At 46.5% G+C, this 288358-nt stretch overlaps 1 protein-coding gene and 1 non-coding gene across 2 annotated transcripts; both read left to right on the plus strand.

Moving 5' to 3' along the window:
- The first annotated feature begins 61278 nt into the window (after positions 1-61278).
- On the plus strand, positions 61279-180711 carry FOXO6 (forkhead box O6). The gene is made up of 2 exons (XM_035117804.2): positions 61279-62901; positions 171333-180711. Exons 1-2 carry the CDS (start codon positions 62425-62427, stop codon positions 172800-172802), a joined length of 1947 nt encoding a protein of 648 aa, XP_034973695.2. The 5' UTR covers positions 61279-62424; the 3' UTR covers positions 172803-180711.
- On the plus strand, positions 143870-143943 carry TRNAK-CUU (transfer RNA lysine (anticodon CUU)). The gene has a single exon. It is a non-coding gene; the product is annotated as a tRNA-Lys (tRNA).
- Positions 180712-288358: the final 107647 nt, after the last annotated feature.

Below are 288358 nucleotides of genomic sequence, written 5' to 3' on the forward strand. Positions count from 1 at the left end.
TGGCACCAGTTGTTCTCTGCATTTTTATACGGCCCCCCAAGAAAACCAGAGCAGTATAGAGCAGGCACCCCCAAACTGCGGCCCTCCAGATGTTTTGGCCTACAACTTCCATGATCCCTAGCTAACAGGACCAGTGGTTAGGGAAGATGGGAATTGTAGTCCAAAACATCTGGAGGGCCGAAGTTTGGGGATGCCTGGTATAGAGCAAAGGAAGTGAGCCTCGGGTTCAGGGCAGGGAGGTATGCCCCCCCATACCTATTTGGTCCTCAAAATGCTCCCCAGTTCACACCCCTCACTGGCCCTGCTTTCCACCTTCAAGTACTTTTTCTTGGCTAGACTGCCTCCTTGAACTCTAATAATTCTTCTTGCTGGCCTAGATGTAAGCTACAGAGTATATGACACAGCACTGTTGGGCACCATAGGCTCCAACTCTATGGGGCTGAGGACACCTCAGCTCCCTCAAAGTTGAGACAGGACTGACTCCCCCCTATCTTGAGGGACAGGGCCTTGCCGAGCCTCCCTGCGGTGGCAGTTCAGCGCCAGAGCTGTCAGCCTCAGGGCCTCAGTCCTCTGCCCTGAAAGTCATTCCCTAGATAACCATTCCCTAGATAACCATCCGTGAGTAGCTCTGCCTACTGCAACCGCTCTCCTTTAGCTGTATGTGTTGGTCATATGCGTGGCTGATCCCTCAAGTGTTCAGTCTCTCTCAAACACACACACACACTTACTGTGCATGCCCGTACAGGAGGGAGAACGAAAACGGAGATGATAGGTGGGCTGGGAGCCTGCGTTCTATGCTTGGGTGAGATTGGAAGCTAGCACGACTGGAAATAATTAGGACGATTAATTGCTTGCACGACAGGAACCAGGAACTGATGGCAATTTCTCTCTCTCGCTCTCTTTGCAGAGTTAATTAGGAAGGGGAGGCCTGAGGAACAGACAACCAGGATGTGACCAGTCAGATCAGTTGCAGAAAACAGGAGTTCTCCCGGGTGATCCAGACAATGCTTTCTTCCATGTGACAACTGCAGAGCTGTCGGTGGTTGTGCAAGAGGATCCAGAAGGTTTTCCTGGAGACTGTGATCCCGCTTCAGGGATATCACATTTCCCCGGCACATATAAGCAAGGCGTTTGCCACCAGACACAAGGGCGGAGCCCCACTTGGGTGCTTTGGGGAAAAAAACAAGATAACGTCGAAAGCACTTTGAAGGGCAACTAATTCAATTCGGGGTCTGAATCAAAATCTTGAGTTGGAAAACAAATCTTCATGCTTGCCTCACTGCAGATGCTAGAAAGGCTGTAGCTTCCCTCTCCTGCATGCATGTCCTATGATATGCATCTCTCCTTTGGTTTGAACACAGTTTTTTGAAGTCTGTGTGCTTCCCCTCTGGAGTGCTGGACTGCATATTTAAATATAGAGTCTATGTGCGTGTAGACCAGGCATCCCCAAACTGCGGCCCTCCAGATGTTTTGGCCTACAACTCCCATGATTCCTAGCTAACAGGACCAGTGGTCAGGGATGATGGGAATTGTAGTCCAAAACATCTGGAGGGCCGAAGTTTGGGGATGCCTGGTGTAGACTCTGTGTCAAACAGTTGGATCGATGCATGGAGGTTGAGCCATGGCAAGGGATGGGTGAGAACTTTGATTCAGCATTGAAAGGTGAGCCCGCCTGATCCACACTTTTCAAAACATTGTGCAAAGAGAAGCACAACTATCTTTTGAAATTTGACCTGCCCTGAATTTTGCGGTGCAGTTCTCCGACAAAGTATTGTATACAAAAATGCATATACTGAGGTAAAGTGTGCCCACAAATGCATATATTAGTGAAAGTAGCATACAAGAGCACACTATAGTAGGGGAAATAGCTTTGCGAAGATGTGTATATTAGGCAAAGTTGCATACAAAAATGTGTACGTTAGAAGAAATTTGCACTAAAACGGTGATGAATTTTCATGAGGATTCGCAAACTGATGTGGAAGTGTGGGCCAAGGAACAAACTTACTTACTTACTTACTTACTTACTTACTTACTTACTTACTTACTTACTTACTTACTTATTTAGAGCATTTGTACCTCACACTTTAGCCATGAAGGCTCCCAGAGTACCTTGCATACAATCAGAACAAGACCATCCCTGCCCACACCCTTGCAATGTAAAAACAAACACAACACAAATGGGAAAAGGGACATGGAGGAAAGAGGAAAAGGAAGCTCAAACTCAGGCACCAGTTTGTTCCTATAATGACCAGCTGGCACACGGCACAGTTCAGGGGCAAGAGGTGCCTGATGGAGCTGGGACTCCAGAAAACCTGATGAAATAAGCACTGCTTCCTATCTCTCCCACTGAGGCAGCCTGATGGAATGGCTGCTCCCAAGAAAACCAAGGAGAAACCGACAGATTTACCCATCCACAGCTGGGGCCTGCACTGCTGGTACCCTCTGTTGGCCGAGTAAACAGGGCTCAGATCACAAGGCCTTGCATTTGATTCGAAAACCTTTCTTGGATGCTACAGTTGTCAAATGGAAATAACGAACTCATTTCCCATTCCAGACCATCTCTCAACCCAGAAATGTCACTTTTTAAAAACTTCTCAGGGAAACGCTTAGTCTTGCATCCCAAACATGGAAACTCTGGCTGTTTCATGTTTCGATGTGAAAACCCATCTTAATATATTCCCAGCGTTCAGATGTGACAAAAGGAAGATGAATTAATTCAGAGAGCTAAATATAGCTTACAATTGCTGGGGTTGGTTGAAATGCATAGGCCGGGTGTCCATAAGAAATGGCGATGGGGAGAACAGTAAGCAGAAAGTGGCTCTTTTAGAGATTTTATGGCGGGGGAGGGGGCAATTAGATATTTTATTTTATTCCTAGGTAGGGAGGTGCATGGGGTCTGTTTGAATCCTGGATCCAGAACCAAATACTCGGGATTCAGCTGGATTGGGTTGAGACAGCTCTTGATTTCCCTGGGTCATATCAGATTCGCCCAGAGCTATGAAATGGTGTGGCCTGGTGTTGGGGTGGGAGGTGGGGAGGAGGCGATACAAAGGCAGTCTACATGCATCTCCTCCTCCCTTCCCACCCACATGTTTAATCAAGGTTTTAAACTCTAAATAAGCTTATGGTTGAGAGAAGGGAGACAGAGATACCTGTCTCCTTCTCTCACCTTCCTGACCACATGGCTGTGCAAGGCCCTTGAATGAGCTCAGGGCTGAAATCCAAGTAGGGTCAGATCTGGGCAACTCTGAAGCAATGAATTTGGCCCCAAATCAGAACAGGCCCTTCATGTTCAGCCCCGATGTATAGCAGTGCTTGTACATGATGGACATTTGTCATGCTTTACAGAGGATAGACCTCTGTTTGAAGGGCTGTCAGAGGAAAGTCGTCTCTTTGAAGGAGATCTCTAAGCCCAGTTTAAAAACAAAGAACCTGAGAAGGGAAAGCAGGGGAGGCCCTGAAGTTGCCTTATCAACAGTGAGAAGCACCTGGGCAGCAGACTAAGCAGGCACAGAGGTCACCAGGTCATTATCTTTCCAATTATGGCAAAATACTTTGCATTTCAAATTTAATTATAATAATTATGTCAGAATTTGCATTGATCAATATTAAATTGGCAGGTACAAATTTTATGCAAATTCGTCCTCTCTCTCTCTCTCTCTCTCTCTCTCTCTCTCTCTCTCTCTCTCTCTCTCTCTCTCTCTCTCTCTCTTTGCAATGTTGTAAGTGGCAACTCTACTTGTAAAAAAAAAAACACCCCACTTTGCCCCTCTATGTTTCTCTGCTAGTGAGTTGGCAGCTGCTTATTAGCACATGTTGGCTGCCATGCCATAGAGACACCGTTGCAGACCAAGTCATGGTTTTCATGCTCATGACATCCGCTGTGTGATATAAAGGAAAAGAAAGCCATTCTTTGTGCTGTGTGCAGACCGGTTTTTAAAGCCAAGTGCTTTGCATTATACAGGATGGAGTGTCACTAAAGCCTTAATGATCGTTTTAGTGCAGTAACTGAAGTATCCACTGATTTTTTTAAAAAACATAAATCCTCTGAGCATGGCCTGTGTCTTCCTGGTGATTCATGGCTTGCACACTTTCTGCCGGCAATAAAAGTTTCTGTGATCTTATTTTATGTGCTGCGGTTTGGCACCAGAAGCATATCCCACTACAAGGGGAGAGGAACTTTCAGGGGTACAATTAGATAATGGCAATGAATGAAGATGATGATGATAATTCAATTAAAAACAATTAAAAACATGTGTTTTGTAACATTCAAATCAACAATAGCTAAAAGGAAACAAAACACATGCAACTTCTACATCATCTTTGCTGAAACAAAAATGTTTTAAGCAGACACCAAAATAGAGTACAGTCAGATTGCAACATACATAGAGGTTCCGTTCCAAGCATTGCACGCATATGTGAAAATCACAGATAGACGAAGCTACTTTTTCCTTGGCTGGCAAGCAGGGAAGCTGTGGTGGGAGTTCTTCCCTGTATCTCTGCTGCCTTTCCTCACTTCTCTATGTGCCTGTGATTGGCAGAAGGGAGGAAGAAGTATGTGGGCAGAGAGAATTGCAGGCAGAAAAAAAGGGCTGGAACAGATCTGGACCCAGAAGCACCCCAAAACTGTGTTATAAGAAGCTATAATAAGAATACACTCCAGTAGGGTTGTCAGACCTCCAGGTCTGACATGAAGTCTCCAGGTTTGCCTGGACTCCTTCAGGTGGCATGGAGAAGGCTTGAATCTCCTGGTGGGTGAGAGTGCCTTTAAAATATTGAGAAGACTGCATGTAGCTTGCAAGCTTCACCCTGGCAAGAGCTGGGTGCAAATTATAACATAGACACTCAGTATACCGGAAGGAGCAACGTTCAGCCTGGACACTGAGATCCAGCACCGAGGGCCTTCTGGTGGTTCCCTCACTGCAAGAAGTGAGGTTACAGGGAACCAGGCAGAGGGCTTTCTCGGTAGTGGCACTCGCCCTGTGGAACGCCCTCCCATCAGATGTCAAGGCAATAAACTACTACTGTATCTGACTTTTAGAAGACATCTGAAGGCAGCCCTGTATAGGGAAGTTTTTAATGTTTAGTGTTTTATCGTGTTTTTAATATTCTATTGGGAGCCACCTAGAGTGGCTGCGGAGACCCGGTCAGGTAGGTGAGGTATAAGTAAATAATAATAATAATAATAATAATAATAATAATAATAATAATAATTCGTGGGCTCAGGGAGGCACCGCCCTGCATAATCAATAACAGGCACAACCACACCATTTGAATGGCAATGACCATCAACCTTGGAGGGCCCTGGCCCTTTCAAATATTTTATGGGGGAGGGTGAAGGGACTTTGACCCCTAGGAGGTCCTATGTCGGGGAGGGTATCTCCCCTCCTCCACTCCCTCTCCACCTCTATCTGTAGGGCCTGCCCCCATGGCATCACCAGGGACCTCCTTGGGTCTCAGTTTGGGTCCTGAAATTTCAGGGCAATGGATATTCCTGACCTGGCAACCCCACTGCTTAGTCTGCCATTGCTGGTTGTACCGAGGAAGACTTTTTGCAAATATCTGCTGTACTATTATGAAAACCTATCCATTCTTAAGGAAATCAGCCCTGAGTGCTCCCTGGAAGGACAGATCGTGAAGCTGAGGCTCCAATACTTTGACCACCTCATGAGAAGAGAAGAATTCTTGGAAAAGACCCTGATGTTGGGAAAGATTGAGGGCACTAGGAGAAGGGGACGACAGAGGACAAGATGGTTGGACAGTGTTCTCGAAGCTACGAACATGAGTTTGACCAAACTGCGGGAGGCAGTGCAAGACAGGAGTGCCTGGTGTGCTATGGTCCATGGGGTCACGAAGAGTCGGACACGACTAAACAACTAAACAACAACATTATGAAAACCCGGGTATGCCAGCACCAATATAACAACAGAAAATAGCATCTTTTTTTTTTTTAAGTATGTGATCTGTTCAATGAGAAGCAGACGTGAGCACCTCTTCCTCTCTGAAAAAAGGTATCACCTATGCAAGCTTTAATATACAGCTTCCTGTTCCATGGAATGCTGCAACTGAGTCATGTCAGCATATTCCAGAAACAGGAAGTAGCAGAGTCCCCATTGCTGCTAAGCTCCTGGATACCAACACTGTAACTGGCACCTTGGTTTGACGGCTGCCCTACCAAGTACTTAGCATCTTTGTTGATCCAGCCCTGATCCTAATCTAGTTGCCTCAGCAAAATCCTAGGACAGTTGTCCTACTTCTGCCAGCTGGTGACACGGTGGCAATCTGTCATTAGCAGCTCTGGGTTCGGGATCAAAGGCTATGTAGATCAAACTGTGAGGTTTTCCCTCTCACCCCAGGTGCAGGAAGGGTGGTGAAGGAGGCTCAGCGGAAGAATGTGACCAGGTGCCTTTTTAAATCCACCTTGAACACAAGTCGGTGGTGCTTAGGAGCAAACTTATTCAGCAAGTAAGGAAATACTGTATACATACTGTATTGGTGTGTGCTCAGAGCAAACCACTGAAATGAATAAATCTAAGTTAGTCATGTCCATACTTCAGTAAGTCAACTCTGTGTAGGATTAACATTGGTTACATCCCTAGGCACCAAAGTTCCCATTTATTTTCTAAGGGAAAGCACTTAAAGCATGGGTAGGCAAACTAAGGCTCGGGGGCTGGATCTGGCCCTATCACCTTCTAAATCCGGCCCAATCGCCTTCTAAATCTGGCCTGGAGACAGTCTGGGAATCAGCGTATTTTTACATGAGTAGAATGTGTCCTTTTATTTAAAATGCACCTCTGGGTTATTTATGGGGCCTGCCTGGTGTTTTTACATGAGTAGAATGTGTGCTTTTATTTAAAATGCGTCTCTGGGTTATTTGTGGGGCATAGGAATTTGTCTTCCCCCCCCCCAAAAAAATTTGGGGAACAAGTCTATAATGAATTAAAAAAACTATTTAAATACACGTTCCCAAAAAAACCTGAGGCCTTTCTGTTAGGGCTGATGGAAAATGAAATTCGGAAAATAGATCAAAGACTGTTCATGTACGCCACAGTGGCAGCAAGAGTCCTATTAGCCCAGAGGTGGAAGACAACTGAAATACCTACAATTGCGGATTGGCGAGTGAAAATGCTGGAATATTTGGAATTGGCGAACCTGACCTGCAGAATCCGGGACCAGGAGGATACGAAATTCAGCGAAGAATGGAGTAAATTCCGAGAGTATGCTAAAGAGAATTATAAAAGTTTAAAGACTCTGGCGGGCATAAGTTAGAACCTACAAAGTTGATGTTTCTAAGATATTTTTTCGGCTAATCTTTTAAGTTGTGATGTGTCTTTTTAAAATGCGCGAACTAAAGGGAATTATACCTTCTACCAAAGGGAGGAGGGAAGTTCGAATATGATAGAAACTGATAAATGTACAATGCTGGAGCTATTAAGTTGTTGTAAAAAGTTCAATGAAAAATCAACTTATTATATATATACTGTATATTATATATATATATATATATATATATACTGTATAAAAAAAATAGTCCGGCCTCCCACAAGGTCTGAGGGACAGTGGACCGGCCCCTGCTGAAAAAGTTTGCTGACCCCTGCCTTAAGGCTTTGAATTTAAGCATGGAGAGGTGCCTGCATATAGCCTATGTGTGGCACTGGGAAATAAGTAAATAATTCAATTCAAATATGGAAATGGGGGGAGAAAGCTGGAAAGTCCTTGTGGCTCCAAGGAGATCCTCCCCGGAGCCCAAAGAGGAAGTCAGTGAGGTCAGAGGAAGCCCCAAAGAGATTGGAAGTGCTGTGGGACTTTGTTTGCGTTGCCCAGCCTCTCCGCCTAACAGCTGGTGTGCAGGTTGCGCAGCAGCAGCAACCTCTTTCCCACATGTCCTGCAGACTATTGCCGCCCCCAGAGCTTCAATTCTAGTTGTGGATATTTTTGGATACCGTATTTTTGGTATGGATTGAAGAGAGAGTGGCAGAGAGGGCATTTAAAGGGTGCTTAGAGGGCGCTCCCCAATTTCACTTATGCACACGAGGCCCGTAGCAAAAGTGGGGAAATGCCTCTCTCTCTCTCTCTCTCTCCCTCTCTCTCTCCCTCTCTCTCTCTCTCTCTCTCTGTGTGTATAGTGATTACACATTTCCCCATTCCTTGTTCATTCAGCTCCAACTTTTCATTATATTTGCGCATCACTTTTCTAACAGCAAAAAGTCTCTCTCTCTCTCTCTCTCTCTCTCTCTCTCTCTCTCTCTCTCTCTCTCTCTCTCTCTCTCTCTCTCTCTGTGTGTGTGTGTGTGTGTGGACTTGTTGCACTAGGGTGATGGAGCTCTTCAATTCACTTCAACTGGACAAACTTAAATTTCCAATATGCACTTCAGTCCCTTCTGCAAACTACAGACCATCGAGAGGTGGCTGTATAGTCAGTGAACTTGGTATTGAACAGGGCAGTCTCGAGCAGGTCGGCTGCCCTGGCGCTGAGGGGCGGAGATCGCTCTGCCGCCCCCGCCCTCGCAGGGTGCAACATGGTTTCCGCGCGGCTTTGCCTACCTAGAGCCAGCCCTGGTATTGAATAACCTTTAGTGATCTCACTGTATTGTCATGAGTCTCTGTGCCTTGTTGCCTGCGTTTTTAATTCTGTTTCAAAATAAAATTAAAAAAATATTGAAATAAAATGCTATTATAAAAACAGTACATGGTGAGTAGCATGTAAAAAGAAGCACCTTTGCTTCCCTCTCAGAGAGTAAGAATGCCTCTTCGAAGATGATGCTGGCTGCAACAAACGTACATCATCTAAAATTTGTTTTAAATTGCTTTTAATGTTGCCTTTTTAATGTTGTAACCAGCTTGTGACCTTAGGGAGAAGGGCAGGCAATTAATAACAACCACCACCACTATAGAAGCAAGGAAAGCATGCGTCTTGTTTCAGATATATTGCTTTTACTCGTGTGCCAATTTAATCCCTAGATTAATGGATGGACAAACTAAAACACAGATGATTAATCCAGGACCCTCCGGATGCTGTTGTACTCCAACTCCCATCAGCCCAAGTCAGTGCAGCCAGTGGCAAAGGTTGATGGGAGTTGCAGTCCAGCAACATCTAGAGAAGCTTTTGGTAACCTGGTGCTCTGCAGGCAGTGATGGCTGGGGCAGATGGGAGTTGTCGGTCAAAAACATCTGGAGGACACCAAGCCAGTGAAGGTGATTTAGAGGGCCGCATTGTTCCCGCCCCTGAATTAATCACATAATTAACATTTATTTAACCAGGTTGCAGCCCTAATTGCAACTCGCTGGAGTAGACTTTGAACCCCAGCCCACCCTTTCTGTTGTTCATCGAACTGCTCCCCTCCTTTCCTCTGGGGGGCTGCTCCTCACGGGGTGGGGCCAACCCTGCACATCTTATTTTTAAAGAGCCCTGGGGACTTTGGGGGTGGAATGGGTGATGCGATGGAAATGCCTGGCCTTGGTGATTCTATCCAGAGTAACACCCTCATTAAACTAACCCAAGAGGCGGCTGGGGCTCACGCCCAGGAATGCTGGCAGCTGGGAGCGCTTGGCAAATCCCCTGGGCCGTGATTAGCACGGCAGCGTTGCCAGAGCGCTTGCCAATGGTTCGCAGAGGGCAGCGCTGCCTGGGAGGCTGTGGACTAATGGCAGGGTGTTCCTGCAGCAGCCGTTCCTGGCCCCACGCAGGGTGCACAATTAAAGGAAAGGCAGGATTGTCAACCCATAGGGTGGCTGCCCAAGGCTGCCCAAGCACCTGTCCGGAAAGGCTGTAGGGGCTCCCCCTTCCTCTTTCTGCCAGGCTGCTGGGGAACCAGAGCAAACGTTCAGAACTTAGGAACGTAGAAAAGTGACTGACAGCAGCTCAGACCATTTGGGTCCCTCTAGGTCTGTAGTGCCTTCAAGTGACTAGTAGCAGGACTCCAGAATTTGGATAGGTTACCTCTCCAAGTCTTACCTGGAGATGCCACAGACAGCGGCAGAGCAAGCCGATTGGGTGCCTGGGGCGGTGCGTGTGCCCTGCGCCCAGGAATGAGGTCAGTCCCCTGCAGGGGCGAGGCCAGTCAGGGCAGGACACTCCAAGGAGTCTGCCTGCCTCCTCCCACTCAGCCGCCCTACAGCTGAGGGGGAGGCGGCAGGCGGACCGTTTGGGGCAGCATGGAGCCTATGGGCGACCAAGCCACTGCGTCACTCCCAGGAGAGATGCGTGGCTCGGGAGGCTGCAGGCACCGTGGTGAGTGCCACTGGGCATTTCGTCACCCCCCCCCCACAGAGGTGACATCTGGGGTGGCCCGCCCCTACTGCCCCTCTTCCTCCTCCCCTGGCCACGGATTGGTGACCAAACCTTCAGTGTGATAGGGCCTGCCCTGTGGAACTCCATGCCACTAGAAGTCCAGTGGGAATCAACTCTCTATCTTTTAGATGTCTTTTGAAAACTGTACTCTTTATTGATATGCTTTAAACATTTTTAAATATTTTTTATTGTAGTAGGAGGTTCTAAAGTTATTTAATTAAAAAAAAATCTTATAATTTATAGACCAAAATTTCTACTACGCTTGATTAAGGGGGAAATCCCCCTCTAAGCACTGGCACGCTGTCTTGTTCTCTTTTTCTGTGAAAGTGCACCTGATAAATATTTAAATAAATAAAGCAGAATAGAAAGAAATGAAATGAAATGAAATGGAGAAGAATTACCACCCTCCCAGTCACTCTCTTTCCCAGCTATTTTGTTGTTCATGGTCCCTAGAGGAGAAATAGGGAATATGTCAAAGAATGGGAAACTGCCTGGAAGATATAACAAATCTATTTCTCTTTATTTTGAGAGACCCCCTCTGTTTGGGAGATTTATTGTGTTCCTCTTTTAAAAATGTAGCAGGCCGCAAGGCCAATGCCTTGCTTTCTACTGTTAAAACTTTTAGCGTTTTCAGTCCCTAATCAGCCAAAGAGAAGAACGAAGGAAAGAAACCTAACTCTCTGATCAATGAAAGGTTTGCAGAGCCCTGGGAATCTTCAAAATGTTATGAGATTTGTAGACGCAGAGGATTACATAGGAAGGCACCCCCTGCATCCAGTTTTTTCTTTGGTTTTAGAATTCCAAGCAAACTGTCCTTTTTTTAGCGGAACAGGTGCCCTTGGAAACTTCCATAGATCTTTTTCTTTTATTTCTGAATATACTCCAGAGCGATGTGCATACTCCTTTGCCATGGCGCTCAGCTCCCTTGTACCCCTACCCACTTCTACATTGATGATATCCATTCAGCAGATTAGTAAAACACTATGAGAAAGCAATTCTGGTGTGGTCATAGGAACCCACATCAAGGGTCTTTTTGTGGAGTGTTTTTCTTTCTGAAGCAAGCAGACGGACAGTCCCTTGGGATTGCTTGCATCCCTGGTGGTGGTTGTTAGAATTTATATACCGCCCTATACCTGAGTGCTCCCTGGAAGGACAGATCGTGAAGCTGAGGCTCCAATACTTTGGCCACCTCATGAGAAGAGAAGAATCCTTGGAAAATACCCTGATGTTGGGAAAGATTGAGGGCACTAGGAGAAGGGGACGTCAGAGGACAAGATGGTTGGACAGTGTTCTCGAGGCTACGAACATGAGTTTGACCAAACTGCGGGAGGCAGTGCAAGACAGGAGTGCCTGGCGTGCTATGGTCCATGGGGTCACAAAGAGTCGGACACGACTAAACGACTAAACAACAACAACATACCTGCAGGTCTCAGGGTGGTTCACAGAATAAAATCAAAATACAGTGGTACCTCGGGTTACAGACGCTTCAGGTTACAGGTTACAGGGAAACCCAGCCAGATGGGCGGGGTATAAATAAAAAATTATTATTACAGTATTATTACTTCAGGTTACAGATGCTTCAGGTTACAGACTCCGCTAACCCAAAAATAGTACCTTGGGTTAAGACCTTTGCTTCAGGATGAGAACAGAAATCGCACGGTGGTAGCAGCGGGAGGCCCATTAGCTAAAGTGGTACCTCAGGTTAAGAACAGTTTCAGGTTAAGAACAGACCTCCAGAACGAATGAAGTTCATAAGCCGAGGTACCACTGTATAAGAAGAGTTTGGATTTGATATCCCACTTTATCACTACCCGAAGGAGTCTCAAAGCGGCTAATATTCTCCTTTCCCTCCCTCCCTCACAACAAACACTGTGTGAGGTGAGTGGGCCTGAGAGACTTCAAAGAAGTGTGACTAGCCCAAGGTCACCCAGCAACTGCATGTGGACACCACAGAATACATAATCGAAATAAAAACAACAACCCAATAACCCCCCCCACATTTTAAAAGGACTCCGCATACAATGTGGTGCAATAGAGAAAGCCATCCTCCTCTAACTCTGGTTCCCATCAATCAGATACCCCCTCTGCTTCCTCCTCCTCCTCCTCCTCCTCCTCCTCCTCCTCCTCCTCCTCCTCCTCCTCCTCTTCCTATCCCAGTCCCAACAGAATCTTAGCATTCTAGAGTTGGAAGGTGTCTTAAGGGTAATCTCATTCAACCCCCTGCAATGTAGGAATCTCAACCAAAGCATCCATGACAGATGGTTACTCAACCTCTGCTTAAAAACCTCCAGTGAAGGAGTGTCTACCACCTCCTGAGGGTGTCCCTTCCACTATCAAACAGCTGTGAGCTCATGACAGAGAGTGGAGGAGAGGTCATTCCTCTGCTCATTCTTCTTGACCTCTTGGTGGCTTTTGATACAGTGTACCCCGGTGTCCTTCAGGAGCAGCTCAAGGAGGCTGGGGTTGAGGGCACCGTGCTTCTGTGGTTCTGCTCCTGCTTCCAGGCCCAGTTCCAGGAAGTAATTACTGGGGAGCCATTGTTCAGTGCCATGGGACTTGTCCCACTGGCTTTCTTGTGTCCACCTCCCACCATTTCACACGCATCTGAAACCAGTGGGAGACTTGTTGTCAGGAGATTTGGAGTGAGCTGACAGCATAGGGACTCCACCTGGATCCATTTCTCTGTTCCATCTGAATCAAGATAGGCAGTTCAGGTGCTAGGCTGGGGCTTGAAGGTGGTGATGGGCTGGATGTTGGTCAATAAATTAAAGCTGACTCCTGAAAAAATAGAAGTGTTATGCATTCTGAATTCTTGAGTCCATGGCGTGTTCTGGATGGGGTTGCACTCCCCTAGAATGAGTAGGTCTGTAGCTTAGGGGTACTCCTGGATCCAACAGTACCATCGGAGTATCAGGTGGTCTCAGTGCATGTCCAGCTCTAAACCACTGAGCCCCTTTGGCTTGCTAATCACAAGGTCGGCGGTTCGAATCCCCGCGACGGAGTGAGCTCCCATTGCTCTGTCCCAGCTCTTGCCAACCTAGCAGTTCGAAAGCACGTCAGTGCAGGCAGATAAATACTCATCGCTGTAGCGGGAAGGGAAATGGCATTTCCATGCACTCTGGTTTCCATCATGGTGCTCCATTGCTCCAGAAGCAGTTTAGTCATGCTGGCCACATGCTGGCTCCCTTGGCCTGAAAGCGCCCATAGTTGCCTTTGACTGGACTTAACCGTCTAGGGGTCCTTTACCTTTATACTGTTCTAAGACAGAGATGACTTGACCACCGTACACTTGGCCTGCAACTTACATGAGGTTTTGGATACAAGGGTAATACAGATACACAAAAATCACGTACAGTATAGCCAAAATGGCACTGTCCTGGAAGCCTTCTATAAGGCGGCTGGAGAAGGAAAGAGAGAGAGAGAGAGAGAGAGCAGTCCTAGAGCACACCCTCCCCAAATTATGAAAGCCACCCCAGCTTCTGATCTGAACTCGGAATGTCCCCCTCCCTAGTCCTACCACCATTGAGCTCAGGGAGAAGGATGAACTCGTGCTTGTTCTGAGCAGCAGCAGCAGCAGTGCCAAGGAAGCATCCTGTTGCCACTCCATGGCCTCTCCTTGGCTGCTGCTGCCAGCCTCTTCCCTTCGGCAGCTTCTAGTGGCTGCTGGAGAGCAGGCAAGGAGGGGGAGAGGCTGCCGCCACTGAGGCCCAGCCCCATGTGACGCACTGGCTCTGAGGGGCAGGCAGAGGGCAGCCCCACCCCGGGCAGGAAGAAAGGGGGAGTGGAGCAGAGCACAATAAGTCTTTTTATTATTATTTATAATTTTCAGATATATAAATTTCACTGATTTTACATTCATTTTGACATTTTAAAACTTGACTTCCTTCCTCCGCTTTCTGTGGTTCCTTAAATTTATTTTTATTACCTTCTACATATCCAAATTAACTTAACTTGCTCATTTATTTATCACACACACACACACACACACACACACACACACACACACACACACTTTTATATAGCTGCAAGTTATTACAATAATCCTGCCAGTGTTTTTAATCTGTTTACAATTTATCTGTAAATATTCAACAAACCATTCCCATTATTTTATAAAGAAAGTTTGTTATCTTGATTTCTTATTGTTTAGTCGTTTAGTCGTGTCCGACTCTTCGTGACCCCATGGACCATAGCACGCCAGGCACTCCTGTCTTCCACTGCCTCCCGCAGTTTGGTCAAACTTATGTTGGTAGCTTCGAGAACACTGTCCAACCATCTCGTCCTCTGTCGTCCCCTTCTCCTAGTGCCCTCAATCTTTCCCAACATCAGGGTCTTTTCCAGGGAGTCTTCTCTTCTCATGAGAAGACTTGATTTCTTATTCTTATACAAATCTCGCCTTTTCTGCATATTCCATAAGTTTTTGTATCCATCCTTCCTTTGCAGAGCACAATAAGTCTTAATTTTTTTATTTAAAAATATGCTTTGTTTATCTGTGTCTAGTCCTGCCCCTTTCTCAAATTTATTTATTGGTGTGTTTTTCTTTTTGCAAATCTACCAAAGAATAAAATAAAATAAAACTGGGATTAAGGGGTTTTCTCAGGATGGTGTGTGTGCTGCGTCCTGTTGATGAAGTGGGGATGGCCCTCACCCTTCTTCTGATAGGAAATGCTGGGGGGGGGGACGATGCAAAACTGAGGGGGTCAAGGAGGGTCAGTTGTGGAGTGAGTGAGAAATGTCCCTGTTTTCATCTGAGGAATGTTGGAGGGTATGCTAGAGCCAACACACTGAGCGGGCTTTTCCCAGGAAGCAAGGGCAGCGTTCAAAAACTCCTTTTGTGCAGGGTCTACTTAGAAAAGAGCTTTTAAACTCTCAACCTTGCTTCTTGAGTTAGGCCTACTCAGCATGCCGGCTGTAGGACTGACAGTGATGTTCTTGCAAGATCTTGTGGGGCAATGCAACCTCCCTGAAGATCTTGTGAGAGCACACACACACACCGGCTTCAGTTCACAGAATGTTTCAGAAAATGCACATGTGGTAAAGGTAAAGGGACCCCTGACCATTAGGTACAGTCGCGGACGACTCTGGGGTTGCGGCGCTCATCTCGCTTTATTGGCCGAGAGAGCCAGAGTACAGCTTCCGGGTCATGTGGCCAGCATGACAAAGCTGCTTCTAGCAAACCAGAGCAGCACACGGAAACGCCGTTTACCTTCCCGCTGAAGCGGTACCTATTTATCTACTTGAACTTTGTGCTTTCGAACTGGCAGGAGCTGGGACCGAACAATGGGAGCTTACCCCGTTGCCGGGATTCGAACTGCCGACCTTCTGATCGGCAAGCCCTAGGCTCAGTGGTTTAACCCACAGCACCACCCGCGTCCCTGCACATGTGGTAGGTCTGCCTTTAAATGCAAATTTCTCTCTCTCTCTCTCCCTCCCCCCCCCCCCCACGTTCCTGATTGCTAACACAGTTTCCTCTTGGTGGCATTTCCGCATGGAACAGATCTTTCCCCTCTTGCTACAAATGAACCGTCTAACTTTCCCCATCTCATAGCGAACACACTCTCCGTCCCCCAGTGGCCTTGTCCATCATAGTGAAGGTTGACTGCCTCTGCAGGATGGAACAATGATCTGATCTGACTACTGCCGGATCGAATGCTAGCAGGTTCTTTCTCGCTTCCACAAATGCTGAGTGGGATTAGCTGGGCTGAATGAGGGGAAGGCCATTTGCCTTTGGGAGCCATGGGTGTCAATGAATACTAATCCTTCTAACACCATATAACCCTCCCTCCCAGAGGCATGCCTGCACTAAGCTGCCAGCACAAAATACCACCGGGCATTACTGGCATTGAGATCTGCCTGCATTTGGGTTTCATAAGGGCTGGGAAGGACAGATGGAGGTGGCAAAGGCATGTAAGGAAATGCAGGGAAATTGTGTAACCCTCTGGAGAATAATCAGAGGTAGGATCAGAATCCAGGAACCTGCTTCTCATGAGGAACTTGACTTGCTAATGAGCGTGAAACTGGGTCAGGTATTTCCCACATCAGAGCATAGGAAGATGCCTTATACCGAGTCAGAACATCTAGCTCAGTACTGCTTTTATCGGGGGTGGCCAATATCCAGTCTGTAGGTGCCAATGTGGCCTTCTGGGACTCTCTCTCTGGCCTTCTGAACTCTCCCCAGGCCACACTCCCTTCACTGACCCTGCTTTATGCACCTCACTGACCCTGCTTCATATACCTCACTGACCCTGCTCCATGCCCTCACTGACCCTCCTTCATGCCCATCACTGACCCTGTATCTTGTCCTCATTGATTCTGCTCCACAGCCCTCACTGACCATGATTCATACCATAAATGTTTTTGCCAGGCTGTAATGAATCCTTGAACTCTGATAATGCCTCTTGCATTTCTGGATAGAAGAGAAGAAAGGCTGTTTGTGTGCACGTAAGAATGAGCCTGCTGTACAAAGGTAACATTTACATTTGTTGCTCCCCTCCACTTCTGCCTCTGAACCTGCCCCCCACCACTGGCCCTCAATGACCCTGAATGGAATGTGGCCCTCAGGCTGAGAAAGGTTCCTCACCTCTGGGCCTACACCAACCAGCAGAAACCCTCTTAGAGGTTCAGGAGTACCTTGCCCCACCTGGAGGACATGTCAGGGGTGGAATGTAGGATTTTCTGCATGCCAGACACGAGCTTTGCCACTGAGTGATGGGTAGTGCTGGCAGTTAGGTGACAAGAAGGGAATTTACAGTGTTTGAAGAGACCTTCGGGGTGAGGGGGGGTGAGATGGCACCTACAGACACTAAGCGACATCAAAAGAGTTATTTATTTATTTCAACCCTGCCTTTTAGGGCAATCCCTCAAAGGGTAGTGTACAATAAAGGTGTCAAAAAACCAAAACAATTGAACAAATACCATCTAATAAAAATGGCACCTGAAGATTCCAAAATGGTTTTTCTGAGAGCGCTGTTTAATGTTTTGTGGACATCAAGGGACATGGGCATTGTGCAGAGGTGCTGCCGTGTGCCCAAGATTGGGGGGGGGGACCAGTGCATTTTGTGCATATGTGACATGCGGGCAATGCATGATGTATGATGCACACACGATGTTGCATCATCGGGAGGAGGCAGAGCATGGCTCCTCCTGAGCATGAAGGAGGAAGCTGTGCCACGTGGCGCAGCTTCCTCTCTTGCACTTAGGAGGAGCCAGCCACTGAACTGTGCCGCGCTCGGCCTCCTCAGCCCCCTCAACACTGAGGGGGGGGGGCCAGCTGGCTGCCGACACGTATTGAGGGGGCTGCAGACACCTCTGCCTCTAGGAGAGGTGGTGTGCCTGCCGTTTTGTGTGTGCATGCGCAAAACTCTCAGCAAACTTTAAAGGCCCATATAATAGTCCTTTTGAAACAGAGATGCAGAACCTGAAAAACCGTGGCTGACAGGAATCCACCAAGCTGCCACCACGTGTTGTTGTCCAGCAAAGCTGCCTTTCTTAGAAACAGACGCCAGGCACTTCAGATAAACTAAATCAGGAGTAGCTTTATTGAAGTATTGCTTATTCCTAGGCCACTAGGCCCACACCAACTTTCACCTTCCATTCCCCTCTACAGGAAGTTCCCTCTTCAGGTACTTCCTCTTGATCCCAGGAACTAACCGTGTACACAGTGCCCTCCAGGTGTTGCAGGTGGCATTGTTTCTCATATTGTTTCGCATATAAGGTGGCATTGTTTCTCATCCCACCATCTATTTCATTGCACATGACCCTGTTTCCATTCCACTGCGGTTCATCTTCTTCTCATGACTACATTACTCATGTTGCTGCTGGCTGTGGAGAAATCACATAATCTACATTGTCAATACATCATTTCACCCCCTCGTCTTCAGTGCAAGGGAAACAGAATGGAAACAGTGGGGGAAGCAATAGTGAATGTCATTCCAAACACGGAATGAAGAAGTGAATTTTGGCAGTGTCTGCTCCCATTTCTCTTTTCACTGGAATCCTCCCTAATCTCCAACTTCCATCAGTCCCATCTAGCATGGCCAATGATGGGAACTGGAGTTCAGAACTGGAGAGCCACATCTTTAACTGTGCTTGCTTTAAGAAGTCCCTTGGATAGGTATATTCCAGATTCATGTGTTGTTGTTGTTGTTTTAAAAACATCCAAACTGCCTTAGTGCATTTTAATAGCATTTGTTGTGGTTATTTCATACACCTGAGAATCGCTATGGCAATGTTATCAGCACAAGGCAGTCACTTTTTAAAAGAAAGAGGACCAGAGATTTATGCTCTGGGCATGAATAGATTTCTCAGTTTTGGTTTTCATAAGCCTCCCCCTTGCACCCCCGTCCTCCTCAAACCAAACAACAAAAATGGAAACTTCCACTAACTTGTAACAACGTTAAATTTTATGAAAGTGAAGGGTGCTTTATAAATGATCCATTAATCTTCACACATATGTCACAAACCCAGTCCTCTGTCGTCCCCCCCCCCCCTCTCAGGAACAAACAAGATGTGGCAGCAATCACCTGGCTAGCAATTGCATGGTCATTTTTTTTAAAAAAGTAAATCACACTCACGGTCCCTAGACAGATGCATAATAGCAGCCCAGAAGCCAGGCAGCAACAGCCCTCAGTCAATAGTGCCTCCTGTCTAGGTGGCCAAGTGGCATGCTGCCTCTGAACAAGGAACATTTGAACATTTGGCCTTCATGGCAAATACCGTAGCTCACTGATCCAAATCCTCTGAAGAAAGGTTGAAGGAGTTAGTTATGCTGGAGAAGAGTCAATAGAAGACAAGAACAGAAGAAACTCCCTGCTGGACCCATCTAGTCCAGCATCCTATTCTCACAGTAGCCAAAGAGGTGCACACCCTCCAACATTTCTCTGATGAAAATAGGGACACCCTATTCCACACCTTCCAACATTTCTCCAATGAAAATAGGGACGTCCTGCCACGGGAAGCCCAAAAGCAGGGCCTGTGTACAACAACACTCTCCTCACTTGTGATTCTGCAGCAACTGGTATTCAGAGGCAAATTGCCTTCAACGGTAGAGGTAGAACAGCCTTTGTGGCTAGTAGGCATTGAGAATCTCCTCCTCCATGAATCGGCGTAATCCTCTTTAAAGCCATCCAAGTAGGTAGTCACTCTCACTGCCTCTTGTGGGAATGAAATCCAGAAGTTGACCATGTGCTATGGAAGGCTGGGAGAATCTGTCAATTACAATCTCTCTCGGTTTCTCAGTTTCCCAATATTAATTTCACTTCTCCACATTCCTAAATCAATTTGCATTAAAAAAAAGTCCCCACAGAAATTCATTAGCATTTTAGTGCAAATTTATTTTAATAGCCACATCATATGAAATTTTTGTCTAATACACACATTTCTGCAAAGTGATTTTCCCCAACATAATGAATTCTTGCATGCTATTTTCACTAGGATGTGCATTTTTTTGCACACTTTACCCCAGTGTATGCAATTTTGTATTTGGCTGGGGGGGGGGGGAGAGACACATTGCAAAATTCAGATGAATGTGGGTTTCAAAGGATGGATGTCTCCTTGGTTTCCATATTGTTTTGGAAAATGCAGATTTGTCTTTAAAGGCAAACTGGATCAATTTTATCTCCCATTCCTAGGTCTCTCTTTTCTCTGCCCTGCATCTTCCAGCATTCAGCTTCATGGGCTTTCAAGCAGGCATTTAAAAGTTGGAACAGAAGGTGCCTGCTGATTCTCTGTTGCTAGAATATTCCACAGGACTGGGTTGAAGTTGCTGCTGTCTGAAAAAGGGGAGGAGGATCTTGGATCTTTCTGCTGAGCTCTGAAGCCTGGGATTGAAGGATCTGGTGACACCCCAACAGTGTGGCCATTGCACGAGTTATTTCAGCCAGGCTGAGTCCCACATTTAGGTGAGGTCCCATCCACAGCATACATTGAATTCGGATTTGTAGCACAGCAACAGCTTCCCCAAAGAATTATGGGAACTGCCATTGACTTTCCCCGGAGCTAAAGTTTCCAGCACCCTCAATAAACTGCAGCTCCCAAGATTCTCTGGGAAGCAAGCAATATGCTCTAATGGGTCTTTCACCCCTACTTCTTGAGATGGTAACGTACACTGCTTCTGTTATTTCAAAGGCTGCTTACAGTCTAGACATTTAAAGCATCCCCTTCCTGAAAGAATCCAGGGAACTATAGCTTGTTAAGGGTACTGGGAAGTGTAGCTCTCTGAGGGGGCATGCTACAGTTCCCAGGATTATTTGGGGAAAGTTCTTTGCTCTAAATGCACATCAAATTTGCTTTAAAATTATTGTGTTGATGTGACTCTAGACAGCAGTCTGGTCTGGGAGTCAGGCCCGTTGAACTCAATGGGACTTACTTTTGAGTCAACACATGTAGGATTGCACTGTAAATAAGGAATAGGGGAACTCTTGGCTCTTCAGATGTTGCTGGACTACAGCTCCCACCATCCTTGACCACTGGGTGGGGCTGATGGGACCTGGAGTCCAACAGTAGCTGGAGGCCTACGGCTTCCCCATCCCTGCCTTAAAGCATGAAAAAATACAGGCAATCCTGCATGGTTATGTTCTGGACCCAGCATGCCTGTCAGCGAAAGCCCACGTAAATCACTCCATCCTGCCCCGTCTCCGTTTTGCCCCTGTTCCTCTCTTTTAGTGATGTTTTCGGGTCACTTCTGGGTTGGGCACTGTGGGCGATTGTGCGTCAATTGGACATTGCTTGCATGCCAGGATCAAAAATATCACCAGGACTCTTTGGGGGAAGTCGTGCTCTTTAAACATGCTTTTAAAATGTGCTGCATTTGCAGGCAATATGGGGTAAGCCAACCTCACTATGTCTGGCCTGCCCCGCCACCTCTGCCAATTCTCCAGAGAGGAGCCCTGGACTCCTGCCTCAGAGCCCGACCCGGAGGGCACCGCATTGGGCTGGATAGGAACTCCTGTGGCATTGCCTTTTCCTCACCCCCTTGCGATTTATAAACACTACAGCCTGGCCGAGAGACGAGGACCACTCCCTGCCTGCAGACTCCCCCCCCCTTTTGCTATGTCATAAAGCTGCCCAAGCTGCCCAGAGCTCTCATCATTCGGCAGGAGGCAGATTTATGAGGCTCCTGTTGAGCGTCGATGGCACAGGACATTTCCAAGCCTCGCTCCCTCAGGGCTTCCAAACGCTGGGCTGGATGCCTTCCCTCCTCCCACAGGCAGCGCGGTGGAGCGCAGGCTGCGGAGCTGCACTGGGGAGAGTCCCACCCAATGACTCAGTGGGGCTGGCTTGTGACCGGAGCCTGAGCTTGCAAGAACAGTCTGCTGGCACCAGAGCGGGCAGCCGCAGTTTCGCGCCCTCCTGCCCAGGCAGAGGGAAGCTCCAGGGGCCCTTTTGAACAGGGTCAGTCTCCTCTGGAGGAAGCAGCGTGGAAGAAGGAGTCTTTGGGAACACACACCCTCCATTTGAACATCGCACACCTGAAAGTCGGAGGCAGTTTTAGGGTAGCACAAACGGTGTGGCTGCAGGGGGCACCCCAACAATGCTGTAGAATGGGGAACGAGAGGCATGCGGGGGTGTGTGTGTTAGTGTCACACATTTGGAAGCACAAAGTCTGCCGCTGTGAAAATAGAGATAGGGCCAGAACATCTCTCGTCTCCTAGGCCACATTCATGCTATACATCTAAAGTGCTATGACACCACTTCAAACAGCTGTGGGAGCTGTGGCTTGTTAACCCAGCCAGATCAGTGGGGTACAAACAATAAAGTTGTTGTTGTTGTTGTTGTTGTTGTTGTTGTTGTTGTTGTTGTTGTTGTTAAAGGTGCTGAGAATTATTAATAGACCCCTATTCCCCTCACGGAGCTACAATTGCCAGAGTTCCCTGTGAATTATAGCTCTCGGAGGAGAGACAGAGGGGCCCCTAACCATTCTTAACACCTTTAAGAAATTGATGTTGCTGAACCACAACTCCCACCCTTCCTGGCCGTTGGCTATGCTTGCTGGGGCTGATGGGAGCTGTAGTTCTGCAACATCAGGCAGGCTAAAGGTCCTCCATGCCTGGCCAACATCACCATATTTCACCCGTGCATTGATTCCCTACTCAACAGCACCCTGCTACTACAAATGGTTTTTAGCTCTCAGTTCTTTTGCATTTTACTATGGTCTTATTATGATTTTATTGTATATGCATAGTTTTGGTACTTCATCCACATTGTAAGCTGCCAGGGGGGTTCTGAATTAAATTAACCTAGAGTCGTAAAATACTGTATGAATTTGTTCCATATCCAAGGAGGGGGCTCTTCACTAGGGATGGGGGAGAAATTTGGTTCAGCTTGCATCTTAATAGGAACCTGTCCAATTTGCACTTCCCAAAAGAATACATGGACTGAAATATAGTTATCCTTTTAAATCTCCACTTTCCTGAATTTTGTGTGATGCACTTCTGCAACCAAAGGAACCCTAGGAAGAAAGTGAATATCAGGAGAAAGTACACTAAAAAGGCTTATGTTAGTGACATTAATGTACAAAAATGCACTGTTTTTAGGGGAAATTTCCTGCAAAAATCAAGCAAAATGGCATTAAAAATGGCATATGAATGCATATGAAAATAAACATGAATTTTCATGGGATCTTTTCTTCCTCTTTAATTGCAGGCTAATGGCAAAATGTGGCAAGAGGAACATAAAACTGGGAAAATGAGAAACACAGAGGAGCTGAAATGGATGAATTAATCCATCCCCACCATTCACATAATGGTAATTTTGGTTATTTGTTTCTCCTGTGTTAAGTTCCATCCACCAAATTCCACATCAGTTTGCAAATTGTTGTTTTAAAGTCCTCATGAAAATCCATCAGAATTTTCGTGAGAATTTCTCCCAATATACACGATTTTGCATGCAATTTTGCTTAATGATAGCAATGCCCCCTTAGGTAATGCATTTGCATTTGTGCTATTTTCTCTTTTATATGCATTTATATGCACACTTTATATATCATTTTCCGTACATGTTACTTGGAGAAGGAGAAGGACATTGCAAGATTCAGAGAAGTGGAAATTTCAAAAGTGTGCGCTCTGTTTTGTGCATTGTTTAAGAAAGTGCAGGTTGGGTTTCAATTCAACAGAATTGAATTTCTCCCTGCTCCCTACTGTTCACACACAGGTTGCATGCAGTGCCACACACTTTCCTTGCTGCCCAGAATTGAGGCTGCAGGGCACTCTGCCAAAGGGGAGAGAGCAAGAAAGAGCACACAAGTAGCCCCCAATCCTGCCCAACAGATGGACCTGCCAACCAGCCTCCAAGAAACCATGCAAATATTTACCATGTTCAAGGGGCCGGTTTCCATCCCTGAACCTCTAAGAGTAGCAGGCATGCCTGGCAGGCGAAGGGGAGGGGAGGAGAACGCTCTGCTGACAACCCAGATAATCCTCCTTTCCCTTTTGAAAGTCAATCAAGCAGCTGAGAGATAAGTTGTTGCTCCGTCTGACTGGCGCTCCGGCTCGGGAGAGGAGGCAGAGCAGGCTTTGCATAGATTGACTTGCTATCTCTCGCACTCGAGCCAGACCGAGGAGCGCCTGGGCCAAGACAATTGCATGTGACACTTTAGTGAAAGCAATGCAGCAACCCATTTATTTCCCCCCCCTCCTCAGGCAGCTAAAACCACTTCCTCCTTTTGCATCCATTGACTGCTCCCGCGTGCCCTCTGACATCTCGCCAATGCCGCCGGTTGAGAGATGAAAGTAGGGGCATGGTTGCGGCGCTCCTCTTCTCATATCAAAGATCAGTGCCCAAACCACTCTGCACTCCATGACGCACCGCTGAGATCTCTCCTCCACCTGCTGCCTGCTTCCATCCATTTACTCTGCAGGACAGCTTTCTCTGCCGATTTAGAAACCAAGAGGCTGGTGATTGCTTTAATTGAATTTTTATGAGGGCAGGGATGGAGGGACCTGTGGCCTGCCAGTTGTTCCTGGACTACAACTCCCATCCTCTATGGCGACTGGGGCAGGTGGCATTGGAGTCCAACAACATCTGGAGGGCACAGGACCACAGATTCCCCATCAGCCTGGATAGCTCAGTTGGTCAGAGCGTGGTGCTGATAATGCCAAGGTTGCAGGTTCGATCCCCATAAGGGACAGTTGCATATTCCTGCATTGCAGGGGGTTGGACTAGATGGTCCTTCTATGTGGTCCAGGGGATGGGACATTATGGTTGTTTGATCAGTATCATCAGTCAAAATATATTGCTTTAGGTCAAGGGGACTCAGTCTGGATTATATTCATGGGTCTCTTCTGTACCAAGCAGGTTTAGAATCTCGTAGAAGTGGTTGCTGAACTGATCGGACTGGTTTCTTTGTAAGATAATGGTATTAGCTGGCCAGTGAAGTATCGCCACTCACTGGGGGTGTCCGCCCTGGGTGTCATCGCTGAGGGCGGGGACAAAATGGCAAAAATATGTGTGTGGTTTTTTTTTAAAAAAAAAATGGGCTCACAACACTTTTTTTGGAAAAAATAACTCCCTCCCTATGCCACTGGTAGCTAAGTGAGGCAGGCAGCACTGGGCGCCACACCGCGGGGCCTGCAGTGTGCCTGAGCCATGCGTCTCCCCTGAGGGGGAGGCGGCGAGTGGTCTGCCTGCAAGCTCCACACTGCTTTATTTTTTAAATTAATTTTTTATTCAGTTTTCTTTTTCAATTATTAGATACATCTCATATCAATAACATTTATATTACGTCACCTCCTCCCTCCCCTCCTAGGCTTCCCCCAACTTCCACTTCTGGTTTGTTTCCCTTTTATTTCATACTGCTGTTTCTTTAAAAATCCACTATATTATTTCTTTGTTGTTTTAAATGTTCTTTGTTAATAAAGATGTGAGTGTTTATTTAAATCCTGCCATCAAGTCAATAGTCTTCCTTTGTTTCTGCAAGTATATTATAAATGGTTCCCAGTCTTTTTCAAAGTCACTGTTCTCTTTTTCTCGAAGTTTGTCCGTCCGTCATTTTTGCCAGTTCTGCATAATTCATCAATTTCTCTTGCCATTGTTCTTTAGCTGGCATTTCTCCAGCCTTTCACTTTTGTGCTATCAAAATTATCGCCGCAGTAGTTAGCATACACAAATAATGTCCTCTTCTCTTTCGGCAAGTCTTGACCTAAAATGCCTAACAGGAAAGCTTCTGGTTGTTTGACAAATGTTATTTTCAACATTTTCTTCAATTCATTGTATATCATTTCCCAGTACAATTTTACATTTTTGCAATCCCACCGCATATGATAAAAGGTACCTTCGCGGTTCCGGTTTCCGCCGGCAGGAATGGCGGACCTGTTTTCCATCCCTCTGACCTTCGTAAGGAATTTGGCGGTTGCTAGGGGAGTAAATGGCAACCCCCTACCCTCTCCGGGGGTTACGGAGAGGGGCCGCTGGCCCGCGATGCCCCCAGACCCACTCCGACTGTTTATGGAGTGGGGGGAGCTTGGGCTGAAAAGCACTTACGAGGGCCAGGACTCCCGGACGCTAATCTGCATGGCGGGGATTTCCATGGTTAAAGAAGATAATTAGGCTTAAAACTATGGACATACTTCAGAAGGAGGGGAAGAAGCGCTGTTTACTGCTGAGAAATTTATGCTGCTGAGGGAGAGGAGTCAAAGGCTGTATATCATCTGGAAGAAGGATTGATGGGGACGGAGCGATAAGGGAATTGAGTTTTTTTTTTTTCTTCATACTTTGTACCTTCCCAGACGCGATGTCCTGGCTTGTTTGGAGTGAAAGAGAAGCAAAAGACTGTGTGAGTTGAACTTTATAAACTGTTGTTACTGAGCATATTTTTTAAAGATGTGGAGTTGTCGATGAGAAAAGCCCCCCCCCCCTAGTCGGACGGAAGGCGTCCTGGACGCGTTCGGAGGATTTATGAGCTGTGACGCACTTTGAATTGGAGCAGCGACCTGAAGCTAAGTTCAGCTATAGGGCAAGGAGATCCATTAATTTACCAAGAGTTTATGGTTTGATGTTTGGGTCTTCTGCCTGGAAAAGCTGTAAATTCTATAAAGATCGTCAATCTTCATGGCTATGAGAGAAAACGAAAGTGATTTGAGTTTTTTAAGATGGCGCTGCTTCGTGTTGAGAGTCGACGCAACAGGGAGCTCCAGACCAAGAAGATTTATGGGGAGGCTGGACTGATTAACCCACACAGGAGAAAGAACATCTGTGAAACCTTGTTTGATATTTATCTCAGCAGCTGGGAAACAATCGGTTGAAAGTGGAAAACATCTATGTGACTGTAAGGGGAAGATCTGGATTATTATGAACTTGGAGGACGATTTGAACTTTAGAAAAAAGACGGCAGTGGACGGTTGCGAGGAATCCCCAATTTCTTGAAGCATGGGAACCCAAATAAAAAATTCTCTAGACGATTTGGCATAACATTTGGTTTGATTGATATATATATGTGTATAATTTGAAATAATGAATGTGATATAATTGGTTCTAATTGGAAAATTAATAAAAATATATTTTTAAAAATAAAAAAAAAAAGATAAAAGGTACCTTCAGCCTCACATCTCCAACACTTTCATTTTTATACATTTTTGCCAATTTGACCGGTGATATGTACCATCTGTACATCATCTTCATGCAATTCTCTCTCAACAATATACAATCCATAAATTTCATGTTTACTTTCCACAATTTCCCCCAATCTTCGAATTGTATATTGTGACCTACATATTGTGCCCATTTAATTTTTTGAGCAGCGCGGGGCTTGCATCTGCCCACCGCCTCAGCCGCCCTACAGCTGAGGGGGAGGCTGGGCAGAGGCTCCACACTGCATGCCCTGCCTTGGCTTGCCCTGCCCCCACAGGCAGCTTGCCCCACCCACGACTGCAGGATGTGTGTGCCGCACCGGGCACCAGAGCGGCTAGCTACACCGCTGTTGCCACTTACACAACCAAGGAATTTGTTCTGTGGCCATAGAGAGAAATGGGGGAAATCCTCCCCTCCCGCTTCAACCAGTAGGAAGTGATGCCATCTTGCAAGGTAGAAGAACAGTAGCCATTTTTTGGTGTATGTGAGAGTTTTGGCTCGTCCTGGAAGCTGGAGACACAAATGACTCCTCGCCCTCGTGCCAACCCCCAACCCCCCAGAGTGTGCTCAGTGGCAGAGAATGCTGACTGTTGAGGGAGTAAAACAACAACTCAGGAGGAATGCAATGGAAAATCACAGCGGAGGAAAGGGTAATTGACTGGGACAGGGAGCATGAGCACTCCACACACTGCAACATTTTGTTGCAGTCTTCACTCGCACATCCCAAATGCAGAAATTGGTCTCTTTTCTGGGGAGGCTGGTTCGTCTCCACCACCAAAATGGCTGGTTCCTCCCCCCCCCCCTTCCAGGCTTCCTGCGATCTGTGCTGCTTCCCAGACTTTCCTGTGGTGGCCTTGAATTCTTTGCATGCGATCACATTAAAAGGAACCCAACCATTCATTTTCTTAAATTCCAGCTAAAAAACCCTTTGCTGTTTAGGTTGCTAAGTAACACACAGCTGTGAGAGCAAGAGCAAGTCACATGCAAATCCTGCACGGGCAACAGCTTGTGCAGACCTGGTGCAGATTGTGAAATAAGATTGCTTCTTTGGAATGCTCACTTCATGCAAATGGCCTGGCTGAGATTCCCCCCTCCCCCTACGATAATGCCAACTGAAATTAGCAAGGTGTCAGGATGCCATGGCAGAGGCAGCTGGCTGGATCTGTCCTAATCAACGGGTCAACTGAACATCAGCTGTTGGCCGAAGCTGTTATGAGCTGCGTCCACAATCTGTAGGTCACTTGTGCCTGGGCTGTAAATGGACTTGAAGTGCAATGGTCTATCCAAGAGGTTAGACCAGTGGATCCCAGCTGGTGGTCTGTGGAGCCCAGGGGGGTTGCGTAACCCACTAGGGGTCTCTGCTTCCATTCACATAACAAAAAGTACCCTAGACATATTATTATTATTATTATTATTATTATTATTATTATTATTATTAGGGGGTCCGTGGCTTGGCTTTTGAAAAATTTGGGGTCTGCAGTGCTTAGCTAATTTGGAAACTCTGGCTTAGACTATCAGTCTGCAGATTTCGGGGTCTACATGAAATAGTATCAATGCAACTCCAGGCCACAAATTGCATGCCATGGAAATGCCTTTTGTGTACTTGTTTTTAAAATTCTAAATTCTAAAGAGCAGCTGCAGGGGCCCAAATCAGAATTGAAACCATGGTTGTTTTAAACCTCTTCCTCCCCTTGCACTGCCGTCCCAATAAAAATCCCCCCTCCCTGAAGCTGCTATTTGGCAGAGGCTGCAACTGGAAGCATTAGGACTTTCCCACCCATATCAAACAGAAGCTTGTGTGTGTAGATTTTCCGCAGGGCTGGAGCACATGATGTAGGGAGGAAGGGTTAAAACTGTCTGTGTGCCATGCTTCTCATTTTGATTGGGTGGGTCATATTATTATTATTATTATTATTATTATTATTATTATTATTATTATTATTACATCACCCCTTAACTCTAAGGTCCCAGGGTGGGCTACAACAAATAGAACACAGTATTACTATTAAAACACAATTATTACAGGATATTAAATACAGTGGTACCTCGTGTTACGTACCGTTCCCCTTACGAATGCTGCGGGTTACGCGCTCTGCTAACCCAGAAGTAGATGCCCCTTGTTGTGACCTTTGCCCCGGGATGCGATCGAAAGTTGAGCTCCAGCGACGCGGCAGCAGTGGGAGACGCCATTAGAGAAAGCACGCCTCATGTTACGAGCGGTTTCCTGTTACGAACGGACCTCCGGAATGGATGAAGTACGTAACACGAGGTAGCACTATACAGTTTAAAACAACTTGAAAATCACAAAACCGAGGTGGGGATCTTAAAATATACAGATGTCAAAACGCCAGGGGAAAGCCGTGCATCTTCAACATTTGCTGAGAGCTGTATAATGGTGCCAGGTGCATCTCTGCGGGGAGGGAGTTCCACAAGCTAGGAGCCACCAGAGAGAATTTAAAGTGGGCTATTTAAAGTTTCCCAAAGAAGCCATACGTATTTAAGCAGATGCTAATGCGCTTTCTCTTAGTCGGGTCACGAAGAGTCGGACACGACTAAACAACTAAACAACAACAATGTGCTTTCTCAGAGGGAAGCTACAGTTGCACCCCATGCTACAGATTTTGCATGGGGTTTTGACCAGATAGCCTGGTTCCAAGGCCTCTTGCAAGTAGGGTTGGGGTATTGACAGGGCACTGAGGCACTCAAGGGTGCAAGGTCCCAGCCCTGGCTCCAAGCCTGGAGGTTGGGGATGGAACCGGTGAGTGTAATCTCATTTCCCTTCCTTGCAATGATCATTCCTATATCTGCTGTGAGCAACGAGAGACCGAGCTTGTCCACGAGCCTGTGAACTGATGAGTGAAAACATGAGATCCCCCGGGATGAGATATTTTGCTGTGGGTTCAAAGGAATGGCAATGGGAGAGCGTCTACTGTAGTAGCTTGTTGCAGCCTCATGATGATTCATGGCGATCTCAGAGCCTTCAATGGTTCGTCCTCCAATTCACTGACAATTAGAAAGTTCAGGGATATATACAGATTATATTTAAAAGAACATTGTTCACATATGAAATCTTAGACATGCTTTGATTAACTTCTGCAATGTTATATGCTACAAAGATCATAGAAAATTTATGATACGTTAAAGTTTAATTTATGATAAGTTAAAATTTGTGATAAGTCAACAAGGAAATGAAGGACTCATACTGAGGAGGACGGAAGTCTCAACGTATGGAAGAACTTTATTTTATAGATAACATTTTCTTTGTATTTGATGTGATTTGTTTTTTCTTTTGTTCTTTGTCTGGTGAATGGATTCAATATTTAAAATCAATAAATATTAAATTGCAAAACAAAGTTAGTAAAACTCCCGCCCCCCCCAAAAAAAGACAATTAGAAAGTTCAGGGCAGAGTCGGTGACAGCTAATTCGTTCAGGATCAAATACAAATAACTAATGCAGCGCTTCATTTGGGGAGGGGTGTGTGTGAAAAAGACAAACCATTTAATAATTCCCCACCACCATCCCTGGGTAAGTGCTTCATGTTATTGTAGCATTTGCAAGTACTCCTGAGGGAACTGGGATGTGGGGGTTGGGTGTTTTTTGGGAGAAGGGGGTGGGTGGGAGCTGCGTACAAAAAGCCATAACTGAATTTTTAGCTTAGCAAACACCACACTATTTCTCCACCTTCACCTAAAAGCTCAGCTCCCCTCAAAAACAATAACAAGACTGTCTTCACCATCATGATCAACAATCCATTGGGATGAAGGATTGACTATAATGCTACTGTGTGTGTGTGTGTGTGTGTGTGTGTGTGTAAATTTTGAAATAATTCTTATTTCTGAAGAATGTGCCCAGGCATTTGATGGCATGTGATAGATTCTTTGTAAATATCTGATCTCTGCTGGGCTGTTTATGATCTCTGATCCTTGTGTTCTTCGTCATTGTTTATTTTGCTAATTTTATGAACTGGTCTGGTTTTAGTATGGGTAATTGTTTTTGCGAAGCTTATGGGTTCTTCTATCCAACTTCAGCCATACTCAGAGCAGGTCTGCTGAAATTAATATGCATGACTAACTTAGATCTATTAATATTTTTATTTGTGCCTGGCTCAGTCTGCTCTGCTGATGTTGTTGATGGGGAATCTTGAGGTCTCTCCTGTAATCCCCTCTTAGGGTTCTTTCCCCTTCAACAAAACTCGGGCTAGACAGGCCTGCAAACAGAGAACTCCTTCCAAAAGAGGAGTGTTGTCTGTAAAGTAGGACACAGGGCCACAATACAGGAGACCATCATGGCTTCTGTTTTGCCTGGATCCATACAAAGGCCTGCTCTTACTGTAAAGGTACCCCTGACCGTTCAGTCCCGTCGCGGACAACTCTGGGGTTGCGGTGCTCATCTCGGTCTATAGGCTGAGGGAGCCGGCGTTTGTCCACAGACAGCTTCTGGGTCATGTGGCCAGCATGACTAAGCCACTTCTGGTGAAACCAGAGCAGCACATGGAAATGCCGTTTACCTTCCCGCCGGAGCGGTACCTATTTATCTACTTGCACTTTGACGTGCTTTCAAACTGCTAGGTTGGCAGGAGCTGGGACCGAACAATGGGAGCTCACCCCATCATGGGGATTCGAACTGCCGACCTTCTGATCGGCAAGCCCTAGGCTCAGTGGTTTAGACCACAGCGCCACCTGTGTCCCCTGCTCTTACTGTAGTGAGCCCCTAAACTGGATTGGTATTTGCCAGGGGATGAATCTTGGCAGAAGCAACATGTCAAGGTGGCTCAAACACTGTATTTTTTTAGTGCCTCGTTCTCCCTCCTGATACCTGCTCCAGGAACTTGGGGGGGGGGGAGAGAGAGAGAGAGAGAGAGAGAGAGAGAGAGAGAGAGAGAGAGAGAGAGAGAGAGAGAGAGAAGAGAGAGAGAAAGAGAAAGAGAAAGAGAAAGAGAAAGGGAAATAACCCTTAATAGCACCAGTAACAGTTTCAGTAATTTTGGGACAAGGGGAGGTCAAAGGAGACCTGGCCCCCACACACGAATCTTCCAGCTTCTCTAACCATCTCAATAGATAAGAGGGCAAAGAGCTTTCCATCTCCTTGGCCCATCCATGTTCGTTGAGGAGGGTAGTCTTCACTGAGGTGGCCTAATGCATCAGTGTGTTGCTCTGAGTTCCTCACAACATATTGCCATCCTCTCCAGCCCCTTACCCACCCATTACTTCTCTTTATCTATTGCCATCAAAGGTTCTGGATCAGCTCAGTTTATTCAAACTCCATGTCACCATTGCCCTTAGATTTCAAATGTGAAAACTTCCCAGTTCCCTCTGAGCATTCCAGCTTCCCAGCTCTAGGCTAACTGTGCTTGTTGTGACATCATGGCAGCCAAGCCAATGGTAAGCTGGAGCCCAAGAGCAGCAAAACAAAGCAGATCATCAACTTGCTGCTGGGTTAACAGAGCCTGCAGTCCAGGAAAATGCTAATAGAATAATACAATCAAATCATGATTGGTGTTAGTAAGCTATTGCATTGCCTGGAATAAATTAGAAGAAGTTGTCCTTAGCATAAAAAGGTATAGGAGAAATGATGAAGACAAAGTCTTCCTGCATCGGTATTTTGTGTGTGTTTGCGGCTTTTGTAACACACCGCCTTTAATCAGAGCACAGAATGGCAGCTTCCTTTTGGCACTTTGTTCTTATCACATGCTGGCACAGAAGCTGGTGCATTTTTCACAACACTCTCTTGGAAAGATTCATTTCAATGGAATAGATTTCTGTGTTAAGTGAAAACAGTGCCATGTGAACATTCATGTAAGACACACACAGAAATGTACTGAAAACGATGCACTCGCACCTTTGTGCGATGCAGAGAGAGAGAGAGAGAGAGAGGGAGAGGGAGAGAGAGAGAGAGAGAAGCTTCTGAGCTGAAGCCCTTTCCCCTCCCCAAACTGGACACCCTGGGATTTGGAAACATCGCTTGCCTTTATGTTATAGATAAACAGCCAGAATGGAAATTAAACTGGAATGGGGACAAGACTGCCACCGGGGTGGGAGTGACTAGCTCCCAGGCGGATATTTAAATTCATTTCCGCTGCCAGCAGGTCTCTAGTCTTTTTACTTATAGAGCTACAAGAAAAAAACAGCCAGGATCCAGTTGCCCAAAGGTGAAAAAAATTGCAATAGGGAAAACTCCAAGCACATCTAGCTATATGCATTTAGTATTTACGTTCTGATTGTCATAGAATCATAAAAAAGGTAAAGGACCCCTGACAGTTAAGTCCAGTCACGAATGACTCTGGGGTAGTGGCGCTCATCTCACTTTACTGGCTGTGGGAGCCGACATTTGTCCGCAGACAGTTTTTCCGGGTCATATCTACTTGCACTTTGACATGCTTTTGAACTGCTAGGTTGGCAGGAGCTGAGACCAAGCAACGGGAGCTCACCCTGTCGCAGGGATTTGAACTACCAACCTTCCAATCGGCAAGGCCTAGGCTCAGTGGTTTAGACCACAGCGCCTGAGTTGTTTCCTGTCCCCATGGAGACCTTACCCGTTCCTGGTTATGGGTCTGACTGGAGGTGTCCTGCTGTGGAATGAAAAAAAAAGGGCACAGCAGAAGCTTTAAAAATTTGTATCCGCCTAGGATGGTCGCAGGGCTGGCCCACGCCTGAAGCAAGGTGAGGCAAGAGCCACAGGAGAAGCATATCTGGTCTCCAAGGAATGCATTGCCTGCTGCTGCCGCCGCTGTTCTGATAACAGCAACAGCTGTGATGCACGGCTTGGAGGTCCGATGAGCTGCCTCCTCAGCACCCATCCTGCTGTTTTTCTTAAAATTGCTTTTATTTTTTATCTATGCCATTTTTAATTGTGATTGGTATTAATGCTGTATTCTTATTTTTAGATTTTATGATTTATGTGTAAATTGTTTTCCATTTTGCTGTGTACTTTTTGCTGTGTTTTATTTGTTGTTTAGGATTTTTGCTATGTTGGTAATTATGTAAATCTTGACATGTTGTAAGCCGCCTTGAGCATTGTTTTAACTATGGAAAGGCGGCATACAAATAAAATGATGATGATGATGATGATGATGATGATGATAATGATGATGATACCTCCGCAACAGCCTCTTGGCAAATAGGAGGGTGGTCTCTTCTCACCCCTAGGGGGAAAAAGGCAGAGGCTGACCACTGGGTTCCCCTGGGCTCTGCACTCACTCAGTGTGATTCCCCCACCTTCCACAACAGCCTTCGATTCCCACTTCAACCATCACATCAGATCGATTTGATTTCCCCCTGCTTTGCAGAGTCTGTTTCATTCTGGAGCTATTTCTTCTTCCTAGTTCTTCTCCTGCACCCTGCCTCTCAGTATCTGTTTGCATTTCCCTGATGACAATCAATTCCAAGCACCCAGTTGGACCACTTGCAAGACCCTTTTAGTTCTGTATAACTTCAGACTCCTCTTGGAGCTCCACATCCCATTTGCCTGGTTCGCATTCAGCTGCCTTGCCCCCTTCAACGAACCATCCATTTCTAGGCTACAGCTGTGACTCCAGAATCCTGTATAAATACAATACTGATGCTCACAAATATTTTAACTTCCTCCCCAATGACATGTCCAAGTATGGCATTAAAACAATCAGTGCAAATTTCTATCGATTTATTTGAAAATCGAATTTGAAAATTTAACTCAAATGTACAGAGCAAGTCTATGCATGCCTACTCATAAGAAAGTCTCATTGAATTCAGTGGGGTTTACTCCCAGGTAAATGTGGATAGGAGTGCTGCCGTAGTCTGATTGGCAGCTCTGGTTTTGATTTTGGCATGTCTTAAATATGAAATTTCGTTAGCTGTGAAGTGTGAAATATTGTCAAATAATAAATGTCATTTTGTGTCATCTACCAAATGCTATCAGATACCAAATACCAAATCATATTCATTATTAATTATGATGGTTGTTATTATTGTTGCCATTATTACAGAATAATAATATCATCACGAGAATCAGGATCACCGCCAAACGTAATATTTGTGTGGTCAAAGAGCTGTGTCTACATTATCCAGTCAAAACCCCTATAACAACCTGTAAGACAAGTCAATATCTTATCCCACATGTTACAAAAGAGGGAACTGAGGCCGAGAGAAAGTGACTTGCCTAGGACTAGTCAGTGAGTTCATGGGGAAGGCAAAATTCAAACTGGATACTTCCTGGTTTACAGACTCATAACCACTAGACAATACTACCTCAAAATGAAACAACATTGCAGATGGCAATCATCAAATGCTACTACATTGTAGCTATATTTGTAGATATAATTATATATTGTAGATATAATTAACAAGAAGCCAAGTTAAAGATGTCAACTGTTTGGTGAATATTCAGCAAATTGTTGAATGCACAAGAAGCGAAGACTTAGGAGAAATTTTATGGAAAAAAGAAGTTTTGTTCAGCTCTAATTCTCCATGTCTCCTAACCCCGTTCCCCTGTAACACTCCCAAACTAAGCCCTGAGTCACCCAACAGCTGTGTTTAGAGCACAGCTGTCCAAACCTTGTGTGGAGGCAATTCCCAAACCGTGCACTGAGGCTCACAAATGTGCTCATCACTATGTGACTAAGTGCTTGTCACTGTGTGACTAAGGAACTAGTTCTCCCTCCGCTGGGAGAAACCTGTTTCTCGACTGTCACCACTTCAGCCTGCAGGTGGGGAACCATATCACTGAATTCTCCATAATAGGGAACAATAATAGTAACAACAATAAACCCTAAACACAGAAAACCAGGTGTCAATGGGAAGAGTTCTTTCCTTGACATGCTAGTTTTCTACACTCAGGCTTGACAAAACAAAAAGTCCAGTCAACCATCTAAGTTTCCACCTACATTGTGAATGGTTCGGCCTGAGCTTTGAAATGGTCTGAATGGTCCTCATGTTGTGTTCTGCCTGCCTGAGAGACAACAGAAACAATTGTGTGTGTGTGTGTGTGTGTGTGTGTGTGTGTAAAAGAGAGAGAGAGAGCGAGCGAGCAGGCAAATTGGTGCTCTGTGTGCATCACCACAAAAAAAGGACCAAATATGATCAGATTTGCATAAAATGTGCAGGTGCTAATTTTATAAGGATAGATGCAAATTTACAAATTATTCTTAGAATGGAAATAGAAATACATTGCTGGTGGCAACTTCAAGGTGCCCTCTTGCCATGTATTTCTGTGCTTTAGAGGTTGGCAACACTTTTAGTCCTGTGGGCAAATTTGGACTGCTGAGCAAGTGCCATGGGTGCTGCGATCTCCAGACCTCCCAAGTGTCGAGGGCTGTCTTAAGCATATCTGGCGCCCTGGCGCCGTGGTACGAAGATCCCTCCGGTGCCTCCCCCATTTCCCAGCACCCGCCGCACGGCGCCCCCCTGGCGGCCCGGCACCCTGGCGCCCTGCACCACCCAGCCTTGCCGTAGGGCCGGCTCTGCAAGTGTCCCTATTTCAAACGGACGTCCCTGATTTAGAGAAGCTGTCCCGGTGTCTGATTTCATCCCCAAACGTCCCACTTTTCCTTAGGATGCCCCTATTTTCATTGGAGAAATGTTGGAGTTATCTGATCCCCAAGCGGTCTGAAGGCAATCCTGTATAGGGATGGGTTTTTTTAAAAAATGTTTAATTTTTAAAAATGTTTTAATATACAGTGGTACCTTGACTTACGAACAACTCGACAACCAAATTTTTTGACTTAGGAATGGGGCAATTGGTCGCGCGCTTACGAATGTCTCAACATCTGAAAGGAAACCGTGGCGGTTTTAGATGGGGATTTTTCGACTTACGAATTTTTAGATGGGGTTGCTTCGACTTATGAATTTTTCCATTTCCAATGCATTTCTTTGGGAAATCGCATTTCCAATGGCGCTTTTCGACTTATGGATTTTTCGACCTATGAAGGCACCTTCAGAACGGATTAAATTCATAAGTCGAGGCACCACTGTATGTTGGAAGATGCCCAGAATGGCTGGAACAACCCAGTAAGATGTGTGGGGTATAAAGAGTAAAATTATCATTATGGAATTGGACGTCCCTATTTTCATCAGAGAAATGTTGGAGGGACTGTCACTTCTCTCCCTATTCTTCTAGAGAAACAGTAAAAAGAGATAAAATGTGCACACCTTTCACTCCCCCAAGGGATCTAAGTAATAAATAAATAAATAAAATGCTAAGTTAGGGTTGCCATATTTCAAAAAGTAAAATTCTTGGCACCTGCAAATTTGTTGAGTTTTTGGAGCTGTTTCCATTGCTTTTTCCATTGCATTGCCATACATCCAGGTTTTCCCGGGCGTTTAACCAATTCGGCAAAATTCCTCCCTGACGCCATTTATACACCCGAAAACCAGGACATGTCACAAATGTTCCTGACGTATGGCAAGCCTAGTTCAGTAGAATTAATCTGAGCCTTGAACATAGAGCTGACAAGGGGAAGTGGGAAAGAGTGGCAGCCTTCCAACTTCCTCCTTCAGCGTATGTACTTTTTAAGGGAGAAAAAGGTGACTGTCCTTACCATCTCATGAGCAATGGGACAGGGAGCGGAGGGACCCAGAGGCTTAAGGAAAACCTCAGTGGCACCATTGTTTGATGACCTGGTTTTCTGATTGCATCCAACTGAATCAGCTGTGTCAGTTGGCGAAGGAAGGTAGCAAGCTTTTTGAACTACAGAACTCTTCATATTGACTGTATTTTCTGTATAGCTATAAAAAAGTTTCACTCAAAAATCTCCTTTAGGTTTTTAACTCGAAACCTTCAGCAGTTAAAAGGTATTGCCTAAATCATTTTGGGTTTAGAAAAGGCAACACTTCTGCTAGCTAGTTAGTTTCTTACAGGGCCGGCTCTAGGGGTAGTCTGTGTGGTGCGGGGCGCCAGGGCGCTGGCCCGGTGGGGGGCGGCGTGCGGCAGAGCCGCATGGAAACCATGCTGCATGCTGCGCCCACCCTCCAGCTGCAGCAAGAAACAGAGCGGGGGGCACACCAGAGCGATTTCCGCGCCACGGCGCCCGGGCGCCCGACGTGCTTGAGACGGCCCTGGTTTCTTACATTTATGTATGGTTCACACAATCAAGGAAATCTCGATGCAATTAACAATAAAACATAAGAAGTACATAAGAAATTCAGCACAGCAATACAAATATAAAATTCTAGAAGTGTACTGTTCACCCAATGGGGGGAAAATTACCTAAGCAACACAAGATACAAAACTCCTCCCCACAGGATGAAGACCAATTTAGAGATAACTTATGTGAGATTTCAAAGATGCAGTTTTATCAACACAGGGCCAAACAACTACATCTTTGCATTTGATGTCCTTGGTGGGGGTTTTTTTGTGGGGGGAGGGGATGAAAAATGCATCAACTGGAGTGGGATTTTATTTCCTCTCCTGCTGCTGTTCTGAGGCAAATCTCTTTTCTGAAGCAGGCATTTACTTTTGAGGGGAGCGTGTGGAATATTCCATTAGCCCAAAGCGGAGTTCCTTCTTTGTTAAAGCAAATACCAGCTTCAGAAAAGCCACTGCAGCAGGAAAAAGAAAGGGTTATGATCCCTTTCCATGCCTGCTCTGATGGCATTAGTATCCGTATCAGTATCAAAACCTTTATTGGCATCACTTGCAAACATATAAAGTAAATAGACCAGTATGATCTCGTCGCCATATCATCAGTACAGTCACTTGCCAAAGGGAAGAGGGACCAGCAATCTATTTCACCTCTCTGGGTCTCCAACAAGGGCAGGGTCCTGTAATGTAACTTCGGTGGCAAAAGATCAAATAGAGAGGAATTTAGCTACTGTCTTGGTGAGCTCCTGATCTCTCCCCTGTAATAGGAAGTGTATAACCTCTGTCTCTGGCTTCCATATTGAGATGCATAGTTGGTCTAGGAATTGTTGGCATTAGTTCTTCCAGCTCTCACACATAACTCTGTTGTCATTCTCCTGGGTACCAGACAGGTGAGGGAAAGACCTGCCTATTTGCTTCGATGGCACACAGCACCCCCCCCCCTTTTTGGATAGGCTAAATTGCGGTAGTTAACCAACCAGCCAAAGGCACTCCCTTCTCAAAGGAACTGGTTTGGAAAACTTCCTCTTATACATTCCACCCCCACAGGTGCAGGATCGCAGGTTTTGGAACAGGATCCAGAGTTTCATCCAGACTGACCCTACCATAGCTGCCAAGTTTTCGCTTTTCTCGCGAGGAAGCCTATTCAGCATAAGGGAAAATCCCTGTAAAAAAGGGATAACTTGGCAGCTATGGACCCTACCCCCCACAAAAACAACAACCTCACAACAGTAGACATTTAAATGCACAATACTTTACCCTGGTAGATGCATTTCAGTGCACGCTCCTTGGTTAGAGAACTGCACTGCAAAACTTTGGAGAGGCAAGCCTTTTGCAGGAGGGTTGCCATTTGCTTTGTGCATTGTGTCAGAAAGTGCAGATTAGGGCAGAATCTCCTTTAAACAGTGAACCTAATCAGATTTCTTCCCCATTCCTAGCAGAGAGTTTCACCCCCCCCCCTCTCTTTTTGTTTTGAGATGCAAGCTGGTTTATTAGTTACAGTCTCGGCTTCCAGGCCATAATGTCAGCTGGGCTGGGAGGAGCTGGCCGTCACTTGGACAAGGTCCCTGGCTGTCTCAGGAATGACACTTTTGCACATTAATAAGCATGTGAGGTGATAGAAGCTTCCGCTTTGGTGAGCTGTGGGGTGTCTGTGGCAGGCTCCAGCATTCCTTCATGGCCTTTGGAAAGCCTCTCCTTCCCTCCCTCCCTCTGTCTTTCTCCTTGGACAGTTTTCAGGGAACTGAGCGTACTTTATGAGCTGACCTCTCCTCCGAGGTCAGCAGGTCCTTTGGCCCAAAACTCAGGAATGTTGGATCTCAGGGTTTTCTTTTCTCTTCAGTTGTCTTGCAAGTTAGCTCCATTCCAAAAGGCAAGGCATCCGTTTAAAAATATCCTTGGATGGATTCCTGCCTTCTTCACGAGCCCAGATCCAGAACTCTAGAGGGAATGCACAGCACCAGTCGTTGCAAAAAAGCAGCTGTAATTTTCCATAGTGCTAAACCATTTCTCCCCTTTCGGGAACCCCCCCCCCAAAAAGCACTTCCTGCTCTCCTTCTAGATTCAGATGCTCTAAGCAGCCCATCCCCTCTTCCCTCCTCCAGCCTTCTAAGCTGTAATTAATTCTGCACCCATGTAGGTGTGCAGGAGCCTTTTCACACAGAGCTACAATAAGCAGGAAGAGACCATCCCTGAGCCACATAAGAGTCACCCCCTTTCATCATTAAAAACTGCCTCTCATGCCTCCCAAAGCAAGCCACTTTTTAAAAATAGTACAGTGGACTCACAGGTTGCAAACGTGATCGGTGCGGGAGGCACGTTCGCAACCCGCAGCCCCACATCTGCACATGTGCGGGTCACAATTTGGCACTTCTGCGCATGCGCAAAGCAAGATTTCGTTATTTTGCGCATGGCGAGCGCCGAAACCCGGAAGTAACCCGTTCCGGGACTTCCAGGTTCGGCGCAGTGCGCAACCTGAAAACACGCAACCTGAAGCAGCCGTAACCCGAGGTATGACTGTAATCTAAGGACCCCCTGTATTTTAATCCACCCAATTTCCATTGATGTTTATACATAGGATGTGCAAATAGAGACAGGTATGAGTGCTTTCCAATATTAGCACAACCTCTGTGGCTGAATGTATACCATACATTTAAAGCACACGACTTCCCCCAAAACATTCTGGGAGCTTTAGTTTGTAAAAGATGCAGGGAATTGCAGCTCTCTCTTTCTCTTTTAATTATTTATAATTTTCAGCTTTATACATTTCCAATAATTTTACAGTCATTTTAACATTTCAAAACGACTTGCTTCCCCCTCTTTCTGCGGTTCCTCAAATTTATTTTTAATATTTTCTGCCTATCCAAATTAACTGAATTTGTTCATTTATTCATCTCCTTTAAATATATACTGCTAAGAAACTGCTGGTTATTACAATAATCCTGCCAATGTTCTTATCCAGGGGTCCCCAGACAGTGGGCCGGTGGCCGCCACGCCGACCGCGCGGCGGGCCGGAGGGTAGGGGAGTGCGCGCGCAGCGGGCCGGAGGGCGGTGGAGTGTGCGCCCGTGCGCATGCGCTCACGCACACGGGCGGGAAAAAATTGCCGAAAATCGCTTGTGCGCATGCATATGGGCCTCCCCCGACCCGGAAGTGCATCGGAAATGACCTCTTCTGGGTCGGGAGAGGCCCATACGCATGCACACAAAGGATTTTCGGCGATTTTTTTGCCGATTTTTTAGATCGTCGCCGCGCTGCGCGCCGTAAGAGCGGGCGGCGGCAGCGGGCGGCGGGGGTCGTCGCGGGCCGGATTGGGAGGCCGATTGGGCTGCATCCGGCCCGGGGGCCGTAGTTTGGGGACCCCTGTTCTTATCTGTTTACAATTTGTCTGTAAATATTCAATAAAACATTTCCATTCTTTTATATAAAAAAGTTTGTTATCTTGATTTCTTACTTTTCCGGAAAGTTTTGCCATTTCTGCATATTCCATAAGTTTTTTGTATCCGTTCTTCTTTTGCTGGGATTTCTACTTCTTTCCCTTTTGCGGGGGAAGCAACATTCTTTGCCGCTGTAGCAGCATACATGAATAAGTTTCTGTACAGTTTGGGAAGTTCTGTCCCAAAAGGAATTGCAGGGAACTACAGTTCCCAGGCTTCTGGGGTGCGGGGTGGGGAGAGGTGAGCTTTAACCATATGGTGTGGATGCAGCCTGCAAGAGAACTCCACATTGATTGGTTGATTTGCTTAATCCGTTGAGAGATGCTGTCTTTCTTCCAAAGCAGCGGAGGCAGTTTTCAATTGAAAATGGGGGCTGGGAAAGCCCTGACTCTCCAGATGTTGTTTTACTACAGCTCCCATCACTCCCTGCTGGCTGGGCCTGATGGGAGCTGGAGTTCAACAACATCTGGAAGGCCAGAGGTTCCCCAATGGTGCAGGAAAAACTGCCTGCGGACAAACGCCGGCTCCCCCTCGGCCAGTAAAGCGAGATGAGCGCCACAACCCCAGAGTCATCTGTGACTGGACTTAACTGTCAGGGGTCCTTTACCTTTACCTTTTAGGTTGTGTATTGTGTTAAAAGAGAGAATTAGCTGTGAGACGGCACCCTCCCCCCTCCTCCAGGGCACACTGGCTGTTATCTGATGACTATAAAAGAGACATTCCTGGAGAAGAGGGCTATCGATGGCTACTAGCCTTGATGGCTGTTGCTCAGCCTCCAGAGCTGGAGACAGCAATGCTTCTGAATACCAGTTGCTGGAAACCTCAGGAGCGGAGAGTGCCCTTGTCCTCAGATCCTGCTAGTGGGTTTCCCACAGACAACTTTCATAACAGGAATTCTGGACTAGATGGGCCATTGGCCTGATCCAGCAGGCTCTTCCTATGTATGTAGCTGGGGCCCGAGAGAAACCAAAATGGACAAATTTGTAGTGCTCTAGCTCTATTTACCCCCCCTCCAGTGGTATAGAAAGCCACTTGGGTGCTGGGGGTGGCGCTTGTGCCCTGCACCCGTGGGCAGAGCAAGATGCCCATGGGGCACGACAAACTGCCCATGGGGCAGGGCCCACCGCAGAGCCTCCAAGGAGTCTTCCCACCATCTCCCCTTCAGCTGTAGGGCAGCTGCAAGGCACCCACGTGTCTCGGACGTGCTGCAGCCCCTGTGGTGTGGTGCCCAGTGCGTTCCCCCCCCACCTCGCTATGGCTCTGCCCTTCTCTAGCCAAGGGAACAAGGTGTCTCTTTGTGAAAAGGCCAATAGATCTCAGTTCTGAAAGCGTGCAACACATAGAGTGTGCGCTGTAATAATCTTAGGGTTAGTAATAAGTTTAGACCTGATGCCAGGACAGTCAACTTTGGCTGTCTCCTGGCGGTGCGCCCAAGCTGCGCGCCACCATCTATGCTCAACCCATATATTTGCAGGCAAAGATGAATATTACAAAATTCCAAAAAGCTCCATTCCAAAGGGGCGACTGTGAACCCTTGCTTCTGAAGGCATAAGGTGCCTTCTTCATCTGGAGAAATGGGCACAATTCTGGCAGCCTCAGCCAACGCCGCTTCTTGGCCACAGCTCAGAAAAGCACCTCTGATCTGAGTCCCTGCCTTGCCGCTCTTGGGGTAGGAATGACTTGCATGCAGAACCCTTTTAAGCGAGTGACTCTCCTTGGATCAGGGCCACAGAGCTCAGATGCTGGTATATTTATCCTATATGGATGCTGTTGCCTGCCAGATTTTGCTTATATATAATACAGAGAGCGTCCTGCTTACCCGCCACCGCCATGGAGCTCTTTCTTGTGTTGTGTGCATTGGATGTTCCCCAGATGGAGTTCAAGTACTGTATGCATTTGGATATATGTATACATAATATATAATGTGTGTGTGTGAAGAGCATGCTTAATAACCATATGGGAGTTGTGCGCACAGCCTGCTTCTTCCTCCTCCTCCTCCTCTCATCTAGGTGGTGTTTATGTGTGAAAATATGTGAGCTCTCTGCTTCTCTCTGCTCAGCGACCTTCAAAGCCGTCCAGCAAAATTCGGCTTGGACACTGAGCTCAAGCAGATGGCCCATCCAGAGCATGCTGGCCACGCAAATTTGGGCTGTGTGTGTGTGTGTGTGTGTGTTTTCCACTCTTGATTCCTGCTCCTGCTCCAAAGGAGGCTCATGAAAACAACATATCCAGTGTGTGCTACTGGGAAAGGCGCCACACACCCCAGCTTGCAGAGAAAAACTGGGAGGGATCCAAGCCTGGGAGAGGAGTCGAGGAGAGGGAGGGAAGAGAACATTACAACACATTCCAGGAGACTTTTTTCTTCTTCTTTTTCGTGGACCTTCCTTCTCCACCACCCCTTCTCCAATCTAAATGTGAAGCACAGAGAAAGGCATTTGGAAATGCTTGGGAGAAATGGGAATGGAGGGAGGAGGAGGAGGAGGAGGAGGAGGAGGAGGAGGAGGAGGAGGAGGAGGAGGAGGAGGAGACGACGACCTGGTTTTCCTGCATGGAAGGCAAGCTTCAAAGCGGGCAACCCTTTTTGCCAGAGGATGGGTAATGGGTAAGGGCGCAACAAACATAAAATAACTTCTCAGAGAGCCAGGAAGAAATAAAATCCTCTGGTTTCTGAAGGAGAGCTGGGCGAATGCCTTGGCCAATGGGCAGTATGCCAACTGCTCTGCCCTAACCCCAGCCATGAGGGAAATGGGTCTGCCTCTATCCCTGCCTGCCCCCTGGCCTGGAAGGCAAAACCTGCTGGCACCGTTGCCTACTTCAGCTCTCCTGGCTATGCCTTTCCCCACTGGGGGCTTATGTGGCCCCAGCAGTGGCTGGGTTTGGGCTGCTGGCCACCATTTAAAAGCTGGGTCAGGAAGCTTTCCCAGCCCAAAGACCACGTTCCCTTCTGGGCAACTTTCTGAGGGCCACGTGAGTGGGTGGGGCCAGATGTGAAAGTGGGCAGGGCAATAAAGGCCAATTTTCCCTTGCTACTGTAGGATAGTTTCTACCCGCTGTCTATCCAGACAAACCCCCACTGTCTATCCAGACAAACAAGAGGCATTGATAAGAGTTGAGGGATGCATTCCAGTCAGGCAAATACACTGAGGGCACCAAGCAAGGACAGCGAGAGGCGTGGCCTGCAGAGAAGGGTGTGGCCTATGCAGAATTCCAAGGGCCAGACGGAAACACCTAGAGAGGAGCATTTGGCCCCTTGGCCTAAGGTTCCCTACCACTGAGATTAAAAATTTCCCATAATGCCCTGGAGTGATGTCATTAAAATGAGGGATAAGCTCACCAGGGAGAAGGGTTCCAGCTGGTTCACTATTGTGCCAAATTTTTTCTCGCAAAAGTTGCTGTTTTCTCATACAGGACAACGTTCAGAAAAGAGATTTTCCCACCTGCATTCTGAAGTGGGATTGTCCATTCAGATATACACATGCGGGTTAACACGTTCTTTCCCTTCTCAAAGCCATGAACTCCCTCCCTACGTGGGATTTGAACCCACAACCCTGAGATTCAGAGTCACATGCTCTTCTGTCTGAGTTATGTCCTGCACCATAGTCACCTTAGGGCAATTCCATACCCTCTCTCCATTTCTGGAAAATAAGAGCATTTGCTGTGTTGGATCCTTAGACCAAATCATCTGTGTAAAAGCAGTGCAAGAAACTAACATGCATATTGGAGTGATGACTGAATTTGGCTGAAGGTCCTTTAGGGAGGGTCATAGCTCAGTGGTAAGAGCATGTGCTTGGCAGGCAGAAGGTCTTGGGTTCGATCCCCAGCATCGCTCTACTTCGAAAGGTCCAGGAAAAGCTTGTGCCTCAGACTTTTGAGGGCTGCTACCTTTCAGTTAGAGTGGAGCAGGTATGAGGAATCTGGGGCCCTTCAGAACTACAGTTCCCATCACCCCTGACCATTGGCAAAACTGTCTGGGGTTGATGGGAGTTGCAGTCCAGCAACATCTGGAGAGCTGCAGGTTCCCCGCCTTTGGTGTACTCACCTGGATGAGTCATAGCTTCATCTGTTCCTGCAACAACATCAGGACCTACTGATATCAAGGGATGAGTGGTAATTGACAACCTAAGACACACAATTCTTGCTATTGTGATTACTTACATTAATATCCCACCCAGGAGCTCAAAGCAATGTACCTGGTCCTCCCTTTTCCCATTTTATTCTTGCAACAATCTCACAGGTTAGGCTGGAATCCTAACTGTGCCAACTCCAACGGGATTAAATGGGGTTTACTCCCAGATAAAAGGAAATAGAGTCCCCAAGTGGTGAGCAAGGACTTGAATCTGGGGTTTCCCATCTCTAGTTCAATGCTCTAACCACTATACTACACTTTCCCTCGGAGATTTGTCCTAGGAAGCTCAGAAATATAAAATGGTAAAGCTCCTCCTAAGACCATAGCCTAGAGGGGAAACAAGTGTGTTTCCTTGGTGTAAAAATACAAAACAAATATCTCCATGTATGTGGAAATCTAGCAGGTAAGGAGAAGACTAGACTAGACCCCAACCTTCTCCTTGCTATCCTATTTAACAACTCAATCTGTTTCACCCTTTGGGATGTTATCCCACCTCTATACTCTAGGGGGAGCTCTGTGAGAAGCAAGAGCCTTGCTTCAGTGACCAGCCTATTTCAGAATATGCTCTATCCTGCTACCCCAAAATGGGCTGGTGATTAGGTGAGGAGAGCCTCCCTGATTATCAAAACATACCATGAAGCAAAAATGGATACATTTCCTTACATACCTTTGATGTCGGGCTTATTTCGCCTTTCCATGATTTGATCAAAGGAAATTGTGCTGTTATTTGAATGTGTCTCCGTGCCTAATTCATTTTCAGTGATGAAAGTTTTGCCATCTTGATAAATAAAAAAAACTTGCTGGAAGAAGAAGCTGGGGGGGAGGAGGGGGGAGGAAAAAACAGCCTTATTATATTTTCCCTTCATGCATAAAATCCCCATATAAATGAGGAACCAGATAAGCTTTCTTTGCATGCCTTTGGAGAGTCACAGAACTGTATAGGTGAGAGAAATGGAATCTGTAGATCATCCAAAATTCTGTATTTGATTGAAACAGCACCATGTAAATCTAATAAGCAACAACATCTGGGATAGTCATCGCTAAGAACAGCAGAATAGAGGAAGCTGCCTTATACTGAATCAGACCATCATGCCATCTAATGCAGGATACTGACAGCAGATCTCCAGGGTCTCAGACAGGAGTAGTTTGCAATCCCAGTCCGACCTGGAGGTGTTAGAGATTAAGCCCCCTTCCGCACTATACATTTAAAGTGGTATCATACCACTTTAAATGGTAGTAGTTTTCCTCAAAGGATCCTGGGAACTGTAGTTTCTGAAGGGTCCTGAGAGTAATTAGGAGGTTTCCCCTTACAATCAAGCAGTATATATAATTTTATTAAATAAAATTATAAATAAATATTGCCATCATACAGATACCATTCCCAGAGGGACGCGGGTGGCACTGGGATCTAAGTCACTGAGCCTCTTGGGCTTGCCGATCAGAAGGTCGGCGGTTGGAATCCCCGTGACGGAGTGAGCTCCTGTTGCTCTGTCCCAGTTCCTGCCAACCTACCGCAGTTCGAAAGCACACCAGAGCACGGGACAGAAAAAGGAGCGTCACGATTTTGGTTCCAGGAATGTTGAACGGAATGCAACTGTCAGCACCCTTAATGAAGAGCAGTTCCAATGACTGTCTTTTTTGTGGGGGGGGGGGGAGCCGTGGCTATTTAAAGTGGTATGATGTTGCATTTTGCAGATGGAGCTTGAATGTGCGTTCTTTGGCCTTCAGGGTATGTGCTCTAGCACTGATACAGCCCTTTTGGCCAGAAACAAACACTATGAATTGGAAATGACAACTGGAGACCTGCAAAAATTAAAAACTATATCTATCTATCTATCTATCTATCTATCTATCTATCTATCTATCTATCTATATAGTGGCATGTAGAGTGCTCCTGTTTAGAGTGCCAGCCAGCAATACCCTCCATTGCATACTCCATTCCATTTCCCTCTTCTGTTTCCAGCATTCCAACAGCTGGTCAGCATTCCGTGGCCAGCCACTAACCATGGCCAGTCCTCAATGAGCTTTTCTTTGCAGATTCTCATCCTCCCCACTTTGGGTTTATTCTCCTTTAAAATGATCATACTAACCTTGACGTTCTCTCCAGCCTACTGATATCTGCTTCTAGTGCACAGGTGGGGTCATTTTGGCCACATAAGCAATGGCACTCACTTACTTAACACTGGAGATGAAGGGAATAACCACTCACCCCCCAAATTCAATGGGTAAATCCATTATCCCTCTGTCTCTGCAATGATATTATTATAGGCCTACCTTGCAGGTTTGTTGTGATGGGTTAAATTATGTAATTAATTTACATAATTACTTAGCTCTGCACACACCCCTGCCTGTTTGCTGGCTATCTTGCAGTCTCCAGGGAATAAGGTGGCAGAATGGGCTGTACCACTTCTGCTAGTGGGGATGACGTTTTGGGTTTTTGCATGCTCTCCTGTGTGAAAAAACTCTGGTCCAGCACCACTCTCTCTGATGATGGGCAGATATCGGTTGCTCATGCTGCCAGGGCAAAAGGACACTGTCAGCCCATGGTGCAGTGCGCTTTATGACTTTTCACATTCATTTTATGGAGATTAGTTTAGTGGGGTTGTATGTATATATGTATGTATGTATGTATGTATGTATGTATGTATGTATGTATGTATGTATTTGGGAGCCCTTGGCATAGTGCCCTCCAGCAGATGGAGGCTGCCACCTTAATGACCCACAATGCCCCAGAGTGACATCATGTCAGGGGCATTGTGGGAAATAAAAAATGGTGGCTCCTAGACGCACCTCACACATTTTTAGGAATAGGTACTAAGTTGGCAGTTGCTGTTTTCTAACCTTAGGCCAGTTTGGTTTGATAGAAAGTTCTTATATTTTTCTGCCTCTAATTCCCTCTGTGATGGATTTTAAAGTTCCTTGCAACCGGAAGGTGGCAGATTTCCCTCCCCCCAACACCCCCTCAACCATTTCCAAGGTACAAGTCTTCTTTCCCCAGAGCAGGCAGTTGAGTTCCATGTGATAAATTGAAGTGTTGATTAGCATCATCGCCTTGATACTTCACGCAGGAAAAGGAGTTTCTTTTTTAAAACAAAGAACAAAAACAAAAAAATGTTGGTACCTCACCCGAAGTGAAATTTTGGAGAGCAAGGAAGGGCATTGTGCCACACCTTCGCGGAATGCAATTTCCCAGAATATGAGGCTCATGACAGATCCTGTCCTCAGATGAAAATGTCTTGGGAAAAACAAAAACAAACGCCGACGCTGTCAGATTCACATTTGCGAGAGGTGCTATCTTATGCTCAAAGGTTGGAACATTTCTACATTTCCCCTCTCTGACACCGGTATAGGTTTCTTGTTGAGTCGCGCTTGGCTGGGCAGTCGGCTCTAGGGAGCGGTGGGCATCTTCCTCCACAGCTAATACACAACAACAGGCCAGCCACAGGACTGTGCAGTCACTCAGATTAGGATTTTGCCCGAGTTCCTCAAAGCAATCCTGGTCACTGATAACACTGTTATCTTACTGAAGCAACTCTCACTGGGTTCAGCGGGCCATTCTCCGAGGTAAATATGAACAGAATGGTAGCATTATTCTCTGAGATCATAGAATTGTAGAGTTGGAAGGGACCCTCAGGGTCATCTAGTTTTCTGTCCTGCAATGCAGCAATCACAGCTAAAAAAATTCCTAACAGTCATCCAACCTCTGTTTAGAAAGCCTCCAAGGAAGGAGAGTCTACCACCTTCCAAGGGAGTCCATTCTGTGGTCAAACCCTGTGAAACTATCAGAAAGTCCTTCCTAATGTTTAGTCAGAATCTCCTCTCTTGTAGCTTGGGTCATTCAGAAAAGCACAAATATTACTTAAAGCAGACACATTGAATTTAATGGACCTGACTTAGTTATGGGCATTAATTCCACGAGTCTAATGGTTGGGAACCTCAAGTCTCTGAGGCAAATATGACCTTCTAGGCTTCTCTATCTGGCCCTTGAGGAGTCACTTCAGGCCACTCCCCCTCACCCCAGACCTCACTCCATTGGCCTTGCACTCCATTGGCCATGCACTCCATTGGCCTTGCTCTCTGTGCTTGAGTGCTTTTGACTGGCTGGGATATGTTCTGGACTGTGATCATGCCTTCAGCCAGTGTGGTGTAGTGGTTAAGAGCGGTGGACTCATAATCTGGTGAACCGTGTTTGATTCCCCGCTCCTCCACATGCAGCTGCTGGGTGACCTTGGGCTAGTCACACTTCTCAGAAGTCTCTCAGCCTCACTCACCTCACAGAGTGTTTGTTGTGGGGGAGGAAGGGAAAGGAGAATGTTAGCCGCTTTGAGACTCCTTCGGGTAGTGATAAAGTGGGATATCAAATCCAAACTCTTCTTCTTCTTGCCTGGATGGAGGTATGTGGGCGTCTGAATTTTGCATGGCTGAAATGCAGCTTACTGTAGAAGTGTGGGAGTCACGACATCCATTGAGCTATTACGTTTTGGTTGTGGCTGTTTGCCAATGAAGGCATGTGGCCCTCAGGATTAAAGGAAGCTCCCTCACCCTGGCCTAGAATATCCCCAAGAGGTTCACCCTCCTCCCCAACCATAAAGATAGCCTCCTGTGTGCACTAGCACAACTCCTGGGAATCTATGCATCCTCCTTGCTACCCTCCTCACTTCCCCACCAGTGTCACCATCGACTCCAGGGGCAGCCAACACAGTAAATAGTCAGAGATGTTGCGGTCCAACAACATCTGGAGAGCAGCCCGTTGGCTGGCCCTGGTCAACTCACTTGGCCAGAGATCCAGCTGTGGAGGGACCACATGGGGAAGTAGTCGTGGCAACGAGGAAGAACTGCACCTCCTGGTAGCCAAAGGCTCTTCCAGGGAACTGGGGCTTGGCAGCTGGCCGAGGATACCAAACCCTGATGCCAGCTCTGACAGTGGCATAGATCTCTTTCTCTCACTCTCTTCTGTCAATGTTTGGCATCAGGCTAGCAGAGGCTGCTCTGCGCCACCTGTGCAAAATCATCACACAGCCTCCAGCAGCTACTTAATATGGAATCTCTAAATGAGAGTGATTACTTTAATGGGGCTCCTCCCAAGAAAGTGGTTTAGCCGAACAACAATGGATATCAATCTCTCTGTTGCTTAACCGGGACATTAGGAACTCTCATTTTGCTGTGTTTGGCCAGTGTGTGTCCAACAAGCGCTAACTCCTAAAACTAGACTCAGAACATAGGAAGGACCCTTCTACCAAGGCAGGTCACCAGTTCCACCAAACTCAATATTCTCTTTGCTGATGGGCAGCAGCTCTCTGGACATTCAGACAGGGGACATTCTCCAGGATACCAAGGGCTGAAACTGGGTCTTTCTGAATGTGAAAGCAGCTGCTCTTTCACATAGGGCTTTAACCTGCAGTTCTCTGGCCAAACAGTCTGTACAAAATTGTATATATGAGGGCACACTGTGCATAAAGGCATATATAATGCTGAAAATCACACACCACAATGCATTATACCGGGAGATGTTGCTTGCAAAGCTGTGCATATTAGGCAAAAGCACCTGCAGTTTTTTAAAGTCTTCATTGGCATCAGACCTTCAACAGGTGTGGGGGGCTGTCTGATTTCAGCAGGAGGGGGGGGGGTCCACACAATTGGACCCACAGCACTGAACGCGTGGTTCCTGGTAGATATGAGCTGTGCATACCGGTCATGGGAGATCACTGCCAGTGACTCCCCCCCCCCAAGGAACTGAGTGATTGGCCAGGGATATAAGGAACCAGGAATTAAGGTATCCTGGACCCAAGTTGCTATGGGTTTGTAAATTAATACAGGAACCTGACCCATCAGCATGCAGGCAGCCAGGGCAACTTTTGAGAACTGGAGCGGCACTGAATGCTAAGACAGCCCCTACCTGCAGGCAGAGGCCAATTTAGGGGAGCGCAACTGGTTTGCCTGCGTTGGGCGCCGAGCTGAGAGGGCACCGCAGGGGGTGCTGCAATGATGACAAACAATGGAAGGCGAGAGGCAGGCAGGGGTGCCAAATTTTGGCATTGCACAGGGCACTGCTGGAATTTTAAAGCCCGAAGTCTGCCACTGCTGCAGGCTCATAAAATACCAGATGCAACAGAAAAGGAAAAAGGACTGGGGAGGGGAGAGGAAAGCTAGCACTGGAACAGCTGCTCCTTCACTGGCTTGTGGGTGGGGCCAGGATGGTCTCCCTCTTGCCATGACCTTCCTGTAAGTCATGGGGTGCTGCAGGGGTGGATTTGGTCTTCCAAATTATAGAGGTGCCCTGCACAAGGCCACAATTCCCTGCCTCTCGCTTTCAATTCTACTAATTTCACTATGTCAGTGTCCAGTATGGCGGAAACAGTCCCGCTGCCCTAAATCCGCTTCTGGGTGCAGTTCTTCCTCTGTGACTGATCTTCACAGCAAAATTGGTAAGGCTGAGAGATGGCAACTGGCCCAAAGCTGACCAGTGTGAGTTTTATGGATGAGTGGAGATTTGAACCCAATCCTAGTCTGACCCAGGGATAGCAGGCGTGCCACTTTGTTTTTGGACTACTGCTCCAGTTATTGCTGACTGCAAGTTGTGTTTGCTAGGGCTAATGGCAGCTGGAATCAATAAACATTTGCAGGGCACGACATTGGCTATCCCTGTATGTAGTACGCCACAGGGTCTGGGGTAGCTGCAGACAAGAGTGTGCTCTGGGGAAGTTGAGCTACTTGTAAGCCTCAATACCTCTTAAGAAATACGAACTAGCTATGAAAGGAAGCACTCATCTGCCCCACCCCTACCCCTTAACCAAGCATTTGAGGGCCTGTGATTTTCGCAAACAGCGCGAATGCTGGCACGCCTCCCGTACATGCTGCAGCCTCGCCCACTAACTGGCTGCCACCTTCTCTTCCAAGCTCCCAGAAGAGCAAGGTTGGTAATTACACCCTTGGCCGAGATGGCAGGTGTCTGACTTAATCCCAATGGCATAGCAGGGCAGTGAGATCATCAGGGAGTGACCAGCCCAATTATAGGGGAGAGCCTGCTGTGCCATCCGGTGGAGCGTGGGCAAAGCGAGGCCACGGGCTGGGGGGAGAGGCAGGGAAGGGTTGGCTAGACAGAGCTAGAGATGGAGAAATCTGCCCGTTTGGGTTTCTCTCAGGCCCCATCTAACAGTTTGCAGGATCAGACCAGTGGCCCATCTAGTCCAGCTGCCTGCTCTCACACTGGCCAACCAGATGCCACAAGCAGGATCTGAGCGCCAGAGCACTATCCTGGTTTCCATCAACTGGCACTCAGAATCATCGCTACCTCCAAATGTAGAGGCAGAGGCAATAGTCACCATGGTAAGGAGCTGTTGATTGTCCTCTCTTCCATGAGTATGTCTGTTCTCCCTGCCTGCCCCCTGCCCCACTTTGGTACTCCCTTTCTTTTGTTAGTCGTTTGTAAAACTTGCATTCATCTCATTAGGATCTCATTAAAATCAGGGGCGGGGAACCTCCAGACCAGGGGGTAAATCTGGCCTGTAGATTTCACCCCTTGCCAAGGGGCACCCCTCATTGACCCTCCTTTGCACTCCAAACATTTTTGCCTGGCTGGAATGTGCCTGTGAACTCTGGTCATGCTTCTTGCTTGCTTGGGTGGAGGATAGAGAGGAGTGTGAGAGCGTGTGCAGAAGTCAGCCTCCTGCACGAAGGCATCGTTTAGATTAATTGCTCTGCTCACTTTTGCCCCGGGCCTCGCTCGCCTCTGGCTTGCAGCCCCTGGATGTTTGCCCAGAAAGAAATGGGCTGAGGCAGGCTCCCTGCACCAATTTAAATGCCATCCGTTTTGCTACCTTGGTTTGTTATCTTTCTTCTGCGTTTGAAACTTTTCTTTTTCTGGCTGCCATTTGTGAAAAGGAGTGATGGCAGGAGGCGATTGCTGTTTTATCTTCCCAGAATATCCCAGATGCTTCACAAGTATTTCGGGAAAGGGGTAACAGCTGCTGCAAAAAGGGGAAAGAAAGGCATCTCCCAGAGGATAACCTCATGCTGCAACATTTTGTTGCAGGTCGCACTGGTTTAACTCTGGCACTATACATTTAAAGCGTGCACACACACACACACACACACACACACACTAAGTGGTACTTAACCGCATGGGTCTAGCATGCCTTGGCTCATTTTGCTTGGCTGAACTGGAAGAGGCCTCAGCTCAGAAGGCAAGTTGGCCCTCTTCCAGCCCAGGTGCTCTGCATTCAAAAGAGCTGACACTCCCTCTGTGTCCTTAGCCCAACCTGCTCAGCAGCACACAAAGGAGCTGGAGTTGGGTTGCTGAAAACAGCTGGGATGACATGTACAAAGAATGCACCTTTCACACCTGGTGGGGCTCATCCCTCTGGCTGTGACAAAGAAAGACCAACCTTTCACTCATCAGCCAAAGATAACTGAAACCTCTCCAACTCTGCCTGCTACCGTTGCAGAGCGTGGCTGCTACTACCCAGGAGTGTCATGCAGATGCAGCCTGGGAGTGCTGCAAGAGTCATGTCCAACCATGGGAAATTTGGGGGTGGAGGTATTTGGTTACAATTACGGTTACACTTACACACACATACACCATTGAGAATCTTGGCCTAGGCTCTTATCTTGCACACACTGGCATAGATCAAGGAAAACCTCAGGGATGCAATGAAGTCAGGCTGCAACTGACTTCCAGGTGGTGCTTCATTTTGCTCCTGTCCCCACTCGCACAGCCCAGACACCAGGGCTGAAGGCTAGGTGACACCTTTGCTTCCCTGGCCCATGCAGAGGCCAGAGGCAGGCGTCTTGTTCTTGGCATGACAACGTAAGTCCCGCAGACCCCCACATCCCAGCTGGCTTAGCCCTCCAAGGCCCGGGGGCAAGTGTACCCGGCTGCTCACGTCCTTCCATTGACCGTGCTGCGCCACCATTGCTGATGAGTCGTAGGAAGGCAGGCTGTTTTTCAATGGGCTTGCCTCTGGTGGCAGGTTGCCACCAAAGGGAGTTATACCATAGGGGCTCTGCTTTGCTAGGTTTTCTTTCCTACCGTAGCAAAACTGAACTGGAAGCAGGTTGTTTAAGTGCCAGACTCACCCCCCCCCCAAACGACATTTAGTAGTATCCTATTGACAATATTTTGCTTACCTACACTGATTCATGTTCGGCAATTTTGGATTATTATGGATTTTTGTGATATTTTATTAAATTATTTGTGTGTGTTTTTAAAGCTTCTCTTTATTTACTTAATGAATGGATATGGTGCCTCTGAGGACAAAGCCCTCCCCAATATGACTTGGAAACACTTGTTTGAACAGCACAACAACATACAATAAAGTGACTTGTAGAACCTTAATGGCTAACAAATTAGTCTTCTAATTTAGTATACATGCACACACATATAGTAGATTGCAAAGCAGTCTACATATCATGGTGTATTTTTCAATGCAAGCAACATGAGCGTCTTCTCATTCACATTCAGCTTGAATATAAACAAAAAATAAGGGTATTTTAATTTTTCTTTTTCTTTTAAATTTATCATTATCTTTAAAATTTGCTGCAATGCTGTAATTTCTGCTGCAAAAGGCTTAATACTTCTACTCCTCTGGAAACAAGAAAATAAAATGCACAATATAGAGTAGAGAGAACAAGTCTAGAGTCTTATTGTAGTCGGGTGTATCTGCTAATAGGACAATATGAGGTTCGGTTTTCTTTTTTTGGAAAAATGCCGTGTATTTTTGGGCCTGAGTCGCTGACCATTTTATTCCTCTTATTTGGCCCGCAGCATTTAGTCCCATGTGGGTAGGGTGTCTTTTCTCAACCGGTAGCCAATCCAAAGAAAGTTTAGCGACTAAAGGGAGATGGTCACTCAAATGTACATTTTCTATTTTGAAATAAAAGAAATCTGTGAATAGGTCCTTGGAAACTAAAAAATAATCAAGGACACTATTTGAGGATGAACCCAGGTGAGTGAAGTCTCCAGGGATATCAGGCGGGCAGCTGCCATTTAAAATAACTAGATTTAGGTGGATTGCCATTTGGTAGAGTAAGACACCCGCCTCATTCACTCTGTTATCTTTGGATAATCTCAGAGCCAGGGGGGTTAAAGCCGAGTTTTGAAAACTAGGGGGGACCCACCACTTGGCCTTACTTATCATCTCCCAATTTGCAGCTGTACGGGCATTGAAATCGCCACCCATTACTGCGGGAATATTAGGATGTTTAAAATAACAATATAATAAGTGCTCCTCCAAGGCTTCCCATTTGCGGTGTAGGTCTGCTGAAAGACCACCCGGAGGGAGATAAACATTTGTAATTAGTAATTCAAATTTTTCACCGGAAATCAAGCCTGTGATGGCATAAGGAGGTAATGACTGGACAAGCGTAAATTTGGCCTGCAATTTAAGAGAGATGGCGATCAACAGGCCTCCACTAGGGCGTCCGCCTTTAAGGGAGGGGCAGGCTGGGAGAGAAATGAGATTGTAGCCGTTTATATCAATTGCCTCCTCTTCCCAAGTTTCTTGCAGGAGTATTATCTGAAATAAATTTATAAACTTCAAAAAATCAGGATCTGCTTTTTTCCCCCTCCATCCTGCAATGTTCCAACATAAAAATGTCAGGGGGGATTTTCTAGTCTGACCATTTAGCAGTCAATTCGGATGCAAGGAAGGTTCTTTAGTGGGGGGAGTTGCAGATACAAAGAAATCTGTTATTTTCCTTTGGGAGGATGGCAACAGGGGTAGGCGTCCCAAAGTAGTAACCGTATTAGGAAGGTTTGGCTGTAAGGTCGGCATATTCATTCTGCTAGAGGAGATGGAAGTTAGATCAGCATGGACAGAATCTCTAGTAGAATTGTCATTTGGAATTTGGATAATTTTGTTTATACGGCCCATCGGGTCTTCAATCAGATCCGCTGTCGTATCTTGTACTAAAGGAGTACCTTCCCATAGAGGCTGAGGTTGCCAGGGGTCTGCTGTAGGATCAGATATTATGAAGAGGTTTCTTTGGAGACTCATTTGCTGGTTGGGTGTTGTTCTATCCGGAGAGGGTGAGGATTCTAAGGCCGGCATAGATGAATGTGTCGAGCCGGAATTTAGCTCTTGCTGAGGGGCCAAGACTTTGTCCTTCGCTGACTCCGTCAGGGTGAGCGGGTCAAAATTTATTAAGGCAGATGTTGAGGGGCCGTCATGCAGGTCAGAGCATAATGTTGTTGTTGCCCGGCATGATAGAGCCTGCTGAAGACATTTGGATTTAGGCACGGGGCTAAATTGAAGGAGGTCCTGTGCTTCTGTCGAGCAAGATGGAATCAGCTTATTTTTGGCCTTTGCTTTATCATGGGCATGTAAGAGCTGCGATTTAAGCGCATCGAGTCTTTGAATTGTTTCTGCTTGTTCACTCAACGGAAGTTCGCCAAAAGAAATGATGAGCGCGCTTTCGTCCAAGGAGGTTTGCAGGATGTCAGGTACAGGTGAAGGTTCATTAAGTGGGCAAGGGGGTGCTGAGATTAGATGGGGAAGTTGTATAGCAGCATCTTTATCTGGTGTGTCAGAGCGGTCTGTACTTTGAGGCGTGCCGTCGGCTGCTCTGCATAATAAGGGCTTAATCAAGTTGTCCATAAACACCCTCGTTGGGATGATATCAGCCTTAATCAGGTCCTTTTTCCGACGTGCAATCATAGAAGGGACCTTTGGGGAATGAAAAGCTAGGATCACCCTGAGGGAACCGTCCTGCTGTAGCAGGGGCAGCACCGCATGTATGTCTATTTGCTGGTTCTTGATCTTTAGGATTTTACTGAGGCACTCTTTAGCCCCTTCTAAGTTGAGCCATTTTGCTGAATTAGCCCGGATAAAAAGGCAGATTTTCTTAGGTTGCAGGACTAGTGCTTGTTTGTTAAGTTGAGGATTAAGGTGATATTTGTGTTTCCCCCCCTCCGATTTGACTGAGAGGGGGTGGAGAGCTGGAGACTTTTTAACAAGGGGTGAGTTTTGGAATGTTTTTGATCCAAATGTTTGTAGCTCAGGTTTATCCACTTTCTGTTGGAGATTTGATAATTGGAGAGATATCTCATCCATTTTTTTGAAAATATAGTGAAGAGTCCGAATAACCAAGTGTAGTTGTTCGCATCTAGGGCAATCCATTAGGTCAGGGGCCGTTCCTCCATTCAGAGGGGTTTGGTTCCCTTTACATGGAGAGTTCAGATGGATCGTTGATTTGGGGGAGCACTGGGCCATCACTGTAGGGTCTTCAAGGTCGTCTAGCGGGAGGGAGCGATTGTAGGTTTCCACCTCGGCATGGTGGTCTACTTGGCCACACCCTCTTTTCCCCAGGTGTCGGTCAGTCCTTTTTAATTTTGGTTTTGGGAGCGACAAAGGTTCTTCAAGTTCTCTCAATCGTTTCCCATGACCCATAGCTAGCAAGGGTTAAAAAACCAATTCCTTAAAATAATAATTAAAAACCATCAAAGGGAGGAACCGTGGAACTGTGGCTTACAAGGAGTTTATCAATATGACTTTGAAATAGAAAGGTAACAAATGAGGCAATCTTTCACAGCTTGCTGGAACAGTAGCCTCCTGGATTCACAGCCTCCCCTCAGTCCCCGTAAACTTTCTTTCTAAAAGCGTGTTTAATTGCTCAAAAAGCTAAAACGGCGCCGTCAATCCACAATTTTTATCAGTGGGGACGTCGTCAGCAATAAAATAGATAATAAAATAGATAAAATGCTGCGTGTGGAAATTCTCGCCGAGACGAAATACTAACGACGTCTTCTGTGGGTCTTTTACTCACAGTTAAGATTTTCCAGCTGAAGGATTTCTCTTTCGCTGGGGCAATAGCCTTCTCGCCTCCTTTAGAGCTTATCGTAGGGCCCTCCGTGAGACAGACTCAGCAAAAAAGGGAGTAACTCTCAAGGCCTCGCCAGACCCTTATCAGGTTAGCAAATTGTCTTTTCTCTCGGGAGTTTATCTTGTTTTCCTTTAGGGAGTTCTACTCACTTGGCTGCAGGTTTCCTTCAGCTGTCAATCCTTCTTTCGGTTAAAAGAATAATAAAACACTAGTAAAATAATACAATACTAATGCGGAGCTCGAACGGTGCTTCCACTACCGCCGCCATCTTTCAGAAAAAGGCTTAATACTTCTACTCCTCTGGAAACAAGAAAATAAAATGCACAATATATGTGTTACGTAATAATATATATGTTTTACCTGGAAATTTGTTTTGTTAGAAAAAGGAAAGGGGAAAAGTGCCCACACTGATATACATATAAGGGTGGGAACAACTGCCAAATTTGGAGGGCACCCACCCACACCCACACCATTTATTCACCAGGAAGACTTTATTAAACAACTCTCATCAAAGGGAGGACCTTCTGGCTAAATCTCAGTGGTGTTTTTTTTAGTTGTGATAATAGTCTATATATTTGTTGTCTTGCTACAATGTGACTCTACAGGCATAATAACATAAGATTCTAGAGTGGATTGGAGACTCAAAGCAATGGGGGCTTTCATAGCTGCCAAGTTTTCCCTTTTCTCACGAGGAAGCCTATTCAGCATAAGGGAATTTCCCTTTTAAAAAGGGAGAACTTGGCAGCTATGGGCTTTGCATACTTTTGCTCTCTTCATATGGGTTGTTGCTCCCAAAGTAGCCAGCTGTGTAGAGCAGCTGGCAAACTCTTCTTTGCCTCCATCCCCCTGAGAGGTGAGGAGGCCAAGAGAGGTTGCACAACATTCCCTTGTCCACTAGAGATTATTTTGAAAGGATTGCTTCTCCTTGCTTTTCTATCTCCAGGTAATGATGAAAACAAATAATAATGTTGCATTTTCATTTCACTCAAAAGCATAAGTGGGGAGAAAAACAACTCATCTTGTTAACCCTCAGCATGCACTATATTGCAAGGTGAGGTAGTTGCTCCAGATTAAGCAAGCCATAGGTCACTGTGCATCACTAGAGATCTAGCAAGTCATTTTTATTGGCAGTTATTGCTTTTGGAGTGCCATCCTTTGGCCAAAGGACCTGGTGCTGCTGATTTGCATTGAAATAAGTGCGACTTGTTTCTGGGAAACGCGAATAGGATTTGGAATTTCCGCTGAGCGAGGAGCGCAAACTGGGATCAGGCTCGGAGAAGATGAATGGGGGTTCGAGGAAGAGTCATATTAGGGGGTGCGCCTTGGGGGAGTGGGCGTAGCCTCACCCTAGGTGCCTTATTGTTCTTTGGAAGTTTGCAAGGGGGCTGGACGAGGATACTGTAGCAAAGGGGGCGGGGCGTTGCGCGAAGGCGAATGGGCGTGGCCTAGCTGGAGGCTGCCCTGCCTGTGAGCTTCGTTGCCCCGGGTTACCCGCGGGTAAATCAAGAAGCACTGTACGTCACGCGAGGGAGGTTCCCTCCGCCCGCCAAACCCGCCTTTCCCTGCCCCTTTTAGAACGCCGGCTGGGAACGGGCCAATGGGGAGAGCGCTGGGGTTTGTGCTTGTGCCGCGTCCCTTCCAATCAGGAGGCGGCACTCGGGTCAGGTCAGTGTAACAATCTAGAATGAGAGAAAAAAACACACAACCCAAAACACCCGACTAACCAACCACAGGAGGGGGAGGAAGGCGGGCGGGCCTGAAGGAGCTGGGTTGGGGCTTCCCCTGAACTTGCGGGGTGGGGGGAGCACCTCTGGGTACGTGCGCTGCGCGAAGGGTTTAATCGTATTGCTGCGGTGGGGCGCGTGGAAGATAAGGGTTCTTTAGAGCCTGGTGCTTCTGAAAAAAAACGCGGAAAGTGCTTGGAGAGGCGTAGAAGCGCCGAAAGGGGGTAATGAACCCTCTGGAATAAGTGGGGCGAACTACCGGTAGCATGTGGAGTGGCCGCCCGGCGCTGCAAAGGTGTCTGTGAAGTCTGGGAGAGGAGAGGTGCGGACAGGCTGCCCGTGCCCAGGTAGCGAAGCGCTGAGCAGGGCCGACCCTACCGTTAGGCGGATTGAGGTGGCTGCCTCAGCCAGCTGATCATAGAGCAACCTGAAAGGACATAAAACTACAGCAACAACAACAGTACATGTACTGCCAAGGTAGTGGCAGGGAAAGAAGGCAGCTCCACCTGTCTTAGGGTGATCTGATAGAGCAGAAAATAGTAATAGTAATAATAATAAATAAATAAATAATTGTAAATGTATCGCCAGGGTGGTGGGGAACGGAGAGGTGCTTGTGGGACTTTCTACCTCCGGGACCAAACTCACCCGACCAGCCATGATTGCTATAATTTGGTTGGGGAGGATGGGGGTGGGGAGACACCATTTGTGCCTCAGGCGGCAAAATGCCGTGAGGAGGCCCCGAGGAGAGGAAGGGAAGCCCTGAGGAGGTTCAGAAATGTCAGCACTCCTGCTTGTGAAAAGTGTGGCGCGAGCGCGAGACACCTTCGGCGAAGAAGCGGGACGTGCTGCGGTGGCGGGGTAGGACTGGACAAGGCGAAGTCCAGAGAGGGCCTGAGCACTGCCATGGTGCCGCCCGTCCGTGGCGTCGCCCCCCTCCGCCCTGCAGCTCGCGCGACGGCAGCGAAGGGGGGAAGCCCGGCGCCCGCTTGTGTTGTGATCATGTGGTTTGGCTGGAGCGTCCAGACTTGTGCAGCCGGGCAGAGAGCCGACGAGACTCTGCGCGCAGCCAGCCAGGCGGGAAGGCAAGGCAAGCCCGGCTGGCGCGCTCCTCCTCCTCTCGTGTAAGGTGCTGCCCGAGGCCCCGCCCTCTTTCCCCCTCCGCTCGCCGGCCCGGCCCCTCCTCCTCCCTCCCCGCCCACCCCCTCCCTGAGGTGCAGCCGGCTCGCCTGGCGGGCTCTCCCCCTCTCTCACTGTGTGTGGGTCTGTGTGCGAGCGCGCGCGCGTGTGTGTCAGTCGCTCTTCGCTCGCGGGGCTGGGTGACGAGAGGGCAGCGAGGCAGAGAGTGGCGGCCGCCGCCGCCGTTTCCTCCTCCTCCTCCTCAGCATGTTGCCATCCCGCCGGGTCCCCAGAGAGAGGCGGCGCCCGCTCGGGGCGGCACGAGCGCAGCAGCGGCAGGAGAAGGAGAAGCAGCAGCAGCGGCAGGAGGACGAGGTGACCGACAATACCAAGGCGGCGGCGGGGGAGACAGCGGCGAGCAGAGGGGGCTGCCGCGCCGAGGGCAGCAGCAGCAGCAGGTGCTAGGTGTGTGGAAGAGCGAGAGAAAAGCGCGCGCGCGCTACCTGCCTGGCCGCCGGGTGAGCAGCCCAGCCTCTGCCTCAGGTGCGTGCCGGCGGCGTGGAGAGCGCGAGAAGAGAGGAGGGCGATCATGCCAGCGCCAGCCGCGCGTCTCCATCGCCACCTCCGGGCCCTTTAGCGCCGGGTTCCCGCTGTGCCTGGACGCTCTTCCTGCTCCTTCCTGGGATTAATTCGCTCCTTGCTGGAGCCCGGAGGAACTGAACTCGCCTGGACTCAAGCGAGGGGAAGGAGGCCTTGGAGGCTTCGCATCGCCGGAGGAAGCCCTTCTCCCTCGAAAGCGCACGCCGCTCCTCCTGCGCCCGGCGCGCTCCTCCTGCTCATCTGTTGCTTGAACGGGCGGCCCCCTCCCTGCTCTGTCTCTCGCTCGCCGGGCTTGATGGAGGAAGCAGCCGCCTTCGCCGCTCCTTGCCCTTCCAGCTGAACCTCCCTTGCGCGGCCAAGCTGTGCTCTGGACTCGAGCCTCCCTCTCTCACTCTCTCTTGCCTTCCTCTCCCCCTTCCCCGCCACCGCTCCCCAGACGCACCTTCCTCTCCAAACCCTGCGAGGCAACGTCTCCATATCCCGCCCCCCTCGCTCGTTCTCCCCCCCTCCTTCTCTCGCTCGTTCTCCCCGACCCACTTTGGTGCGATGCTGCTGCTGCTGCCTTGGACCTTCGCTTCCTAAAAGCGCCGTTTGCTGTTGCGATCCTTCCGTTGGAAATTTACAAAGGAGACCCCCCGGGATAAAGGAAAAAAAGGGGGGGAAGGAAAGAAAAGGCGGCTTCGGGGGGGGAGGGGGAGGAACATGGATGAGAAGCTGCAAGCGCATCAGGTTGACATCGACCCGGATTTTGAACCCCAGAGCCGGCCTCGCTCCTGCACCTGGCCGCTGCCTCACCCCGACTTCCCGGGAGAAGAGGACGATGGAGCCGCGGCTGCCGGCGCTGGTGGTGGTGGTAGCGGCGCTGGTGGAGGAGGCGGCGGCTCCAAGCACCCCTTGGCCGGCGGAACGGAAGGCGCCGAGAACGCCGGAGTGGCGTCGGAGCGCGGCAAAGCCACCCCGGCGCTGCCTTCTCTGGGCGCGGACGTTGGACAGCTCCGCAAGGCGAAGACCTCGCGGCGCAACGCCTGGGGCAACCTCTCTTACGCGGATCTCATCACCAAAGCGATCGAGAGCTCCCCGGAGAAGCGACTCACCCTCTCGCAGATCTACGACTGGATGGTCAGATACGTCCCTTATTTTAAGGATAAAGGAGACAGCAACAGTTCGGCTGGTTGGAAGGTACCCGAGCGATTCTCCACCTCCTTCACCCTGCTCCTCTCGCCTCCCTCGGCAGAAACTAGAGCCCTAGTTTTCAAGAGGCGCTAGTGGAAGTTTCACTATTGCTGAGCCTCCTTGGGTTGATGTAGTAGACTCTAAATGGGGGTCTAGTTGCCCGGTAGCAGCCTTAAACAGCCCCTGTGTTGCAGGGAATGTTAATTGAAGGGTGTTAAAATGGTGGTGTATTTTCCACCACCATCACCTACATTTTTTTGTTTGTTTTTAAACTCCCTTAGCACATTCTTACCTGGAAAGTGGTGGTTTTAACCAGAGTTAGTGATTAGGGAAGGAGTGGTAGTGAATGCTTGGGAGTGAAAGTCTATGTAGCTTTGTTTGCAGGTGCCAAAATCCTGTAGCAAGAGGGGCAGAGCTGGAAGGGGAAGGAGCCGGCCAAGTTTCCTGACGGTCTACCCAAGGCCACTCCAGCCTTTTGCAGCTTTGATCTGGAGAGCAGCTCTGGTGTCTTCTGGGATTGAGGGAAGAGAAGTTGCTCTTGCAGCCTTATCAGAGCTAGCTTGGAGAAGAGGAGCTCTTCTCTATTGGTTATATTAGTGGAGTGGACCTGAGATGTTTCCCTCTCTTTTTGCATTGGTGCTGGGAGAGATTATCTTGCAGTAGCTGCCTGGTCCACCTACCATATTTCCTTCACTCCCCCCCCCCCCGCCCCAGCAGCATCAACAAAGGGGCCTCCCCCCCTCTTAAGTTGAAGTTAAGTTGCAGCTGCCTGTCTGGTAGTAGGACTTAGGGGGGTGGGGGCAGGGTAGAAATAGAGTCGAGGTGGGTAAAAGTGGCTTTGTACTTTTCATCTGATGGCATTGATTGAGGTGCCAGTTGGGGAAAGGACATGCCCCGTCCTCCAGTTTGGGTGGTGGGGTTTTCTGCTTGTGATATTTGTGAGGTCTCTTCCCCCCCCCCCCCACTCCCATGGAATGCAGTGTAGATTGCTGGAGCGGTTTATAATACAAAAAAAAAGGCCTGGAAAACTGATTTCCTTGGCTAATTTGCCACATGCGATGCCATTGGTGGGCAGGGCCATTGGGCAAGTGTTACTGAACTCTGGGTGCATGACCATTTTGAGGTCTCGGGCTTCGTAAAACTGGAAGTGCGATCAAACTGTCTACATGTGTTAGCTACAAACTCTGCCCGTCTTTGGCACTCCATACATTGCCCATGTCTCCTTATTAAGTCAAAGTAAGATTTGGTGTATTTGTGTGTGTGTGTGTTTTTTAAAAAAAGCTTTTTTTCTGCTTCTGAGGTCTTGGATGGAATGGCAAATTTTGCAGAATGTGCTGCATCATTTGTGTGTGCTTTTTTTGAGAATCCTAAACATCTGGTAGGCAGTCCGCCCACAAGCAAGTGTTCCCTTGAAGGAGGGCTTGAAAAGGCTCTCCTGCACATGTGGACTAACAAGCGATTAACCCTTGTGGCACTGAGTTCGTGGGGCAGAGTGGTTTTCCATTCTCATATATCTGTTGGTCTTTCAACAGAGTGAGATACACGCCCCTCTGGATTTGGCTGAACTGGCTAAAATCCCAGGGTGTTGCCTTTGGATTGTTAAATATTTCTGTCAGGAGTAATTGATTCCCCTCTTACTGTGATTTAGTGTAGAAGTGTGTTGCACTCCCTGAACTCACAAGGAAAGTTTCTCTCCCTCTGTATGTGTGTGGTGTGAGAAGTCTACTTTTTCACTTCAGTGTGAGAGCCATCCTGCTATAGCTCTGCCCAGCTGAAAATGGGGTGTGTCCAAAGTGATGTTGCTTGCTCACACCTTGCACCCGTGTTGGTGATCACACCTGGAAGGGACAGAAAAGCGTAGGTAATGTGCGAACCAGAAGGGGCCAGTTTAAAAGAGAGGCAGTTCCAATTGATTTCCTTTCCACTTTCCAGCCGCCCTATAATAAACAATGTGTTAATTCAGGAAAGGTCCACTCCATTATATGGGCTGGTGTTATGAGCATTATTGAAGCCCTGTGCATCTGCACCACACCTGGATTTGCCCTCCTCTGTGTTCAACTTACTTGTGAGTAGCTGATGAGAAGACTTGTTTTAGGAGCTCAAGGACCTTGAGACATCAGACCATAAGGAAAGCCCTGCCAGATCAGACCAAGGGTCCACCCAGTCACAGGAACATATACCAGGTGGAGGTTATTTGTTCATGGACAATGGAATGGCTCTCCTTCCATCCACCTCCTCTCCCTTGGGGCTATTTTAGTACTGACTCTTTTATGATGCATAGGTAAGCAGGTCTCGTGAATAGATTGGTACTTGCAAGAGAAGCATATGGGGAAGCCTTGGTAATTTGGGCTGTACAGCTGGATGGAGTCTGGCTGGGTGTACTTATGCTACACCTGGTGCAGGATGGGTGTATATGGTGGCAGAGAGGACAAAGTTCCACCCAAACTGATGGGAAGAGAGAACTATATCCAAAGAACAGTCCAAGACACTTTTCTATGGAATACTCTCACTTCTTGTTCTGCTTCATGTAGTTATTTAAACAAGGGAGAAAAAAATCTGTTGCGTGAAGAGTAGTAGCTACACCAGCCAAAGGTCACAGCTCTAGAAAGTTGGAAAAGGCAAAGGGCCATAACTCAGTGGTGGAATACATACTTTAAATGCTAAAGGTCCCGGTGTCAATCTGCTGGCATGTCCAGATAGGGCTGGGAAGGACTTCTTGTATGAAATCCTGGCTATCTGCTCCCAGTTAGCATTGACAATACTAAGCTAATTCAGTGTGGACGGTCCTGCCTTAGACAGACCAATGATCTTACTTGGATAAGGCAGCGTCCTTTGTTCCTACGAAAGTGCTCCATTTTTGGAGAAGTGTTTGAAAGTGCCCTGGTTGGGGTGCCAATTTCTTTGAGTTAAATTCTTTGTTTTACAACTGCTCTTGTCACAATGGTGCCAAGGTTATTGGGAAAGAGCTGTGGTTTCATAGTAAGGACATTCTACTGATGCTGAAGTTCCCAGGACCATTCCCTAGCACCTCCAGGCAACAATGGGGGAAAATCCCTTTCTGAAACCCTGTAGAGCTGCTGCCAGTTAGTGTAGGCAGACCACTCTTTCAGCAGCCTCCAAACATTGCCTAACTCTTAACTCCTGCCAGCCCCAGCCATCGTGACATGTGGCCAGGGATGCTGGGAGCTGCAGTCCAAAATGTTTGAAGGCATCTGCTCAGGTAAGGCTGGTGTAGACAGTATTGAGTGAGGGCGACCCTATGAATAGGCTTCCTTTATGACAGCTTCCTACATTTCACATGATACTGCACGGGAGAAGAAATGTGCTATGGAAAGGCTGATGCTTGGATAGTAGACTGTGTGATGTTTGTGCCATCATTGCTTTCAAAAGCCTTCCAGATGCACACCTTGGATTCATTCCTGAAGAAGTGTATTAGACTTTGAGGAACCAAGACATGAATACTCTGTGGGTAGAAAGATTTTCTGTCCATATCAATACTATGATTCTTCTTCTAACGTAGTTTCTCCTCTCTCCACCGCTGGCCTCCTGGGGAAACTGAAGCAAAGGTATGCTTGCCAAAAAAAAATCAGGCTGGCTGGCTGATTAGATGGTTGATAGAAGCTTGCTTGCATTTGAAGGGTAGGGAGTTAGGGGATACAGTAGAGGCTGGTCCATTAGGGCAAATGGGGTGCTGCCCCACCAACTTCAGCCTGTCCTCAGCCAGCCCCCAATTGCCTTCTTAGCTCCATCCATTCCAGGTGGTGGCACTGGTTGTCACCTTCGCCTTCTTTTGTCTCCACATTGCCCTTGTAGAATGCAGCAGAGAGGAGGATGGGGGCAAAGCTAGGATTAGTTGACTGTGGCCCCACCTTCTGTTGGCCTCTCTTCCTCCTGCCCCATCAGTCTCAAAGGTCACCAGGCAATGGATCAGCTTGTTCAGAAAACCCTGGATGTTCTAGAGCAGGAATGGGGAACTCATGGTTCTCCACACTTCACTGGGCTCCATTAGCCTTGGCCAGCATACCTAATGGTCAGGGATGATGGGATTTGTAGTCCATTAACATATGGAGGACCAGAGACTCTCCATTCCTAGAACAGTATTGATAAAAATGGGAATATGCTGTTCGTTGAGAGACCCTTGAGGGCTGTGGAAGCAGCATGCTGGCAATTTAAAGGACTGATAGGACTTCACTTTCCCATTTTGTATCCCGTGCTTGTTCAACTCAAAACAGACCCATTGAAAATAATGGATGTGGCTAACTTAGGTGTGTTAAATTAAATTTGTCTGCTCTTGAGTATAACTGAGTAGGATACAACCCAATGGCATGATGGTGGAGATGAAAGTGTAGATCAGGGGTCAGCAACCTTTTTCAGCCGTGGGCCAGGTCACCGTCCCTCAGACCATGTGGTGGGCCGGACTCTATTTTGAGGGAGGGGGAAATGAACAAAATAACCCAGAGATGCATTTTAAATAAAAGCACACATTCTACTCATGTAAAAACACCAGGCAGACCTCACAAATAACTCAAGAGATGCATTTTAAATAAAAGGACCATTCTACTTATGTAAAAACACGCTGATTCCCGGACCGTCCACGGGCCAGATTGAGAAGGCGATTGGGCCGCATCTGGCCCACAGGCCTTAGGTTGCCTACCCCTGGTGTAGATGGAAACGAATAAAAATGACCGGCAAATAAAAATGACCGGTAAAGAAGGAAGCTAATGCAACCAAGTTTGGTGTTAGCAGTCAGCAATGTTGGGCATCTGCCAAGGCTTATACCCCAGCAGTGGGGCCGGCACTTCTGCCGCTGCCTTTGCCATTACCAGTGGAATGGTCCCCCTCTTCCTTTCCCTTCCTCACTCTCTGCCTTCATGGTATTGGCTGGTGCTGAGAGTATGAGCTGCCACCACCTCCTTTGCCCCTTCCTAGTCAGTGCTGGGTGCAGGAGTTGCCACTGGCCACTATATTCCGATTGGCCCAGGTTGGAAGGAGCAGGGATGAAACTTGCTGTGGGAAGCAGTAGCTTGCATGCTTAGCACTCAATGATGGTGGGAAGGGAAGTGAGAGAAGCTGCAGCAATCCAGGAGGAGAGGGAGATGGCAGGAGCTGCACATAGGGTGCATGGCATAGGGGACTTGCTACCAGCCTCTTGCTTGGTGGTGGTGGTGGGGGGTACAGTGATAAGTCAGACCTGGAATAATCAGTACAAAAACACCAGTGTGGAGTTGGGGCTAGAGTGTTGCACCAGAATCTGAAATACCAGGGTTCAAATCCCCACTAGGTCAAGGGGATTGATATTGGGCCAGTCACAGTCTCTTAGACTAACCTACCTCACAGGGTTGTTGTGAGGCTAAAATGGGGAGGAGGAGAATCAGGTGTGCCACTTTTCAGGGGTGCAATAATAAATAATCTGAAAGCGAAAGATTTCTTGCAGCTCTGTGCATTAAAGATGGCTCCTCCTTGTCATGAGTGAGTGGCACTTGTTTTCTTGTTAGTTCTTAAGTTATCTCACTGAAACGATCCCCTTCCCTTTAAGGAATCTCAGAAAGGCACCTTCCTTCAATGTTAGCAAGGTAATTAAGGGGATAATTAATTAGCTGGTGGGTCCTGCTGTACAGTATAAGGCAGCGAGTTTGCACTTAAGGCTGCTGAACTGTGGATACCATAACTCCTAAAGACAGCCTTTGCCAGCCTGGTGCCCTCCAGATATTTTGGTCTACACTGACTGTGCTCACTGGGGCTGATGGGAGTTGTAGTTTGAAAACAACTGGAGGGTACCAGGTTGGCAGACACCGCTGAAAGAGCTGGAAGTCCTTGAGGGGTGTTGGAATATCTATCCATTTATTTATTTTTTAAATGCTAGTTCTGTTTCGTTTGTTGCTGTGTGGGATTATTAGTCTTGGCTACTGAAAGGAAAGTTCAGCCCTGGCTGACTGTTAGTTTTTTGTTTCATATGTTGTGCTCACATAGAAAATACTCCATCCCCGGTTTTCAGTTCATAATATGAAGCCCCAGATTGGAGCCTTGCACCTGCGGCCTGGTCCCTGAACTCTGTCGTGTCAGTCTCTGTAATTTTTTTATTGTTCCTAATAATCTACATCTCTGCAACCTGCCACTCCCTTCTGTTAGAGCTACTTTCCTTGGATTAAATTTCTCTCCCCTAGCTGTGCATTGCCAGAGTTGCAGAGAGAGGCGTTCCTCATCCCTGCGGAGAACCTGATACAGGGGACACCGCTCATCAGTCTTGCGTTCACAATACTGTTTCGCTTTCTTAAAAGGCGGGAGTTGTTCATAGTCTTTATGTCTGAGGTTCAGAAGCATTGCAACTATAGAGAGTTTCATCTCTCTCCTCTCTTTCTCTCTGCTGGGATGGTGGGGTTGTTTCTGGCAGTGGGTCTTCATCTTTAATTGCCTCCTCCTTAGGCCCAGTCTGTCACCCACAGAGAAGGCTCAGTAGCTGAGAGTTTCAGATCATTTCCCTATGTTGTGGAGAGCTAAGGGAAGGGGAGTTGCTCCCCCACCCCATGAGTCAGTCTTTTTTTTTAAAAAAAGGTGGGATTAGAAGCTTAGATTTAAAACTTCCAGCTGGCCTCTCCATCCTCTCTCCTAAAGTGAACAGAGAACTTCAGCTCCTGGGCACCGATTAACAAATGCCCTAGCACAGGCATAGGCAAACTTGGGCCTCTAGATGTTTTTGGACTACAACTCCCATCATCCCTGACCACTGGTCCTGTTAGCTAGGGATGATGGGAGTTGTAGTCCCCAAACAGCTGGAGGGCAGAGTTTGGGGGTGCCTGCAGTATGGTGTAATGGTTATAGTGTGGGACTAAGACTGTGATGATGCCCTGTTCAAATCCATGCCCATGCCCAGCCATGAAGCAGAATGTGGGACTTTGATCTGTTTTTATCTCATGGAGTTGTTGTGAGAATGAGGTGGTGGTGGGGATGTGTGCTGTTTTGCACTTCTTGGAGAAACGTGATACCAATGTGTAATCAACAATAAATCTCTGAAGCTATGTAGATCTGGTCCTAGCCGGTAGCCCCCGCCCCTTCTTCCAAATGCCATTCTGAGCTTAATGGATAGGATAAAACATCACAAACCCAAACTCCAAAGCATAAGTGAATTTATTGTTTCTGTCTACTGGGCAGTGCAGGGTGCTTCCAGACTGTTGCTGTTATCAGAGGGGATACACTGATAAATTTAGGTTATCCAATAAGTGTTGATTTGACACCCTACCCCCTTTCCTCCACTTACCAAAATAGGACTTTTCTAAATAAGGAAAGTGAGGAGGAAAATGCACCGGGACGTGTGAGAGAACAATTGCTTTACAGAACATTGTCTCACCTTCTTGCAAACAAATGGACAATAAACACCTGGTGTGGTCTAACCAACCCACAAACTTTGTACATACAAATGCTCGATCAACAGATCATCCGGAAGGGACCAAAGGCTTTGGCAGTTTTTGTTTTTGTTTTATTTAAAGTGCCATCTCTTTCTAAATCAGAGCAATCTTGCTGAAGCAGTGAGTCTGAGGGTTGCAGCCTACACGATTCGTCCAGAGCTTGTAGACCTTGGTGTCAGCAGCCCTCCTCCTCCAGCTTTTGGCCTCCTTCTTTTGTGACTGTAAAGCTTTACTAGCAGGAAGTCCTCTCCGGTATGCAGCTCTGGGTCGCAGGCGGCCTGAGGTTTTCTGCACGCCACCGTCCCCTGCTGTGGGTCTTGGCGCTGCTATGCTGCACACGTGTGCCAGAAGTGCTTGCTGTTTTCCAATGCTGCACGGAAGGCCCCATTGACTGACAGTTCTGCTTAATTAGGGAGTTGTTATTTTATCAATTCCAAAGCGCTTGAAGTTTTATGCTCCAGCTCACGCGTTCCACTTGTTAATGGGAAACCAACACCCTCTGTCAAAGAAGCAACGGCTCTGATGCATTTTAAGGTGCTGTTTGTGCCACTTTGACATCCAAAGTATAACAATAAAGCTATCAGCTGGTGGATGTCTGCTTGATGTAGGTCTGACAGTGCCAAAAACCTTAATCTCCAAGCCTTCCCACTTTTCTTTCTCTCTGTGCTTCTTAGGGCTGCTCCTTTGTGGCATGAATATAAACTAGCTGGGTGGCTTTGGTGCTTTAAGCTGAGGAGTGTCCTGTCTAGGGGTGGGGGAGGACCCATCACTCACCTACGGTTGTGCCCAGCCTATCTCTTTACCATGGCTTATAATTACTGCTGCAACATCCTTGACTAACCAGCAGTACTTCCTCTTGCTATTGAGCAAGACCAGGCATAGGCAAACTCGGCCCTCCAGATGTTTTGGGACTACAATTCCCATCATCCCTGACCACTGGTCCTGTTAGCTATGGATCATGAGAGTTGTAGTCCCAAAACATCTGGAGGGCTGAGTTTGCCTATGCCTGAGCAAGACCATATGGAGGGACTGTAGCTCAGCAGTAAAGCACCTGCCTTGCATGCAGAAACTACCAGGTTTGATCCCTGGCACCTTCAATTAAAAGGCTCAGGTAGCAGTTATTGAGAAGGACTGTCTGTATGAGACTGCTAGTCTAATGTACACAATACTGGGCAAGACGGACAACAGTCCAACCTGATGTAAATTGACTTCTGGTGTTCCTGTGACCCTGTAATAGGAACATTCACGAGAAGTGAGTTGGCTACTTCTCTGCTGTTGGGCACCAGGTTGAAACGGGCTGTCTTTTTATCTCCTTCCTTCCTTTTGTCCCTCACATCAGAGCAAAGGAGCATGGGCAGCCGGTAATCTGTTGCTTTCAGAAATAAAATAAGCACACAAAACCATGAATCATGGGGGACGTTATGCATCATGTGGACAAAAAGAGCAGTAGCCGCTGCAATTCAGGAGCAATTTACTTGTGGGGAAGGAACATACCTATGGACTGTACAAGCAACTGGGCAGCAATGCCCCCCATGCTAGCTATGGATGCCACAAGATAAATAACAGTTTTTGCAGAATAGAAAACTGCCCCGTGACAGCTTAAAAGACACACAATGTGGCTGTGGGTTAAGGTTTTGTGGGTTAGGCCAGCTTTTACCAATGTATACTTCTTCAAGGTCTGCAGGCATCGTGACTACTAACTCCTGTGCCTACAGTGTGTGCAGCACTACAGGAATGCCCCCCCCCCCACAAAGCCTTCTCTTGCAATAGTCATGATTGCAATGCTACTGCAGTGTGTTGAAAGTGGACAAGCTTCTGGAGCGGTTTTGTATGGGGCTTAAAGCCATTCTTGTTTCATGCACTTTGTCATTTGGCCAGAAGGATAAATTCACATTATAAATACCCTTTCTCCACTTTCTCATCTGTGTGAATAATGATCTGATGGTCACTTAAATGGTATAAAGGAGGCTCAGCAGTGCAACCTTCTTCATGTTTATTGGAAATAAGTCTTGCTGTTTCCAGTGGGGATTGCTTCTAGGTAAGTGTGCATTGGATTGCAGCCCACAGCCAATATAGAAGCCCCATTGGTGCAATTGGATCCCAGAAGTCGGTCCTTCTGTGGGGTTTACTCTGGAGTAAAAATGCATATAATTGCAGTGAAGGAAGGGAGGTTAGTGACTCATCTCGCTAGCCATTTCCTCCTCTCTGTACACATCTCTGCGCCTTAAGAGAATAAGCAAGCTTAGAAATACAACATTGCCCATCACATAAGTAGACCAAAGACCCATCTAGTCCAGCATCTTGTTCTTACCATGGCCAACCAGATGCCCATGGGAATCCTACAAGCAGAACCTTTGCACAACAGTGCTCTCCTGACTTGTGATTTTCAGCAACTGGTATTCAGAGGCATACGAATGGAGGTAGACCGTAGTCTTTTCCTCTATGAATTTGTTAATTCTCCAGTTTGGTAGTCATCACTAAATCTTGTGGGAGAGAATTCCATAGTTTACACCGCTAGTTCTACAAAGCAGTTCCTTTGGGTGCTTGTCTTTTTAAACTTAAGCTTATATCTCCTGGCTCTCCTAACCTCCATTAGAGGGAATATCATGAAGGCATCAGAAGGGAAGGCTGATGTTCTCCTCTTTGCATACTTGAAAGCAGCGTTAGGGTCTTTGTCCTATGTCTAAAGGGTTGCTTCATCTCTCAAAAGTGTATGTAGGCTGTATACAAAGAAACAAAGCTTTCCCCACGGAATCCTGGGAATTGCCGTTAAAGGGTGCTAGAATTTTAGCTCGGTGAGGTGTAAACTACAGTTCCCAGGATTCTTTTCAGGGGTGTGTGTGTGAGAGAGAATCATGTGCTTAAAATGTACGGTGTACCTGGATATATATGTTGAGTTTCATTGAGTGCCAGCTCTCAGAGCTGTACCACCACTTGCACTTGCATTGCCTCTAAGCTCCTCTTAAGATAAGGCAGTTATTGCCATTCTTCTTAAAAGTATAGACTGTTTCAAAGCCAAAGCTCTCAATGCAGTTAACAACAAACATGAAGCAGTATTGCCGTGAAATAGGGACATAGGCAGCTGCCTTATGTGGAATCAGACCATCTAGCTAAGTACTGTCTACTACACTGACTGGAAGCAGCTCTCTAGAGTTTGAGGCCGGCGTCTTTCCCAGCCCTGTGTGGAGACACCAGGGATTGAACCTGGAACCTTTTGCATTCAGTGAATATGCTGTGTCACTGAGCTATGGCTCTTCCCCTATCAAAGAAGAGCTGGGTGAGTGCTAAAGATTCACCAGGCAATAGCACCCAAGCCTAGCTCATGCAAATGTGCTTTGAAAAGGAGTTCTGTATGCCAGCTGCTAAATCTATACATAAAGAGAGGCAGACAGGCAGATCTGGTATTCCCTGGGCAGGGAAAGTAAGGTTTCTTATCTACCAGTTGAAAGTCTCAGTAAGATTGCTTTCATAGCTGTTTCTCCAAGGTACAGAAGTTCAAGCTTCTGTTGATGCATATGAACTCAGTGTGCTATCAGCAGGTTTCCTATTCTTAACCTAGATCAAGGTCATCGGCACTTTGCATTGCGCCAGGAAAATAAGTGGTAGCCAGTGCAGATCTCTAAGCACAGGTTTGTACAGCCAGCTGCAATCATGAGTGTAGCCACCTCTGGACCATGAGATTTTTAATCACGGGGTTGTGTGGGTTCAAAACCCACCTTGGGCAAATAGATTCCTGCCTTGCAGGGGGTTGGACTAGATGAGCCTCGTGTTCCCTTCCAACTCTACAATGCTATGATGCTATGCTATGCTGTGATTCTTTGAACCTGTAATTCCTGAACAGTCTTTCAGAGCATCGCCACCTAGAATGTGTTACAGTAGTCTAATCTACTAGTGTTGGTGTGTGTATCACAGATGAAAGGACTCTCCCCAAGTTCGAAAGTGGCAATTAGATTGTGTGAAGAAGGAGACTGTTCCACTCAGAGGACTAAGGCTTCATTCATACATGCAATTGCATTTACTTCCACAATCGTTAGTTGCTTGCATGAGCCAGTGTGTCACCCAAGGCTGAAAAAAATCTTAGATGGAATTTCCATTTCTGTTAACATCACCTGAAGGGTTGCTTTCGGTGGAGCCTGTTCACACATTCAGCTGCAAATTGTTAAGGAACCCATGAAGTGACTGAATTATATCCATGTGGGAACTGGGCTTATAGGGTTCAGAGGCCTCAAAAGAGAGGGCTGCTTGTATCAGCAATAGACCCACACATCAAAAGGATGTTCCTCTGCCTTCTGGCATGAGCTTGAAATGTGCATGCATATGGATAATAAATTTGTCCTTTTTGCAGTGCTTGTTCCTTGCTGATAAGCCAGGGCTTCCTTGTAGCTCTTGCACACCTTGGGTGGACCTTGTTTATTAGAGAAACCCAGTACTTGCATTATATGACCAAAGGAAGCCTGGTGTTGCTACCACTCAGTGGGATGATGGAGTGAATGGTGGTAGAACTCAGCAGGGAGGAAGATGGAGACAAAACTAGAATTAGTTAGCTTTCCCTGCCATTGGCTCTGGCTTTACTTACTGTTTGGGCCCTTCCAGTCCAAATGTGCCTCAGACACCATTGGTTCTACTCCCCTCCTTTTATCCTCATGAAAATTCTGTGTGGCTGGTTCGGCTGAGGGATAGTAACTGACTGAAGATCACATGGTAAGTTTTGTGGCTGAGCGGAGGTTTGAACCTGAGTCTCCCCAGCCTTAGCCCAGCAGTAACCACTAGGCCATACTAGTTCTCAGCATGTACATAGTACATTGGGGAAAGGTTTTGACCACTGGCACTCATCCTTGAAAGCAATCATTGGAGCAGGGCAATGTTTGGAGGCAGACAGAAAGCGGAGGAAGGGCATGAAGGATTTCAGAGCATCCGTTTGCACCAGAAGTGCCTTGCTTGCATCATTTTTTTATTGCACTCTTCCCTGTTTTGGACTACAACTCCCATCAGCCCCAGCCAATGGGGGAAGGCAGTTTTACTGTACATTGCATGCTGTACTATACATTGTATAGAGCACGGTGCTAATAACACCAAAGTCACAGGTTTTATCCCCATACAGGACAGCTGCACATTCCTGCATTGCAGCGGGTCAGACTAGATGATCCTCAGGGGTGCCTTACAACTCTAGAACTCTATGATACCATTATGAGAAAAAGCAGGGTAAAAATAATCTAAATAAACTGAAGGGAGGGAGAAACTATTTGCACACCTGTCTTTTTTGGGGGGTGGCATGGTGAATTGTAATAGAAATGGTATTTTTTTTTTGTTCAGGGGACTCCTCTGCAACAGCATTTTGGGGGAGGGAGATTTGGCTCGACTGGGAAAAAAATGGCATTCTTCCTCCTTCTCCTCTGTTAGGTTCTCATCCTCTTACTTTTTTTTTTTCCTTTTCACCTTTCTGGAATTGCTTTTCATGCAGTGCTAACTGCTGAAGTAACACAAACCTGCTAAATGGTCCAGCTTTATGATAGCATAAAAATGATACTACAGCAGTGAGTAGAGTTTTATTAAACCCCAGGGACCGGCTGCAAATGAACAGCTTGCTCTGCTCTTCACTTTATTTATTTATTTATTTATTTATTTATTTATTTATTTATTTATTTAATAACTGCTGGAATATAAACTACATCTGAGATGCTGTGGAATAGGAGCACTCTCAAGTCACAGGGCTATCCGTCCCCATCCCCAAATACTCTCTCTCTCTCTCTCTCTCTCTCTCTCTCTCTCTCTCTCTCTCTCTCTCCCTCCCTCCCTCCCTCCCTCCCTCCCTCCCTCCCTCCCTCTCTGGCTTGTTCTTTCTGAAGATGCTCAGCACGGGTGTCAGGCCCTTAGACTGGAGAACGGAGTTTTCGGCATTTGGGGATACTACTTGGAACTATTTCACACTGTCTCACGGACACACATAAGTCGGATTTCATTCACTGACAAATCTGGGCAGGGTAGAGGTGAGAAGATGACAAGTCCTGCCTGGTTTGAGCATCGGGCAGTTTCTCTTCACTCGGATGGTGGTAGTCTTTCTCCCTTTCCTCTTGTTGGCCCTTGTGAGTCTTTTACAGACAGTAGGCTCTGCTAATGATTTATAGTGAGTCTCCATTGCTTAGTGCCAGCAGGGGAGGGTGAAGAAATGCCCACACAGGGCATGGATGGTAGGGAGCGCTCAACTCCTTCACGTGTCATAAATTCCAGGAAACAAGAAGTCAGATGTCATGAAACTGGAATTGGGTCGTCGTCCCCCCCCCCCGTGCGTGCACCTTTTCCAACTGGAAAAGATCTCACAGGTCGTGACTGCTGAAGCTTGTGCTCAGTTGGCTTCTGAGGTGGAGCTGTTTTAATTTTTTGTTCTATTTTAAAGGGGTGATTTCTCCCCAGTTTATCATGCATTAACCAGGAAGCTGTGTCTCACAGGACTGCATGACTCCAGAAATCAGGGTTGGAAGAAAGGAATGAAATAGACATCAATAATATCATGCTGATTGGAATACAGGAAGCTCTTTATACCAAGCCGGAGTGTTGGTCCATTTACACCCAGTAGCATAGATGTTGACTGGCATTGATTCTCTGGGCGTTTCACTAGGATGGCCATGGGCCCTACTTAGGGTTGGAGAAGATATTTGTGTCAGTTTGCATTTAAAGGGGAACTTACCTCATTCGCACTTTCCGAAACTAGATGTGAACTGAAACATAGCCCTCCCCCCCCAATTTGAAATCTGCACTTCTCAGAACATTCTCCAGCCACATTACATATATATATATATATATATATATATATATATATATATATATATATAGCATATATTTGTGTAAAAGGTGCATGCAAATAACAATAAAAATGCAATATATTGGGGAAAATTGCTTTGCAGGAGTTTGTGTATTGTGCAAAATTGCTTGCAGACATGTATATTAGGGGGAAAATTCCTGTTGAATTTTCATGGGAACTGTTGTTGTTGTTTTTTTAAAAAAACTATTAAATGCAAACTGATGTGGAAATGTGGAGAGCTGAATTTAGGATTAGAAAAAACGAGAAACTGAGAGAAACCGAAATGGACAGATTTGTTCATCTCTGCTCGTATTTTCAGAATCAAGTCCTCTATTGGAAGGGATTTTTGGAGACAAGTCCTTTCTTTAAGGGCTGTCCGCCCAAGTCTGGTTTAAAGATAAAGAACTATAAGGAGGAAGAGCAGCAGGCGCCTTGAAGTTATTGCCCAGGTTATTGGGTCGCAGCCTTTCACACTGTGGTGAGATAATAATAAAAATGATAATGATAATGATAATGATAATTTTAATGCCCCGCCCATCTGGCTAGGTTTCCCCAGCCGCTCTGGGTGGCTTCCAACAAAATATTAAAATACAATGGTCTGTTAAACCATTTAAAGCTTCCCTAAACAGGGCTGCCTTCAGGTGTCTTCTAATAGTCTGGTAGATGTTTTTCTCTTTGACATCTGGTGGGAGGGAGTTCCACAGGGCAGAACTCACTTATACATTCTCCCCCACCCCCAAGAGGATGTAGATCTGCATGTTTTTTTTTAAAAAAATATGTTGACTTATATTTATTATTTATTTAAACAATTTATATACACACTCACTACAATCATCTCTAAGTGGTTTACAAAGGTACAATGTAGCAAAAATAAAAATAGGTTTAAACCATAAAATTGGCCATCAAATAAAATGCCTGCTGGAATAAAAAGAAGTCTTCAGCAGGGAGGGGGAGCCTGTCTGAGACCTCAACAAGAAAAGAGTTCCATAAAAATTGGGCCCACAACACTGAACCTATGGCTCCTGGTGGATGTGACCCATGCATCTGAGTCATGGGGGAACCACCCACAGTGCAGACTTTTGAGCACTGGAGCTATGTGCCGGTGATAGCCTGTTCCCATCAACAGTCTAGCCGCAGCGTTATATGTGCAGATTTATTTATTTATGATTTATTTCATAAAATTTAAATGCCGCTTGGTTGTAAAAGAATGTCAAAGAGATTTGCAAATTTAGACAATATTTACTGTAAGTAGAAACGCAGTTGCATCTCACCATTGTAGAGAAGACTGAGCCCTGGTGCTTGCTTAGCCAGCTGCTGTCTAGGTGCTCCCTGCTGGTGGACAACTTCAAGGCCTCTCCCATTCTCCCTTCATATATATATATATGTATTTAATCTTTAAAACTGGACATGGACCGGGCAGCCCTTAGAGCATTCCTGCTATTGTTCACCCCTTGCAAGCAATTAGTATTCATTGTCATCCTGTCTCTGAGCATCTTAATACCATCCATTTTCAAATGCGTGGTCCACCTCATCATTTCCTTCTCACATCAATGCTGTGATTGCTTAGGCTGAATTTGTGATTGGACCAATGCCACCCAGTGAAGTTCCTGGCCAAGTGAGGATTTGAACCCAGCTCTCCCCAGCCTAAAAGTGCCTTGCTGTTACCTTTCTCTGGGAGGAGCAGCTTGCTGGGTGGAGTGGGGATGCTTTGCTGGTTTCCCAGCAGTTGGGTTGCTGTTGCTTCCCAGGAAGGAGAGGGGAAGGGAGGAGGAGGAGGGGAGGTTGGTGCGATACAAAGGAGTGCTGCATTGGCTCTGCCCTTGCATTCGCACCATGCTATCTTGTCCCGCCTTCTCCTGGTAATAATAGTAACAACAAAACAACAACAACAACAACAATGCCACCCATCTGGCTGGGTTTCCCCAGAAACTCGGTGCTGGCTTCCAGCAAAATATAAAAACGCAATAAAACATCAAACGTTGCAGCTTTGTGGCCTGCACCCCGCTAGACTGGCATTGCATTAAAGATGCAAAAGCTGTTCCCCATGGAGGGCTTTCTGGACTCCCTTGCCAAACCTGCCACTTATCTGCAGTGAAACATAAGAAGCTGCCTCATACCGAATCAGACCAATTGGTCCATCTAGCTCAGTATTGTCTACACTGACCGGCAGCAGTTCTCCAGGGTTTCAGGCAAGGTCTCCCAGGCCGACCTGGAGATGCTGGGATTTGAACCTGGGACCTTCTGCACTGAGCTATGGTCCTTCCCCTCTCACTTGTTGGCCCCATCCCTTTTTATTAGCCAGTTCAGTGGTTCCCAACAGGTGGTCCGGGGACCCCCAGGGGTCCACGAGCTATGCCAGAGGGGTCCTCAAGATGCTATTAGATGCCAAGCCTCTGGCCCGCCGGAACCGGCGGAACTGCCCCCGCCGGTGTGCGGGCGCCAAGCGAGCCCGGTGGATCAACCGGGGAGCCGCTGAAGGCCCCCCGGCGACCCCACCGGACCGAGGCTGAGTGCGCCCGGCCGGAGACTCGGCGGAACCCCTGGGCCTAGAGGCCCGAAACCGCCTTCCAGGCCATGGACCCCGCGGCGACCGCGTGGGCGTCGGAAACGTCCAGCGGAGCAAGCGAGGAGCCGCTGAGGCCCCCCGCAGGCCCGCCGGGCCGAAGCCGAGGGCGCTCGGCCGACGGCTGAGCGGAGCTCCGTGGCCCGAGACCTCCCACCATGCAACGATCCTGGGGGGCCTGCCTCGCGACTGCAGTCGCCATCACCCCTAGCTGCCCAAGAGAGGGAAGGAGCCCCCCCAAGCGAAGGCCCCCAATCCCGCAGCTCCTGCGTGCCACACGGGGAGCCTCGTGGGGACCCGAAGAACAAAGGCCGCACTGAACCTGCTGGCGCTGGCACTGCTACCACCGCAAATACAGCCACCCCCAGAGGAGGAGAAAAGAAGAGGGGATGACAGGGAAGAGAGGGCCCCACCACCACCCTCAACCCAGGTGAAAGGGTAGAAACCTCCCTCCCCCTCCAGAGGGAAACCCCCCGACCCCCAGACGGCCATCACACCGCCGCCACCACAGCCACCACCACACCAACGCCCCCCCAAGAAGGATAAAGAAAAGAGGAAAACAGCTGAAAAATAAATAAAACCACTTTTTAATTTTAGGATTAGGAATTAATGGGGGTCCTTGTCACAATAGCGGCTCGATGAGGGGTCCTCGAGAAAATTTTGTTGGGAACCCCTGAGCCAGTTGGTTTATGTCCCCCTTCCCTGTATACCCTGAACTTTTCTTTGCTGAGGAAGTTACCTGCATGCTACAGCTGAGGTGAAAGGCAGTTTAGGTTACGAAAGGACACTTGGAACCGTTTTGCCCATGTGCCGCTGAAGCTCATTTTGGACAGCATCTGTTCATTATTACGTGCAGCTTTGGCAGTTCGCCAGCAAGGAGAACTGAAAGCAAGGCACAAAGATTGCTTTCACTCACTGGAGGGGAAATGGCTGAGGGGAGGAGGCTGAGGAAGACCGAGGGTGGTGGGATTGGAAGTGGAGTGAGTGGCAAGTGGTGGTGGGGGGATGGGGGGAAATACCAGCATTCAATATTTATAGCTCAGCGAGGCTGTGAGTCCCCCGCCAGGATCAGAGGGACGCATTTGCCAGGTGCTCCCCAGGCACAACAGAGGCATTTGTCAATCCCCCCCCCCAGAAGGGAAAACCCGGATTTCTAGGAGAGTGTGTGTACGTTTCTATGAAAAAGGGAGAGGCTGCAGCCGACGCCTCATCTACAGAAAAAAAAGGAGAGGGGAAAAGCCTTTTGCTTCTTCTGTAAATGGGGTCTGTTGCTCACAAACAGCAAAGTGATGGGTAGTATTTTCACCAGAACAACTCTTACTCCCCACGCTATAGCTTGCAGCCCCCTGTTATTTTTCCCCCCATCCTTTTTGCCAGTCATCTTTTCCATGCCACAACCCACCCTGACACACTTGTGATGGGAAGATCCGATACAGGAAGCCGTCATCTGTATCGGATCTGCAAATTGCACAGGGTGGGTTATCCCTTGAGGCTAACAGCCCACTCCCTGGATCAGCCTTTCCCACCAGCCTTGGCTCTGAGCGGTCAAGGAGGGGTCCTATGAGGGTGAGCAGCGACCTTTCTTAAGTCAGCCCTAGAGCTGCTTTGAGTGGGGATCCTGGCTCAGTGGTAGATAAACCCAATGCTTTGCATGCAGACAATCTCAGATCCAAGAGCAGCTGATGGGGAAGGCTTCTCTTGCCAGAGAACTGCTGCCAGTCAGAGTGGATGATACTGGGCTGGGTGGACAACTAGTCTGATTAGATAAAAGGCAGCTTCCTGCATTGTGGGGGGAATAATGTGTTTCCCAGTGGAGGCTGTTCCATTAGAGCAAAGGGGCACTGTGCTGCCAGCTTCAGTCTGCTCTTACCCAGCCAACAAATGCCTGCCTTCTTACTTCCAAACAGTCCAAGGGGTGGCACAGCCTTTCAAGCTTTCTCATCCTCCTCTTTGCTTTTGGTGTGATCATTGTAAAATTCAGCAGGGAGAGGAATGGGGACAAAAGTGGAATTAGTTGGCTCTGCCTGTCACTGGCTGTGGCTCTGCTCGCTGTTGGGCTCCCTGCCTTCTGCCCTCCCATTTCCAACGGGCACCAGCCACCCCTTGTGCCGCCACTCCTTCCTCCTCCTGCTTCTCTCCCCACAACTAGGAACCAGGTTTGGAGAGGATGGAATGGTGCTGAGCACTGACTCATTCTTCACCCCAAGCACAGCACAATGGGTGGGGTGCATTCCTTCTGTCTCCTCGGTGCCTGTGCTCAGTTCGAGGAAATGCAAGTAAGTACAGTCAGGTTTAGGGCAGGAGGCCGTGGTCAGAACTTGTGCTCTTAACTGAGGTAATGCCTCTGTAAGAGGTGGGTAGAAAGAGATGTTTAATATGCAAAGCAGGGGATTAACCCATTTCCCCCACTGCGAATGCAACTGTCGTTGGGAAATAGGGAATCCCGACTCTGGATGTGAATGCTGTGCTGTGAACACAGAAAACAGGGTTTGTCCATATGTCCTGCCTTTGCACATCTCATAAATCTGTGTGCACACAGTGCTTTGTACATTAAGAATTGGCGTGAATACAGGAATCACGACTTACTCGCTGGCTCCTCGGTTGGTGCATACCGTTAATGTATGCAAGCAAAGTAGATAATGCTTATGGGGCAGTAGCTAACCAGGGTTAATTACCGTATACCAGGCACGGTTTAAGGCAGAGCTTTCCAAACTTTTCATGTTGGTGGTGACACTTTTTAGACATGCATCATTTCGCGACACAGTAAATCAGTTTTACTAGCAAACCGGAGGTTAAACTAAACCCTTTCCAGCCCTAGGAGAAGCGCGGGGAGCATTCACATGACACACCTACACACTGCAGCCGACACACCAGGGTGTCGTGACACAATTTGGAAAGCTCTGGTTTAAGGGTATGATGCTTTGTACGTAGAACTTTCCCATTTCCCAGTCTTCAGCATATTCCCCCACCCACACAGCCTTGTATGGCCTGGAGTTCCCTAGAATTTTCCTTTCCTTCTTCCTGGGCTAGTGATTCCCATTTCATTCTGCATTAGCAACCTGAAGCATTTCCAGCACAATTCTGTATGCATTTACTTGGAAGCAGTGGAGGCTGGTCCATTAGGGCAAATGGCTAGAGCTCCATCAGCTGGGAATTCCAAAATGCAGGTGCTGCCACACTAAAATACCAATTTTGTGCAAATGCATTATGGGCATTACATGGAACATGCGACAGTGCCAATTCCACAGTTGCCAATGGTCGAGTGGGCATACATGGGGTACAGCAATCTCACAGGTAAAATTGTGAGGCCCCAAGTTGTTCAGTTCCTTATATACTAAAAGCAACACCTTCAACTTGGCAACCACTGCAGATCTCTGAGCACAGGTATTATATGCCAAAAGAAATGACAGAGGTATGTGACCCAAACAAAAACGGTTGCATGAGGATGCCATCCTAGCTCTTCCCAAGTGGGTTTGGGATAAATGGAGAGAACTGGACAACATTTGGAGAACATACCACCCCATTTTAAGGGAACTTGTGTCCTGTATTCCCAAAGCGGACATTCTGTAGACAGTAATGAGCTGCATCTCATTTGGTAGTGCAGGTATTCATCTTGGCAATGTGTGCGCCTTGCTATTTTTGAAATTTTGATTTTTGCCACATTAGTTTCCAAGCAGATTAGAGCCTGCCTGACTCAGGAGAGGACTGAGAGCCATGAGTAGCTCAGCTATTCTCCTGCCTCAGGAGCTCCTGTTAGTCAGTCCCTGAGGGTTTAAGTGCCGTCCTTGTCTGTTTTTACCTGGCTGTCTTCACAGCACAAGGGGAAAGCAGCAGAGGTGTGGGGAGATGGATGGGTAAGGAGGTTTGCCGGAGACAGCCTGGCTCCTGCTCAGAACCTTCCATTGCACACTGGGGAAACCTCCCGAGGAATCCCCAAGCTGGCTAGCTAGCTTCTGGTTGCACCCGTGAGCATTATTGGGGTGGGGCATTACACCGCAATACGGCAGTAAGGAGCTTTCTTGGGACATTAACCTCAGATTTTGTTACATGCTGTACGGCAGGAGCACAGAGGCATCGTAGACAGAACTGAGCAGAAGCACAGCAGCTGCTTTTTCATGGAGATATGTATTCATTTCCTTAAGGAGGCCACATTTTGGAGGAGAGACAACTAACTTTGCCAGGGCTTCTTCACCACATTGATGGCATTTGGTCATACCAATGAGCCAAGGCTTAATAAACCATAATGTGCTTGGGCTGCAGCATGCAACCCACTTTTCCTCTCCCCTCCTAGGCAAGCAAATCAGGAAAGGGATAGCTGAATGCTGCACCTGCTGCTCATGTGATGAAATCTGGGGCGGTATCCTGGCACATAGTGCTTTCCTGCCATTTGAAACGTAGTGCAACATTGTTATTTACATACCAGGTTTTTGTTGCTGCTGCTGCACGACCCTGTTGACTCAGGTTAAGCTTGTGTTCTACTAAGACACCAAGATCCTTTTCAAATGCATTATTGGGGGTCCAAGTGTCCCCCCCCATCTTATACTTGTGCTGCTGGTTCTTCCTGCCTGAGTTCAGAACCTTACATTTGTCTCTATTGAAATTCGTTTTGTTATTTTTTTGGCCCAGTTCTTCAATCTGTTAAGGTCATCTTGAATCCCGATTCTGTCTTCCGTGGCATTAGCTACCCCTCCCAGTTTGGTGTCATCTGCAAATTTGATGAGCACCCCTTCAGTTCCTTCATCCATTTATAAAGTCTTTGAACAACAAGCCCAGGACAGAACCCCGTGGCACCCCACTTGTCACTCCCCCCCCCCAGGATGACAAGGAAGTGAGCACTCTTTGGGTTTGGCCAGTCAACCAGCTGCAGCTTCCTGCGTTGCTATGACAACATTAAGGAAGATGGACCAATAGTCTGATCTGGCACCAGGCAGCTTCTATGCCCAAGCTGCTTCCCTGGTCAGCCCCACAGGAGCAAGGACAGAAATGATTTCTCTGCTTTCAGTGATCTGAGCTGAAATCGGGAAGGTCAGCAGGGTGGGAGGGGAGGGGCACAGATGTGGTGGTGGGGAGAGATGGGGGGAGGGCAGTGAACTTCTGAACCTAAAGTCTGGAGATCAGTTCATTACCTTAACACGAGTTAAAAATAAATGTCTCATCTCTTTAAATGAGCCTGTCTGCAATTACGGCTTGGCATGTCTGCTTCAGAGCGTCCTGAGTGCTGGCATCGCTCCAGGTGGCAGGCGGCTTCTAAGAACCCTCTCTCTCTATTTTTGAAAAACAAAACAAAACAAATCAAAGGTGTCTGCTCAGCTTCTCTGTCTCCATCTCCCTCTGCTTTGCAAGCTTCCTGAGACACCGAGAGTTCTTCAAACGCTGCCTTGAGATCCCCACAGCCCGCACTGCTCAACACAAAAACGTTCCTTCTTCCCTCCTTAGACCCCTGGAGTGGCTCAGATTACTGCATCCCTCCAAGGGGAAAGGACTAGAGCACTGGCAGCCATCTTTAGCACTATTAAGACTATTCCCCTAGGGTTCCTCCAGACTGGTGAGTCCTCCCCCCCCCCCGTGCAACTCTGCAACATCAATGACACAATAATTGTACTTCTGTGATGGACTGATACTGGGCTGTCCACACACCATTCCGCTTTATTGCTTTTTCTGTGGAACTTCCCCATTGTTGAGGCATTATTTTTATTTTGTTTTATTTATTTGTTAAATTTACATACCGCCCTTCATCACAAGATCTCAGGGTGGCTCACAGAATAAAATGCAAGATAAAAACACAAGTAAATTATTGCCACCTGGAGGGGCTTTCTTGCTGTAAGGGAGACTGTGAAACAAAACAAAATCTTGGAACATTTGCAGCATAAAAAGTTAGGGGATTTCAGCAAGAAGTTACAGGGTGTACACTGATTGGATGTCCACCCCAAAACTTCTGCAGATGTAAAATACTGATATGGAAATGGAATCTAGTATAACTACCTCAATTCCATCATGAATGTACCATGAAAAGGATATAGGCCACAATCTTTTACTCAGAGTAGACCTATTGGAATGAATGGCCATAACTAGGCAAGGCCCATTGATTTTAGTGGATCTGCTCTTGAGTAAAAGTTACCTGAATACAATTCAGTGTCTGGAGGGGGCCCTCTAGTTTAAGCTAGCAGAGAAAATTTTCTGGTATATATCCAATCCACTTGAGAACAAGTGGATTACATTAAATAGTAATACCATGCAGCCAGCTGTGGTTTGTGTTTGAATGTAAACAGGTTTGATGCCAGGTTGGGGTTTTTTTGTGGTGGTGGTGGGGCTTATCACCCCAGCAGTACTGTAACATGACAAGCTGCACCTGCTGAAAATTTATCTTCTGTACAGTCACTATAAGAACGCCATAAGGGCCCTGCTGGTTCAGGGAAGAGGTCCATCTGGTCCAGCATTCTGTTCTTGCAGTGGCCAAGCTGTTGCCTATGGGAACCCAAGCACCTTTTACCCATTGCATTTGGTCACATGAAAAGACATGGGGAAGATGGAGAAGGCATTGCAGGTTGTTGTCCACCAGGGTCAACTTTAGAGAGTGGTGAGGTTGGCCAAGTCAAGCAGAAGGACCGTTGCCCTAACAGTGCTACCATGAAATATCCGAGAAGATCAGATGCAGTCAAAGCATATTCTCATATGTATGTTTTGCCTCGTTCATGATGTCGGGTGGGTGGTGGGTGGGCGGGCTCTGATGGTACTGTACTTGAGGACCTAAACATCCTGGAGACAGCAGTGTTGCCCATGCACGCTGGTGGTATGTTGGCATGGGTTTACTTTTCAGTTATAATACTCCGGGTGTCCTTTGATACTCTGATGGCCACTAACTTAGGTTGCCTCTAAATGAAGCATATATCAAGCATTTGTCCTCTTCTTGTGTGCATGTGCTTTACAATAATTTGGCTAGAGGTTATGCAGTAAAGCAGCAGGAGGAAGAGAGGTGTACAGAGACCAGAGAATGAACTGTAAGTGGGGGGGGGTGTCCTCTTTGCCACCCTCTGGACCTCTTAGGAAACTCATTAAACCAAGCATGGTGTAGCTTGGAACTGCACATGTGAGAAGCAGCTGAATGAGACATGGTTGTAGGCAGGCAGAGGAAGCTCCAACGACCTTGGTGTCTGTCCATACAAGCAAGCCTAGTGTGAGACGCTGTTGTGATATCAGCAGGTTTCAGGAACTGCCCTTGTTGTCAGAATTTGGGGGTGATCTGTGGGTTTGTTTGGTTCTTGGGTGAGAACCAGGGTCAATGCAGAGAGTCCTGGGCAAGAGCCAGGAGGCTGAGAGATGTTAAGTGGGGAGTTGTATTGAAAGGAGATGGACATACTATCTGTATATACCATATTTATCAGTCATTTGTAGCAATGGTTTCATCGTGTATTTTTGTAACTTTAGTTTTTCATTTTCTGCGCACTGCTTAGAGATATATTTGTATACGAAGCAGTATAGATATGTTTTAAATAAAATAAATAGGAGGTGCTATGGTCTATGGGGTCATGAAGAGTTGGACACGACTAAACAACTAAACAACAACAACAACAACAACAAATAGGACATGCACTGCTGCTGTCAAGTGGTTGTTACCCTGCACTATCCACTGTGGTTTGCCATCTCTTTTATTGTTGCAAAAACTCCATTTTTGGAGTGTTGCACAGGAATGAGATTTAGCTGTTGCTAGTTAGCACAATGCACTCACTTTCTTTGCAGCCAGTTATGGAGGTGCATTCCTACTGCACAAAATACATGTACTGGCATCTAAAAGTGCCCTTTGATGGGTTTGCAGTATTATATGGACGATGAGTATTGATGGCTACACATCATGACGGCTAAATTCTACCTCCAGGATCAAAGCCAGCATAACCTCTGGGGCTCATGAGTGGGGGGCTGCTATTGTGCTCATGCCACACTTGTGGGTTTTTCAGAGGCATCTGGCTGGGAAGCAGAAAGCTGGAGTAGGTACGCCTTTGGCCCAATCCTGTGGTTCCCAAACACACCCTACCCATGGACCACTTGAAAATATGTCAGGCTCTAGTCTAGGCAGGCCACTTAATGGTTTTTCTGCTGGTTGTAGCAATTTGCAATGCACTGTGTAGGATGCTGTGTTGAACTTTAATTGCATTTTTATTGTTTCTTTTATTTCTTACAGTATGTTGTATTAAAATTTCAATTCCATAGCATTCAAATTGCAAGTGTTCTTCATGGATATGCCACAGGCCTCTGGTGTTCTGTGGACCAGGTTTGGAAACCCCTGGCCTAATCCAGCAAGGCTGTTGATCAATTATTATTTTTTTGAAAGGCGACCCAAGTGAAACTTGAAGACCCAGAAGCCAAACAATTATTTCCAAACAATTATTTCCAAATCAGGAATCCCTTGTTTTTTTAAAGAATGGGTGACTCGTGGTTTTCGAGTACATGAAGGCACTTAACGCCACCATGAATCATCCTGGCATTTGGTACTTTAGTAGGGTTCTTCTGCTGCCAGTGCGATTAGCGTGAGGTTGGCGCAGTGGATATGAACTGATAAGTCTGACAGATTTACCAAAGTGAGTCACTTTTGAATTGTGGGCCATTATCTTTCGCAAGCGTCTTTGGAATCCTGTAGGGAACAAGCTGGAGGGGGGTGTCATTAAGATGATTATCAGTGTGGTAGCACCCAAAAGGCGTCGGGCACATCGTAGCTTGACAGGAAGCTCTGGTCTCTGCCCCCAGGAGTGCAGCGATTATCTACTTACTTGGCAAGTTTGGCAATAGGTCCCGGTGGGATGAAATAAATAAGGCTTTTCAAATCTACGAATCAAAAGTAAGCATTTTGTTGACGGAGATTATAACCTATAATGCTGCTCTTAAGAACTTTGGCAATTTTTATTTTAAATCTAGCTTCGGAATGATTCACAGGCTGTGGTTTTTACAATTTTCAGCATTAATAATGTCTTGAAAGGTCTGTTTCTGGGTTAGATATTAAAGAATCAATTCAGGGAAAATGGAATTGCCACCGTGCTTTGGATTCTGAAGCTTTTCACTTAATGTTTGTGAAATCACTGGGGTTTATTGACTCCCTTCCCCTCTCGAGAACCTGGTCCCCGTGAGATCATTTAATAAACTAGATTAAGTGGGTGCAGTTGCTCCAGCTATACAGCTGGGATTAAATTCGCCCCAAAACACATTCACACACAAAGCCAGCATCTGCTACCAAAGCTGGCCCTTCCATTTGGCAAAGTGATACAGCTGCCTCAGGTGGCAGGTCCTGTGGTAGTGGCAGCAACCACCAGTCCACCGCCCTGTCCAGGCAGTCAGTTGTTCTGCAAGACAAAGTTGTCTGTTCCCCATGGCCTGTTACACTACCTCTGATACTAGGGTACTGCCCTCAGGGGGCTCCTTATTGCTGCAACCTCTCTAAGTGTGCAATTGCGAGATTCAGGAGAAGGAGCAAACACTTTCGCTTTCCTTCTGTCCGCCTTCTGGGCACTGGTGCAGGCTAGAGTCAAGAGTGCAGCCGGATTGGCAATGGTGGCAACAGCAAGAGGGTAGATCCCTTTGGGGGGTGGGGGAATCCACTGAGGGGATCTTGCCCCACCCCCTGAAAAAGTCTGGAGCTCATAGTGATACAGCAGCAACAAGGAAGGAAGGAAGGAAGGAAGGAAGGAAGGAAGGAAGGAAGGAAGGAAGGAAGGGGTGTGGCTTAGTGCATCTCCAGGTATGGCTGGGAATGTCCCTGGTCTGAAACACTGGAGAGCAGTAAGCCCCATGTAGACATGTAGATACATTAAAACCAAGATCAAAGCATTAACAACATCCCACCCCCTTCTAAAAAGGTCTTCCAACCGTGGTGCTTCTAAGGCAGGCATCCTCAAACTGTGGCCCTCCAGATGTTTTGGCCTACAACTCCCATGATCCCTAGCTAACAGGACCAGTGGTCGGGGAAGATGGGAATTGTAGTCCAAAACATCTGGAGGGCCGAAGTTTGGGGATGCCTGTTCTAAGGTGTGCTCTCACACACATACCGTATTTTTCAGTGTATAAGACGCCCCCTATTTTGGGGGACTAAATTTAAAGAAAATGAGGGGAGATAGCCCAAAGTTGTTGAGCTTCTTTTTAGGGGGAATTGCACTCACGCCATCACCCCAGCAGGGCCATTGCTGAGGGTTAGCAAAGTGGGCAACTGCTCCCCCTATGCCACTGTGGGAGGGAAGCTCCCTAGAGCGTGGGCTGCCAACTAGCTGGCTAGCGCATGCAGCTTCCCCTCCACGCCGCTGTGGGAAACGCTCCCTAGAGCACACGCCTCCCACAGCGGCATGGGAGGGGGGAGAGAGTTGTGCGCCCGCAAACCAGCTGGCTGGCAGCACACAGTTTCCCCCCATACCACTATCCGTGTATAGGACGACCCCAGTTTTTTGACATGATTTTTGAGTCAAAAAACCTCGTCTAATACACGGAAAAATACCGTATTTTCCACTCAGTGACTGTAGCATCAAGGGAATGTTTGCATGTGTGGAGCAGCCAAAACACCCTAGTTGGAGGTATGGTGTCGCCTGACGCCGCACTCTTTTTCAAAGGGGGGGGCGGTTCATCTGTTCAGCTGCCTGCTGCTCATTTGGGGATAAGCCACTGAGTGATGTACCTCCATGTGTGACTCAGACCTGGCCATTGTTCTATAGCATTGACTCTTATTTGGTCCGGATACTTAATCTATAGCATGCTTAGCACAGAGGTTAATCCTGCCCTAATCCTGATACCTCATACATTAAGTTTGAACTGGCGATCAAAGGCTGCTTTGACACAGCGCTTCTTCCAGAAATCACTGCTCTGAATTAAAACATTGTAGGAGGGATGAATGCATGCAAATATCTCGAAGACCTTCGAGTGGTTACGGCAGCCCTGCTCTTTTCCTTACTAGCTAAGCATGCTCATTCTTTATATATGTTTTAAAACAAAAAATCTGTTTGCAGATCACTTGGATGCTTGTTAATCTCTCTGTTTGAAAAAAGCACGACCTTTTGGAATGCTTCATGTATTATATGCTAAAAATTGGCTGAAAGAAGGGGGAAACGCCAAAAATGTGTGAGGCACCTGTTTTTCTACCGCAAGCTAACTGCTCATGGGTGATGGTAGCTGTAGTCCCGCAGCATATGGAAGGTCCCAGGTCCCCTGCCCCTGATGTAATATTGTCTGCATGCTCACGCTTGGGCCACCTCTTTCAATTCTTTGAACCCCTCCCACTTTTCTGCAAAGAAACACTGGCATTATGTGATTGCAGGAGAATAAACTGCTGAAACTAGTGGACTGTGTGCATGTGTGGATGTGAGTGAGTTCTGAGGCTGTGTGAATTCAAGGATTTGGGCTGCCTTACCTCCTTTCCTCGGACAAAGAATGTGTGCAGAGACTCTGGGGATTAGCAAGCTTGTTAGGGTATGACAGCATCATAAATTCCTCCCTCCCACCCACCCCCCCCACCGCCTCCTTTTGAGACTGTCAAACCTACTTGAGTCCCAGAGATGTTAGCTGCTGTTTTATTGCTGCCGTTCTGGAAGCTGCTCCCTCTTCTGCTGCTTTGATTTATCTCTGCACTTTGTACTGATTGGATTAGAAGTTTAAATGCTTAAGAGTGCATAACAATATATTTTTCTTATTAATATTAAAAAATCATTATTGGTTTTTTTTTATAGTTCTGCTTCGAACTGAATCCCCCAGTTTGATTTATTCTCTCTCTCAGAGTGGAATTTAATGCTAATAGGAGCAATCATTGCTTTGTTTTGAATCTTTGACTGTTTGGAAAACTTTCGCTGCAAAGGGAAATTACGGCATTATTAAGAGTCCATTAAAAGAGGGTTTGCCTGGCGTTGCTAGTGATTACCTGCAAGGCAGAGACAGAGCCAAAAAGCAAAGACAAAGAACTTGTTTTTCAGGGGCCTCTTTCCACATCCTTCATTGGCTGTAATGTAATTATCACAGCAGTTATTATAATCAAGTCTATTATATTACAGGTATTAATTGCAGGTCCCATTGGCAAAATTTCTTGTGGGACACCAGCTAATAATGAGTGTAAATCACTGTGGAGCACAATTCTTTTGTGTTAACCTACAGATTAGGTGTCTGTGCAGCTCCTTCTGATTAAGTGAGGGCCAATAACAGAGTCTAGTTAAAACACCCTCCCCACGTCAACAACCCTAAGCTCCAAACCTGATGCCTTTGCAGCATTCCAGTGGGGCGGCTGATGCAGACTCTGGCTGATAGCTCTCCTGAGAATTGAAATGGCGAGATAGTTTACATACACCTGTCGCCATTACGGCAGTCTACACAAGCATATTTCCTTTATATTTTCAAATTTTATTTTGGGGGGAAATCAAGGCATGTCCCCCTCAACAATTGTTTGGTCTTTGGAAATTCTTCTTCTTCTTCTTCTTCTTCTTCTTCTTCTTCTTCTTCTTCTTCTTCTTCTTCTTCTTCTTCTTCTTCTTCTTCTTCTTCTTCTTCTTCTTCTTCTTTCTTCTTCTGCAATCACTTGTAGCCGTGTAAGATTGTCTTCCATAAACACGGTTTTAACAATGAGTCTGTAAGTGACTGTGGATGCCAATTCTGGATCCACGCATCTTTCCACAGTGGAGACATTGATTTCCAGGCGGGAGTTGATCATGGTGTGGATTTGCCAAGCGTGCCTTCCTCTTAGCACGTTTCTCCCTTGCGTCCTGAGTTCGAGTGTCTTCAAAGCCCATGACGCCTTTGGTAAATACCTACAATTTTGGGGATACCTGCAACTTCACCTATGTATGAGCCTTTCATTGGACAACAACTAGAACTTCAAACAGGGCGGTGTTATGCTGGTTATAAGTTTGGGAGTCCCTTGAGCAAGGCATGATAAGTGGCAGAGATGCTAGCAGGATTCTGGACAGATGTTGTTGAGCTCTACCCAGCAGAGAAAGCAGAAGGGCCCCGGAACCCAATTGGGCTGGCTCACCCACATTTTGAAGTCAGTGAAGTAATTCACATTACTCTCTGTAATTAAGTCCAGAGTCTACAGTCATCTGACGGCAACCACTGGTTTGGTGACTTCACTAAGTCACTGGCATTCTCAATGAATTTCTCTTTAGTTCGCATTTAATACGAACCTACCTTCTCCAAAACAATATGCAAACTGAAACACAGACCATCTTTCAAAATCCTGGCTCCGCCAATGCAGTTCTCTGGACTGGGAATAATGTGTGCATAAAAATGCCTATAGTGTGAAAATCATACTACACATTGTATTCGGGACATTTGGTTTGCAAAAATGGGTACCTTTGGCAAAATTGCAGAGGGAAAAATATGTTCTATTAGGGAGAAACGCACACTAAAATGCTAATGAATTTTCATGAGAACTTTTCTCTCTCTCTCTTTCCAAAAAATGGCAATCTTATGTGGAAATGTGGGGAACTGAACTTTAAATTGGAATATTGATAAACTGAGAAGAACCTGAAATTGACTGATTCACCCATCCTTATGCACATTGATATCTAAAGAGAGCCCCTGTAAGACCCAGAGTCTAAAATCTAAGTGCACCACTGATCTGTGTGCCTCCCTCCCACAGCATGGGGCTGCTTCCTGCAGAGGGTGGGCCCATCTTCTCCTTGCTCCCAGCTGCTGCTGCTGCTGCTCCTCTCATTTGCCAGGGAACATGCTGGTGTGCAATTGAGCGAGGAGAAGGTAGTTTTTCCTTAATGCTGTCTTTTTCTTACTTGCTGCCTCTAGGCAGAAGGGGAAGGATGGGCAAGTGAGCAAGTAGCAATAGAGAGGAGGAGGAGGAGCAAAGGGTTATGGGCAACATGGCACCCACAGAGGCCCCTTTTGGAATGTGAGCAGGTGCCTGACCATGCCAGTTATGGCTGGATAAACTCCATTTCCAATCTTTTATCACTATTGGCTCATCAGGTGTTGGAATATGAATTCCTCTCATGGCTAGTGCCTACCAGGTCACTTAGCAAGGTAGGGATGAAGGAATATTGTCAGTTTCATCCAATTTTCTCATTTGTTCCAAACGTAAATTCTGTTCGCCACATTTCTGCATCAGTTTGCATTAAAAAAATAATGAAAATTTGTCAGCGTTTTAGTATGCATTGGTCCTGATATACACATTTTCTCCCCAAGAGATTTTTTTTCTAATATGCTGCATTTTAATGCACTTCCCCCTCCCTTTAACATATGCATTTTGTACATTTTTCCTTTTTGATTTGAGAATTGCAGCATACAATTTAGAGAAGTGCAAATTTCAAAGGACAGCTGTTCACATATCATTTGGGGAAGTGTGAATTTGGTAGGTTAGCAATCCAAGCCAATTTTGCCCCCCATCCCTAGCAGATGTAGCAGTATGGCATGCTTGTTGCTCGGGACCCTGCCCACTCCATTCCCTCTTGCCTAGGTTTTCCAACCTTTCTCCACTCCCCACAGTCAGTCAGCACTTCAAGCCCACTGAAAATTCTAAGTCCTCATTGAGAGATTCTCCCCCAATAATTATTGTGCTTCTGCAAACCATAGGGTTCCCCTGAGACTGCTGATGCCTGGTGCATGGATGGTGTTGTTTTAGCTACATTTGTTGTTGTTGTTTAGTCATTTAGTTGTGCCCGACTCTTTATGACCCAATGGACCAGAGCACGCCAGGCACTTATGTCTTCCACTGCCTCCCGCACTTTGGTCAAACTCATGTTAGTGGCTTCGAGAACACTATCCAACCATCTCATCCTCTGTCGTCTCCTCCTTGTGCCCTTAATCTTTCCCAACTATGATGATAACGAAGGATGTGCAGCATTTCATGGCTCCTTCTATTATATCTGTACATTTAGCAATACGCTTTTGTTGGGAAAGTGTTTATTTATTTACAGTACTAAGTCACGAGTCCCTGTCCTCAGGCTCACAGCCTAAAAAAAGACATAGCACACAAGGAAAAGGAAATGGGAGGGAGAAGGGGGAAAGCAAACTCAAGCACATATTCAGTGGTGGTTTTGGCTGTCTTGCCCTTCAAAAAGAGCACTTTCCCTCTGAGATCAGATCCAGGTCAGGAGGGCAGGTCAGAGCTCCCTTAGAGCTCCTCTGGTCCTTTCTCTTTGAAGAGAAGCTTCCCACCACTAGTAACCAAAGTTGTTCTTGTTGTTCTCCAGAACTGATAGTGAGCTTTCATTTCACCATGTAGGCCTTTGGCATTTCAGGCACTTTGGCTAATGCGAAGTGACCACCTTGTTTTGTGGATCTCCCAGCTCTGAATCCACAGCCCAGCAGCTCAGCGGGGCCATTTTCAGGTCAAGCACGACTCCTGTCTTTATTGCTTGATTGTTTTAAAGCAGACATGAAGACATTTCTGCCCAGGGTAAAAGCATTGTGATTGTTTAAAATGAATTGAGCAAATCTCATAAACTAGAGCTTAACCCCATCCCCCAGCCTGCTGAGCTGTTGCCTTTTCAAAAGTGAATAGTCATTTAGAGAAACCGTAAGCTTCTGTGGATTCATATGGAGACCCCCATGTTCATCAGGGAAGAGTAATCCAAGGCCTCTTCATACGTTAACATTAATAATAATAATAAAATAATGCCGGTTTATAGGATGTACTTCAGGGACCAGAAACCTTAGAACTGGGGGTCAAATGCAGTCCTCCAAACTTCTCTATCTGGCTTCCGTGACACCCTGCCAAGCCACACACCCTTCTGAGCCACACCCCTCACCTCACCTCCTTGCTTTGCACCCTCCTTAAATGTTTTTGCCTGGCTGCAACGCATCCTTGAACTCTATGGCGAATAGAGAGGGATGGGACACGGGTGGTGCTGTGGTCTAAACCACTGAGCCTCTTGGGTTTGCCGATCAGAAAGTTGGCAGTTTGAATCCCCACAACAGAATGAGCACCTGTTGCTCTCTCCCAGCTCCTGCTGACCTAGCAGTTCGAAAGCATGTCAAAGCGCAAGTAGATAAATAGATACCACTGTGGCGAGAAGTTAAACAGTGTTTCCGCGCACTTTGGCTTCCGTCGCGGTGTTCCGTTGTGCCAGAAGCGGTTTGGTCATGCTGGCCACATGACCCGGAAAGCTGTCTGTGGACAAATGCTGGCTCCCTTGGCCTGAAAGCGAGATGAGTGCCACAACCCCATAGTCGCTTTTGACGGAACTTAACCGTCTAGGGGTCCTTTACCTTATACCTCTATCAAGTGTGAGTAGAAACTATTGTTCATAGGTAAAATTCAGGTTTTTTGCTTTATCCATTTTTGCCTCTGGCCCCACCCACCTCTGGCATGTGGCCCCTGAGACATTGCCCAGAAGTGACTGTGGCCTTCATCTGCCCAAAGGCCAATTCTGAACCGTTTTTAGCAGGCAAGTGAGAATTTTCTTGCACAGATAGATTTTCAAGGGCATTATATACCATAGAATCATGGACTTGTAGAGTTGGAAGGCACCACAAGGCTCATCTAGTCCAATGCCCTGCAATAGAGAAATCTTTTTGCCCAACGTGAAGCTTGAACCCACAATCCTGAGATTAAGAGTCTCATGCTGTATGGTCTGAGCTATCCACTTCATTTTATAATGTGTGTGTGTGTGTTTCTTGTTGGTATTTTGCTGTTGTTTTCATTCTTAGTCTTATTTGAATTATTATTATTAAAATTGCTGCTGTTGTTGCATTGGGATCTTTCTGGGTTTTGTTAACTGTGTGAAGCCTCTACACATAGAAGAAAGGCAGGATATCCCTCTGTGTAGGAAACACTCATTTTTATTTTATTTATAAAATTTGCATCACACCCTTCACTCTGAAAAGGACCATAGGACAGATCACAAAACAGTATGCAAAACCCATAAAAGTAATCCATAAAGTTATGTTTACAGAATCACAATTCATTTTAAAAACATCAGTGACATCCTTACCATTGATCTGTCCCCAATCATGAACTAGGCCCATCCTGCTAACTCGAAAAGGCTTGGCAGAAGAGGAATGTTTTCAGCTTGCACTGAAAATTGCAAGTATATTGTAATGCATGAACTGTAGCATGGTATGCACCAGTGGTTTCAGGATCTGTAAGCCCACACAGATGAGAAACACAGCCTCTTCATATATGAAGGGGTGCCTTCTCCTTCCATGTAGGGATGTCAAAGAATTCCAATGGAAACTGCAATGGGAGTGGAAATTGCCAATGTTTGCTTCTTCGTCCCATGCCCAGAAGTTGACATCAAACCAGCGAATGCAATTGGTATTCATGGTTATTGTTGTCCGTCCAAAATTATATGTAGCTGATAATGGCCCACCTCCCCCATTTGCATTGAAGTGAATGGTGTGGAATAACACAATGATAGCATTGTTAATTGTGCGAAATTTCGCCATGACAGACAGTGAGATGAATAATGCCATTTTTGTTGGAAGCTGAACTGCAGTGGATGGAAACGGCGCTGTATCTGCACTGTGTTGACTTCCTCGTTTTCTTGCCTCTCAGAGGGGTTTGAAAGAGGATAAGATGAATTAATGGAGGATGGGGCTGTCAATGCCTACTATGCTCAGAGGTAGTATCTGTCTGAATGCCTGTTGCTGGGAATGACAAATGGGGAGAGTGCTGTTGCACTCAGGTCCTGCTTGTGGGCTTCCCACGAGCTTCTGGCTGGTCACTGTGAGAGTCGGATGCTGGGTTAGATGGGCCATTGACCTGATCCAGCAGCCCGTTCTTATGTTATTCAGTTAAGGTTGCCACCTTTCCAAGTTCTACACTAGCATCTTGATGCAGAGATGATAACAATCTCTTGATGCAGAGGTGATAACAATCCCAATGCTGGACAGAAAACGAGCTGCGCTTGCTGATTTCTGCAGACCAAACTTGTTTTAATGGCACAGGAGCAGACCGGGGCATTACCTCGTTCTTCGGTCAACAGCAGGAAACTTTGTGCAATGTTTTTTGTTTTTTGTTTGCATGGCAAACTTGCTGCTAAGGGTGGCAGAGGAGCAGAGCCATTAAAAAAAAGCAACACGCCACCACGCGGCAACCTTTGCACTCTCTCCATGCTTCTTTCAAATCCCTTGCTTGTGAGCAACAGCTGTGCCTCTTTGGGGAGGCAGGGTCTTTGGGGAGGCGTTTGCACCTGACTCCCTCCTCCTGAAGCAGCAGCTTCCTACTCTGTAGAAAAGGGTTGGGAGACCAGCAACGTTGCCACCTGCTCCATCTCTCCAAAGGCTACCCCTGAGAGGCACAGCACAGCCTCCTCCTCCTCCTCCTCCTCCTCCTCCTCCTCCTCCTCCTCCTCCTCCTCCTCCTCCTCCTCCTCCTCTCTCCTTTCACCAATAAGCCTTGGCTGGCAATCATATGACCCAAGTACGGCTGTGGCGTCTTTGAACTCTGCTAATTTGCTCTCCTAATCCTCCCAGTCTCGGTAGATCTGACAGGCGCTGCGCCTTCCAGCACAGCAGGGAAGGAGAACCACAGTGTGGGGCGTTTGGATGAGGATGGGGGGAGAAGGTGGCGGGGGGGGGGGAGAGAGAGACTTTGCAAGACTGTGATTTGTGAACCTTTCTTCTCTCCCTTGTGTGTGTGGATTCCTCTGGTCCCCCCTGGCCTACTCACGACCTCATTCCTGTGCCGCTAGCAGCCAAGCCTTCCTTCGCACGCAAGGCTGCCCCAGATAGCTGGCTGGCTGGCTGGCTGGCTGGGGCTGGCGGATGGCTTGCAGTTGCAGACATGCTGCCTGGCTGCTCTTTGGCAGCTCCCTGCCTGCTTCGCCTGCCCCGGGTGTGCGAAGGAACTCTCTGGGCCCAGCTGCTGCCAAGACGGAAACGAGGCTTATGTGCTCTGTTAAAAGAGAAAGAGCGGAGGGGGGCGGCGGCAGTGGCGAAGGCCCAAAGGCCTGGGAACACACGTAACAGAGCATGCATGGGAGTAAGATGTGTGGAATGCACACGGGTGCACTCATGAAGTAGGCACATGAAGCTGAGGAATGCTTGCAGCTGAGTTTTCCGACGTCGCAGAAGTTGGTCTCTCTAGCAGCTCAGTTTGTGCCTGGTCAGAGTCAGGCCTTGTGTGTGTGGGCTGCTACCACTTGCAAGTGGAGAACTCTAGGGTGGGGTGAATTCATGTGCACCAGGGGTGTGGTGCAGGATGTGACTGTGGTTTGGGGTTTCACATTTGCTGGATCTATAGAACTAGGAAAGGATTAGATAAATGCTTCTGTGGAGAATCACACAACTGTTGTAGTCTGATGACAAACCACTAGGCGACATAGGCTTGATTCTTCACTCTTTCCCAGGGGTGGGTGGGGTGGCGGGTACAGGGTTGTATCCAGAGTAGTGCTAATTAACTTGTTCAATCAAGTGGTCCCCTTCCCTTCCCACCCCTGTTCTGCCCTCTTAGTGACGTTTTCAGGGCACTTCCAGGTTTGGCATGTTCAATGTGATGATTTGTATACTCGATGGTCTCAGGGCTGTTATACATAACTCCCCTTTAAATACCATTTGCACCTGCAGATGCTTTGGGGCGTACATACCACTTCCTGGTTACAGGTAGGTAGCCGTGTTGGTCTGGATCGAAGTAAAATAAAAAAATTCCTTCAGTAGCACCTTAAAGACCAACTAAGTTTTTATTTTGGTATGAGCTTTCGTGTGCATGCACACTTCTTCAGATACGTATCTGAAGAAGTGTGCATGCACACGAAAGCTCATACCAAAATAAAAACTTAGTTGGTCTTTAAGGTGCTACTGAAGGAATTTTTTTATTATACCACTTCCTGCTTACTTCCTATAGCTTTATACCACAAATGGTATAGGGACACAGAAGAACAGAGTGTGCCAGACCAGGTGATTCACCACTGCTGTCTATGCTGGCAGGGAGCTGCTTTCCAGGTAATATTTATATGCACACTTCCCACTAGTGTATGCATTTTGGCTGGAGAAGCTACACTGCAAAATTCAGAAAAGTGCAGTTTTGTTTGCTTGTTTGTGCCTTGTTTCAGAAAGTGTGAATTAGTTAGGTTCACCTTTAAATGCTGAGTGAGAAGGATATTCATAAGCTGGATTGTGTGCAGAGGAGGGTGGCCAAGATAATGAAGGGTCTAGAAACCATCTGTTCCTTATGAGGAACAGTTGAGGGAGCTGAGTATGTTTAGCCTGGAGAAGAGAAGACTGAGAAATGCATCTTCAAATATCTGAAGGGCTGTCACATGGAGGATGGAGCTGTTGTTTTCTGCTGCTCTAGAGGGTAGGACCCGGACCAATGGATTAAAGTTACAAGAAAGGAAATTTGGACTAAACATCAGGAAGGACTTTTTGATGGTAGGAGTTGTTCAGCAGTGGAACGGGCTACCTTCATTGGAGATTTTAAAGCAGAGGTCAAATGGCCATCTGGCAGGGATTCTTTAGCTGTCATCCCTGCATTGCACGGGGTTGGACTAGATGACTCTTGGTTTCCCATTGAGAGCCAGTGTGGTGTAGTGGTTAAGAGCGGTAGACTCGTCATCTGGGGAACCGGGTCCGCGTCTCCGCCCCTCCACATGCAGCTGCTGGGTGACCTTGGGCTAGTCACACTTCTTTGAAGTCTCTTAGCCCCACTCACCTCACAGAGTGTTTGTTGTGGGGGAGGAAGGGAAAAGGAGATTGTTAGCCGCTTTGAGACTCCTTAGGGTAGTGATAAAGCGGGATATCAAATCCAAACTCTTCTTCTTCTTCTTCTTCTTCTTCTTCTTCTTCTTCTTCTTCTTCTTCTTCTTCTTCTTCTTCTTCTTCTTCTTCTTCTTCTTCTTCCCTTCCACCCCCACAATTCTATGATTCTAAACCTCTCCCTCATCCCTACATACGAGTGAGTGACCTGTGGCCTTCCAAATGTTGCTAGACTCCAACTCCCATCACCCCCAGCCAATGGTCAGCGGTGACTGGAGTTGTACCTTGGTGACATCTGGAGGGCTATAGCTTCCCCAAACTGGCCCTCCATCCTCTCCTCGTGCACTCTCCCATATAGCCTTGCTGTCAAAAAGCAGCTTTTTGTGATGCGTCTTTGGAGAGGAATAAAAACAGCCTAGCAACTCCTCTCCAGCAGGGAGTTGGGGGGGGGGGGCTCATCATCAGTGGCTTTCCCTAACTGCTCTTATCCATTGTTGTGCCTCCTGTGAAGTAGCTGCTCTCCGAGAGTCCCCTATGTGTGTGTGCTTTTTTGTTGTCGTCGTTATCTCGCTCAGTCTCAAGGACCAGTACTTGGAGACCCTGTTAAACCCATCTTAGCTGCTTGCTGGAGCTTTTCAATCTAGCTCAGTTCCAGCTGCTCTATGGTGGCAGCCGGGGAGGCATCCCTCCCTCTGTTCCCTCCTTCCTCCCAGCCTGCTGTATCTCAGCTGTTGGGGAGATGAGGTGGGTGGCCCCTCGAAGGCGACCCTGACTCACATCCCTCTTTCCATGCATCATTCTGCAGACTTTTCAGGATTTGGCTCCTCTGTCGATCTAGCTCTGTGCTAATGTAGGCTTTCTTATCCTCTCTATGCTAAGAGCAAACTTATTGTCCATGGGTGGGGTTACTTTTTACTTATTACACACACACACACACACACAGAGAGAGAGAGAGAGAGAGAGAGAGAGAGAGAGAGAGAGAATGAGAATGAGAATTTGCCTGGGACAGGTACCTTGCTACAAATAAATATAAATTTCCATTTATTGATAAAATATTTATACCCCATCTTTTGCCCCTAAAAGCTCCCACCCAGATCAGTCTGAAGACAAGGAAGCAATCTGTTGATAATTAAGTAGAGAGAATAAACTACAAAAACAGAGGCCCCCATCTGCGCAATATATTAAATGCAGAATCATACCACTAAGCTGTCATGGCTTACCTCAAAGAATTCCCTGGGAAGAGGCACTGGCTGTTAAAACACACTGGGAATTGTAGCTCTGTGAAGGGAATAGGGGTGTCCTAACAGCATCCTTAGTAAACTACAGTTCCCAAGATTCCCTGGGGAGACTATGATGATTTAAAGTGGCATGGTACTGCTTTAAAGGTACAGTGCAGATGTGGCCAGAGAATCAGCAACTTAGCATAAAATCACGGGGTTGGGGCGAGAGCAAAATTAAACCAAACATATTCAAAAGTGAAAAAGGGTTTATATGCTGGAATATAAGGTGGCCAACTTCATCTCCCGGAGAAGGACGCTCCATGGCCTGGATGCCATGATGTCAGTGTGTTGTGGATAATTGAAACAAGGGACGGCTCGTAGTTCTCCCCTTCCCACAACAACCTTGTGAAGTAGGATAGGCAGAGTGACAGTGTGTGGCCGAAGATCACACAGGGAGATTCATGGCATGGTATGGGTTCAAACCCAGTTCTCCCAGGTCCTAATCCAACACACTAACCACTATATTACTGTGGGTTCTTCTTCACATGCAGATTTAATCCACTGATCAATGAAGTACGGTTCATACAATTGATGAGCCAATATATAATAACAGGAATAAAAGCAACGTTGGATACTGGGCCTAGGAAGGTATCAGGTCTCCAGCAGGCAACCAGGACCACATTCAGGCTATGCATTTAAAGCACCATTATACCACTTTTAGCAGCTGGGGCTCCCCCCAAAGAGTTCTGGGAGCAATAATTTGTTAAGGGTGCTGAGAGTTGTTAGGGGACCCCCATTCCCCTCCCAGAGGTCCTATTCCCAGAGTTCCCTGTGAAGTGGGATTGGTTGTTAACCACCCTGCAAAGTGTAGCTCTGGGAGGGGAATGGTGGGGGGTGTCTCCAAGCAACACTCAGTGCCCTTAACAAATGACAGCTCCCATAATCCTTTGAGTGAAGCAATGACCGTTTAAAGTGGTATCAAACGGTAGAACTTTAAATGTGTGGTGTGACTGTGACCAAGAAAACCTCTCTCTGTCTTCCCCACCTCCCCAGAAACCTGCACGGGAGCAGAAGTGAAATGCAGGCAAGGCAAGGCATGATGTTAAGAGATCATCAGCTCAGTGTGCCGCAGGAGAGCCAGCCAGCTCCAGGCCCAGTTACTCCCTCTTCTCAGTAAGGAACCCGTTCATTGTTCAGCCATCGTGTCCTCTGATTATTAATCAGCGCACACACTGCATGCAATATGGTGGCAGCTGCCAGCCCACAGACTCCTAGCACAAAAGAGGGTGTGATTGCAAATAGCACCTAAGGCAAAGGGAGGCAATGGCAATGGCTTGGCAGCGGGGGCGCTGCAGCAGGGAGGGAGAGAGATGAGAGAGATTTCCAGGCAAAACTTGGGTAAGGAAAGCACAGGGACGCCAAGGGAGCAATGTGGGAGCATCCCTTGCTCTCTGCCTTCCTAAGGAGACAAGGAGGGTGGATGGAGATGGGGAAAGGCTTGCAGGAACCCCAATGCCAGGGCTGCCCAGAAAGCTAAAGGCAGCCTCTCCAAAGTGTCGGTTTGGTAGCGCAGCAACAGGGGAGAGGACTATTAACGTAAGACGGTTATTTTGTCTTAAGCCCTCCATTATCTTATTGGTTTCTGAGATGATGCTGGGAGAAACTGCTAGATAATGAGGCTGAGATGAGATGGAATGAGGGATGTTGCCTCTCTCACATACAAGGACACAGGCTTGCGATCACTGGCTGCCTTTGGCAGGGGCTTTCAGCAGCTCTCGGGCAGCATTTGAGGGGGTTTGTGCTGATGATTTTTTTGTTTTGTTTTTTAAAGAAAACACCCATCATTAACAGAGGCTCAATTCCTGGCCAAGGCTTTGCAAGCAGGCTGACGGACCGATGCTTGCACAAGCAGGTCAGTCCTAGGTATGGCTCCTTTGTGGTGCCGGACAGAAGCAGTTGATTCTTCTTAACAAGAGTGCTTTTGCAGCTCTCCAGTTCAGGGTTTCTGTACCATTTGGGTTTCTCTAAACAGAACGGATATGGCTGAAGTTTTTTGTGTATGGGAGGGAATATGTTTTCGTACCACTAGGAGATCATCCCTTGACATATACCTTGGGGCAACCTTTCAAATACAAGAGCCAGTTCTTCAGACTTCATCTGGAGTTGTAATGCTTCAGTTGGAGACTGGGCCTTCTTGTGCGTTGGAGAATCCAGCTGCTTGAGTTAAGCTTTGCAGACTTGAGCACTACTTTCAATTGAAAACAGTGGTGGTTTGTGGGCTTCCCAAAGACGTCTGATTGGCCACTATTGGAATAACAGGATAGTGGACTAAATGGATCCTCAGTCTGGTGTTTGGGCCTTCTTTTGTTCCCTGGGCTTGCTGTGATGTAGCTTCTCTTTGTGAACTATACTAATTAAGTATACTGTATTAGTTGGATATAACCCTGTATTTATAGCTTGCTGTCCTGGTGGAAGTTCCTAAAGCAGCATACATCATAAATCACAGAACCATAATATGATCAGTAAGAGAAATCATAATCAGTAAAACTCCACTCTGGGAAATGGGATGCTGGACTAGATCAGTATTCTTCAACGTCAAGTCTCCAAATGTTGCTAGTCTACAACTTCCATCAGCCCCAGGCACCTTAGCCAATGGTTGTGGGTGATGGGAGTTGTAGCCCAACTACATCTGGGGACCCAAGGTTGAAGAACACAGAAGGCCCCATTCCCCTCACCTACACATAGGGATGGGTGTGGAATTTGGTTAAAGTTCACTTTTAAAGGTGAAGCTACCCGATTTGCACTTCCCAAATCAATACGCGAACTGGAACTTGACCATTGTATTTTATTTTATTTTTGAATTTTGCAGTGCCATTTTCCAGCCAAGTAATGTGTACAAAAATGCATACATTAGGGCAAAGAGTGCATAGAAATATATACATTGGTGAAAAATAGCGTGTTTAAAATCACTGTAGTAAGGGAAATTGCTTTGCAAAAATATGAACCTTTTTATTAACATTTTATTAAATATTTATAAAATAAAGTGATGATAAAACAAATTTTAAAAGGGAGAAAAAAGTGGGGAAAAATACAACGAGAAAGAAAGATACAGTATAATATAGTAAACACGTACCTTAAGGCAAAATTGCATAAGGGAAAAAAGGATTTGTCCGTATAAATTTGCAGTGAAATGCTGACAAATTTTCATGAGGATTTTATTTTTGGGGGGTGGAGGAGGAGGAGGAGGAGGAGGAGGATGCAAATCACTTCAGAAATGCGGAAGAATGAATCTAAGAGGGGAGGGGGGGAGTTGAAACGGTGACAACAGAAATGGATGGATCCAGCCGCCCGTGACCTGCAGATTGCTTTTCCTCTGAAAATTGGCCTCCCTTTCACAGGACTTGGGCAGGCCTGGCTTTAAGCAAATTAGTGTGCTGTCCTCACTTTTGGCCTCAAGGGCCGGAGCCAGGCACGGAGGATGCAAGCAAGCCCCATTCTCTGGCCTCTGTGTGCTCAGCAGCTTGTCCTCAGAACACCCCTTGCTAAGAGCAGCCATATGGCTGAGTTTCCCACTACCCTCTTCACAGCCAGCCAGGCAGCTCTGGAATTCCAGCAATAGGATCTGCACAGCATTGCTCTTGGCTCCACCGATCTTTTTCCTCCTCCCCCCCCCCAAAATGAAAAAAAAACACACCAAACCATCCTGTAGTCTGAGTGTGCGAGCCAAGGAAGAGGTTGTATGGGAGGCTGTATGCCAAGCCCCGAGCCAGCTGTTAAGAGTTTCAGATTTATGTCAGGCAGAGGGGCTGCCGGTGGTGGCAGCAGGTTAATTTTGAACACGAGGTCACCGCTCCTGCTTGCATGTGCAGATTCCTCTTTCCTGACTCTGGGAAATACCAGCGCGAGCTGGAGAGTCCCATCCTGATTTAGCAACAGACCTCTGCTCCTTCTTGGCACTCTCTGCCCCCCTGATGGCTCAAAGCACTTTGCAGGCTTTAATAGGATGATGGCGAACAGCCGTGCGTGTTCGGCTGCCTGTTCTACGGATGGGAAACAGAGGCTCGGCGAGATGGGAGGTCCTGGTTGTTAAACAAGTTAGGCCAGTACCTGCACGTGCCTCGATACATGCACAACAGCTGCGGCCGTGATGTATGTGCATGCAATTTCCCGTAAGCTCATGCGCGCCAGCAGCATGCAGAGATTGTCTCGTGGGTGCAATGAGTTTTCAATTGCCTGGAGGGAGGGGAGGGAGGAAGAGGCTGGAGAGGAGGAGGAGGAGGAGGTGCAGGTGCAATTTTGAGCTGTTTTTGTCTTGCATGCTTTAAAGGAGGGATGGGAGTGCCTCTCTTACTGGCTGAACGCAGCAGCAGCAGCAGCAAAAAGTGTATACTTGGGTATAAATAAAAATTCAGCATCAAGAAATGCAAATTATGGGATCAGTATAATTTAGCCATAGTTGGGGAAGTGATGGTGATTCAGCAGGTTCAATTTCTGATACAGGGAGATTATCCTGAACTGAACCCTCTTCTGATTGTTTCTGCTCAATTTACTTTCCCTTCCAGAATGAAAGAGCCAATGTGATACAATGTTTAAGGTGTTGAACTATGACCTGGGTGACCTTGGACCAGTCACCCTCTCTCAGCCTAACCTGCCTCACAGGGCTGTTGTGAGCATGAAATGGGGAGAAGAGCCATGCACATCACCTTGAGGTCCTTGGAAGAAAAGGTGCTATATAAACGCAATAAACAAAAATGATGCAATAGAAATCATTACCACCGTTGTCTTGCACAACCTAGTGAGGGTTTAATTGGGATGCACAATCTTTAATGGATTTTAATGGGAAATGCCACGATGTGATGAACATCCAAATATGCGCAAGAGAGAATATTGAGTTTTGCTAAACTGGCTCTTGCCCCACCCACTATCACTGTTTGGGACTTTTGCCCTGCAGTGAAGGAGCCACAAATTCAAATCCAGGTGTGCTCTGAAAGCCTATCTCTGAGTAAGTTAATGGTCCCTAACAAACTGCTTGCAAAGGGATCACTTTGGATCCAGACTCAACTTTGCAGGAGGAAGGCTGTGGCCGTCGGCTCTTGCGATTGCTGGGAGTAACTGAATAATTGATGCCGTCATTACTCTGGCAAAATGTCCTTCCCCTCTTCTGTCTGCAAAAAAAGAGAACAAAAACCCAATAACAACAACGATGATGAAAAACCTCGCCTGAGTTTTGTCAGAGTTCCAGGACTGAAGAACAGGATAGATCCAGAGTTGGCTTATCATTTGTCAACCCAGGCAAGAAGTGGGTGAGAATAGTCCAGATCTGCCTTTTGTGCGCATTTTAAATCTTGGAAGTGTATATTCTGGGGTTGATGTTTAGACAAGCAATATTCTGTTCAATAGGATCCAGGCACATTTTATGTGACCTGCATAAATTAGAGACATCATATATTTATTTAATCTGCATAATGCATTCTAGTTTCTGGGGAAAGGGCAATAGCTCAGTGGTAGAGCAGGAGTCTTCTTCTCCTTTGACGATCACTCGTAGCCGAGTAAGATTGTCTTCCATGAACACGGTTTTAAACAATGAATCCGTAAGTGACTGTGGAGGCCAATTCTGGATCCACACATACTTCCACAGTGGGAACATAGGTTTCCAGGTGGGAGCTGATCACAGTGAGTGTTTGCCAAGCACACCTTCCTCTTAGCATGTTTCTCCCTTTTGTCTTGAGTTTGAGCATCTTCAAAGCCCATGACTCCTTTGGTAAAGGCTGTTCTCCAACTGGAGCGCTCGCAGGCAAGTTTTTCCTAGTTGTCAGTGTTTATACTACATTAGAGCAGGAGTACTTAATCCCTGGCATCTCCAGGTAGGGTTGCGAAAAACACCTGCCTGAAGTCTGCTGGAAGTTAGTGTAGACAATACTGAGCTACTGTAGGTAGACCTATGATCTGACTCAGTATAAAGCAGTTTCCTCGATTAATACCCCCCAACATTTCTCCAGTGAAAATAGGGACGTCCTAAGGAAAAGTGGGACATTCCAGGATCAAATCAGAAACTGGGATGGCTTCTGTAAATCTGGGGCTGTCTCTGGAAAATGGGGACACCTGAAAGGTCTGTATATTCCTAGTTAAAGGAAGCAGCAGTGGTTATAGGGAGTTGCATCCTTTAATTGCTGGGATTGCTGCTCAGCCTCCCTCCTTCCAGCTTGTGAAATTACCCACAGAGGTATCATTTTATAGGCACAGGCATAGGCAACCTTGGCTCTCCAGATGTTTTGGAACTACAACTCCCATGATCCCTGACCACTGGCCCTGTTAGCTAGGGATCATGGGAGTTGTAGTTCCAAAACATCTGGAGAGCCAAGGTTGCCTATGCCTGGGCTAGTAACTTGCTTTCTTTTCTTTTTTTTATAACATGTGATAGGATCATGATTTCTGAATCCAGTGCCCAAGATCATGTATGCTGCAGCAGTTGCACAAAACAAATTGGCCACGTTAAAATCTCAGAATTGCAAAAGTTTAATCACTAAAGTACCCCGCTCCCCCCCCCAGCATTTAAGATTTCTATGTAGCATATACTTAAGCTTGTTTTATCAAAAGCACTTGTCCCTGAGTTCAGTGGGATTCACTCCCAGGTGCACTACCTTTTTTTTTTTTAACTAGCGGGCAAATGTCTCAGTCTTTTCTATCTAGCATAATTCAAGCCATTATTCAGTCAATGATTTAATGCTGGTCTTTTGGCCAACTGTGACATAAGTTTAGAAGAACAGCCCTACACTTGGAAGAGTAAGGATGGCATTCAACTAACTTTTACTCAGAGTAGATAAACTGAAGATAGTGAAATGACTATGCTGGGTCCATTCATTTCAGTAGGTCTACTCTGAGTCAATTTTTGTTAAATTTCACGCAGTGTGCTTTGCATGCAAAACATAGCAGGTGACAGGAAAACCTCTTTAGGGATGGGCAAATCTGTCAGGTTTGGTTTCTTTCCATTTCTCATTTTTTGAAACTCACATTTCCACATCATTTTGCATTTTTATAAATAAACAATTCTGGAACTACACCAGCATTTTGGTGTGAATTTCTCCTAATGTACACATGTTGTATGCAATTTTGCCAAATATTTTTGCAAAGCAATTTCTCCTAAAATGTTCTAGGTGCATTTTTGACAGGGAATTTCATTAGCACAAACATTTACTGAGTTCTGGATGCAGTATTGAGCCTAAGAGTTCAGATTAAAACTGCAGAATGGAAGGAAACGAGGACCTTTTTCTGCCTCCCCATTTCCAGCTGAAGACTAGAGAAGAGACCCACTTGAGAATATTAGGGGTGGGTGGGCAGGGGAAGGACTAGACCATGTGAAAAATGAACATAATATTTGAGCTGCAGTTCATTCATTTTCAGCTCCGTATTCTTCTTATGAAAAAGCACGCCTAGACATTCCTTTGTTGCGCCCATAACCTAGCCTTAAGGTGCCATTTAGCTCCTTAGCTTTCACATCTCAAACACTGTTTACCCCCAATATATGCATTTTTGTACTCGTTTCTTGGGTGGACAACTGCATTGCAGAATCTGGAGAAGTGTGGGTGGCTGTGTTCTCGTTCTTGGGTGTTTCGTCTTCAAATGTGAACCAACAGTTGCCTTGCTTTTTTAATGGAAAGCATAGCGGCCAAGTACCCCCGTATTTCCTGGGAAACCCCTGTTTTTACTTACCGTTTCCCGGAGGTCTCCCATTCCAGCTCCTCTCCCATTAATTTCCCTTATTTTTGTTCCTGCCGGCGGCCATTTTTCTGGTGCCGCTTTGCCCATCTATGGGCACCGAAAATGGCCGGCGCTGACACCAGAAGTTGCGTCTACACCAGGCATCCCCAAACTGCGGCCCTCCAGATGTTTTGGCCTACAACTCCCATGATCCCTAGCTAACAGGACCAGTGGTCAGGGATGATGGGAATTGTAGTCCAAAACATCTGGAGGGCCGAAGTTTGGGGATGCCTGGTCTACACACTTCCGGACATGCGTAGACATGACTTCCAGCGCCAGCACCAGCCATTTCCAGTGCCCATAGATGGGCAAAGCGACACCGGAAGTTGCGTCTACGCAACTTCTGGTGTCGCACGGCTGCCGATCCTGGATTTCTCTGCCGGGTACTTGGCAGCTATGATGGAAAGAGATGTCACCAAATGGCAAAGCACATCCCAGGGTCACTCTCCAGCATCTCCTAGGCAGGGCTGGAAAGTACTCCTGCCTGAGACTTTGGAGAGCTGCTGTCTGTCGGAGTAGACAACACTGAGCCAGACTCGGGATAAGGGAGCTTCTTACTGGGAAGGGCTACATCTCAGTGGTCAAACATGTGCATTGCAAGCAAAACGTCCTGAGTTCAATCCCCAGCATTTCCACGTAGGGCTGGGAAAAGGTCTACCTGAAATAATAATAATAATAATAATAATAATAATAATAATAATAATTTATACCCCACCATTTCCCTGATAGGACTCAAGGCAGCTTACAGATAAAAGCAAGAACCGCTGAAAACATAGAAAAATCCATTATTAAAATACAATTAAACATAGATAGAACTGAAACTATATGCATATTAAAAATATGTTTAAAACATACCAATAATTGCAATAAGAACAGCATGGCACCAGCCCTTTAATTGAAAGAACATCTTTTCGTATGGTGGCAGTGCTGCTGTTTCGACCTACAGTGGTACCTTGGTTTAAGTACACAATTGGTTCTGGGGAGCTGTTTGCTCCCCGAAATGTACTTAAACGGAGCAGCACTTCCGTAAAGCGCTGATAGAGCGCGCCGTACAAATAGCTTCTGCACGCCGCGGAACCTGGAAGTAAACACTTCCGTGTCCGTGGATTACTCAAACCGAGAGTACTCAAACCGCAGTGGACGTAAACTGGGGTATGACTGTACCTTGATCTGTCGTTGGGTCCCAACCGTCCAGTTGAAGACCTAGACCATACTGAGCTAGTTGGACCAATGGCCTTATGCAGGAAATTTCCTTCCATGTCCCCAGCCACCTCTCCCCAAAGAAATAGCACCATTTTAATTAATGTTTTATTTTATAGTTTTAACTGAACTATATATATCTTTGTAGGGACCCAGGTGGCGCTGTGGTTAAACCACTGAGCCTAGGGCTTGCTGATCAGAAGGTTGGCGGTTCGAATCCCCGTGACGGGGTGAGCTCCCGTTGCTTGGTCCCAGCTCCTGCCAACCTAGCAGTTCAAAAGCACGTCAAAATGCAAGTAGATAAATAGGAACCGCTACAGCGGGAAGGTAAACGGCGTTTCCATGTGTTGCTCTGGTTTGCCAGAAGCGGCTTTGTCATGCTGGCCACATGACCTGGAAGCTATACGCCGGCTCCCTCGGCCAATAATGCGAGATGAGCGTGCAACCCCAGAGTCGGTCACGACTGGACCTAATGGTCAGGGGTCCCTTTACCTTTATATATCTTTGTAAACCGCTTTGGGACTATTGTAGTTAAGCGGCACCTAAGCGCTGTGGTTAAACCACAGAGCCTAGGGCTTGCTGATCAGAAGGTCAGCGGTTCGAATCCCTGTGACGGGGTGAGCTCCCGTTGCTCGGTCCCAGCTCCTGCCAACCAAGCAGTTCGAAAGCACGTCAAAATGCAAGTAGATAAATAGGAACCGCTACAGCGGGAAGGTAAACGGCGTTTCCATGTGCTGCTCTGGTTTGCCAGAAGCGGCTTTGTCATGCTGGCCACATGACCTGGAAGCTATACGCCGGCTCCCTCGGCCAATAATGCGAGATGAGCGCGCAACCCCAGAGTCGGTCACGACTGGACCTAATGGTCAGGGGTCCCTTTACCTTTACCTAATTCTTTAAATAAAAAATGAGTAAAACATTGAAATAAAAAACCCCACTGCTGACTTCGTTTCTCAGTTGCATAGATTTTATAGAACCAGATTTGTTTCTAAGGCCCATGGTCCAATATCCTCTTACCTGGGAGCTCGTCCCTCTTATCTAAATGGGACTTAGTTCTGGGTGTGATATAACAGATTGTACCATATATGGGCCAATGGGATCTTTGGAGAGATTAAATAGAATAGCAACAGTATGAACTTTTCTGTGGAGTCATCTCTCACTTCTGCTTGAACGCTAGCATAGTCACAACAATACAAACACAACACGCAGGCTAATAGTTAGTAGAAAATATATAATAAAATAATGATATCATTCAAATTATAGGAGCAAGCCAATCAAAGTTCTTATATACAGTACAATATAACAGAGTGGTAGCGAGGACCGTCAAACCGTGTGTTCAAAACAGATGTCTAAGGACAGTCTCTCAATAGTTTTTCAAAAGTTTCAGCGGAAGACATTTCAAAAGCCTCAAAAGGACACTGTCCGGAATGATGCTACTGTCTCATAATAGTCTTCATCAGCTGAAATTTTTTAACAGAATATGTAAGTAAGATTCATGCTAAGGATCAGTACTCACTTGACTATCCTCTCTACCACTCTGTTATATTGTATATAAGAACTTTGATTGGCTTACTCCTATAATTTGAATGATATCATTATTCTATTATATATTTTGTACTAACTATTAGCCTCTGTGTTGTTTTTGTATTGTTGTGATTAGTTCTTATTGTTGTTGTTGAACGCCAGCATAGGACAGGCGATTCCGGAGCGAATAAACGTAGCCCAGAGTAGACAGAGGAACTTCTTCAGCAAAGGACAGGACTGAATAGATGCTGAATAGATGCACAGAAATAAGGGTATGGGTTGTAGCCAGTGTTAGCAATTCTCAGAACAGACCCATTACAATTAATCTTATATGGCTAACCTAGGTCTATTTATTTCATCGGGTCAACTCTGAGTAAAACTTACTTCCAACAACCCTGCGGCTCAAATTACCACTTCTCTCTCTTTCTGACTGTGAAATGTTGGATGCTATGCTGAAGCAACGAAAGCCACAGCAATTTGTGTGCATATGTATTAAGTACCTTCTCTCTCTCAGTGTGTTTCACATCAGAAGGTGGGAGTGAGGCGCAGTTGCTGTTGTCTCTTAGCTGAAAAACTTCACCCCCACCCCGTGCAGGAACTTTAGGGCCGCCTGCTACACGGGAGGGGTTAACAGGAATAAAGCCCCTGCAAAATTTTGACTTCAGAGCTGCAGGCCAAAAGTACATTTGTAACCTCAAGTGGCCGCCTTGAAGACGCTCCAGATCCGTCTAGGAGCCGTCTGCAGCTAAAAACCCTTTGATCCACTCATTCTCCTCTGGGGAGCAGGCTGCAGTAATGGTGCTAATGCCCCCATGGCGACAGGGGTTTAGCTGCTAGACGGATGTAGGCAAGAACCTTCCCCTCCCTCACTCCAGGAAAAGGAAAAGAGAAAAAGAAGGCACAGTGAACAGGAGGGGGGGCCTTTGTGACAAAGAAACAGTGCCTCGGGCCTTAACTCTTGAAGTGCTGGATGCTTGGCTTAGAATAAATCTGGATCTGGAGAAATGGAAAGTGATGAATTATTTCCGGACTCTTAGAAACTAAAGGGGTGGGTGGGAAAGAGTGTCATTCCTTCTACTGGAGAAAAACTGCTTCCTAGTTTGTATTCTACTGGGTCACTGCAAAATGGAAATATTCTGGGTTGCCGGAGTTAAGAGAGTCCTTGACACAATCATGATTGGAAGGGGTGCAGGGATCACAATGTGAATTAATGTTGGGGGCCTCAATGGCTGGGAAGGGAAAAGATTCATCTGTGTGGGCAGTGGTGTGTGTGTGTGTGTGCATGCATATACATGCAATGTTTGTTGCTATGGCCTTTGGCTAATGCGAATAAAGTTGTTTATTATTATTATTATTATTATTATTATTATTATTATTATTACATGCAATGCACCCCAGTTCTGAAACCGCAATATGGGGGGGTATTCTAGGATTAGGTTGGCACCTGACCAGTTATACCTTCCCTATGCTTTCCTCCCTTTCTGCATTTGTTTCTACAAAGCTCTGTTTCAATTGATGGGTAATGCAATAACTTCTAGATTTGCACAGTGCAGCCAGGGCTTCTCAAATGCAGCCGCAGAGGACTTTGTGATGCAGCCATGGAAGCAGAAATGGGAGGACTCTGGCAGCAGAGAGGTGGAGCAAAGAGGAGAGAGATGTCCCCCGTCCCCCTTGCAATATTTGAAACTGCAGGTGTGTGATTTGGTTGGAATGTCTGTGTGAGAGAGACAGTCTTCTCTATGACCAGACCTAGGCTCTGGAATACCCTAACTTTGTGTACCACTTTCGTCCCCTCTGCCTAATAGTCTTCCATCACTGCTTGTGGGCAGTGGGCATTGAATCTTGCTTCCTATTTTGGGCATTCAGAGATACACAAGGTGAATTTGTTAGGGAGATGTTTCCTAGAAAGTAACAGATGCTTCCCCCAGGCAGCAAGCTGTTGCCACATGCAGCCCTGAGCATCAGCAGCTCCCCTTGCCTCTTGCTGACAGCCAAGGCAACTGGGTTTTTGGGGAGAGGGGGGTTGACGGGGAGGCAGAAGCAACGGGCTGCAGCTAATGTTTGAAAAAGGGGGTGGTGGGGTTCAGAGTCTTCCTGCATGCTCTCAACGATGTCTGCATGTTTCCAGAGAGTGGACGTGCAGCTATGACTTTTCAAGCAGCAGCGAGGGAAATGCGCTCTGCTTATAGGCTCAGAGGCATTTTCGTTTAGTGCCAAGATCTGAAAGGGCGCCAGCTCAAATGAAAGCTTTGGAAACGGAGAGGAGTCCAAGTAGGGCTGGGAAAAGACCTCTTGTCTAAAACCCTGGAGAGCGACTACCAATAGGGGATGGAGGATAAGTTCTATTCAGTTTGCATTTAAAGGCCTAATTCACACTTTCTGGAACAGCCCTCAGACCTCCGAAATTCACACTTCTCTGAATTTTCCAGAGCAGTTCTTCAGCCAAATAACGTGAACAAAAATGCAGATGATGCCAGGGTGAAGTGTGCATTGAATGGGTATACGAATGAAAATATCACAGACAAGTGCATTACATTAGGGAAAGGGTTTTGTGGTTTTTTTTTTTTTTTTTGCAAAATTGTGTATGCTGGGTAAAATGGCATACGAAAAGGTGCATATTAGGACAAAAACGCTGATGAATAAATAAATCACAAATTCATATGAAAATGTGGAGCGTTGAACTTAAGATTGGAAAAAATGAGAAGTGCAGCAAGCAAAATCGGCAGGATGGACCGGCTTTGCACGGTAATCTAGCAGGTGGTGGGAATGACTCTCTGCCTGAGACCCCGGAGACCCCCTAGTGTCAACTAGGGCAGAGAGCACACTGTGCTTGATGGACAGGCAGCCTGACCTGACACCAGGCAGCTTCCTGGGCTCTGAGTGACAGCTTTGGCTGCTCTCCCTGTACGCAAAGAGGAGGGAGAGGCCAGGCACAGCAGCACACTGGGAGTGGAGTTTAGCACATTGTGTCCTGGCCTGGATTGGGAGCTGCTTCTGTTTGGAACATTCCGCCGCAGAGCCTGGAGGAAGCTGGCTCCTTGGTAGACCGGCTCTGACCCCGGCTGGGAGAGGCTCCTCGGCCCCCGGGCGGGAGGGGCGTGGGCTCCGCTGGCTTGCCATGCCTAATCGTCTGCATAATGAGCTCCATTCAAGCTGGTCAGGCCCCCCTGAGGCTGGAGGAGGCCAAGGGTTTTGTCAGTTCTAGGTCAGCATAGAGGAGGAGGAGGCGATGGCAGCAGGCGTTAGGTCAGATGCAGGCAGCGAGCCCGGTGTTGTTGCCCGGGCATCAGTGGATGTCCGACTGCAAGCAACTCTTGTCTGGGCCAGAGTGGCTTTTAATTAAAATGATAAAGAATAATAGTCAGGTGTCACTAAGGTGTCCATGACATACCTAGCTTGGTGCAGAAAATGGATTTGCCCTTTTTCTTTTTTTCTTTTTTTTGTGGCATAGGGAATGTATGCTTTTTATTTATTTATCTTTTTATTTCCCTTGATTTGTTAACAAAAAGAAATCAAATCAATTTTTTAAAATAAAAAGATAACAAAAAGCAAGCAAGCAACAGATGGAAAATTTAAACCATCAAGCATCACAATCTGGAAGAACAAAGAGGACTGCTGTATAGCTCAGTTGGTTAGAGTGTGGTGCTGATAACGTCAAGGTTGCAGGTTGGATCCCCGTGTGGGACAGCTGCATATTCCTGCATTGCTGGGGGTTGGACTAGATGATCCTCAGGGTCTCTCCCAACTCTATAATTTTATGATTCTAGGATACAACACAGCTCCAAAGGGGGATAATATAGTATTAACTCATACAAAGATTGCCTTTACAAATAATAAAAATTTGCAAAAATCCAAGTGTTCCCCCACCTGTGAGTTCCATTATTATGAAGAATAAAGATTCCATATAGTTTTAAACGAGCCAGACATTTGCAGATACTTCTTCAGCAGAATTAACTCTGAAGGTCCTTCCAGATTTGGTTGGTAGTTTGTAGGTTGCTGATGATACTAAATAATTTAGGGTTATTAAACAAAAGGACATATCCAAACTGAGTGATGGATGGTAAAGGGTCAAATGCAATGCAATGTAAGCTAATGGAAAGTGATACCTGTTGGAGTTCCTGCTTGCAGGTTTCCCTACATCTGGTTGGCCACTGTGTTAACAGGATGCTGGGCTAGATGGGCCATTGGCCTGATCCAGAAGGCTGTTCCTATGAGAAATAGAGAGCTTTTGACTTTCTTACTCCAGGCCTTGTACATAGCAGGGAGACATTCAACCAAACACACAGGAATGCCTGCTTACCTGCAGTGCATTGCAGGGAACTAGGACTAGGTGACCCTTGGGATCCCTTCAGACTCTACAATTCTATGATTCTATTCCAGAATGAAAACCATAATGTTCAAGCCTTTTCTTTTCTATGCAATTCACCATTGCTCACCTATTTTCTACCTGCCTTTACCTTTTCTACCTCCAATGCATGTGAGTGCCGCAAAATAGGAATTCTCACACCCCAGCCGAGCACCCCAGTTTTTCAGTGCTGCATAACCAGCCAGCAACTCATAAGCACTCCAGATGATGTAACTTTTGCCATTACCAATAAAGCTTCTGAGCCTTTGCTGCTCGGCTCCTCTGGGGCCCTGTTAGATTGTGCTTGTCTGTTAAGACAATCTCATTGGGGCTGCCTCTGGAGGAAGCAGCAGCAGCAGCAGCAGCTATAGGCCCGCCTCCTTTACCTCGCAGGACCTTCCTACAGGCACTCTCTTGCTAACCCAGCCCAAAGGGACCATTTTAGCAGCTGCTCTTGGAATGCCAGAGACGGCTCCAATGTCACGTGGACTTGAATCTGAGTTGTCGTTCCCCAGGGATCCGTTTCTGTGATGTTACTCAGCTGGTTCCGGAGCTGCCCACAGCAACGCCAGCTCCAAGTGACCCAATTGTCAGGCTGCCATCTCGCCACTCCTGGCTTTAGCCGTGCTTTTCTCTGTGCCCAGTTTGGAAACCTCCCTCTCGAGGTCGTTTAGCTGCGGTGTCTGCAGGCGGAAGCCAGTCCTACCATTGCACACCCACAGACACAGCTGGTTGGCCACACTGGTAGTTGTGGACAGTGTGTTTGTGTGTGTGTGTGTGAGATGCTCAAGCCCATGTTGTCATATTGCTGGGCACAAGCTCCACATCCCCTCCCAGATGGTGCTGCTGAAGGAAATGAGAAAGGAATCTACCCTTCTTCCATGGAGCTGCAAGCTCTGTTTCACAGAGGCGTAGGAAGCTGCCCTTTCCCGAGTCAGACCCTTGGCCCATTTAGCTCAGTACTGTCCACACTGACTGGCAGTGTTTCTCCAGAGTTCCAGACAGGGAACCTTCTGAGCCCTCCCTGAGATGCCTGTGATTGGCACTGGGGCCTTTTTCACACAAAGTAGATGCTATACCCCTGAGCTAAAACCCTTCTTCCCTTTGGGACCCAAGGAGACATGGATCTTGGAATTGGAAGGTGCCCCCCCAAAAGCGCCATGCATTGGTGGTGTGGTGTAGTAGTTAGAGTGTCAGACTAGGACCTGGGAGACCCGGGTTCAAATATCCACTCGGCCACGAAGCTCATTGGGCAACGTTGGGCCAGTTACAACTTCTCAGCCTAACCTACCTCGCAGGGTGGTTCTGAGGATAAAGGGGGGGGGAGGAAGAGAACTATGTATGTCACCTTGAGCTCCTTGGAGGAAAGGTGGGAGAAAAATGCAATAAATGAGTGAATAAATAAGTAGAGAAGGGGCTTTCTGCTTCCACAGTCATAGTTGCCATGCATCCTTGGTGAGGGTCAGGTCTGAGATGGTGGTTGCAAAGGGGTGTACAGCTTAGAAGTCAAGCCATGCATTCTCTTCAGCAATGGCTGGATGTTCTTTTTTGCCTTCAAAGCCAACAGTTCCCTGATTTGGCTAGCTAGCTTGTGTTTGAAAGTCCAGCGAGCCCCTGTAGGCTGCAGAAGTGCTGCTGTGCGATACTGAGCTCTATCCAGTACTACAAGCCCGTGTTATAATGCATATGCCCCTTTAATGTCACCTGAGTCAATTTTGAACCACTGTGCAACCCTAGCATCTCCCAGTGATGGATAAGTTATCCAGGTGATAAGTTGTGTGTAGGAAACAGGATGAGGAGGCATCAACCCGCTCTCCCCGCTACGAGGAATCCTTATGAGCTGCAGTCTCACTGCCATTGCTTTCCCCAGAAGAAGATGGCTCATGCAAGGTTAAAAACAAAGAGAGACAATATCACGTTGAACATCAGCTCTTCCCTAACCTGCCAGGACCTTATCTCAGGGTTCTGTGTTTCCCTGGCAACAGTAGAAGGCATCCCTAACACCTAAAGCAGAGAATTTCCCTGCTTGGTTTTAAGGTGGTTGCAATGTCATCAGCCGTTTCCTGGGTAACGCAGAATCCGGAAGCCGAGTCCTGGCAGGTAGGGAGGGTGGGGAGGAGCTGGATTTGGCACCCCATTATATGCTCATGTATGGTTTGCTTTGTACAAGAAAAAGGTGCCACTGTATGATTTAATAATTATATGAATTGATTGTGCAGTCACCCTGCTAAGTTCACTGCCTGTCTCTCTCCATCATACCATCCCACAGCACACAGCCAAGGCTGCTGCAGTTGAAAGTTTCCAGGGCTCAGGGTGTGTGTGTGTGTGTGTGTGTGTGTGTGTGTGTGTGTAGAAAGGTGTGGGCCCCTGTGGCAATGTGAGCAGTAAGCAGGTGGGGCATAATCAGAGAACTTTTATCATTTCTGTCTTGAAACCAAAGACCTCAGAAGACCTCAGATGACACCATCCGCCTAACAGGCTGGAGAAAACTGGTTGGCTAGCTCCTCCCTATAGTGTATCTTCCCATATGTTAGGTTACAGGTAGGTAGCCGTGTTGGTCTGGATCGAAGTAAAATAAAAAAATTCCTTCAGTAGCACCTTAAAGACCAACTAAGTTTTTATTTTGGTATGAGCTTTCGTGTGCATGCACACTTCTTCAGATACCCTGAAGAAGTGGTATCTGAAGAAGTGTGCATGCACACGAAAGCTCATACCAAAATAAAAACTTAGTTGGTCTTTAAGGTGCTACTGAAGGAATTTTTTTATTTCCCATATGTTAGGTCAGTTGCAAGCCAGTGTGGTATTGGGTGGTTGGAGTGTTGTTGCTATATTGTTGTTGTTGTTGTTGTTGTTGTTGTTGTTGTTGTTGTTGTTATATTTAGTTTCTTATCCAACCTTCACCAAAAGGTCCCAGGCATATTTTTTTTTGCAGCAATTCAAAAATAAAATATTTTAAAAGGTTTAAAACACAGTCACAATAATAGGGTGGGTTCCGTACATCTCAGATGTCAAACGCCAGGGTAAAGAGGTCTGTCTTCAGCATATGATGGAATCTACATAATGAAGGTTCCAGGTGCAGCTATTTGGGGAAGGAATTCCACCACATAGGACCCAAACCAAGGATATATTACATGCATGTATGGATTTTTTTAAAAAAATGCAAGTTACATATTATACAATATTGCTTAAAGTATAAATTGCATAGTGAAAACAATACAATTCAATATAAATCATTAGTTGTTGCCAATATTCACATACATTTATTTTATTTCTATTTATTTATTTCAATTGATTGAGTGATTGCATTTATAGCCCACCATTTCCTCTAAGGAGCTCAAAGTGGTGTACATGGTTCCCCCCCTCCTAATTTTATCCCCACAACAACCATGTGTTATGGTGAGAGCTTCATGGCTAAGTGAGGATTTGAACCCTGGTCTCCAAGGTCCTAGTCAGACACACTAACCATCACACTAGCTTTTTCCTTTTTCCATTTAATACAGATAAAATGAAATGTTATTATGAAATGTTAAATTAAAACCAAATGATATTTCAGAGCAGGGAAAACTGCTTTTATATTCTTTCTCTTCCTCCACTTCTTATTTTAATACATAGACAATCTATTCCTCTTCCTGAGACCTCAATGCATGTGTGCATTTACTATATCTGATTTTGAATTGTGTATTTTAAATAGCAGCTGTGGTAGGGGTTGGCCATGGTGGTAGTGAGACTGGGAATGTTGCTGCAAAAGTCATAATGCCACTTGACAAACCTATGGTGAGACTGAATTTGGAATGCTGTGTATGGTTCTGTTGCCTATTGTAGAGTTGGAAAGGGTTAAGAAAAGTTCATCAGGGGGACGGAACGACTTTCTACTATGTGGAAAAATCTCTATTTGAGTATTCTCCAAAAATAAGACACCGTCTTATATTTATTTTTCCACAAAAAAAACACACTATGGCTTATTTTCAGGGGGTGTCTTATTTTTTTCCTCCTCCTCCTGCTGCGGCCGGCATTGCTGCTGCGCCTATCACTATGTCTTATTTTCAGGGTATGGCTTATATTCCTTGAATGCTTAAAAATCCTGCTATGGCTTATTTTATGGGTATGTCTTAAAATATGAGAAACAGGGTAGTTTAGAGAAAAGGCAAGTAAGAGGTGACATGATAGAGGTGTGAACATTTTTGCATTGTGTGCAGAAAGAGGAGGTTTTTCTCCCTTTCTCCTAATGCTAGAATTCGAGCCCATCCAATGAATCTGAACATTCAGGACAGACCAAAAAAAGAAGAAGGAAAAAGATTTCTTCATGCAGTGCATAGCCAAACTACAGAACTTGCTCCCGCAATATGTACTGATGGACACGCCACCTTAAATGGCTTTAAAAAGAGGGAAGATTGGCTGAAGGGAAGGACCCAAACCATATTCATGTTGGACGTTGTTTGCTGTTGATTTCCATGCCTGTGTAGTCTTATTAGTGTTGGAAGGTCAGCAGGAGGGTTTGTAACGTATTGGCTAATTCTGTTAGTGTCAGCCAAGGCGGATGGGGTGGAAGTAGGTGTTGCTTAGCAAACAGGCAAAGCGGCATGACGTTTGCTGGGGCAACATTTGCTCTGCTTGACTGTGTAGTTTTGAGGGAATTTGCCTTCTGTGTGTTTGGTGGAGTGTCTTCCTTCTGTAAGTAGAAGGTCTGAAGTAAGAAAGAAGAGGCCTCTCTCTCTCTCTCTCTCTCTCTCTCTCTCTCTCTCTCTCTCTCTCTCTCTCTCTCTCTCTCTCTCTCTCCCCCTCTCTCCCCCCCCCTCAAAATACACACTATTTTTGTTCAATTTCCTCAGTGAAATGTTATTAGGATTTCTTTTCATTCTGGACTCTGTCTGTGTTATTTAAGTGACTTTGCCAACAATTAGGAGCCATGAAAATGATCACAGCAGTGTCCCCCAATTCTGCTTCCTTTTTAGCCCTGCAATGTGTGCCCAGCTATATAACCCAGCAGCCACTTCACTTGCATAACAAGAGAGGCCCTGTGGCTTAATACCTGGGCTGCATATGTCTTGTCTCTAACAAAAGATCTGGAAATAATTCCTCCTGCTTTGACGGAAGCCCCTTTCCCTCCTTCCTTTGGCTTTGATGCTCTGTAGGCAAGAAGAGAAGCACCCTACTGGTTAGCAGCGTTTATGCCTATTTTGTTGCGTAAGTAGATTTGCTGGTCATTTTGAAGAGTTTAGCCTATGCCCTAGCTAGTTCTGAGTCACGATTACGACTTCTCCTAATACAGCCTTTCTCTCTCATACACGCCCGGTGCACACACACACACGCAGAGCTGAAATCCTTCTTATCCAGGCTGATGGGGATGGAACATTCCTTGCCACGGGGCAAGCAAGCCACTCAAATGCAGGTCAAGGAGCTTGAAATCCAGCCTATGATCAGGCTAAGGGAAATTAATTCCTCAGACAGCTGTATTTAGTTGCTCCAGCTTTGCACAGCTGCCTGGCTGCTGGGGACAGAGGCGAGACTGACGCGCAGCTTTGGGGGAATGTCTGGTGATGGCTCATCGCCGTCCATGCTTTGCTGTGATACCAGGGGCTTTCCTGAATTTCACCCCTAAGGAAGACAGCTAGTCATTGGCCATGCTCCAGACTCCTTTCGGCTTAGTCTAGACCAGCCTGGACTTTCCTCCCTCCATAGGCAGTGTCGGATGCAGACAACACACAGACAGTGGGGATGTAGGTGGCAGCAAAGGAGATGGCAGCCATCACACATCATTTTTTTGCGGTGTTGATTTACCAACCTGGGCTAGACACAGAGGTGGTTAGGATCCTGAGGTGGCTGGGAAGACTGTACTGTTCCAGACTGCAGGTGTGGGTGTCATAGTTTCCAGTCCTCCCCTACATCAAATTTCTCTGCAAGTAAAAACTAAAAAACACAAAAAACACTAACTCATCAGGAAGGAAAGTTCTATCTTCTATGGAGGCTAGCTTTCAACTTGCATGGAGGCTGGGTTTCTTTTCTTTCTCCCTGTTTTTTTTTTTAATATAGCAGGGGCTTTTAAAAATGGCTTCTCCAACTTGAAATCTGAAGTGATGCAATTTATTCATGACTCCACCACCACATTCCCATCCCACCTCATTCTGCTGTGAGTTCTAGCAGAATTTTATACTGGAAGTGCCCAAATGATGGTGAGTGTGATTCTAAGCTTTCCTCCCTATCTTTTAGCCTTCTCTATCTGTGAACCACTTCCCTACTGTTCATCCTAGTTCTAAAGTCCTGTAGTCCCCCCCCCCCATCTCTCTGCCCTTTCCTGGGCTGGCCCTACCATGAGGCAGAGTGAGGCAGCTGCCTTAGGCTGCAGATGCTGAGGACAGGGAGTAGGCAGAGCTGTGTGCTAACGTGGCCTGTTGTGCATTCCTTAACCCAGCCTGTGCCACCAAGGGCAGCAGAGGACTTTGTCCCACTGTCAAAGTAAGATTCAGAGACAAAATGGCCCACCTTCCCATTCCAGTCTGTTCGGCTTTTGCACGAGTGTCATTTTGTCTTTCCCCCCCCCAGACAGCAAAATATATTGGGCTGGCCCTGTCATTCATAGCCAAACATTCTGCATATTAAGTCTTGACAAGAATGTTTGCAAAGTGATAGGCATTATTAGAAGATTCCTTGTGTTTTCACAATTCTAGGAGGAGCATCCTTATGATTCATACCATAGGCTCCTGATAAGAAGCATTCTGGTAATTTTATCATTACCACAGTGTAAGACTTGGCCCTTTTTTTTTGGTTGTGGTACTGAGAATCCACTCACTACACAATTGCCTTATATTGAGTCAGGCTATTGTAGGGCCAGCTCTACCTTGAGGCAGGTGGATGCTTCAGGCGGCAAACGTTGAGGAGCAGAGAATGGGCAGTTTGCTGATCTCAGGTGCAATGGAGGGGGGCTGTCTTGTCACCAGTATCAAAATAAGATTCTGCTGCCAGCCTGGTTGGCTTCTGTGCATGGGATGGAGTAGGCACCATTTTGTACTTCACCACAGGCAGCAACATGTCCCGTGGCCTCATAAGAGGAGCCTGCTGGATCAGGCCCGTGGCCTATCCAGTCTAGCACCCTGTTTTTCAGTGACCAATGATAAACCCACAAGCAGGACCTGAGCACAAAAGCGCTCTCCCCTCCTGCCATTTCCAGCAACTGGTATTCAGAAGCATTACTGCCTTCAACTGTGGAGGCATCGGGGTTCGAAGCCACGCATAGCCTTACCCTCCATGAATTTGTCTAATCCTCTTTCACGTTAGTGACCATCACTTTTCCCTGTGGGGGTTCATTCCATAGTTTAACTGTGCACTGTGTGAAAGAGTATTGTCCTTTGTCCGTCTCAAATATCCCAACACTCAGCTTGGTTGGATTTCTCTTGAGTGCTAGTCTAACAAGAAGTGGCCTGTCCACGGGTCCCTTTGTTCTCCTTTCCACCTATTTCTTCAATCCCCAAGCACACTTTGGGCAGAGGCTCTCATGGATCCCTCTCCTCCACCCCAGATGCTTTATACTCTCCACTGCCCCACTGAAGAGCCGCCTTCAGAGGGCATGAGCTTGGGAGATGTCTCTTCAGGCTAGCAGGGAATGGGGGGGGGAGCCTCTCCCCGCTTTCTCCCCCTCTCTCTTGGAATGTACCAGGATATTTGCCAGGCTGTGGGCTGAGCCTGTGACTCAGAATATGCTGCCCTCCCTTGTTTGTGCCTCAATTTCCCAGGAAAGCCAGGATGGGTGTGCGTATGACAGAACAGATCTCACAGCCAAGGATGTGGCAGGCCTCCCTTGCTTAGCTCATGTGGCAGCTACTTGCACTAAGAGCACTTTGAGGGCACATACGTATAAATTACTGCCCCTCCCCGGCAAAGAAGGAAAGAAAGGAGGCGGGTGGGGAGGAGCAGTGGCATAACACTGATTGTGAGTGTATACCACTGTTCCTATTGATTTGCAAAAAGCAATGTCTGAGGGGCCCAGCTGCAGAGCCCATACTCTCAGGCCTGATGTTGGCGTTCAGCTTGTGGCATACTCTGGTAGATGGCAGGACCCAAGTGCCCTGGATACTGACTATGGGTGTCCTGCAGTTCTGGCTGAGCTGGGAGCTGCCACTGGGGAAAGGCTGCAACTTAAATGCAAACTGAACTGAGCTTCTCCTCCATCCCTGCATGTGTTTATAACTAAGGAGGGGGGAAGAGAGAGAGAGAGAGAGAGAGAGAGAGAGAGAGAGAGAGAGAGAGAGAGAGAGAGAGAGAGAGAGACTTTATGTGGATAAGTGCTAACAATGACATTGTGTGGCTCATGTGTCTTTGGCCTGTGGGGCTACATGCCGTCGGAATGCAGTGTTCTCAAGAGGGCACAATGCCACCACACGTCTGTGCTCATCACAGCTCCATGTTCGGCTCCTTCTTCCTTTGTCTTGGCAGCCTGGAGAAGAGCCTGTCAGTGGGTCAGCCCCGAACAGCCCAGGAAGTGATGACAAGGCAGCCTTAAAGGGACGGCAGCCTAAGTGCCAGACAGGGAGAGCAGTTACTATCAACCATGGTGACATGTCCCTGCACGAACACTCTCTCAACTGGGGATGGGCAGACTCAGCCATGGCTTCACTTGTCACAGGAACAAGGCTGTAACCACGGGGGATCTATGGCTTTTCAGGCTTTTTTATTTTTTAAAAAGTTATCATTCTACTTATAAGGGAAAATGCATAGAGTGTTCTGCTCAGCTGCTCACCAAGAAGATGTTCAGTTCATTTTGACTACCTGTATATGTATGCTTTGGCTACCACCTTCACCCCATCCCCACAACTTTCCTCGCTATGGGCTTCCCATAGTTTTGATGTTAACATAAAGGGCATGGTACCTATCTAAGACACAGCCTGGGATGTCTCAGATACCCACCGTGAGTTGCTTGCTGGACACTTTGAGGACAAAGTCATTTGTCTCAATAGTGAGGTAGATGCCACTGAAACAGTCCCAGGTGAGGTTTCCAATGCCCTATCAAGTCTTGTTTGGTGGGATCAGTTTCTGTTTTAACAGCCAGTTGACATTGACTAGAGTGCTTGTGAGCATGTCTTCAGCAACTTTCCCTCTGGATTCTTGCCCTTTGTGGCTGATTAAAGCTAGCTGGGGGTGGGTGGGTGTGACTGGGTGCATTCAGGGCATGGTCAATGCATCTTCGTGTGACGGGGTGGTGCTGGCCACCTTGAAGAAGAAGAAGAAGAATTTTTTGATATCCCACTTTACAACTACCCTAAGGAGTCTCAAAGCAGCTAACAATCTCCTTTACAACTACCACCCTGTTGGAAATGCCTTCTTTTTGGGCAACATACTTGCAGCTGTAGGCATTCTTGGAGCAAAGTGGTTTTCTAGATACATTCTAGTCTAGGTTCAGACCTGGGTTGGGGACTGAATCCACCTTGGTTGCCATGATGGATTACCTCTATCAGGAAAGCGACACGAGGAATGCAACCCTGTTGCTCTTACTAGATCTCTCATCAGCTTTTGTTACCATTGACCATGGTCTCCTTCTGGACTGGGAGGATGGGTATGGAGGGTACTGTTCTGTAGTGGTTCCAGTCCTATCTCCAAGGATAGTTCCAGGTAATAGCATTGAATAAGTGAGTGCTTCTGGCTTCCTGGAGCTTGAGCTTCAGGGTGCCGCAGGGCACTATACTGCCCCTGATGCTATTTAACATCCCCATGAAGTTCTTAGGAGCAGTCATTAAGAGTTCTGGAGCAAGCGTTGTCCACCCACTATTATGCAACTACAAATAGAAGTCCGTGAATGAGTGCTGTCACAGTGAAAGGGGGACTTGCAAGCATTCTCTCTCTCTCTCTCTCTCTCTCTCTCTCTCTCTCTCTCTCTCTGTGTGTGTGTGTGTGTGTGTGTGTGTGTGTGTTAGTTAAGGGAAAAAAAAGAAAAAATATGCCAGAGGGCAAAGTCTCTGATTGCAACAGCCCAGAGAAGATGGTATTTCTGGTTTCCCAGGGAAGCTCCAACTTGTGGCATCTCCTGCCATTCAGAAGTGTAGAAATGAAACAGGAAAATTGCGTAGCTGCTGCTTCCAGCCTTGTGTGCTGGATTCAGTAATGAGCCAAGATCCTTTTAAGTAACTGAATTGTTGTTGCTGGAAAAGTCATATCTATGGCACATTCTGTTGTAAGGTTTCCAAACACGTAATAGCACCACCTGTTGGTGCCTTTTCTGTGCTCTCTCGCTCTCTCTTTCCATAGCTGTGTGTGGAGGGCCAGATTTAAGAAGAGGTGTGACCCAGGCAACCATGTAGGCTGCCGGACTTTGTCGGGGGAGGAGGGACTCAACTGCCTAGTCAGATATTCATTCAGCAGTGGAAAGAAATAGCACAAATTGTTCACCTTCCCTTAAAAAGCTCACAATAGAAGCCTCTGTGACCAGATTTGCATAAAGGTTCAGAGAACAAGGTTCCTATTTTCATGTTTGATGGTCCACGCCTTTTGGGGGAAATTTTTTTAATCTGACCTCCGAAACAATCTATCCCTCCTAATTCGGCACGTGCCTTATTATCATTAGATTTGACTCCACCCTTAAATCTAAAGTATTAATTTCCTTCCTGTTCACAGTAGCTAGACTAGTTGTTGTCGAACGATGGAAGGAAATATCTAATATACCAATGGAGATTTGGCTTAACAAAATCTGGAGCATTGCTCTATCAGAACGCCTCACATACAATCGGTGTCTAATCAAAGGCATCCCCGAAAAAGATACCTTTGGCATGATATGGTTTCCCCTTTTCTCTATTATTGAAGAAGAACAGGATATTCTTGCCTCTGGCCACAACTGGCATGCTGCCCTTGGGCTGAAAAACCACCCTTCCCCAACCTGATGTGTTTACTTAATCAATTTTTTTAAAAAAATAAAAAGGACTGTCAAATATACCTTTGTACAGGGCTGGCTGGAACCCCAAGCTAGGGTTCTCATCCTTCTCAGGAGGTGTAGATACACACCACAACATTTCGTCGGAGCTACCTTTTTAAAAAAATGCATCACTTTCCCACTCTGTGCCGACCCAAAGGAACGCAATAGGGCAGACAAGATAGGTGGCCGGGTGCTTTGCTGCTCTGTGTGCTTGAGCTTCGCATGAAATCGTAGTATCGGAGGGCTTGGCGCACGTGCAGAGCGGAGGGCCCATGCCATGTGTGCCAGCAGCGGTATCCCCTCTGCAGGCCCCTCAGGAGACGTTCATGACCTTCTGTGTGGACTAGCGCCTAGTTTCCGGGGGGGGGGGGGGCTGGAAACGCTCCAGCTGCCCTGAAGATCATGGAATGGAAAATAAAAGCTGGCCCATCCTCAAAAGGATTTGGTCCGCGTTAGCGTCCAATGACTGGCTGCTCCCCAAAGTTCCTTTGGACCGGAATTCTGCTGGAACAGACTCCCGGGGGAATGGCTGTGAACCTTCTCTTTGTGAGCAAATAGCTTTCTCTGCAGGACTGTGGTATTTCTGTCTCTGCCTCCAGCACGCTTAGAGGAAGAAGGAGCGGAGAAGAGAATGTATTTAGAGATGCAAGGGTTTTTGTTTTTTTTTGTTTTTTTAAAAAAGCATTATTTTTTAAAGCCAACCCTTCAGATCTCTGTTTACCATTATGGAGGCCAATGTAACAGTACAAGTTGAGGCCGTTTGTTCCCAAGTGGGCAAACGGAGTCAGTTTGAACAGCTTCACAGGATGTCTAATGGTCTAAAGCTCCTAGAAAAATATACCTCCGTATCAAATATCTATTATCATGACTTAGCTAAGGGCAGGGTCCTCGCCTCCTTTCCTTTTTTATCCTTGTCCAATCTTCAAAGATTCTGGACTGCTGTTGTCTTAATGCAGTGTTCCCCAACTTGGCACACCATCCGGAAATTTTGGCCAGCAACTCCCATCACCCCCTGCCAGCCCAGCCATGCTGGCTTTAGATGTGGTTAAACTACAACTCCCATAATCCCTGGGCATTGGCCATGCTGCCTCAGGGATGATGGAAGTTGCAGTCCAAAACACCTGGAGGACACCAGATTGGGGAAAGCTGTCTTAATGGGCATTCTGATTTCGAGTCCTAGAAACCAGGGGACAGGAAACCTTTCGGAGTCTGATCTAACCCATCTGCGTAGTGCAAGACTTGTTCCCATTGAATATTTGTCCTGCAGGTTGATGCTTTCCAGAGCATTTTTTGGACCAGTTTCCTGCAACCCGCCATTATGTTAGATTTCACAGCTTTTAAGAAGCTGCTACGTACTCTAGGTTCTCAGCTGTTGTCCTCTGGTGGTCAAGCTACGGGGAGAGAAAAAGCAATGGTGGAAGACTGAACCCTCCTTTAATCCTGTGTTGCAAAGAACAACTCTTGCATTGGAGGGAGATGCCCACACATAATCTCTTTGAGCCCTGATTTGTACCATAATCTGAATTTCAAAAAGGGAGGGCTAAAGGGACTTTCCAAAATGTTACCCTACATTTCCATGCAAGTGAGTTGTTGTTTTTAAGCACAATGTATGGATTTTTTTTTTAAAAAAACCCAGTTCATTTTCCTGTACAGTTATTCTGCTTTTGCAAATTGAAATACTACCATTGAATATTATGCATGTTGTGTGTTCCTGTGTGTGTAATCATTCCTCTTTTTTTCTGAGAATGCTCCCTTCCCCTCAAATGTTTGGAGTTTCCGAAGGTGAAATTCCTCTAACATTTGGGAACTTTAAAATCTTGGAGATATTATACAGTGGAACTTATGCTCCGCATGGCCACATGTGGCTTGAGAAGAAATCTGTTAAAAACCAATTATCTCCACGAAATTGGAGGCCTGCACACTCTAAGTTTCTGGAACATTATAAATAATTCCATGGATCTGTTTGCCCTGCTCATCCTGGCATTTTGAATTTCACCGAATATTAACCGCAGAAGATCTGTTAAGTGTGCCGGATTTCGTCTTCCTGTATGATGATGAGATATAATGTGGCCTATATAGGGACAATGAACTGGCCGGCAAATTCTGTGGAGCAAGATTCTTGAACCAGAAAGTCAGGTGAGCAGGAGGGGGCCAATCAAGCTCCATTTCCTGCTAGATAACCACCAGATTGTGCTGCAGTTTCTTGCGTCAGGTGGAGTTATTAAGATTCCACACAAAGAAATATCCGACAGTCCATTTTTTAAAATTAATAATAAAACTCGATTTGATTAATTAATTGATTAAGCCTTTAAAATTAATTGATTAAGCCTTTCAGCCCTATTTAAAATGCCCCATCCTAGCCACCAAAGATCAATGTTTGAACACCACCACTTTACACACAGTTGAAGGCTCTCTTCTCTGTAGGTTTGCCAGACTTCCAGGTCTGACCTAAAGTTTCCAGGTTTGCCTCATTCCTCCAGCTGTCACATGGAGGGCTTGAATCTCCAGGGGGGCAAGAGTGCCAACGATGAGGATGATAGGTTGTTGCATATAGCTTGCAAGCTTCAGCCCAGCAGGAGCTGGCTGCAAATTATAAAACACAGACACTCAGGGGGCAGGAGTGTTGCCCACCTCCTCTCCCCTCTTCCAATTAACCTCCATCTCCAGGGCCTGCTCCCATGACATTACCCGGGGCCACCTCTAGGTGTCAGGTTTGAGCCCTGAAATATCAGTTTGGGGGGCTCCTGACATTGTAATGCTACTTCTCTGCTTCAGTTCTACTTTAAATGGATGCTTCCCAAAAGGGACTTAATCTGCAAATGGGTCATTCACAAATGTGTCGATGGCAACAGGTCCCCCCCCCTTCCCCACTTACTAAACCTCCCCTCGAAAGGGGAAATCCACATTACGTGGGGAAGAATTACAGACTGGTATTTTGATGCCAGGGACATTGTGTGGATGCTGCAAAAACAAAAACTAACTTGCATGCCTGAAGAGCACTGATCCCACAATAAACACTGGCCCAGAAGCGCTGCCTGTGGCAGACTGTCAGGCGCTAATTTATGAAGCAGGTTACAACTTCTTTTTATTTACTAGCAAATTTATACTCGGCTTCTTTCACATGTGATGCAATTCCTCTTTTTTTTGCAATCCTCAAGAAGCCACTTTAGACACAACAGTGACTGAGTGATTTGACAGGGATAGCTATTAATTTATTTATTCATTTGCTTATTATTTTCTTAACAATTATACATTACATTTCATCCAAGGAGTTCAAGGCGGCGTGCATAGTTCCTTCTGTCTATTTTATCCTCACAACAACCCTGTGAGTTTAGTTTAGACTGACAGATAGCGGCTGGCCCAAGGCCGCCCAGTGAGCTGAGTGGAGATTCGAACCCTGGTCTCCCAGGTTGTAGTGCAGCACTCTTATCATTGCACCACACAGTCCCTCTTCTCCACAACAGGAGCCCAAGGCTGCTTTAGACATTCAACATTTTGCGTGGAAGGCATTTGGTAGCTTACCTATTGTGCTGTTCACACCAGCCTCTCCTTAGCAAGAGAACTGCTTTCTACCCACTGTTTTGTGTCAAGGGACCTACAACTCCCCTTCCAGGCTGTGTGGCTTTGTAGCTCCTGCACCTCTATGTTCAACTTCCTAGCCACCAAGGATTGCGGGAAAGGGGGCGTGCCAGAGAGGGAGGGCCCTCATGGGAAAGGGTGCATGGCTGAGTTAATGAAGGGATGCTGTAAGGACTCTAGGTGGAGGAAATTGAGCCCTGGGGAGAGAATACTGTAATTTCATGCAAAAATTACACGTTAGCTCAGTGAGATGTTCTGCACCGCTTCTGGTGACCAGCACAGGGGGGTAATTAGAACTCTGCCTATTAGAGATCCGAGGGCTTCTCCGACTCCTCTGGGGGAAATTCAGCCCCCAAAGGAAACTGTTTCGGCTCAAGAGTGATCATGTGGCACTGGTGGTAATTGCTATTCTGGAATGAGGACTTCAACATGATCCAAAACAGGGCATCTCGCTGCAGGATCTTGTGGGCCTGCTTCAGGTGTGTTTCATTGCACTTATATTCCAATTCTTCCCTTTTGCTCCAGTAAGTTCCAGGAGGCAGCGTAGCATACATGGAGTTTTGAGGAGTTTCTCATCCAGGCTTCAGCTAGATCTAGAATGGCTTTGCTTCAGTAAGGTTGCTTTATCACTTGCCTTCAAAATGTAGCCTGAGCCCAACAAAAAGCAAAAAAAACCCCCAACATACTGCCAATGGGAGGCCTTCAGAACATATATACAACATGTAAAACACTTGAGGTCCATCCTATCACCTGCTACCCTTTCTTTTTTCAGTGGGAGATAGAAGCTGGGACCTTTTGCCTGCTCATCATGTACTCAGCCACTGAGCTAAGTACTCCTCGTGCTAACTCGTGAGTGTTGCTTATTTCGCCCTCTCTGCAAAAACATATTTAATTCCTATGCTCCTTCTGATTGTGGGACTCTTCTGTACACTTATTTTGCAGCCGTCTTTTTTTAACCATGCTAAATTTGTGCACAGCTAGACATCTGCCTTTCTCAGACACTACTAACTTTGCTGGGGTGTGCAAAATTGAAAAGAAGAAGAAGAGGGGGGTGGGCTTGAAAAGATAGCTCTGTGGGATCGCAAAATAGGCGGGTGCTAGCAGAACAGAAGATAACAAAGTCAAGAAGACTGGAGAGCGGGTGGGCGTACGCAAATCAGATTTAAACGATTAAAAAAGCACTTGCAAATGTGGGGGAGGAAGGGTGGGACAATGTCCAGAATGATGGGAGTTGTGAAATGTTTTGCAACAGCTAAGGGACTCTGCAGGAAAAAGAGAGAAAAGTAACTATATTAGGAGGCACTTGGTTTAGCTCTGAAAAAGCCCCCAAGAAAAGCAGAAAGAAACCAGGACAACAAGTTACAAATATCAGCAGGAGAGTCATACAAGTTACTAGAAATACTTAGAGCTGATTTATTCCTGAACAAAAATTGGGCAAAATGCTGTGCCGAGCTTTGCTAGATCCAGGAAAGCTTGAGCTGCCTTCCCCAAAATACAGTACATTCATGGAAACCACAATGAACTGCTATCTCACTTTCATAGAAAGCAGCCTTACCGTTGGCCTTTCTAGCTTAGTATTGCCCACATTGACTGGCAGTGGCTCTCCAGCGTCCCAGGTAGAGGTCTTTCCGAGCCCTAACTGGAAATGATGGGGATTTAACGCAGGAGATTCTGCATGTGGAGCATGTGCTCTGCCACTGAGCTATAGAACTTTTCTAACTGGCCATATATAAGAACCAAGCTTTTAGTGCTGCCTTGGAATGAGGCATCTCAGACTTAAATGTCTTCCTCAGGGACAGGCACAGTGTAGATTGGGCTCTACTGGCAGGTTGCCGGGTGATTTTTAAGTAGATCAGCAAAGGTTTCTAACTACCAACTGTTTACCTATACCAGTACCAGCAAAAGAGCTTCTCATTCACCCTAAATTGGGCTATTAGATTCCTTCATCTGTAGCAACTTGAATGTAGATGTGTGATATGTGTAGCTCATCTCTATACATGGCTCACAGGGCACAGTAGGACATTTGCTCCACCCCCCTAAACCACACTTTGCACTGTCTCCCCTTCCCATAAGAAACTATTTTGCACTTGGCTCTGGTCAGTAGACCTCATCCTGCTAGCGAAACAACAGCGGCAAAGTAAATCCTGCAAGACGGAAATCTGCCCACACTTGGTCAAAGCCATTGTTCTGAAACTGGTAACTCAAATATTGTGTCATGGGCCAATTCAAGGCAGGTTGCTCTGTGGACACAACCACCCTTTTCTTCTTAGAGTTTCCTTAGAAGAGAAAGGATTAGGACAGAGGTGGCATATCTCTGAATAGAAGTTGCTGGGAATCACAAGTGGGAGATCGCTGTGGCACTCAGGTCCTGCTTGCACTGTGAGAACCCAATGCTGGGCTGCATGGGCCTTTGTGCTGATGTAGCAGGGCTGTTGTGTTCTTAATGCAGGACATTGGGGAGTATGGAGAGAGGTGAGGTGAAAACAGGTCAGCAAAGAGAGGCAGAAGCAGCAAAGTGCCTATAGCAGAATGTGGGTCTCATGTAGCAGCTGGGGGAGAAGAGTGAGTCCTTGCCGGAAGGTTACTGCTTTGTGAAACTGAAAAAGCTGCTGGATTTTTTCTTAGTCCTCTCCCCACATAATGTAAGGTAAAGGTAAAGGGACCCCTGACCATTAGGTCCAGTCGTGGACAACTCTGGGGTTGCAGTGCTCATCACGCTTTACTGGCCGAGGGAGCCGGCGTACAGCTTCCAGGTCATGTGACCAGCATGACTAAACCGCTTCTGGCGAACCAGAGCAGTGCACAGAAATGCCATAACCTTCCTGCTGGAGTGGTACCTATTTATCTACTTGCACTTTGACGTGCTTTCGAACTGCTAGGTTGACCTTCTGATGTGCAAGCCCTAGGCTCTGTGGTTTAACTCACAGTGCCACCCACGTCTCCCTCCCCCCATAATGCATAGCTGCCAAGTTTTCCCTTTTCTCGCGAGGAAGCCTATTCAGCATAAGGGAAAAAAAAAGGGATAACTTGGCAGCTATGCCATAATGTAGGGTACCCTGAAAACTTTGGGCAGATCATGGGGCCTCCTTCCCCAGCTTTGGTTTTGCCGTCTGTTACATTACTGCCAACCATTCATCTGCTGGTGAGAGCTTGGAGCGCTGAGGTCCGTTGCCATGGTGCTAATGCACTGTCCACAGGGAAACACCTGGCCTTCCTCCCTGCCTGCCCCCCCCCCCATGGGTGTTGCTGTTAACTCCTTCGCCGCATCGCTCTGGGAGACTTCATCCTTGTCATGGTGACTGCCGGCAGGATTTCTCTGCCTCTCACTGCTCTGGTTGCCCAAAGAGCCCAGGGGGGGAAAGAGAGGCAGAGCACGTTTTCCAATTAAAATACGGTGCAGCCTAACAGAAGTCAGTCGCCGAGGCCCCCTGAACGTCGGAGCTCCTGTGAGATGAGAGAGGAAAGTGGAGCACTTTAGTCCAGAGGAGTAGAGGAAGCCATCGGTTCTGATGCTTTCCAGCAACTCGAGGGAGGCAGGCCAGCACACTCTGTTGCTGTGTCCTGGACCTCAACACCTCCAGGGATATAAGATGAGTCTGCGGGATCAGGCCAGTGCCCCATCTAGCCCAGCATCCTGCTCTCGCAGTGGCCAACCAGATGCCTTTGGGAAACCTGCAAGCAGGACCTGAGCACAAGAGCCCCCTCTCCTCCTGTGGCTTCCAGCAACTGGTATTCAGAAGTATCACTGCCTTGGAGTCATCATGGCTAGTAGCCATTGGTAGGCTTATCCTGCATGAATTTCTGCAATCCTCTTTGAGACCATCTAAGCTTCTGGCTCTTGTGAGAGCAGGTTCCATCGTTTAACTAGGTCTTGCATGAAGTACTTCCTTTCTTCTGGCCTGAGTCTCCCAACATTCAGCTTCATAGGACATCTATGAATTCTAGCGTTCCGAGAGACAGAGAAAAGCTTTTCTCTAGCCGCTTCCTTCACGCGGTGCATAATTGTGCATACACTTCTGTAGTGTCACCTCTTTACCTTTTCTCTCGGCTATCAAGTTCCAAATATGACAGCCTTTCCTCACAGCACTTACTTGCTGCTGTGCAGTGAAAACCTGGACGCAGATGTGACTATAAGGAGGATGGGTAATCATAATGGGCTCTACGGAAAGACAGCCTTCAACCAAAGGGACCCTCTTGGCTTGTGGGCGCCATTAACATGGGATATTCAGCTGGGTTGTGCATTATACTCTGTGTCAAACTGAATAATAATAATAATAATAATAATAATAATAATAATAATAATAATGACATATACTGTGCAATTAAAAAAACAGCAATCCAGATAAACTAAGCAGGTTGATGCCTTTTGCACACAGTATTTATTTTTTCCCATTTCCCCCTTTAGTCATTGCAGTTGGGGCAAAGAATGAGGCAGAATTTAGAACTTCCATCCAAGGCTGTTGTGAGCACTGGGTATGCTTGGGCCATTGCCAGCACCCCAAAGGGATGCACCGCAACTGCTGAGTGTGGGTTGTGTGGGTTGCACACACATGACTCCACAATGAGCCGCCCCAATGGCCCTTGAAGTCTGAGGAGCTCAGGCTGAGCTGAAACCTCTCGAGCTATTCCCCCCCCCACTGCCATGACTGAAAATGCTCGCTTCTTCTCTGTTATGCAGCATGACCCGCAAACATTTATGCTGCTTTTCGCCCATGCTGTGTAGGTCCCTGCACTGGGAAGCCCCTGCTTTCTTCTGGGGCACATTAACTACTGACGCTGTTGGGGCAATTTGTATTTCACTTGGTCTGCAGCCAAACGAATTGGCTGTTCATTTCAGATCCGTATGGCTCACTGGTTCCTGGACCTCATTGGCCCCTTGGAAATTGCCAAGTCGCCATTCTGTGGTGACAGCAGCAGCCGTGGGTGGCAAAACTCTCTTGTCGGGTTGAAGCCTAGGGGTGGAGAACCTTTACCAGCTCTGTAGTCCTTATATCCATCTGGATTTTCTGATGGAAGGGACCTTTGTAGGGAGAAGGTCTCAGGTTCGAAACCTGACATCTCCAGGTAAAAGGATCAGGTAAGATGGTGATGGTTTAGACTCTTACCCACCTAAGACCCTGGTGAACCACTTGCCAGGCAGAGCAGACCAAGGATCCTGAACCGTTTTGGAGAGGTGTGGGGGGCATTTGAAGTCCATGAAACAGCAGACTATGGCATCTTCCTAAATTCCTAAAATACACAAAATGTTTTATTTGAAAGAACAACAGACCACCTGTGAGATTAATCAGCCTCGGGCAACCAGGCAGCCTCCAGATGTTCTGGACTGGATAATTCCCATCAGCCTCAGCCAGTATATTCCAAAACATCTGGAGGGTGCCAGGTTGCCGAAGGCTGAGATGAATATCCTTAGAAAGCCAGCTCTGCTCTCTTCTAGTGGCTCCACCCGTAAAGTCGCAGCATCAGTGGGACCACCGGAGCCTCTTATTGGGGCGGGATTCCCCCCTGCTTTGCCCACCGCCCACCCCCTCTGCCCCACCTTCCCACCGGGGCTTTCAAGCCCTCACGCCCTGGAAGCCCCCCTTTCCAGAGTTGCATTCTGCATCTCGGCTGGGAGAGCCCTGCCGGCAGCCAAGTTAAAAATAGCTACAAGGAGGCTGCACTCAAGCATCTAATCAGCCGCCAGTCAATTGCCTGCCCGTCTGAAGAGCAGCTCATCAGAGGCAGCACTGGCGGCAGCGGCAGCAGCAGTTGCTAATCAACAGTTAACCCAGGGTTGCTCAGAAGATCCCAGCACTACTGGAAGGCCAGGGGGGCCCTGGCTGGGAGGATCAAGCTGCAAGGCACACCCAAGGAGATGGGACCAGGCCTGATTCAATCTATGTCCAGCTAGGGTGGGGGTAGGGGTGCGACTTCGGCTTTTGGTTTGCATTGCAATGAGAAGCCACCTAGTTTGCACTCTTCGAACTGGTATGCAAACCGAAGCACACCTTCAAAATTCACCTTTCTCCGGATTTTCCGATGCAGTTCTCCAACCAACGAATGTGCAAAAGAAAAGAAAAAAGCATATGTTCATGTGGATAAAAATGGATGTGTTAGTGAAAAGAACACCCCAAAACACTTTCTTCTGCTTCCATAAAGGTGTGTGAGAATCAACACTGCATACAGGTTATTAGGAGAAAATTGCACTAAAATGCTGGCGAATGTTCACCAGGATTATTATTATTATTATTTAATTGCAAATTGCTCATGAAATGTGGAGAGCTGAATTTAACATTGGATAAAAAAAGATGTGAAATTGAGAGAAACTGAAATTGACAGATTTGTCCATCCCTGGCGTAGGAGGAATCCAGTTTGGCCTGTGGGAATAGACTGTAGTTTAGTGGGAACACATCTACCATACAGGAACAAGGTCTTAAATTTGAACTCAACCCACTCACCAAGGAAAGGGACTACTGTTAACAGCAACATAAGCTCAAGCCCCGAGCAAGAGCGAGAGGTTTCTGTGCCAAGGGAGCCTGCTGGTGGCATTACTCTGAATTGGCACTTCCTCATCACAGGGACTTGGGCCAAGCCAGCTTTCCCCAGGCTCAGTCGCTGGTAGAATGCAACAAATCCTTGCCCACATGCTCCCCTCCCCACCAGAGGCATCATCCTTGTAACACATACATATTGTCACAGAGCCAACCTTTCTCTCTTTCCCTATTGCATTCATGCACACATATGCACACACATAATGCTCAAAACGGCCCTTTCTGGCAATCCTCTTTGCTTGCAGTGCTGTAGTTCAAAGCTGTTGTCATCCTATAAGTACCCCCATGTTCCACACCCACCCATCCACCTTCCCTGCATGTTGTCTTCTCTTAGGGTGGCTGTATTTGGGTTCTCATATGAATATCAGTCAATCCAACAAACAAATGCTTGCTGCCTTATTTGGTAAGGGTTAATGCTCATGTTGCTGTTTTCCCCTTCACTTATGTTGGAAGCAGCAATCAGGAACCAAGCAGGCCTTGCTTCTGTGCATCTAAAAAGAAGGGGGGATACAAGCAATGGATGTACAGGCATATTGCATAATTGACACACAGTGTGTGTGTGTGTGTTCCTTCCACTCAGGTGTCGTAGTTGGTACGGGGGAGATGGGAAAGCTGTGCCCCTGCAGACACTGTCAAACTACAACTCCCATCATCACTGATCATTGGGCCATGCTAACTGGGATTGGTGGAAGTTGGAATCCAGCAGCTTTCCGACACCCAGATTGAAGCATCATGCTGCAACCGTGGTTCTCTAGTGAACCATGAAGCTCACTGGGTGACCATACTGTCTGGGGCCGAACTGAGTTTTCCAAAACATCTAGAGGGGACCACGTTGCCAAAGGCTGATTTAACACATTTATGTCTCTTTAACAAAAACAAACAGATTTTAATGGAGCATTTTAGGAACATAGGAAGCTACCATAGACATGACTAAATTAAGTTCCAATGATTTCAGTCGGTCTGCTCTAGGAATGGCTCACTCGGGATCCAGCCTGTTGTTTTGATTTGGTCTAATGTGACTCAGTCTCTGGAGTTAAGTGAAAGTAAGGGGAAAAATATATGCGATAACATTCCTGTGTCTGAGTGGCTTTTTAAAAGTAAGTACTGTAGCAGGCATAGGGGGCCATGAATATTAAGACCCTGGTGCATATATATGTGTGTGCAAGGTAGGGACCTCAACTCTTTGCCACTTTCCCTCAGCTGAAACTACCTCACAGGGTTCTCATGAAAGGGAGAAAAAAAGAGGAACTGTGTATGCTCCTTAGAGGAGGGGTTGGATACAAATGTAATCTATATATATATATATATAAGTGTAAACTGGCCATGTCCATTAGTATCCACTTTTCACCAAAACCGCTTGACCGATTGCGTTCACATTTTGACACAATGCCACATGCGAATATGAGAGTGACCCTGTACCATTTTCAAAGACGATGCCACACCTGTGGCAGGTAAAAAACCCCAAACCCCATGTTTCAAAACACACCACTCAGACAAAAATGCATGCTGGGAACAGAACCAGGTTGCAAACCAGCGCTCTCTAGCGGCGGCTACACTGGTACTGCACCGATAAAACCTTCCCTCTCAACAGCACTTTGGCTCCTGTTTACATAGTAGGCCAAAGCATTTACAGACTAGGCTGAATGGAGGTACTGACTTGCCTGGGTGGGGGTGGGGGGGAGGGGACGGAATAGGTCAGGACACGGTGGGACCAGTCACAGGGATGATCCTGGGGGTGGGGGGAAGAGGGGGCCATGTGGGGGAAGAGTGATACGCCATGGGTCGGGACAGGGTGGGGGGAAATCACATGGACAAGCCACAGCTATGCGTGGCTGGGCCAGCTAGTAAGTAATAAAATAAATGCAGCTCGAGATGTTTGAAGGATTGCAAGGGGAAAGCCTCCCCAAGCAAAGCCTCTTCTGGGGTTCAAGTTTAATTTTATGATACTACAAATACATGTGTGTATTTTTATGGCAGGCTCTGATGACCTCAGGGGAAAGAGTTTGGCCTCTTCTGAAAATCCCCAAAGAGGAATACTGCCAATTCCACACACACACACACACACACACCTGTCAAGGTGCTGGCAAGGTGAGGCAATGGGAGCTGGCAAGGTGAGGCAATGGGGGCTGAAACAACAGAGAAATCATCAGATCATATCAGGAAATCTCCCAGAGCAGGATTGGGCCTGCTGTGATCAAAGGAATGTGGGTTCCTGATTGAATAGCAATATTCTGGATGCTTCATTCAGGCCTTTGGCAATCAGGTTCACACATACCCCCTTCCCCTAGCAATGTGTATTTCAGTTGCTACGATGGTAGCCCAGATTTGTCAAGCAGCTGGCTTCTGTTAAGAACCCCTGAAAGGGGAGTACCGCTTCTCTTCCATCTTGGCTGCAAGATTTGTTTTAGCCAACCAGCAATTCACTTGGCATCACGTGGCAGTTGACCAAATCCAGGCCCCTGAATATGCAGAGGCTGCTAGGATAAGGTGGCAAATTCACACCCATATTGCTTGTCATAAGAAGAGTCCTGCCAAATCAGACCAATGCACCATGTAGTCCTGCCTCCCATAGAATCATCAGATGGTTGGAAGGGATCCCAAGGGTCATCTAGTCAAACCCCTGCAAGGCAGGAATCTCAGCTAAACATCCATGACAGATGGCCATCCAACCTCTGCTTAAAAACCTCAGAGAAAGGAGATGTCTCCGAGAAGCCTACCAGCAGGGCATAAAGAAAACAGCCTCTCCATTCACCGGTACTGGAATCCAGCGGCATGTTCTTTCTAAATATCAAGGTTCTAATCAAACATCATGGCTTATAGCCACTGAAATACCCACCATCCATGGGCTTGCCATTCCGCATTTAAACCTGTGTCTGCTGGCACATCTTGTGGCAGTGAGTTCCATAGATGTGTTTTTGTTCTTGCCCTGGAACTACTGCCAATAAGTTCCACTGGGCCGACCACAAGTCCCTACGCTATGGGAAAGCGAAGAGAGTTTCATAATAGCGTCACCACATTTTCTCGAGGTAGTGGTATAACAATCAGAAGGCTTTTTAAAGGGGACTTTGTTGACTTCAAGAACTTGAGAGCTCTCCCCCCCTTCCCTCCTGCCCTATTCTTTCATCAGGATGCATTGCCTACCCAAAGTGATTTGCCACTCAAGTTGTTTTAAATTACCACCCCCTTGTTGCATGCTGGATTTCCAAGCTGTGTCTTGACAGTGGGGAAGGGAATGTGCTGGACAGGGGTAGGCGGCTTGTGCGGTCAACTTTGCGTCAGCTGCTTATCCCGTCAGTTTGAAAATAGCTTTCATGGCTTGTGGTCAGGAGGAGGAGGAAGAAGAAGAAGCAGGTTTGGATGGGAAACAACCCACTACAGTGCTAAGTCTGAAGGAGAGGGAGCAGATAAATGTCTCAAGCTTACCCCAAAGACTAGAATCGGGTTCGGCTGATACAGGCCACCAAAGCATGCAGTCATGTGGAGGGGACAGAAAATGGCCTGGTAGGAAGCAGGAGGAGCTTGGCTGTATTTGTTTATTAAAAGTATGCATGTTCCACTTTTCTGCCTCAATAAGAGGTAGCTCGCAACACAAAAACAGCCAGATATATATTCACAAACAAAAAAGGCTCAGTGAAAGCAAAAGGCTGTGTAGATAATAGAAGCGCAACAATACCAAGGGTGTAAATAATAATGAGTGTGCAGGCAGCAAACAAAACAAAAATTTAAAATAGAACTCAAACATCTGATGGGCCGAAGGACCGTTGGAACAAAAAGAAAAGGGGGGGGGAGTATTCAGCCTAGATCAAAATGTTGCCAGGGAGCCTGCCAGACAGATTGTCCATGGCAGCATGTTTCATTGCTTGGGCATGGCATCCCTACCAAACACGTATAGAATCACAGAATTGTAGAGCTGGAAGGTCCCCACCAAGGGCCATCTAGTCCAACACCATGCAGTGCAGGAATCCTGCCCACAGCTGTCCCTGGGTGGGCTTGAGCCACCAACCTTCTAGCTAACAGCCAGATGCACTGACCCATCGTGCCACAGGAGTTTCAGATAGAGGATTTGTGAAGTAGGACACATGGCCCTCCTAAATTGAGCTAGATAAATGGCAACTCTGTAGGAAGAGCTGTGGCTCAAGGGTATATCTTGCATGCTAGGTTCAAATCCCCGGCATTTCCCGGTAAGGCTAGGGATGTCTCCTGCCTGAAATCTTGGAGAGCTGCTGCCAGTCAGTGTAGACAATCCTGAGCTAGATGGACCCAATGGTTTGACTCCATATAAGGCAGGTTCCCAAACGACAATCTGAATTTGATATAGGGTGGCTTCTTATGTTCCTATAAGTCGGGTGATCCATCTTCCCTGCAAGCAGCATCCTGGGCTGGCGAGAAGGTGTGTGTGTGTGTGTGTGTGTGTGTGTGTGTGTGTGAGAGAGAGAGAGAGAGAGAGAGAGAGAGAGAGAGAGAGAGAGAGAGAGAAGCAAATTGGTGGCATCCGTGATCCACCCTCTCCTACCTTCATCCAAGCTGGATGCTTTTTAGCCTCTTCTAGGCAAAGGTTGCCTGTCATGCGCTGGCAGTCTCCTGCTCATTAAGCGCGCTAATGAGATGCGAGCCAAGTTCCCGACTGGCAGGGGCTTTGGGGGGGAGGGATTGAAGCACACAGAAATGCATGACAAGCTGAAAGGAGCTCTGGCCAAGCTGCCACTGACACACACTGGACTGCTTGCAGGGGCGACGCCAGACTGTGTGCATGTCAGCCACCTGCAATAGAGAACTCAGTGACTGATGCGCTCTGTCATGTCCCTAATGGGCATTTGGTTCAATTATCAACCCGTCAGGTCGCTTCTGAATCAGGCGAGGCGCTGACCTGGATGCGCTAGCTTCCACCAAACCGCTACAAAGAGAGAAGGAGAAGGGCGGCCGGGGGTGGGATCCTTCTGGAGTGCAGGGGCTAATGCATGACTTGGGGTGTGTGTGTTTAAAGTATTAGAGCGTCCGGTGACGGAGCGCTGCTTCAGAAAATGGCTGGGTCAGCACCGCTTGGGACTGTCTAGCACAAGACGTGCTCCATTATGTGTTTCCTCTTAGGCACCGAGTTGAAACACGAATGTGTGAAACGTCTGTTCAAAATATTTGCCAAGTAATGGAACATGGGCTCCTAGTTTCAGCAAAAACATGTGGAGTCAATGGTGTGAAAATGTACGCCCGTTCAGAGTGAAGGCCAGAAACGTTGGCTCTGATTTGGCTTTGGGATGTGTAGGGCTGAGATCAAACAGAGAGTGCGTTTTGTGAAAATATCCACATACTGCCACAGCTGTATTTTGGGGGCTGCTGCTGCTATGGAATAGAATAAAGCTGTTCTCCCATTCATTGAAGGGAAGAAGCATTCCCTCGCTCTCAGCTGGCTTTGTGATGCTACCATGCAGCCAAATCGAACTGGCTACGTGGGGTGTTGTGATATCACCGTGCTGGCTGCGGGAACGATCATGTTGCAAACAGAAAGAGCCTGGAAGTATCTGTATTTCCCACCCTGTGCCAAAACAGCTGCCAAGTCAGGCAGTGAAGAGGAGTAAAACACTACAAAAGGGGGGGGGAGGATAAGGGTGAAATGGCTGCATTACTATTTTAAAGAAGATTTTGGGGACTACTGAGTCACCCTTGACTTTCTTCTCTTTTGCATGGAAAATGCTTGCTCTCTCTCCCCCTCCCCCCCCCCCCCGAGCAAAATCAGTTTAGCCCTCCTTGCTGTCAGAGTCAGCAGGAGGTGCAGGGAAAGCAGCAATGGAACAGCAGGTGTGCAATGGGCAGGAGGTGCAGCGCATGGGTATGGAAAGGAGGCCTCCACATCTCTGGCCCCTTCTCCCTCCCTGATGCTTCTGCTGTAATGGATTACGCAGGAACACTTGGCCCAGGCTGTGCCGCTGTGAGCAAAGATTATCACAGCAAGAGCAGCATTTCTGGGGAGTTAGAGAATTAATTAAGGATGAAAGGACAGATTTATCAGCCCAGGACTGAATAGCTTAAATGCTGCAGCTCTCCTCTGGCACCACTCTGCCTCCCCCCCCCCCAAACGGCTGCTCTTTGGCACAGAGATAGATATATACCTTTGGGGCAGTGCAAGGATGCAGGCCTTAAGCTAACAGTTAAGATCCCCACTTTTCCCAGGGCAGCAGTTAAGGTGGCCTCTTATGCATTGCTGCCCCACAAAAGAGAATGCAAACCCCCCCCCGGGGGGGGGGGAAGGAAGATGTCGATTTGCATTGAATTTGCATATGTTAATGTATACGTATATATGCAAATTCATAAATAATTACTATAATTTGAATAGAAATGCAATGCATCTCGTCATAGGGAGGAAGTCTGTCACTGTGGAATTGATTGGCAGTCTAGCCAGCACAGATAAAAGGGAATAATTCCGCTCAGCACACCATGAATGTGTAGAATTTCCCTCCTTAAAAAGGCAGCGGTGGTGACTGGTTTCAAGAGATGATTGTCACGGAAGAAAGGTTTATCAGTGGCTATTAGACATGATAGCTAAACAGAACCTTCGTGTTCAGAAAATCCCAATAGCTCAGTTGGTAGAGCATGAGACTCTTAATCTCAGGGACGTGGGTTCAAGCCCCACGTTGGGTGAAAGATTCCTGCATTGGTGGGGGTTGGACTAGATGACCCTCATGGTCCCTTCCAGCTCTACAGTTCTATGATTCTATATGAGAGACAGCATACTTCTAGCTGCATGATCCTGAGGACAGTGTACAGAGGAAATCGGTCGCTTTCATCCTGCCCTGTTTTGAGTGTCTAATCAGTGTAAAATTTCCATTGATACAACTGGATGGACTGCAGATGTATGTTCATTTGATTTGCCTTAAAGGATTTTTGTGTCTAGCGGCATGTAGCTATGGACTGAATTGGGATTGGCTGCATTTGGAAGTCACAGTAAACTGTGGTTTATCATGATGTAATGAGTCTTGGCAAGCCTTGGGCTCACATGCTTCTTCCCACTTCTGACCTTCTCAGGCTCTTCCACCAGGATTCCAAAAGCTTCTGCTTCTGATTTCAGTTAACCACAGTTTAGTGTAATGTCCAGACCTTATACTGTGGCTAATCTGAACTATGGTTGCTGGAACAAGCCAGCTTCATAATCTATGTTTTGAAGCCAACTTGTTTCAAGCAAGCCATTGTTAAGGTTGGTCACAGTTTGTCAGGCTGTGATTAATCAAAAATGAAACCAGAAGCGTTGAAGTTGATTTGAAGCAGTTTTGCCAGACAAGAGGGAAGGAGGGACATTGGAATATTTGCACAAGCAGGAAGATTGCACAAGCCGTATGCAGTTTTGCTGACATAACTTTTAAAAAAGAGAAAGGTAATGCAACTTCACTTTTGATTTGCGTGGGTTAAGATTCCGAGGGAAGTTCTAAGTTAATGTAAAATTCATGCTCATCTTCACTATCTAATACGTACTTAACTCTTAGCAATAGCTAGCTGAGTCGTTGGAAGCTCCGAATTAACTGATTTGTGCATTCAAGTCAATGAAGTGTTTGCACCGACTTTCAAAATTGGCAAGTCACAAGACGCTAATTGCAAAGTCATGAATTGCAAATTATGACATCACTTATTCACAGGTTCATACATTATTCCTGAAGATTGCAAAATAAATATAAAACAAACACCAAATTTGAAATTGGTCGAAGAGTTCTCAAAGGGCGCCAATAGAAATCTGCCGGTCAGGGAGTAGGAGAAGTGTGGCAGGGGCTGATCCTTGGGGCTAAGTCCAGCCCCACCCCCGGAAACTGTAATTGGGGCAATGGCAAACAGGCCCCAAATCAGCATTTCAGCCAGAACAAGGCTCACTGCACCACCTTGGTTGGGAAGAAGGTTGTCCAGGCATATACATGGTTAGAGATGCACATTTTGTTGTCTTGACTCTGTTATCTATCTCTCTATCTATCCCCCCCCCCCACAAAACGGTGCTTATTCTCAAGTAAATATGTTTAGCATAAAGGCAACAGAGTGAAACCCCATTTAATTCCTGTGGACAGGATGGTGCTGTATCATTTAAGGGAGTTAATGCAGAAGTGCACATGTACAGTGTGTGTGTAAATGTGTGTGCATACAGTCAGTGTACATGAACCAGGGTGGCCGTGTGGCCAACTTCTCAGAGGATGCAGTTCTCTATTTGAAGGAACCCTTGGTCTGATCCAAGTCCCGGTTGTTACACATCTATAAGAAGGGCCCTCTGTTGCCATCCAACAGTTCCTGGACAGCAGACTGAGTAGGCACCCAGGCCATAGCTGTCAAGTTCTCCCTTTTTAAAAGGGAAATTCCCTTATGCTGAATAGGCTTCCTTGGGAGAAAAGGGAAAACTTGACAGCTATGACCCAGACAACCTGTTCATAATCTGTTTCCTCCACTATTGTGAGATGTGTTGCATGTCTGTTGAAATCACAGTAATTATTTCTGAATTTGCATCGATGCAGGCAAATCAACACATTTCACGCAGATCTGTGCCCCAGTTTGTCCTCTTTCGTGCAAATCATTTCCTTTTGCTGTTGTTGTTGATCCACGAGTGGTCTGAGCATGTCTTCTGGCTTTGTTGATGCTCCATCTTGCTGCAGGGTACCATTTCTCCCACGCTTTTCTAGTTCCTGTCTAGAATGTCAGAATGAGCCCCTTATTCTGTTTGGAAGTTCCAACATGTAGCTCATGGTCCTTAGTCTTCACACTATTTGCTTCCTCTGCTTCAGGGATGGGGAACATCAGGCCTGGAAGCCATATGCTGCCCTTTCTGTCTCTCTGTCTGGCCCCCAGGACTGTCTCAAGGCTGCATCCCCTCCCAAAGTATTGCCCTAACCACCCCTGCTTTGCACCTTCCTTGAGTGCTTTTGCCTGGCTAGAATGTGCCATTGGATTCTGATAATGCCTCTTTCTTTCTTTCTTGCTGGCTGGCTGAAGGGCAGATCCTCCAAGTGTCCCTATTTTCCAGGGACATCCCTGATTTTGAGAAGCCACCCCAGTTTCTGATTTGATCCTGAAATGTCCCACTTTTCCTTATGATGTCCCTGTTTTCAACAGAGAAATGTTGGAGGGTATGGAGTTATCCAACCCATGAGCTGTCTGAAGGCAGTCCTGTATAGGGTAGTTTTTTAAAAAAATGTTTAATGTTTTATTATTTTTATATATATGTTGGAAGCTGCCCAGAGTGTCTGGGGCAACCCAGTAAGACGTGTGGGGTATAAATAGTAAAATTATCACTATGGAATGGGACACCCCTATTTTCACTGGAGAAATGTTGGAGGGTATGAGAGGGCAGAGAGGGATGTGTGAATATGTATCGAAACTGACCTACTGTACAAAGGAAGAATTCACATTATTGCCCTGTCCAGTTTTGCCACTGGATAAGCCCACTGCTGGTAGGTGGTCCCCAGAATGTTGCCCAGAAGGGAATGTGGCCCTCAGGGTGAACAGATTTTGCACCCCTGCTCTGCTGGCTTGGAAGTGAGCTTTAAGCCTAATTCTAAATGCACACCTTGAGCTGGTCTAGTTGTGCATCCCTGGCTATTGTCTATTGATGGAACAGCATCTTCCATCCTGTGTGTGTGTGTGTGTGTGTGTGTGTGTGCTCATCCTGTGTGCCTGTGGTAAGATAAACAAACAGCAATTAACCCTGCAGCAGCACACATTATTAGCCAACCATCGAGGGCTTGACTTGGTTTTGCAACGTGGAGTCTCATTAGCAGTCTGTCACCATTTGCTCTTGTTAGCCAGCACAATGATAGTAGGATTGTCCTCAGCCGCAGGCTTTGTTAAGTGAGTGGCCAGCATTCTGGACAGCATTCTGAATTCACCCGTTATGAGTCTGGCTGTGAGACCCACCCCTTTGGCAACTGCTTTTGGAATCATGAGTCCCTTTGATGCCTCTCTGGGAACGGAGAGGTCTTTCTTGGTTGGAGTGCGCTGAGATCTTCATCTACCCAGCCCCAAAGAGTGCCAGAAGAGATCACCTGGTGGAGCAGTGCTTCTGTTTCCTCTCCATCCCCACAGGCCTCCAAAATCTTCTCTAGAGGGCTTGCCAGTCTTCCAGAGCTGGTTTCAAGGGAGAGGGCCTGCAGGGGAGAGGAGAGAAGAGAAGAGAAGTCTTTCATTCTGCTAGCACAATGCCCCTTGGGCTAGCCAAACTAGAGCATTGGCTACTACCCACAGTGCTGCTGCTAGTCCCCAACAGTGCTGCTCACTCAGAAGCTGGCTGGAGGTGAAGGGTTAGGTCAGAGGATGACCATTAGCCAGACACTGTCCACTTGCAAGGGCTTTCAGGTGTGGTACCAAGTTCTCCAAGCAGGCTTTGGCCAATTAGGAGAAGCAAACCAGATCTCAGGGCCAGTGTCAGCATCTGACATCCTTAGGTGGCTGGTGATACATGAACCGAAACAGCTATTCTTCAAAACTGGGAGGTTTCCAAATTTTGCTGGGGTGTTCTCCAGCCATGTTGTGTACAGAAATATACATACCACAGTTTAAAATGTGCATGGAAATGCAATATGCCAGTAAAAGCAAAAGACAAAAATGTATCACAGTAGGGGAAATTGCTTTGCCAAAATGTTTGTATTAGGCAGAATGGCATACAAACATGTGCATTAGGATAAATTCACACTAAAATGATGCTGAATTGTCACGAGGGCTTAAAAAAAAAACCCTTCACAAACTGATGCGGAAAGGTGGAGAAGTGAACTTAAAATTTGGGGAGTGAGGGAGAGAAGAGAAGTTAAGGGAAACCAAAATAGGCAGCTTCACCCATCTCTATGGGTCAGGCTAGAGCTGCCCTTGCTGGGTCTCTAGCAACAGCATGGTATGCCAGGACTAGCCCTTTGCACAGATGTTATTAACAGAGAGTTGAGAATTACAAAGCAGTTCAGCTGCCCTTTCTTAGGTCCTCCTATCCTTGCACTCTCCCTTTCGCCAAGTGAGAGAAAGTTCAGGGCAGCCCTTACACGGGCTTTGTTTTCTTTGGAGAAAAGAACACTCACTTAGCAAAGTCTTTGTAGCAATCTCTTTATGTGTTACCGGTAGTGTACTGATGAACTGGATAAGAGTGCACAGAATCTCCCCGTTGTTGTTTTTTCATTCCCTTGCCGAACAGGTTTTGGAATAATTCCACCAAAATGTCTTGTGGACATCTTCTGAATGGATAGTTTGCCCATCAGTTCCCACCCTAGCATAAGGGTGTGTGGCTCCCCTAGTTGACCAGGTTGGCTTATTATAATGGCTTATTATTGTTCCCCACTGAAAGTGCCACATTTGCTATTGCACATTGTGCTGGATTGTTGCCCGTTATTGTTCACAGTTGAAAGTGCCGCCACATTTACTTTCTACATAGTGCTTATCTCTGTTTGCCCTTGAAAGTTTTGCAACATTTGTTATTGTACATGTGCTGAGTGATTGCTCATTATTGTCCCCCCTGAAAGTGACACATTTGATATTGTACATAGTGAAACACTAGTAGCTATTGCTTATGTTCTTCTCCGCTCAAAGTGCTGACAAACATGCTATTTCGCATGATGCCATTTAACAGCCCATGTGATCTTCCCTTCCCCCCTTCTGGAGCCTGACTCTAAGCTTTTTTTTTTTTTTAAAAAAAAAAGCTTTTCTGTTGGGTTCCATATGTGTTCACAATAACTGCCAAGCCTGTTTTCCTACCTGGGCTGCAGTTTGCGAGATTTGGGAGAGCTTTTATAGTTGTTTACTGTATAGTTGCACACTTTTTTTCTGTGTAATTTTTCCTGTGACTTTAGAAACTTTGTGCCAAGAGGTATCCAATATAAGGAGGGTAGAGAAGGCAAATGCTGCAAAAGGGATAAGGGAAGCAAAATGCAATGATAAAACAATAAGATAGAATAACATTATTATTATTTTTGCACACGAAATGACTATTCCAACACGAGATGAAATTAACTCACATCAAGAATGCCTTAAAATGAAACCTTGCTACATTTGAATGCACTTTCCATAAAGTGCAGCTTTGTTGAGATACCAACATTAGGATGGCATATATTGAGCTATACAGTATGTGTAAACTAAGATGGATACATTGATGATTGTTACATTGTTAAAGTGAGCACATTTATGCCTCTGTGACATGCACAGACAAAACTCTCCCATGCATCCCTGACAACTCCCCAGCGCTCTCTCCCCCCTCCCAGCAGAAAAAGAAAACCTAGAGAGTTAAACTTCCACTCTCCTGGCTGGCGGAGAGAAAGGCGTGCTGTTCCAGCCTGGGGGCCCCTCAGTCTAGACCAACAGCTGCTTCCCACCAGTTCATCTCGGGACAAGCACGTGATGCTGAAGAGCCGCAAGCCTGCTGTGTGCGGCCGCCAGACTCACAGAGTGTGTGATGGGGGAGCTGTCTGCTTGGGGTCGCTTCTTCTCCTGCTTGGAAGACGCACAGCAAACTGGAGAGACCAGCTTCCTCTCTCACCTCCTTTTCATCCCTTGTTTGCTCTGCACCTCTCTAGTTGCAAAGATTGACAGGGGTGGGTGTCAACATCTTCTGCAGCCAGCTAGACCTAGGTGCAAGTTGGGGGCAGATTTGTTGTGGTTCTTCTGCAGCGCACTCCATTTCTCGGAGCCTTAGCGGTAGACAGGATTTGAGCATAATAGAAGCCCACGTGGCTGCTGTTGCCCTGTGGGACACAGGCAGCTCAGAGGTGTCAAAGTTGAGCCTCTGTTGTGTGGCACAGCATTGTTCTAGCAGTGAATGTGCTAGATTTTGGACCTACTCTTCTTTCAAGGTGCTCAGAGGGGTGTACATAAATTTCTGCCTCTCTGATGGTTAATCTTCACAACAATCCTGTGAGGTAGGTGAGAGAGAGGATGATTGGACAAAGCCCACCCCCCTAAAGATTCATGGCTGAGTGGAAAACTCAGAATTAGAATTGCAGCTCTAAACCACACTTCTCAGGTTCCTTTGTGGAAAGCCATGTCCTTTGAATGTGTGTTAGTTGTGTTTTAATAAAAACAATAAGGGCATAGATCTCCTAAATAGGAAATAAGTCTTTATGTGTCAGTGGGAGGCTAACAGAGAGTGGGCAAGACATACCTCCCTAGGTGAGGAGTAAGGTGGTTGGGCAATTTTGATGAAAAGGGAAACATAAGTGGAAATTTCCAGTGTTAACTTGTTTATCCCACATGACTGGAATGGAAATCAATCCAGCAAACACCAATCAGTGCTTACGCCTTCGTCTGCAAATGATACGCAGTTGACAATTCCCCCACATTTGCATTGCACTTCCTTTGCATTGAAATGGTGTGGAAATAATTGTGCCATCACATGAAATCAGTAACATATATAACTTAACATAATTATGTCAGAGGGCAGCAACTGAACTGCAGCATAATAGAAACAGTGCAAATCGTGAAAAAGACAGGTCAGAATGGAAATCGCTGACTTTTTACATCCCTAGTAGGGAGTTCCAAAATCTGGGTGTGGCAGCAGAGAAGGCCCTGCCACGTCTCACTTTGGCATGGACAAGTGATGTGAAGCAAGAGAGAAAGAATGTTTTGAAGGCCTCTTGGGGAGGTGGATCTGGGCATAAGGGGAGCCAGGAGAGAAAGGGCAGTGTCCAGAGGCTTTTGCTTTGGAGGGGGAGGCAACTCCAGGTAATGCCTTGTCTGTAGGAGATGCATTGCCGAAAAAGGAAAAAGGAGAGAGAGAGAAAGAGCAGACACAGATAATTTGCCAATTCATATGTATAGGGGTAGATGTAGGAACAACTACTCTAATTTAAACAGCAGCACAGTGCAGCTTTCCACCCTGGACTACAGCTAGGTGACCTAAATGCCAAGGACAAGAAACCTTCTTCAGCCCAAGGGCCACATTCGCTTGAGGACAGCATTCCAGGGGCCACATGCTAGTGGTAGCAATAAGTGGGTAGCACAAGTGGCTCCTGTCTTCGTGCAATAGGCTACATTCCACCCGTGCAAAATTCAGAGACACCCCTCTCCCTCCCTGCAGGCAAGCATTGTCACATCAAAGTGAACATTCCAGCCAGGCAAAAGCATGGAGCAGGGCCCAGTGAGGGGTGTGGCCTGGTGCTGGGGGCGTGGCCAAGCGAGAGTCCCAGGGGCCAGGTTGCGAGACCTCGGGGGCCGCATTGGGCTCCTAGGCCTGAAGTTCATCACCTCTGCCTTAGGGCTATTACCTTTGAGAGTTGCACAGAAGGGAGCCTCACGCCAGCATTGGCTGTCCCCACCACCGAGCTGCAGCGACAGAAAAAAGAGGCACAGCGGGGGGACGGATGCTTTTTAGAAAGCGCAGGGAGCATTCTCAGATTCTGGACGCAGCAGATCCAATTTGTGCAGCCTGCACGGCTGGGTCCCTGCTTGGAATGTTGCATGTTGAGTGGTGTGTGTGTGTGTGTGTTGAGGACACCTCCCACGCTCCTGGCTGGGTGCTTATACTATACCACATTGCCAGAAGCATGAAGCTGTCACAGAGATGCACGAGTATCTCCTCTTCTCCGCCCCTCCACCGCCGCCGCCTCCCGTCTTCTCCCATCTTGTGCCAATCCTGCCTGTAGAGCCCGCTGACCTGATTGCTTTGCCTACCAGTGGTCAAAAGGACACCGGGAAAAGCAGAATCAAGGGCAGGCTGTTCCAGATGCAAATTGATAGTCAAGTCACTCATCAGAACAATGCCTCCTCCCCTCCTCCGCTTAATCCTTTTACAATGGGACTAATTGCTAATCAGACTGATTTCACACTGGCTGTTTTCCCTCGACAGTGAGCCTCCTTGGAGGGAAGCTCTTGGAGGGGGAGGGAGAGGGGGAGGGTGGGCTGCAGTCACCCTGGCACGCAGCTCCCCTGGCGACAACGGGCACGGCAGCCTCCTGCACGTCTGGAGAGATTACTCTCTCTCCAGCCTGTGCCTGTATGTGGCTGGCAGGGGAGCTGCAAATGCCCTGGACCCAGGGATCAGCAGCCTCCTTGCCTTGCTGCAAGGGGAGCTGCCATCATCCTAGGGCATGTGACACATGGAGTATCCTGTCAACACTGAAAACGGGCATGCCCAGGCAAATCCAGCACACCCACCCACCCACTCCGTTGCTGCCCACTTTTACAAAGGCAGCATTCTGGCTCCATGCAAATAATATTATTTTTTGCACATGCAAATTTGCTCAGCGAAGAATTGTTATGTCTCATGGAGAGCCTCTCCGATCTTGGCAGTGTCATGTCAGTTGTTACAAGGGAGTACGTCAGCTTGGCAGAGCTGCTGTCAAAGGGGTGAGCCAAGTGGGCGGCAGGTGCCATCTCTCTCTCCCTGGTGACTCCCTCCTCCGTGGGAGGTGCGGGTGGCAGAGAGAGCTTATCGCCTGCAAGGGCACAACTGTTCCTCTGCTGCTCGCCTTCCTCTCCGTTGTGGAGCCCTGTGTGTTACATGGGAGCACACTCATTGGCGTACAGGTGTAGGACTCTGTACTTTAGAGCACACACACTTCTACCTATCAATGTATGTCATAAGGCTATGCCACGCACATCAATGTGCTTCTTTATGTCGTACCTTGAATCTCTCTCTTTCACACTCACTCATGCAGAGCTTTCACTCTAATCCTTATTTTTTTTAACACTTTTTTTTAACACTAGCCAGGCAAAATTTAACTCTACCTTACTGAAAGGGGGATATTCATGCTCTCCTTTTGTCTGTCGGGCATTGAAACGGTCAAGCAACATACAGTACTACTATATTGCTCATATTATAAAGACATTCACTCCTGTATATTATAACTATTTTGACTAAATTCCTAGGCAGATCTGATTTTTTTTTTTTGCACTTCCTTCCTTTTGTCAGATCCCACTAACAAAATCACCACTGAAGTGGCAAAAACCAGTGCATCAGTATGCAGTACTAGGAACCAGAACATCCTAAGTGTGATTGTGTGACACCACACACACACACACACACACACACACCAGCTCTTTGCCATGCTGCTCATCTATGCTGCTAATCCCGTCATCCTTTGCTGGCCTGTACACTGCGAAGTTGTATCTGTTGAATTGTAATTTCGTGGCTGATCTGTGGTTGCAACAATAAAGATGGATTGATTGATTGACACACACTCATCAGGGTGGCTTCTCCCAGACTTTGGGAGGCTAAACTGGCTCCCTCTTTGTTGTCCTTGCACTGGCAGGGGAAGACTGTTTTATTCCGGCAGGCTTTGGGGAACTGACTGTTTTTAAGGAAGTTTTTAATAGTGTTACACTTTTTTTTAAAAAATACTAGATTTGCTTACCAGATTTTACAGATTTGTTTTATATCATTTTAATTCTATTAGAGTTCAGTTAATTTTTCACTATTATCTTCTACATGTTTTTAGCTTTTGGTGTTTTATCCATGTCCGTCTAAATTTTTCGTTAGCCACCTTGAGTCCCGGTTCTAGGGGACAGGCGGTATATAAGTAATTATAAATAATAATAATCAGGGTACACGTGCCGGGCTCTGTGTTGCGCAGTGGAACATGCAATCACACCCATCAATGTGTGTGTGTGTGTTTGTAGCAGCACCAGCTGCAGTTAAAGTCCAATTTGGAGCCGATTTTTCTTTTTCCAAACTGGGGAATGCATGATATGGAATGGTAGAGGGATATGCCCTGATTAAAAGCACATCATTTTCTTCTCAAGGGTGGCAGCGGCACAGAAGCAAAAACTTTGCAAAAGGGGAAGGCATAGTTGCAAAGAAGAGGACAACCTTGTCCTTGAGCATTGTTGCTCGTTTTTAATAGGCTAGCTGATCACTCCCACGTTTGAGTGGTCCTGCGGGAGTGCGTTTTGTCTCTGGAGCATTAAAAAGAGTCAGAAACACACCCACAACAGTGGCAAAATAAAGGTCGCGAGATGGTGTGGGGATGCTGAGAGGGAGAACTGAGTCACTAACCACCTGCCATGCCACAGGTGATTGCCCATTCATATTCACAGTGGCTGTTGCAATCTGGGGAGCTCCCAGGTTCTTAGTGGCCAAACACTGCGGTTTGATGATGGGAAAATATACTATCTCTCTCCCAAGAAAGCATTGCCTTGAGGTCGGGATGGGAGAGAACGTTGATATACAGTGGTACCTCTACTTATGAATGTTTCTACTTACGAATGGAGCTCCGCCTGCCATCTTGGATGCGGTTTAGATAGGATTTTTTCTACTTACGAATTTTTAGATAGGATTTTTTTCTACTTACGAATTTTTTCTCCCAATGCATTCCTATGGGATTCGACTTACAATTTTTTTCTACTTACAAATGTGCGTTTGTAGAGGTACCACTGTAGTTCATACTTACAGGTGAACAGAGATGTCATCCACACTTCCTGTTGTCCTTCTGGCTGCTTTGCACTCAGTTGGAGCAAACAGCAATTTGGGTTTTCTCTGGATTGACGTCTGCTCCAATTTAGCACTAAAGAGTGGGTTTTCCCTGGGAAAGTTGTGGGGCAAGGGAAAAACCACTCAGAACTGTGCTTTCTAGGCAAGTGGAAGTGCAGATGAGCCCCTACTTAATTCACACTTTACAAAACAAGCTCAGTTGCATAGACATACCCTCCAACATTTCTCTGATGAACGAAAATAGGTACATCCCATTCCATAATGATAATTTTACTATTTATACCTCACATATCTTACTGGGTTGACCCAGCCACTGGGCAGCTTCCAGCATATATAAAAACATAAGAAAACATTAAACAAATTTATCTATACAGGATTGCCTTCAGACAGCTTGCACAAACTAAAAATAGTGGGAAAATTAGAAGGCGAGAGAAATCAAATTTGAAAATTTTGCCCATCCCTACCTTGGGCCAATAATGGTATATTTCACAAAAGTAATGTTGCATGGTGCTCAGGACTACTGTGGGCTAAATTGCTGCTAATTATTGGTTTAGGAGATTCAAGGGAACCAGAGTCCTTAGGAGCCACTAGAATGTGCAGCTGCTTGGATTCAATGCTCGTCTATGAACAAAAAGCAGCTCAGACCTGCTGCTACCCTCACTAACTGCATGCAACAGCCTGGTCTGCCCAAGGGCAAGAAGGCTCCCAAAGGTCCCAACTTTGTAGCACTGGTATAGCATCCTTGGGCTGCACCATGAAGACACATGGAGAATCTCTCAGTGTGTTCTCCCTTTGACACTCTCAGTGTGGCTGGCTTGGGGTCCAAGTGGCATCGTCTGGCCATTCCTCTGACCAAACTGCATGCAACCATCGCTTCTGCATCTCCTGGCTGGCTGGCTTGCTACTTCTAATGGAGAAGGACACTCAAAGCAAGAAAAGACAGGAACCATCAAATCATTTTGTGTTGCCTCACTAGAGGTTGACAGTTCTCCCTATGGTTGTTTAGCCCTCCCTCCCTCCCTCCCTCCCTCGGTTACCAAACATTGTTGGACTCCAACACCCATCAGCCTCAGGCAGCATGGCAATGGCAGATGGGGGTCAGCTGAGGGCAGACTGCAGCTAGTGGGGACCGTGCCCCTCCTGCCCTAATGGACCAGTCTTGCCAGGACCGCATCCTGGCGCCACTGCCAAGAAAAGAGGCCACCACTTCCAGAGCAGGCCTTTCTACCCTTGCAAGAGCAATTCTTTGAGAGCGAAGTCTTGCTTTGATCCTGACTTCTTCCTGTTTGCTTTTAGCTGCATTTCAGTTTTGGCTCCTTTTATTCAAAGTGCTTGTTTGGCTCCAGATATCGTGTGTCCCGGAGAAGTGGTGATAGATACGTTGGGGCTGTGTATTTGCCTTTCTGTTTAGCAAAGCCTGGCTGTGAGAGGATCTATGGCTTCTGGTTGCTCTTTCTTTCCTCACAGAGGTGGATTTTGACCAGTTACGCCGCAGGGTCCTTTTCAGGCATGGAGGGCTTCTTTGCAAACATGCAACACACCAATCCGAGGCTACATGAAGTTCCAAAACAGAGCTGAAATTAATTTTATTTAAAACTCAAGCAAATTCTGAATGCCAACACTATAAAAACTTGAATTTATATCCTCCCATGTTGCTGTTGTTTTTGCCAATCTCAGTTGTACATCCTGCTGTGTTATGATTGTTTAAAACAGGCATCCCCAAACTTTGGCCCTCCAGATGTTTTGGACTACAATTCACATAATCCCTGACCACTGGCCCTGTTAGCTAGGGATCATGGGAGTTGTAGCCCAAAACATCTGGAGGGCCGCAGTTTGGGGATGCCTGGTTTAAAATGGCAGCAGCAGCAGCAACAAAAAAGTAAAGCGCTTAATTTAGCAAGACCCTTAAATTTATGAAAGCGGTTTTTTAACGCATCCCTTCAATTTCAAATGTCAAAAGCCCAGCCTGAAAAGGTCCAACATTTTAAAAAGTCAAAATTCAATTATTTTACTGCTTTAAAACACACACACACACACACACACACACACTTTATAGTATCATCTACACTCCACCACAGAGGTGCTGGACCATGTCTGCTGCAAGCTTGCCATTTAAGTGTGTGTCCCAATTTGACTTTATCCAGTTTCCCTCCTGCTCCATTTTCCTCTCTCCATGGGAACAGAGGAAGCTGCTTTCTACCGAGACAGGGCTCATCCACACGCTCATCCACACTTAACTTTCCCCCCATGCTTTCTAGGCACAGGTTCACACTTTATAGCACTGTGTCTGAGTGCTCCCCCCCCCCCTTGCTGGCGATTTCCCCATGAAAACCCACTCTTTAAAGCTGAATCAGAACAAATAGCAATTTGGATTTCATGCAGATTTCTTCTTGCTCCAATTCAGCTGGAAAGAGTGGGTTTTCATAGAGAAAGTGCGGGGGACGGGCGGGTGGAATTCAGTTTGGATGAGCCTTCAGACTATTGGTCCATCTAACATTGTCTGCACTGACTGGCAGCAGCTGTCTAGCATTTCAAGCAGGGAACATACTCAGCCTTACCCGGAGAATCCAGGGATTGATCCTGGTACTTTCTTAAAGCCGATGCTCTACCACTGAGCTACAACCCTTCCCCATGTTCTTTCTCACACAGCAGCCCTCTTCTATGGCTAAGTAGCATCACAGAGCAATGAACTATTCAGAGGAGAAGGTCACATTGCCTCCTGGTGCGTGATTGAAAAGCTCTGAGCGGTTTCTCGGGAATTGGAAATAGTCCGCACCGAACTTGAAAACCGCAGGAGATTTCCTTCTCATTGCTCCGTGCACGGCTGCTGCTTCGCCTCCTGCAAAGATCATGGGAGTGAGGCTGGTCATTGGTCCCTGTGTTTTTCTGCGTGGCAGCTAACAGCAAGCGGCAAACTGCTAGAGGGTGCTGTGGGAGCTAAGTGTGGGCGCTTATTCCGAAAGAGAGTGTCTGTCTGTCTGTCTGTCTGTCTGTCTGTCTGTCTGTCTGTCTGTCTGTCTGTCTGTCTCTCTCTCTTTTCCCCCAGAGTCGCTATATGGCTCCCAAGCAGGAGCCCGCCAACAAGACCCACACAAATAAAAAATAATTGTGTCGTGGCACTGGGAATGCAAAGTCCCCAGGGGGTAAGTGCATCTCCAAGTGCTGCCTTTAAGGGCCGGAACATCGGATCTCTTGGTACCAGGGATGCAGTGCAAAGCGCAAATTAGCTTCTTCCCTTCCATTAATTAAGCCTGCTGTCCTAGTCACTCCCACCTCTGCACTCGCTCTTCTGGTCCAGGCACCAGTGCCTACGCAGCCCTTCATGGAGCCGACACTGGCTCCTTGGCTCTGCTGAGCTGAGCCTTAATTACTGCTGCTGCCTTGTTTTTAATGAAGCTCCTTTGCAGAGCAAGACTACAGCCTTCATCCCATTTGGAGCTGATGAATGCAGGGCAGGAATCTTCCCTCACCCACAGAAGCATCGTCTGTGGAATTGGGGGCAGGAGGCAATGGAGGCGTGTTCAGTTCTCCTTTCCTGCATCTCTCCCAGGAGCCTGGGCAGCTGTTCTCCATGCCTGCTGGTGCCAAAGTAAGCAGGGTGCGCTTTTAGTGTGTGCCAAACCTTTTGAAAGGGTGAAATGTCTAATATGCAAGACTTGTCTAAAAAAGGCAAAAGTGTGTGGGCTTAGGAGCTTGAGCCAGGCCAGGGGAGGCATTTTGATTGACAGCTCCCTCCTGACTCTGGCTGTGAGGGGATTTCAGGGCAGGGAAGGTTCCAGGTGGCCTCGCCGTTACCTTTCCATGTCTGCACTCCTGTCCTTACTTGCCCCTCTCCCCCGGCACCGGCCTCTTGCCTCACCTGCTCAGACAGGCCCCCAAGGCAGGAGCTAAAAATCATGTTCACATGACTAAAGGCAATAAAATTAAACAGAATCCAGAGTTTCTGTAACTGGCGAAAGTAGGCAGGGACAGAAAAGTACAGAGCATCACATGAAGATGGTGAAGCACATGCAGAATATTTCTAATACAAACATGGCCCACAAAGCATCAAGGACCCGTTCCACATTATGAGCTGGTTCAGTTTAGAATATTTTGGTTTATTAACCCAATATATGCACTGGCCATTTGTTTGCACATTAAGACCCTTCCCGTCATTCCTTACGTTGCCTAAGTCGAAATTAAAATAGGAAGTCTCTAATTAACCATAGTTTCTTGATTAATCTGAAGCATGAAACTGTAGTTACCCATTTTGGATCAAGCCTGGGCACTATACCAACTTCAAACCAATGTTTAAAAATCCTGGCTTGTTTTAAATATATTAACCATAGTTTCTCTGGATTGGATCCAATTCTAACCCTAAACAGAGTCCATTACTTTTAGTGGGTCTAAAGTGATCTAAAGTGGATCCCAACAACACTACTAGTTAGAAAGAAAGAAAGAAATGTCTTCCCCAAATGTGTGCTTTGGTCCTGGATCAGGATAGGGCAAAGGCTACTGCTTTAGCACATGCAGATTTGATGCAAATCTCCTGTCCCTTTTTTTGTGATGTATTGCTCATGGTACAGAAACAGGGAGACCTACCCATTAAGCTATGATTCCTCCCTGTAAGTCCTTGTGGTGAACACTGTTAACATGAGGGGGTACACGGGTGGCTATTTTTATTTTATTTTATTTCTGGCTCACACGTGCGTGCATGAAATGATTCAGAGTGGCTTATGGCTAGTATGAAACATAATAATACAAAATATTCAATCAATAAAACCGGCAATAAAAACCACCAAGCTAAAACAATAAAATATTAATTGATAATAATGGAGTGATTAGTAGAAGCCAGCACAGATTTGTGGAGAATACTGCCAGACTAATCTTATCTTTCCTTCTCATTCTCACTCTTCTTCCCACCCCTTTTCTAAATTGGGTTACTAGCTTAGGGGTTGTGAAAATGCTGTGGATGTAATTTATCTTGATTTCAGCAAAGCATCTGACAAAGTTCTCCATGATATTTTGCTTCACAGACTGGTTTAACATAAGCTAGATGATGATGTCTTCAGATGGTTGGGAAACTGTGTTGGAGGGGTTGCTGTGAGTTTCTGTCCTGGGCCCAGTACTCTGCAGCATTTTTTTCATGACTTAAATGAAAAGGTAGAAGGAATTCTTAGCAAATCTGCAGCTGACATCCAGTTGGGAGGGTAGCTAGCGCCACAACAGGAATACAATTCAAAGTGGCCTCGATATAATGGAAAACTGGGGTTGGGGCAAAATGCAATTCAACAGAGACAAATGCAAAGTTGGCAGAAAAATATGCATATGTTCAGGATAAAAAATCTCTAGATGCTAGTCAATCACAAAGTGAACATAAGTTAGCAGCTTGCTCCTGCTGCAAAGGAAACGAAGGCAATTTTAAGCTGGGCATTGCTCTTTAAAAAGGATATAGGGATACGCTTGTCTTGCACTTTCAAGGCATGGGTCCAAGCGGTTTCCTGTGTGACCTCCTGCTTTCTCTGGGAAAACTTGGTCTTTAGCACTGAATCGGAGCAAACTTCAATCTGTGGAAAACCTGGATGAGGCTTGCTCTGATTCAGTGCCGAAGAGCAGGTTTTCCTGGGGGAAAGCGGCGGAACAAGCAAAAGTCTGGATGAGCCCATAGTCAAACAAGAATGTGTTCAGAGGCAGGAAACAAAGATGGGTGAGGATTTGAAAGGTTGAAGGAACTGGGCATTTTCAGGCAAAAGAAGACGAGATCAATGTAGTTTCCAGTCAACCTGTTCCTTGAGCATTCATCCCGATTTGTTTGCAGGGAGATTAGAGGACATGGCATCAAAGCAAGTGTTACTCTGTACTGCATTTCCCTGCCACTTTCCTTGTTGCAAAAAGTCTCATCTGATGCGTCTGCTTTCATCTGCCTGGGTAAAGGGGACCTGTTGTGATATGTCCTTTTCTGCATCCAAACTGCACCTAATTTTGCTGCCTCACACTCCAGTTCAGGAAATGAACAATCCCATCTCTCTCCACCCCACCCACAACACATAAAACATGCCGGTTGTGATGTTGAGGCCCACTGCCTCCTCCTTTCTTCTTTCCTGAGACACACCCCACCCAAAGCATCTCAACTAGGAACAGAGGAGGCGGCAGTATGTCCTCCCATAAATAAATAAATATATAGTATGTATCTCCCTTCATAAAATGTTATCCCAAGGCAGTTTACAGCACAATTTAAAAAACACACGCAAACAACAATTACGACAATCGAACCTTTCATTTATTTACATTATTAAAATGCCAGCCAGTAACACATGTTTCCTGAACAGCATGTAATAAAACAAAATATACAATATACCCAGTGCTTTTTTCTAAAAAAAATTTTTTAGGGGTACTCTCATTTTCCTACTCATATTGAAATGCTGCCCCTCAATGAGGCCAAGCTTAGATTCACAAAATGTTTAGGGGTATGCGTCCCCCTGCATCCCCCCGAGATAAAAGCACTGAATATATCTTTTTTAAAAAATAAATAAATCAGCAAACCAATAAAATGGTCAAGTGGAAAATTTTCCTCGCAAACTATTGCTTAAAACATGAAACTTTAAAATTCCACATGGGCATAAGCATTTAATTTGCTCTGTTGACTTCTTTATATTCTTAGGCCACCATACTCTACTCTAACTAAGAATATAAAGAATACAAGATGTTGAATTTGAAAAATTAACAAGAAAACACTGTGGCCTCAGCCTAAATAAGAAACTGTACTTTCACTAAAGAAGAAGATACCACTGAAGAAGCCCAGTATTGGGCGAAACAGGTCTTAAACGCCGGCAACCCGTCTGTCGTGTCGTTGCTGATCCACCCTGTATCGCATGTACTTTGCGTTCACCTTATTTCCTGTTAATACATTAAGACTTGGGTTATTTCTGTGCCTTCGTGTTCTGCCTGTGTTGTATCACATTCATGATCCTCAGCAACTGGTATTCAGAGTGGAGGCAGAGCACAGCCGTCATGGTTTGCAGCCGTCAAAAGCCCTTGCTTCCATGCAGGCAATATGATGCAGGAGCAGGCAGCCTTTAATGCACCCAGGTTCCAAGCAAGGGCTTCACCTTTTATTGCTGGCAATAAGAGTAGACTACAAGTCTTGGGCTCCCTGGTGGGAAAAGGTGCTCTGCACACCAATTCCTGCTGGCCCCCTGGGGTCTCTCCTCTGTGGCAAATGACGTCTTTTCCCAATGGGGTTCTTGAGATTCGCAGTTAAAGCCTGAGTCCCCAGTGGGGGGGGGGGAGAGATTTTCTCCACTGCTTTTCCCTTAGCCTCCCTAAGGTAAATAGTTTTGCCTTAGGGGAGGTGAAGGAAGAGGAAACAGGGATAGTGATCATGGGCACTCACAGATTTTCCAAGGGTTTGACTGGAACTCCTGCAAAGCCTCAAATATTTTGGGGGGCAGGTGGGACGATGGTTGCTCCCCAGAAGCAGTCCTTGCCTGGGTGCTTGTTCTCCCTGATGAGGGTGGGGTGGGGGTCTAGACAGTGTTTCCCAACCTGGTGCCCTCCAGATATTCCAGACAGCATTCCCTTCCTCCCGTGACCAGCAACCACGCTGGCTGAGGTTCATGCAAGTTGTAGTACGAGAACATCTAGAAGGCACCAGGTTGATGTAGTGCAGGGATGGGGAACCTCCTGGTGTTTCTGGACTACAACTCCTCTCATCCCTGGCCATTGGCCATGCTGGCTGGGGCTGATGGGAATTGCAGTTCATCAACATCACAAAGGTTACAGCAGGCACCCCCAAACTTCGGCCCTCCAGATGTTTTGGGCTACAATTCCCATCTTCCCTGACCACTGGTCCTGTTAGCTAGGGATCATCGGAGTTGTAGGCCAAAACATCTGGAGGGCCGCAGTTTGGGGATGCCCGGGTTACAGGTTCCCCATCCCTGGTCCTAGTGGAAGCTAAACTTGATCTAGAAGTCTTTTGGTGGTGTCAGCAGGAAGGTGGGAAGTAGCTGGTCCCCCGCCCCCCCCAATATAAAACTTTCCATCTTGCCTTTCCATTCATCACATCATGTAGGATGGCTCAGAGCAATTAAGTTCTGCAATATTTTTATGAAACAATACTGTCGAGATTGAATGGGTGCAGCAGATGAAACACAAAAGGAAATGGGGTCAGATTGCTACTAAAGTGTGCAAAAAAAAAATCAGTTCACTTTAGGATTAATCAGAAACAGAAAGGTGGGCTGTGTTCTGCAGTGTGGATTGCAGATTCAGTGAAGGGAGGGGCACGTAGTTCCCTCCCCTGCTTAATCCGAGCACTTCCTCAGTGTTGAAGGTGAAGGCGAAAACTGCCCGGGTTGATGAGGGCACCAAGCACGTCTTGTCTGGCAAGTCATCCCGCACCTCCTCTTAAACTTTCCCTAGGCACCCCTCGGAAGGGCTGGCTCATTGTCAGATCCAGCCGCAGTTCTGAGTCCCTGTGCAGCTCCCCTGTCTGCTGCCTGGGTGCACTGTCACTGCCATAGTGCTTCCGTGTAGCATTCTCGGCGTCTCACATTCCTTTCCGAAGAGGCAGTGGAGGTGCAGTGGGAGGGAAGAGGGCGATTCTTTGTGCAACTAACTGCCTCTGGCAGGTCCCCTCATGCATGAATCGCAGAGACGTGGCAGCCGCTTCTGAATGGGGGAAAGAGTAGCTGTAGCAATGTTCTTAGGTGTTTGTTTTTTAAAGGGGGGGCATTTTTGTGCAGCTATGGGAGTGCCCGTTCCAAGCATTGGTGGAGAACAAGCACTCAATGTGATCTGTCTGGGCTGACACAGTCACCAGCCTCTCTCTCAATCTATCTCTCACTGCTAGTGTTGCCAAATCTCCAGGTCTGACCTTAAGTTTCCAAGTTTACCTGACAGGCGGCAGACAGAGAGTCTGAGGCTCCAGGTGGGCAAAAGTGCCCAACAACAACAACAACAACAACAACAACAACAACAACAACAGTGCATGCAGCTTTCAAGCTTCAGCCTGGCAAGAGCTGGCTGCAACTTATAACATTGACACTTGGGGGAGGGGTCCGTCCTCTCTCACAATTAACCTCCATCTCCAGGGACCCCCTAGGTCTCATGTTTGGGCCCTGAAATTTCAGGGTCTGGGATGTTCCTGACCTGGCAACCATGCTAACAGTAGGTTCCTTAGTTAAGAAGATGGGACAGGGCAGCATTTTGAGCTTGAAAACATGCTGGAGAGGAGTGGTGAGTGGTCGTCGAAGGGGAAAGCAAGCACAAATTCTCTGAGCAGCAATCTGCTGGCAACGTTTTGCTACCTCTCTGCATTGTGGTCCATTTTTCTCTCCCCGCTGCCACTTTGATATCCCCATGTTTCTTATGCTGTTGCACTTAGGGGTTAAAAAAAAGAAAAGAAAGAAGGTTGTATGCTTATGCCACAATAAATCACTTGGTTTTTAAGGTGCCGCAAGTGTTTGTGTTTGCTGGAAAAAAGCTTAACACTAAGATAGTTAACCCTCTGGAAATTGTTAAAGGAGTATTTCACACAACCTATTACCTTATTTTATCATCTTCAATTAGTGGGAAAGTGTTTAAGGTTCTAGGATTGTTGCTGATGTTGTTTTCTTTAAAGGCTTCCCCTTAAAGCTGAACTTTCACAGTGAAAACTGAATTCTGCAATTTTGAGATTCTCATTTTCAGCTCAGTGGCTGCTTCTGTTTGGAACCGTGGAGCACCTCTATCTAGTGCAGCACCCCCCAATAACATACCTGGGAGTTAGGGCACTGCGGCAGTGAATGGGGAATGGGGCGGGCCAGATTCTTTGGTGGTGATTTCTTTTCCAGTGTCAGGGAGCACACCTAACACATCACAACCTCTAATAAAGCCACCAAGCCCTTTCTTTGTGGTGGCAGTGGGGTTGGAAATGAGCTTCTGCAAACTTCATTGTTCCAAAAGCTGTCCTGGTTAAAGTATGGTGTTTCAGAGCAGCTTTTGAACCCAAGTTAGCACATTCTACAAAGTGAAGCAAACATGGCATGTGAATGTTGCTATTGGACTCCCATCCTCCCTGAGTGACCATTGGCCATGCTGGCAGGGGCTGATGGGAGTTGGAGTCCAAAGACTTTGGCAGGACCACAGGTTCTCCCCCCCCCCGACCCTGCAATAAGAGAATTGCAACCTGGGGATCTAATCCTGGTTGGCTGGAGCCAGAGGCTGTATGCATGCAGCAAGGTGGCAAATGGCACCAGGAGAAGACTGTAGGCCAGTGGTAGGCCATGCAGAAGGTCCTGGGTTCAGTGCCAGGATCAGGTAGCAGGGGTTGCAAAACAAAACAAAAAAACCCCACCTCTCCAGGTCTGAGATTCTGCAGGGTCCTGGCCAGTCATTTTTGCACTAAAATGCACCAATACACAGACCTGATTAAAAACCACTTCCTCTGTATGGTGCACTGCTCTTCCTGGGTGCCCCAAAAGGAACATGATGTTTCTTTTGTTGCTGGCAAGAGCACTCAGGTGAGGACATTCGAGGATGTGCAGGGGGAATCAGTGCCTGAAAGAAACCCTTCGGTTCCATACCTGGGATTCTGTCTTTTTTTCTTCCCTCTGCCTCTTTCCAGGTGTTGCCTTGCCTGGTGAGCCTGCTGGTTCTGAGCTGCAGGAGGGAAGGGGTTAACTGCCAGACCCTACCTGCCACTGCATTTTAAAGATGCTGAGATGAAAGCCCATAATTTATTCTCCCCACACACGAAGGAGCAATTAGTTCTAAACACGGCTTAATCAGTCAGCGCGAGATTGATTTCTGTAGACTTGGATTTGGTGGCTGCTGGCAAGGTGCCAGCCTGCGAGCAATCTCCAAATAAATGAAGTGCAGAGAGGTAAGCCATTACATAATATGATATATGGGGCCTGTAACTTGCTTGCCTGCTCATTAGTATGCCTCTGGACAGAGGCATGGCACCAACTCTCTGCAGACTCCTCAGCCGTCCTCTCACCAGGCAATATTGGAAACCCATCCCCACGTCTGATGCAGGTGCTTGTGTGATAGATTCAGCCCTGGCCCCAGCAGATCACCTCCTCAGCTCCAGACTAAAGGAGCAGTTATCTCACCTCTCCTTACAGAAACAGCCTCTGCTGAGGCTGGAATCTATCAGCCTGGGAGTTCCACAGAGAGCTAAATCAGGCACCAATTACACTCATTTCTCCAATTCCATGTGTCAGCCTACTTTGGCCTCTGGATGATTTCCCTCTGCATATTCTACAGCTGCACTACATGAGCACATGATTTGGCATGCAGAGAAGCCCAGTTTTTGTTTGAAATCATGCATGCTTCTAGTCCTTAAGGAGGCAAAGATGAAAGTGTGCGAGGAGGAGCAACTGCTGCAATCGCAGAATCCAGGGTGAGGCTGAACAGGAAGTTATTTCAGGAGTCAGGGACCGAGGCTCCAAAATTGTTCATAGTTCCTTGCCTGCCGCTGCAATTAGGAGAAACTGAATAAATTATGCAAACTAAGCAGCATGTAAATTATTTTGCATAATTCATAAAGGCTCCAGATTTGGAATGTATGTTTAAAGTACAGGGCATACGCAGTGTTTCCTATCTCTTATTTGACATGAAGCATTCCCATTTTGCAGATTTAGGAAACTGAGGCAAGGTTGTGCTTCATCCCAAAAAAACCTGATAAGTTGGGGGTGTAGCTACTCACATTTGTGCCCCACCTTTTCTAAAAGAAGGGCAGGGCAGGAAATAAGGACTCTTTCATTTTATCTTCATATCGACCCTTTGAGATTGATTAGTCTGAGAGATAGTGGTGGATTATTTCACCATAAGGGTCTGCCTGGACAGATTTGGGGAGCTGTAGTTTATTGAGGTTGCTGTGAGATGTTAGGACTCTTGACCTCTATTCCCCTCCCAGAGCTACAATTCCCAGAGCTCTCTGTGAAGAGGGATTGATGTAAACCACTCTGAGAACTGTAGCTCCGGGGGGGGGGTAATAACTCTCAGCACCCTTAACAAACTACACTTCCCAGAATTCTTTGTCAGAAGCCGTGACTGCTTAAAGTGGCTTCATGGTGCTTTAAATGTATGGCATGAATGTGGCCTAAGTTGGACACAACCCAAAATATACAATAATTCAATGATTGCTTGTATTTTTAGTGGAACCGAGGTGTTTGTGTGTGTTTGCTTCTCTTTGAGGTCAAGGAGCAAGACAGGAATTAGACTAAATCCATGAGGATAAGCTCAATGGTCAAGATTTTCAGGGGGGGAAACCTCCTGGTCCTCCCCCCCTCATCTCATTGCCCAGTTGCTCGAAGAAGGCGAGTGAACTGGTGGCAGAGAGCAAGGAGCATCAGCCGTGGGGCTAGGATGTTCCAGGAATTGGCAGTGGGCCTCCTACTGGTCACCAGCCCCAGCAGGTGCCAATATTTGATACTGGCACCATCCACTGCCCTATGCATTACCCTATATTAGAACGACTGAGGTCTCTCCCCATCTCCTTGCTGCTTGCACCAGTGGCTGGCCGTGAGAGGCTGAATCCAATTGCCACCCATCCTCTTTGGACCACAACGCGCAAGCAGTCTGCGGCAGCGGCGCTTTTCCTCTCGCTATTGTCCACCAGGCTAATCAGCTGTGCAGAGCCCCACTGAGAATTCCATGGGAAAATTCCTTTGGATGGAAGCAGAGGAATAATCCACAGGTCACAGGCTAGAGTTTCTCAGCGTCCCACGCTTGCCATGGATCAAATTCCCTGCTGGCTCTCTTTGCCCGCCAGGCATTAGAATCAAAGGCATCACTGGGAGCTGAAAGAGCAGAGAGAGCCACCTCCCGCCTCCCCCCTCTCCCACTGCAACTCCATTTGCCGTGTTTAAGCTTGCTTTTTTGGATGGCATCAAAAAAGGGGAAAAGGGGGGGGGAATGAATCCACTGGCAAGGAGCCCTTGGCATTGCTGTAGCTCCAGCAGCTGTGAGGGTCTTTGTCTGCCATGGGAATGGGGGACCTGGAGAGGCCTTTCTGCCACAGAGCCGCTGAATGGGGCACTCAAGGATCTCTCGGGGTGCCAACTTGCCCAAGCGGCTGGGCAGGCACAGATGTCATGTTTGAGTGAAGCAGAAAAGTGGTCGTTTCTCCAGGAGAAGCAGAACTGGGAAAGGGTAGCTGGGCTGTTTACAGCAATCTCCAGTCTTTAGGGGCTATTAAATAATGATGCCTGACTCCTACCTGGAGCGGGAAGTTCCTTACACTTGGGGCACATCTAGGGTTGCCACTTTTGTTCCTTGCAAAATTCAGGACAGGGTGGGGCAGGGCAGTTGGGGGGGGGCGATCCCCCCTCCCCAAGTGAATTTGTACATCTGTCTGTGCTTGGCTACACAAAGCTTAAATACATGACCTTTCACACACCCTTTCAAACACATGCATTTGGAGTGGATCCCTAACTTGGCAGAGAGAGAGAGAGAGAGAGAGAGAGAGAGAGAGAGAGAGAGAGAGAGAGAGAGAGAGAGAGGGAGAGGGAGAGGGAGAGGGAGAGGGAGAGGGAGAGGGAGAGGGAGAGGGAGAGAGAGAGCCTGAAATACAGGCCAAAACTGTATCAATACAGGACGTAGCATTTTACATTGAAATACGGGACAATCCTGTATTTTACAGAACAGGTGGCAAGCCTAGCACCCATACCATACATTTAAAGCACTATGGTACCACTTCAAACAGTCGTGGCTTCCCCACCCCCCAAGAATCCTAGGGACTGTAGTTTGTTAAAGGTGTTGAGAGTTGCTAGTAGACCCCTGGTTTCTTCACAGAACCACAGTTCCCACAATTCTCTGGGAAGAGAGATTGGTTGTCAAACCAACCTTGAATAATGTAGCTCTGGGCAGGGAACGGGGGAGGGTGTCTTTTGGTAACCTTAACAAACTACAGCTCCTAGGATGCTTTGGGAGAGGAAGCTTTGTCTTTTTAAAGTGCTATCACAAGGCTTTAAATGCATGGCATGAATCTTGCCTTAGGCTTGTTCACACATTGCACTTAACAGCAGTCCTTACTCATGTGCAAGTGAAAGGGTGCACACTTGCTGGTTTGCACAGCTCAAATGTTGCGCTCACTGGGTTGTAGCCAGTGCTACTCCTACTCAAAGAAGACCCATTGAAGTTAATAAACGTGACTAACATAGGTTCATTCGTTTAAGCTGGTCTACTGTGAGTAGAACTTAGTTGCATACAATCCAGTGACCATGCTTTTTACATAAATAATTTGTTTGTGCAGCTCAACTAATTGTATATGCAGGCACACTGACTGCACACTTGTTGAATGTAATATATGAACACCCCTGGTGTCGTGGGGGTGGACTACAGACACATAATTTGGTATTTAGAAGCAGATGCATTAGGAATAGAATTTGTGGTGTCATAATTGGCTAAGGGCAGAAGAAGACACAAAGCTCCATCTAGCCCATCAATTCTGTTTTCTATAGTAGCCAATCGGAGCTTTCTGGGAGGCAACAGCTCTCCTCCATTGATTGTACCAAGGAAGAGGAGTCTGCCTCTATCAAGGTACCATAGAACTCTTGAAGTATGCATGCACATGAAATCTCATACCAATGACAAACTTAGCTGGTCTCTAAGGTGCTACTGGAAGGAATTTTTTATTTTGTTTCCCCTTGAGAGATGTAACCCCCCCCCCCAGTATGTTTTCACACACCCCTTTTCAGGCTGGTTACGCCAGTAGTCTCTCTCTCTCCCCCCCCTCCTCTCCCCCCCTCTCTCTCTGCAATGAATTCTATAAAATATGTGTTGTGGGAAGAAATTATTTTGCCCATCCTAAATCTGCAGTAGAAAAGAGAGCTTTAGACGATGTATAGAATTAGGACTTTTCTCTTGGGGTGGGAGAGTGAACATTTTCCCCACTCACCTACTGCAGGAACATGGAATGGGTCTGTTGAAGTCTTCTGTGGTTACTTCCCCATGTTTTAATGCTAAACCTTAATGCACCTGGGTCTGGGGTCACCTGACCCCCATTTTAAAAAAACCAAGAATTTTAAAGGAGCCTCCCCTATATAATCCCCTGAATTCACAATTGCACTGTCTGAGTCTTGAAATCCGTGTGACGATTAGAATGTTGCCAAATCAGAAGTTTATGCTTATTGTATGGTTGGCAACTACTTCAGGGCTTTTTTATTTTTATTTTATTTAAAGGACATTTAACAAAGCATATGATTTCTACCAAAGTAGCCTGAGAACTATAATTTATTCAGGGTACTGGGAACTGAGCTCTTTGTGTGGGGAACTACAGTTCCCAAGTCTTTGGGGAAAGCCATGTGCTTACAGTTTGCTTTCAATGTATGCTGTGGATGCGTCCGAATAATAGATTCAGGGACTGCTGTATTTCTGTTAGGACTACAGTGCACAGAGAAGTTAGCCATTCTTTTTTTGCAGGGGCAGCAGGGGGGAAAGCTTCCATTGTCACCAGTGGAAGCTTCCCTTCTCTACCCTAAGGCTGGTTGCCACAGTAGCGACAGCCCTTCACTGCGATTGGGGCAGAGGAGGAAAGGTTTAACCTCTCCTCCCTATGTGTTGTGGTCCTGATTATAATCACCCCATACAGACATGACTAGTATTAAATTTTAAAATCTGCTAATGTGGTTGCTAATCACACAAGAGACATAACATCTAGTCTGAGCCTCAAAACTTGTGCGTTGGTGATTTTTTTAAAATGGGGGGGGGGAGAGATGGAGAGCAGCAAGTTGATAACCCTGAAGGCAGGTGGAGGAAACCATTTTCAACCTGAGGGCCACATTCCTTCTGGACAACTTTCCGAAAGCCACGTGCCAGAGGCAAAAGTGGGCAGGGCATTGAACGCAATCTTTCACCTGTGCATAGAAGGCTACAAAGACGCCGGTGGCGCTGTAGTCTAAACCACTGAGCCTTTTGGGCTTGCCAATCAGAAGGTCAGCGGTTTGAATCCCCATGACAGAGTGAGCTCCTGTTGCTCTGTCCCAGCTCCTGGCAACCTAGCAGTTTGAAAGCACACCAGTGCAAGTAGATAAACAGGTACTGTTGTGGCGGGAAGGTAAATGGTGTTTCCGTGTGCTCTGGTTTCCATCACGGTGTCCCGTTGCACCAGAAGTGGTTTAGTCATCCTGGCCATATGACCTACAAAACTGTCTGTGGACAAACACCGGCTCCCTCGGCCTGAAAGCAAGATGAGCGCCACAACCCCAAAGTCACCTTTGACTGGACTTAACTGTCCAGGGGTCCTTAACCGTTTTTCTTTTACCTTTACTCATGACACACATTCACGCACACACCCAGACGGTGTTCACGAACATTTTCCAGCCAGTCAAAAATGTTGGTGTGCAAACCGGGGCCAGTGAAGAGTATGGCCTGGAGAGAGGGGGGGAATTACTGGGGAGAGTTCCACAGGTCAGACAGAGAGGTCCAGAGAGTCCCTTGGCTTAAGGTCTTAAGACTACAAAGATGCTGCTTATGAGCATCCTGTAGGCATCTGGTTGGCCACTGTGAACACCAGATGCTGGACTAGATGGGCCACTGGCCTGATCCAGCAGGCTTTTCTGATGTTCTTCTGATAACTTTGAAAGTGTGGAGGCACTGGCTGATGACACTGGTGGCCTTGTGTGTTGGTAAAGTGGGCTTGGGCTGCTTCTCTGGCTAGTAATGATGGGGGTCTTCTTCTTTTGTCTCCCACTCTGTCTGCAGAACTCGATCCGGCATAACCTGTCTCTGCACACCCGCTTCATCCGCGTGCAGAATGAGGGCACGGGCAAGAGCTCCTGGTGGATGCTGAACCCCGAAGGGGGCAAAACCGGCAAGACGCCCCGCAGGCGAGCTGTCTCCATGGACAATAACAGCAAGTTCCTGCGGATCAAGGGCAAAGCCAGCAAGAAAAAGCAGCTGCAGGCAGCCCAGGAGCGCGGAGAGGAGAGCCCGGCCAGCCAGCAGGCCAAGTGGTCAGAGAGCCCCAACTCCCACGCGAGCGAGGAGTACGATGCCTGGGCTGACTTCCGGACGCGGGCCAACTCCTCTGCCAGCACCTTGAGTGGGCGCCTCTCCCCCATTATGGCCAACCACGAGCCGGACGAGCTGGAAGAGGACGATGGGACTCCGTCCTCCCCGCTGATGTACCCGAGCCCGTCCAGCACCATGTCCCCTTCCTTGAACGCCCGCTGCTCCGTGGAGATGCCCCGGCTGACCGACCTCACCGGCACCATCAACCTGAATGAGAGCCTCGGCGAGAGCCTCCTGGAAGACTTGCAGGACAACTACAGCATGAGCCCTGCCCAGCCACTGCCTGCCGGGGGCCTCAGGCAGAGGAACTCCAGCTTCAGCTTCAACTCCAAGTGCTCTACTGTGGGCGCTGGGGGAGGAGGAGGAGGAGGTGGTGGTGGTGGTGGTGGAGGAGGAGGAGGAGGGAGCACCTACTGTGGGACCATCTACAGCCAGCCGGCCATGAGCCTTATGCGCCGCCTGCCCATGCAGACCATCCAGGAAAACAAGCAGGCCACCTTTGCTCCCATGAACTCCTACCGCAATGCCTCCTTGCAGGACCTGCTCTCCTCCATCTCCTATGCCCACAAAGAGGGCGAGGCACACATGCCACAAGCCAGCAGCATGGGGCCACCCCGCGGCCACAGACAAAACCCCCTTGTGTGTGGCGGCGGGGGTGGCGGCGGAGAGATAGGTCTTGTCCCTTACCCTCCCCACTCGTCATCCCTCATGAAGAGCAACGCGTTGTACCACCCGTCACCAGCCAACCACCACCACCACCACCACCCAATCAGCAACAGTGCCTTACCCTCTCCTATCAGCCTTATGAGCCTGCCCAATGACTCTTGCAGCATGGTGGCCATGCCCCATCACGGGCACATCCATTCCTACATCAACAACCAAGGGGCACACATGAGTCTGCTAGACTCCTTGCAGGGACCCTACCCAGAAGCCATGCACACCCCTGTTTTGGGCCAGGACAGATTCCCAGCAGACTTGGACTTGGACATGTTCAACGGTAGCTTGGAGTGTGATGTGGAGTCCATCATCCTCAACGACTTTATGGACAGCGACGAGATGGACTTCAACTTTGACTCAGCTCTTCCGCCGCAAAACGGCCTCAACATGGCCACTTTGCCCAGCGCCCCGCAGCCCACCAATCAGAGCTGGGTGCCTGGGTGAGACCTGCTTCAGGCAACTGACCCACCAGTCAGCAGGATGAGAGGGTGGGGTGTGTGTGGAAACAAACTTTCTCCCCCGCCCTACTCCGCCTTTCTTATTTTCTTTGCCTTCATTTGTTCAGCCAGGCTAGAGCCATCTGTTTAAACTTGACGACAACACTAAACACACAGACACACACACACACACAAATACACAATGTAGGGTAAAATGTTTTGAAAGGTACCGGCGACTACTCGCTTGTGCCAGGTGTATCGTGCAGTAAGTCAGATCTGTCTTTGATGTGTGCAATAGGCACAAGTTAGCCATGGCATTGCAGAGCTGCTGCCCGCCCACCCCTTCCCTCCCCCTTCCCTCCCTCCCTCCCTGGGCACCTGCACTATTGCACAGAAAGAGGGAACTAGTGATTTGTGGCTAGAAGAGACATCTGGGTCTCCACGGCGGCCCAGGTAGCCTCAGTGAATTGACAGCTCTGGCTTTTCATTCACCCATTTCCCAATTGTTTTCAGTACAGCTCAAATCTAACTGGACACCCTAGCTCCATTTCCTGGCCCATGCCCATCTGTGACACTCCTTTGGCAAAGGCCAGTAGCTTAGGATCCCCTTACTTTTATTATGGTGGGGGACGGGGCTCTGCGCGGTCTTGATAGATAGCAGCACCAAGAGCTGCAGGGGAGAAGCTTGCAGCACTAAAGGCACTTGTAACATCAGTTTGCTCTGCTCCCATCCCTGCCCAGCTGTTCCCACCTGCAATCACACTCATGGCATGGCTGGTGCAGAAGGGAGGGGCTCCCCCAACCGCTGTAGATCCAGGAGCTGACATTGTGGTTTCCATAGCCCACTGTGCAAAGGGAAGCTGATCTGAGCAATGCCAGCTTTTTCACACACACACCCCGTGCGTGCAACAAGAAACTACACCAACAGGCAGTTGGGGGCATGAAATGTGTGTGCGTACAGAAGAAGCAGAGGCATGTGTGCCAGCACGGACCTTCTTCAGTGCGCAAGCACCACACAACTTTTTGCACACACGAGTGGCACTTATCGCTATGTTAAGAGCCAGCCGCAGGTTTGGCGTGGCGACTGCTGTTCCTGATGGCCTGGGAAACGGCCAGGGGAAGCAGGGAAGCAGGGATGGGGACAGTGGCAACTATTTATTCTGGTGGTATGTACCCTCTGGCCTGCAAAGGCTCACCATCACCAATGCAACCCATGCTAGGTTTGCGTGGGAACTTGTAGCCTGTAAAGCGAGGAGGGCAGCTATAGCAGGTGAAGATTCAGTAAGTGGGGAGGAAGGTGAAACAAACTGAGACACACAGACACAGGGGTGGAGAAGGAGGGCTATTGGCAAAAATCTGGAATTTGACCAGCCCAAGATCATCTAGGCTAGGAGAGGTGATGCAGCTTCCCGTGAAAGCTGTAGGACCGAGGCCCTCATTTTGGTAGTCCAAAGGCTGAAAATGGAGGAGCCCAAGACACCTCAAAGTAATTAGTTTTCTGCTTAGACAGCCCATAGCACGTTAGTGGTGGATGGATGTTAGTGATGATTAGGGAAAACAGGTGCTGGGTGAAGCTAGGGTTTCTCCCCACTGCGGCGCCCTTAAAAGTACTGGAGTGCCATACAAAGTTCTGCTGGATAGCCATAGGTTCTGTGTATACCAGCATACCTTTTTTTGCACCAAGTCAGGACCTGTCAGTTGGGCCATCTGAAATATTCACCCTGTAACAATAAGGATAGGTGTCAGTAGCCTGCAGAGTTTGGAAATGTGATCAGTCTCTGATAGCACCTCTAGTTGTAGCTAGGCAGGGCTTCCTTCCTCTGGATCACGGAATGCCTTTGGATGTTACATTATTTGAGGGCTTCCTGTTCTCTGTGATATGAAACATATCAAGTTGTCTTATATAGAGCATTGGTTCCATCGAGCTCCATGTTCTGCTACACTGGCTGGCAGAGGCTCTCATGGGTTTCAGTGAGAGGTCTTTCTATCTGAAGATGCCAGGGGTAGGACCTAGGACCTTCTGCCCGAAAAACATGGACCCGGATACAGAGCTCTAGTGAGATTTCTGTCTCTCTCTCTCTCTCTCATGGGACCGCTTGATGAAATGTGTGTGTTTTGGGAGCAGGGAAGTGTGGAGCACGTTCTTCCTCACTTCCTCTCCTACAACCCTGACACCCTGTCTTTATGATGTTACTTCCAAAGCTGCTCCTCTACACCCCCTTGCTTGATTATTAAAAGGAGGCTGAGCCTGTCCAGGGATGCCAAAACTCCATGAACAGAGATTCAATGTCAGCTTGCCTGAACATGGCAAATTAAGAAAACTAGCACATCTGTGCTTATTTTGAACCACTTGCTCCTCTTCTTTGAATCATGGCAAGGAAGACAATGAGCAGTGCTTCCCTCCTCCCTCCCCCTGAAATATAGGTGATGGAACTCAACATGAAGTTGTTACAGTAAGTCACCGGCCCATGGGCTAAGCCCCCTGGAAACATTTCCTTTGCATCAGCCAGAGCTGGGCTCCAAAATCCAAATTATGCCTGGCTCATAACAGGAAAGGGCCTGAGGAGAGGGCGGAAAGTGACAGACAAGGGAAGGTCCCATATTCCTCTCAAGGACGCCCTTTGCAGGAGTACAGGGGAGCTGCTTTGTCCTACTAGATAGATGCTTTGTCCATCAAGCCTCATCCGTCTATTCTGACTGTCAGCAGTTCCCAGGGTCTCACTCAGAGAGTGGTCTCCCAGTGACCTGCTGTGCTATAACTAGGGATCCTGGGGATTGGACCCAGGAACTGCAAAGCATATGCTCTGCCATTGAGCTGTCAGCCACTCTGGGATCATAAAGCACAGGAAGCAGCCCTTCCTCATTGCCTGCTCCTTGATCTTTTGAATCGGAAGATTCCAGGGGATCTTCTGCAGGCAAAAAGCTGTGTGTAGCCGCTAAGAGACGATCCCCTCCTCTTGTGCTCACCAAATCAGCTCTCTGCCCATCTTCCAATGTGATTGTGGCACACCTGGGTTAAAACACACAGTGCTGGGGTCCATCATGTAGTCTTTTCAGCCACTGTCCCCTTAAGCAGATCCTTAGGTGTGCTTAGATGCCTCCCTTCAAAACCAGAGGGACCCCCCAGACTGTTTCAGCAGTGCCTGGGTCTTGCCCACCACATCCATTCAACCAATAATTACAAATCTACTTTTATGTTTGAGATTGCGAATCACGGCTTCGTCCCGTGGAACCTAAACAAAACTTGAGAAATGAAAACCATCCACACTGTGATTAAAAAGGGGGGAAGTTTTATGATTTGGTCACTCTGAAGGGGCAGGGGAGTGTCATATGCAGAAATTAGCCTTCTGGGTACATAGCTCAGGTGGAGTCTTTAAAAGTGCATCTATCTGTTCTGGCTGCGTATGAAGGGCTGGGTTTTGTTTTTAAGCAACAAGGAAGCCTTGCCACTGTTTCAGGCAGCAGTTCAGTGGCCCTGGCCATGGAACATGCACCTCAGTGTGACACTATGTGACGAGGTGGCTTCATTCTCAGGGGGATCTCCTGGCTACCCCCCCTTTTGCGGGGCCATGTATGATAGTCCCCAGGGACATCCCTTTCCAGGGCATAGCCGGAGCTGCCAAGCCACTGTTTCTTAGGGGAGAAATTTGATTCAGTCCGCATTTAAAGATGAATCCGCCCAATTCGTACTTTCCAAAACAATACACAAACTTAAAAACAGCCATCTTTCAAAATCTGCACTTGTCTGAATTTTGAAAGGCAGTTCTCCAGCCAAATAATGTGTGCAAAATAAAAATGCACATACAAGATTAGTGTGTGCATTGAAGTGCATATGTTAAAGTAACACTCAAAACGCACTTTGCAAAAACGTGTATATTAGGCAAAAATGCATACAAACGTGGGTATATTAGGAGACTTTTGCACTAAAATGTTGATGTATTTTCAGGAGGACTTTTTTTTTTAAGTGAAATGATATGAATACCTGGAGAATTTAAGGCTGAATAAATTAGAAAATGGGAGAAACCAAAACTGACAGATTCATCGACCCCGACTGCTTCTTTTCTGTTGTGCAAAAGAAGAAAAAGCTCTCAGCCTCCTTGTATTTAAGCCGAAGATGAGATGATCTTTAAAAGAAATTTGTCCACCTCCAAAAATAATGGAATACCTCCCTCCCTGCTACTTCCACAGATGGTGGGAATAATATTCAGCTTCTGGCGGTGGGGGTGTGCACATTTAGCCAGCTCTGCTTTTGAGCTGGCTGCTTGCGCACACTGATGTGCAGGAGGAAAAAGATCTGTATCTGGGACCACCAGTTGCAAGTGTACAGCCCATTGCCCATGACTTGAACTAGAGGGGAGGGAGCAGGATGCTACATAGACCATAATATTACCATGCAGAAAGAAACATGTTTCTAAAGAAAAAAAATTCAGAGGCTGAATTCACTCTAATGAAAACGACATACCGGTAATTTCACAGAGCATGTGGAAAGAGATCTTTTATTTCATAGTGCTCCCATGCCATAGTGCTCCTCCCTCAGTTGTTTTGCACAGGGCATGGCATCCCCACCCAGATTTCCCCCCATCCCCCCCATGGCCCTCCATATTCATAGGCAGGAACGGGCATAACTTAAGTGTCTGTTTAGTATGGAACGGAAGGGTGCTCTCTGCCAAGGTAAACATTATGAATAGAGAAGTGAGGTTGGCCTTAACTTAAGGATAGCCTCGGCTCTTGCTTTCGGTTCATGTCACAGCACAGTTTCTGGACAATGGGGGGGGGAGTGCCTTCACTTTCCTCAGCTTGCCACCACAACACAGCTATTTATTTTACCCCACCATTATTCTGCCTCTCCCCCACCCCCCCACCCTCCGTGATTTGCACCTGGACCAGGTACCAAAAACCTATCAGGATTTGGGCAACATATCTTGCTACAGCTCATAATGACACTCGTTGAGAAAGGGTGAGTTTCCCTCCCAATTTTGCCCATGAGACTGGCAGGATGTGTATTAGAGTAGCCTGCATTTCTCTTTGCTCTGGGTTTCTATCAGCTCCAGGCTAAAATAATAATAATAATTAAATAAATTCAGATGGGCTCACAGGCTATAAATGTTTACATTGCTGGATCATGTACTGAATTTAATATATTTTGACTCTGTAGGATTCTTTTTGTTTGTTTGTTTGTAACTATTATTGCAATGATGTCCCCCCCTTTTTACTACTATAATTATTTTGGTCCAGCTCCTGAGATCATTGTAATAATTTCAGCCTCAGTTTCCCAAATGGATTGGACGAGAACACTAATCATAAGTGGAGCAGCGAGTCCGGTGCCAGCAGTCTGGCGTACACAGAAGCGGGAGACTGTCAAGTACTTGTTGCTTGTGGAGCAAGGGTGTGTGTGTGTGTGAGTCTGTTCCCTGAGGGTTAGGAACACAACTGCCTCCATTTAATCTTCTGTGCATGCACACACACACACACACACACACACACACACACACACACACACACCCTTAATCTTGAAGTGATGGAGAGAAAGGAAGGAGAACCTGGAAGGAGGATAGAAGTGGGAAATGCCTGCTCTCACTCTGTACACCTGTACAGTGCAAATCGAATAATGCCCCCCAGTGATAATGCAAGGAGATTGAGAGATGAAAAAGGCCCCCCTCCCAGTGCACCCCGAGCTGTGGCCCCAATTTTGTGGAGGGCAGGAGGAAAAGCTAGCCCTCCTCATATGCTACCTGGCCACACAGCCGGCTTAACCAGAGAGATTCCTCCCCCCAGCAGCAGGAAGCGCCCCTCTTTGCTCAGCGATCTTTGTGGTGTGTTAACCGTGAGGTCATCGTGTGTGCAATGGAGTCATATTCGCTAAGCGTCGTGTTTTACCGTCTTTTTTTGTGGAAGTGCAGTGCAGCGCTGAGGGGCTGGGGAGTCGAGTGAGGGCTGAGCAGGGACGGGCTGAGGAGCCGATCGCAGCCGCTTAGGAAGGCAGTGGCCTTGGAGGGATGGGGGTGATGAGCAGGGAGACGAAGGAGAGCAACTGAGGTGGCAGCTCCTCTGGAGAAAGCAAAATTGAAATCATGGGAGTGTGTAGGATAGTTCACTGGTTGCCTTGGAAATTGAGATTTATTTATTTACTGCCACCCACCCACCTGGGCTTCTATGGGGATACTCAGCCTATAGCCCTGACTTGAAGGTCAGCGGCCAAGCTAGCCAACAGAAGCAGCTTTGACCATCCCGATGGTCCATCAGTTGATCTGGCCTCTGCAGGCTTTCCTTGTCCCCGTCCCATAAGTCACTGAAACACGTGAATGCGGCTGACAATCCTGAGACCACCCATGTCTCGCCTGCCTGCCTGCCTTGGAATAGCTTCATGAAGCAAGTGCCAAGCAGAGGAGACGCCTTGTGTGCTCCATGGCTGAGCATGCACGTGGCATGGGTGGGCCACTCCCCTTCTAGCTTCAGGCACTGTGGCACCCATCAGCCATAACAGGGAAGCAAGGCGTGCCCTCACTTTTCCAGTAACACTTGGCGCTCCAGTGACTTAGGATTTCTGGATCCTCCCCAGAGTGAACACACTGGCGTTAATGTACGTGACTAAGTTAGGTCCGTTGACTTCGGTAGCTCTACTCTGAGCAGGGCTTGGCTGGACGCAATCCTCAGCTAAAACGTCAAAAATGAAAGCAATTCATTAGAGCAATCCTACATTTGGGGGGGGGGTGCTCCTCCCCCCTCTGTTTTCTTTTAATTTGCCTTCTTTTTGGGTGGGAGGAAGGACAAATTGTGCTCAAAACTGAAAGATGATTATGCTTTCCACTGTTGTACTCGTGTCACCAATCCGATGCTGATTCAAAAGGGTCAGAATGCCACTGGCCCGCATGGGTGTGATTCCATCTCCCCAGGGAAGACAAGCTTCTGCGCTGATGTGAGTACGGAGCGTTCTGTGATGACTCTTACTCCCTTTCCCCCTTTCTGAAAACTCTTTGCCGTTGTGTAATACAGTGCTTAGCCAAGGTTCAACTGAAGAACTTATGAAGTAATTTTTTTAAAAAAGAAAAGAAAAGGGTGCTACAGGGCATGTGCAAAATCCTTCTCCCTCAGATAACCCAGTATCATGGAATAGGGGCAGAACTTCCAAGCCAAGCAAGGCCAGCTGGATCCTCAAAAAAATCCTCTCTTTTTTAGTCTGAATGCAGAGCTGCTTTGTGTGAATGAACAAGAGTGGACCTTGCTATACGGTCGTGTAGTCACGGTGTTCTGTGGATCCTGAGATCAGGTTGTGTGACTCTTAACATTTCCAAGTACAAAGCTGCCCTTGGCTCAACCCACCATATCAGGGTCTGTGGGATGCTTGGATTTTTTTTAAAAGAATAATCAATTACACTGTAAGGAGCAATTGGCTGCAGGCAGGGGGTTCCTTCGAGCGGCCCCCCAGTTTCAGCAATGCTGAGTCATGACAGTGCATTTAGCAGGCAGGTGAGTCTGAACCAAGCACAGTCGTAGTGTATCAGCACTGCCTGTGCTTTGCCACTGTGCCCACATTTCCAGAACTGCACAGGACAGCTGATTCACATGATCTGGCGGAAGGTCGCGCAGGGTGAGGCTGCACACCAGGTCCGCGGCATTCAGTTCTCATCGAAATACTAGCTCCACAGAAAGGGCCGGTGCAGGGGATGGTGCTATGCCAGGAAGTTCTGCCTAAAGGTTGGGCCAAACCAAACATCTCAATAAAAAAGAAAAAAGAAAAATGGTGTCTTTCCCCCCTCCTCGTATTTATAACTGTACAGATTCAAGGGGGGCTTAGGGTTTTCAACAGGCTGTTTATCTCTCACCACACATATATTGTACGCAATGTAACCTTCTTGATTGTGCTATTCTAGTTTTTGTGTATGTGGCAATGTAAAGAACTGTGTATAGTGCATTGTACAGCATATTTTCATGAATAAAATTGTTTTAAATATGAGAAAAAGGGGGCGTGTGCTGTGTTAATGTGGGTCATAGGAGCCATAAAAACGGGCATTTCTAAAAATAGAAAAATACAGCTGAGACTTACGGTTGGCTCTAGATTGGGGATGACCCGGAAGCTGTCTGCGGACAAACGCTGGCTCCCTTGGCCTATAGAGCGAGATGAGCGCCGCAACCCCAGAGTCGGACATAACTGGACCTGATTGTCAGGGGTCCCTTTACCTTTACCTAGAGGGACCCAGGTGGCACTATGGGTTAAACCACAGAGTCTAGGGCTTGCTGATCAGAAGGTCAGCAGTTCGAATCCCTGCAACGGGGTGAGCTCCCGTTGCTTGGTCCCAGCTCCTGCCCACCTAGCAGTTCGAAAGCACATCAAAGTGCAAGTAGGGAAGGTAAACAGCGTTTCCGTGCGCTTCTCTGTTTCGCCAGAGTCGCCAACCCCAGAGTTGGACATGACTGGACCTGTTGGTCAGGGGCCCCTTTACCTTTACCTTTACCTTTACCTAGATTGGGGGTGTGGAGCAGGGCTGGAAAGTTGTGACCTGAGGATGGGGATGGTCTAGGAATAATAAAAATAATTTATTATTCATACCCCACCCATCTGGCTGGGTTCCCCCAGCCACTCTGGGCGGCTTCCAACAAAACATTAAAATACAGAAATACAGGAAGAATCATAAGGGCCACATAAAGAGACTTGCAGACCCTCCAAGTGTCCCTATTTTCCAGGGACATCCTTGATTTAGAGAAGCCATCCCAGTTTCTGATTTGATCCCGGAATGTCCCACTTTTCCTTAGGATGTCCCTATTTTCATTTGAGAAATATTGGAGTTAACTGCCCCCTGAGCCATCTGAAGGCAATCTTGTACAGGGAAGGGTTTTTTTTTTAAACTTTCATGTTTTATTGTGTCTTTATATACAGTCGTACCTTGGTTTTCAAACAGAATGCATTCAGGAAGTCCGTTCGACTTCCGAAACATTCGGAAATCAAGGTGCGGCTTCCGCAGCTTCCAATCGGAAGCTGCGGAAGCTGCGGAAGCTACTTTGGAAGTTCGGCTTCCAAGGCAAAGATTGCAAACCGGAACACCTACTTCCGGGTTTGCGGAGTTCAAGTTCCAAGTTGTTTGTGAACTAAGCTGTTCGAAAACCAAGGTACAACTGTATGTTGGAAGCTGCCCAGAGTGGCTCGGGCAACCCAGCAAGAAGTGTGGGGTATAAATAGTAAAATTATGATTATTGAATGAGACGTCTCTATTTTCATCAGAGAAATGTTTGAATGTATGGGTTTGGAGAACGGCATTTGGCCCCCAGGCCAATGGTGGCTGGTCCCTACCAACCCATCTAAGGCCTAAGGTCCCCCACTCTTGCACATAATAAAGTTGCTGTCACTACATTTTGCTCCTATAAGTACATCTGCTCTCTCACCGCAATGTTCTCCCAGCCCAATATATTTTTGCACAAGAGATGTTTGCAGCTGGCCTGCAGGGACTTCCAGAACTGTGAGCTGGGATCCCTTCTCCTGTCCACTGCCCTGATCAGTTGGCAACTTTAGCAACCGCAGCTCCTCGCCTTCTGGTAGAAGAAAATGCAGGCGTTATCTAATAAGCAAATACTCTAGAAAACTAATTTCAAGGTGTGAGTACAAGAATAGCCACGACACAGTCTTATCCAGCCACAATGTTGCGGCTCATTTTGAGCATTTAAATTAAAAAGAAAAAGAAGGAGGAAACGTAATAAACAGAACCAGTGCTAATGACTCATTGTAGATCTGGATGTCTGTACCTGAAAATTCAGTAGCAGCAGAGTAGTAATGAAAACAGGGAAACAAAAATAGACAAAAAAAGTTCTATATATAGGCAAATGAATGCAGCAAAGGCAAAAGCTAACAGTGATCAGTTTACAGATTATGGAAAATGAAAAATGAAAGCAAAGGGAGAAGAGGCAAAAGTGCATATGCAAAGCACAGCAAGATTATTATTTTATTTTATTAAAAAAACCACACAAACATTGCAAAAGGAACAAAGGTATTACAGACAAAGGAAAAAAACACCACGAAAATAAACTCTAAATATATAGAGAACATCCTCCTCGACATTTCCATTGATGGGATAAAGGCTGAGGGGTTAGTGTGCATCTGTGCACACATGTGCAGCTTGGGTGATGCTCTTTGTACTCTGGACCCCTTTTCAAGTTTCCATTTCCCCCTCTGCTTCCCCTAGGCAGTTTTTTTTAATCTAAAAGGTAAAGGGACCCCTGACCATTAGGTCCAGTCGTGACCGACTCTGGGGTTGCGGTGCTCATCTCGCATTATTGGCCGAGGGAGCCAGCGTACAGCTTCCAGGTCATGTGGCCAGCATGACAAAGCCGCTTCTGGCAAACCAGAGCAGCACATGGAAACACTGTTTACCTTCCCGCTGTATTTATCTACTTGCACTTTGAGGTGCTTTCAAACTGCTAGGTTGACAGGAGCTGGGACTGAGCAACGGGAGCTCACCCCATTGCGGGGATTCAAACCGCCGACCTTCTGATCGGCAAGCCCTAGGCTCTGTGGTTTAACCCACAGCACCACCCGTGTACCTTCTTTTTAAAGATAGGAGGGCATAATTTAAATGGTTCTTACACTGCTTCTTTTTGTGGGACGCCCCTGTGGGGAAGAGAGCTTAGCCCAGAAGAGAAAACCCATTCAGCTCTGCCTCTTACTCTAGAAGAGGCATGTTTGTGTGGATGTATCTTTTTTGCTCCTAAGGCAGAAGCTCAGCTCATGAGAATGAGAGAGGTCACACCCGCACCATGCATTTAAAGCACTCTTGTACTACTTTAATAGCCAAGGAAAATCCTGGAAACTGTGGTGTGTTAAGGGTGCTGGGAAATGTAGGTATGTGAGGTCAGCACCCCTAAACAACCACAGTTCTGAGGATTCTCCATGAAAGTTGTGTAAGAGTGTTTAGAATACAGTATATGGTAGGGGCAGGGGAAGGAAGGACAATGTGTTCTGCCTTGAGCTTATTGGAGGACGGACAGGATAAAAATATAATATTCTCTCTCTCTCTCTCTCTCTCTCTCTCTCTCTCTCTCTCTCTCTCTCTCACTCTCACTCTCACTCTCACTCACACACACACACACACACACACACACACGAGTTCCAGGCCTGACTGAATGACAGAGGGGATGGATTTGACAGCGTTTCAGGCAACACCTTCCAGGAGCCTCATGGGGAGGGAGTTCAGAAGGCTTGGAGCCCAGCTTTTGCTGTGTCCTGAGCCTTGAAACTTCCCGAAGAAGCTCTTGGCCAAAGAGCGGGGAGGAGGCTGAGTTGCAGGGCCTGTTGTGTTGACTCGGAAGACCTTAACGGGGCATGTTTCTGTCATAAAATCTTCCATTTGCAGGAATCTTGGAAGCCTTTGAAAGCGTTTTCCCTCAATGTTATTAATTAAGGCAAAAGAATCCCCATATGGAAAGAGAAACAGTCAAGTTATATTTTTGCTAAATACGCAGCACCATATGGTAACATACAGAAAATTGGCCACATCGGCGGCTCTGGCTATATTTTACCATATGGTCCTGTGCGCTTTATAATTTCTTTGTTGTTTTTTTTCTTCTCCCCAAAGAGGGCATTGTCTTATGGGGTTGGAAATGAACAGCTTGCCCCAGGGGAGGAGAGGGAAGTGGCAGGGCCCGGCTCGTGCTTCAAAACGAGGCTGGGAAGGGATCCAATCTCTGCTTCTCCGAGGGATTGGCAGCGCTTGGGTGGAAACGCCAGGTGCGGGGGCCCTATCTTTGACAGCGCAGAGACACGAGAGGGCACCCAGCTAGAGGGGTGTAGAAAGGACTCCCTCTCCTAAACAGGAGGTGCCGGGCAAGGCATTTTGCCGCCCGAGGCAAAGGACAAAACGGCATACACACACACACACACACACACACACACACACACACACACACACTCCCCACTTTGAGTGGCAAATCCTGCTTCAGTCCTACCAATGATGCACTGCCCTACTCCTGATGGGGATCAGCAGGGTGGTTACAAAGGTGGAGGTCAAGGTGAGTGGCATGCAGCTCTGTTCTCCAACAGGGGAATCAGGAGGAATTGCTGAGGGGCACCACCGCCTCTTAGCAAATGCCGCCTGAGGCAGTCTCTTGTTATTATTAATAATAGCCTGTCTTTCAAGAAAGATGAAGGCAGTTCACAAACAATTAAAAGCCAACAGCAAAAAAAGAAGAAGATAACAACAAGAAGACTAATGATAAACAAATAGCTACCTGTAACCAACTAAAGTACATAGTAAACAGGCACGGTAAAACATCCATCATTGAAATATAAAATAAACTGATTAAAACAATGGGGAGAAGACATCTCTAAAAATGCAAGAATAACCCTACCGCTGGATCAGAGCAACTATCCATTTATTTGTTCATAAATAAAATTTATATACTGCTAGCTCATATAGAAGTTTTCCTAGGTTCCATGATCACTGCAGATGGTGACAGCAGTCACAGAATTAAAAGGCGCCTGCTTCTTGGGAGAAAAGCAATGACAAACCTAGACAGCATCTTAAAAAGCAGAGACATCACCTTGCCGACAAAGGTCCGTATAGTTAAAGCTATGGTTTCCCCAGTAGTAATGTATGGAAGTGAGAGCTGGACCATAAAGTAGGCTGATCGCCGAAGAATTGATGCTTTTGAATTATGGTGCTGGAGGAGACTCTTGAGAGTCCCATGGACTGCAAGAAGATCAAACCTATCCATTCTGAAGGAAATGAGCCTTGAGTGCTCACTGGAAGGACAGATCCTGAAGCTGAGGCTCCAATAGTTTGGCCACCTCGTGAGAAGAAAAGACTCCCTGGAAAACACCCTGATGTTGGGAAAGATGGAGGGCACAAGGAGAAGGGGACGACAGAGGACGAGATGGTTGGACAGCATTCTTGAAGCCACCAACATGAGTCTGACCAAAGTGCGGGAGGCAGTGGAAGACAGGAGTGCCTGGCGTGCTATGGTCCATGGGGTCACGAAGAGTTGGACATGACTAAACAACAAAAGCTCATATAGAAAACATCTAAGTGCTGTGCAGAAAATAAGAAATCACAATAAATGTGAGAAAAAATGGTAAGCTGAAAATGTCCTAAGGGACAGGCCAGTGCTTCAGAAGATCTCAGTAATCAAGCTGAGATATATATATATGAGATATACCCTCAGTTTAGGGTATTCAGGAGATGAAATACAGAGACTTTGAACCAAGCCCGTTAGCCTATGGGCAGCCAGTGTAGAGGCTTCAAAAACTGTGTTCCATGCTGTCAGCCATTGGCCCGTGTGGTGTAGTGGTTAGAGTGTTGGACCAGAACCTGGGAGACTAGGGTTCAAATCCCAACTCGGCCATAAAGCTCACTGGGTGACCTTTGGCCACTCATGACCCCTCAGCCTAGCCTACCCTGCAGGGTCGTAATGGGAATTAATTGAGGAGGGGGAGAACCATGGATGCCAACCCTGAGTTCCTTGGAGGAAGAGGTGAGATATAAATGCAATAAATAAGGAAATTTGCCTTCTGTCCACTGCATCTGGTCCAGTGTTCTGTCTTCACAGTGACTCACCAAATGCTCACAAGCAGTACGTGAGTGAAATGGCCTTCCTCCTCATCATCAGTAAATGAGTAAGGCTGCTTATGTCCCACTCTGTACTAATTTTCAGGCTTTTTAGCAAATTCTAAAACCCTCCAGCAACTTCTCCTCTGATTATTTTGCCAATGATCTCCTGTTCTGAAATGGTATCTGTTTCCCCCCTCCCCCCCACCTCAGTTTTCAGCAGCTGAAATATCAATTCCAGATGGCGGAACATGTTAAAAATAACAAATCTCCAAGAACCACAAAACCTGCTGAAATTAACGAACCTCCTTGTGATAAGCACTGAACAGTTTCCAGATAAAGAAGGGCAAATTCTCAAGTCGCTTTTCCCACCTGTATTGCCTCTCTCCATCCTCACGGAAAAGACACAGCAGAAAAATATACGAAAAGGCAGGCTAGATCAGGCCAATGGCCCATCTAGTCCAGCATCCCATTTTCACAATGGCCGACCAGATGCTGTGGAAGACCAGCAAGCAGGATTTGAGCACAAGAGCACTTTTCTGTGGTTCCCAGCAACTGCTATTCAGAAGCACGACTGCCTCCGAGCATGGCCATCACGACCAGAAGCCATCAATATCCCTCTCCTCCATCACTCTGTCCAATCCAGTGTTAGAAACGGAGATATGAAAGCTAGGAGCTGAATGGCACCTTAAGCCTAGGTTAAGGGCGCATCAAGGTGCAGTCAAGGTGCACTGTTTTATAACAAGAATACAAAGCTGAAAGTGAACGAACCGCAGCTCAAATAGTATGATCGTTTTTCACATGGTCTAGTCCTTCCCCTGCCCACCCCCCCTAATATTCTTAAGAGGGTCTCTTCTCTGGTCCTCAGAGAGTATCTGGAGGTGGGGAGGCAGAAAAAGGTCCTCCTTTCCTTCCACTCTGCAGTTTTAATCTGAAATCTTATGCGCACTACTGCGCCCAGAGCTCAGAAACGGCTTGCGCTAATGAAATTTCCTGTGGCAAAATGCGCCTAGAACAATGGGAGTTTCAAACACTGGTCCAATCCTCGTAAAGCCATCCAAGTTGGTGTTCTAGTATTATGAAAGAGGGTGAACAGTTCTTTTCTGCCCACTTTCTCCATGGCAGGCATGATTTCACAAACTTCCATCCCGTCACCTCTGACTCCCCTTTTCTCTCATTTCTGAAGTCACAGGTGCTGCCAACCTTTCCTCATAAAGGGACTTGCTAGATCCCAGCCTGGCTGTTTTTCAACATGGCATCTGGGTCCCGATCCATAAAATGGCTTTGGGTGTGCCCCCACTTGAGCCTTGTGCTTCTTGCTACTTTGATCTGCAGGTGCTCTTGGGGACCCCATGAATGGTATGGATGCATCTAAGGATGGTCAAATTTTCATCCACTTTCCCCCCATTTTAAGTCCAGTTCTCCACCTTTCCACATCAGTTTGCTTCTTCTTCTTCTTTTTTAAGAGACCATAAGAAAGTTCATCCATGTTTACATTTGTCAGCAGGTTCAGAGGAGGACGACCAGGATGGTGGCAGAGTGGTGCCTGGTGGAAGGCAGGAGACCAATAGTAGGTGGAGCCAGAGCCAATGACAGGCAGAGTGAACTAATTCCTCTTTTGTCCCCATCCTCCTTCCTACAGAGTTCTACAAAGGCAAGCCTCTGAATGCCACAGGTGGGAAAAGTGTCGATGCACTCAGGTTCTGCTCAGTGGCTTCCTTCCAATATGGATGGCCTCTGTGAGATGGAATGCTGGACTAGACAGCTATTGTGTTCTTAAGGGACAATATCTTGTTGAAGATGACCATCTGTCATGGATGCTTTTGTGGGAATGTTCAGAGAGGTAGGAGAGGATATATTGTTTATTAATATCTTTCCCAACTTGCACCAGCAAGTTCCTTTACTTAGCAGAGTTTCACATCATTCCCCTTTTAAACACACAGCAGATAGATGGTTGCAGGCTTGTGTAAGCCTTTTACTATTAAGTTCCTGGTAAGTTCCCTTATATCCCTCTTAAAAGAATAAACACGCCATAATCTTGTTTAAAGTATATAAACATAGTTTACTCACATTCAGTTCACAGTTGGATTCCTGAAGGCAGACTTAGATACAAAGTATATACAGTGGTACCTTGGGTTGTGGACGGGATTCGTTCTGGAGGTCCAGTTGGATCCCGAAGTTTCCGTAACCTGATGACCGCTTCTGCGCATGTGCGCGGGGCGAAACCGGGTCAAATACTTCCAGGTTTTCTGCTTTCACATCCTGAATTTTACGTAACCAGAGGGTCCCGTAACCGGAGGTACTCCTGTACATGTGGAGCTATCCCATATGAGGATAATCCCAGTGTCCATCTCTAGATAAAAAGAGCTGCTCCAACGACAGAGGAAGTCAAAGAGAGGGAGAGCGCTGCGTGCCTTGTCATTTTTGTTACCTGGACAGGTCACACCCACCTCTAGTCACATGCAAAGGAAGTATGTCCCAGCCTAGGAGGAAACAGGAAGTTCTGACTGGCTGGACCAAACACCATGCCCTTGCATGTCCCCTCTAGGAAAACAAGGAATGTTGTACTTGACTGCTACTTATGTATCACATCCCACAGCTTTAGTTGAGTTTTCTGCATTTCAGAGGCTTGGACTAGAGGACCCTCGGGGTCCCTTCCAACTCTAGGATTCTATGAAGCACATAGGAAGTTGCCTTATACTGAGTTGGACCCATTGGCCCATCTAGCTCCATCTACGATGTTGATTGGCAGGGGCTCTCCAGGGTTTCAGGAAGGGGACATTCCCATCCCTACCTGGAGATGCTGGGGATTGAACCTGCGACCTCCTGCATCCAGGGCAGAGGCTTTCCCGCTGAGCCACAACCCTTCCCTTGCAGGGCTTTGGCGCTGGGGTCCACTGTTCCTCTGGGACTGAGAGAACCCACCTTGGCCCTGCCCAGGTAGAGGAGGCACTGATGATCTTCCGCCTCTGCCTGCCCTTTGCTTCTTCCTGAGAGAGGCAAGGCACCCCTGAGCTGAAGAGCTGTCATTAAAGCTGGAGAGCCATGGAGGCAAGAGGCAGCACTTAGAAGCTGCTTGCAGCCTTGAGTTATGAGGCTTTGCTTTATTTGTGGGGCAGGGGGAAATGCTTATCTCCCTAACAGTCCATTATGTTTCATTTGGAGATTCGGTGCAATCAAGGCTTTGGCAATGGAGAATGCATCTCTCTCTCTCTCTCTCTCTCTCTCTCTCTCTCTCTCTCTCTCTCTCTCTCTCTCTCTCTCTCTCTCTCTCTCCCCACCCCTCCTCTCCTTATCCAAGTTTATCTCCCTATTTCATTACTGCAAGTTGAACTTGCCTGGGTACATCAGCCATGATGAAGTGGATTGCTCAAGTTCTCTGCTGTCCTAGCAGAAAAGAAAAAAGTGGCTGGGTTGGGGGGAGAGAGAGGCAGCTGGAGGTTCCTGCTATTTTCAGAGACCTTGGCTGCATGATTTATTCATAAAAAGGCCATTATTTATGCCAAAGAAAGAAGACAGAATGGGTTAGCTTTTTAAGTGCTTATAATGCATTATATGGTACCGTCGTCTGCCAGACATCATTTATAATTGTAGAATCCCTTCACCTCCTTTTCTCTCCCCCCCACCCGCCAACTCCTGATTTCTTTTTCTCTTTTTTTTCTGGTGTGCCTCTCCTTCATATCAGCATGGAAGGTGATAGCAAACTCAGTTAATTAGCAGAAGTTGACAGATGTAGCAAGGAGAGGTAAGGTGAAATATCATTGAAGGAGCTGCTGTTCAGGCACCTAAGTGTGGAGAAAGGCTTCTTCCTGCCCGCCTTGATCTCTCCGGTGCACTGAACTGAAGAAGAAGAAGAAGAAGAAGAAGAAGAAGAAGAAGAAGAAGAAGAAGAAGAAGAAGAAGAAGAAGAAGAAGTGGCGGGAGGTGACGGGGAAGGCTCAGGAAGGCATTAGCATCATTTGACACACGTCTCCATCCAGAGCTGTGATGGAATTTCCAGGGGGTCACCTTCCTACTTGACCATTGGGATCACTGGGTGACCTTGGGGAAACCCACTGCCTCTCAGCCTAACAGGTTCTGAGTGTAAAAAGAGGAAGGGGGAAACCTGCCTGCAGTTCATTGTACTTTATTGTCCCTTTCGTGTGTGTGTGTGTGTGTGTGTGTGTGTGTGTACACACACACACATACACAGTGCTTTTTCTGGGGGTCTGCAGGGGTCCACATACCCCTAAACCAGGCATCCCCAAACTGCGGCCCTCCAGATGTTTTGGCCTACAACTTCCATGATCCTTAGCTAACAGGACCAGAGGTCAGGGATGATGGGAATTGTAGACCAAAACATCTGGAGGGCCGAAGTTTGGGGATCAATTCCGTTGCTACCCTGATGGTGGTCTCATTTCCTGTCACGGTGTTCCTGTCAATGGTGATTTTCTTGAGTCAAAATGAGAGTACCTCTAAAAAAATTTTAAAGAAAAAAGCACCCCCCCACACACACTTTTAACGAATTGTAATATTTTAAATATTTTTATGTTACAGTGACCTGCCCTGGGACTGTATGATGACAGGTGGGCAAGAAATACAATAACAATACAATAAAAAATAAATATCTTGCTTTAACTCTAGTTTAATTGCTTTTAAATGCTTATCTTTTGTCTGTTTTTAGCTTCTTGTATTTCAGCTGTGCTTTAATTTATGTTAGCTGCCTATGAGTCCCATTCTGGGACAAAGGTGAGATATAAATAATAATAAGAAAACGAAATAAGTAAGAACACAAGTGCTCTGCCCGATCAGATCATGGGGACTGTATCCAACCTGAAGTCCAAAATCCTCAATGATAGGACTTTAAGGGACCTGACTAACACATAGGTTCCTTCATTTTAATGGGTTGGTTGTTTGATCAATTTAATTAACATGCTGCTTCCCCACACTGAACTGTGCCCAAAGCAGCTCACAGCAAACATTCAAAACATCAAAACAGAAAACATTGGATATACAAATATACAAAATTTACAGTGTGTGTCAGTAAATTCAAAATAGCAAAAATCGAAAATCAAATTTAGCAAACGGAGAGTAAATTCAAGATGGCAAAAAAGAATCCCAACCTAGGCTTAAGTACATAAATACCAAGGCAAAACCAAAAGTTAACCAACAAAACTGCTGCATTCCAAAGATCCTGGCTTAAATACAGTTCAGAGGAGAGAGGTAGATGACATGCAGCTGGCTCCCATATCCTTACTCAAGAGGAGGCTGACAACACCTAATGGCGACAGAGAGAGAGAGAGAGCAATGGTGGTAAGTCTCTTCCCCAGCTTCCTGGAAGTACCAAAAGCTGCTGCATTTTTGCTCTGAGTAGCAGGACTTCACCGGAGACCAATCTGCAGAGCCAATTGAGCATGCTATTCTAACTGTGGGGAATCAGATATTCCTGGAGAATTGCGAATACATTGTGAGGTTAATTGATTCCTGGCATCAAATGCACTGGTCTGATCCTCTTTTAAAAATCACCTAAGCCAGTGGCTGTCACCACATCATGCAACAGAGAGCTCTGAAAGTTAATTCTGCATTGTGTGAGAAGGTAACTTTCCCTGGCCTGAATCTATTGCCAATCAGTTTCTTTGGGTGACACTAAGACTCTAAGACGGAAGAAAGATTCTTTTGCGATTTTCTATTCATCATTTTGAACATCTCTGCCGTGTTTCGCTTTACTTATCATACACACACACACACACACACACACACAATATTTTGTTCATTTTCACATTTAACATTTGTCATCCTACACACGTCATAGCCATTTTACAAATAGGATTCTCAGAATTCCCAAACTTCCCTCCACCCCTCCATGGTTTCCCCAGGTGTTCTTTTCAAACTGCATCATATCATATTCTCCATATTTTCTTAAATCTCAATTTCACTTCATTGCAAGTGTTTTGAAAATCCTGCCAATTTTTTCCAGTGTTCTTTCAAGTAACTTAAAAACAAACAAAAAAACCCGTTCTTTATTAAATGTATTGTCCTCTTGATCTCTGATTTTCCTGGTCATTTTCGCAAATTTGGCATAGTCCATCATCTTTATCAGCCATTCTTCTTTTGAAGGTAAATTGTCTTCCTTCCATCTTTGGGCAAGTAGCATCCGCGCAGCTGTTGTAGCCACTTTGCTTATCCTGTACTCAGTTGACAAGCTCCAGATACTTTAGCCCAGAAGCAGAGCAGATCTACTGGTCAGCAGAAGGACCAAAGCTTGGGGGCAGAGAGCATGGTTTACATGACTAAGGTCACCAGGTGGATCCCCAGCCTCTCTGGGGAAGTCTGGGAAAGATTCCTGCCTGAATCCCTGGAGAGCCACTGGTACCCAGTGTAGATCAGGGAAGAGGAACCTAGAACAAATGAGAAATGGAGAGAAGCTGAAATGGAGAGATTTGTTAACCCCTATTCCAGAGCAGCAGTGTTTACCTAGCTTTTTTCCTTAAGTGCACCAAAAATGCTCCTACTCTTAGCAGAAATGACCCACCATTTTCATGAACATGTTGGGACACAGGTGGCGCTATGGGTGAAACCACAGAGCCTAGGGCTTGCCGATCAGAAGGTCGGTGATTCGAATCCCCGCAACAGGGTGAGCTCCCGTTGCTTGGTCCCAGCTCCTGCCAACCTAGCAGTTTGAAATCACGTCAAAGTGCAAGTAGAGAAATAGGTACCACTGGCAGGAAGGTAAACTGCTTTTCCGTGTGCTGCTCTGGTTCGCCAGAAGCGGCTTTGTCATGCTGGCCATATGACCTGGAAGCTGTATGCCGGCTCCCTCGGCCAATAGAGCGAGATGAGCACCGCAACCCCAGAATTGGTCACAACTGGACCTAATGGTCAGGGGTCCCTTTACCTTTTTTACAGCTGCCATCCTATGCTCATTTTCCTCGGAGTAAGCCCCATCAAATAGAATGGAACTTGTTTCTGAATAGAGATGGGAAAATCTGTCAAGTTCACTTTCTCTCAATTGCTCATTTCCCCATCTTAACTTCAGTTCTCCACATTTCCACATTCATTTGCAATTTTTTTTAAAAACCAAGTCATTAAAATAAATTAGAATTTCAGTGCAAATTTCTCCCAATATACACATCTTTGTATGCAAATTTCTCCAATATATACAGTTTTGCAAAGCAAGTTTCCCGAATATACAGTCATACCTCGGGTTGCGACCGTTGCGGGTTGCGTTCTTTCATTGCGGCAGACCTGGAAAGGTTTACTTCTGGGTTCTGCCGTGCGCGCATGTGCAGAAGAGTTCTGTTCACTCCATCGCGCTTTCGCACATGCGTTAAAACGCCGCTCGGGTTGCGGACTTTTCGGGATGCAAACGGCACCCCTGAATGGATCGGGTCCACAACCCGAGGTACCACTGTAATGCATTTTTGTACACATGCCTTTTTAGCCACAGTTTAGTGTTTTTGTACATGACTTGGCTGGAGAACCCCATTGCAAAATTCAGAGAAGTATGAATTTTGAAGGATGGCTATATTTCAGTCCCCTCCTCCTCCTCCTCCTCCTCCTCCTCCTCCTCCTCCTCCTCCCCTCCCCCTCCCCCTCCCTGCAAATATGGTAGGTTTGCCTTTAAAGGCAAATGGAATTAAATTGCTCTCTCATACCTACTTCTGAGTAAACATACAAAAGACTGTGCAGTTATTTCATTTTGTGAATACTGAGTGCTTCCAATCTCCAGTGCAGAAATGTATTATACCCCGAATTAGGGATGCTATCTCTTTAATGGCCTTTTGCTGTATTGTCAAGACCTTCCTTTTCAGGATGGCTTTTGGCTAAGTGTTTGAATTCCACTGGAAGCTGTTTTAATTGCTTTACTGGGTGCCTTCTGATTATTATTTTAACCTCTTGCACACTGAATTTTGATAGTTTATTTATTTATTTAAACGTTTCTAAACAGCCCTTCATTTAATGGGCTCCCAGTTGACGTGGAAATATATATTCCCCATACGAAATGCAAATGCAACGAAAACAGTGTACTTCTCAACCGAGAAGGCAACAAAAGCTGCAGAAACTAGAATCGGATGTGAGCAGCAATCCCATAAGCACTTACCTGTGAGTAGGTCTTATGGAACTCAGTACCAAAGCATTTGGGATCCAAGGTGCAACTGTAATCAATATGGAATTGGGTGTGGTTTTTTTTTGTATTTTTTGAGTTATTATGTGCTTGGGCAAATATTAAGAGGGGACATTGGCGCACACCTGTGAATACAACCACAGGCAGAGCGATGTATGGGCGGGACAGAACTAGTGATGAGAAAGGGGGAATGTCAGATGGTTGGAAACTGATCTCACATCTGGCCCCTGTGTCATCCAAGAAGGTTCCAGTTGCCCTGTCAAGAAGGAGAGAGAGCCGGTCACTGGAGTAGCAGCGTGGTTAGCTCTGTGCTTCTTGGACATGGGCGGTGGGGGTGGCGTCTCCTACCCCCAAAATACAGGGGGATCAAAAGGGCTTTGCCCCCCGGAGCTGGTGCCCCTGACAGAGTTGCTTTGTGTGTGTGTGAACAGATTGAAGGAATTGAAAACTGCAGCAAACTGGGCATGCAGCTTCTGTATAAAACTGTGTACAAAGCATGCAGTGATGCGAACAAAATTTGGAAATACTAATAATAAATAAGTCTGAGCAATGAAGGATTTGTTGGAAAGGAAATGTTTAACCCCAAACATCCGGGGAGAAATTCAGGTGCGGGAAAATTATTCCTAACCATGCAAGTGTCCCTAGAGTTTGGAGGCTGCCCTGAACCCAGGAGAGATGGGCTCTGACACTAAGCCACCTCTCTTCCCTTTTAGTATGGCCTCTCTTCTTCTCTCCTCTCTTCCATGAGTGCTTGTTCGTCTAAGGCAGGCATGTCAAACCTGCGGCCCTCCAGATGTTTTGGCCTACAACTCCCATGATCCCTAGCTAGCAGGACCAGTGGTTGGGGAAGATGGGAATTGTAGTCCAAAACATCTGGAGGGCCGCAGGTTTGACATGCCTTGTCTAAGGCATAGTGAGCATGTAAGAGACTCCATGAGGAATCCTTTGCGAGGAAATGGGGTTCCCAGGAGGTCTCCCATCTGAAAAATTGACCAGACCCAGATCTGCATGGCTTTGGCAAGGTGGTGGGCGTGTTAGGGGATGCTACAATGGTGCCCTCCTGATGTTGTTGAAATCCAGCTCCCATCAGCCCTAGCCTGCATGCCCAATGGTCGGGAGTGATGGGAATTGTGGTCCAACAATATCTGGAGGGCACCACATCAGCTACCCCTGCTTCAGATCATACCCTGGTGATGCTGGCATTGACTAGAGGAACGTCAGAATGAACCATCACTGTACTTGATGCATAAGAGGCAATGGCAAATTGTAGGTGAGATTTCACAGAATCTGAGAGTTGGAAGGGACCCAAGGGTCACCTATCCCAGTGCCCTGCAATGGAGGAATCTCAGCTAAAGCATCCATGACAGGTGTACACTGCCCAGCTGCTGTGTAAAGCCCAACCCTATATCAGCAACCCCCAAACCCCTGGGGCAAAACCAGGGCTGTCTCTAAGATCTTCCACCATTCAACAGCTAAAGAGACGCCCTCGAGGTGATCAGCTGATTCTTTGATTCTAAGATAAAGAAATAGCAATGTCGAACATGGAAAGTGGTGTAATGCAATCAGCCAGGAGAAGAGAAATCAAAGGCACAACTTGCGCGCGCGCGCACACACACACACACACACAAATATAAACACACGCATGCACGTGCACACACAGAGTGCAAACACATTTTCAAGCCAATTAAATTCCCTCTGTAGAAAGCTCTTTCACCCACACTCCCCAGGATCCTAGGGTATCTGTTTCGTTGGCACTTGGTGTATGAATAATTAAAAACTCAACATATGTTAAAAATGCAAACAGTATATGATACTGGTGGGGGGATTGCATGATTACAGAGTTTTCTTGCAAAAAAAGAAAAAAAAAGGAAGGAAGGAAAGGGAAACGGGGGGGGGGTGGTGGTTTGAAATAATTTTCAAAAACAAAAAAATCAACCCCACAAAAAGCTGTTCAGCTGAGAAACCCATGAGCCGATGCTAACCTCAAAAGGTTGGCGTTGTGCAGCAGCTTCCTCAACCGGCCACACAGGAGTTAAAGCCATTTGGCAGAGACTAACCCATTAGGCCTAATAATTATGAAATTATAGAGGTACTCAGGTGACTGTTAATTTCACACATACTGTTCGGCTCGGTGGCTAATGAGGGCCTGAAGAACTCAAGTGCCTCATCTTTCTTGTTGAATAGTGACCTGCAATTAATGAGCTTCTGCAAGAAAAGGCAGTATTTTGCACTTGGGGCTAATAAGATGGCTTTTGTGAGGCAGCATTGTGATACCGGGAGCTTTAGAATGAAGATTAAGAACTTTCTCCCCTTTATTTATTTATGAGCGGCGCAGAGTCCCAGGGACCGCACATGGCGAAAAGCAACCCCGGTGTGTGTGAGTCTTGGAGCAAACTCGAGAGCTCGCTTGCTCCAAGGCAGAGGCAAGAAAGAACCTCTGTCTCCTAGGCTGAGGAGGGAGCCAGCAGGAAATCGCAGGGAAACAATGTCTCTCTCTCTCTCTCTTCCATCAGGCAGGGATCTGGGGTGAGGTGGGGAGGGAAAGAGAGAAAAGGTTGGGGAGAAAAAGCAAGAGAATTGTTCAACTGTGGCTACAGCTTCTCATGCCCATAATGCCAGGTCTGTACTGACAGCAATGATGTGGATGTTGACACGTGGAGTGGACGAGCAGGATCGTGCCCGCAGGATCCCTCAAACTTTCCCTTCCACGCTTTAGGCACAGTGTGCATGACCTATACCCCCAACATGCTCTGCACCCACCATCTGCTCCTTGCAAATATTTGGGGGTACAGATCACACCAGCAGAGCCGTTGCACGTCCAACTTGGGCCCTTTTTGGCTCTGTGCTGAAAGGTCAGGGCTGGCATTGGCACCCAGCATCCATGGGCCTTTGCCAAGGCCTGAGGCTCTTGTCAGACATCACAGGAGGACAGGGAGTTGCCTTAAAAAGGTAAGGGTAAAGGGACCCCTGACCATTAAGTCCAGTCGTGAATGACTCTGGGGTTGCGGCGCTCATCTCGCTTTACTGGCCGAAGGAGCTGGCGCACAGCTTCCGGGTCATGTGGCCAGCATGACAAAGCCGCTTCTGGCGAACCAGATGAACCAAAACATTGACCCCATCTTGTGGTCAGTGTTGCCTACCCTTGATGGCAGTGACTGTCCAGGGTTTCAGGCGGTGAACATTCTGAGATCTACCAGGAGATGCCAGGGACTTAACCTGAGAATTATGGGCCCTCCCTAACTACATTTTGAATTTTCCACAATGTCCCAGAGCATCGGCCTGAGATAGCTTCACTTGGGGGTGTGATGGGAAACCTAAAACAGCACCCATTTGGTGCCGATTGGATAAATGCTGCCACCACAAAATAGAAGGGGGCATGTGCACAGGAGGGCCCTAATCTCAAGGCCATGGGTCATGGAGGACCCTAATCTGAAGGCCAACAGAAGCCCTGAGAAGGTGTTCCTGTTAATGGCTGGAGATCAGGACAAGAGCCAATCTTTCTCCACCATCCATGGTTGTTGGGTTTTTTTATAAAATAAATCTCCCAACAATTCTTGTCTGCACACATAATATGGGTTGATTTTAGCTCTTTGCATCCAGTGCATAGGCGTAGGTTGACTATTCTAATCCAGAATTTCATAATTCTGTAGGACTTAATGTATGTCTCTCATTTGCACCCGTTAGTCAGGGGTGCTGATCTGCCTACCCACCACCCTGGGGCAGTGGTAGAGAGAGGGGTGGGGGTGGGCAGGGGAAGAGAAAAGGAGAGCTCTGTTTGCTAACAGAAAAGGAGAAGTGTCATATCAGAACGTCTCAGTGAGTTAATGTGCAGTGAGGGGCACTCACAGCCTGTCACAAGCTGGCATGCAGCCTCCCATGCGCATCCTTCTGTTGCTCGGCCTTTTTATATTTAAAGTCAATCATGCGGCATTGCAGGAGGCTTCCTTCAGAAATGATGGGAAGGAGGAGAAGGCGGTGCAATATCCCTGACAAAGCGGCTGATGCTCTCTACACATTGCAAATTGGTGATGGCCTTGGACATCCAGGAGGCAGGGAACCATAGAATCGTAGAGTTGGAAGAGATCCCAAGGGTTATCTGGTCCAACCCCCTGCAATGCAGGAATCTCAGCTAAAGCATCCATGACAGATGGGCCATCCAACCTCTGCTTAAAAAACCTCCAAGGAAGGAGAGTCCACCACCGTTCCACTTGCCCTAATGGACCCGCCTCCACTGCCTCTACTTCCTGGTTGTTTGCCCCTAGACTTACTGATCTCCAAGAGTATGAATTTCCTGAATTTGACTGCAATTCTCCACACCAGCTACATCTGGGGGCCCAGGGGTCCCCCACCTCTGCCTATCCCAAAGGGGATATGCCTACCAAGATTTGGGCTGGGAGTTTAGAGAGGAAGACTGAGGGAGAAGCCCTGTTGCCCATCAAAGCCATGCTTGTGGAGCCTTCTGCTTTACCTGGAGCCGATGTCCATCAAGGCTACTGGCTCAACTGTCTGGGACTGTTCATCACTTTTGCCAGGGGGTCCCAAGAAAATCCACCAAACACATCAATTTTCCCATTATCACAGACATGTATAGAGATACACAAGATTCCTTTGGAATCGCAGCGGAACTTTGCATATACATATCTCAAGGCAGAAAGAGATGATTTAGCAGAGTCAGGAGACTCCAAGATGTTTTAACTTTTTTTTCTTCTTCTAGAGAAGGAAAGATTGACTTGTCTGGCAGCCAGGAACGAGCGAAGGAAGCAGCAGGAACCAAACAAAAGGCTGAGCAGTGAAAAAGGCATGCTAGCAGCTACCAATTCACACCTGTTAACTGCTGAGTGCTACACCGGGAGTGCCATTTAAATGAACTTTCCCCCAAGCAGGTGTGCCGTTTATCCATTGTTTAGAGCCACCGAAATGCAGCCTTCACATCTCTCCTTGGCAACTTTCCCGAGGAACTGGACGTGTCGAGTTTCAACAGCCATAGAACTGGAAAAAGGCTTTTCCCTAGAAACATTTGCATGCACAAGATTTGTGAGACAAGTAAGCCTCATAGTAGTGTTCTACAACCTTGGGTCCCCAGATGTTGTTGGACTACAACCACCATCATCCACAGCCAGCTGAGCCAAAGGTCTAGGATGATAGGAGTTGTAGTCCAACAACATCCTGACCTGAAGGAGCGTCTCCACCTCCATCGCTCTGCCCAGACACTGAGGTCCAGTGCAAAGGGCCTTCTAGTGGTTCCCTTGTTGCGAGAAGCCAAGTTGCAGGGAACCAGGCAGAGGGCCTTCTCGGTAGTGGCACCCGCCCTGTGGAACGCCCTCCCACCAGATGTCAAAAAGAAAAACAACTACAGTACCAGACTTTTAGAGGACACCTGAAGGCAGGCCTGTTTAGGGAAGCTTTTAATCTTTAAGAAATTAGTGTATTCTAATATTTCTGTTGTAAGCCACCCAGAGTAGCTGGGGAAACCCAGCCAGATGGGCGGGGTATAGATATATTATTATTATTATTATTATTATTATTATTATTATTATTATTATTATTATCCAGGTTTGATTAACGCTGCTATATACCACAGCAAGAAAGCAGCCAAAGAAACAACTAGCCAGGATCAGCCCATGTTTCAGAGGTCCCTGGCAAAGGGACCTCTCATGGACTCATTTCCCCATCTGTGGGCTTCCTCTTTCCTTGACTTCATCTGGTAGCAACTGCAGGGGTCAAAACTGCTTTGATCAGTGCAGGTGGCTTGAACGGGGAGCATGTGCTTTGCTCTGGCTGTACTTTGGGGCACTGTAGGAAATTCCAATAGTGGCTTCCTGGTCAGAGTCTGGCACTGGCCAGTTGTGACCGACTCTGGAGTTGCGGCGCTCATCTCGTGTTATTGGCCAAGGGAGCCGGCGTACAGCTTCCAGGTCTTCCTGGTCAGAGTCTGGCACTGGCCAGAGTTTAGGACTAGCATTAAGGGCAGGCCCTGCCAGAATTTCAGGACCCAGGCAGCTGTCCAAGCGTACCTTGTGCTAACTCCTGTTCTCTGTAGTTCCTCGTTGAAAGTGCCACTTTCAATGCGGGATCAGCGCTCAACATGACTTTAGAAATTACTCAAAATCATCACAGGTCAGGAATGTGGCATGACAGCAGTAAAAACTAGGGGAAGGTTAGAAGGAGCTATCATTCTGGAAAAGAACACACCAGAGAATACTGTTTTAGTGAGAGTGTCCTGAACACGTCAGTACCAAGCAAATGTGCTTATAAGTAAATAGCATATGTTTTATGACTCTGGCTAGAGAATACAATTTCTTAAGTTCCCACAGCGGTTTCCTGTCTACTCCCAGGTGCGGTATAAACACCTTGTCCTTAGGGATGTGGGAAAAATTCAATACACTTTGCATTTAAAAGTGAATTTACCAAATCTGTACTCTCCAAAACAACATACAAACTGAAAAACAGCCGTCCTTTGAAAACCCCTCTTCTCTGAATTTTTCGCTGCAGCTCCAAAGCCAAGTAAGGGTGTACCTCTGGTTACGAACGCTTCTGGTTACGAACGCTTCAGGTTACGAGCTCCGCTCACCCGGAAGTAGTCGCTCCTGGTTGCAAACTTTGCCCCAGGATGCGAACGGAAACCATGCGCCAGAGGCGCGCACGCAGTGGGAGGCCCCATTAGTGAAAGCGCACCTCAGGATAAGAACGGTTTCAGCTTAAGAATGGACCTCTGGAATGAATTAAGTTCGTAACCAGAGGTACCACTGTATAGGAATGCATATATTAGTGAAAATAGCTTTTAAAAAGTGATATTTATTTATTTAATACAACTGACACACGGCTTGATTGCAAAAAACCTCAAAGCAGTTTGCAGACTAGAGAGAGAGGAAATTGTTTCGCAAAATTGTGTATCATTTGGGGGGGGGGATGCATACCAATGTGTACCTGCCAGGAGAAATTTGCAATTAAATGCTGCTAAATGTTCACAAGGCTTTTTTTTTAAAAAAAACAACAACACTCAAAAAGATTTTGGAAATAGGGAGAATGGAGCTTAAACCTGGAGAACTGAAACTGAAATTGACAGATCCACGCATTCCTACTTGTCCTTATTTTCAAAGCTCTCCATTGTCTTGCAAACTCCGACCTATTTTTTAAAGAAAGTATTTTAAGGTATTGTGGTTCTATTTTGCAAAACACCTGGTTACTTCATGTAGGGAAGACAGTCTATCAGTGGTTTAGTAATAAGAGTAAATAAATATACAACAGTTTCGTGTACAACTCTCTGTGCTGGGGTCTATTTTTCATTCAATAGTAACTGCCCCCCCCCCCAGTTCCAGTGTTTCATTTTCATCAGGCAAACCCTAGACAATGGATAGACTGGAGTTTGCCTCGATCCACATTCATCACTCTGGACAATCCCTTTGCCCTCCCACACTTATCTGCAGCCTTTAACATTTATAACCACTTCCCATTCATTTCCAAATTGCCACACACGTCGCAGGCTTCTGTTGTGAAGGGTGGCGATGTTGTGGGGATTGCCTTGCCAACTATCCCCAAATATCCTAGGCCTAGGGAATGTGGGTGGCATGGAGGGAGGGGAAGGGCTGCTCTCGGATCGGGGCCCCTTTGCAGCTGGGAGGCACACGTGGGAAGGAATAGGGAATTGAAAAGAGCCAGGGGGCCTCTGCATGCCCCCCCCTGTGTCCTATAGCAGAACACATGGTGCCTATTAGAAAGCTTTCAAGAGAAGTTTGATCGATGGGGAAAGGCAGCCTAACTGACTATCAAAGCATGCATACTATGTGTGAACCAGACACCAATTAGTGATGCCTTTTTAAAGGCTGCCTTGTTAAGGAGGGGAGTGGGGGGGGCAGAGAAAGAATGAAATTGGCCAGGAAACACGGAGCTATTTAACCTTAATTAGAAGGAAGGTGTGGGTTTTGTGAAAAAGCCATATCTGAAAAGGGTTTCTCTCTCTGCCTCCCCCTCTCCCCCTTTCTTCCCTGGGTATAAAGAGATCCTGCCTGCTTGTTATAGACTTGTTATACTTTATAAGAATGGGCAGGAGGCTAACTCGTCGAAAATGCCTTTTATGCCCCTTGAATGTGTGGCTTCCTTATTACAGCTCGCCACGCTGCCAGGGATGGCGGCTGGAGAGGAGAGGAGCGAGTTGCGCTGCCAACTGGCTATAAATTTCATGAACATCATAAATGTAAGTGCTTTCTGGAGAGCTATACAGATTGCACATAAAAGTCCCCCTTCTGTCCCTGTAAAACGGAAAAGAGGGCTTTCTTGGCAAATTAAAAATTGTGGATGGTATTCAACGCCAGGCAAAGAGAAGTTGGGGGGGGCAGCACACCCTCCCAACAGATTTTCTGCCGCAAGGGGAGGGGGGCTCCTGGTGGCCTTGCCATTCCCACACCATAGTCTCTGACACAAGAGAATCCAACTGTGCCACATGCCAGGCTCCAGGATGGTGGCAAAGTGTCCAAATTACTGTGGCTGCTCCCACATTACTTCCCCAGAGAGATTAGATTGGATCCCTGTTTGTTATCATTCCACTGGCAGGCTAAGACTTTCTTGTTCAGACAGGTCTTTGGAAACCAAGAAACAGATGATGCTGGTCACTGGGCTGCTGTCAGGGCAAAACATATCTCAACTGCTGGTTCTAAATGTGTTTTGATGTGTTTCCACTATACTTTTAACTAGTTCATTTGTATTTTGGAAGGATGCTGCCTTCAATCCCAATTTGGGAGAAAGGCGGGATGTAGACACATTTGGTAATGATCATGATGCTTTGCATGGAGAAGGTCCCTGGTTCATTCTCAGGCAGCTTGCTAAGTTCCTCTTTTATGTGAGGGGCCATAGCCCCGTGGTACAGCACATACTTTCCATGCACAAGGTAGTCCTCAGCATCTCCAGTCAGGGTTAGGAAAAAAGATTCCTGTCTGAAACCCCGGAGAACCACCACCTACCAATGTAGACTGGAGGTGTGGAACCAATGGCCTTCCGGATGTCATTGGGATTCCAGCTTCCGTCAGTCTCAGCCAACATGGCCAATGGTGGCTATTGTGGTCCAACAGTTTTGGAAGCGTCACAGATTCCTAAGTCCCACTGAGCTGGATGGACAAGTGCTTTAACTTTGTATGAGCCAGTTTCATATATTCACATGGGGGCATCTGATTCCACAAATGCTCAATGCCTTTACTCCTGCATATCAGAAATCCTAGATGATAGATAGATGATAGATGGAAGGAAGGGGAAGGGGAAGGGAAGCCACCCCATGGGTGACATGGTTGGAAATGTTAGGAATTTAGCGCTTTGGAAAAACTGGCCTTCAGTCTGACCTTTTGCAGAGCAGAGTTCTGAGGAATCCTGCAGAGGAAGGGATTTCAGGGTTGCAGAACATGCATGCTTCAGGAACTGATTAGCCCTTCTCTGACTGCACACCATCAGGGCATCCTCGTGGGCTCCTTTTGACCTTTAAGCCTTAAGAAAAGATTCCAAAAGAAACACACATGAGTCATTGTTATGAATACGGTATCTTTTTCTTCCATAACGGAGTTCAAGGCAGTGTACCTGGCGTCTGCAGAAAAGAGAGGAGCCAATCAGCTTGTTTCCATTCTGCATCACTTTCACATTTTAATTCTTATTCTTTAATTGCATTTATATCTCGTCTTTCCTCCGAGAAGCTCAAGGCAGAGTACATAGCTCTCCTCCCACCCATTTTGTCACCAAAGGTAGCTTAGGAGGAGAGAGTGTGACTGGACCAAGATCAGACGAACAGATACAGTGAAGGCGGTGAAGTACCTGGAGGTGGTTGGAGTATGCATGGTGGCTAATGGATTGAGGATGAATCCTGACAAGACAGAAATACTGTTTTGGGGGGACAGGGGGTGGGCAGGTGTGCAGGACTCCCTGGTCCTGAGTGGGGTAACTGTGCCCCTAAAGGACCAGGTGTGCAGCCTGGGAGTCATTTTGGACTCACAGCTGTCCATGGGGGCGCAGGTCAATTCTCTATCCAGGGCTGCTGTCCACCAGCTCCATCTGGTATGCAGGCTTAGAGCCTACCTGCCCGCGGACTGTCTCACCAGAGTGGTGCATGCTCTGGTTATCTCCCGCTTGGACTACTGCAATGCGCTCTACGTGGGGCTACCTTTGAAGGTGACTCGGAAACTGCAATTAATCCAGAATGCGGCAGCTAGACTGGTGACTGGGAGTGGCCACCAAGACCATATAACACCGGTCTTGAAAGACCTACATTGGCTCCCAGTACGTTTCCTTTTTTTAAAAAAATACATTTTATTCCAATTTTCCAAATTCAACAAATTAACAAAACCAATCTTTTATACAAAATCTTATATTCACATCTTTTACCTTGCTCCGCCGAGCTATGACTTCCCCCCCTCCCTTCATGCGGGTTTCTTGTTAATTCCTTTTTTTTGCAGTTCCTTTTTTAACATATTGGTCAATTCGTAAGGTTTATTTTAGTCCTGCGAGAGTTTTTAATGATCTACAGTTTTTCTCCATATAGTCCACATATTTACTCCAGTCCTTTTGAAACCTTGTCTCCCCCTGGTCACGAATCTTGCATGTCAATCTAGCATGTTCAGCATAGTCCATCATTTTTATCTGCCACTCCACAATTGTAGGTAATTCCTGTAATTTCCATTTTTGGGCTAACAAAGTCCTAGCCGCGGTTATTGCATACATAAACAGTGTTTGATCTTCTTTTCTAATCTCTCCTCCTATTATTCCTAACAAAAATGCTTCTGGTTTTTTTGGAAAGGTATATCTAAACATCTTTTTCAATTCATTATATAAACTTTCCCAAAATCTTTTAACTTTTTCGCATGTCCACCACATATGATAAAATTCACCATCTTTCTCTTTACATTTCCAGCAACTTTTATCACCCATTCTATACATTTTAGCTAACTTAACTGGAGTTAAATACCATCTGTACATCATCTTATATACATTTTCTTTCAAGGCAGTACATGCTGTAAATCTTAAAGTTTGATTCCATAATTTCAACCACGCATCATATTCAATATTATGCCCCAAATCTTTTGCCCATTTAATCATCACTTCTTTTGTCAACTCATCTTTTGTATACCACTCCAACAACAGATCATACATCTTTGCCAAAAGCTTTGTTTTGCCTTCTAGCACTTCTATTTGAAATTTGGATCTTTTATCCTCAAAACCTATTTTTCTATCTTCTTTAAGCACATCATTTATTTGATGGTATTCTATCCATCCTGTTAACACTCCTTTAATGTCCTCAAAAGGTTTTAAACTCCATCCTTTTTCAGTTTTTGTCAAGATTTCCTCATACGTGGCCCGCCTCTTTTCCATATTTACTTTCTTAACTGTTAATACCTCTGCTGGTGAGACCCACCAGGGTGTTTTAGTCTCTAACAGCCTTTTATTTCTTTCCCACACCTCGTACAGAGATCTTCTTATCACATGATTCGTAAACCCGGTATGTGATTTCTTTTTGTCATAACATAAATATGCATGCCATCCAAATCTATTGTTAAAACCTTCCAAATCTAACAAGTCCGTATTCTCTAGAGTTATCCATTCTTTTATCCAACAGATACAGGACGCTTCATAATAAAGTCTCAAGTCTGGCAGGGCGAATCCACCTCTTTCTTTCTTATCTACCAAAATCTTATGTTTTATTCTAGGTTTTCTCCCCTGCCAGACAAATCTTGATAAAATCTTTTGCCACTCTTGGAATTGCCTCGTACCTTTAACCACAGGTATAGTTTGAAATAGGAATAACATCTTAGGTAATACATTCATCTTTATTGTTGCAATTCTTCCTAAGAATGACATTTTCATATTAGTCCATCTTTCCAGGTCTTTCTTTATTTCCTTCCATACTTGTTCGTAATTATCACTGTAAAGATGAATATTCTTTGCTGTCATCCATATTCCCAAATATTTTACCTTTTTAGCCACGTCGAGTCCATGTTTTAACTGTAATTCCTGTTTTTCTTCTTTCGTCATATTCATTGCCATAACCTTGGTTTTTTGTCTATTTAATTTGAATCCTGCCAATTGACCAAATTTCTCCATTACTTCTATAGCTTCTGCAACACTTTCCTTTGGATTTTCCAATGTTAAAACCAAATCATCTGCGAAGGCTTTCACTTTAAATTGCTTTGCACCTACCTTAATACCTCTAATTGTAGATAGGTCTCTTAATCTGATCAATAATATTTCCAGGACCATGATGAACAATAACGGTGATAAAGGGCAACCCTGTCTAGTTCCTTTTGTGATTTCAAAATATTCTGTTAGGGTGTTATTAATTATCAATCTTGCCTTTTGCTCTGAATAGATCGCCTCGATCCCATTCACGAATGTATTCTTCCCAACCATTGATTCCAAATTCCTCTTCATGAATTGCCAAGATATATTGTCAAAAGCTTTCTCAGCATCTACAAACATCAAGACAGCTGGTTTATCTATCTTGGTCTCCAGATATTCTATTACATCTATTATGTGTCTTACATTATCCTTTAGCTGTCTACCAGGAAGAAAACCAGCCTGATCCTTATGTATTATTTGATTTAAAACTTCTTTCAATCTCTTGGACATTATATCTGCAAAGAGTTTGTAGTCATTATTCAATAATGAGATTGGTCTATAATTTTTGACTTCTAAGCCATCCGTATCCGGCTTTGGGATCAATGTTATGTATGCCTCTTTCCATGTATTTGGGATCTTTCCCCCCAACAGAATATCATTCATCATTTCCTCTAAAACTGGAACCAACAGTTCATTCAGTACTTTATAATATTTCGCCGTTAAACCATCTGGTCCTGGGCTCCCAGTACGTTTCCAAGCACAATTCAAAGTGTTGGTGCTGACCTTTAAAGCCCTAAATGGCCTCGGCCCAGTATACCTGAAGGAGCGTCTTCACCCCCATCGTTCAGCCCGGACATTGAGACCCAGCGCCGAGGGCCTTCTGGTGGTTCCCTCGTTGCGAGAAACAAAGTTGCAGGGAACCAGGCAGAGGGCCTTCTTCGTAGTGGCACCTGCCCTGTGGAATGCCCTCCCATCAGAGGTCAAAGAAATAAACAACTATTTGATGTGGAGTGTGGTGGAGTCTCCTTCTTTGGAGGTCTTTAAGCAGAGGCTTGACAGCCATCTGTCAGGAATGCTTTGATGGTGTTTCCTGCTTGGCAGGGGGTTGGACTGGATGGCCCTTGTGGTCTCTTCCAACTCTATGATTCTATGATTCTATGATGTTTAGAAGACATCTGAAGGCAGCCCTGTTTAGAGAAGTTTTTAACGCCTGACGTTTTAATGTATTTTAAATATTTTGTTGGAAGCCACCCAGAGTGGCTGGGGAAACCCAGCCAGATGGGCGGGATATAAATAATAAATTATTATAATATTATTATTATGCAAGAATAAAGAACAACAACGACGTGGAACTTTCTCCATGCAAAACATGTGATCTGCTGCCTGCCTAACCCCTTGGCTCGTCGATAAGGTTCACACCATAAAATAAGGCACACCATACATTTAAAGTGCATGGCTTCCCTCAAAGAATCTGGGAGCTGTAGTTAACCCTCTCACAGAACTACAACCCCTAGAATCCTTAACAAACTATAGTTTGCCCTGTAATATCTTGATGAAGTGAGTTACTTATTTATGTTGAAGATTGTGATAAATGGGTGGTTCAACATGCCGCCTCCTGCACCTTCCAGGCTAGTAATACACACCACTGCTGGAAAGCACTCATAGAAACCACACAGGCCTCCCTAGCAGAATGTGACACATCAGCAGCAAAGCAGTATTAGTGAGAATGTCAGGCCACATCCATTGTAGGAGACTGAAACCGCCACGGTCCGTTCATGCCGGTAGCCCCTGGGCAGCTTGCTAAGAACAATTGATGCCGGATGCTGGAGACCCAATAGATCTGCGTCTCTGACAAGTGGCCTGACACGCTGACCCCTCTCTCACAAAGGCTGACAGCCCTGGGATCTCGCTCTCCATCTCCGCTCGCCTTGACAGCTCAGGATGGATGTAATTGCCCTTGCCATGCTTGTTAGGATCTCTGCCTCCACCTGTTAGTACTCATTCAAGCCCATTCACTCAAACCACTTGTGGCTGGGCTTTGTTGATACAAGCACATTTGGCTGCCGCGAGAGCTTGAATGAGACGAGGCCTTGGGAAAGCCTCTCCAGGGACGGTGATGCAAACCAGGTTCCCCTGCCCAACGCTTATTGACTGCAATGGAACAACAACAGTAGCAACAAAAGAACCATTTCCCCCCGGAACTGGCTCCACATTCAGAAAGAAAGCAGCTGGGTCAGGCCAAAGGTTTATGTTGTCTGGCTTCCTGCCTTCCACAGTGGCCAACCACAGATGCTCCTTGGAAGCCCACGAGCAAGGCAGGAGGGAAAGAGCTGGTGCCACATTGAACCGATAGTATATGACTTGGTAGAATCCACAGGAGGGGAGAGTGCTCTTGTGTTTGGATCCTGTCTGTGGGTTATGTATCTGGGCGGCCACTGTGAGAACAGTGGACTCAAGGGACTATGTTAACTTTCTGTTCCATCATCCCAGCCATGTTGGAATCCCTTGCAGATGACTGCAGCACCAGGAGACAGTCAGGTCTTGTGTCTTCAGCAGTGACCAGAGGAGGAATGACCACTGGGAGTAGTGCAGAGAGAAGAAATGCCATGGTGCATCTGCAGCAGCACAACCAGAAGCCTTCATCTGCCCCAGCTGGAGCAAAACATGTCTCTCTCATATCAGTCTCTACAGCCACACCAGGTGCTGCAACCTTCCAACAGTTTGATTTCACCCCCCAAAAGGTGCACCTCTCCATTGTCTCCCAAGATAGACTGATGCTAACAATTCAGTTCCATTCATAAGAAGGGACATAGCTCATTGGCAGAGCATCTGTTTCGCATGCAGGTTCATTCCTTGACATCTCTAGGTAGCACTGGGAATAGCGCCATTCTGAAATCCCAGAGTGCTCCTGCCAGTCAGTGCAGACCATATGTGCTAGATAAATCAATGGTATGACATGGTATAAGACAGATCCCTATGTTCATTGGATGACCCTGGATCCCAGTATTATGAATGGAAAACCTATCCTCATCCACTTTCTACAGACCATGCATAATTCTAGCATACGTGTATCCTGCCTCCCCTTAGACCTTCAAGAAATCACTACCAGTAGTCATTCTTCTGTTCTTTTCTTTGAGGAGGTCTCTCAGGTCCTAAGGCATCAGCAGTGTCAGGAAGCCTGGACTAACACCGTGTGTCGAGACTGATTTTTTATCATTTTCTCATATTCTGGACCAGGATGCTCCTTCCAAGCCATTTACAGCCTGACAGGTAGATATTATGCATTTCCTGAATTAGATATTTGCCCAACAGACCATAACCACAGTGACAGGGCTCCCAGAGCTACTCAGGCAGATGGAAAGAGTCCAAACAAGCGCAATCTGCATGCAGAGGGCCACAGGGTTGTTAAAAAAATATATCTGGGATATTTTAGAGTTTGGGAAAGGAAGAAGGCGAAGGAAAGCAAGAATACCGATGCTGCTAATTGGAAAGACAAGTGCTTTTCCCATGGGAGGAGATCCCCTTATTAGCGATTTACCTATAGGGTAAATGATAGCCATAAGCCATTCCATAACCTCTTGGCTAGGAGGGTCTCATTAAACAGGCGAGTTGAGGATTTTTACTGCCAGGTAAATGCTGCGCATTCAAAAGCCTTGCATTCTTTTCCCACACACATTATCCTGACCCACTTTCAATTTAGGGAATCATATTCTGACAGCTGCAATTCCTTCTGCCATTCCAGCCAGTTCTATAAACCATTAGCAAGCGAGGCTCTGCATGACACCCTGGCTGCCTCATCACAGTTACTGCTCTGACCCACTGTGCAGGGTTTGGGGGACTGCTGTCTCCAGGATCCTGAACCTTAACACATCAGATCCAGCAACAATGGCACATACACCTACTTCCAGTCCCATGACTGGTCCAATACATTATGGTGTCTGGCTGTCATGGGGTGGTTGGACACAGAGGAATGGTGGGAGGAAACAACTGGGGAATTGCCGAGGGAAGAAGGCTCAGAGCCCGGGGATTGGTGGTGGGACAATGATGAGTGGCCAGAGGGAGAAGACTGGGAGGAACAAGTGTCAGAAGCTGAGGAGCTAACAGGGCTTGTTGAGCTGGAGGAGTCTGGGGCAGAGAGAAGTCCAGAATCAGAGGCAGTAGCTGAAGCAAGAGAGGCCAAGAGGCAGAGATGAGTCAGGTTGGTGAAGAGGCACAGGTGTCTCCTCCTCCTCCTCCTGTGACAAGCCCCCCCCTCCCCCAGTCTCCCAGAACCAGGAGAGACATGAAAAGAGCAGAGGAGAAGTTAGCTTCACACAAGCACAGTCTGATTGTTTGGGGAAATCCCCGGAGAGGAGGGGACTTAGGCAGCTGTGAGGAGGTGGGGACCTTCAGTCTCAGCAACTGCTTCATGGAGGCAACACCTATCAGAGAGATGAGTTGCTGTACTTATTAGGCCTGGCACTCCAGTGCCGGTCCGTTTTTTGTAGTAAAGAGTTAGCTCCAACTTGCTCAGTGGGATTTACTGCTGGCTCGCTCCTGTCACTGACATGAAGAAACCAATGGGACTGGCACTTAAATCTTTATTACTGATTTATTTATTTCATATATACCTCTTAAAGAGAATGAACCCCAAACAGAGGGAGCAGGAGGGGCATTTAAACTATGCATTCACATTGAGCATGTCAATGTGGAACCTTCCTTGACCCAAGAGCTGCATTTCACTCTGGACACTTTCTGGGGGCAACACAACAGTGGTGGGTGTGAGCAGGAGGACAGCAATGAATGCACATGTTACCTTTGTGCCACAGACTAGTTTCTACTGCATACACCCCTCCCTTTTCTCCAAGCAAGCAAGAGATGTGATCAAAGTTATGTAACTGCCAGAGAAAGCACAAGGAAGATGTGAAGCAAGGCCACTGAGGGGCATGGCCTGGTCAGAGGGGTGTGGCCAGAGGGAGGTGACTGCTGCTCATTGGTGGTGTGGAAGGCAGAGAGGCTAATGGCAGGTGGAGCCAGAGCCAATGAGCTCCATCCTCCTCCCTGTTGAGTTCTACAAGGGCAACATCGAGGCCAATGGGGAGGAAGCAGACAGTTAGTTCCACCCCCTTAACTGGATGGAAGTAAGAAGGTAGGCAGAGGGGGGCTAGTCCAAGTGTGTCCCATTTGCCCTTCCTAGAGCAGCCACCACTGGGAATGCTTGGGGAGATTGTGTGGCCTGAGTAACATCCCACAGCCCAGATAGAGAAGCCTGGATGGAGTAGGGTTGCCAGGTCAGGAGCATCCCAGACCCCAAGATTTCAGTGCCCCCAACCTGAAAGCTGGGGGAGGGGCAGTACCTGGTGATGTCACAGTGTGGGTCTTGGAGACGGGGGTTAATTGGGAGAGGGGAGCATAGGATGGCAGACCTCCCAACCAGAGTGTCTATGTAGCCTGTTCCTGCTGGCCTGAAGCACGTTGTTATTATTATTCAAGCCCTTCGCCTGCTACCTGGAAGGGGCCATAGTCACTGTTTCTAAATTTGCATCTCGACATATAAAGTAGTGCATGCATATTTTATGCAAGTCTGTGTCCACTTGTGTGTGTGTCTGTGATGCAATTCCGTCTCTAGCCTCGCTGGCTCTGAGCACTGCGCACCACTCCTGTAACATCATCTGCCGACAGTTCCTAGGCATGGATGATTTCCTTCCTTCCCTCTTGGGTTGCTGAGTAGCCAGCAGAGACTCCGGTACCTGCAGTGGCGGAAGCTGAGCAAGCCTCCTCTCTCTTTCCCTCTCTCCCTCCCTCCCTCCTCTCCTTCCCCTCTTGCAAAGAGCTCAACTCTTTCTTTGTGCCTTAAACAGCAATTAAGAATAAAAGGGGAGCTGCCTTCACTCCGTCTGAGGCCTGTCTCCTCCGAGCCGAGCCGCTCTGATTTCCATCTCATGCATATCTTATTTAACATTCTGGATACTGTTTTGAGTGCCCCAATATTTTAAAATAAATTGCTGCATGTAAAAGGCTTAATGTCACATTCTGTTATTGTGACTGTTAAAAGAAAAGTGAAATCTTCAATGGGGCTAGTGGAGCAGAAGCGATCAAACAGTGGGAGGTCCTATTAATGTGTATTGCGTTTCATTATTCTGGCGCAGCGTGTCAAGTCTCGCCTCATCAGAACGCACGCAACAGATCAGAGCGTTAACTCCTTGCAAGCAAATGGAGGCTGGGGGGTGGGGGTGGAGAGAAGCTTCCCAAACTTCTGAGTTTCTCCCCCCCAAATGTTATTGGCTTCCTGAGCCCCTGCTTTTCTCTCGCTGTTCTTACATTCCTGCTGTTAAAGAGAAAGCACACAGCGAGGAGCACCCGACTAAATCACTGCACGCAGGGAACAACTTTTGTGAGCGCAAAGGAGACTTCCCCTACCTCTCGTCTCTCCTCCAGGTACCCAGCTGCCACCCCAAATCTGCTCTGGAGGATTGGGGGAGACTCCAGAGCAGATTTGGGGGACCAGATGGGAGGAGAAGAGTGGGGTGGGAGCAGGAGAGGGAGGGGAGACGTTTTGCGCTCAGGGAAGTCATTCCACAGGCATCATTATTTAGTTGTATACAACACACTGATTTGTGTCTCTGTGTGTGTACATCACCCCAACCTCTGAGCAGTGAGAGGCGCCAGTCTCTCAGTGGAGACTGTGGTGTCTTTAGGATGTATGGTTTTCTTGACACATTTATACAACCAGAGCCTAGGATGGAGGGGCTCAGAGAGTTCACACCTTCCTTCCCCCTTGGGTTTCCGAAGAAGCCTCAATTTCCAGTTTAGGTTCAGCAAAGAGCAATACATGTCTCTGTCTCCAGCTTCTAGCCTCCAGCTTTTTATGTGAAAACATGGATTCAATATTTACTTTTGCCCTGTTCCTATGCTCACACCCAAGACAGTGGCAGGATCGGGTAATACCGTTGCCCAATCTTACTGATGGGCTCTGAAAGTATGCCATTTCTTCCTACTCACCCTGTGTGCATCCCCCACATCAAATGTCCCCGGAGGTCTCTGTAAAGGCGCAATGTTCAAATACAGCCTATACATGTATGTGCATAGGTACAGAGTACATGGCTGGGAAATAAACAAGAACTGGCAGCAGGATCCTGCTTATGCATGTTGGATTTTATGTTCATGGGCTGTACTTGTAAGTTGCATTATGCCTTGTGTAGATGTTCATGGTATTACAGATGGGGCAAGCATGGTGTATGGGTGAAGATTAAAGATGGATCAGTCGATTTCTGGTCGGTACCCATATGAAAATATATATTTAAATTTCTATTTTGTACATAATCTGAAAATACAACTATATCTGCAAAAAATGTTCATATACCACTGTATCATAAAAAATATATCATAGTAGTTTGTTGCCCTAAAACCATAAAACCATACAATAAAACCATAAAAAGTTAAAAACATACATTAATTAACCACTGTGGAAAGATGTATTCTTAACTGCCTGGTGGAATAGAAAAAATTCCAGCTGACACTAAACTTCTAATAGATTCTGCTAGGTTTCCAGAAGTGATTTTGTTGTGTGAAAGAGCAGACAAAATGTGAAAATTATCAGGTAAGGAATTGTCAGGAAAATTGAATAAAGTGCTGTCTGAAGGCAAGGTACATCTCCCCCATCCACTTTCTTGAAACCACAGGAGGGGAGAGGGCTCTTGAGCTCAGGTCCTGATTGTGGTCTTCCTACAGGCATTTGGGTGGGAACGGGATGCTGATCCAACAGACCAGTGCAGTAGTCTGTAGAGCATGAGACTCTTAACCTCAGGGTCCTGGGTTCAAGCCCCATGTCGAGCAAACAGATTCCTGCATTGCAGGCGGTTGGGCTAGATGACCCTCGTGGTCCCTTCCAACTCTACAAGTCCATGATTCCATTCTTACATTCCTATGGAATTTGCTCCCGTCGGAGGTAATAATCACCACCAATGTGAGGTGCTGAAATCCCAAGGGAGGAGAAAAGGAGTGTTATTGGCCCAGAGATGGAAAGTGGGCAAAGTCCCATCCAGAGAAGAATGGCAGGTTAAGTTGATGGATTATGCTGAAATGGCAAAAATGACCGGAAGAATCAGAAATCAGGAAGACCAAAATTTCAATAAGGAATGGGGAACATTTACAATTTACCTTAAAAACCATTGCAAACAGTTAAAATCATTTGTAGGATTTGAATAACACTTGTAGTTTAATGGCGAATTTTGGATATAATGGAGATGCAAAAGATCTGGGTTATTATAGAAGATGCAGGAGGAAATGATTAACAGTAGGACCCACAAAGGGAAGGAGATTCTATGGAATATTTTTATGTTATATGTTGTATGTTTGTGATTGTAAAATGTTAATTTGAAAAAAACAAGTGTGTCTGTCTGTGTGTGTGTATATATTGACCACCAATGTGAATAGTCTTAAAAGAGAACTAGGCAACTATCACTATTTTCTACCTCCACAGTTGGAGCCAATATGCCTTTGAATACCAGCTATTGGGAATTGCAAATGGAGTGAGTTTCTGTAGCATTAGGTCCTGCTTGCTGGCTTCCCATCAGCACCTGGTTGGCCACTGTGAAAACAGGATAATGAACTAGATGAGCCATTGTTCTAATCCAGGCAAGCAAGAGGCATGATCACTGTTCAGCGACGCATCCCAGTCAGTCCAAAGCATTTGAGGAGGGCATGGATTAGGACTGATGAAGGTGTGGGCTCCAGAGAGGGGATGTGGTCCGGGACCCCCTGAGGGCTGGGTGGAGAGAGGCCATATTTGGCCCACGGCCAGCAGTTCCCCACTACTGTGACTCTATTTAGGTTCTTTATTTTCACCATTCCTCCTTCAACCCAGCTGCTTCTCAGCTATTCAGCCATTCCTTGCGAAACCCTAATCATTCCGACTCCTTAGGCAGCCATGAGGTAGAGGGAGAGAGAACATATGTCCAGATTTCCCCATGTTGCAGAAATCGCAAATGAAGGCAACATGGGATGACATGCGGGGATGAATAATTTTGTACTCTGAATATTCTGAACATGCTTGCTAGAGGCAGCTGCTAATACTGGCAACAGCAGCGCTAACTTGTGCACAAAGTCCAATTATTTTGTTTGGAAGGGAGGAACCATAGCAAAACTCTTACATTGGGTGGAAAAAGTAAGAATGCCACATTTATTGGACACAGTTGAGAAAATCAAAGAGCTCTCAGGAAAACGTTTTAATGCACTTGCCCACACCTCAACACAGCCATCCATTAAAACTTACATAAACACCCTCAGATATGAATTTACGCTCCGAAGGATATAGTTGCTAGGGATAGCTGCTCTGACTGCTAGGTGGCCAATCCAAAAGTCCAGAGTGATGATGGAGAGGAGGAAGGGCTGGGGGATGAGCATCCGACACATTACACTTGCTCCCAATCTTGCCCCAAAGGTTCTTGTGTGCCCCACAAGCTACCAGGGAACCCATTTTCTCTCTCATTTGGGGATATCTCAAGGCTTTCCAAAGAAGGTGCAGGTGGAAGACAAATGGCAGCCAAAGGAAAGTCCTTCATGCAGCACATACCAGTAGTTAAACCATGAAATCTGTTCCCACAAGAGGTAGTGATGGTTACCAGTTTGGAAGGCTTTGAAAGAGGATTAGACAACCTGGCCTTTTTTTTTTTTTGCATGTAGAATGAGGAGAGGCCCCATCTTTACCTCAAACAGGGCTGTTTGCACAGAGTTGAGAGGGCAAAAAGGCAGGTGGACTATCCAGTGCCAACACAACATCTCCCTTGGTTTCAGATGGATGCCACGATCATTTTCGAAGTAAAAGAGATTGTAGAATCCCACCCACCTCCCCATAAATGGGAAGAGGAAGCTGTTAGTTAACGTTAGGAGCAAAGGAAGCTTTTGGCCATTGGCCACATCTAGGTCAGTATTGTCTGCACTGACTGGCAGTGCCTGTCTAGGATTTCAGATAGTGGACATTCACAGCTTCACTTGGAGATGCTGGGGGGTTCAACCTAGGACCTCGTGTAAGCAAAGGAGATGCTCTACAGCCCTTCCCCAGGAAGAGGAGAGCTATTTTGCAATCTTTTCAAATTCCTGATGGCCAGCGCGTTCATTGCCAGTCAAGTAAAGTGGCATGGCTAAGCTGGAGTCGGTTTATGCTGAAACCCGTAGTCATCTCTCTCTGTGTGTGTGTGTTCTGTGACTGAAATTAACATGCAATCCTATACATGTCTACTGAGAAGAAAGACCCAATGCTGTCAATGGGGCTTACTCTCAGGAAAGCGTGTGTAGGATTTCAGCCCAAGAGAGCAAATATCAATAGAAATGGAAACATGCATTGGCAGATGGAGACTGGAGATATATTAAGTAATTATATCAATGTCAAAATGTTCAATAGCAGCAATCTGTTTAAAGGGGGGAAATGTTTCTTTAGATTACAGTACAGGTAATATTATACACAGAGCAAACAGTATGTTTAAATTACAAGTAAGCAGTGCTTTTCTTCTGGGGGGAACGCAGGGGGACGCACACCCCTAAACAGTTTGTGAATCTAAGTTTGGCCTCATTGAGCGGCAGTATTTCAATATGAGTAGGATAATGAGAGTAGTCCTAAACATTTTTTTAAAGAAAAAAAAAGCACTGCAAATAAGTGATGGAGATGTGGAAATGCTGTGGTTGATTGTTCTGGTTTTTCCCTCTCAGGTTTGTTATACACCCAATATAGTTATTTTATTCAAAAGTAATTAGGAGTGTTCAGATGTTTTTTGATGGGAGATTCTTTTCTCCCAAAGGCTAGTGCAGTTATTTTGTCTGTGGGTGATTTCTCCTTCTCCTTCTGCAGGGTAGCTGGTGCCCATGGGGAATAGTAGGGTAGTCAGAGATGCCAACAGTAAGTGAAGCCATAAGTGAAGCTGAGATAATTAATTCTGGTTTTGTCCCATCCTCCTCCTTGCTGAGTTCGACAAAGTCAACAGTGAGATGAAGGAGAAGTCTGTCCACCTTTAATCTGGTGTACGGAATTGCACCCAGTCAGCTGAGCCTCAACAGTTTTCCGGTGTAGGGGGAGGTACGCTGTCTCCCCCCCTCCCCCTGTGTCACAGCCGGCCACGTCGTCTGTGTTGGGCACAGCCCCAGCCAATCTGGGGCCAGAGTGGGTGTGGCTGTGGGCCATTTAATTTTGGCACCACCTGCTGGCTGCCTCTTCCTTGCAGGAAGGCATATGCAGGTGGGGGCAGGCTGAGAGCAGATTGAGGTTGGCAGGGTGAATGTTCCATTTACCCTAAAGGACCAGATGGTGGCCCACTAGGCTCTGTCCCTTGCTGCCATCCCTTGCACCTCTTGCAATGGGCAGAGGCAGATTTAAGGGAGCGCCACCGGTTCGGTCACCCTGGGCACAGAGCCTCAGGGATGTTGCTGGAGCTGTCACAACTATGATTAAGAATGGAGCGCGAGAGGTGGAGAGGCGCTGAATTCTGGCATCACATAGGTGCCGCTGAAATCTGAGACCCCAAGATCTGCCACTGTGATGGTGATTAGATTGCAGTCTAAGTGGGGCTTAATAGACTCATTACTTGTTGCCTCCCAGGTCCATTATTCTGAACCTTTGGTAAGGAAGAGTGCCTATAATGGATGGCTCCCAAGCTGCTACTGGTGGTGTTAGCAAGACACCACTGTCTGCAGTGCCACAATCCAGGGAGGAATGCTGGCTTTTTCCCCCTTTCTCTTCTTGCAAAAAGTCACAGGCAGAACTTTGCAAGAGACAGCGTGGCAACTAAATAATGCAACACTCTCTGTGCTGTCCATGTTGATTCATCCTCTTTTATTTTTCAGTGTGCTTGACAAGCCTGCATGCTGACAAGGCAGACTCATTATTATTTTTTAAGATTTATTTTTATTTTTGTTTTTGCCTAAGGTGCCCCAATATCTAAGATGGGTCCTGCTGGCACCTTGATCCTATGCATATTCATAGGTGTGAAGCAGCAGGTGTAAGTGCAGCATCATGCTGTGCTAGGCCAGTGGAATGAGTCTATCTTCCTAAACTGTGTGCCGTCTGCAACCCCACAGAAACACAGGAGGCAATTTTATACTGAGTCAGACCATTGGCCCATTTAGTGCAGCACTGTTAATGGGTCCTGCATCACCTCCCCCAAGCAGGATGCAGGATTCCATGACAATACGCTATTATATATGTACAGGTGCAAGTTTGAGGTGGGGCGGGGAAGGTGATAATTTAAATAGAAATACATCTCATCACAGCATGGGAGATTGTGTCCAGGTAACCTGCCTGCTTGCCTAGAGCTACCGCCTTTGATCTCCATGTCTGCTGTGTAGGTTCTAGTGTCTTTGATCTCCTTTCTTATGGTTTGTTGTCTTTCAACAGACCAACCATTCAGAGAGAAGAACGTCCTCTGTAAAGTGGGACACATGACCCCTTCACCTCAAGCATTGTCTAAAGCAGGAATAAGGAATCTGTGGCCCTGCTGGTGTTGTTGGACTACAACTCCCAACAGTCCCAGATAGCATGGTCAATGGTCAAGGTTGATGGGAGTTGTGGTCCAACGGCAGATTGTGGTTTTGCTGTTGTTGCTTGCTCACATCTTTATCCTAAAGAGCAAACAGTCTTTTGGCTTTTGAATCAGTGGAGGGCAGGCCTATTTCAGCGTCAATGGAAATGGCAAACTGAGTTGAGACTTCAACTACAGTGGTAGCTCGGGTTACAAACACCTCAGGTTACAAGCACTTTGTGTTACAGACTTTGCTAACCCGGAAGTAGTACCTCGGGTTAAGAACTTTGCCCCAGGATGAGAATGGAAATTGTGCTGCGGTGGCGTGGTGGCAGCAGCAGGAGGCCCCATTGGCTAAAGTGGTACCTCAGGTTAAGAACGGTTTCAGGTTAAGAACGGACCTCTGGAACGAATTAAGTTCGTAACCAGAGGTTCCACTGTACATGCACTAGGGAAGGGAGAGGGAGGTGCCACCATCTTTGTTATGAGAATCGGGCACCACAAGTTTGTCCCTTTTTTCATCTATGAAATGGGATTATCATTTAGGGCACGATTGGTTTGGTGCTGGGGAGACAGAGCTGGTCAAAACTGTCTCCAGAGACAGCCAGATCACCACTGGGATCCCCTAATGAGTTCAGAGAGTGCCTGCTCTCCAACACCTAGCCCTGGCAGCTCAAAGTACACCAAACAGGCAGCAGAAGGAAGGAGATATTGAAAAAGCTTCTGTAATAATATGGTATAATGGAGAGTAAGGGGGGGGGAGCACACACCCAAGCACATAGGCAAAAGAGAAAGAGAGAGAGCGAAAGCTATCATCATCTGTACATCAAAGGCAATAACTGCTCTGCTGCATCTTTAATTTATTTGGTGCTGCTATATGTTGATAACTCGATGGTCTTAGTGCAGAATAAATTCCCTGCCTTGTGCTCTTTTAAGAGTATATTCAAAAGGGGCTTTCAGGACAAGACAGAACTGCACTGTGTGTGCTGGATGTTGGAATAACTGACTGCAGAATGTTTGCGAGTTTCTTGACTCCAAAAATCTGCTGTTGCTGCAGTGCAGGGTCTATGGGTAGGGTATGACATTGTCAAGGCCGGCAGTGCTGGGTGGTGGTGGTGGGGTTGGACACTGGAAAGATGGATGAGATAAAAGACAAGACTCCGTCAGCTATTGATGTTGACCGGTGGCAAGTTTTCAAGTACACCAGGACTGGCTCCAGGCTTTGAGGAAGCCGGTGGTTGGGTTAGGACCTGACTTTGGGTCCTAAGGCCCCTTCTCCCAAACAACCACCAGACATGTTGGTGGTGGCAGAGGATGTGGCAGCACCCAGGATGGGCAGGCAGATAGGAGGGTTGCAACAGCATCCCTTCTTTTTAAATGGCTTGCATGTGGAGCAAGGTACCATCTGAGCTTCCAGCTCTGCCCAACATTTTCATTTTCATCAAAGTGCCTCTGGGTGCCATAGAGTACACTAGGGAAATGAAGAGGGAGGATGGGGCTGGAGCTGCAGAAGTGAACACTTGCCTGTGCAGCACATCGACACAGCAAAATGTTTTGGAGAAATGGTGTTGTAGCAATGTTCCACTAGCCGGGTCACAACACTCCCTCTCCCAACTTAGTGAGCAGTACTGGGAAGTGTTCCTTTTTATGGTCTTCTCTTTTAGTCAAGCAACTGCATTCCATTGCAAATCTCCTGCAGAAGCTCCGGTCACACAAGCCACCTTCATTTCCCCAGAGGCACCCTGAGAAAAGAAAAGAAAATGTGGGAATGGTCAGGGTGGCAGGAGAGGATATATTGTTTATTAATATCCTTCCTAACTTGTGCTAGCAAGTTCCTTTACTTAGCAGAGTTTACATTCCCCTTTTTACATGCACAGCAGATAGCTGGTTGCAGGCTTGTGTAAGCGTCTCACTATTATACAATTCAGTCTGTCTTCAGATTGAATGATACGTTCCTGGTAAGTTCCCTGGAATCCCTCTTAAAAGAATAAAGACGCTACAATCTTATTCAAAATCAATAAAAGAGGTTTACTCACATCAGTTCACAGTTGGATCCGTGAAGGGAAGGAAGTGAAAAAGAGAGAGGTGTGCTGCGTGACTCATCCTTTTGTTACCTGGACAGGTTAGGTCACACCCACCTTCTACATAGCTGCCAAGTTTTCCCTTTTCTCACGAGGAAGCCTATTCAGCATAAGGGAAAATCCCTTTAAAAAAGGGATAACTTGGCAGCTATGACCTTCTATCACATGCAAAAGGAAGGATGCTCCAGCCCAGGAGGAACAGGAAGTTTCGACAGGCTGGACCAAACATCCCCTTACATGTCCACTCTAGCAAAACAAGGAATGTTGTATTTGACTGCTCCCAGCGGATTACATCCCACATAAAAAGTGGGTGCAGCTGGAGCATCATAGGAACACAGAAAGCTGCCCTATTCTGAATCAGATGGTTGGTCCGTTTAGCTCAGTACTTCCTCGGTGAGTTTGCCTCATTGCCTTGGATGATCTTGTCAATGGGCCCTTAGCAGATGCACAGTTAGGTTGATCTTTGATGCCAACCCTGAACCCAATCTCATCAGGCAGCAAGCAGAGCCTAAGCCCCTGTGCTACTCACCTCTAAAAGTTTTGGATTCCTCTTCAAAGTTGACACACTCAATATTTGCAGCTTCACCATGGCCCAACACACCAGAAAGCTCATGATACTCAAAGTCTCATTTATAGTCAAATGAGAAAGGCAGGGGCACAGCGAGCATCCTTATACCGAGTCTGGCCATTGGTCCATCTAGCTCAGTATTGTGCACACTGATTGGCAGCAGCTTCCCATGTTCTTATGCTCTTCATCACAACTCGTGCCACAGAGGTCTTCTGTCAGACTGCTGGCCTGGTGGTAGCGAGATTCCTCGCTGAAAGGGAGTCACCATCTTCCCTTGCCAATGTTGGTGGTGTCTGAGACCTCACTTTCTCATCCTTGTGACGTGCCCCCTTCCATACCTAACGCTGATCATTTTCCTCCATTTTTTTTTTGTCATGAGATTTGCATTAAAATTAAAGGCTCGAGTTGTGGGCCAACTTTTTGTCATTCTTTTGGCTCTCGCTTGGAAGTCTCCCCCACACAGACGCTTCCTGTCTCTTTAACTCAAATTAATATATCGCCCCAGTTTGTTTTTTCCCCTCTCTCCCCTCCACTTTCCCCTGTAATCTATTAAAAATTGTTTATTCCCCCCTCCTTCCTCTTCCTTCCCACGTGCTGCAGCTGTTTCTCCTGCTGGCCCTGTGATACTGCGAAACAGCTTGGCTTCGCCTCCCTGATTGCATAATAGCCATGGCCTCTCTGCTGCTGCTCATCACATGGTCCTTACAAACCCCGCTAGCCAAAGGGGTTAAAGCAGAGTATTTTTTTTAAAGCCAGTTTTGAAGCAGGAGACTGCTTAGAGCAATAGACTTCAGATATGGGTCCCCAAAAGCACATCAAGCATTGCACCAGAGCACCGAGGCAAGATAAGAAGAGCCTGCTGGATCAGGCCAATGGCCCATCTAGTCCAGCATTCTGTTCTCACTGTGGTTGACCAGATGCCTGTGGAAAAACTCACAAACAGGATCCGAGCGCAAAAGCATTCTCCCCTCCTGGCATTTTCAGCAACTGGCATTCAGAAGCATTGCTGCTTCCAACTGTGGAGGCAGGACATGGCTAGCTTCATGACCAAGACGAGTGCTTCAAATGGCAAGATAAATTTCAAATTCCCGATTGGAATTGGTTGATTCAAGGAATCAAAACAATCTATCCTTTTTTTCCCTCAGGGAACACTTAAGACCCTGAATTTGGAATCTGGAAGAAGAGGAAGAAGAGGAAGAAGAAGAAGAAGAAGAAGAAGAAGAAGAAGAAGAAGAAGAAGAAGAAGAAGAAGAAGAAGAAGAAGAAGAAGAAGAATTTATTTATTTAGAAACATTTTTCTACTGCTTTATTTTCAACATATCCAAAGTAATGTACAATAATATAAAAACGGGACAAAAGGAAATAAAACTAGTAAGCTCATGTTAATTAGCAATTTCACTTTTAAAATAGTGGTTAGAAACCATTTTGTCTCCTTGCAGAAATCAACAATTAAACTCGGCCCTCCAGATGTTTTGGGACTACAATTCCCATCATCCCTGACCACTGGTCCTGTTAGCTAGGGATGATGGGAGTTGTAGTCCCCAAATACCTGGAGGACCAAGTTGGGGGGGGTGCCTGCTCTAGCTGCTGCTGCTGGACTCCAACTCCCATTGGCCCCAGCCAGCATGGCCAATGGTCAAGCAACATCTGGAGGTCCACAGGTTGCTCACCTGTGCATGAGAAATTGCCCATGAATGTAGCCGTTGTAGCCAAAACAACAGTTTTGAACAACTGTGATTTGTTGATTGAATGAGGTGTGTCACTGGTAAAATGAAATCAGGGCTTGGGGGGTGGGAGAGAGAGTGGTCTGGAGAGAGTCCCAGGAACTGAATAGACAGGCCAGGTGGGCTGCCTTTGGCTTATTATAGGCTACAGCTTCTTCACCACCTCACTAAAGTACAATTTAGCATCATGTCTGGACATAGCCATTGATACATGTTGCAATGAAACCTGAGATGGTGTTCTGACTGCTACCGTTAGTTATCAGAAGATGTTAATCTGCCATTTATCCAGATTGTATGGTTGCATATAACAAATTACCTAGTCCACGTTTGAAAGCAAAGTCGCTTCTCTGTGTCACAGCTGTCAGGACTCAGCATTTATATGTATGGAAACATGAATCAGCAGACAAAGAAGGGACCGAGCCTCGATAGAAAAGTCTGCTTCTTTATTAAGGAGAGATGTCCTTAGGGCAAGCTAGCTTTTCTTTTTGAAGTTTCTGAGTTAACAATGAACTAATTAATATGCAGCCATGACCAGCTGAAATCTTATTAACACAATTAGTCAATTCTTTGGGGATATTGGCACAGATGTCTGGCAGGGAGGCAGATAGTTCAAAAAGGACTTCTCTAAAACAGGTGTTAAGTTTTTCAATATTCATTTCAGGAACAAAAGGCAACCGAGAGTGTTGAGCTGAATCTTTGACCTTAAATATGTCTCGCTTTAAGAGGGTAACAGCATTAACATACAGACAGGTTCCCTATATAATAATGATTCCTATGAATGGTTTGCATCCAAATGACAGTCATATTCACCTAAGTTCTGCTCAAAGGAAATGCATTGAAATTAATGCCCCAAGTTAGTCCTGCCCATTAGTTTCAAGGAGTTTGCTCTGAGTAGAGCTTGTTGTTGTTGTTTAGTCGTGTCCAACTCTTTGTGACCCCATGGACCATAGCACGCCAGGCATTCCTGTCTTTCACTGCCTCCCACAGTTTGGTCAGAGTCATGTTGGTAGCTTCGAGAACACTGTCCAACCATCTCGTCCTCTGTCATCCCCTTCTCCTTGTGCCCTCAATCTTTCCCAACATCAGCGTCTTTACCAAGGAGTCTTCTCTTCTCATGAGGTGGCCAAAGTATTGGAGCCTCAGCTTCAGGATCTGTCCTTCCAATGAGCACTCAGGGCTGATTTCATTAAGAATGGATAGGTTTGATCTTCTTGCAGTCCATGGGACTCTCAAGAGTCTCCTCCAGCACCATAATTCAAAAGCCTCATTGGACAGCCACTTTGCTTTCTTGCATTTCCTTTTCATTGGGATGGTTTTTGTTGCTGCCTCCTGGATAATGTTACGAGCCTACATCCATAGTTCTTCAGACACCCTGTCCACCAAATCTAAATCCTCAAACCTGTTCCTCACTTCCACTGAATATTCATAAGAGATTTGATTTAGATTGTGTCTTACTGGCCCAGTGGTTTTCCCTACTTTCTTCAGTTTAAGCTGGAATTTTGCTATAAGAAGCTGATGATCTGAGCCACAGTCAGCTCCAGGTCTTGTTTTTGCTGACTGTATAGAGCTTCTCCATCTTTGGCTGCAGTGAATATAATCAATCTGATTTCGAAGCTTCCCATCTGGTGATGTCCATGTGTAGAGTGGTCTCTTGTTCTCTTGACAGAACACTATTAGCCTTTGCCCTGTTTCGTTTTGAACTCCAAGGCCAAACTTGTCAGTTGTTCCTTTTATCTCTTGATTCTCTACTTTAGCATTCCAATCCCCTATAATGAGAAGAACATCCTTCTTTGGTGTCATTTCTAGAAGGTGTTGTAAGTCTTCATAGAACTGGTCAAATTCAGTTTCTTCAACACCGGTAGTTGGTGCATAAACTTGGATTACTGTGATGTTAAAAGGTCTGCCTTGGATTTGTATCAAGATCATTCTATCATTTTTGAGATTGCATCCCTGTACAGCTTTCGCCATTCTTTTGTTGACTATGAGGGCCACTCCATTTCTTTTACAGGATTCTTGCCCACAGTAGTAGATACGATGGTCACCCGAACTGAATTCGCCCATTCCCATCCATTTTAGTTCACTGATGCCCAGGATGTCAATATTTATTCTTGCCATCTCATTTTTTACTACATCTAGCTTACCAAGGTTCATGGTTCTTACATTCCAGGTTCCTAGGCAATATTTTCCTTTACAGTGCTGGACTTTCCTTTTGCTTCCAGGCATATCTGCAACTGAGCGACCTTTTGGCTTTGGCCCAGCTGCTTCATCAGCTCTGAATCTACTTGTACCGAGTAGAACTTAGTTGGATGCAACCCAATCCTCCTCCTCCTCTCAGAGTCTGGGTCCTTACATAGCCAAACAACACTTTCTTTGCACAGGAAGAAAGTGAGTCAGTGTGGTATACTGGTTGGAGAGACTAGGACCTGGTAGACCAGGAATCTAGTCCCCAATTGATCACAAAGCTCTCAGGACAATCTTGGGCCAGTCACTGCCTCTCAGCCTAACCTACTTCACAAGGTTGTTGTGAGGATACAATGTACCACCTTGAACTCCTTGGAGGAAAGGTGGGAGAACAGTGTAATAATACAAATAATAATTGTTAAAAGTATCAGCAGGCTGGGGGGAGTCCCAAAATTTGCAGAAGACTGGTATGACTCCAGGTTTTAATGCAGCCTGGAGAAGAATGTCCTTCTGTGGGCTCTCTCCCACATTAATGGCCCCTGGGCTTAAAAAAATAGAAGAACATGAGGAAAGTCCTGCTGGATCAATGGACCACTAGTTCAACACAGTGATCTATAGGAAGCCAGCAAACAGGACGTGAGGGCAACAGCAACTCTTTCTGCTTGCGATTCCCAGTCCCTCTGTCTCAGGCCTGCATAGGCAGAGCCATCCATCACCCTCCAAATGGGTCTCCTACATTAAAACTCTTACCCAAATCCTTATTGTATATCAGGGATAAGGAACACTTTTAAGCTCAGAGGCAGTGATTCCATCTGGGTAACATTCCAAGGACCACACACCAATGGTGGGTGGGGCCAGAGGCAAAAGTGGGTGGAGCAATGAATGCAAATTTCACAGTAGGCTAGTTTCTACATACACTCACACATGCCCCTCTCTATCCTCCCTCCAGACAAGCAAGAGGCATTATCATTCTAAGTCACATTCTAGCCAGGTAAAAACACTCAAGGAGTGAGGAGGGGCTGTTGTATGGGGAGAGTCCCAAGGGCCAGTTAGAGAGGATCAGGGGGCCATATTTGGCCCCTGGTCTGGAGGTCTCCCATCTCTGCTATAAACGATTCTCTGGAGTTTTTTTTTTCTGGAAGCCTCCCTATCTCCGTTAGCTGTGAAGAAGGAACAAGACTTGCCCTAGATTTGCAGATTTCCCCTCTCGTCTTCCCAGAGCTCTCAGGACCCCACCATTGTCACCGAAGGCCTCCATTTCCACCCCGTTGAATGGAGGTGAGGCTTTTCAGGTGACCTCTGACATTCACCTAATTGCTCCCTCTCTTTGATTAGATGCACCACAAAGCTAGCAGAGGGATCAAATTAAATTTGAGTGGCGGCGGAGCAGCTTTAGTACATTGATTAGACTCGAAAATACCACATTTAAATATCTTAGCATTTATGGGGATTAGCAGAGAGGCAAAGAGTGTGGCTGTGGGAGAGGCAGGAGCAGGGAAAGAAAGCGATCCCTCGCCAGTCTCCCAGGGTGCACCCCAACCTTGCTAGAGGGGACTAGCCTTTTGCCCATCTCCTTATGGCAGAGCTTTCCAAACCTTTCACATTGGTGACATGCATTTTGAACATGCATCATTTCGTGACACAGTAATTCAGTTTTACTAGGGAACCAGAGGTTAAACTAACCCCTTTCTAGCCCCGGAAGGAGCATGGGGAGCATTCGCGTGACACACCTACATACTGCAGCCGACACACTAATGTGTTGCAACACACAGTTTGGAAAGTTCTGCCTTATGGCATATAAAGTCGTACCTCAGAAGACGAACACCTTGCGACTCGAATGTTTTGGCTCCCGAACGCCACAAACCCGAAAGTGAGTGATCTGGTTTGCAAACGTTCTTTGGAACCCGAACATCCAACATGGGTTCCACGCCTTCCTATTGGCTGCAAGAGCTTACTGCATCCAATCTGAAGCCATGCCTTGCAGGGACGTTCCGAGGGGGTGTGTGTGTGACAAAACGCCGACCCCTGATCGACGGCACCCCCGGGGCGCTTGCCGCTCGCCATGCACCCCTGGCTGCGAGCCACGCCATCGGGACCTGTGCCAAGCCACTTGGGATGCGCGCCACGCCCCCTGGGACGAGCACCACTCCGGGTACTGGAGCAAGTTGCTTCGCCTCTGGTGCCTTGGTTTCCAAACGTTTTGGAAGTCAAACAGACTTCTGGAACAGATTCTGTTCTACTTCCGAGGTATGACTGTACTAGGTAGGTGCTTCAGAGGGAAAATGAGAACCACCTCCTTATGAGCTGGCAGAGATTTACTTGGCATCAAGTGGCATCCAGGATGATGCTGTTATTTATACCCATAAGTACTAACAGTGTTCTCCTGCCCCCCCCCAAGAGCACAATGTCTCCTCCTCCTCACCCAGAACTACTTTAATCAATGGCCATCTAGTTGCACTGAAAGGAGAGGTGAGAGAGCAAGCACCCCTTCATTGGCTGAGCTGCCTCTTTATTCCTCCCTTCCGGTAACTTTATCTGAGAGCAGCCATTTCAGCTGGCTGCTTTGGAGGGAGAGGTGAACCATGTTGGTTGAGCCAGCTGTGATGTGGCTCTGTCAGGAGTATGGGCAGGAGTCAGGCTCTTGGGCCTGTAGTGCTTTGCAGGACTGGGGCCTGCCTCAGCTTGTGCTGGAGAAGCAAGGAGTGGCCACTCAGGTGAGGCCTCAGCTTGTGCTGGAGAGGCAAGGAGTGACCACTCAGGTGAGACCACTTGATATCTCACTGCACCTGGTGGCAGGAGCTGGGAGGGATAAAAGCTCAGCATTTCCCTTCAGCTCTTTGCCACAACAATGCTACCCCTGCCTGGTTGCCTCTGGTCTCTTGCTCCTTGGACCCTTGCCTTGCCGACGCCTTGCTCCTTGGACCCTCGCCTTTGCTGACGCCTTGATCCTCGACCCTTGAACCTTTGCCTTGCTGACGCCTTGCTCCTTGACTCCCAGACCTTCACCTCTGCCTTGCTCCTTGACCCTGCGACTGCCTGCTGCTGGACCCTCAACCCTGCACCTGTTCCTGCTTCTACACCACCATCTTGCCCTGGTCCTGACGTCCTCAGCCAGGGCTTCAACCACCCGCTGACCGGACCGTGACAGGCTCTTCCCTTCCTACAACTGTCCCTACTGGCAGATATACCAGCTAGCTGCTTCAGGCAGAGAGGTGAGACAGCAAGCCCCTTGTCATTGGCTGAGCTGAAATCAGCTGCCGTGCGGCTGCTCCCCTCCCAAGGGAAGCAGGCGGCACTGTGGTCTAAACCACTGAGCCTCTTGGGCTTGCCAATCGGAAGGTCAGCGGTTTGAATCCGCTCGATGGTGGTGAGCTCCCGTTGCTCTGTCCCAGCTCTTGCCAACATAGTAGTTCGAAAGTATACCAGTGCGAGTATATAAATAGATACAACTGCGGCGGGAAGGTAAACAGTGTTTCCATGCACTCTGGTTTCCATCATGGTGTCCCGTTGTGCCAGAAGCAATTTAGTATTGCTGGCCACATGACCCGGAAAGCTGTATGTGGAAAAATGCCGTCTCCCTCGGCCTGAAAGTGAGATGAGCGCTGCAACCCCATAGCTGCTTTTGACTGGACTTGACTGTCCAGGGGTCCTTAACCTTTATCTTTTCCCCTCCCAGAACCTGCAATGTCTAACCCGTCTGATGATTATATAGCCCTGTTATTTAACAATATGAAAGTGCTGGTACCTGCAATATCTGAAACTCCTCTCTTCTCCCATTTCTCTTTTCCATTTGTGTCAGGGCCCTTAGATCCTAATCCTTTCAAACTCTAAGGCAATTTGAGTGCTTTGGCAGGGGAAAAAAGCAGATTATACAGTGGTGCAGCTAGGCAACTTTACACATAGGACTTAATGGTCTTATGCAGGGCTTAGATGGCAATGTGCATTACTTATTTCAATGTTGTAATAAGCCAGCTCTGCTGCATTTGTCTTCCCCACCGCTCATTCTGCTGAGAGGGGCCCACAGCATCTGCCCTGATGGTGCTTCTGAGCCAATCAATGTAACACAGAAGTAAGTAAAAAAAACCCAAGAATATAGGAAGCTGCCTCATACTCATACTGAGTCAGGCCATTGGTCCATCTAGCTCAATACTGTCTGCACTGATCAGCAGTATTTCCCCGGGATTGAGCCTGGAATCTTTTGCATGCAAAGCTCTACCATAAAGTTACAGTCCTGCCTCAACCAGCACCCTTTCTATTGATAGTATAAATGAACGGAGAATGGAAAGCTTAGCACAAGGCTGTTTAGCCTATCAGGAAGAAGAGGAGAATGCTTGATAAAGAGAGATATCTTTATTGTCATTGTCCCCTTGCAGGAACAACGAAATTACTCAGTTGTCAGACCTGAGTGTTGTCAGATTCTTGCCAGGCAAAAGGAGGTACAGTACATAGGAGGCAACTTTTAGGAACCGAGGTCCCTTCGCTGCCCCCCCCCCCCGAAAATATTTGAGGGGGCTGCCTTCCCCAGAGTTGATGGGCATTGCCATTCAAACGGTGTGCATGTGCCATGTGCTCGATTATGCAGGGTGAGGCTTACCTGGGCCCCCAATATCTTATTCAAGTTGGCACCCCTGGCTCAAAGAACAGTTAAACTATGGAATTGGCTCCCACAAAATGAAGTGATGATTCCCAACTTGGACAGCTTTGAAAGAGGATTAGACCAATGCAAGGAGGATAAAGCTATCGGCGGTTACTTGCCAAGATGACTGTGTTCTGCCTCCACTGTTGGAATGCGTATGATTCTGAATACCAGTCCCTGAGAACTGCAAGGGAGGAGAGTGCTCTTGTACTCAAATTCTGCTCTTGGGTTTCTTATAGACATCTACTTGGCTACTCCGAGAATTGGGTGTTTGGCCTAATCCAGCAGGGCCCTTCATGCTTATTTATGAAAAGGGGAGAGGAAGAGGAGCTCATCCGAGACATTTTTCTGCATCAGGGAAAGGACCCCCAATCCATGTTCAGAAGCTCATTGAATGGGCAGTTGCAACTTGCTTCATCACTGTGGACAGGATAGCATCTTCCATTATGCCTGAAGGCAGCAGGCTGAGGTATGGGTACATGACAGGCAAATGCAGAGTACAGAGCTTTGTCTTCCAGCAAAGCAGACAGGAGAAACAACCAGGGAGCTGCTGGTACCCCCACCCCACCCCATATCTGCTGCCTGAGGCGGTTGCCTCACCCAGCCTAATAATAGGGCTGGCCCTGAAGAGGAGAAGTAGCAGAAGATTCATTTCTATCTAGTGTGGGCTCTGTCAAGCATAAAATGGCTCATTGTTTGCAACCATGGAAAGAGAGTAAGGATCAGCTTGTTCTTTGACGATTTCTAAGAAAGAGGAATATTCAAGTTTCTTGACAGAGCCCATCAGTGGAAAATGAGAAGCAGTAAATACATTGGGACATCACAATAATTACAAATAGGCCAGCAATCCATAATTGACTTGATATGGTGATTATGGAAAAAGATAGACAGAAACGCAATTATGGGTTGTGCGACACTTTTGTTGTTCATTTGGAAATTGGATGCTCTTTTTGCACAGAAAGGGAAGCCAGATGTGTATAATAATAATAATTTATTATTTATACCCCACCCATCTGGCTAGGTTTCTGAAATTCCCCAGGTCCCATTTTCTACCTGAGATTTTGGAGATCCAAATTCTTGTTTCCAAAATGAAGCCAGTGAACGGGGAATTCCCCATGGTTCTGGTCTTATTTCCAAATTATTATACAGAGCACAGTGAATGTGGAATTCACTGCAGCTTTTCCTTCCTACCTGAAGATGCCAGGGATCAATCATAGGACCTTTTACATGTAAAGCAGGTGTTCTGCCATTGAGCTAGGGCAGGCATAGGCAAACTCAGCCCCCAGATGTTTTGGGACTAGAACTCCCATCATCCCTGACTACTGGTCCTGCTAGCTAGGGATGTTGGGAGTTGTAGTCCCAAAACATCTGGAGGGCCGAGTTTGCCTCTGCCTGAGCTAGGGTCTTAGGAAGCTCTCTTCTACCCGGTCACACTGTTTGACCATCTAGCAAACTATCATCTACTCAGCTGCTGTTGGTACCAATTGGACTGGTGGTTCAGAAAGCCGAGAGTCCATCAATAGGTGGAACGAGAGCCAATGACAAGCAGAGCCAAGTAATGCTAGTTTGTCCCCTATCCTCCTTCCTGCTGAGTCCCAAGATGCCAGCAGTGAGGCAAGGGAGGAGGAAGCTGACAGCCTGGACTTGGATATATTGGTTGTATTCATATATTTCAACAATTTATGTGGCACTTAATTGTGATTGTCTCTAAGCAGTGCACAAGCAACTCAATACAATGAAAATAAAGATCAGTTAAAATTATAATAGGTCAGCGTTCAATGCATCTATTCTGATTGATGGTGGGGTTTTTTTGGCAGAGCTCTTCCCCCGTATGTCATCTGCTCCTTGATCCTGCATTGAAATGCCAGGGATTGAACCTGGAATGACTGAATGCTCTTGATCACAGGGTTATAGTCCCATCATAAGAACATAAGAAACATCTGCTGGATCAGGCCAGTGGCCCATCTAGTCCAGCATCTTGTTTTCACAGTGGCCAGCCAGATGCCTGTGGGAGACCTGAGGACAAAAGCCCTCTTTTTTCATGTGGCTTCCAGTAACTGGTATTCAGAATTGTGACTTTGGAGGCAGAGCAACAATGTGGTTTGGAGAGAGAGGGAGGAAAGGGACACCCATATTGTTTATGCAGAGATAAAATAGTAAGGGTGCTGTTGTAAATGAGCGCTTTCTTGATGTTCTTAGGCCATGCCACAGCAGGAGAGGATGAGATCACGTCTTGGGCTTCGCCTCAGAGGGCAGGAGTTTCAACTGTAGGACCTGCCATCTCTGCGAAAGAACAAAATGGACCCATGGGAGAATTCCTATTCTGCTTCTTTTCCGACGAACCTCTCCAGGGAGACCCCCAAAAGACTTTGACGTGCTTTGATGAAACTCCTGACACATTCCCCCTAGACTAACTTTCACAGCCCATTCCTGACACCGTAACCTTTTCAGTCTGCTAAGCAAGGGCACTTTGCTTCAGCATCTCACTGTGATTTGAAGACATGCAAATAGCGGGAAAGCTAACTGCAGCTCAGCTCCGGAGAGGAAACTAGAATGTGAATGAGAGTCTATAAATGGAATGGAAGGGCACCAGCGAGGTGCACCCTGGGGTCTTGAAAGAGTTCTTACCCCTCTTGCCCCCCCCCCGGAGGCTTGCTATGTAAGCCAGTTCAAATGGCCTTTGGGTTGCTTTGCTGCTCAAACTAATTCTATCCTAAAATATCTGTATAAAATCCTATCACATTTATATTTCAGCTTTCCTGCCAAGGAGCTCAAGGTGGCATACATGATTCTCTCCCTCTCTATTTTATCTACACAACAACCCTGCGAGGCAGCTTAGGCTGAAAGACCCAAGATCACCCAGAAAACTTCATGATTGAGTGGGGATTTGAACCCTGGTCTCCTGGGTCATATTTCAATAATTTAACCACTATGCCACACTGGTTCTCACTACACCACATTTCATATCCCCACAAAATTTGTAGCTGCCACCACCTACTGCAGAACACCACCTACAGTTGCCGAACAAAATCTCTCATTATCTTTGACCATTGGCCATGATAGTTGGAGTTGATGGAGCTGGAACAACATCCAGAGGGGCATGTGTTCCTTCATCCCCAAACTATTGAAATAACAGAGCAGTAGGGCCCTATAGTATTTTTTTTTTTTGTGTGTGTGTGTATGTGAAGAGATCTGAGTGGAGTACAGAGTCACAACTTTGTCAGCTCCCAGTCTCTGCCCAGTCAATGCCCTAAAAGCAGGGGTGCAGAATCTTTTTCAACCTAAGGGCCACATTTCTCCAGAGGGAACTTTCCCAAGGGGCCACAGGCAAAGGTGGTCAGAACAATGGATGCCAGTCTGATCTTTGCTCCAGCAGGATACATTCCAACCTCATAGAAGTCATCTTTAAAACCAAACAAGAAGTGTGATCACAGTTCAGTGAAACACTTCTCCAGGGGAAAACACTTAAGAAAGTTATAGAGTGAGGTTGTTGGGGTGTGTGGCCTGGGGAGAGTTTTGAGGGCTAGGCAGAGAGGCCAAGCAGGCCTTAAATGACATCTAAACTCAGAAACGTTCCCTGGCCAGCAGAATAAGAATGTACCCATTCATATTTTTCTTCTTAAAACCTGCACAAGATCTGGGGGTGGGAGCAATTCGCCAAGGACTCAAGCTGAGGTCTTTCTCATCACTCGCTACTATGGTTGGGGAAGAAATTAGATTGTTTGCATATAAAGGTGGATCAACCTAATTCACGCTTCATGAAACCAAAACACAATCCTTTGAAATTTTCACTGCTCTGAATTTTGTAATGCAGTTCTCCAGCTAGGTCATGTGTTATGTGTACAAACCTGCACATCCTGGGATAAGTACAAAAATGCACATATTGGTGAAAACAGCATACAAAAATACATTACGTTGGGGAAAATTGCTTGCAAAAATGTGTCCTTTAGGCAAAACGGTACACAAAGTTGTGTATGTTAGGAGGAATTCATCCTGAAATGCTCATGAATTTTCACAAGAACGTATTTTATTTTAAAAAAAATTCAAGAACTGATGTGGAATCTGGAGAATCTCGCTTCAGTGCTGGGAGGAAAAAAAATAGAAACTGATATTGACAGATCTGCCCATCCCTGGTTTAACTAGAGATGCCAGCGACTGAATCTGGGGTGGTTTCGTATGGTATTCATGCGCTCCCACATTCGGCCATTGCCATGGTCAGAGTTCAGGAGTTTAAGGTACTGGCATAACATCTCTCCCCCCCCCAACTGAAAAGCTTCTGATCTTTCATGCATGACAAAGGCTTCATACTCTCTGTGTGTTTGCTGGATGGTTGCTGGCAGGGTCAGCCCACCCATGAGGCAAGGCGAGGCAACTGCCTCAGTTGGCAGAATCCACAGAGCAGCAGATGTGAATGAATCAGTCACTGCTGTTGTTGCTGATGCGGTGGCAGCAATGTCTGTGGCGCCCTCTTTGGAGACTGGATCCACCTCCTCCTTGGCATCCATACCCCCACGCTGCCTCTACAGCAACCTCTTGGCAAATAAGAGGTGTTGCTGGTCTCCTCCCACCCTTGTTCCCAATGTAGAACTTTATTCCTCCCTTGTTCCCAGTGTAGATCTTTATTTCCCCCTTCTTGATGTAGATTTTCACTCACCCCTTCTTCCCTGGCATGAGGGACACCATTTTCTGGTCACCCTCAGGTCCCAAAATTTCTGGACCTGGTTACTGGGCACAGCACATGCAGGGCTTTGAGCTCACTGCCACGCACCCTGTGGGTATGTGAAGAGGAGAGTCAGAGGGGGAGGGTAGATGAAAAACACCCACCAGTGCCAATGGGAAACTGGAATCTACACAGCACAAGGATGAGTGAGGGCCAACTCACACAACCATCTGGTAGCTGCCGGAAAAGCTTGCCCATGCTGGATCCCGGCCCAAGAGGAGCCAATCAACCATACACAGGATTCAGCTTCCTCCCCCAACCCAACTCTTTTTATTTTGGCAAGCCACTGCAAATTCTCAGAAAGAAACATTTTGGGTGGCATGCTCAACGTTTGGCATTTACACAGCGTTTTTGGAGTGTTCAAATTGCTTCAGATATAGTCTTCTCCCTGCTTTAAATATTTCCAAAGGGGGAAGCTGTGTTAGTCTCTTACAGCGAAAAAAACAACAATCAAAGGTGCCTTTGAAGTCTAACAAATGTATTGTGGCAGGAGTAGGGAGCTTTAAACCCTCCAGATGTTGAACTACAACTCCCATCATTCCTGGCTGTTGGCCATGCTTGCTGGGGCTGATGGGAGTTGTGTTCAGCAACACCCAAAAGGTCAAACCATCCCCATGCCCGTAATATGGCACCACTTAGTATGGTGCCACGTAATATGGTACACACTATACCTTTAAAGCAATGGCTCCCAAAATGGTCAGTACTGCCCCCTGGAGGGCAGTGGGATTACCAAGAGGGTGCTAAGAGGCCAGGGGGCAGCTGTGGGACAGTGGAAGTTTAAAGATATCAACCAGATCATCAAGTTCAATTTTGTTGAATTAATTAAACTAGTTTTAATTGGATTTTTTTGGGGGGAAGGGAGTGCAATTGTTACTGTTTTGACTTTTGTTGTGCAGTACTATTATCTTCCTTAGTGGATCCTGCAAACTGCTATTCTGAATGATGCTTTTTATAGGATAGGGTCTGGGGATGAGTTTATGCAACCAAGTGGGTAGGGCCCCCCCAAAGTTTGACATCTTAGATGGTACTGGGTAGGTTCTGGTAATCAGGGGCCTTGACGGAAGTCCACCTTCACTGTAAGACAGGAGGCATGAACTCAGAGTAGATCCAATGATCCAGCAGTCTCTTCTTATGGTCTTGTGGACCATAAGTGTCTACTGAAGGAAGGCAGCATTCAAGAACAGAAATACGGAAGAATATACCTGTGTCTGCATTAGGCCAATGGTGCCTCTAGACCAGAAGCCTGTTCTTTTAGTGGCTAACCATATGCCTGTGGGAAACTCACAAGCAGGATTCAAGCACACTACCACCTTCCCCTTCTCTGGTTTCCAGCAACTGGTATTCGGAAGCATTACTGTCTCTGATCATGGAGGCAGAACATTGCCAGCATGGCTGGCAGCCATCAATAGCCCTCTCCTACATCCATTGCTCCACCCACTTTTCCCTACCACTGGCATGTGGCCCTCATAAGGATGCCCAGAAGGGAATGTGGCCCTTGGGCTGGAAAACACAACCAACCACTGCTTATATCTCCATAGGAAAATGCAGCAAGAGGCAAACGTCTGTTTCAGAGCATTCAAAAAAACCCTTTATGGTTTCCCCTTTGCAAGCTTTCAATGGAAGCAGCATGTGCACTGCTTGAGAGTCTGAAACAGAACATTGCTGGAGGAGAGAAGGCAGAAGGCAGAGGGGTGAGGCTGCATGCCTTTCTCAGGAGCACAGTCCCAGTAGGAATCCCCAAACTGGCTTTGCATTTCCCCCCTTTCTTTCCCCCAGGGAAAGGGCATGGAAGAGGGCTGGGACCTGCGTTGGGAAAGCCTGCAGGAGAGATCAGCAGAGATTTCAGGGAGTGAGTGGAGAGCTGTCTGGGCGGGAGTGGGGACGGGGCGGGGAAGGAGTGGATGGGCAGACAGCAGAGTGGATTTCTGCTTGAGTGGTTATTATACCGTCGATTTGAAGAGACAGATGACGGCAGTGGCAGAGGAGGCAATAATTGAAAGCACCATGAAACATTAATGAATGCCCAGGGACTGGATCAGGAGTTGTTAAAGCTCACTTCTCTCGAGCCGTCTCTCTCCCGCTCGCTCTCTTTTTAAAGTCAAAATTGCTCCACTGCCCTCTAGGCAGGGAAAATCTCTCTCTCCTCCCCACCTGCTTTTTAAAGGCACAGGAGATTTGGGAAAGAGCCCTGGTTCAGGAGGTGATGACTATCTTAGTCATGGACCATTTGCAACACAGGTACCTAGCCATCACCTGGTCATACAGGAAGATGCTTGCAGCCCTTGTAGATAAAACCCCAGCTATGTTGCCTTGAAAATACTTCATGCAGCTTTTCCTTACTTCCATCCTTTTGCATCATCATCATCATCAACAACAACAACAACAACACATAACAAAGAGAGAAATTAAATGATACCAAAGGATCTGTCATTCAAGGATGGAGAACTCGTGGAGAACTCCAGATGTTGTTGGACTCTGATTCCCATCAGCCATCATGGCCATTGGTAAGAGATGATAGGAATCGGGAGTCCAACAACTTTTTGGAGGCCCGCAGGTTTGGTGTAGTGGTTAGAGCATCAGACTAGGATGTGGGAGACCAGGGTTCTAATCCCCACTTGACCATGAAGATCACTGGGTGACCTCGGCCCAGTCACAGTCTCTCAGACAATCGTACTTCACAGGGTTGCTGTGGGAATTTGACGCGGAGGGGAGAGGACCATGTGAGCCACATTGAACTCCTTGGAGAAAAAGGTGGGATGTAAATGTAAGAAATGAAAATAAGTGAATAAAATAGCCTGTTCTGCTCCGCAAGAGCCAACCTTAGGTGTTTTCACACCTGAAATAGAAAAGGGGTAAAATGGTATCTCCTCTCCTTTTTTCAGATTTACGAAAGCAGAGAAAATGAGGGTTTAGAGTCTCCTCTCTGGAATCTTCTGACTCAGAGAAAGAATCGCTTCCTCTCACTTTAGAATAGGGGTGGGGTGAGGTGGGGGGAGGAATTTGTTCAGTTTTGTGGCCGGATCTCATTCTCACTTCCTGGAACCAATATGCAAATCGACACATAGCTGTTCTTCAAGATTCACATTTCTCTGTGTGAAATTCTTCAGCCAAAAAGGCATCTATTAGGGAAAAAAGGTGCAGAAACATGTATGATTTTAGTGAGCATTTGCATCCTAAGAGGATCCAGACTGACTTTGTCTGAAGTGTTGTTTGATACTTTCATTAATATCTGCCTATATATTCCTTTGCTTGTAATTTGTTTTAAGTGTCTGAATTTCAACAGTTGTAACCCACTCTGGGATATGCTGGTGAAGGGCAGGCAATACATTTGCTGTTATATAGGGTGGGGGTGGAAGCATACAGAAACGCATATATTGGGAAACATGCATACAAAATGTGGATGGAATCTTACGATGACTTTAAACAAACCAGTTGATGCAAAAGGGGAAGTGAACTGAAAACTGGAAGAATGAGAAAGTGAAATGGACAGACTCACCCAACTTTGCGGCTGGCTTTGTTGGATCATAAAAAGAGCCCTGATGGGTGAGAGTGTTAGGCCTCCAGCCCAGCATCTCTACTTCCCTGGGGGCCTCACAAATTGCTTCTGTGAAGCCTACAAGTCAGTCTTGGAGCAAAGGTCTTTTCTACCACTGCTTCCCAGAAAGTGGTATTCACTGACACATGTCTCTAAGCACGGAGGTCCTAGTAAGCCATTATGGTTGGGTTGCCATATTTTAAGAGGTAAAAATCTCCCCAAAAGTTGTTGCATTCACCCCAAAAAGCCAAAGAGTAATACTCAGACATGCTCAAATCCCCCAAGACACTGATTCCGTTGTTAGAATCCTGGACATGTCTAGGAAATTCCGGATGCATGGCAGCCCTACATTGTGGCTAATCCTCCATGCATTTGTCTAGTCTCAACTAGGGACCATCAGCACATCTTCAGATGTCATTAGCAGCCTCCCCCTGAGCTCCTCGGCCTTTTTTTATATGTTGGAGGATAGAGCTGTGTGTGTCAGTAGCTTGTCCTGCAGCCCCTAAGCCATGTGGTAGAGGGCAGATAAATGAAGGCAGAGACTGATGTGTCAGTGGTGCAGCACGAGGTGTGTGCTTTTTAATTGTTGGCTGTGGCAATGGGTTTGCACACACATGCAGGCAGGCCTATCCCTCTCCTCAAAACACAGGTACAAAGGAAGTGGCCTTATACAGAGACATTTCATTGGTCTATCTAGCATGGTAGTGTCTACTCTGACTGCAATGGCTTTCCAGGGTTTCAGACAGGGGGCATTCTCAGCCTTACCTGGATTGAACCTGGGACCTTCTGCATGAAAAACATACACGCCACAGCCCTTGCCCAAGTTTCATGTGAAATTAAATCACATGAGGTCAAAACCTAGAAATTAAGGCCTCTTTCCCTCACCACCCTCCATCCGAGCTGGGCTGTGGACAGCAGGTTGACATGAGCCAGGAATCATGAAATTTAATAATTAATAAGAATAAAGATAAGAATCACTATTTTTATAGAAAGAAAGAAAGAAAGACTCTGAGCATAAGCAGTTTTGCATTTTAAAACTCACGAAAAAGCACAGTACCCTCCCAGTGACAGGAGCAAAATGGAATGTTTCAGTTGCCCTGATGCTAAATGCATTTACTTGGAAAAAGGTGTCATTTTGTCATAGAAAAGGGATTTTTTAAAAAAAGTATAAAGAATAAAATCAGCATCTGTAAGCATCATGTTTTCACAGAAAAGGTATATATATATATATATATATATATATATATATATATATATATATATATACTGAAGTAAATAATAAAATGAGCATCTGTTACCAAGGAAATGTCCAGCTGGTTGCCCCTTGCGATGAAAAGTGTCCAGCCTGGTGGATTTCCTGGCATGCCCATGCTAGTGCTGAAGTCAGGCCTGTTTGCTTCTGCTTCCATCACAGGAGGATAGCCTGGGCTGCATTCCTCTGGGCAGAAATGTAAGATACCCTAGAGTTCAGGTATACTTTGTTGCTCAAGCAAGGCTCAGCTGGAAAAGGAAGCCTTTCAGACTTCTCCTTCCAGCCCAGAACGATCCAGCTCCACACCCCATTTGAGATTAAGCTCTTGCAAGAACATGGCTATCGGTGGACATTCTTGGAGACCTCTTGCAGGTTGTGCTTTGGATTGTAAGGCTCTGCGTTGTTGACAATCAATTTGATCCACTCTCCAAGGACACTCAGTTCTGCAAGTGTATCTCTCCGTTCCAGAGTATGTTCCGCTTAGAGGTGCTGTTATCTCCTTACAAGGTTGAAAGGTGCGCGATTGGGGGGACGTTGCTACCATTTCATTCCTGTGTTAGCCCCGGATCCATAACAGCAGCAGAGCAAGGGCTTAGCGGCCGTCGAATATTTACCTAGAGCAATTTAGGCTGCAAAGCAGTAAATCTCTCAGCGATGACAGGCCTCAAGTGAACTCAAGCTCGATGTATAGAGCAGGTCTTTGCATTAAAATAGTCTTCACTCCTCTATTATTAATCAGAACGGCTGTCCGGTTACATTTCTTGCCATTGCTGCCTGCAGACTAAGCTGGAGTGAGTCTCTTAGCCGTCTCCCAAGTGTGCAATTTGACTGCTCAGCACAGATTTTGTTGGTGAGAGGGTAAGATGGTGGTCGGTGGTTGAGACTAAGTTCTAAGGTGGTTTGCAATAGTGGTCTATGGGGCAGCATGGGTGGGACACTCCTACTCGCCTGGCTCCTGAACACAGCGTATTGTTGGTGCTTACCAGAGAGAGAAGGATCAGGGTTCAGCAATGTGATGGCAAGAGCTTTCCATTGGCTCTGCCATACCACAAAGCCATCCCCTCCAATAAGCTCTGTCATCCCCTCCAATAAGCTCTACCAATCTGCTGTGTTAGGAAGATGCCCCATCTGCCCCACAGCATCTACATCCTTCCATTCCACCTACTCAGTGCAAGTAACTTGTAATTAAGTACAGTCATACCTTGGATCCCCAAAACCCTTGGTACTCGTAACGTTTTGGCTCCCCAACGCTGCAAACCTGGAAGTAAGTGTTCCGGATTTCGAACGTTCTTTGGAACCCGAATGTCCAATGTGGCTTCCATGGTTTCCAAGGCTTCTGATTGAGTGCAGAAAGCTCCTGCAGCCAATCGGAACCTGTGCCTTGGTTTTTGAATGTTTTCGGAAGTTGAACAGACTTCCGGAACAGATTACATTTGAGAACCAAGGTATTAATGCAATACTGCCTGAGTTTCCTCCCCCTTCCCCTTATCCCTCCCCATCTCTTTTCCTTTTGTTTTGTGTCTTTCAGATTGCACACCTGACTGTCTTTTCATTGGCATTGATTTATTTATTTTTAGCAGAAAAGTGGAATGAAAATACATGGCCTAATAAATGAATAAATAATACTGGAGCACCTGCTTTTTGCCCAGTAGGTAGGGAGAAGCTATCAGATGCATCCCAACAATGGGCTATGATTTGGAATTCAGATGTGGAAAAGCTTTTCTGCCGGGCTCCTGGGCACATATTAAAACTAGCATCCAGTAGAAATGGAGAGGAAATTTGATTCAGTTTGTGTTTGAAGGCAAACCTTCCTAATTCACACCTACAAAAACAAGATGCAAACTGCAACACAGCCATCTTTTGAAATTTGCACTTGTCTGAATATTGCAATCGTTTCCAGCCAAGTAATGTGTACATGAATGCATGTACTAATGGGTAAAGTGTACATAAACATGTATCTGTTAGTGAAAAGAGCATACAAAGTTGTGTTATGTTGGGGAAGTTGCTCTGCAAAAATGTATATATTAGGCAAAATGGCACACAAAGTTATGTACCATATATTTGCACGAAAATGCTGATGAATTTTCATGAGTATTTTTTTTAAACCCACCAAAATCTGAACTGAATTTAACATTGAAAATCAGAGAACTAGAAAAATGGAAATTGACAGATTCACCCTAGAGATGAAAGGATCTGTCAATTTCAGTTCTTTCATTTTTCCAGTTTTAAATTCAGTTCGCCACATTTTGCAGCAATTTGCAATCAATGTTATTTTAGAAATGAAAAGTCATCAACAATTTGATGTCAGTTTCTCCAGATATGTGCATTTTATATGCAGCTTCGACTAATGTACACATTTTGTGAGCAATTTGTATGTTACTTTCTCTAATATCTTTGTCTTCATGTAGTTTCCCCTAACATATGCCTTTTTGAAAACTGTGTTCAGTTGGATAACTACATCACAAAATTCGGATGAGTTAATTGAATGTACCAAACTGAATTCATCCTTCATCCTTACCCATCCTTACTCGTAAAAATGACTCAAAATGACTTACAAACACAACAGAAATGCAAAAACCAATGACAGTAATCACTATAAATAAAAACCTTAAAAAAGTGCATCTATACGAATAAAACAAGGTCTCTAGCAGATCCTGCCCCACTTGTTTTTGTTGTCATTTGCTCATATTGGGAAGAAGACATCAGACACCAGAGAACACTAGCCTTTTTTTTTCACCCAAGCTCTCTCGGTGCTACTAGATTTCTGGATTCTCAAGCTGCCTCCTCTCTCTCCTTTTTTTGTTTCCCCAGCAAAATAACCCCATGTTATTCCCTTCAGTTAAGGAGACATTGCTTTGCCTCCTCTCCCTTCCCTTTTGCACTGTAATGCCGGTGTAACAGCCATTAAGCCCCTTTTAACTCCCCTTTACACTTCCTCTAGAGCCATTAACACATCGCCAACAGTCCCCAAGACCATAAATGAAGACACTACAAGCACCCCGTAAGCTTCGTTAAAAATGCATTAGAGTTAACCCTGTTTGGGAAACACCATTAGAGTCCCTAAAACAGCCTGGAAAGTGCATTGCATGTGTCTCCTTCTTTTAACCACTCTTAATAGGAGTTCTTTTCTTTTTTAGAAACCCTCTGCATTAAAACACTGAGGTTAAAGTGCTCTTGTGCTCAAATCTTGCATGTTGTTTTACAATTGACCGGCCAATGCGAGAACAGGATGGTGGAGTAGATGGGCTAGAGACTTTTCCAGCAAGCTCTTCTTCTGCTCTTCTCCTTATGCATTCTTGCGCAATACTTGCCTGCAATATGCATCTTTGTACACATTTATTTTGGCCGGAGAACCCCTTGCAAAATGCTGAGAAGTGTGAATTTTGAAGGATAGCTACGTTTTGATGTGTGCATTGTTTCAGAAAGTGTGAACAGGGTGGGTTCACCTTTACATGTGAATTTCAGTTGAATTTGTCCTCCAAACCTCCTGCCCACGCATCTGCCACCCAAGGCAGCCTCTTTTCTTGTCTAATGGTAGGGCTGGCCCTTTACTGGCATTATTTGCTTGGGATATGAAGTCAATTGGGTAAATTTGGCACCTGAGCAATTAAGTAGAAAAATCCAGGATTGGCGAGCTAAGGCTGTGCTGCAATTTGGAGTGATCCGGCGACGTGCCCTCATCAGCAGAACAGAGATGAAAGCTTTGAGAGCTGGTGAAAATCTGCCAGGAATGGGAGAAGCAGAGGCAGATGAAAGACAGATGATAAAATAAGCTGATATGCAAGTTGGGGGGAGGGGGCTGGATGGGCTGGGCAAGAAAGGATGATGCTCAAAGACAAACGCCTGGCAGAGGGCGAGAGGACAGGTGTAGTGTGAATGTATGTATTGGAGCCATATGTATGTATGGGAGCACGTGGCGCTGTGCTCTAAACCACTAAGCCTCTTGGGTTTGCTGATCAGAAGGTCAGCGGTTCAAATCCCCATGACAGAGTGAGCTCCTGTTGCTCTGTCCCAGCTCCTGCCAACGAAGGAGAAGGAGAAGGAGAAGGAGAAGGAGAAGGAGAAGGAGAAGGAGAAGGAGAAGGAGAAGGAGAAGGAGAAGGAGGGGAGAGGGGAGTTTGGATTTGATATCCCACTTTATCGCTCCCCTTAAGGAGTCTCATAGCGGCTAACATTCTCCTTTCCTTTCCTCCCCCACAACAAACACTCTGTGAGGTGAGTGGGGCTGAGAGACTTCAAAGAAGTGTGACTAGCCCAAAGTCACCCAGCGGTTGCATGTGGAGGAGCGGAGACCCGAACCCGGTCCCCCAGATTACGAGTCTACCGCTCTTAACCACTACACCACACTGGCTTTCAAACCTAGCAGTTTGAAAGCACGCCAGTGCCAGTAGATAAATAGGCACCATTGCGGCAGGAAGATAAACGGCATTTCCGTGCGCTTTGGTTTCTGTCACGGTGTTCCATTGCACCAGAAGCGGTTTAGTCATGCTGGCCACATGACCCAAAAAGCTGTCTGTTATGTCGTGAGTGTGATTTCAGCTCTTCGTGAAGTCAGCTCAGAATAGTGATTCAGCATACTAGCAAGGAACTGCTAGGATTCAAGGATAACAAGAACAGTCTTCTTTATTGCAGTAGGAATCTTGACTGACTGGAGGGAAAGGGTGAGCTCCTTTTATACTCTCAGGAGCAGGGCTTGGGGAAAGGATACATTTAGATTTTGGCGGGAACCTATCAGAGTGAGGATCCAAATTGTGGTAATCAATAGCAACTGTCACCACACCCATTTGAATCGCCCAAGAGCGGGAAAGGTAGTTACAGGACTAGCAGCGAAACTCATGTACACAAATTAAACCAATACATAACACTGTCTGTGGACAAAGGCCAGTTCCCTCGGCCTGAAAGCGAGATGAGCGCCGCAATACCATAGTCACCTTTGACTGGACTTAACCATCCAGGGGTCCTTTACCTTTACCTTTTACCTATGTTCACACACAAAGGCACGCATTTGTGAACACAGAGTTTTCAAATCTTGTCACAGCCTCCGTTGGTGTCAACCAGGCACTTTGTCATCAACCAAAATTGCCGCCAGTTAGGCAGGGCCAATCTGCCTGAATGAGAAAAATGAAGGTCAAATCCAAGTCATATGTTTAAATCACTCTTGTGCTGCTTTAGGAGTCATGGTTTTCCCTTGCAAAGAATCCTAGGAACCGAAGTTTTAACAGAGAGTTGTTGAGAGGCCCTTAACAAACTACGTTTCCCAGGATTCTTTGGGGGAAGCCATGAATCTTAAAGTGGTATAAAAGTGTTTTAAATATCCAGTGTGGGTGTTACCTATGAACAGAGGAGGACCTTCATGGGTTCAAACAAAGCCCCACCTAGTACAGAATCCTGTTTCTTATCGGGGCCAGAGAAGTTTAAGGGAAGGGAAAGTTTAAGGGCATTCCTTCTACCTCTTCCATACTCCTGGCCACCATTTTAGGAAGAATGAAAGGTAGGACTGGCCCTACCATTAGGCCAGGGGTGGGGAGTCTTAGGGCTAGGGCCAAAATGTAGCCCACTAGGCCTTTTCATTTTCAGTGGCAGCTGGTTCATTAAGGTAAATGGGATGCTTCCCCTCAACCTCAGACAGCCTTCAGGAAGCCCCACCATGCCTGCCCCACCCAGTGTCTATAATATAATTTGCAGACATTTCCTGCTGGGCTGTACTTTGCATACTGAATGCACAATTTTCTTTTTTCTTTCTTTCTTTCTTTCTTTCTTTCTTTCTTTCTTTCTTTCTTTCTTTCTTTCTTTCCTTCCTTCCTTCCTTCCTTCCTTCCTTCCTTCCTTCCTTCCTTCCTTCCTTCCTTCCTTCCTTCCTTCTCTCTCTCTCTCTCTCTCTCTCTCTCTCTCTCTCTCTCTCTCTCTCTCTCTCTTTCTTTCTTTCTTTATCATACCTTGCAAGTCAAACGAACTCAGTTCTGGAAGTCCGTTTGACTTTGAAAGTGTTCGAAAACCAAATCTCAGCTTCTGATTGGCTGCAGGAAGCACCTGCACCCAATCAGAAGCTGCAGAAGCCCTTTCGGACATTCGGGTTCCAAAAGAACGTCCGCAAACTGGAACAATCACTTCCTGGTTTGCAGCGTTCTGGAACCAAAACATCTAAGTTCCAGGGCATTTGGGATCCAAGATCTATAGCTATATCTATCTACCCTGTTTCTCCTAAAATAAGACATACCCATAAAATAAGCCATAGCAGAATTTCTAAGCATTTGCGCAATATAAGCCATACCCCGAAAATAAGCCATAGTGATAGGCGCAGTTCTGGAGGGCCCCAAGGAAGAGGCAAGGCTGGACGCGTAATAAAAAATAAGACATCCCCTGAAAATAAGCCACTGTGGGGTTTTTTATAGGGAAAATAAATATAAGACGGTGTCTTATTTTTGGAGAAACATGGTATCTATCTAATCTATCTATCATCTATCTATCTATCTATCTATCTATCTATCTATCTATCTATCATCTATCTATCTTTAAAAGCACTCTTGCCCACCTGAAGAGTCAAGCCCCCCACCTGTCACCTGGAGGGGGCCAGACCTGGAGATCTTGGAACCCTACCTAAGAGAATGCATCCCTTTGTTTAAAAGAAGCTACTCCTATGAGACACACAAATACTGGCAGTTGGCACCTCTTGGAGGGACCTGCAACAAAATGTTGCAGTGTATAGCGCGCCTTACCTGGGGTTCCTGGAAGGTTGCCCTTAGATTCCTCCCCTTTGTGTGTGGGAGCTTGTGATACCCCCCCCCCTCCAAGGATATTGAAACATCCCTCTCATTTCCCAATGGCCCCATTATGGCTACAGTCAGCACTCAGCAGCCAAGTTCGCTATTAGAGGGAATGGTAAGGACCCAGAACAAAGAGGTTCATGGCTCAGGCCAGGAGTAGCATCAGCTTCCCCTGCTAGGGCAGTCCCCTTTGTCCTGACCCCTTCATTGAACCCACACACTGCCTGATCGGCTGAGCTTTTAGGGAAGGCAGAGGAGGCGGCACGGCAGAGTCGCTAATATTTATTGTGAGTCTTATTGCTGACTCACGGCTGGTGGGTGTTACGCAGTCCCACGATGCTGCCTGATATTGCTGTATCTTGGGATGTGTCGTGAGGAGGAAGGGAGACATTCTGTCACCTGCTTCCCTGTACAATGCAAAAATCTCTCAGCTGGTATAAAGGGGGGCACCACTCCAAGGAAATAAACAGAGCCTTGCCAGCAGAGGAGAGCCAAGTTGCATTGCAAATGAGGATGCGGGAGAGGGCCTTTTCTTTCTTCCACCTGAATGACAACACACGTTTCTAGATAGTGACTCTAGGAATTGTGAGTTAAAAGGAGCAGGGGAGGAAGTGTGGTTTTGGCAACCCATTTGGGAAGAAGAGGTTTTTTTGGGGGGGGGGATGTCCTGAATTCCAGGGTAGTGGCTACTGATTTTATTTATCAGATTTCGTACCCACCCTCCTCCGAAAGTACTGGGGCAAGTCACAGCAGTATTACCAGGGCCAATGAGAACAGGGGACAGGAGTAGGATTGCCAGATCAGGAGCATCCCAGACCCTGATATTTCAGGGCTCAAGTATGAGACTTAGGAGTGGGCCTGATAATCCTTACTCTGTGCTCCCTCCCACCACTGAGTCCTGGAGACGGAGGTTAATTGGAGTCTATGCAAGAGTCTTTGCAATTATGCGTAGTTGACTCCTGTAAGGTTGAAGCTTGCCAGCTGCACATATAGTTTTCATATCATCTATCTATCTATCTATCTATCTATCTATCTATCTATCTATCTATCTATCTATCATCTATCTATCTATCTATCTATCTATCTATCTATCTATCTATCTATCATCTTTAAAGGTACTCTCACCACCCTGGAAATTCGAACTCTCCCACTGCCACCTGGAGGGAGCCAGCTAAATCTGGAGACTTCAGGTTAGCACTGGAGGTCTGACACCCCTAGCCAAGAGGGTTGTTGGACTTTGCCTCAGGCTCAAAGGGGCCCTCAAATTTAGACACTTGTGTTGGGTGTTATTTGAGAGGAAGATTGGTAAGTTCCAGAAATGGTTTTTATCTGCTTCGGACCAAAAAGCGATGCACAATCTCAGTTTAGGGCTGCAAATTTAAGCAAGTAAGAGATGTAGTCTGGTAATAGACGTAATTTGTTTGTTAACTGATAAAATTTGTCATATTAATGAGTGTAATATGTTCATAAATCTTAATTAAAATATATCAGTTCTGATGGCACAAGATCAGACCGTGCTGATCAGATCTGCTGATTATAGAAACAAACCTCTAGCCTTTGTTTTGATGCCTTGTTTTGTTTTCGTGTACCATCAGTTTTTTGTGTGTCAAGTGGGGCTGCCATTGAAGACTGGTTATCAGCGGGCACCCAAGAGGTTGGCAGGGATGGAGATGGGCTTTCAGCTATGTGCAGCCATGTTCACGTCCAATCTACCACGATCGCTCCACCCCATCCCCAGACCTGGCACTGGACAATTAATAATGAAAATCAAAACATCAACATGTAGATTAAAGATTTACTCTGCCACAAACCGATTGGTGCAACAACTACAGGCTTTTCCTGGTTTGGAAAGTGATTTGAAAGCACCAAGAAGGATGGGATTATTTGTGTATGTACGTATAAGATGTATAGTCCACCTTTTCTCCAAGGAGCTGAAGGCAGCTTACATGTTTTCTCCCTGCCCCCAGATTTTATTCTCACAACAACCCAGTGAAGTAGATTTGACTGAGGTTGTTGTTGTTTAGTCGTGTCTGACTCTTCGTGACCCCATGGACCATAGCACACCAGGCTATGGTCTTCCACTGCCTCCCGCAGTTTGGTCAAACTCATGTTTGAGACCACTGTCCAACCATCTCGTCCTCTGTCGTCCCCTTCTCCTTGTGGCCTCCATCTTTCCCAACATCAGGGTCTTTTCCAGGGAGTCTTCTCTTCTCATGAGGTGGCCAAAGTATTGGAGCCTCAGCTTCAGGATCTGTCCTTCCAGGGAGCACTCAGGGCTGATTTCCTTCAGAATGGATAGGTTTGATCTTCTTGCAGTCCATGGGCCCAAGGTTACCCAGCGTGTTTTAGGCTCAAGCAGGGATTTAAACCTAGGTCCTTCAACTCCAGATAGATACAGAAACTAAAGAGTGGAAATGTTTCTAGAGAGACAGGCATTTTCTTGCTCCTTGTGGAGTTTTATGTGTGTTCTTAAAATTGAGAGCGGGGATGGGGTGTTGTTTCACATATACAGGAAGAATATGTTTGTGATATCCATGACTACAGAAAGGCCAGCCTCTCAGGCTTCAGCTAGGAACATGAACAACTTATGTTTAGCTGGTCTTGGGTCATGGTGGTTGGAGCTTGATGATCTCTGGTGCCCACTTATATAACAGCCAACATTCATTTCCTTAGTGAGTATGCAAGCTTTCCCTCCCTCTCAGCATCAGACACATTCTACCTCATGACTCCATGTGAAGTTTTCTTTCTTATCCCCTCTGATTTCAGAAAATATCATCTTTGGATCACTGGAAAAAAATGAGAAAGGAAACAGACCCAGATGACAAGCGAAGGGGGGTGGGACAAAGGAGTTCACTGTGTTTTACTTATTTCCTTTAAAAAACTGAGATGCATCCCGTGAAGTCTTGCCTTTAGTGCAAAAACTTCCATTTCAAATAGTCTCCAAAGAGGGACGAGGCCCAAATCCTGAGTCTTTTTAAAAAAGCCCCATTCCCCCATTTGATTGTAGGATGGTTAGACACACAGGATAGAGTGTTGGCGAGACCAACCATCTTAATTTGCATATATACATATCACCAGGCATATGCAAATTTGGAGTACCCCAAAATACCAAAAACCTGTTCCCAGGGCTGACTAGAACCCTGAACTTGAATGAAGTCCTGCAGATGCAAATTCACCCATCCACTGGAATTAGTAGGCAAAGAAGATTCAGTATTGGGGAAGTCACTCTCCTCTTCTTTGCAATTCCCTCCCCTCCAGAAAAAGGTGTGTGTGTGTGCAGAATAATTAGAAAGGTAATTCATATTGCTCAGACTCAGCTAATTGTCGGTGCCTGATTTGATTGTAACAATGTCCACTGATGCAGGATAACCACCTTATTTCCAGTAGATTTCTCCCAGGGCAACAGGAAAAATAGGGCATGTACGTATTGCTCTTCTGTCACCTGTCTGGGGCTCAAGTGGGTCCGGACCTCACCTGTCTCACCCTTGGCAGGGAGCAGGTTGGTGACCTGAGAGAGTCCTATCCTAGCTCTTTGGGCCATCCTTTCTGTCATCTCCTTTCCAGAAATATTTAGCAGCTAGTTTTGCCCTGGCAGAGCCTCTGGCCAAACGAGACATGTCAAACTCTCCCAAGTCACCGTGAAGTTCACTACCTGAAGAGCCCAGGTAGGGAAGATGTGTGAAATTAACCCTTCTGCACGCACACCATGCCTGCCTCTGAGAAGCTTAATGGCTCGGCTCCCTGCCTGGCACAGCCCCTGGGGTGCTGTAGACAAGCAGGCATGCTGGGACAGGAGGGAAAGCTGCTCAATTCACTGAAGGCTGTTTCTTGGGACTGCTGCAATCTGCTTATTAACTCGAGGTTGGGGCTCAGCCCAGCAAGCCTCTTGGGAGAATTGTGGGTTTATGTGTTTTGTTAGTTTGCATTGGGAGCTGGTCCATAAACAGCAACGAACACCAGCTGCTGCACTGGAAGTGGTGGTGCGGTTAGGTAGATATGGATAAACGTGCGATGCTTTCAGCAGAAGCTCTCGCCAGACTTCTCCTCCTTCTCCCATGCTTCTTTGAAAGCTACTGGCAACTTTTTCTTCAAACCGATTCTACAGTATCTTCTTCTGCCTCGTATCATGGGAGATGAACTACAGCACCCATAATTCCCAAGAGAAAATGTTTGCTTTCTCCCCGCTACCTTGGGGGCCACACCAGGCCAGGATGGTGGGGAACCTGTGGCACTCCAGATGTTGTTGGACTCCAGTTCGCATCATCCCTTACCATTTGGCTGCATTGACTGAGGCTGATGAGATTTGGAGTCCATCAACATCTGGAGGGCCACCAGTTCCCCATCCCTAGGCTAGAGGTGATGCAGGTGGGTTAACAACTGGACCTTTTCTTCCTTTAAAAAGACTGACCCGAAACATTTTGCTGCTTTGAGGCAGAGCAGCTAATGCTACACAAGGTCAAGGTATGTTGTATTCAAGGCTGGCACCCAAGACATAAAATGCAATATATACCTCTCTGCCTCCCTGGTAGTAAAAATACAATGATGATACCTGACCTTTTTTGCTACCTTTTCGTTGCACCAAACTAAGCTACCAAAGGCAGCTGCCTCATTCTGCTTAATTCATGAGAGATGGATATTGTGGCTGCCAGATGTGGTAGGACAAACCCCATCATCCCTGGCCATTGGTCATGCTGGCAGGGGCTGATGGGAATTGTAGTCCAATAACATCTGGAGGACCACAGGTTCCTCACCCCTGGACTAATAGTAGGGTCGGTCCTGCTCATTGCTCCAAGGCCCTGCGGGGACTGGTCTACACATGCCATAGAACTAAGGCAGGCTTCCTCAAACTCGGCCCTCCAGATGTTTTGAGACTACAATCCCCATCATCCCTGACCACTGGTCCTGCTAGCTAGGGATCATGGGAGTTGTAGGCCAAAAGCATCTGGAGGGCCAAGTTTGAGGAAGCCTGAACTAAGGGGTGGACTGCAGAGAGGGTAGGATAGCTTGCAGCATTTCAGACCACAGGGGGTGGGGGTGGGGAATCACATTGTAGAATGCTCCATACATTAAAATGTCTCTGCTCCCAACAGAAACAGCACAGCGGGCAAAGTGCAGTGTGATAATTTCCCTCTTTATGGTGGTAGGCTAGGTTTCTATGTGCAGAGAGTTTATTTAAATAATGTGGGGCACATTCAATGAAGGTACCCCCCCCACTGCTGTTTCATGTGGCACAGTCCACTCAGGCTTTTGCCACTTCACTCTGACCTAACATCAGTCAAAGCATGACAGGAAATGCAAACAATAAGCCTGTGGCAAGAGAGGTTTTTTTGTTTTTGTTTTTTAAGAAATGTGTACATAAAAAAAAATCCTGGGAACTTCCAACGAATTCATGGTGGCTTACAATAAATCAACTAATAGTATCAGAGAACAACAACAGCAACAACTTTCTAGCATTATAAAAAATCAGTCTAAAACATCAAACAGTGTAAGACAAATTGAATGCCAATATAAATAAAAATGATTTAAGAGTGCCTGGGGAAAGACTGCAAGGTTGGGTTTGGGCACATCTCAGTGGTTAACTTGAGGATGAAAATGGTACATTATGCATGCTGAATTGCCTTTATAATACTCCCTCAAGGGAAAACTAACACTGACTCCCCATCGTCCTTCTCTTCACTTAATATAGTAAAACCCCATTGCAGGCTTGTGGTAGGAGTCCTGCCAGGGAGCTGTACACAAGCCTGCAGACAGCTAAGATGTAATGTAAAAAAAGAAAAAGTCACAACTTGTTCCTTGGCTGTGTTTCTTAGCCAGTTTCTTCCTGGCTTAGCAACTGAAATGACTCCATTTATTAAAGCCTATCTAGTTACCCCTACACCTATACTGGGAACAGGAACTGACTAACCAAGAGACAATACAGAAAAGTTGTGTTTCCACTTAAAGGTAAAGGTACCCCTTGTTAGAATATCGGGGTGTAAAGCCCTATATTCTTTCTCTTGCCACTGGCTTCGGTAAAGAAGACAGCAAACAATCGTAGCTTTTAATTATGTTTATTAGAGAACGATGGTTAAGTGTATACGCCATCACTCTCATTCAGTGAAAAGTGAAAGTAGAAACAGAACAAAGAACATCACATGACAGGAGATTAAGTTACACTGTCTCCTTTGTGTGTGTGAAAGTTACAGCACTTATAATGTAAACAATCAGTCACGTGCAGTTTTTTCTCCTTGCATAGGATTTATGCTACCGTAACACCCCTGACCGTTAGCTCCAGTTGCGGATGACTCTGTGGTTGCGGCGATCATCTCGCTCCATAGGCCGAGGGAGCCGGCGTTGGTCCATAGACAGCTCCCAGGTCATGTGGCCAGCATGACTAAGCTGCTTCTGGCGAACCAGAGCAGTGCATGGAAATGCCGTTTACCTTCCCGCCGGAGTGGTACCTATTTATCTACTTGCACTTTGATGTGCTTTCGATCTGCTAGGTGGGCAGGAGCTGGGACCGAACAATGGAAGCTCACCCCATCATGGGGATTCGAACTGCTGGCCTTCTGATCAGCAAGCCCTAGGCTCTGTGGTTTAGACCACAGTGCCACCCACGTCCTGTGGGTTTCCACTTAACAGGAAGCAATTATAGGAGCAGAAGCCTCCGGAAAGAAACTGCTAATTAAAGGCACTATAGCCTTGAATAGATTTGGTAGTAGCTCTTTGTAAGTCCACACTGCACACATTGGTGTTCCATTTTTAAACAAACAAACAAAAGCACTAAAAATGGATGAGCATTTTACATATTTTGTTTTGTTTGTTTTTAAAAACTTTTTTTTGGTTTAAATTTGTTTGATTGTTGTATTTTAACCTGTTAAGTCGCTCTGAAACTTGTTCATTTCTATTAAGCGACTGTCAAATGCAATCAATACTACCACTATTATTAAAACAATAATAAGTGGACAACACAGAAAACACCGGAACGCAATGGGTTAGCAATGAGATCATCTGAATTCTACATAAAAGTGACTGAACAAACTCACCTTCTTTAAACATCCCTCTTCGCCTCACTTAATCATAACTAATCTCGGCAGACCATTGTGGATCTGGAGGAGCAGATGACAGGGTTGTCAAGCTGTAATTATGCCAAATTTTAATAGCTGAGAGATTAGGTGGCTAAGAGCAGGTGGTTTATTTTAGCAGAGTGCTTGCACCATCCACCTCTTCCACTCTGGATCCACCATCTGAGAATATGGAGGAGCATTTTTACTCAGCCGCAAGGAGTCTGCCCTGACCCCTGGAAATATTAGCGACTCTCTGGAGGCACAGGAGGTTTGGTTTCAAAGCCTTAGAATCATAGAATCATCGAGTTGGAAGAGACCACAAGGGCCATCCAGACCAACCCCCTGCCAAGCAGGAAACACCATCAAAGCATTCTTGACATATGCCTGTCAAGACCTCCAAAGAAGGAGACTCCACCACACTCCTTGGCAGCAAATTCCACTGCCAAACAGCTCTTACTGTCAGGAAGTTCTTCCTAATAGTTAGGTGGAATCTTCTTTCTTGTAGTTTGAATCCATTGCTCCATGTCCGCTTCTCTCAAGCAGCAGAAAACAACCTTTCTCCCTCCTCTATATGACATCCTTTTATATATTTGAACATGGCTATATCACCCCTGGCCATGAAGTGGATTCTAGACCAGCAAGATGCAAACATAGCTTACAGGTTGTGCAAAGAATGTCACTCATGTTAGATTCCGCTCCGTACAGGAGCTCCACTTCCAGCATTAGAGCACACTTTCTTGACCCCAGTGGCACAATTAGGTAATTTTAGACTCTGGACCTAATGGCCTTATTGGTAGGTGAGGTGCGGGGGGAGGGGGGAGAGACTCTTTTGATGGTAATGCACACTTTCTTTAAAATGTGGCAACCAGGCACACCAACTCTATGGGGCTGAGGTGTCTTTGGCCCCCTCATTGTTGAGGGGGTGGAGGAGGCCAAACACAGAGCAGTGTGTGGCATGGCTTCAGTGGCCAGCTCCTCCTGAGCCTTTGGTGGTGCTGGCTGGGTCTAATGGGAGTTGGAGTCCAGCGAATAGATGGGGGGACTTGACTCCAGGACTCTGCAGGGCCCATCTTGCATTCCAGCCATTAGACCAGGCTGCCTCAACTCCTTCATTCTGAGAGCTAGTGTGCTGTAGTGGTCTTTGTGGCCTTGGGCCACTCACTGCCTCTCAGCCTAACCTACATCACAGGGTTGTTGTGGGGGTTAATTGAGAAGGAGGGGGAGAACCATGTATGCCACCTCGAGCTCCTTGGAGAAAAAGATGGAATAATAATAATAATCATTACCATATTCCAGCATCCTAGCTGATGACGTAGCAAATCAATAAAGCAAATGAGATCAAAAACTGAGCTAACGTTGGGAGCCTTTACCGGAGGTAAAGAGATGCCAGAAACTGAAAATGACAGCTATGGGCATTATTGTCTATTTATCAGAGACAAAGGCATCACTTTCAGGGGCTGTTAGCAGCTGCTTTATATGTCTGTCATTTATCCAAGACAATAAGGAGTTGTTATCTCAACTCAGCACTGAAATGTGTGTGTGTGTGTGTGTGCGCGCGCGCCCATACATATCAAAAGAGCTCTTTTGTGACTGTTCTCACTGGTATGTTGTACCACTGGTATGGGCACCTCTTTTTTTGCTGCCCCTAGCAGCCATTTCTGCTTGTAACCCATGGAACCTTGATCAAGATACCAGTCCAAGCACCACATTCCTTTTACCCCAAAGCATTGTATATAACCAGGGGGGAAATTCCAAGGCTAAAGTAAATGAAATGATACACAGTCATACCTCAGTCTAAGAACAGTCCTGTTAACGAACGATTTGGGCAACACACTCTGCAAAACCGGAAGTAGGTGTCCCGGCTACTGAACTTTGCCCCGGAAAACAAACAGAAGCCGACTTGTGGAAGGGCACCGGCGGCAGGAAGCCTCATTGGGGAAAGCGCACCTTGGTTTAAGAGTGTTTTCGGTGTAAGAGCGGACTTCCGGAATGAATTAAGTTTGTAAGCGGAGGTACCACTGTATAAGAGTGCCTTAATAGCCAAGAGGATTTTGTTTTGCTTTGTATTACTTGTTCAAAATAGTAAAAAAATTCAAGCATGTATAACCTGTGGCCCTTCAGATGCCTATGTTAGATAAATAAGCAACAAGGACCCTCTGCTCCTTCAGATGTTTGAACTGCAAGAGACACAGTCTGCATTGTCTTTCAGTCACTTGCTGAAGACTATTCTCTTTCGAGAGGCCATCCAAGTAGAGATATCCATCATAGTCTTTTCTTACACTGGCCACAAAATTGTGTCTCTATATGCCTTTGAAAACATGCATTTATACATATTTTTATTACAGTCGGTAACTGAAGGTATGTGAAGTTGACAGTCTATGTGCAATGGTTTTAATGGCTTTTCTATATGCAGTTAAAGAACCTTTTAATGAGGGTGAAAGAGGAGAGCGCAAAATATGGTCTGAAGCTCAACATCAAAAAAACCAAGATCATGGCCACTGGTCCCATCACCTCCTGGCAAATAGAAGGGGAAGAAATGGAGGCAGTGAGAGATTTTACTTTCTTGGGCTCCTTGATCACTGCAGATGGTGACAGCAGTCACGAAATTAAAAGACGCCTGCTTCTTGGGAGAAAAGCAATGACAAACCTAGACAGCATCTTAAAAAGCAGAGACATCACCTTGCCGACAAAGGTCCGTATAGTTAAAGCTATGGTTTTCCCAGTAGTGATGTATGGAAGTGAGAGTTGGACCATAAAGAAGGCTGATCGCCGAAGAATTGATGCTTTTGAATTATGGTGCTGGAGGAGACTCTTGAGAGTCCCATGGACTGCTAGAAGATCAAACCTATCCATTCTTAAGGAAATCAGCCCTGAGTGCTCCCTGGAAGGACAGATCGTGAAGCTGAGGCTCCAATACTTTGGCCACCTCATGAGAAGAGAAGAATCCTTGGAAAAGACCCTGATGTTGGGAAAGATTGAGGGCACTAGGAGAAGGGGACGACAGAGGACAAGATGGTTGGACAGTGTTCTCGAAGCTACGAACATGAGTTTGACCAAACTGCGGGAGGCAGTGCAAGACAGGAGTGCCTGGCGTGCTATGGTCCATGGGGTCACGAAGAGTCGGACACGACTAAACGACTAAACAACAACATATGCAGTTGCTTTGTATGCGGTTCTTAGTTTGAATTCACTGATATCACAGAATTGGAAGTGATATCAAAGGGTCATCTAATACAACTCCTTGCAATGCAGGCATCACATTCTCCTTGAGATGCTTCACAGCAAGAGCAGCAAGAGGTTTATAGGAAGGAGCATATCCACCCCCATCGTTCTGAGGTCCAGTACTGAGGGCCTTCTGGTGGTTCCCTCGTTGCGAGAAGTCAAGTTGCAGGGGACCAGGCAGAGGGCCTTCTCGGTAGTGGCAGCTGCCCTGTAGAACGCCCTCCCATCAGATGTCAAAGAGAAAAACAGCTACCAGATTTTTAGAAGACATCTGAAGGCAGCCCTGTTTAGGGATGCTTTTAATGTTTTATTGATTATTTTATTTCATTTTCCTGTTGGAAGCCGCCCAGAATGGCTGGGGGAAACCCAGCCAGATGGGCGTGGTATAAATAATAAATTATTATTATTATTATTATTATTATTATTATTATTAAATTAAATCATCAGCATCTCCCATTAACCCTGACCATTGGCCAAGTTGTCTGAAGCTGATGGGGTCCAGAGTCCAACAAATTGGGGCAGGTTCCCCATCTCTGAGATAAAGACTAATTCTTTAGTCTAAATCCTCTTCCTCACAATGTGAACCCATTGGGGACAGAAAAGAAGCTTGCTGAATCATGTATGTGTGTGGTGCCTTTTACCAGCTTCTCCGCAAGACTATAATGGGGGACTTCATCAAAAGCATTACTGAAATCAAGAAATACTACATCCACAGTGTTCTCCCGATTCACCAAGCAAGAGTGGTGCTAGGATGGATAGGACAATGCCAAGATGGGTGGTCCACTGCCTTCTGCTTGGGGTGAGAGTGGTCCTCCCACCTGACCTGAGCCTAGAGGGGTAGCCTCTGTCGTTGATTCCCTCCCTGTGGCTCAGTCTGTTGGAGCACTTTTCATGGAAGCCTCCAGCAATGACAATAAGGTCAGGAGCAGCTGACCAGAACACGCAGGTGCTTGCAACAAATTAGTGTTGAGCTCTATAAAACACATGGACCCAATTACTAGAACAGACTTATTATGGGACCTGGACAGTACAGGTGGCAGATGATGGCAGTGAATTATCAGATCGCGATTGCACTTGCCAGATAAATTTAGTGGCACCCTGTTCTCCAAATAAGCAAAAATGGAAGGCAAAACTCTTGGAGAACACCATTCCCACCCACCCCAATAGCAAGGAAGTGTGAAGCTGACTAATTCTTGTTCTCGGTGTTCTGGAAAAAGGCTTTAGCTCCTGTGCTACAACAGCAGAGATTTAAAAGTCCCATGAATCACTCTTTAATGCAATCTTCTCCAACCTGGTGCCCTCCAGGTGTTTGGGGAGACAAGTCCCATTAGCCCCAACCAACATGGCCAAGGACGGTGGGAGCTGTCACCCCCAAAATCTGGATGGCATTAGGTTAGGCTTCTTTAGGTAAAGGTAAAGGGACCCCTGACCATTAGGTCCAGTCGTGACCGACTCTGGGGTTGCGCGCTCATCTCGCATTATTGGCTGAGGGAGCCGGCGTACAGCTTCCAGGTCATGTGGCCAGCATGACAAAGCTGCTTCTGGCAAACCAGAGCAGCACATGGAAACGCCGTTTAACTTCCCGCTTGTAGCGGTTCCTATTTATCTACTTGCATTTTGACGTGCTTTCGAACTGGCTTCTTTACTGGGACGCTATATTTAAAGTTCAGAGAAGGTTTCTTTAAACTCTTAAATATGTCCAATACTCCAGGTATAGCCAACATGGTGCTTTCCAGATGTTTTGGATTTCAGGTCCCAGCAGCTCCAGCTGGCCTGTCTAGTGGTTGTGGATGATGGGACTTGCAGCCCACATCATCAAGGGTACCAAGTTAAACATGTTTATAGATGGCCATGAGAACTTCCCATTTAAGCATCTGCTAATCTTTCTTATGTTTGCAGCTAGAAATATATTGGCATAGTACTGGAAAACAGCCACTAGCTTACCAAGGTGGCATTTCAGTTGTAGTCAGGACAGTCACTTGGAAGCTTGGGAGTGTTACTGCTCCATTGTGAAGCAAGAGATGAGAAGTCAGGCCCCTTCTGCTGTTCCCTAGTCTTATATTAGACAGACAAAGAAAGAAAGAGAAGAGATTCATTAGGAGGAACTTCCTGACAGTAAGAGCTGTTCGACAGTGGAATTTGCTGCCAAGGAGTGTGGTGGAGTTTCCTTCTTTGGAGGTCTTTAAGCAGAGGGTTGACAGCCATCTGTCAGAAATGCTTTGATGGGGTTTCCTGCCTGGCAGGGGGTTGGACTGGATGGCCCTTGTGATTCTATGATTCCCTCCATCAACTGCTACCTGGCAGCAGATATGACTTCAGACTATAATAGAGGGAGGGAAAGAGATGCAGGGTGAGGCCAGCAACATTGGGCTCTACCTCTCCTTGAAATTTTCCACCCTAGACGGTCATTAGAAAAACTTGAAATTGGGAACTTGTACCGAGTTCCCTTATTTCCTCTTCCCTCCTAATTCATTTTCCTTTTGCCTTTTCACCTAGGGACAAGGGCTGTCTTGCTTGCAATGCTTTGTGAGTTGCTATTGTTGTTGTTGTTTCACCTGAAGAATGGGATAAAAACTCTTTGTTTGACAATCTCCCAATGTACTGCCCACACCATTTATTTCAGCCCACAACCAGCATGGGTGAGGATGCAGAATCTATCGCTATCCCCACCCCTTGCAGGGAATGAACAACGGACAAAAAGCTCGGGGTCTGTCAGGCCTTGGGGGGCACTAGAAGTCACCCATCTGGTCCTGCTCTGACTGCTTTCCTGCTTTGTTTTCAGATCTTTGCTTTCAGAATTTGGAACAGCACTGGCTGTTGTTAGGAGATGACTGATGTTAACATTGGTAGTTATTCTTGTACAGGGAAGGTTAATTGCATCTCACGGCTGGAGGCACTGGGTAATCACCACAAGGACCAGCCAAGATCCTTTTTTTGTTTTTTTGCCTTCGCTCAGCATTTTGTAACATGTAAAATGATGTGGTATCTCCAATGCCCTCAAAAAGTACCAGGCCCTCAGCACAGTGGGTCTGTGGGTCTCTTCTGGAACAGCGAAGGCAACATTTCCACACTTTGGAAAACTTATTCTTGCCTGGTCCAGTTCTGGCTTGGAGTTGACTTGTGACATTTTGAGCTCATGCACACAGTCTGATTTTTCTTTTATGCTTACTGCCCCTGGAGGGAACTGGGAAGGGCAGTTCAAACAGCAGGACTGTATCATTTCCCTTCTTTGCCTTGCCCGGTTCGTGAAATTTCACCTCCCGCTTTGCGGAAGGCTGTAATTGATATGGCCCTTTGCAGAACTTGTCCAGCTCGCAGTGCTGAGCTGAGTTATGAAGCGAGCACCACCCCCTACCCCCCAAATTCTCTTCCAGTTCATACTGCAAATAAGCACCAACACCTCCTTCTCTGACACAATTAAGATTTGCAACTATTTAGGGAAGCTTTTAATGTTTAACAGACCATTGTATTTTAATATTTTGTTGGAAGCCGCTCAGAGTGGCTGGGGAAACCGAGCCAGATGGGCGGGGTATAAATAATAAGAATAAGAATAAGAATAATTTATTTTTACCCCGCCCATCTGGTTGGGTTTCCCCAGCCACTCTGGGCAGCTTCCAACAGAAATATGAAAATACAATAATTTATTAAACATTAAAAGCTTCCCCTAAACAGGGCTGCCTTCGGATGTCCTCTAAATTATTATTATTATTATTATTATTATTATTATTATTGCAACAACAGCATCTTAGGAAACCTGGGAAATGTACTTTTCAAGTTAAAAAACAAAACCCATTTTCAAATAATTTTATATGTTCATTGCATTTATGTATATCCCATCTTTTCCTTCAAGGAGCTCAAGGTGGTGTACATGGTTGCAGACCCTCCAAGTGTTTCGATTTCCCAGGGACAGCCTGGAAATACAGAAGCTGTCTTGGTTTCTGATTTCATCTTGGAAGGTCCTGCTTTTGTTTGTCCCTATTTTCACTGAACGTGGGTGGCGCTGTGGTCTAAACCACTGAGCCTAGGGCTTGCCGATCAGAAGGTCGGCTGTTCAAGTCCCCGTGGTGGGGTGAGCTCCCGTTGCTCAGTCCCTGCTCCTGCCAACCTAGCAGTTCGAAAGCACATCAAAGTGCAAGTAGATAAATACATAGGTACCGCTCCGGTGGGAAGGTAAACGGTGTTTCCGTGTGCTGCTCTGGTTCGCCAGAAGTGGCTTAGTCATGCTGGCAACATGATCTGGAAGCTGTACACCGGCTCCCTCGGCCAGTAAAGCGAGATGAGCACCGCAACCCCAGAGTCTTCCGCGACTGGACCAAATGGTCAGGGGCACCTTTACCTTACATTTATTTTCATGTTGGAGGGTATGTGGTTCTCCCCCTCCTCATTTAATCCCCACAACAGTCTTGTGAGGTAGCTACGGTTGACAGGTGGTGACTGGCCCCAAGGTCACCCAGTGAGCTTCATGGCTGAGTGGGGATTTGAACCCTGGTCTCCCAGGACCTAGTCCAATACTCTAACCACTACACCACACTAATTTAACTTCTTGTAAGGCCTACCCATGCCATATAACCATGATAATAACCAACGCAATGAAGAAAAAGCCATATAACCAAATTGAACCCCTCTTTATATTTGTATTATGATCCAGAAAATATATATATATATATATATATATATATATATATATATATATATATATATATATCCCATACAGCTATGCATATTTTACAAAGGCATGTTATTCACAACAGTTCAAATAATATTGCACTGTCTTCCTCTCAGGCTTTTTAAAAAAAAAAAACTACTGCAAAAGTTTTAATTGGCTCTTTTGCAATGGCTGCTGTTGTGTTTCCCCCCCTCCCTGCTGCTATCTTTGTCTCTAATTTTTTAATTGATGATTTCCATTGCTTTTATCTTTCCCGTTAGCTCCTGTAGGAGCATGAACCGCTGAGGGTGGTGGTGTCAGAATTAAGAAGAAATAATAATTTTAAAATGGTCCAGCTTCCAGGGATGGGAGGGAAAATTCCCCAAACAATATGCTGCCCTGTTGGCCCTGATCCATGACAGGGCCTTTTCAGTGGTGGTTCCTTCAGTTGTGAAATGCACTCCCTAGTGAGGTGTTCCTCTGTTCATCATCATTAAGTTTCGGGGGTGGGGATTTGAAAATGCTCCTGTTTACACAGGAGGAACGGCTTAGGGAGCTGGGTATGTTTAGCCTGGAGAAGAGAAGGTTAAGGGGTGATATGTTAGCCATGTTCAAATATATAAAAGGTTGCCACATAGAGGAGGGAGAAAGGTTGTTTTCTGCTGCTCCAGAGAAGCGGACACAGAGCAATGGATTCAAACTACAAGAAAGAAGATTCCACCGAAACATTAGGAAGAACTTCCTGACAGTAAGAGCTGTTCGGCAGTGGAATTTGCTGCCAAGGAGTGTGGTGGATTCTCCTTCTTTGGAGGTCTTTAAGCAGAGGCTTGGCAGCCATATGTCAAGAATGCTTTGATGGTGTTTCCTGCTTGGCAGGGGGTTGGACTGGATGACCCTTGTGGTCTCTTCCAAATCTATGATTCTGTGAGCTTGGTGGCTGAAGAATACTGTTCCTGGCAACCCCAAGATCATCAGATGGAAGAATGTTTTAACCGCTACTGTTTTGAGAATGTTTTTAATTGTAATTGGTTTTTAGAATGTTTTAACTATTTTATAATGTTGTTGCTTTCTTTATAAATTGTGCCTTTGTTTGCCATCCTGCACTCCTTTGGGTGGGAGATCAGGATATGAATTCAACTTATGGATAGATAGGTAAAGGTAAAAGTTAAAGGACCCCTGGATGGTTAAGTCCAGTCAAAGGCAATTATGGGCTGCGGCTCTCATCTCGCTTTTAGACCGAGGGAGCCAGCGTTTGTCCACAGACAGCTTTATATATATATATATAAAGGGTATATATATAAAGGGTATTATATATATATACCCTCATTTGCTACCTGCCCCAATAAATGGACAAAAATTGTGTATATTACGAGGAACAGGCACCAAATGCTGGCAGACTTTTCTTAAAGTTGCAAATAGATGCAGAAATGTGGAAAACTGAATGCACAATTGCAGATGTTGACAGACTTTTCCATCCCTATCTGCAGAAATGTGAAGAACTGAGTGCAAGATTGCAAAAATGGATGGATTTGCCCATCCTTTCCTGCTTCCTACAGTGACCCAACAAATGCCCGTGAGAAGCCCTGTGTCCTTATTGCTTTGAGTTTGTTAATACTGGAATGCAAGGGTATGGCAAGGAACAGGTGGCGGCAAGGACAGTGAGTGGTGATCTGAGGACCTCTTAGCCCAGGGCACCCCCTGCTGGAGCAATGAGGCTGTACGAAGACAAGAGTAGAACACCCCCTTCCACTCTCCCCCTGCCCCTGCTTCCCAGCGTGGGACTGCCCAGACTCATTCAGTGATGCTGAAGGGAGCATTATGAGGAGACAGAAGAGGCAGCCTGGCTGTTGCTAGGCAGACGTGGAGGAGGTTGTCACTCAGTTTCTGTGTTCTTGATGCCCCAGTGCCCCCTCGGTTCCTCTTGACACTCCCAAAGCAGCACTCTGGAGTGACACTTGCTGCAGGGGGGAGGGCAGAACCAAACGAAACGGAATGAAATGAAACTCACACACAGTAGCAAGCATTGCAGTCCCCGGCTACAGTAGCAGCCTGGGGAGCCTGAGCTGAACTTGACCTATGAGGCTAGCTAGGACAGGTAGCATCCGAGGAGGAATGGGACCGGAGATGGGCCTTAGCCTAGTGGTAGGGCATCTGTTTCACATGCAGAAGGTCACAGGTTCAATCCCTGGCTTCTTTGGCAATCCCTCGTAGCCGAGTAATATTGTCTTCCATAAGCACAATTTTATCAATTAGTCCGTAAGTGACTGTGGAGGCCAATTCTGGATCCACATGTCCTTCCACAGTGGGGACATTGGTTTCTGGGTGGGAGTTGATCACCGTGTGGATTTGCCAAGCGTGCCTTCCTCTTAGCACGTTTCTCCCTTGCGTCCTGAGTTCGAGTGTCTTCAAAGCCCCTGACGCCTTTGGTAAAGGCTGTTCTCCAACTGGAGCGCTCGCAGCCAGTGTTTCCCAGTTGTCAGCGTTTATAGTACATTTTTAAAGATTTTCCTTGAGACAGTCTTTAAACCTCTTTTGTTGACCACCAGCATTGCGTTTTCCATTTTTAAGTTCGGAATAGAGTTATTGCTTTAACATTTGCCTCGCAGAATTTGAGACGGGAGTCTCAGGTTCAATCCCTGGCAGCTCCACATAGACTGGGGAGAAACTCCCGTCTCAAATACTGCAGAGTTACTGCCAGTTAGTGTATATTGTTCTGAGCTTAGATGGACCAGTCTTTTTTCTATATTGGGAATAATTTTGTTTCAGACAGGAAGCCACAGGGATGTGCTAAAAGTGTACACGGAAGGGTGTATTTTTCATTAACATATTAAGTTTTTTTTCAAAAAAATATTTTTATTAAATTTCTACTCCTCCCCAAGGAACACAGTGCTGGAAACAACTGTGTAGTGAAGCAATAAAATTAAAAGTAAAATGTAATGAAACATTTAAAAACCAATTATGACCATCAAAATAACACGGTTAAGGGAAGGTAACGATCAGCTCCTGCCCCTATTTTCCCACTGGATGTCCTCTCCTTGGTGGTTTTTGGGAAGAAGGAGAAGAGAGAGAGCAATAATAAACAGGATGGTGGTTTTTTTTTCAGGAAACGTGTCCTAAATATTGATCTGATAGATTTTATTTTTTATTGTTTAAATAAAAATTAATGTCACGCTGCAGCAAAAAAACCACATGCATTTTGTCTTATGACAGAGTAATCAAACAAAGGGTTATTTATTAAATTTGTATACTGCCCTTCATCTGCAGAGCTCAGAGCAGTTCACAACATAAAAAAATACAATATAAAAGCACAAAATACACGATAAAAATAAGAGCACAAACAAAATAATTCCCCTTCCCTCGACTCATATACATATCTTTTTAAACATATATACCTATGTAATATAACAGTAAGATAAATGATACAATATACAAATTGTATGCTTTTGCATGCAGCAAAAAAGATAAAATAGTAAAATTGCAGTAACTGAAAATAATCTAAAATTATTTGATTTTCTTACATTTAGAGCCCCCTTTGCATAAATTAGGGACTTTTCTGGCTGGGGCTGATGGGATTTGTAGTCCAGCAACATCTGGAGGGCACCTGGTTGACTAATAATGCCCTAAATGATGGGAGTGAGGACACGGCAGCAGAAGGAAGGAACAAGAACTGAAGCAAACAGATTGTTATAATTATTAATAGATTATTCACCTGCTCTTCACCAGCAGGTCCCATTAAAACTTGTTGAAAGCAAAGTACAGATGCGCATAAGATGCTCATAACAAGAGCTTGCTGGATCAGGCCAATGGCCCATCTAGGCCAGCATCTCTTCTCACAGTAGCCAACGGGGAACCCACAAGCAGGATTCGAACACAAAAGCCCTCTCCCCTCCTGCAGTTTCCAGCAACTGATATTCAAAAGCACTACTGCCTCCAAATTTGGAGGGAGAGCACAGTCCTCATGGCTAGCAGCCATCAATAGCCCTGCCTTCCATGAATTTGTCCAATTCGCTTTTAAAGCAATCCCATCCATGTTGGTGACCATTACTGTCTCCTGTGGCAGGGAGTTCCACAGTTTAACTCTAAGCTACATGTGGGATGCGGGTGGCGCTGTGGGTTAAACCACAGAGCCTAGGGCTTGTCGATCAGAAGGTCGGCTGTTCCAGTCCCCGCAACGGGGTGAGCTCCTGTTGCTCAGTCCCTGCTCCTGCCAACCTAGCAGTCGAAAGCACATCAAAGTGCAAGTAGATAAATAGATACAGCTACAGCGGGAAGGTACACGCCGTTTCCATGTGCTGCTCTGGCTCGCCAGAAGCAGCTTTGTCATGCTGGCCACATGACCTAGAAGCTGTACGCCGGCTCCCTTGACCAATAACACGAGATGAGCGCCACAACCCCAGAGTCGGTCACGACTGGACCTAATGGTCAGGGGTCCCTTTACATGAAGATGTATTATCTTTTATCTGTCCCAGGGCCGGATTTAGGTTTGATGAGGCCCTAAGCTACTGGAGGTAATGGGACCCTTTTTATGCCCAGCTCTCCTTTGTCAACAACAAATTGTCGCTGTTTTTTTGTGTTGAATCTATGCTATATGGCAATTTATGGACCTAATAGTTATCTAAAGCCATTGCACATAACAAAACATGCATTTTATCAAAGTAATTGTTGAACTGAAATACAATTAAGAAGAAGTATATTAACAGTGAAACACTGTTGTTGTATGTAGGTTTTATTTTGTTTGTTTTTTATCTTATATTTTGGAAATGTACATCCAGTTGTTTTATTCCTTTAATTTTTTGGGGGGCCTCCAAGAGAGTGGAGCCCTAAGCTATAGCTTCTTTAGTGTATATGTAAATCTGGCACTGATCTGTCCTGAATCTTCCAATGTTCAGCTTTCTTTGGATGTGCACAAGTTTGAGTGTTCTGAGAGAGGGAGCAAAACCTTTCTCTGCCCATTTCCCCCATGCCATGCATACTTCTATAAATTTCTATCATGTCACCTTTTGCTTCCCTTTTCTCGAAAATACAGAGTCCCAAACACTGCAACCTTTCTTTGTATAGTCATGAAAAGACGGTGGGCCCTGGAACCACACATCGCAGGTGTCAAAAGCCCAAGAGGTGTGTCTTGCTGGCCGAGGCTGATGGGAGCTGCAATTGAACAATATCCAGAGAGCTACAGGTTTTGCACTCCTGCTTCAAAATTTTCTACTACTGTATACTACTCAGATCAAGGACAATCCATCATGCTTCTTTTGAAATATGCTCTTATTTAATGCAGTTCCTGCCCCCCAAATAACATTTGCACATTTTTCTCTGAAAATAAAGGTACGCCAAAGTTTTGTAGGAGGTTAAGGAACAGTCGGGAACTTTGGGTGGCAGAAGATGAACTTGTGTACACGAAGGTGGAATCTCTCTGTTTTCTTCTTGCCAAGGCCACTGTGGAAGGGAGCCTTCATATCCCTGCAGAGACAGTGAACCGTCAGGCCGGGTAAAGTATTTAATGGTTCTGAATTTATTTGCATCAATAAATACATGACAAGGTAACAGTCAAATAAATACTCATTAGCTCTCGTTACTCCATTTTAATTATGCGAGCTGGGTGTAGGCAATCATTTCCTGCTAAGGCAGCATTAAATGAATTTTAGTATTATTAAATGAAATGCTTTTCAGCTCCAAGCTAGGTGGGGCACAGAGCAAGGAGGCACATGGCAGGATTGGACCAGAGACCTGCATGCAGAATGGAAACTAGGTATGGGCAAATCTATCTATTTCAATTTATCTGTTTCTCATTTTTTTCCATTCTTAAATTCAGTTCTCCATCATTCAATATCAGTTTGCTGTTTGTTTTGAAGTCCTCATGAAAATTAATGGGTATTTTAGCACAATTTTCTCCTAACCTACACTATTTTTTTCTAAGTAATTTTCTCTAATATGCACATCTTTGCAAAAAAATAAAAATAAATAAACTCCATAAAACAATGCATTCTGTATGCTCCCCCCACCACTAACATATGCATTTTTATGTGCACTTTAGTATGTGCATTTTTTTAAAAAAAACATTACTTGGTGGAAGAACTACCTTGCAAAATTCAGAGAACCACACATTTCAAAGGATGTTTCTGTTTTGGTTCACATCTTTCTCAGAAAGTGCAAATGAGGTACGCTCACCTTTAAATGGACAATGATGAGTGGTCAGAGGAAGAAGAGGAGATGTTGGGTAGCAGGGCTTAGTGAGCTGGGAGAGTTTGCGGCAGAGAGAAGTCCAGAATCAGAGTCAGAAGTTGGAAGCTGGCAAGTGGGAGGCCAAGAGGCGGAGATGAGTCAGGCTGGGGAAGAGACACGGATGCCCCCCCTTCCTGCTGTGTCTAGCTCCCCTCCTCCCTGACTTCCAGAACCAAGAGAGGGCTGACATGGGTGGAGCAATGACAGGCTGCATGGAGGTGCAGTCTCCAATTTCTTGGGAGGGGGGAAACTCTGGAGAGGAGTGGACTTAGACGGCTGTAGGGAGGCGGGGACTTTCAGTTTCGGCAACTGATTCCTAGGGTAACACCTACTGGGGATGAGTTGTGCTCATGAGGCCTGACACACTGCCAAGTCTGTGACGGTCGTGTTTTTGCTAACAAAGAGTTAACTCCAACCTGAACGATGCTTGCTCTTTGATAGCTAGAGTCCTCTATGCATCCAGCTGTAGATGTAGGCAGGAGCCTGGTCCAGGCTTTCAGTGACTGTGTTGGTGATGCTGCAGCCCAGCCTTTGCCAACAAGGCACCCTCCATATGTTTTGAACTATGACACCCACTAGCTCCGGCCAGCCCCCTTTGGAATTTTTTTCCCAGAAACTGTGACTCAGGGAAAGGTAAATGTAAAGGGACCCCTGACCATTAGGTCCAGTTGTGACTGACTCTGGGGTTGCGCGCTCATCTCGCATTATTGGCCGAGGGAACCGGCATATAGCTTCCAGGTCATGTGGCCAGCATGACAAAGCTGCTTCTGGCAAACCAGAGCAGCACATGGAAACACCGTTTACCTTCCCGCTGTAGCGGTTCCTATTTATCTACTTGTATTTTGACATGCTTTCGAACTGCTAGGTTGGCAGGAGCTGGGACCAAGCAATGGGAGCTCACCCCGTCACAGGGATTCGAACCGCCGACCTTCTGATCGGCAAGCCCTAGGCTCAGCGCCACTGTGACTCAGGTAGGTTGGCATTTAAATCCTAACTAAATCAAATCCCTCTCTGCCTCCCTCCTGGAGCCTGCAAGCTAGGCTTGCCATGTTTTGAAGAACAGAAAGAGGACACTATGACAGCCATTCAAAGCAAATAAATGCAATTTATCTCAAATTTTACCCCTGAAAAAGAGGACACGCTTTGGAAAAAGGAGGACACATGGCAACCCTGCTCAAACCTGCAGGCCAGGGTAATGCAGCCTGGCTAGAAGTTGGATGTGCTCCTGGGGCTGCTTGCATGCAGGCCAAGACGAGCCCCAGCCCTTTGCCCTGGAGCCAGCTAAGAGCACTCACAATCTGATCCGAGAGCAACTGAAGCTGCAGCCACCCGTGCCCAGGAGATTTGATGGCATTTTCTTGGAAGCAAATGCCAGCGCTCCCCGACACTGACTGTTAACAAGGCGTGTGCACCAGACTGTGCTGGTCGTTCCTCATTACCATGTTCTCTCTCTCTCTCCCCTCCCTTCCCGCTTCCTCCAAAGGCAAAGCTAGATGCTGTACTCATCTCCTCGGAGGGATGAGAGTCCATAGGCCAGGTGCAGCAGCAGAGGTCCCCTGCTTGGCATAATAGCACTCAGCACATTTGTGATGCTGAGGGTGAACGAGGGAGGGAGGGAGGCTCGGCTGCCCAACTGTCAGCTGCCTCCCAAGCAAGAGCAATTGTTAAAATTGCCAGATAAGAGCAGGGAGGGAGCAATTAAGACGGGGGCCTGGCGCTCGCAAAGGGCTCGTTCTCCAGCTGTACAGTGCCCTGAACAAAAGGAGAAGGAGCCTGTTGCAAACATCTCGTGGGCAAAGTTGCGCTCAGGAGTTCGGCAGCGGCAAGACAGCACCTGGGCCTTCTGCAAGGTCCCTGCCCGTAGCTGGCCAGGGTGGTTGTAAGACATGGACTGTACAGGGCAGACAGGGGAGAATCCTTTGTGTCTGCATGATGGGATTACAAGCAATACCTGACACCCTAGTCACCAATGGCCCCAACAGAGTATCCCCAGAAGAGCATCCCCACCCCATTCTTCTCCCCTTAACCCAGGACCTGGGAGTGAATCCTCAGTTAGCCACTATTGGACAGCCACTTTGCTCCCTGTGAAATTCTGCTAATTTGAGAGAATGGGAGAAAGACGGAGACACACCACCAGGATTTACAAAAATAAAATAAAAATGGGGCTGCCACCACTGTCAGGACCACCCCAACCACATTGACACGATTCCTGCATTGCAGGGGGTTGGACAAGGTTGATTCTATATGCCCATGCGCTATCCAGTCTCACTTCCCCCAAAGCAGAAATTGAAGGAACAGGGCAAGAAATAGCCCACGAGTCTCGTACTCATCCCTCCCCTTGGCACGCAAGGTTCACGCAGCACCGCTGGTCGGGGCCTGGAGTGACGAATGGCAAGGAGTGGGCAACACCATCCAGACTCGTCCCATGAACAAGAATAACATGATCTGAACTGACTTCTGTAGCAAATGGATCACAGGATTTAGGACAGGCATCCCCAAACTTCGGCCCTCCAGACGTTTTGGCCTACAATTCCCATCATCCCTGACCACTGGTCCTGTTAGCTAGGGATCATGGGAGTTGTAGGCCAAAACATCTGGAGGGCCGCAGTTTGGGGATGCCTGATTTAGGAGGAATCCCTTGGGCTTGTCTGTGTCCAGATTAAAAATACAGCATTATTGTCTGGCTACACATGTATCAGAAGGAAGTCACAGAATCCACATTGTTATTATTTTATTTTCTTATTTCATTACATTTGCATGCCACCTTTTCCTCCGAGCTCAAGGTATGCTCACAACAGCCTTGCCAGGGAGGTTATGCTGAGAGAAAGTGACTGGCTCAAGGTCACCCAGTGAGCTTCATGGCTGGGTGGGGATTTGAACCCTGTTCTCCAAGGTCATATTCCAGCACTCTGTTATAACACACTGGCTCTCACATGGTTGATGCAGACTGTGTCATTCTAAGCTGCAGGTAACAGATATCATTTGCAAATGTTCATCCCAGCAGTAGTAGCAGCAGTAGAATATTATTATTTAATTTACAGTAAATAATTTACTTCCTTTTTTAAAAGTTATTTGCATATATCAATTGCTATAAGAAGTGCAAGGAGGCACAACGGGAGGGTCAAACCCAGACATAAATCTGTATTTCCTACAAAATAAAAAAATTCATTCAGTAGCACCTTAAAGACCAACTAAGTTTTAATTTTGGTATGAGCTTTCGTGTGCATGCACACTTCTTCATACCAAAATAAAAACTTAGTTGGTTTTTAAGGTGCTACTGAAGGAATTTTTTTATTTTGCTTCGACTCAGACCAACACGGCTACCTACCTGTAACTGTATTTCCTACAGTTCAAGAATCTGTAGGGTGTCAATGTTATTGGTCCAGTCAAACTTTTTTTGGGGGGGGGGTTAATTTTGTTTTTTAAAAATTAAGTTACAAAAGTCCAATATAATCCATATTATATCAATACCAAATTGCAATACCAATTCAAATACAAATCAATCACATAGCCAATTATGAAATTTATGTGGCTCCCCGCTTGCTATACCTCAAGGTCTACAGTTTCCCTTTAATTCTGCCTCCAAACTATTGCTCAATCCAAATACAAATCCACTCTTGATAAAATCCCGTATACCACAGCTACCAGTCAAACTTTTTTTTTAGTAGCTGGGAGGTATTCCTCCTCCTCCTCCTCCTCCTCCTCCTCCTCCTCCTCCTCCTCCTCCTCCTCCTCCTCCTCCTCCTCCTCCTCCTTCTCTTCCTTGTATGCAAGAAATGCAGTGAGGAAAAATCTGGACCAGGTTACTCCCAAGGTTTTCAGCTTGGAGCAATTCTTTCATGTAAGGAAGTGTTAAGAATGGCACCCTCCATCTGCAGTAGGAAGTGGTACAATCCATTCTGCAACCTCTGCTGTCTCCTTCTGCTGCATGAGCTGACCGCCCCGTTCATGCCAGTGAATGAGGCGTTAAGAATGCTGAGGTGACAGAATGGACTGTGCCACTGCAGATGATGGGTGGGGGTTGGGTTACCACTTTTAAACACTCCCCTGGGTTTAAACCAACAAAAACCAGCCACAGTCTATTGTATATGGAAAGCAGGCCAGAGCCTCACACAGTAGCCAGGCTACCTCTCCACCCCTACCTGCAACATCCTTTTCCAATCAGATCCCCCTTGTGCTCCTCCTGACTTCAGCCCTTCATCTTCTCAGTCCCCTGGCCCTTCCTTATTAATCCTGAAGGATTCAAATGTGTTTTTAATAGGTATTCATGATGTCCATCGCATCCCATTATTTCATGTCCTCCCAACATGTTCCTTTAGCCGGCTTTCTGCCTCCTTTGCTTTCCATTCTGTGGCTGGAGCATGGCATGGTCATCAGGAAGAGGTGTGACAGGAGCACTTGCAAAGTGCTATCCTCCCTCCCCCTCCAAGCACCCTAGGGTGCTCCCTCCCTGGTAAAACCACACAGGAACCAGAGGCCGTGGCTGCAGTCTAAAGACAGTGCCTGAATCCTGCCCACCAATTTTTGACATTCTCACAGTGTCCTGAGGCAGTTCTGAAGGATTGTGGAGATGTCAAAATGGTGGCTACCCAAAGCTGCTGCTTGGAAAAGTAAACTGGATTGTCTCACTGCTTTGTTGTATGCTACCCTGGGCTCCTTTGAGAGGAAAAGTGGGATGGAAATAATCAGTGCTATTTTTCTAGAAAAGAGGAGCCAGAACTCGACTTGTTCTCTTATCGTGGCAATGGCACCCAGCTGGAACTGAGTTCTGGTGAATTCTGGCTGAAAAAAGCCCTGGAAATAACAGCAGCAGCAGCAGCAAGAACAACAACAACAACAACAACAACAACAACAACAATAACAACAACAACAAGTCAAGAGCCAGTAGACTCTCCTAGGCTACCAGGCCATTGACAACTGCTAAATTATGTCAGGTGTTCCTAAGGACCTCATATCTCCTTGCTGAAGGATGGAAGGTAAGGAAAGGTTATTTGCTTTCTAAGGGTCCCTGAGCTCTGATAATGCCTTTTGCCTTGTCTGGGTGGATGTAAAGAAAGAGGGGTGGCCTACTGTACAACGGTAAATTTTACATTCATTGTTCCACCCACTTTTGTGTCTGACCCCACCAACCATGGACATGTGGCCTCTGGGCATTTGCCTAGAAGGGAATGTGTTCCCCTGGCTGAACAAGTTTCCACACCCTTGTACTTCAGAAAAGTGGGCAGGTTGCGAGAAGCCCAAGGTCAGCTTGTGATATTTGAAGGGATTTGAACTTAGCTCTTACCTGGCTGTACTCTGACAGGCTGTAGGAAGAGCTGCACCCCTATGTTGAGAGGCGAGGGGAAAGGAAGAAGGAATTGACAGTTCGCTATCAGGGCAGCCGTAACTCTGCCATTGCATCCGGCCAGAGAGGAGGGCTTTCTCACCCCCTTGCCCCTTCCCCTTGCAGTTTTCAGAATCTGACAACTGGTAAAGCATGAAAAGTTCAGAATCGCTGCTCGGGAGATGTAAGTGTCTACGAAACAAAGTGTCGTCAGGGCGCCAGCGAGTACCTGGCGTGTGCCTCGGCCAATCTCGCTTGCAGCCTGAAAAGGTCACCTTTCAGTGGGGATGCAGCCACCTTGTACCCCTGAGGTGGGCGACTGAAATCTCACTCCTCCTAATGAGGTGACCTTCACATTGGGGGAATGCATTAACTTCTCCTGCAGGAGAGACGATAGGCCAGAGCCAGCAGATGTCTCATTCCACCTGGATACAGGGCTGTATGAGATGTTAGGCGCGCGCTACGAGATAATTTCAAGGAAGCCCTTTAGATCTGCCCTTGTTTTAGCATTTGCAAAATAGTAGAGCAGAATGTTAATAAACACACATCAGCATGAGAATTACCATAAGAAGATCACAATCGAGGCCATTATTATTATTATTATTATTATTATTATTATTATTATTATTATTATTGGTATTATTTCAATGTATTAGTGAGGTGACTAATAAGGAGTCTCTGGGAGACTTGCAAACTTTTAAAAGCTTAAAGCATGAATAGCAATAGAAAAAAGAACAATGAATTTCAACAAAGGCCATACTATATATATATATATATATATATATATATATATATATATATGAATGTAAACTAGGTATGTGTGTTCGTCTCCATTGTTCAACAAAACCGCTTGACCGATAGCGTTCAAATTTTGACACAAAGTCAAATGTGACTACGAGAGCAAGCCCATACCATTTTCAAAGACAGATGTCACACCTGTGCAACGTAAAAACCCCAAACCCCCGCATTCCAGAACTCACAAATCAAACGAAAGTTAATGATGGGAGCACAGGAGAGGTTGCTAAGCAGCGGCCTCTAGCGGTGGCTACACTGTTACTGCACCTAGGAAAGCTTCCCTCTCCACAGCATCTCGGCTTGGCTTTGCAGACTGGGCCGAGTGGAGGTGGGGACTCACCTGGGTGGGGGATGGGGGAAGGAGGGGGCAGGATAGGTCATGGGTCAGGACAGGGTGGCCCCAACCACAGGGATGAGCTGGGGGTGGGGGGAGGAGGAGATGGGATAGCTCATGGGTCGGAACAGGGAGCCTTTGTAAACAGAACACGCGTAAATCATTTCAACAAAATGAAGGAGGCCTCTGAAGGCGAGGGGAGTCTGAAGGGGGACTCTGAGGGTCCATTTAACATACTGAGCCACAGCAACACGTGGCCGGGCCAGCTAGTAACCTATAAAACAAGCCCAATAAAACAGCAGCAAAAACATGGGGTGGTTTGAAGGCCCTGCATGAAACAGTTGATCTGGAATTTAGCAGGAATGAATTATGAGCAAAGTTTGTCTGAAATATGCCCTCCCAGACCGTTAATTCCCAAGCAGAGGCACAAAAAGTCTCTCCCCCATTTTGCCCACCTGTCCGCCCTTTAGGATAGGTCAGACAGCTGGAAATGACTAAATGAAAGTTGTTTTGAGTGGTCCATGGCTGATTTGAACCCAGGCCTCCCCACTGCTGCCTCTGACACCTTGTGGCATTGGAATTCTATAAAGCAACAGTAGCAAATGGGATGCCCTCCAGATACATTTGAATCGCATCCCCCACCATCACAGTGGCCCTGTTAGCTGGAACTGATGGGAGCTGACATCCAGCATCATATGCATTGGATACCCCTGGCATAAAGCAAGGATGCATTGTGTGAACAACTCTGATTGCCATTTTTTAAAATAAGAACACAAGCAGCGCCTGCTGGATCAGGCCAATAGCCCATCTAGGCCAGTGTCCTGCTCCCACAGCCTGTGCAAAGTTTGCAATCAGGATTCATGCACAAGAGCACTCTCCCCTCTTTCATTTACCAGCAACTGAAATTCAGAAGTGTAGGCATCACGACTAGTAGCCTTCAGTTGCCCCCTCCTCCATGAGTTGGTCTAATCCTCATTTAAAGTCATCCAGGTTGGTGCCCATCACTGCCTCCTGTGGCAGTGAGTTCCGTAGTTTATGCACTGCATGAAGTGCTTTCTTTTATCTGTCCTGAATCTTCCAACATTCAGCTTCATTGCTGAGGGAGCAAAGGTTTTCGCTATTCATTTTCTCTATGCAGTGCATACTCTTTTATGAACTTACATTGTGTCACCCCTTACCTTTTGAATTTGAGGAATGGGGAGAGAAGGATCTGATGGCAACTTTCTCAAAAGTGTCACTTCACTATGTCCTGCCATTTGCTCTGTGACAGCTCCGAACTGAACGGGACTGAGGTTGCCAAAAAGTATGAAGACTAGGGATGGAAGGATCCATCAGTTTCATATCTCACATTTTCCCAATCTTAAATTTTCTCTGCATTTTCATAAAAAGATTCATCAGCATTTTAGTGCCAATTTCTTCCAATAAACACATTTTAATGCAGTTTTGACGAATGTACACATTTTTGCAAGCAATGTTTCCCAGCATAATACATTTTGTGTGTTTTCTTTACCGATAACATGCCCTATTATGCACTCTTACCCCTAATATTTGCATTTTCAAAAAAACTTTGGTTGGTTGGCGAACTGCATTGCAAAATTCAGGTAAGTGCGAATTTTGAAGGCTGGCTGTGTTTCAGTCAAAGTTCCATCTTTAGATGTGCACTGAATTGAATTTTACCTCCCTCCCCAATGAAGATTTGTTTCAGAGAAATGCAGATATGAATGAGTAAGGTGTACTCCTTTGGGTGATGATGCATATGAAAGGAGGAGAGAGAGAAAGAGAGACCACAGCAGCCGCTGCATCAAATGCTACCTTATTTAATCTTCTGGATAAAAAGGAATAATGAAAGCAGATCCTTAAGATGAATTGCCTTCATCTAGCCATGTGGTGTTTGATCATTGCTGATGTTTTACAAGGAGGTGTATGCTTGAATTACCAGTAAAAGAGGTGAAAGAGTTGAAGATTGCAGAAGGTTTCTCCCTTGGCGACCTGGATTTTCCATTCAAAGTTCTTTTAAACAAAAAACAAAACAAAAAACCCCAAAAACGTGTATTTTGCTGCTGGCTCTAACATGTGGGTAGTTTGCAAAATCAAGCTATGGAGGAGGTCCTCAAGGCTTTACTATAATAATCAGTAATTTCTCCATTGTGACTGCTCTCAACTCCATCCTCTTCCCTTCTAGTGCCACAAAACCCAAAAAAGCCCTTTTATACCCTCCAACAGTTTCTACGTACCAAGGAACAGTCTTCTTTCCTGGGGATCAGAATCCTATTTCACTTTATTTATTTATTTGCTGCATTTATATCCTGCCCTTTAGCCCAAATGGCTCTCAGAGTGCATTCCAAATATCAGCACTTAGATGGTCCCTGCACTCCAGGCTCACAGCGTAAATACAGGACACATGAGGAAAAAGTAATGAGAAGGGTGAGGAACAAGGAAGCTTTAGCACAAGTCCTTCAACTTTCAGTACGGATAATGCAATTATATACTGTATTTTTCCTTGTATAAGACGCCCCCATGTATAAGACACCCCTATTTTTTTAAAAACCCAAAATTAAGCAATTAATTTTGTTTACCTTTTTTGAGGGGTAGGGGAAGTCACTTCCGCCAATCACTCACCCGCCTGTATGCCACTGCCGCTCGCTTGCTACAGACACTGCTGATTGCACACTTCACCACAGCCGCCAATTGTCTGCCCACTTGCCGCCACCAACAACCCACCTGCCCACTTGTTGCAGCTACCAATCACCCGCCCAATCGCTGCTGCCAATCTCTGGCTTGCTGCTGCCATTAACCACACGTCCCCCCTCTGCATTCACTATCCGTGTATAAGACAACACCCAATTTCTGCCTGTTTTTTAATAGTAAAAAGCATTGCCTTATACATGGAAAAATACGGTAGGTTCTGTCTGCCTCGTCCTTGATTCGGAGCCACATACACACACACCATGGAAGCACTCCCTCCCACTTCAGATCTAGTAGCAGAGCATGTAGCAATGTCCAGGCCAGGGTGATAATGCCACTCTTGCCATGGGGGTCTTCTGCCAGCTCCCCCTCCCTGTGTGTCTTTTTTAAAAAGTCTAGAATCTACTATTCTCTTTCCACTGGACAAAAAAACACAGACATGGTGATGCCTGTGGGTTGGTCGATTGGATATCTATCCTGCCTTTTGATCTGAAAGCATCCTCAAATCAGGTTTCCTAAAATGATACGATTCAATTATTTGGCTCGGCTTAGAGACCAGCTGCCACTTGGCTCATTCCCCCCCCCCTTCACTGCCATCTTTCAGCTGCTATTTCACCTGGCGGCAACCAAGGGACAAGTGTGGACAGCGGGGTCCTTTCCATTGGCTCAGCTGGGAGAGCACCTGCCATTTGGCTTCTCCTCCTCTTGAACTGATTCCATTGAAGCTGGCTATGATAGGGTTATTCCATGTCCTCCCCTCCAATCCCCTTCTCCTTTCAAGTCATTTCTTTCAGAGTGCAAGACCGTGGTCATGTTTTCAATTGGAGTGTTGTGCTTGGTACATTTCAGACTGATAAAAAAACAAGCAACAACATATCGCCTCTTCCCCCTAGGACTGTAGATCTTTGCGGAAGATGCCAGAGAGAACAGCTTAGACCTCAAGAGGAGCTGCTGAGCAATGGCAGTCACAATCTGTTTAATAACATGCCCTGCTTCAGAAGTGCATGACAAACTATTGTTTTCAATCAGTTCCTGCAACTGTCCCTATAGCTGTGGTTCAATGTGCTGCAATAACCATGTGGATGGTGAGAGGGAAGAGGGAAATTCTTCTCTGGCTTGGATATTAATCCATGCCGGAGAAAACTATGGTAACAGAGAATTTTAAAGATGGGAGGCAGTCTTGCAGATATCATTCTTGCCCAGCAGGAAGCAACTAGATGCATAAAATTTACTTCTTTTGGAATAAAACATTGTACAGGCGCAGAAGTTTGATTCAAAGCTTTACTTGCAGAACTTTCTTTAAAACAGAACAACAAACAGTAAATGATACACACAAACAGTTCCATTAGATGATGTGCATGTTCAGCACAGGCTCAGCATAAAAACAAAACAACTTTAAACAAAACTTTTATCTCTCTCCAATTCCAGCCTCCAATTCCAGCTGGTGGTTGTGTGCTCCTGGAACGAGTTATTTACACATCCTTCTCCCACGGAGCCCAGGGAATGAAAGACCAAAGGCAACTGCCTTCAGAATGGTGATTTGCAATTCAATGCCTCTCATGTGAGCTAAGGTTAAACATCTTGTCAGACCTAACAGAGAACAATAATAGTTTATTGCCCATCAAGTTGCTTAGCGAGCTCTTCTTTAGCTTCAGTGGAATCTTCCAGCTAAATCCTTTCAGCAATACACACAGGCACTCTCAATTTCAGTGTGAATTAAACCATTATACTTAATGGTCAGGCCATTGAGTCTTCTACTTCCTTGGCTGGAAATGGTTCTCCAGGGTTTCAGACAGGAGTCTTGGGATGGGAATTGAACCTGGTACTTTCTGCATTCTCAGTGCAACTTCCACCAGGGTTCTCCAATGAGGCTAGCGCTACAAGCTCCATATCTTTTTCTCGAAACCTAGATATGGCGAGCTTTGCCAGCAGTGCAACATTTTAGATTTAGAAGGGATCCCAGCATTGTCTGATTTGTCCAGGAGCAGATATGTGCTTTTAAAAAAGTAATGGATCATTTCCCACTTTTTCTTCCAGCCCCAGAGATGAAATGAGGGTTTTCAACTCCCTGAGCCCTGTCCTCTGCCGCCTGCATTCCCTCACAGATATAGCAAAGCGCCATCCATTTCTAGAACCCGATTAGCATTTCCATTGTTGCATGACTCTCTGAAAGAAGTAGCAGCTAAACGAGCCAGTCAGATCGTGCTAATTTGCATGTTAATGAAGCCCATAGAGCACAGCCCATAGAACACAGAGAGGCTGGCAGAGGGGAACTGGTACGGATGGATCTATACAATGCAGCCTGCCTATGTATTAGGGGAGGGAGGGAGAAAAGGGCACATTCTTCAGACATACAGATTGCTAAATAGACAGGTGGACAGATGGCTTCCCGAGGCAGGATAGTGGATAGAAGAAGCTCTTCTTTTCCACAGAGAAAGGTAGGCAGGAAAGACAGAAAGGAGCAAAGATTGGTATGCTCAGAAATGGGAACACTTTGCCATTTTAAAATGCAGCCTGACTGTGACTTTCATCCACAGGTTCTGACTCAGTCATACAGGGCCTTTGCATGCAGAAGGTTCAATCCCCGACATCTCCAAGTAGGATTGAGAATGACTCTCTTTTCCTGGAATCCTGCAAAGCTTCTGTCACTCAGTGCAGGCAGGACTGAGCTAGATGGACCAAAGGCCTAGCAAGGTATAAAGCAGTTTCACATGCTTCCTGGTGTAGATGGGAGTCAAAATTACCACAAAATTGTCCCCTCCTGCCAATGGGGGAAGGGACTTAAAGGGGCCCTTTGTGCACTGCTCTGGTTTAAACAGGAAAAAGCAAGTGTCTTGGTTCATATTAGGGCTGCCAGGTCAGGAGCATCCTAAATCCAGAGATTTAGCAATGACTTGGATGATGGGTTTGAGGGCATCCTGAGCAAGTTTGCAGATGACACCAAATTGGGTGGCTAATACCCCAGAGGACAGGATCACACTTCAAAATGACCTTAACAGATTAGAGAACTGGGCCAAAGCAAACAAGATGAATTTTAACAAGGAGAAATGTAAAGTACTACACTTGGGCAAAAATAAAATGAATGAAAGGCACAAATACAGGATGGGAGACACCTGGCTTGAGAGCAGTACATGTGAAAAGGATCTATGAGTCTTGGTAGACCACAAACTTGACATGAGTCAACAGTGTGATGCAGCAGCTAAAAAAGCCAATGTAATTCTGGGCTGCATCAATAGGAGTATAGCATCTAGATCAAGAGTTTGCATGCAGCATGTGGAACTCCTGCTGAGATCAAGAGGAGAGCCATGGGAAGACAATGATCTGATAGACAGCAATCGCCCTGCACCACAATGCAGAGGATTTCTCCATGGTGTTTGCTTTGAAGGGCTCCTCCTCTCCTTTTTGTTTTGACGAGTTGCACAAAAGGTTCCCCGTGAGCTGTTTGGTGACACCCTGCATCACTCTGCATATGTCCCAGGCATAGCTGCCAAGTTATCCCTTTTTTACAGGGATTTTCCCTTATGCTGAATAGGCTTCCTCGCGAGAAAAGCGAAAACTTGGCAGCTATGGTCCCAGGAGAGAACAAAAGGATTGGAGTGTGTGTGTGTGTGTGTGTGAGAGAGAGAGAGAGAGAGAGAGAGAGGGGGGGGAAATGGACCATTCCTCATATGCGCACACAGCACAGGCCACCTCTGTTCTGCATAAAGTATTTTACCTCCTAAGCTCTGGGCATTACAACTAAAGGCATACATGTGCCATTTGAGCACCGGAGATAGTGCTCTATTTGTACCAATGGTGGCTAAAATTGGAGGCTGCAAGTTTCCAAGCCACACAAGAGTCTTTGTCAAGCTATGCAGTAACCAACAAATAATTGTTGTTGTTGTTGTTGTTGTTGTTGTTGTTGTTGTTGTTGTACTATTTATTAATTCATTTGCCTATGTTGAATCATCAAACATTCCACTGAATTGAATGTCCACAAGTACTAGTGTTATGAGAGAGGGAGCAAAAGTTTTCCCTATTCATTTTCTCCATGCCGCACAATAGGTTTTTTTAAATTAATAAAATCCTATGCTTGACTTACGGTATATTATTTGCAATAGCAAAGTCAGGACTGGGTGTGTGTGTGTGGTTCACATGAGATGGTAAGTTCTTCAAAAGACCACATACTAAATGATGTTTTTAGAAATTAGATTGCCAGTAACGCTTAAAAAAAGAAAAAGGGAAAGGAAGGAAAAAGTGGTTGCCGATATTGAGTAACAGATGGAAATGCACCCACTTGAAAATAGATTTGAATGTATTATAATTTACTAATAATTACTAAGCCACAGTCATAGAAGCAGTTGGAATGGAGAAATTTGCCTCGCAGGTGTGAGCAAATCCACATGATGCTCTTGAGCCACTGCCAAGTCCAGGTTGTTTTTATGGATAAGAGAAGAATTCGGTCCACTTTTCACAGTGGATCGGAACAGAGTTCCCAGATGAATTATGTTGTTCTCTATATTTTGCAATGCATTTTTTGTGCATGAAAACATTTATTATATGAAAAAGAAAAAGAACTCAAAATGCGTATTTTGTGAGAAGTGTGTATTTTACATAAAAAGTGTGCACAGAATGCTTATAATGGGGAGGGAAGAAACAATGGGGTGGAACAGCATGGAACAGTACTCCTGAGGATGGAATGGACCTATAATCAAATGGGGGTTGGGCATTTTATTGTTGTGTAAGCAAAGAATGTGCTCTGTCACTGAGCTACCTTTCCTCCCGCTTGTGACAGTCCACATATTTTCACAATCACCTGTATGTAAGTAAATTTCTGGTGGTGACAGTCAGACTGACAGAGTGAGGTTTTGACCTAGTGGGACGGCAAAGTCTGATCATTTCCCACTGAAAATAAACAAACAAATAAACAAGAAAACAATGTTTGAGCCCTTTCACTGATGCCTAATGGTCTTTTCTAATGATTTTAGTTAAATAAATAAATAAATAAATATTGCAGGTGAGGGGCTGGACAGTGTTTCTTCTGGTCCCACTGCAGTCCAGAAATATAAGATCCATTTGCCAAGCACCAGCTTTTTATATTGGCACTCTTGGTGCCATCATAGTGACCTGAAAATGGGTAATTTTTGTTATTTTCCCTGTGCCATGGAATGCCCTTCCCACTGCCATATGTGAAGATGCAACCATATGTTCCTTCAGACATATTGTAAAAGATATACTGTCCCGTACCCTTTCCCCCAGTCTTTCCCTGAAACATAAGACTGGGCCCTGTTTTTTATTTGTGTTTATATCCTGAGACATGCAGGTCTCACTACCCAAACACAATGTGTTCTCAAGAAATCGTTTGTTAGGCAAGTGTTCACATAATGAGTTGACAGTCGCCATTGATTCCTATGGAAAAATTTCTACTGCATTCCGGACCACAGAATTTTGACCCCCAAATGATGGGAAAGCCCAGGAAAGCCCTCTGAAACCTTGTAATGGGTGAAGCGTGCCATCTCATGCAAGGTGACTACTTCGCCTTCATGCACCCAGGTCTCCGTCACACAATCCAGGTCAACCCCCTGCGAGATCAAAAAGTCTCACATGGTGGCGGTTTTGTTGCCTATAGACCTGGCATTGCACATCACCAGTGACAGAGGTGAGTAATCCCTGCTCACCGTACCCTCGTCCCTCAGGATGGGGTGTAGATTAGAAGGGGTTGGAACATCTCAAAACCCTATTAGGATCAATGGAGGCAGGCATATCAGTCCAGGCCAAAAAGCATGTCAGGGAAAAGGCTTAACCCTTCCTGCTTTCTAGTGTTGCCATTCTAATCAAAACCAGAGCCTCTGCAGCTGCTTTTAATTAAAAATAGAAAGAGCCTCCTGCATCTCATGGCCCGAAGGGTGAAATGACATGCTGTCTTGGCAGATCCACAGTCGCCAGTCTCCTGAAATGATGCTTCCAGGAGAGAATCAGTGGCCAGGGGAGATTTACCTCTAGCTGATTCTCTTCCCTGTGACCAAATGCCACCCCACCCCAGTCGTTTCCCCACCTGCCAGTCTTACTCCCTGCTTCAGAGCCTCGCTTTGCAGGGTCATGTGCAGGGAGAACTGAATGGTAGGGAAGGGCTAAGTACCTGGCTGCTGATCCACCCCTGCGATGCTCTTCAAGCCCCTGCAGTTGCCCAGTGATGCCGTGATGGAAATGCAACTTTGGGAGCTCCAGGTATTTCCACCCTAACTAGACGTGTATATGTTTCTGTCTGTCAGCCTTTGCTACCTCGTGGTATTGCTGCTAAGACAGGAGAAGAGCCGTAGCACACTTGATATGCTGAATGGTGCTTTTGAAATGATAAATAATGCCAATAAAGCTGACAGCCCTGGGCAAAGAATTTCTCCTCAGTTGTTTTTTGTATGAATACACTTCTCAATGCATGCCCATGCCCCTAGATACAAGCCAGGGGCTGCTGGATGAGTTAGGAGCTCAGAAGGTATGTGGGAAGCTGCCTTCTGCAGAGTCAGACCACTGTCCCACCCATCTCAGTATCATTCATTCATCCAGTGCTTTACCAGCTGCACTGGCTCCCGGTGGAGTACAGGATCAGGTTTAAGGTGCTGGTTTTGACCTTTAAAGCCCTATGCGACTTGGGACCATAGCTGCCAAGTTATCCCTTTTTAACAGGGATTTTCCCTTATGCTGAATAGGCTTCCTCGCGAGAAAAGCAAAAACTTGGCAGCTATGCTTGGGACCCTCGTACCTACGGGACCGCCTCTCCTGGTATGCCCCACGGAGGACCTTAAGGTCCACAAATAATAATATTCTGGAGATCCCGAATCATAAGATGGCTAGATTGGCCTCTACTAGAGCCAGGGCCTTTTCAGTACTGGCCCCAACCTGGTGGAACGCTCTTTCCCAGGAGACCAGGGCCCTGCGGGATTTGTCATCTTTCCGCAGGGCCTGCAAGACAGAGCTGTTCCGCCTGGCTTTGGGTTAGACTCAGCCTGACCCCTGTGTTTTCCTCCCTCATGGCTTGGATTTATGGCCTACTTGAAATGAGGCTGCATTTTAAATTTTAATACTGTATTTTAATCTGTATTTTAATTAATTGTTTTTATGTTTTATTGTAATTCTGTTGGTGTCAGCCGCCCTGAGCCCGGTTTTTGACTGGGGAGGGCGGGGTATAAATAAAAATTTATTATTATTATTATTATTATTATTATTATTATTATTATTATTATTATCTACAGGGACTACAAGCTGCTATCCAGTGGTTCAAATAGGGTTTTCCTCTTCCCTCCCTGTTCCTTTTCCCTCGTGTGTCGTGTTTTATAAGATTGTAACCCTTATAAGATTTTAATCAACTGTATGAAAGCTGCTCTGGGAGCCTTTTTTGGCAGAAGAGCAGGGTACAAATGCTACAAATAAATAAGGAAATAAACAAGAATCTCTTTCCCAGACCTATTTGGGATGCTGGGGATCAAACCTTTGGCTTTCTGCATGCAGAAACATTGCTCCTACCACTGAGCCACAGCCGATTCAAAAGTTCTCCATCAAAGCATTTATCCAAACTGGTATGGATCCAATATTGTTATGAATTTGTGGGGAGAGGGCAGATCCTTCAAAATTCTTAATTTAGTAAATCGTAGAATTTAGCTAAAATTTGGAGTATTAAGGGAAGTTGCGCAGCGCAGTCTAAAAATATGGGCTGAGCCAGTTCTCTTGTTCAGGAGACTGGCTGACAGAGGTGGCATCAAAGAACAAAGACAGGTGATGACATGGCCATTACCCTAACAAAAGGTGAGACAGTTGGCGTCAGACAAGAACACGGGTGGAGTTTCTCCCCCAGCTATGCATTAGCTAGTGAAAGACAATGGCAGAGTTGGGAGGTGGAAGTTGCCAGCGTTACAGGGTGTGTGGTGTCACCACAGGGAAAAAAGATGCCCATTTTACACTAAGCGTAAATTGTGTTTGGAGCAAGAGTTTTTGGGAAGAAGAGAATAATGTTATCATTTATATTCTGCCTATCTGGCTGGGTTTCCCCAGCCACTCTGGGTGGCTTACAAAATATAAAAAACATAACGAAGCATCAAACATAAAAAAAAACCTTCCCGACACAGGGCTGTCTTCTAAAAGTTGTATAGTTCTTTTTGTCCTTGACATCTGAAGGGAGGGTGTTCCACAGGGAGGGTGCCACTACTGAGAAGTCCCTCTGCCTGGTTCTCTATAACTTTGCTTCTCATAGTGAGGGAACCAGCAAAAGACCCTTGGAAGAGGACCTCAGTGTCTGGGCTGAGCGATGGAGGTGGACTGGGGAACATGGCTGGCTTCTGCTGTGGACTCAAATCTGCTGAAGCTATGAGGGGGAGCAACAAGAGACACTCTTGGGGTGTAATGTTCTGCACTTCTTCCACCTAACCTCTGGTGCAAATATGTGTAAATAAGCCATGCCGTCTCCGCCGTGCCTCATTCCAAAGAAACACAACCCCTGGTTAAGGGCAGAGGCCCATGGTATCTTGTTACCACTTGGCAGATATTGGGGTGTCCAGTATGTTTCATCCTGGAACATTGCAAGATTTCAGATTTAGAAAGACTTTCAGTCTTGTCTGTTGTAAAGAAACAAGTTGTCTTTTCCCTTTTATTGTAACTTTTTAAAGAGCTTACTGTTGTAGATAGCTAGTTAGTTAGCTAGCTAGCTAGCTAAACAAACAAACTAGCTAAACAAACAAACCAACCTAGAGAAACTGAAATAGACAGAGAGACCCATCCCTAAACACAGGGATTATGGTTATACATCATTTTTTAAAAGAAAACAGATCATGCATGATCAAAGGCACTGATCTAGATGGGCAAACTGTAGCCTGTGGGTGGTCCTGCACCTAATTTGATGCAGGTGTGGCCACCTGGGAGAGGGAGAGGGGGGAGGGATGGAGAGACGGAGAGGGAGAAAAGGAAGGAAGGAAGGAAGGAAGGAAGGAAGGAAGGAAGGAGGGGGGGAGGGAGGGAGGGATGCTATGGGGAAAATGGGGGGGGGGATGCAAAACCACAGGAGCAATGAGAGCAGGAGTGACACGGGAAAACCTGTGCAAGGGATCAGTTCAGATCTCTGGCAATGCCCATTGGTTATTCCCAAGGCCTCTGTGATGGGAGGGAGACAAAGAAAAGGGCTGGCAGAAAGAGAGGCCCTGCCCATAATTGGCTTCAGCCCCACCCGCTACCAGCATCCGGCCCGTGACAGGTTGCCCAGGAGGGATTGACAGCTCCTCTTCCTGAAGGTTACATAGTATATTAGCCCACAGGTTTATGGGCTTCCTGGCCTGCTTTCCAAGCCACTGTCGCAGCCAACACATGGACGAGCAAAGCAGGCCGTCAGAGGGAAGGGTTAAGTGAGCTTCGGAGGCTCTGACATTTTGCTAATGTGCTGTGTTAATTGATTCGCTCATTTCCATTTGTTCCTGTTAAAGAGAGACAGATGAGCGTGATCCTGCCGTGCAGTGCCTTGGCAAGGAGCACCGCCACTGAGTACAGATGTGCTCCTGACTCATTTATTAGCATCAGGTCTCCAGCCTGCTGACAAGGGACCGCTCAAGAGTGCAGCCGGATTCCAGAGCAAGAGAACAGTCTGAGCATCCTCAGTGCTCAACGCAGGGCATTCTTCTCCCTTCCACCAAAACCTCACTCAAGGGAGGACGTGAGCACTTGGCAAAGGCATTGGCTGGGGGGGGGGAGCCCCCAATGAACTGATACAGAAAGAGGCGATGCCAGAGATGCAGACAGAAAAAGAGAGATCAGGCTCAGAATATGCGAGTGTCAAATCACAGATGTCCTTTTCAACAAGGTTTCGGTGGTCTCTCTCTTTCTCTCCTTGGCAGAGTGCATTCATTTCAGAGTGAATTAAAAATGGCACCAAAGGGGCTGTTCAGGGATGAAATTGACAAGTGCCACTCAAAAGAGATTTTAACTAGGAGATGACCAGGCAAGGAGCAGTTCTTGGGAGGCTGTTGCACCCACACAACTCAAAGGAACGAAGTACGTGCTACAAGGAACATAGGAACAAATTGCATGGTACATGCTCTGGTTATCTCCTACTTTGACTACTGCAATGTGCTCTACATGGGGCTACCTTTGAAGGTGACTCGGAAACTACAACTAATCCAGAATGTGGCAGCTAGACTGGTGACTGGGAGCAGCCACCGGGATCATATAACACCAGCCCTAAAGGATCTTCATTGCCTCCCAGTATGTTTCCGAGTACAATTCAAAGTGTTGGTAAAAAGGTAAAGGTAAAGGGGCCCCTGACCATTAGGTCTAGTCGTGACCGACTCTGGGGTTGCGTGCTCATCTCGCATTATTGGCCAATGGAGCCGGTGTACAGCTTCCAGGTCATGTGGCCAGCATGACAAAGCCGCTTCTGGCGAACCAGAGCAGCACACGGAAATGCCGTTTACCTTGCCGCTGTAGCGGTCCCTATTTATCTACTTGCACTTTGACGTGCTTTCGAACTGCTAGGTTGGCAGGAGCTGGGACCGACAATGGGAGCTCATCCCGTCACAGGGATTCGAACCTCCGACCTTCTGATCAGCAAGCCCTAGGCTCTGTGGTTTAACCCACAGCACCACCTGCGTCCCTGTTCAAAGTGTTGGTACTGACATTTAAAGCCCTAAATGACCTCAGCTCAGTATACCTGAAGGAGCGTCTCCATCCCCATCAATCAGGTCCAGCTCCGAGGGCCTTCTGGCAGTTACCTCACTGTGAGAAGTTAAGTTTCAGGGAACCAGGCAGAGGGTCTTCTTGGGGGTAGTACCCTCCATGTGAAACACCCTCCCTTCACATGTCAAGGAGATAAAGAACTACACAATTTTTAGAAGACCTCTGAAGGCAGCCCTATACTGGGAAATTTTTTAGCATTTGACATTTTATTATGTTTTTATATTCTGTTGGAAGCCACCCAGAGTGACTGGGGAAACCCAGACAGATAGGTGGGGTATAAATAATAAATTAATTATTATTATAAAATGATGATTATTATAAAATGTTGTTGTTGTTGTTGATGATGATGATAATGATATATTCAAAGGGGGAGGGTCCTCATCTGAGCAGGTTGTTTCTTTGTCCTGGAGCTTTTCCTGGGAAAACCCAATTGTCATTTGCTCTGATTCACTGGTTTTCCCTGGGGCATTGCTGGGACAAAAAAAGGAGACATGCTCAGACATTGACCTGGAAAGCCTAGACCTGTGCCTGGAAATGTGGCACAAAAGGAAGTGTGGATGAACTCTAACCTAAACTCTGAAGAGACCCCTTGAAATTAATGGGCCTGTTAGTCATGCCTACTGGTTTCAATGGGTTTACTCAGAGTAAGACAACCTATGTTTTATTATCATTATTAGCAGCCTGGGGGAGGTTACTTCTCCTTCTCCAGCAACTCTCAGAATGAATAGAAGCTTGTTTGTATTTTGAGGTCACAGCACTCTGCTGTTACAAAGGCCCCACAAAAGCTGCAATCCTGTGCACATTTAAATATTAAGTCCTTTTAAGGGCAGCAGATTTATTTCTAAGTACGAGGGGCTGCCTCCCCCTGCTGAACCACTCCTACCCACCAACCTCCTGGCCAACCACACTCCCTTTACACCTCAATCAACTCCCCTA

This window comes from Zootoca vivipara, chromosome 6 (assembly GCF_963506605.1).
Source record: "Zootoca vivipara chromosome 6, rZooViv1.1, whole genome shotgun sequence".
In the NCBI taxonomy this organism is placed as follows: Eukaryota; Metazoa; Chordata; class Lepidosauria; order Squamata; family Lacertidae; genus Zootoca; species Zootoca vivipara.

Excerpts from the sequence above, each read along its gene's own strand:
- FOXO6 (XM_035117804.2), top strand. The coding sequence starts at position 62,425 with ATGGATGAGAAGCTGCAAGCGCATCAGGTTGACATCGACCCGGATTTT. Across the intron at positions 62,902-171,332 it reads ACAGTTCGGCTGGTTGGAAG|AACTCGATCCGGCATAACCT; the intron begins GTACCCGAGCGA and ends CTCTGTCTGCAG.